The 284930-nt window shown below is 46.7% G+C and overlaps 6 protein-coding genes and 2 long non-coding RNA genes across 20 annotated transcripts; 4 read left to right on the forward strand and 4 right to left on the reverse strand.

The window, feature by feature from the left end:
• Window positions 1-14406: 14406 nt before the first annotated feature.
• Window positions 14407-37656, reverse strand: LOC309650431. The gene is made up of 3 exons (XR_014257574.1): window positions 36397-37656; window positions 16497-16596; window positions 14407-14734 (listed from the first exon to the last, which is right to left on the reverse strand). It is a non-coding gene; the product is annotated as an uncharacterized lncRNA (long non-coding RNA).
• Window positions 37657-38929: 1273 nt separating this feature from the next.
• On the reverse strand, window positions 38930-42671 carry LOC309650432. Its single transcript, XR_014257575.1, has 2 exons — window positions 42331-42671; window positions 38930-39252 (listed from the first exon to the last, which is right to left on the reverse strand). It is a non-coding gene; the product is annotated as an uncharacterized lncRNA (long non-coding RNA).
• Window positions 42672-45103: 2432 nt separating this feature from the next.
• TAC4 (tachykinin precursor 4) lies at window positions 45104-57796 on the forward strand. Its single transcript, XM_082441748.1, has 4 exons — window positions 45104-45429; window positions 48863-48956; window positions 51051-51080; window positions 53252-57796. The coding sequence occupies exons 1-4, from the start codon at window positions 45313-45315 to the stop codon at window positions 53293-53295; spliced, it is 285 nt and encodes a 94-aa protein (XP_082297874.1). The 5' UTR covers window positions 45104-45312; the 3' UTR covers window positions 53296-57796.
• Window positions 57797-57933: 137 nt separating this feature from the next.
• Window positions 57934-89455, reverse strand: KAT7 (lysine acetyltransferase 7). Of its 4 annotated transcripts, XM_082441729.1 has the most exons (15): window positions 89269-89455; window positions 86655-86802; window positions 83908-84084; window positions 82476-82715; window positions 76857-76939; window positions 73799-73888; window positions 72310-72408; window positions 69626-69736; window positions 67817-68008; window positions 65304-65393; window positions 64932-65072; window positions 63741-63834; window positions 61052-61198; window positions 60247-60353; window positions 57934-59617 (listed from the first exon to the last, which is right to left on the reverse strand). In XM_082441729.1, exons 1-15 carry the CDS (start codon window positions 89281-89283, stop codon window positions 59516-59518), a joined length of 1836 nt encoding a protein of 611 aa, XP_082297855.1. In that variant the 5' UTR covers window positions 89284-89455; the 3' UTR covers window positions 57934-59515. The 4 variants fall into 4 exon arrangements, with proteins under 4 accessions (XP_082297855.1, XP_082297856.1, XP_082297857.1 ...); XM_082441730.1 differs by lacking the exon at window positions 73799-73888 and having other exon boundaries at window positions 89269-89434; XM_082441731.1 differs by lacking the exons at window positions 82476-82715; window positions 83908-84084 and having other exon boundaries at window positions 89269-89428.
• A 22280-nt stretch (window positions 89456-111735) lies between these two features.
• On the forward strand, window positions 111736-156433 carry FAM117A (family with sequence similarity 117 member A). Its single transcript, XM_082441736.1, has 8 exons — window positions 111736-111978; window positions 138443-138612; window positions 147056-147151; window positions 148420-148530; window positions 148946-149080; window positions 150259-150460; window positions 151848-151998; window positions 155186-156433. The coding sequence occupies exons 1-8, from the start codon at window positions 111783-111785 to the stop codon at window positions 155484-155486; spliced, it is 1362 nt and encodes a 453-aa protein (XP_082297862.1). The 5' UTR covers window positions 111736-111782; the 3' UTR covers window positions 155487-156433.
• Window positions 156434-158566: 2133 nt separating this feature from the next.
• Window positions 158567-165208, forward strand: SLC35B1 (solute carrier family 35 member B1). 6 transcript variants are annotated; one of them, XM_082441740.1, is made up of 9 exons: window positions 158567-158655; window positions 159726-159829; window positions 160412-160542; window positions 160835-160865; window positions 161457-161614; window positions 162959-163085; window positions 163830-163936; window positions 164104-164257; window positions 164964-165208. In XM_082441740.1, exons 3-9 carry the CDS (start codon window positions 160495-160497, stop codon window positions 165014-165016), a joined length of 678 nt encoding a protein of 225 aa, XP_082297866.1. In that variant the 5' UTR covers window positions 158567-158655; window positions 159726-159829; window positions 160412-160494; the 3' UTR covers window positions 165017-165208. The 6 variants fall into 6 exon arrangements, with proteins under 6 accessions (XP_082297866.1, XP_082297867.1, XP_082297864.1 ...); XM_082441741.1 differs by having other exon boundaries at window positions 158640-158719; XM_082441739.1 differs by lacking the exon at window positions 158567-158655 and adding an exon at window positions 158751-159045 and having other exon boundaries at window positions 160433-160542.
• A 16331-nt stretch (window positions 165209-181539) lies between these two features.
• On the forward strand, window positions 181540-248606 carry SPOP (speckle type BTB/POZ protein). 5 transcript variants are annotated; one of them, XM_082442326.1, is made up of 13 exons: window positions 181541-181736; window positions 201761-201909; window positions 203599-203708; window positions 217828-217876; window positions 228464-228606; window positions 229234-229355; window positions 231261-231412; window positions 231537-231664; window positions 238261-238438; window positions 241272-241327; window positions 241826-241948; window positions 245957-246099; window positions 247362-248606. In XM_082442326.1, the coding sequence occupies exons 5-13, from the start codon at window positions 228529-228531 to the stop codon at window positions 247504-247506; spliced, it is 1125 nt and encodes a 374-aa protein (XP_082298452.1). In that variant the 5' UTR covers window positions 181541-181736; window positions 201761-201909; window positions 203599-203708; window positions 217828-217876; window positions 228464-228528; the 3' UTR covers window positions 247507-248606. The 5 variants fall into 5 exon arrangements, with proteins under 5 accessions (XP_082298454.1, XP_082298452.1, XP_082298451.1 ...); XM_082442325.1 differs by lacking the exon at window positions 217828-217876; XM_082442324.1 differs by lacking the exons at window positions 201761-201909; window positions 217828-217876.
• Window positions 248607-264243: 15637 nt separating this feature from the next.
• Window positions 264244-268867, reverse strand: NXPH3 (neurexophilin 3). The gene is made up of 2 exons (XM_082442418.1): window positions 268369-268867; window positions 264244-266009 (listed from the first exon to the last, which is right to left on the reverse strand). Exons 1-2 carry the CDS (start codon window positions 268420-268422, stop codon window positions 265305-265307), a joined length of 759 nt encoding a protein of 252 aa, XP_082298544.1. The 5' UTR covers window positions 268423-268867; the 3' UTR covers window positions 264244-265304.
• Between the last annotated feature and the right edge of the window lie 16063 nt (window positions 268868-284930).

A 284930-nucleotide genomic window follows, 5' to 3' on the forward strand; every position in this document is an offset into this window, starting at 1 on the left:
GGGCAGGACAGGACAGGCACAGCCAGACCACGGCGGCCGGGGTCCCTTGGAATTCTGCCTCTGTTCCCTTTATCCTCCTCATGCCCCAGCTCTCCACATAATTTTCAACCCTCCCATTACACAGTGGCGGTACAGGCCAGCCTCAGTTCCTCTTCCCTGAACTCAGGGCTCTTGCCTTTGATCTCCCCTGAGGCCTGTTGGAAACAGGAAGTTGCCTTTGGCTTGAAGCAAACTCAGACAGGGTGTAAACAGGCAAGCACCCCATCTTTCAGGCTTTCCCCAGGTGGAGACCAAGTATCAGGACAGTGAGGCGCATCTTCGCTCTGACACAGTGGCGGCAATGCGCTCCCCCCACCACTAGCCCTGGGGGTTCTCCACAGAGGCCAGTGGAATTAGAGAGGGGCTTCATAGAAGGGTCCTCGTCTTAAGGAAGAGCCTGTCCCCAAAGTGGAGCCCAGCCCAAGGCCCAGCACCACTCCACTCCACCAGACTAGTGTACAAGGCGCCACTCCTGGGAGAGGAACTCCCCCCAGGGGACAGCTTGTCCACCCAAGCCCTCTGGGAAAGGGGCACTTAGGGCTGCCCAGAGAAAGGAACTGGGCAACCTAGCCCTAAACTACAGCTCCCCAAATGCCTCAGTAGCCCCAGAGTCATCAGACCCAGGAAACCAACAGAGAATCCTGAGAATTTTCCACCTCCCCCTTCAAATTGGCACTTCAAGCACAGTTTGAAGCGCAAGCTCAGCTCTTGCTTCCAGCCTCTCTCTGTTTGAGCTCCAAGGGCCCTGAGCTTGTGAGCAGAGGAGAGGGAGGGAGGGGCTCAGGGGGGAAGAGGCATGTGGAGGAGAGGTGGGTCAGGGCAGGAGCAGGTGGGGACCAGCCCCAGGGCAGCCCTACTTCAGGACCACAGAAGCACCGCTCTGCCCACTGGTCTCCAGGCCGCTCAGCCATCTCCTTTACATCTTGGCTTCTTCCGGTTCTGTCTCTGGGATGCCAGTTGCTAGTGTGAGAGCAGGTAGAAGTTTGGTCCGATATCTAGATTTTCACAAGTCTTCTCTGCCTTTGGAATCCTGCCAGGGTGACCTCCTCCCGCTCTCTGTCCTCAGTTAATTATGTAATTAATGTCTGGGGAGTGGGGTTGAGGCCACTTTCAGGGGAGGAGCAACCGACTCCCCGACTTGGGGCAGAGGGCTTATTCCTGACCTCAAGAAAACAGCCGTCTTTGCCTGAACAGGAGATGGGGTGAGGGGGCAGATATCCAGGAGACCTTGCTTCGCTCTCCCCCAACTCAGCCCTGGGGCCAATGACTCCATCTCAGTTCTCGCATCTCTGAAATGGGATCATAACTCCAGAAACCACACACAGGGAGTGTTCTGAAGGTTCCTCTGTTAATTAGAGATGGGTGTTGGGTGGTCGGTACCCTGGGAGAGCAGGCCATCTTGGCTGCTGTGATCGTACCCCAAGCCTGTGGTCCTCAGCGTGAATAAGATGAATGACTAAGCTATGCACCGCCTGCCCCAGTGCCCCCCCCCCCAAGTCAGGGTATCCTTCCAACACCCCAGGCACTACCTTGAAAAGGAGGCTGAGGAACTCACAGATAATAATAAGGCATCAGGCAAAATCAGGTAAGGACGAAATAAAATCAAATGAGAAATCAGGCAGCAGACCTCAGAAGAACTGGTTTCTTCTCCATCTCTCTGCCTGGTCTCTGTGGCTTGTGCTTAGGTAGGGTGACCAGCTGGCCCAGTCTGCCCAGGACTATTCTGGCTTTAGCACTGAAAGGCCACATCCCTGGAGACCTCTTAGTCTGGGGAAAACTGGGACAGTTGGTCACCCTTTCTCAGGGGGATTTGGAGGTTGGAGACATCACAGATGTCTGATTCCCTTTACTCCTCCTGATTTTCTTTAGGTATCCGTGTAGCAATGAAAAAATGCAGGAGGCCTGAGAAGCTTCCTCTGCCAACCTCCCAAACTATATGACATCACGATGGAAAGCAGTCCTCCCCCACGCTGCCGGCTAGGACCCATTTCCCCAGTCATCTTTCTTCCAGGAGAATTCTCATCCAAGGACTGAGGTCCTGGGCCCCTGCCCCCCTTCGCCCACTCCAGGCAACAACAGAGCTCTGGTGCTGCTCCTGGCAACCAGGGAGAACCTTTGAGGAGACAAGCCCCAGGTTGCCATCTGGTGGTAATTCCCCAGGGAAGAGATTTGCCCAGGTGACCTCTAGGTCAGGCTCCTTTAAATAGCCCCAAATTGCCTTTGACACAGGCAACCTGGGGTCACTGCTGGGGGAGGAAGACCCAAGACTTTGAAGGCCATACCCCCCAGTGGTACTACCTTGAAGCCACTTGTAGGGCGAGCCTTCCAGCTGCACAACAGCCATCCACAGGCATTCCTGAGGGGTAGCTGCAGCAGCCGTCTCTGCAACGGGCAGGGAAGGGGTGAAGGAAGTGGGGGCAGGCCCTCCCTTATACACGCCCAGCTGTTTTCTTTTAGGAAACACCAGACCCCTGCCTCCCCCACCACACACACACACACACACAAACACACACACACACACACACACACACAAAAATCTCTGTTGATCTCAAAGCATAACCATCACTGCACAAGATGAGAAACCAAGGTCCAAGGGAGACCTGGTGGAAAGCTTAGAGAATGCTGCTCCCCAGGCCCCACCCAGCTGTTCATCTACACGCACACACACAGAGCAGAGATACGGGGCATACAGGTGACTGGGCCCTGTTTGGAGCATGGCATCCCCCATGGAAGCAGGTTAAGGGGGTGGTGGGCAAGCAGCCTAGCCTTGGGCCTCTCACTCAGAGCCAGGCCCCCCAGGCTGGCCAGGGAGCTGTCAAATCCCCCACTACAGAGACAAATGGAGCCGTCAGAGAAAATAGCTTCTAATGGGGAGCAGGAGCCAGGCTGGGCTGGGGGTGGGGGGAGGACTCTGCTGGCCAGATGTGAATTCTTCACTAATCACACCAAATTGGCCCAATTTGTTCACTGACACGTGGGGGGACCGGCCTCATCTTTCTCCCACCGAGCAGGCTCCCTCCCTCCCGCATGGAAGTGCTTTTGCTCTAGGGATGGGGCTGGCCAGCTGACAGCAGGCTGGGGGGAAGGGGATGAGTCCAGATTTACACACACCCCTCCCTGTGGGAGCCCAGAAGTTGGCTTGGGCCTGCCTCCCCTCCATCTCTGCCAGCCCACTAGGCCCTAGGTGCTGAGGGCCACAGAGTTTAGGGACCCTGGGGAAGGGGGTGAGGAAGAGAAGGGGGCTAAGGCATCTGCTCCCTTGGAAACGGGTACCATAGGCAGGAATTAGGGAATTAGAGATATTCTTGGGAAGAGTGGGGAGGGGTCTTGGGAAAGGCTAGGGGATCACTTCAGGCAAGATGAAGTCACTTCTTGGAAGCAGTGGAGTTTACCAGGTCCCATTAGGGCCACAGACTCTGAGCCTGCTGGTTGCGGGGGCGGCAAAGGAGGGCCCTTCCCCCTCTCTCCAACTCTGAGGAAAACTGACCCCTTAAATGCTTCTACAAAAATCATGTACTGAAGGTAGGCCTAGCAGGAAGGCTGCCAGTGAGACTCTGAGAAGAACTTTCTCACCTTCCACTTCACGTGCGCCTCTCTTTCTCCATTGCAGATCAAAAGGCAATAATGAGATGGGCATCTGCTGGGGTTTGGGGGTTCCAGGAGGTAGGATAGGGGTGATGATGGGGGCTCAGCCAGGGCAGGAGCATAAGTGGAGGCCCCAGCCTCTGGACTATCTCTCTTCTCTGCCCTGCACCAGGAAAGGGAGCCACGCACGTGGGTCTGGGTGCCCTAGCCCACCATCCGAGGTCCACCCTCCCCCTGCCCCCTGACCACACCACCCCACCCAAACAGCCACCCTGGGGCCTCGGAGTTTCAGTGGGCCTGGCCTAGGGAAGATGGAGTGAAGGGGAAAGCCTGTGTAGACCCGGACAGCAGGCTCAGGGCTGCTCGGGCAGGGGATTCTGAGGTTCTGTGGTCTAGAAGGAATTGTGCCGAGTCTCCCCCTTAATTTCATGGAGTCCTTACTCTTGGGGAGGGGGATCTGGCTGGAAGAGGGCCAGAACAGGGCTAGTAACCTTGGGGCCTAAGGCAGGGACCCACCATGCCCAGCCCAAGAGTAATACTGCTGCCAGCACTTACTTCCTGCCTGAGGGCTGGGGAGAAGGTGAAGGGCATCCAGGTGCCCCAGCCCAGCTAGCTCTGGGGAAGAGGACACCTCCCGTCCCCAGGCCCCCTTCCTTCCTCTTGCTCCCGCCCACCTCTGGACTAAGCCATTGCTGTCTCTGGGGATGGCCCTTAAGAACTCTCCCAGGTCACCTTTCACCCCAAATCCCAACCTTCCCAAGGCCCAATCCTGTTGCAATCCGTGCTACTCCCTTAGGGGGAATTCCACTCGGGAAACCAGGGAGGGTGGGGCCAGCCCTGAGGGGGAGAGGTCACCTGGTGTGATAACCTGTGGGACCAGGTGTGGCCTGTTCCAGGAGGGAGGAGCAGGACAGAGTTGGAGCCGGGGTCTCAGGAGACGGACAGAGATGATGGAGGCAGGCAAACCCTGTAGGCGGAGTCAGGGGGCATCCTGGGGAGAAAGGGCAGAGGGAAGAAGGAGCAAAGAGCTGAACAGAGTCCACCCTGCTCCATCAGCAACTTAATTTTGTTTTTCATTAATTCCTACTCCTCCCTACCTTACCTGCCTCCCTAGCTGTCCCTGACTAAGCAGAGTGCCCCCTGCTGGCAGGGTTATCGACCTGGCTTCCAGAGAGCAGAGCCCAAACAGGCAGGGAGGAATGCAAGAAAGTCCCTTTCTTTTAGAAACACCCTCTACCTTCTGTTTTCTCACACAGTTCCTAGTTGATTTGTGGGCTTATCTTCCCTAAGAATAAGACCTCTTCCTCCCACCCAAAGAGTCACACTGACCCAGGGGTGAATTCTAGCTCTGCTACTTACTTATTCTGTGAACATGATCTATTATGACATAACTTGGAGCTGTTTGTTATGTAACCTCTCAGAGCCTCAGGTTTCTCATCTGTGAAGTGGGAAACCTACCACAGAGGATGCTGTGAGGACTATCGGAGGTCATGGAAGCCTCTGGCCTAGTGGCACCCAGCACACAGAGCCGCTGGGTCAGTATCCTTGAATGGATGGATGGATGGATGGATGGATGGACAGACTTGAAGAGTTGTTTATGTCTTTTGCCTGATTTCCTTACAGATTCTTGGGCACCATCTGGATTTTCAACTTAACCCCTCCAGGTCTCAGTGTCCTCAGCAGTAAAAAGGGTGATAATGAGACTCCCTGCCTGGCAGGGTCACTGTGAGGCTTGGATGAGTGAACCCAGGTGAAGATCCTCCAGCAGCGCCTGGTACTTAGTAAGAGTCCGGTCAGTGTTGGTGTTGGTCCACTAAAGGCCACGTTGTCTCTCCCCCAGCACAGAGCAGGGCCTTCCCTCCAGCCCACACCACCTATCTTCAAACAGCTAAGGAACAAGATGCCCCAGGACACTTCCTCTTCCCTTTATCTTATTGCCCACCCCCCACAGGCCCAGTCCTCCCCCCTTGGAGATCAGAAAATCCTTCCCTCAGTACACTCCTTCTCTCAGAAATACTCTCCCCAAGACTGGAGAAACTCCAGACAAGTTCCACTTCCTCAGAGCCCTCCCGGCCCCACCCAGGACCCAGTTTGGGCCACCTGCCCTCCCCTCCTTCCTTGTCTCCAGGACTGATCCTTCCCGTGTCCCTGCCCTGCTCTCAACCAGGGACCTCCCTCTGCACCCTCCTCCCTGTCGCCCCTCCGCCTGGCAGTGGGGCCTCCCTCTCCTGGGTGGCGGGTGGCGGTTGTGTGCAGACTGAGTCTGCAGCAGGTCTTGGGAGGAGCATGGGGTGCCAAGACCAGCCCGGGCCGGCGGCTCAGGCCTCCTCTTGCTGAAACCTGCCACCTCCCAGCCCCTGTGGACACACACTCATCCCCTTTCGCGGCCGCCAGGAAGCGAGCTCCAAACACCTTTACCTAGAAACCAACACTCCCTACCTACCAGATCCTGTCCTGGGACAGCTCTGCCAGCTTGTCACCTCGGGTGGGGCCTGTGGTCTTTGCCTGGGCTCTGGCCCTCTCTAGACAGTCCTTCCCCACTGTGACTGACCTGCCCCCCTTCTAAAGTGGGCCCTATCCCAAATGGCAGAGAGGAAATATGGTGGTTATTGGCAAACAGTATTTCTCCAAGTTCCCCGTGGGGGACCTGTGAGAGCAGGATCCACAGGTGGGCGGGAAGGCCGTTCAGAGCAACTCACTCATAAATACTTTCATTTCAGGCCTCTGGTTTACTTTTAATAGACGTGTACATATGTACATGCACACTTTACTCCATGTTATGTCCAAGTTTGCTTTAATATAAAAAGCATGCTCTTGGGAATTCTCTGCTGGTCCAGTGGTTAGGACTCCACACTCTCACTGCTGAGGGCCTGGATTCAATCCCTGGTTGGGGAACTAAGATCCCATAAGCCGCGCGGCCAAAAATAAAAAATAGATAAAAAATAAAAAGCGTGCTCTAAAATATATAGTTGAATTATTTTTTCTCCAAAAATCTTTAGGTCAAATAGACATATCAGAAAGATGTGCAATGTCTGGGGTATCCCCTGGCACAGCCCGTGTGGCGTGGGGCACATCAGTTCCTCTATGGGAGAAGCTAGGGCTGAGGGAACAGGGAGGAGGTGATCTGGATGGAGCGTGTGAACAGGTGGTCAGGGAATTTTGCGGGAAATTCTGGTACCTGTTCCTTGGGGCTGGCCGGAACATCATTTCTTCCCTTCCCTTGCTAATCTGACCTTATCTGAGACCAAATTCTCCAGCCCTAAGTCCCAAACATGCCCCATTTATCTCAGATTTTTCTGCAGTGGGGTTTCCCTCAAGGCTCACCATCCCCAATTCCAGCCAAGCCAAATCTTCGCTGTGATCCAGAGAAGAGCCCTTGGCAGTTCCAATCCTGGGGAGCAGCAAAACACAGCCTTCCACCCCAGAGCACACCCCAACGCCATCCCACACAGCAGCGTTCTTCATCTTCCATCGCTCCACGCCTCAGTCTCGTCATCTCCTCATCTGCAAACCGGCAGGGTTGAATTTTGGTCTCTGAAGATCTGCCTACAGCAAGAATCTTAACCTCCTTATAGAAACTGTAGGCTTCACTAGAAAATCAGTCTCTTTACTTCAAAACGAATATTCTTCCATTTATTCCACAAACACTTATTGAGCAACTACTATATACCCAGCTCCGTGCAATGTACCAGGGCTGCAGGTAAAGCATGGTTCCTGCCCACACAACACTCAAATGTGGGGATTAGCGTGATGTTGGAAGCCTGCCTTTCTTCATCACTTAACAAATCTTAAAGTACCAGAGCCTCTGGAGGCCTGGGGAGGTGACCCAGCCCTGCCCCTGCCCCTGTACTGAGTGAAGACCCCACGCAGGACACAGGAGAGCACTGTGAGTCAGCACTCAGGCTTCAGTGGTGCGTATCCAGTCTCTGCACTCACTACTGAACCCCTCAATCCTCAGTTTCCCCATGTAACATGGACTTAATAATAGTACTTCCCCACAGACTCCTCTCCTGCTGTGCCCCTCACCTCATCCAACCTCCTGCCACCTGTGCTCCCCTGAGCCCTCTCTGCTCCCACACACTGGCCTTCTTGCTGCGCCACGTGCAAGCAAACACCCACCTCAGGGCCTTTAAACTTGCTGTTCCTCTTGCCTCCACTGCTGGGCCCTCAATATTCAAATGGCTGGCTCCCTCTGGGAGGCCCATCCCACCACACTCTGTCCCCTCATGCTGCTCCAGGTTTCTTCAGAGCACTTACCCAACATTATATGTCTGTTTTCCCACTTGTTTATTTTCTCCCTCCCTCACTAGAATGTAAGCTCCAAGAGGGCAGAGGGTTTTTTTAATAATAATTTTAAAAATTATTTATTTAATTTTTTGGCTGCACCGGGTCTTAGTTGTGGCACTCGGGATCTTTAGTTGCGGCATGAGAACTCTTAGTTGTGGCATGCGGGATCTAGTTCCCTGACCAGGGATTGAACCCCGGGCCCCCTGCATTGGGAGTGTGGAGTCTTAACCACTGGACCGCAAGGAAAGTCCTGAGGGGAGGGTTTTTAATCTGATCTTTTTTTTAAATTCACTGTATCCTCAGCTTCAGTATCTGGAAAAATGCCTGGCAGATAGTAGATGCTCAATAAATGTTTCCTTGAATGAATCTTGAATAAATGAATAGGGGAGTAAACAAGGCAAAGCCTGTAAAGTGCTGCCCAGTCTCTGGCACGGGGTGAGCAACAATAAATGGAAACTGTTAATGTTAAACACACACCAACCAGCCTGTCTGAGAGAGACTGAAATTTCATGAGGAGAAAAACAAAATTCAGCCAAAATTATGCATATTACTTCATGCAATAAACACTTCTGTTGCCATTTCTGTCATCCATCTTGATTAGAAGATGGTTTACTCCATGTGCTCCAAAATCAGCCTGCTCAGCAATCACTAATTCTTCATGTTCTTTAAGCACCTGTCATCCAACCTCTGAGGGAGCAATTTGGAAGAAATCAGTGAGATGTCACTTCTATGGCCACCTGGGCCTTGGGGGGGGGGAGTGACTCCCCCCAGGGCTGCTAAGTGATCATAAGAGCTGAGACAGCCATGACCACGAGCAAATGGAGCCATTTCTCTTCCCGCAGGGGCCCTGAATAAAGAGAAGGCCATGGAAGAAGCCCATGAGGGGACTCCTGCCTCTCATTGGGAGTCCCCCGCCCCCAACCTGCAGTCATGTCAACCTAGGGCCTGGGAAGAAGGATGCTACACCCCCTCCCTACCTTCCCAACTGCTGAGAAGCCCCCAACCCCACATGAGGCCTTTCCTTGTCTCAGCCAGTGAGGACAGGAGATACGCCTGCTTCCAATGTGTGGTATGACCTGTGAGGCAAAGGGGTCCCCCGCGGTCCTCCCCCCCCTCTCCCAATGGGCCCGTTGTGGACTCAAGCTGGAAGGTGACAATCCCTGACCAGTTTGAAGGTAGAGACAGGTCCCTGCCCTTCGTGGCTCCACCATAAGATCATCAAACACTTACTGGGTCAGGCTCATCTACCACCATAACGCGGCAGGTGGGGTTAATAGTCCTATTTACTGCTGGGCAAACAGCCTCAGGTCAAGCGGCTTGGTTTGTCCAAGGCCAGAACCAAACCCGGGTCTCTGTGACTCGGGCTGAGAGTGCCGCCCTTCCATCGCCGCCACGGTGTGTGAAGCGTGGGCTCCAGGAGAGAAGGTGTGGCCCTCTGGGCAGGCTTCTCGGAGGGCTGGGAAGGGGGCGGCGAGGGGCAGAGAGGCAGGAGGCCGAGGTCGGGTTCGGCCTGGGCTGCGGGATCCCGGGATTTGAGGGCGGCGCAGGGTGAACCAGCCCAGGAGGGGACCCGAGCCAGCCCCGCGACCCGCCCGGCCCACAGCGCGTCCCCGGCCACCCCCAAACTGGCGAGACTGGAGGAGGACGTGGCGGAGCCCAGGAACCTGGACGTAGGTGTGAGCCCCCTCCTGCAGCGCTCCTCAGCGGCTCCCCGGGACGCGGTGGGAGGTGCGGTCCAGCCTCGGGCCGGGTCTAAGGCATATGTGCTCCCGCAGTAGAAATCAGGCGATGGAGCCAAAACCAAGGGGTCCGCCTGGGCCCGGCGCCCAGGACTGCAGGGTTGGGGCGGTGTCGACGGGAGGTGGGAAGTGGGGGGGAGGGAGGCCAGGTTGGAGGCCCGCAGGGCTGGGGCCCTGCTGCCTAATGGTTTTCCGAGGAGGCTCCTGGAGGATTAGAGGTCTGCTCTGAGCAGGGCGGGGCGGCGGGGAAAGGACGCGCCGGAGCCGCTGGGCCGCGGCGGGAGAGGGAACCGGATTTCGGAGTGGGATAGGCCAGGGCCCTGCATGTGCAGAGTCGGGCCAGGAGTTGGGGTGGCTTTTCGTGCTAACCCAGCGCGCGGTGGCGGCGCTGACAGATGCTAGCGCTGCTGGCTCTAGGCACTGAGAAGGGATGAAGACCCAAATGAAGGTGCTGGGGGGAGGGGGTATCACGGGGCTTGTCTTAAAGTTGCGATTGCCCGGTACTTTACATAAGACACAGATGCCAAGTGCAGAGCAATGCATGGGGCAGAGGCTGGGGGACTAAAATACCCCATTGCCCTGCTGGAGAGGACTTTTCCATGGGTTGAGTGGGTGAGCGGTTGGGGCGTGGGGGGGGATGTCTCCTCCCCAAGCCCCCATCGCCGCTAGCAGAATCCCCTCCCCCTCACTGAGCTTTCCCCCACTTTAAGCCTTCTCCCTTCATTAGCCCCCCTCCCCCTTACCAGCCTCCTCCCTCAGCCTCAGCCTCCCCTCACATGGCCCCTCTGCCTCGGCCCCTGCCAATCCCTGCAGAGACCCAAACAAGGAGGCTGACACCTCCTCCAGCCAGGCCCAGGCCTGCCGGTTTCCCCCTCCCTCGCTGGAGCTGGCCCCAGGCAAGAGGAGCTTTCTCCTGAGAGGACCCCAATTCTTTTCAGGGAGTTGACCCAGAAGAGGGGCTGGGCCTTGAGTGCAGGCTGGATGACTTCAAAGGGCGGTGGGTGGGGTTGGCGCCTGGTCACAGGTGCCACTCAGGGTGGGCCAACCTGCCCAACCAGGTCAGGGCTTGCACTGCACCCCGCCCTCTGCCCAGAACATCACGACACAGACCTGACAGCAGCTCCACCCATCAGAGACTTCCCCAGGGCCTCAGGAGAAAGACCTGAGACACAGGATCCAGGATTCAAGGCACAGAGGGCCTGGCAGGTCATCCCAACCGTCCTCCCACCCCAGCGCCCTGAGCCTCCACACACCCATTCATCCATGTGCACACCCACAGAGCTCTCTGACCACATAGGGACACAGACTGGATCCAGGGCCTCAAGAGGCTACACCTAGCTTTGTCTAAAAGTTCTTCCTGCTGTCTACCCTTTGCCTGGAATTCTTAGGAGATGAGCAGAGGGTAAGCCAGTCCCCAGTCTGGCACCAGCTCCTTTGGACTATGGAGCCCTTGGACCTGAGAGAGGAGGCCTAATCCCCCTTCTCTGCATGGAGGTCTCTGCCCCCCTAACCAGACCATATGTCAGATGAACATCTGCACATTCCTGCACGCAGCACCAGGTACTCAGGACCATGCTAGGTGCGAGGGCTTAAAAAAAGACTAAGGTTTTTTTCCTTCCCATAGGAAGCTGATAGCCTCAGTTTGCTGATGTGTAAAATGGGAATAATAATAGTACTTACCACATAAGATTGTTGTGAGAATTAAATGAAATACCATGTAAAGTTCTCACACAGAGCCTGGCATATAGTAGGTGCTCAATAATTGGCAGGTGTCATTGATATGAGTTTTAATAGTATTCAGGGAGCCCACACATGGAGAACCACATAGGCCATGGACCAGACTGGACCTTTGCAAACTGAGTGGGTCCTGGTCTTGTGCGAATCAGTGTTTGCCCCTGCACCTGCTGCTCCACGTGCAGCTCGCCCCAGAGTAACCCCCAGGATTCAGACTGACCCAGCCATCTACTAGAAGGGACTCCAAGCCCCCAGGCAGAGGCAGGAATGGTCGGTGGGGGCACATGGCTACATATGGTGGAGACTCACAGGGGGAGAAAAGGGCACCAGAGAAAGAGTCTCAGCCAGTCGAGTTCCAGAAAGACCTCAGGGGGGGAGAGCACTCCCAGGAGCAATGGGAATAACCAGAGGGAAGTGGCTCTGTTTGTCCTGGACCAGAGATAGGATGGGGACAAAGGGGGTTAGGAGAGGAGGATGCTGGGGGAATGCAATAGGGGGTCGGGATAGTGAGATGAGAGCAGCAAACAGGGCAGGGGGGAGGGCACCTCACTCTGGCTCTTTCCAGACCCTATGCTGGCCAGGATAGGCTGGGTACCAATGAGCCATGTCAGCTCATGTCATGTGCGGGGAGCCTGGCTTCTCAGCCAGTCCATGCCTCTGCAAGATGTATTCATCTCCATGCATTTAATTCAGCAGTTTGGCAGGCAGGTGGACATTATTTACTGGGCACTGACTGCCAGGCCCTGAGCATAGGCACTGACCGAGATAGTCAGGGTCCCTGAGGCTGGGGCACCTATAATCTGGAAGGAGCAGTGACCCCTCAATCTGAGAAGCCCTCCTAGAGACAGGGAGGGTAAGGAGGCAGGGGCACTGGCTGGAGAAGGTAATGTGGGAGGGCAGAGCAGGCCAATCTGAGGACCTCCTCCAACCAGGGGGAAGGAAAGGAGGGGTGGCCTCGACAAGTGCAATGGGACCTGAAAGGCCAGGGCCTTGGGTAGAGTAGGGGAGGGGGCTGGTGCTGGGAGGGATGCTGCTGGCACTCATTCCTGGCCTGAGTGGGAGGGGGTGTCTCTGGATCCGCCAGCCCTGGACTCTGGCTACATCCGACCTCGACCTCGCTCAGCTAGGCAGCAAGAGCCGGATGGGCCACATTCCACAGAGGCCCAGGTTGCCATCCTACTGGGCTTGGATGTGCCCCCAGGGGCAGGCTGGTCTCAGGGCTGGAAAAACTGGTCTTCCTGCCCCCCCAATACACACCAGCCTGGAGTTTGAGGATTCAGGAGAGGGTGTCACAGGAACTGGAGGTTCCCTACATTCCACACTTACGGGCCTGGGAGGGGAGTTGGGAAGGAGAGAAGGCAGGGGAAGCACATGAGAGGAGGAAGCAAGACAGGAGCTTCTCTGGCCAGTGAGGAGCGTGGCTTGACTGGATGGTGGGAGCATTTTTAATAGACTCCGAAGCCAGATGAGATTAGGATCAGATCCCTTTCCCTCTCCCAGTCTGACAGGGGAGGTGTCCTACTTATGGGCAGGAAAGCTTGAAGATAGACATCAAAAAGAACTTTCCCCCTGGATGAATTAGATGGCAGTGAGGGAGGAGTGAAGTATTCTCTAAGGAGAAAAGGAGAGAATGGCTCTCAGCCTGGGATGAACCCAGGAAGTGCAGCCTTAGGATGTGCTGACGGACCCCCACCAACTCCTCCTTCCTTACCATGGGGGGCGTGTGGTGGAGGAGTGCTCTCCTACTATCCTCTTGGACCCCTGCTGCTTCCCAGGACCCTGGGCCATGTTAGACCTAAGAAAAGCTCCAGCCCCTAGTGCTGCCTCTATAGGAATATCCTTTGCAGCAATAGAGATGTAGTGTAGACCCAGAGAAGGAAACTGGTGACCAAAGGTAAGCCCCAAAGTTGGCCCAGGGGACATGTCAAGCCCAGCTCTCTTCTCAGAACATTCTCACTCGGTTACCTGGGTCCTTCTCCCATCTCTGGACTGTGAGGGCCCCCCGCCCCATTCCTTCCCCGGGCCTGCTGTGGTGCTGGTGCGGAGTAGCCCCAGTAAGTGTGAGGTGGGCGCTAGAGCAGCGCGGTCCCCAACTTTTTTGGCACCAGGGACCGGTTTCGTGGAAGACAATTTTTCCACAGACCCGGGTGGTAGGGTGGGGGGATGGTTTCGGGATGACTCAAGTGCATTACATTTATCGTGCACTTTATTTTTATTATTATTACATTGAAAGATATAATGAAATAATTATACAACTCACCATAATGCTGACAGGAGGTGGAGCTCAGGTGGTAATGCGAGAGATGGGAAGCAGCTGTAAATACAGACGCAGCTTCACTCGCTAGCCCGCCACTCACCTCCTGCTGTGCGGCCTGGTTACTAACAGGCTGAGGACCGGTGGTTGGGGACCCCTGGTCTAAAGGACCATGCCTAAGCCCCCGAAGTTTCCGTAGATCCACAGAACTTCTTCCCTAGAAATAAAACCCAGCCCTTCATGGAGCGAAAAATACCAAATTTCTGCTCAAGGTCATTTCCTAGCATTCAGGGAGATAGGCACTGAGCTTTTGTTTCTCAAAATGTAGACCACAGATCACCCACCTGCCTCAGAATCAGGGGAGCACTTGTTCAGAATGTTCCCACAATCTCCCCATTGAAATTCACTGAATCCAGAAGCCTGCATTTTATACTGCTTTCCCCATCAAAGTCCCCACCCTAAGCCCATCAGTGATTCTGAGAAGTTTAAGAATTTCTGCAAAGGACCAGCCCAATGAGCAGTTCCTAGAAGGTGGGGCTTGGGGGTCTCAGACCAGGGGAGCAGAAGCCTTCAAGCCTTCTATAGCCCCAGGGAGAACAGTGTGACTGGAGGCGAAACTTCCCCCGACAAGTGACCTGAGTAACAAAGACCTTTCCCCAATGTCTCTATCCTTTCACTTGACATTCACTTAATACTCTTTGTTGCGAGCCCACCAAGTGCCACGTGCCGTGGCTGGTCATTTTATTATTATTTTTTAATTTAAAAAAATTCTATTTATTAATTTATTTATTTTTGGCTGAGTCGGTCTTCATTGCTGTGCGTGGGCTTTCTCTAGTTGCAGCAAGCGGGAGCTACTCTTCGTTGCAGTGCGCGGGCTTCTCATTGTGGTGGCTTCTCTTGTTGTGGAGCACGGGCTCTAGGCACTCGGGCTCAGTAGTTGTGGCACGTGGGCTCAGTAGTTGTGGCACACGGGCTTAGTTGCTCTGCGGCATGTGGGATCTTCCTGGACCAGGGATCAAACCCGTGTCCCTTGCACTGGCAGGTGGATTCTTAACCACTGTGCGTGGCTGGTCATTTTAGAAGAGATCCTGCTCACCTGCCCGAGGGGCAAAGGAGGGGTGAGGGCTGGAGGATGTACACGATGACCTCTTAAGGTCCCCTGGAGACCCAGCGGCATCCCTGCCTGGCCTTCCCACCCCGGCTCTCAGGATGGGCCAGGTTTCTCTCTGCTTCCTCACAGCACTGCCCAGTCCAGACGAGAGTGAAATTTCCTGAAGGGGCCAGACCTCATGGAGGGGAAGGGGCCTCTAGCCTTGTAGTCTGATAACCCGCTGAGAGGTTCCTGAGGAAGCACTACTAAAGTGGAACTCACCGATGGCTTCATCATTCATTCACGCATTCATTTATGCACCAGGCCCTCCTGTGTTCAAGACTGGGACTCAGACATGGATAACATACTCTGTGCCGTCAAGAGAGGCTCACATGAAATAGACACTTGTGATCCAGGGTGTTCAGACGTTCAATCATTCACTCACTCATGTACCACACGTGTACCGAGGGTCCTTGTCCTGACCCTCTCCAATCACCAGCATTGTTGCCTGCAGTAGAAGGATGCAAAGAGCAAGGGCTTTGCAGTCGGAAGGTTTGCAGTTCAAATCCAGCCTTCTGGCTCCTGGTGAAAACCACCCAGGGCTTTGTCCCTTGCACCTGGGACTTCCCCTGGCTTGTTAGCGCGCCAGGAACAGTGTCAATTAGGGGTAATTGAGCTAACAGCACATCAGTGAGTGAGTTTCTAATCATTCATTTCTCCTGTTGCAGCTTCTCCAGTCAAAGCACTTATCACATTGTATGGGCTTGGTCTCCTGGACGCACACACAAAACATACGTGAGACTGTGGATCTCAGCACCTGGGTGTGCAGTAAGGGTTTTGCTGTATGAATAAGTGCTCAGCGCAAAGATTAAGAGTGAAATCAGTAACAGCCTCCGGAATGGATTGGGTGTTGCCCTGAAGGCTCTGCCTTTGATTAGATCTATTGGCTTGTTTTTGGCTGAGAACCCACAGCCTTGTGGATCAGGTTAACACATGAAGGGTTAATGCTGACTCCTCTGACCTGCTCAGTCCCAAGAACCCAGGTATTCTGAGTTGCCAGGTGAGTGTGGAGACAGACATGCACATATAGGACGACTCCAGTCTTCCAGCTGGACCAAAGGGGCAAGGCGGGGGCCAATGCCGGAAGCAGCTAAGGAGAGAGGGACACCTGGCTCTGCTCCCCCCACCACCTCCCCACTGTGGAAGCGACAGTCCCCCCATCTCCCAAGAGAAGCTTTTGTAGTATCTGGGAAGTGCTTTGAAATTTCTTGCCTTGGAAGGACTTCTGTGCGCTTCCCAGACATTAAGACCCAGCAGGCGGAAAGGTGCCTCCTGGGCCCACAACCCCCAGCCCTCCGTGAACATGCCACTGCTGATTCTCCAGACCTTCCTTGGTCTTTCTCCTCTTTTCTGCAAGAAGCTTCCAACAAGGCGAGGAGAGGAATGCTCCCTTACTTCCCAGTGCATTCACACCACTGTATAGGGAGAGCAGAGCCTTCCCTAGACCAGCCAGCCAGCTGAATGAATGGTGCCCTGAAAAGGAAGACCCTGCCCAGGAGATGTGAGGAGGGAACAGCTCAATCCACCCACTGGGATTTGGGTCAGACTTGAGGAAGTTCTTCCTGAATGGGCAGACCCTGCCCCCAGGATCAGATCACCAAGGGGGAGACAGGATGCCTTCCTCTAGGGATGGTGACGCCTGTGCAGCTGTTCTACAGAAGCATGCTCCCACCAACACGAAGGGACAAGCATCCTTGTTCGGCGTTACCTGTGGTGAGACTGCCCGGATGCCTCCTGGTAAGCAAGGTTCACCAAGTTAGATTTCATCCACACGGTGGGTGCTCTGCAGCCTTAAACATGAGATCGCTCTGTGAATGCAGATGGGAACAATGCAAACACAAATCAAGGAACTGTTTGTTTTATTACTATTTGTTATTAAAGTCCTGTTTGTGTTGACAAAAATTTTTTTGAATGCTTACAAAGGTCTGGTAGGAAGCATACCAACGTTAACCACAGTTACCTGACGGGGGAATAGGATTATGGAGTACTTTGTATTCTATAGACTTCCATATTGTTTACAGAAATTCCGTACTCCAGGCATGTAGCAGTAAGACCACAGCAAAGGCTGGACTGGAAACCCACCCAGGGCTCCATCCGCTAGGCACCGCCCCCCCTCTCTGCGGCACTAAGAGACCAGAACAAACCAGGGTATCTGCTTCTCACACACAGGCATTGGAGGCTACCCCAGTTCTGCAGGCTCATTCTTGTCTTCCCAAGGCTTTGTCAGGATTCCTCACCCTTCCGTGGGACCCGAGGCGAGCCACATGGTCCCCCTGTGCCTCAGTTTTCCCATGTGTAAAATGGGAGTCAGCAGTACTACTAACTAGGATCAAAGAGATGATGTTTATGAAAATATTAATATTAGCAGCTGCTTCTCTTTTCTGAATGAAGGCGGCCCCTTTTGGGGGGCAGGAGGAGGGTTGAAGGTGAGTACCTGCCAGGTCCTTCGGTGGAGGGCCAGCCACAGCTGTTGGGCAGCACCCAGAGGTCTGCGTGGGAACTGCATGCCTCCCGCCTGCTGGCTCACTCCACAGACAGGAGGCTGGGGGAGCGGATGCGAGTCCAGCTGTACAGCCCCACCCCCAGTGGGCAGCTCTCAGGTCCTCTGCAGGCCTCTGAGGGTAGGGCGGGCGGAGGAGGTACAGAGCGAGAAGCAAATAGGTCATCCTCCTGCAGAGGAAGCGCTGCTGCTCAGAGGGGCGTCTGGACTTGGGCTGCCATAGTGGGCACCCCAGGGCAGGATGGGGAGGAGGTGCTGGGAGGGAGCCAGGTCCACTTGAGAGGTGGAGGGGAGGAGGTGCTGGGAGGGAGCCAGGTCCACTTGAGAGGTGGAGGGGAGGAGGGCAGGGGCCAAGGGCAAGGGCAGACAGCAGTGTCCATGGAGGAGGCAGGCTGAGAGCTGGAGACAGGGTCGCTGCTCAAGGGGAGAACGGGACCATTTTGGCCAGCCCCCTGCCTCAAAACCCCTCCCGAAAGGGATGAGTTGTAGTTGGCAGTGGCATTTTTTCCTGCGAAAATCCACCTGAAGCTGAGCTCCCAGCTGCCACCCTTCCCCATTCCCCCACCCCAAGGTCGGCTTCCCTGGGTCCTAGTCCTTCTTGGGAAGTTCCTTCTGGAGCGTGACCTCAGATGTCCCCCTCCCTCCTGCCCGGGCTGGGGGGAGGGAAACCACTGCTTTAGTCACGCCAGATAATCACCTCTGGTCACTCACTGTCTGGCCTCTTCCTCCAAGTAACTCCAAGTATCTCTTAGACATTATCTCACCATGCAGGCCTGGAGCGGGGGGCAGTGGGTAGGGAGGGGAAGAGGAGGGGAGGCAGCATTTAAGAAGGAGAAACTGAGGACAGAAAGGACCAACATGCCCCCTAGCCTGCTTCCCCACGTAGGCTGGGAAGGTGACACCGCGTCGTACTCTGAGGAGGGGTATTGGGCAGACAGCAGAAAGGACCTCCAGGAGGGCTGTGAAAATGAGCACTTGAAAGGGGCCTTTGGAGGAAGCACCAGAGCCCAGTGGGTGCCAGACTCTGTGAAAAGAGCTTTACAGGAACTATATCATCCCTTCTCCCACTCTCATTCTTATCCTCGTTTTACAGATGGGGAAACTGAGGCAACCACTTGTCCAAGACCACTCAGTAAACAAAGGGGGATGCGAGGATTCCAGCCCAGGGGCTCTGACTCCAGAGGCAGCCTCCGGTGGAACAGTCTGGAGACAGGAGCACGCCTGGGGCGACCTCCGGGGAGTCCTCTTGAGGGGCCAATAGAATGAGCTTTAGGTGTCCATTAGGGTGAGAGTACACCTCTCGTAATCACTGCTGAAGGTGCCAGGCCTCAGCTCACCGCACTGTTGGCCTTTCTCTCCCCAGTGTTTTTACAGAACCTGATTTTTATGCCTGGGAGAGGAAAATGACCCAGAAGAGGACGAGGGCTATTTCTTTTCCTGTGTTCATATGACCCTCAGGTCTTTTTTGGTGCTAACTCTTGTGCCTCCTTCCCTCTATTGTCCACTGCCTGCCTGCCTTCCTAAACTGCTCAGTGCCACACCAGCAGGGCGGCCCTCCAAGACCTGGAGCAGGGGCTTAATTCCCTAATTCTGCCCCATTGCAGACCTGGATCTGGCAGGTTTATTGTCATGTACCCCCATGACCTGGGAGGTTCTTCCCGGAGTCTGACCCAAAGCCTTCTCTAACAGCATGGCGGAGGATCTACACGGGGTGAGAAAGGCAACCACAGTCCCTGCCTTCAATCGGAGGCGGGAGGAACTGTCGTAGGCTTTCTTGGACACAGGACGTCGGGGGACCCCAGAGATCATATAGCCACACGGGCCCAGCTCAGCCAAGATGAGAAGGCAGGTGCCATGTGCCCAGCTAGACCTGGACCTGCCGGTCCCTCAGCTGTGTCCCTCATTAGAATAGCAAATGGAAGGTAGTGAAGGACTGACTTATCTGATGGGAGCCCACTCAGGCCCCCTCCCCCGGAAAAGCCTCATTACCAGGGCCCCACCCCGGGCTCTGCCTGCCTGTTTACTCTGTCCTAAGAACAGCACACTCTGCAGCACTTCAAGGCTGCTGGGAGGGAGGGAGGGAGGGAGGGAAGGAGGGGGGTGGGCAGGCAGAGAACAGAGAGGCCAAGGCAAGGGCAGGGCTCGGGGCCTGGGGCCGTGCTCTGAGTGGCAGCTGAGCACTCTCTGGAAGCAGGAATAGATCACTGAGGCAGCAGTGCTCCTGCCCTCAGGGAGCCCCCACTTTACGGGAGGGATAGGCCCTGCCGTGGGAGCCCCTGGTCTGATGGAAGAGGCAGCTCTCTCCTCTCAGACACACACACACACACACACACACACACTCACACACACACACACACACACACACACACACACACACACACACACACCAGGACATGTAGACCTGAATGTGGAAACTGACTCTCCTGCACACCAGGGCTGCAGACCTCCGGCCGCAAATTGAGGAAAGCAGCCCAGCTGTCCCCTCACCGACTCTGTCATCCCAACTTGAACCCACAGTAGAGCCTAAGGACTCACCGTATGACTGGCCGCCTCGATTCTCACCCAGGTCTGACCAACACAGCTATTCCCATCCCCTCAGAATCCCCCCCGAGCCCCTCTACCCACCCTGGTCTGGTGGGAAGTCTTCCTGCTGCGACGCCAGCTTTCTATCCTGAAACCCTGCCTCTGGGCAGAGCTTCTGGAAGGTAGAGGGCCTTCTCCCCTCCACCACCCCACGACAATCAGGATGCGCTCCCATGGGTCCCTCCTGGGAGGATGAGATGGGTGCTGGCAGGCGCCATCTCCTGCTTCACAGGCGGGCCTCCAAGAGAAGTCCTCGCACCCTGGCACCTTCAGGGGTTTCTCTTCCCACCTGCCTTCTCCACTGCCCCCAGCTTCATTAAGGAAGGTGGTTAACCTCAAACAACAAGCAAATTAAGGTCCTCAAGCCAATCAAATAGCCCAGAGGGTAAATTGAAGGTAACCTGGCCAGGCCTCGGAATTATCCTGTTCCCATCCCCAACTCCCGGGCTCCCTTTTCTCCCAGGTTCATAAAAGGCAGAAGGTTGAAATGAGGGGCTCAGTTGGGACAGGGCATGGAATCTCTGGGATCTGGAGTAGTTACTTCTGGGAAAGATCCCTAGCACAGATGGCCCACCTGCTTCGGTGCCTCGTTGGGAACAGCGACTTCCCACGGATAAGCCGGGTCACAGGGAGCATGGGATCCAAACAGCGCTGACATCTCACGGCAGAGGTACGCTGACAAAGCCATGGTGACAAAGAGGCCAATAGAGATTCAATGATGGTGCCCCCAGGAAGAGAGTATGGGCTACAACTGGGACTGAATTAAACCACGTAAAATATACCTGCACCCAGACAGCATGGAAGGTTCATCTGGGACAATGTCCCACTGGCGGTATGGAAGATCATTTTATACTAATGGTTCATAGTTTTCTCTATTTTTTTTGGCCAAGCTGGCAGCTTGAGGGATCTTAGTTCCCCAGCCAGGGATTGAACCTGGGGCCACAGCAGTGAAAGCACTGAGTCCTAACCACTGGACCTTTAGTTCTCTATTTTAATGTGTGTGAGAAAATCTTACTGGTAAGCTTTCCTGGTGGCGCAGTGGTTAAGAATCCGCCTGCCGATGCAGGGGACACGGGTTTGAGCCCTGGTCCAGGAAGATGCCACGTGCCGCGGAGCCACTAAGCCGTGCACCACAACTACTGAGGCTGCACTCTAGAGCTTGCAAGCCACAACTACTGAGCCCATGTGCCACAACTACTGAAGCGTGGGTGCCTAGAGCCGGTGCTCCGCAGCAAGAGAAGCCACTGCAATTAGAAGCACACGCACCGCAACAAAGAATAGCCCCCGCTCGCTGTAACTAGAGAAAGCCTGCACGCAGCAACGAAGACCCAACACAGCCTAAAATAAATATATTTTTAAAAAGTGAATGTTTAGAAAAAGAAAAGAAAAGAAAATCTAACTGGTGCACCAAGCCACGACTTCACAGCTGTCATTGCTCAGAAGTGTTTATTTACTCATTCTATCTAACAAACATTTACATAGAGCTTTCCATGAGCCAGGCACTCTTCCAGCTGCTTTACAAACACTAACTCATTTAATCCTCACGATAACCCCATGAGATAAGTACTATTGTTATCCCCATTTCATAGGTAAGGAAACAAACACACAGAGAGATCAAGGGACTTGCCCAAATCACACAGCTAGGAAGGAAGTGGTGGAGAAGCTAAGTTTAAAAAGTGGGTTGATATCAAATCAGTCAACTTCAAAGTTCTCACTGCAGAAATCGGGCCAGTGGTGTTCCCACAGCCGAAGTGTGGGAAGGACTGAATTCAAGGGACATAATTGGAATTTTATGTCCAATTACTTATCTGTTTAATTGTTTGTGAAGATTAATTTAAAAATAAAAGAATGTTTTTATTCATATCACCACCCATTTCCCGTGCTTTCCTCTGCCCAGTCCCAGCTGATGAGAAAAGACCCTGGGCAAGTGATTCATTTTTGCTGGGTCTCAAGCCGGAGTTCACTCCTACATCTGTGCCCCCGACCCATCACAAACTCCATCCCCATTCCTGTCCCGACTTCCTTCCTCACAGCCCAAGGAACTGGATCCTGGCATTAGGTCATCAGCAGAAACCATAGAATTCACATCCTTAGCTCTACTTAATGAATTCAAATAATTACTGAATGTCTACTACGGGTCAGGCACTATACTCAGAGCTAGGAAAAGAATACATGGGAAGGAGGGAGAGGGAGGGAGGGAAGAAGAGAAGGACCAAGCTGCTCTTCTACTGATTCCCACTGAGGACAACCCCCTTTTCCTGCAGCTGAGGTCCTGTCCAGCCCCCCTCACCCCACTACCCCCTGACCACCATCAGGAATGGCCATGTGCCCCTCAGGGACACCTCTCCAGCTGGGGTCACCCAGGAGACCAGCCCCTTGCCCACAGCCCCATTCCTGGCTCCAGCTGGGGGTGGGTGGGGCATGCTCCTGAGTGGTGAGAGGGGGACCGGCCAGGGAGCCACGAAGCTCGGGGGAGAATGCCCCAGCCTCTGGAGGAGTGAGTAGGGATTAGGGGATACACCAGGGTGGTGCGGGAGCCTCTGTGGACACTTTCATCTCTACACCTGGGCGGTGGCAGTGTCTCCACCAATCTGTTCACCAAGCCTCCTCTGCCTGCAGGCCTGTCCTCAGCCTCCCACCCCAGGGTAGGTTTCAATCGCGTCCCCCGCCCATCATTCACTTGCCCCCATTCCCCCACCCCTACCCCCACCCCCATCCCCCACCCCCGCCTCTCCCTCTCCTACCCTTCCCTCCTTCTCAGCCCAGCTACCCCTGTCCTCCTGCTGGAAGCCAGCCTCAACTCCTCCTCACCCAACACCTGAAGACCCTCCACAGCCCGGACAAGGAGGCAGCCCCTTCGTGCCTCTTCTGCACCCTGGCAGCCACGCGCATTCACTAGGAAGGCTATTTCAGACTTTTCCATTTTGCCCCCTTTTCCCCATCTGAGTCAAGTATACATACCTTCTGCCCACCAGGCACCTAGCGGCCATAGCGAAGATGGGCAGGGCACATGGGGGCCTGTGCCCACGTCAGGTCACGGGCTCAGTTCCTTGCTCAGGGCAGCACTTCTCATTCCTCAGAGAGGATGGTGGGTGTGGGACAGGGCAAGGTGGTGAGAAAGGGAGAAGGAAGGGGTCTGGCTAGGAGCCACCAGCACTAATGCAAACACATGGTGCATAATGTGCAGCAGGCACTGCTCTCTGCCCAAAGCACCTTAGGCTCATGAACTCTATCCTCCTAGAAAGCCTATGAGGTTGACACTATTACCATTTCCTTTTTACTAATTAAAAAAACTAGGCACAGAGAGGTTAAGTAACTTGCCCAAAGTCACACAGCTAGGTTTCAGGGCAGGATTTGGACCCAGGCAGTCTGGGTCTCTGCTCTTATTGTGTAACTTTCCTGTTTAAAAGCACTTCACCTACAAAATCAGGCTGAGGCTTCTCATCGAAGTAGTCAAAGCCCTTCCCAAGCTCCAAGCTCCCTCTGTAGCACTTCTTCCACCTACACCCTCCGTGGAGCTTGACAGACTGAATCCCACCTCTGCCAGCAACCTAGCTGTGTGACCTTGGGTGAGTCACTCTACCTTCTTGGGCCTCAGCTCCTCATCCCTAAAATGGGAGCTAATGATACCTTTTCCCCGGCAGAGTTAATGAGATCACCTGGGTAAAGTACCTATTAGGTGCCAGGCATTGGTAGCAGCTCAATACAGAGCAGGAAGGGAGAAGGAGGAGGGAGAGCTCTGAGGTGGTGAGTTGAGGTGGCTGGGTTGTTGGGTGGGCCTGAAGAGGAGGGGTCTCTTGCCAGGGGCAGGGAGGGAAGGAGGCTGTCACCCAGAGAAAAATGTGCTCTGCAGTGGCCTGGCCAGTCACCAGCAGGGGGCCACATTGGCACTCAGCCTCCAGGGTAAGATGGCACCCGATCCCATCTCCCACTCACCCATAGAGGGGCAGCCCACCCAGTCTGGGGCCACACCCGGACCCCATGCCTCCCACCAGCCCCAGCAAGCCCCAGAGGCAGGATGCAGCCCACAAGATGCTGGCCGGGGCCACCAGGCCCTGTCCCTGGAGGAGAGAGGGCAGCGAGCATGCAGAACTTCCTCAGAAGGGGTCCTGAGTCCTGAGACTGCCGTGGCCCCAGCCCTGAGGGGCGAACGGCTGTGCTGGAATGGGAAGGGGTCTGCACTCAGCCGAGGTGAGCCCATCCACTCTTCCCTGGCCCTGTCCCCCGGTCTAAACCAGACGCACAGCCTACCCACGAGGGACCCAAGGCCTTCCTGGCTCCGAGGACCAAACCGAATTATTTCCCAAATGTGATAAATAATAAGAGAGTGGGGAAGAGGGGGCCTGAGATCCCAGAACCTGGCGCACTTCCTGAACGAGAAGGGCTCTCCTCCTCCATTTCCTCACCTGCAGATGGGGGCACGGCCCCACTCCTGCCTGCGTCTCAGGATTGCCAGGGGCTCAAAATGAGGTCGGGTGTGTGAATGTGCAAACTGTGAAGTGATCACAAACTGAAGTAGTTCCTACTTGAGATGTGTTGCGTCAATCAATTGCAAATATAGCTATTGGAGCTACTGCTATACAAGCTGGTTTGGATCAGACGAGCTTTCAACACCTGGCAAAGGGGCAGCCCACACTCAGCCCTCCAGAACCTTGATCTTCGACTAAGAAGGGAATGGGCTGATCTACCATCAGGATTTAATTCTAGATCTGCCTATCCTTGGTCACACATGCCTCCTCTTCCTGGAACCAGTCAGAGGGGGGCACACATTCCCTGCTTCCAGAGCTTCTCAGCTGATGGGGTAAGACCAGCCTCAGGTCTCAGGACCCGTTCCCACCAGCTGGAGACAAGGCCCAGGGCATAGAGCAGGGCACAGAGAGGCAAAGCAGGTCCACGTGGGGGTTGGGATGGTTCGGGGGGCGGGCAGTGGCCTGGAATCTGCTTTCCACCCTCCCACTCACCTCTGGAGTTCTCTGAGCCTGGTTTTGAGGCTGCAGCCAAGCAGGCTACCTGGGAATGAGTGGGTGCCAGACAACCCCAGGGGCTCCTGTCCTTCTGAGCTCCCCAACAGGACCCCCTACAGGGATGACCCAGGGGCCCTTCCCATTGGCATTCACCCCCTTGCCTCCCTGGCTGGACCCGCTGGACAGTGTCAGGGAGCAGGTGCCCGCCCCAAGATTTCCTGGGTCTGGGAGGGAGGGAGGGAGTGGGCCCAGGGGAGTGAGTGGCTGTTGAGAAGGTAGGGAACCCAGGCTGGCCCCGCCACCCCCTGCTGAGGACACTGCTTCCTCTCCTAGGAGGGGCAGAAAGGGGACCCTTCACAGCCCTCTGGGCTTCCAGGAGGGGGTCTCCCCAAAATATTAGTGGGAGACTGAGGCAGAAAGAGAAACGAACTAAGCAGGGCTCCAGGGTCCTGGAGAGGCCTCGATGCTCAAAATAAATGCCAGAGGCCTCAAACATCCACAGTTTCAGGGTGAAGACTCAGCTGTCCCTGCATCTCAGTTGCCTTCAGGAAGCTGCCCAGGGCCTCCCAGCTCAATTCTGTCTGTCCCCTCCGTCCCTTCCCGCTCTGATGTCCTCCCTCTACCCACCCTTCCCTCCTTCCTTCCTCCCTTCCTCCCTTCCTTTCTCCCTTCCTTCCTTCCTTCCTTCCTTCCTTCCTTCCTTCCTTCCTCCCTCCCTCCCTCCTTTCTTTCCTTTTTTTCCTTTCATTTATTCAAAGAATTGAGTAGCTGTCTTCAGCCCAGCCCTCGGTAAGTACTGTGGATCTTGTGGTTCTGGCTGGCTGGGAATTGTGTCCTTATTTCGCTGTGTGGATCCAGCTCTCTGGGTATCCAGTGTGTCGCATCACTCCCATCAAACTGAGGGGTTCCCCGGGCCACGGCTGCTCCTCCGCCTTCAGATTGGGGCTCCACAGAACCAGTGCTGCAATGTCTCCCTCAGACGGCCACCCCGGGGATCCATGCCCCCTGGCAGCAGAGGTGTGCTAGGACAAGTCCATCTGGGGAGAGCACACACACCCCAGCCCAAATCTCCAGTTTCTAAAGGCAAAGAAAACCCTCCCTCACTCCTCCACGCTTCTCCCCTGCCAAGGACCTCAGACTGGGGGCCCTGCCAAGTTGGCAGCTGGGGGAGAGGCTGAGACCCAGGCAGCAGGAGGAGAAGCTTCACAGGTGAGGAACTGAGGCCCGGAGAGGCAGGGCCCGGTGAGGCTCAGGCAGAGGCTGGCAGGGCAGAGGCTGGAGCCAGCGCCCGGGCCTGGGAGCCGCCTCCCTGACCAATGGGACCCAGACACTGATGCTGGACAATCACTGTCAGCCCACTCCCACCCTGGGCCTCAGGATGGTGAGGGGAGAAAGAGGCCAGGAGGAACTTCTCCACTCCTCCTCCGACCCAGGCCTCAGAGGCAGGGGCCGCCACGTCCTGCGTCCCCAACCAACACCCCCTGACCCCGGCTCTGAGGACCCCTTCCTGCCGGCAAAGGGAGAAAAAAGTGTCCCCAGGGTGCCTCTGGAATTGGGGAGTGGTCCTGGCACTTGATCCCCAAAGGGTGGCTGAGCAGGGAAGGGAGAAAGAAGGGGACAGGGAGGGAGGACAGAGGAGGGAGGGAGGACAGAGGAGGGAGGGAGGACAGAGGAGGGAGGGAGGGGGTGATGCTGCTGACCCGAAAGATGAGGAGGAAGCCTGGGCGTCACGCCGCTCACACAGCCGCGCACGCATGCACACACATGTGCACACGGGCCCACACCTGTCTGTTCCCTCCTGCTCTTGCTCACGTTCATATATAAACCTGTGTACATAGATCCTCCCGCATCAGAGACCCAAGTCAATTCCCACACACAAACATACACACACACACACACACACACACACACACACACGTCACACATACTCAGGACTCACGCCGACACAACCCTCTCACTCATTCACATTTGAAATGACCTCACAGGGTTGCAGGCACCCACGAACCACAGCCTCTCACACCCTTATCTATGGAGTCACGAACCCTCGCTCCCAGGCACACAGCGTGTGCACGCACACGCACAGTCACTCATGCTCGTGTACACACCCTCACACTCGCACCCGGAATCACACACTCCGTCGCAGCCGTGCACACACACACACGCACACACACAGCCACGCATGCTTGGGCTGCCAGTTCAGAGCGGGTGTCCCCCCAGCCGCTCGAGCTCCTGATCGCCTGAGCATGCCCCAGGCATGGCCTCTCCTGGGTCCTGTCCACAAATGCCCCAAATCGGGGTCCCTGCTGAAGCCCCTTGACTCATGAGTTCGCAGCCACCCAGTGGGCGCCCATCTTTGCCTAGAACCTAGAACTGGCCAGAACTACCCAGGCCTGAGGCACGTGAGGCCCCAGCCAGGGCCATGTGTCCTGCCTGGCCCCCACTGTCTGGAGCCCAGACTCCCACGGGGCCCTGAGCCCCCAGTCCAGCCAGCTTGCCTTCCCCCTGAGGAGGGGTCCTGGATAGGGCACGTGGCATCCCTGTGCCTCAGTGTCCTCATCTGTAGAAAGATGGGGTCACCTCATTCCACGCCCCTGTCAGGGGTCACGAGACTCCCACATGACCAGGAAAGGGCACTGTCAGCTGGAAAACGTGGAGTCCAACCTAGGGGTTAGTCATGTCTTTCTTAGTATCACCCCTCCTCGTGGCATCCTTGCGAAACAGGCCCAGGGAGGCCCCGGGGCTAGTCCAGAACCGCAGCGTCAAGGGAGGGCTCTGTCAGCCCTGGGGGTCTATCCACACCAAGACCACTCACTGCCCAAGCCTTGCCCCTCAAGGCCAGTCTCTCCAAGAGGACCTGGGTCTGTGGCACCAGGTGCCCTGGGGGTAACAGTGAGAGGAGTGTGAGCCTTTTCTCTGACGGGGATGAAGCCCTTACACCTGATGGGCAGATGCTGCTAGAGATACCTGGGCCCCGGCAGGGGTCAAGGTGCAGCCCAAGCCCCAGTGCCTTGGAGGGGAGGGGATGTGTAGGGTTCTTAATCCCCTATTTCCCATATTAGGCCATGGAGAGGCTCCTAGCAAGCCCCGCCCTCTCCCGGGAAAGAGAATGGACATGGCATTGCCTGCCATAGGGCCACAAAGGGGGCCCGCTGGGTGGGAGGTCAGCCTGGCCAGAAAAACCAGACACGGGAAGGGCCTGAAAGAAGTCCAGGGAGGGGCAGGAGTCACAGGGGCTGTGCTGGGAGCTGAGGGCACCAACCAGGGAGGAGGCGGACAGCCTGGAGCTGGCCCAGCGCACGGCCCTGCGGGCTTGCACTGGGGCAGTCTCCACCAGGGAGGGGGTGGGGCCTGAGCCCCAGGTTCTGGGTGGGAAAGGCACAGATGAGGACAACCTTCAGGGTGGCGAGGGGATGCAGATCACATTAGAAATAAGGGAGAAAAAAAGGAGAGAGATGGAGACAGAGCTTGGTAGAGATGGAGAGAAGGTACGGCAATAAAGACCGAGAAGTCAAGTCTCCAGTCAGAGTGAGAACACACAGAAGGAGACAGAGAAGGGGAGGATGCGGGGGAGAGAGCGTGCATCCATGGGAACTGCAGCCTGGGGCCCAGACTAGAGCTGGTCCCTGATCTAGACAGAGGATCAGAGACACAGAGAGCCGGAGAACCAGGAAGAGAGGGAAAGAGAGAGATGGAGAAAGAGAGGGAAAGTAGAGAGATAGAGGCAAGACAGAGAGCCTGAGCCAGATCAACAGCAGGGAAGGGAGTGAGGGTGACAGGCAGCCTGAGCCAGGCTCTAATTATGGGCGGGCGGGCAGAAGCAGAGGGCAGCCTGTTTGAAGTCTGTGGTGAGAAGCATCAAAGGGAGAAGGGGGAGGCCAGCAGGTGAGGGGAGACACAGGAGGGGCCACCCTCTGCCACGGCCCACCTGGACCTCCCAGTCTCCACCCTTCCCTGCCCCAGCCGCCAGCTCCCCTCCACCCAGCTGCTCGGGACTGACCAGAGGTCTGGTCACCTGGTCACCCGCCTGGAGCTCAGGCTCCCACGAATCCCTGCTGCCTTCTCAGCATCCCCAGGGGCAGGGCAGGCTTCTGGCCTCAGGGACTGCCTGGCTTGGGGAGGGGCAGGCTTCCCTTCTGGTTCCTGCAGCTACCCCCTTCCTGTCTCCCCAGAAATATGTCCTGGCATCTCCCAGCTCCCACTTTTGGGATCCTGAGGTGGGCTCCGAACTGCTCCAGCTTCAGCATCCCAGCACCAGTCCCCATGATTGGTCTTTCCTTGGATCCGGAAAGCTCCAGCTCTCAAGACTCCCAACTCCCACCCAGGCCATTTTGGCCTCTTTTGGCTGCAAGAGGATGTCCCAAGAGGACTTCTGGCCACCCCTTGTCTCAATCAGCAAATCAGCTGCGCTGGAACCGCCATAGGTCACCTTCTCCAAAGAATGTATTTTTCTGCCCTTCCTCTTCTGCCCTTTTCAGAGTTCTACAGCCCTCTAGGCCAGAAAGTCCTACTGGTAGTCTCACCCAAGTCCTTCATGCTGCCTCGTATTTCAAATAGAGGCCAGCAGGTCTCTGTACAAGAGCCCTAGAAACACTTAAAGGTCCTTGGCTATAGCCCATCTCCTCGGTCTCGAGCCTTCTCATTCTCTGGGGGCCTCACCTACATCCCTCTGGTGTGTCCTTCCAACTGCTGCTCCTTGAACCCGTTCTAACCAGCTGGACCAGACTGCAGGGAGGGGGTGGTGGGCTCAGACATGAGAGGTGGCATGTGGCAGAGAAGTCAGGTCGACTTGAATAGGAATCCTGATTTTATGACCTCCTTGATGGGTAATACCAGGCACATTCTTTAATCATTCCGGGCCTCAGTTTCCTCATCTGTAAAATGGGAGAAATACTCCCTGCCTTGAAAGGATATTGTGAGAATTAAACATGATGACGTATGTAAAGTGCCTGGCACCCAGCAGGTTCTCAATGCGTGAGGCTCCTATAATTGTCATGGAAGCCAGGCCATCCAGAGTCCCCAAGGGAAGATTTTCCCCAAGAGAAGGGCAAAAGAGAATCCTCTTGAAGCCAAGAATAGGCCTGATACCTGGGAAGGGACAGAGACATGATTCCACAGCCCACCCCCCCCCCACCCGCCAGCCAAGCACACCCCCTCCTGGCATTTAACCTCCATGTGCCTTGTTACAGCTTCTGTTTGCCTCCTCTCATTCGGGAAAGCAGGTCAGTGTCCACCTTCTGTTGTCAGGGCAGCACTGCCGCTATCAAGTTCATGTCAGCATCCCACCACCTGGCAGATGCCAGGCTAATCTCTGTGGTCCTGGACTCCTCCAGTGCTGACTAAGCCTCAGAGAAACCTGAAGGAACAGCCCTAGACCCACAGGAAGTCCAGCCGCTGTCCCTGACCCTAGCGAAGGAGTGAGCCCACCAGAGAGCTACAGGAGAATCACAGCACACTGACTGCACTCTGTAACTGTCTGAGAGGAGACGCCGTCCTGCCCAGCACGGGAGGGAGAAAGATGATGGCACGCTGAGAGGAAAGTAGGATCCGGACTCCCAAGATGAGGCATACCTATGCGTATGACTGACACGTCATACACAGTGCTCAGACCCTCAGACTTCATAGGCGAGAGCCAAAACCCACCCCTGAGTGTGATATAAATCAGGTTGCAACCAACCAGCATCTTCTAGATTTTTCCACAACATGGTTTCTCTCCATCAGTTCAGATGAATTGAGGGCTGACCAAAACCAAGATACTTGTGAAAAATTCATTCCCTGTGTAGAGCCTGTGTTTCAAAGGCTCCTCCAGGCTCCCAAATCTCTACCACAAATCCACTCACACACCTATCTATCTACCCACTTTCCCATCTCTACCCTTCCACACATCCATCTATCCATCTGTCCACCCATCCATTCACTCTTCCATCCGTTTATCCATCCTTCCATGCATCCCATTCACCTACCCTTCCATCCATCTATCCATCCAACATCCTCCACACACTTAATAATCCATCCGTTAACCATTCACTCATATATCCATCTATCTAAATACCCACCCACCCATCCATCCTAACACCACCCACTCACCCATCCACATATTCCACCTGCTCATTTATCCATCCATCCATTCACCTGCCAGCTGACACATGCATCCCCCACCCAACTCACCTGTGCATTCACCCTCTTCTATATATTCGTCCACCCACTCACCACTATATGTCCATCTTCATATATTGATCATCTCTTATACCGGAGGCACGGAGCCAGATCCCTAACCTCTATGCCCTTTCCCAGTCATTGGGGAAGCCCAGCTTCCTTCTTGGCATGCTTGGCAGCTTCCCTTCAACGGAAGGAATGCGGTTGGTGCCTCATTGCCTCCACTGAAGACCAAATAAAAGGAGACAGGAGGGGACTAAACCTCAGAATAATATTTTGATAGAGCATCCATAAATACCTGCAAAAACACAGGATGGATGCAAGGGCTGTCCATGCCATGGGGCCCTGATTGCTTCAGGATGGGGTGTGACTCAAGGCGGGGCCAGGTCATCTCACCCAGCTCCCACTGGCCTATCTCCATTCCACAGTTTCCTGAAACAGCGGACTCTTCGAGGGTGGCAGGGACAGGGTACTGAGGAGGCAGAGGCCCAGCCATGGGGATTAGGAGGGGTCCAAAGGGTCTCCCTTGACACTTACAGAGCAAGACCCTGGGCTCCGTCCTGGCTCTGTTGCTCACCAGTTGTGTGATTTTGAGTAAATCCTTTAACTTCTCAGAGCCTTGATCTAAACACCTCTGAAATAGGAAACACAGCAATACCTGCCCCACCTGTTGAGAAAATCCATGGGAGTAAACGTGAAAGAACTTTGAAAGTCACTTCTGGTTTTGCACAATACAAAGAAAAGGCTAGACTTAAAGCCTCAACGTCAGGAGGCACGACTAACAGACTAGTCACGCTCCCGATGGAGAAGCCACAGAAACACGAGACCCAATGTCATTCCCAAGTCTCCTGCATCGAGCTCCTTTGACCCCACACCGAAACAGACAGCTTCGCCTCGCTAGGGTGCACCGAGCCCTCACCAGAGGGGCGCCCACTGCCTTCTCTCTCTTGCTCAGCAGTGCTCGCTGGCCGGATCACGCCTTCCCCCAGGAATGCAAGGGGAAGGATGGGAGGTCGGAGCTGCAGTCAACTGTGGGGGAGGGGCGCAAGGGCCAGGAATGAGAGGTTCAAAGACAGAGGGGTGCCGACGCACATGTAGGCCTGCCGAGCACGTGCTGAGTGACAGAGAAGTAGAAACCCAGGGGAGACACGGCCCCGCCAGCAGTGTGTGTACCCCAGGACCCACTTCTCATGGGGGCACCAAGGTGTGGGGGCAGGGGACACACACACACACACACACACACACACACACACACACACCCTCCGGGGCTGGAGAGGCTGCGGTGAGGGCACCGCCCCTGGGCTCAGAGGTGTCGGTGCCAGCCGGGTGGGCTGGCATGAGGTGGGGAGAGGGCGGCGCGGGCAGCTAATCCCCCCAGCGTCTCCCAGACGCCCACAGAGACCAGGGTGAGCTCTTTGTCTGAATGCAGAGACGACAGAGGGGCGGCGGGCAGGCGGGCTGGCTCCTCTTTCTCTCCCCTGCCTCACGCCCGGGGGCAGGTAGAAGCCTGCCGTCTGTGGGGATGGTCGGAGGGAGTGGGGGTGAGGGGATTAGGAGAGAGACAGGCGCTTACGACTTGCAGGGTTCTCTCCCTCAGGCCCAGAGGGCCTGTGGCTTTGGGGTAGGAGTCCCCAGAAGGGCAGTGGGGCATGACCCTCAGTGGGAACAGGACTCATTTGCAGTGGGAAGCTGGTGGGTGACTGACTGGTAGCCCCGCTGCACATTCACATACCCAGTCACACCCAGAATAACAATACACACACGCGCACACACACACAGCCTGAGTCCCAAACTCTGCATCCACACATGCGTTTACTCCCAGGCTCACACACAGAGACCAACATCCAGGGGGATAATTACACAGCCCCACAAGATCAGAGCTGGACAGTTTAAAACAGCCCTAGTCCCTCATCTACCACCACACTCCTAGGCTGCCCCACAGAAACATCATGATGGGGTCACATGCTGTCCTAGTCACCTACAGTGCAGCAATGCCATAGCCGCCAGTGGGTCGTCTCACACCCGTGTGCCACCAGAGCCCAGCCACGCAGGCACCCACACCACACGGGTCCCAGCCCACCGGCCCCAGCACACAGTGAGAGCCCACCACCCCGAAACCCGCGGCAATGAGGCAAACACCTGTGTGCCTTCCGCACGCCCAGCACCGCCAGCACCCAGCACCACTTGGCACCAGGAGGCTGCCTCTCTGTGCGCCTCTCTTTCCCTCTTGCACAGTATCCCTGCCCCCCACCCTCACCTTCTCCAAACATTGATGCCCAAACATGTCAGTCTCCTTAGAGAGAATGGAAAGGCCACCGCCTTCCTGTCCCTGGAACTCTGCCTCCTGCCCACCTCCCTGATTAAGAACAGGCCCCCAGACTCCCAGGCCCAGCTAAGCCCCGTGCCACAGACACGCTAGGCCTCGGCTGGGCCTGGGCTCAAAGGGGCAGGCAGCAGGTCTTCCCCCAGGCCTGCCCTCCAATGCCTGTAGGAGCCTTCAAACCTACAGACTCATCCTGAGCGTGGCATTCAGAACTGAGTGGTCCTGACTGGCTTTGACACTCCCCCGACCCCAGCCCCAAAGATGGGCACGGCCACATTTGCCCCTTCTCTTCCCTGACCCCACTCCCTGCCCGAAGCCTGTCTGCCCTGCAGCCCAAGAGCCCAGCGTTGGCAAGCTGAGTCCGGCTGTGGCCAGCGCCTCCAACGATGAAAGACCTCTGGCTCCTCCAGAAACCAGGGCTAAATATACCCCTCGCCAGCTTTCTTGTGCCTAACTGGAACCAGCTGGGCAAGACCCACCCTTCCGCCTGCAGGACAGGCCATGGGCCACCAGACCAGGGACAGGCAGATTGACAGGCTGCTGCCCAGGAGCCGCGCCGGATAGAGTGTTGGGATCCAAGGAGTGGAGCCTGGAAGTAGATGAAGAAGAAAGCCGTGTCTCTCAGCAACCCCCCCCACAAACCACCATCGGAAGAGATCAGGATGCTCCCTGAGCCCGGCACACGAGAAATGGGCTCCTTCCAAGCCTCAGTTTTTCTATTTGTGAAATAGGGATAAAATAGCACGGACCTCGTAGTGTCGTTGTACACAGTAAATGAATTAATACAGGTAAAGTGCTGGGTCGGTACCTGGCACAGTAAGCACTTAATAAATGGTTATAAACACTCTGGGCACCCCTCTGGGACGACACTGTCCTGAAGGTGCTCTGGCCGCACCTTCTTGGACACACACAGATGCAGGCCCAGGGCTAACTGCCTCAAATCAGCAGCGCTACAGGGAGGGGGCAGAGGGATGGGCCCAGGGGGGCAGATCAGTGAGGGGCCCAGGGAGGGGTCAGATGAGCCAAGGACACGCCCCCACCCCACCAGGCCCTGCCCCAGGCCTGGCCACGTCCCCGTTCCCCTCCCCCTGCCAGGACTCCTCCCCAGGCTGTGGTCTGTGCTGTGGCTGCAGCTCCCACGCTGAGGCCCAGTTTAGCGGCTCCAGCCCTCGGCCCCAGGACAGCCCACTCTCCGGCCCAGTCCAGAGGCCTGAAATAGGAAGGAAGAGGGGGCTAAAAATAGCCCTAATTACAGAGGGGCCCAAGGGGGTGGGGGGCGGCGGCTCCTCTCTGGCTCCTGGGCACTGCCACAGCCGGCCCAGGATCCTGCTCCGGCCCTGGGGAAGGGACCCCACCCTGGGCCTCCTGTCCCAGCCCACAGCAGGCCTCCCAGTGGGACAGGGGGTGAGGGGTGGGGCGGGGGGATGGGCCAGTCGGGGAGTTTAGCCCAAGTTAGGGCCAACGTGGGCCCTTCCCCTGACTCCAGGGCTGTGACAGCCCACCCCCTCTGCTCCCCATACATGAGGATCACTCAGCAGCTGTCATGGAGGGCATTGCCCTCACTCAGCCTACCTTTCCCTAGTCCTGGCCCCTGCCTCTTCCAGGAAGCCTCCCTTGAATACCTTCACCTGGCTCTGGCTCTATACCAGTAGGGGCTCCCAGAAAGCTACACCTCTGTGTCCCCCTTTCAATAGACTTCTGGGACAGGGTTGTGTTTCCCACTATCCTGAGGGCTCCCCAGAAGGCAGAGAGGGGCTGCCTCTTCTACATTTCAGCCTTATTAGAAAAGACAGAGCATGAATATACATAGAGAGACAAAAAGGAAAAGGAGAAAATGGTTAGTGTAAAGATGCCTCAATTCTGAGAAGACCCAGAGGCTAAGATAATAGCAGGCACTTCCCTGGGTGAAGGATCATTCTGTGTCAGGTTTGAAAGAAACAAACCAAGAGACACTAAAGGGACAGTAACGGGGCCTTAGCATGGGAGAAAGTGCTCAAGGGCCTCACCTGCTCTGGGGACCCTCGCACCATCCATTTCCACCCACTCCTGCCAGCCCAAGAACCCCAAGTTTTGGGAACCTGCAAAGCTGGGGTTCAAGTTCCCTCCCACTACACATTTGATGTCCCACCCTGGGCGACTGACTTCATTCCTTTGGGTTTCACTCTCTTCACGTGCACAGTGCACACTACCCAGGACCTCATGGGTTTGAGGTAGAAATGCTGTGATGTGTGCGAACACCCTTTGTGAGGTAGGTGTTACCCTGAGGGGCATTAGAGCCTCTCTAGCTCCGGGCCCCCACCCTGGCCCTGCCCATATTTTGTTGCATCTGTTTTCCTCCACGTTTAAAGTCCCAGGAAGGCGTTGGGCAGGGTGTGGATGTTGTGAAGGGTTAAGGGTGTTTAATCACCCTGGGCTGGGGGGAGGGGGGAGTGGTACGCTCATCTAGGATGGGACACATGGTGCACTGGTGCCATCTGGTGGCTACAAATAGCAATGCTAGTTACTGGGTTGAGAAGAGAGACAGGAGGGACGGGAGGGCAGAAAAGTGGGTGTAAAAGGAAAGGAGGGAGACAGAGACAGGCATCAGGGAGAGAGAGGGGAGGAGGGACTGAGATGGAAGGAGAGAAGATGGGGCCAGGGGCCCACAGCAAGAGGGGGGACGCCAAGGACCGTGCCTCTCAGATGTTGCCGCGGGCTCCGGCAGCCCAGAACAGCAGCCCAAGAAGATTTGCAGTCTCTCAGAGGCTCCCAGGGGCCATAGGGCCCCAGCTCCACCCCCAGCACCTGAGTCTGATCCATGAGACCTGAAAGTCAGGAGGCTGAGAACCAGCAGGTCAAACGACATGTTACTCCACAGGGACCCCCAGTTCTAAGGCCCAGCCTCATGAGCCTTCAGCTGTTGGCCCCCAGACACCAGGGATGGGGTGAAAGGTCCCTTGCTCCGTGGCCAACTTGGTCCCTGGAAAAGGTTGGCCACAGCTCCTCCAAGGACGCATGTGAAAGCAAACACGCTTCTGTACATGTCGCCCACATGCAAGAGCCCAGCACACATCCTACAGGCCCCGTGGACACCCATGACACGCACCTGTGTTATGCAGATGGCTTGGGCCTGGTGGAGTGCTTGTGAGCCCCCACCTCACCCTCTTCCTTGCTTCCTCTCAGGGGTGGGAGGCAGAGGGCAAACTTGTTTACCACTTCTGCTCCGGGCAGTGGTGATGAGCTCAGACTGGCCCATTGCCCTCCAGGGGCAGGGCCAGGCCTGAGTCATGGGGGTCAGATGACTGCGGAGGCTAAACGGGTCCGATCCTGCAGCCCTCAGGAGCTGCTGGAAGCCCCACCCTACCCCCGACGGTGGGCTGCCCTTCCAAAGCAATCAGGCACTCCCAGGCAAACAGGATGGGGGGGTTGGTGGTGGATCCTGAGGTTCAGGCCCCAACTGGCCCCTCCCCTGACCAGAGGACAACAGGGCAGATGGCCCCCTCCATCTCTGCCCAGCCAGGCCCAGTCCTCTGAGCACCCATCCAGGAGCAGCGCCTGCCCTCTGGGGCATCCTGGTTCAGGCCAACGCCCTCCCAGAATGCCAAGCACTCCCAAACACATCTCAGAAATAAATGGAATGTTGCAAAAATGGTCATGCTGGAGAATATGTTACTTCTTCCTGGACCTCAGTCTGCTCCACTGTGAAATGAGAGGAGGGGGATCAATGTCGCCCAGGGGCACTTCCCAACTGACCTCAGCCTTGGCCTGCAGTACGTGTTCCTGGGCCTCCAGCTAATGACAGAGCCCTCAGCTCTGTCCCCCAACAGACCTGCAGGCCTTGGGATTATCTGCCAATAGGAGGGACCCACAGCCTGACCCCCCTGGACAGCAGAGTAACCAAGGTCAGCTCCAGGTACTTAGCACTCACCTTCATGATGTATTTTTGTCTTGTAAAATCCTTTCTAGTACTGTGGGATATTTGAGTTCCGTTGAACATAAATTCCTAATGGTTTTAAATACCTCCCTATTTTTTGGAGTTCCACCAAAACTACAGTTTCCATGGAATCCCTCCCAAAGGTCCCAGCTCACAGGAGGTGTGCTCCACTATTGACCCAGAACATTTCCCCAGAGGCGCACATGGCCTTCCTCTGCTGCCTGGGTTTGGATGTGTTTGGCCTCATCTCCCCAAGGACCACTGGTCTCCTTGGTCAAGACTGGAGCCCTTCACTCTCAGCACCCCTCACCTTCCAGCTCCCCACCCTACACCACACAGGTGTGGCACAGACTTGGACACACAGGCAGGTTCCGTCCAGTTCATGTCTCTAGACTCACTGGATAGTCCTAGAAAGGCCAGTGCCCCACTGTGGACATCGCTGTCCCCAACTGTACAAAGAACGAATTGGAAAAGATGACCCCAGAGGCCCCTCTGAACCCTGAACTCTAGGGTTTATAACTCACCAATAAAGGCCTCTGTTTTTATTGCAAAGTGAATGAGACCTGGGGAAAGAATAAGTTTGAGGGCTCCCTCCCCCTGCCCCCCAGCCCCAAGTTGGCACTGACTCTTTCCCATTGCTCCTTTGGCACTGCCCACTTCCCCCCGGTGACCCTCTGTCTTCACTGATCTCCACACTCCACCCACCGCCACCCTGCCCCTGGCGGCCTCCTGCTTCAAGCCCCGACAGCGCCCCGGCCCTCCCCCATCCGCTCCTCTGATCTCCAACCCTGGCAGCCCCTAGCCCCAGCTTGGCATGGCATCTTTCAGCCTGCTGTCTGCCAAGCCTGGGCATCGCCCGCTCTCCATGCCTGGGCACCAGGATTTGGCTTTTGCCTCCCCAAACCTTCAGGCCTCAACACCATCCTCGCCCCCCCCCACCCCCTGGGCACCAGAGACTTGCTGACTCCTGCCAAAGTCAGCATGGTCATCCCCCTGCCTCGGGGCCAACCTACGCCTCCAGCAGAACTGCCTGGCCTGGCCACTGTCACCGCTTTGGGTCCTCAAACAAATCTCTCCCAGAGTGATGACTCCATTTACTCTTGGGTAAGAGACGAGGACAGCTTCACTGTATCGTCAGCAGCAACATCAAAGGCTCCTGGCGTGTCCCAGAGGCGGCAGGGCTGAGACCACAGTGGGAAGTCCCCAGGTGGACCACTGGCTGACGATGGGCTTCAGGTCCCTCTTGTCGGGACTCTTAACAGGAAAACCGAAAGCAGACCCTGAGCCTATGGGCCCAAAACACTAGTGGGAGCTCGCCTACCTCAGGCCAGTCCAGGCTCTGCCCCCAACTCTGTCACTGCAGGACTTGCTCTGCATTTCATACTGTTGACCCTTCCCTCTTTCTTACAACCCCTCTCCCCATATTTTTATATTTCTCTTCTAATCTGCCTTTTTCAAAACGTGTTAATTATATTAGGAACATAAAAATGTATACATAATACTACAGCAAACCTGAACGCTCATTACCTAGTTTTTTTGTTTGGTTGGCCGCGTGGCTTGTGGGATCTTAGTTCCCCGACCAGGGATTAAACCCGGCCCTCGGCAGTGAGAGCACAGAGTCCTAACCACTGGACTACCAGGGAATTCCCGCACTACCTAGTTGTTTTTTGTTTTTTTAAAACCAAGTTAAGTAACTTAGCAACTGTTTTTTTGTTTTGTTTTATTTTTTGTTTATTTTAATTAATTTATTTATTTATTTATGGCTGTGTTGGGTCTTCGTTTCTGTGCGAGGGCTTTCTCTAGTTGCGGCGAGCGGGGGCCACTCTTCATCGCGGTGCGCGGGCCTCTCACTATCGCGGCCTTTCTTGCTGCGGAGCACAGGCTCCAGACGCGCAGGCTCAGTAGTTGTGGCTCACGGGCTCAGTTGCTCCGCGGCATGTGGGATCCTCCCAGACCAGGGCCCGAACCCGTGTCCCCTGCATTGGCAGGCAGCTTCTCAACCACTGCGCCACCAGGGAAGCCCACTACCTAGTTTAAGAGAGGAATCATTACAGAGAAAATTGAAGCCACCTGTGCTCTCTCCCCAACCTCCTCCCCATGTATTTTTTCACTACATGTGTATATATCCATTTATAATATGGATACATGTTTTTCATGTTTTTCAGTTCTACACAGATGGACTCATACTCTAGGAATCCTGCTGCAACTTGCTTTTATTAGCTCGACATTCTATGAGTTTTATCCACGTTGAGAGACACACTCTAGTTCATTCGTTTTCACTGCTGTGTAGTATTCCACTACCACAATGGACTTATCCATTTTCCTGTTAATGGACATTTAGATTATTTCTCATCTTGTTTTAGATTGTAAAGGTATATTCTTATCGTAAAATATTCAAATCATATAGGGTACTGAATAGATGACAGACACCTCCCTTTACTTACTTGTCCATCTCAAAAGTTAGCACCACAACCACCTATGTGTATTCTGCCAGCCCTTTTTCTAGACATTAACATACACATGTTTGAGGTGAGGAGGATTTGGGAACCCATGAAGGGAAAAAAACAGAATCCCACATAACGCCTTTGTTCTAAAACCTTCAGTGACTCCCCAGTGTCTGCCGGATAAAAGCCACACTCCCCAGCCTGGCATTCAAGGCCTCATCTCTTTGTTCTCCAGTCCCCAGGCAGCCTGTACAGAGTCTCACTGAACTCAGCAATCCTCTGAGAGCCCAGGTGTTCCAGACCACGGTCAGGGAGAGCAGGACAGGAGTCAATGCTGAGTCTCGTGCCCCGCCCCCACCAGCCAAGTTACCCCACCCGTGGGTACCATCTCCATCTCTGAGTGGCCGGCTCTGGCATCCTCCCTGACTTGAGAAACAAACTATTCTTCAGACAGTGGTGTCTGGAGGCACCACTTGGTAGACAAAGGACAGTGCATTATAACTATATTTTCAATTAGTCGTTCACTTTTCTGCCACACTCGCTAACCAAGATCCAGGAAGAAAAGGCTGATTGGAATCATGAGCTTCACCTCTCCCACTAATGGGGTCAGACTCTGGCGGCCTTTATTGCACAGAGGCTCTGGGAGACACAGGCACACAGGCGAGACTTCACCGCCACACATGAGGCAAGGGCCGGGCAGGACCCACATCCCCTTAACAAGGGGGGCTCCACAGGCCTCCCTCAGCACCCAGGCCTGAAGCTTCTGAACCCTAACTTTAAGGTTGGGCTCACTGAACCTTGTCTGAGAGACCTGGCTGCAGGGAGCTCCTAGTCTGATGGGAGAGACCCAGTTCCTGTCCTTAGGAAACTCTTCACCTGATGACAAAATATCAGGGAATGCCAAAAATGATTTTTCTTAATCTGGCTTTCCTGTAAAATAGGGATGAGTGTTATTGTTTATATTATTAACAGCAATAATAATTGCTACCATTTACTAAGACCTACAATGTGCCTGAGGCCGCATGAAGTTCTTTTATGCATTATCTCATTTAAACGTCTCAACAACCTTTTTAAGAAAGTATATTATTATCCCTATCTTATGGTGAAAATCAGAAAGGTTAGGTGCCTGAGGTCACACACTGGTAAGTGGTGGGGTCAGAATTCAAACCCAGAGTCTTATCCTTAGACAATACACTTTGCTTCTACTCTTGACTTAAATCCTTCTTATGGACAAACAACCCCCCACCATGCACGTTTGTCTTTCCTTATAGAATCTAACTGCAAAAAGGATGTAGGTAGGTGGGGGCCAGGGCCCTGGGAAGAAAGGTGATGGAGAAGGAAGGGAGATGGTGTGAGAACCTCCTAGGGCCATAGGCCTGGGACAAGATGCACCTTTGGTGGGGGGGCAGGGGCCCGACGAAAAGGGCAAGGACAGGGACTGTTTGGAATCATCCTCAGGACTCTGAGAATTTCTGAAACTGGGCTACCTGTATCTTCAGGCCCTCCCAGAGATACTTGGGATATTATTAAGAGGCTAGAAATGCCGAAAGCAAGGCAGGCTTGAGCCAAATTGTCTGCCATACCTACACAACCTGTGGGCACAGAGGATTATGGCTCCGTTTGCTCCATCTGCAATCTGTGTGTAGAGACCCACTTTTCCAACCCAAAGTGTTCTGTCTAGGACAAGTGTCTGAAGTGTACCCACACTGTAAATGTGGATAAAGGGGGCCCAGGATTCTTCTTCTCTCCCCAGATACCCCCGCCATGGCACTTTCCACACTGTTAAAAGTGTTATAATGTTTGTCTGTTTCTTTCACCTGTGTTCTGGGGCAACTCCCATGTTGTAAGGTCTCAGCAAATCCAGAATCAATGAATGAATGTAACCTCAAAGATTCGCAGTAGAATTAAGCCATTGCCACCGAAAGGGTCCTAGCACAGGGTGCAAAGACTATTGCCCCACTTACACACTCCGAGCTACTTTTACCCACCACCCTGCCCCCTCCGTTGGAAGGACCGCGTTGCCCACCCGAAGGAGGCTCACCTCCTCTGGGGGCCCAGCCTCCCCTTTACCTCCCGTCTCTATCCAAGGGGCAGGCCGTGAGACCGGACCCAGCTCTTGCCCCTCCCGGGTCACCCAACTCCGAGTTCTAGGAAGGGGCGCGCAGAGGCGGGGAGGGCGGGGTAGATGGGGCTTCAGAAGGAGCTTCTACACGGGGGCGCTGGAAGGGCGCGGGGAAGACGGACGCAGGGTCCCTGCGGCGTCACCTGGGGCGGGGAAACCCAGAAGGCCGGCGCCCCCGGCTCCCCTTTCGGCTCCTGCCCGCCCCGCCCTTCGCCCGCTCGCGTTTGCGTTCTCAGTCGTGGGGAAAGAGGCTGATCAGGCTCCCGACTCTGCTACTTCACAGCTGGACGCCTCGTCCGAGGCACCCAGCCTCCCCGAGCCGGCCGGTAAAGTGGGGCCAGTCATCCCACCTCCTTTGGACGCAGTCGGCGCTCAGGAAACGTCAGCTTCCCGCCCTCGGCTTGTGTTTCCCTCTTCCCCGCTCTCCTCCCTCCTGCGCCCTTTCTCCTTTCGGCTCCGCAATCTTAGCCAAACCGCAGCCTTTAGCAATCGTGCGCGCCCACCCGGCGCCCGGGCAGCCTCGCCGCGGCCGCAACTCACCCTGCGGCCCGCCCGCCGCCCGCGCCCCAGCCCCGCGCGCCATCCGCTCCCGCGGCCTTGTCACCGATCGGCTGCGGCGTCCCGACACCCCGCCAGGCCTCGAGGACCGGGCGAGGCCGGACCCGCCGGCCAAGGCCGAGCCCGGGTGGCCGAGGGCATAGGGCGGGGTGGCGGGCTCGGCAGCCGGGCCCGCGAGCGCCGGCCCGACCTCAGCCCAAGGGCAAAGCTGCAAATAGCCGCGGTTTCCAGCCCGTGCCCGGCCTCCCTCCCGGCCTTCCGGGTCTTTGGGATTTTCTCTCTCTTCTTCCCGCCGCCCTCTCCTCTGCCCCGTGGCCCCGCCCCCTCCCCGCTGTGCACCCCCCACACCTTGTCCCGCGCAGCTGGGGCCAGGAGACCAGCGCTGAGGTCCAGGGTTCCAGCGGTCGAAAAATCACAAAACTTAAGTTCGGATTAATTGAGCACATACTATGTGCCAGGCACTCTGCTGAGCTCTTTAAGGGTGGGCATTTATGAAACCTTTACCACCACCAGATAAGGGGTGGCTCCAACTTCCAGATGGAGAAACTGAGGCTCAGAGAGGGTCCTTGGCTCCTAAGGTCGCCTGGTTTGGATCTGCAGAATGGGAAGGCATCACCCCTATCCAGAGGGCCATGCTGTTACTCTGCCTCCACCCATATGCTGCTTGCCCTTGTGGGAAGGTGGGAAGCAGCTGACTGGGGACCCGGGATGCTAGTCCGCCACAAATTCTCAGTGTAACCTAGAGCAAGCCCAACCTGCTGGCTTGTGAAACCCAGTGCCAGTTTCCACATCTGTAAAGTGAAGGGGCCATTCATCCCTGTAGGGAAGAACTTGTTAACAACAGTGGAAAAACAAAGTGGATTGTGAGCTATTAAGTGCCCTGCCCTTGGGAAAGTTCAGCCAGGGGCTGTGTAGATTCAGACCCACAGACTAGGGTTGGCTGTGTCAAAAAGGGCTGAGCTGGGGAACCTGCATTTTAGCAAATGCAGGTATTCTGAAACCATCAGGTCGGGATTCACCAAAGAGATTCCTGGAAGGGGGTGGACGTGGTGTGTATGAAGCTGTCCTCCCCCAAACCTCCACACTTGTCCTTATTCATCTCTGCCTTCACTGGCCTGGACTCAAGAGTAATTGCACGTTTCTTAAGGACCCACTGTGTGCTAAGCACACATATATCACAGCCCTGCTCTCAGAGCATTTGTGACATAATACAGCAGCCTAGCAGGGCTGTCCTCAGCCCAGCTGGCCCCTCTGGAAGAAATGGAACCAGGCACCTTCTTGCAGGGGGTGAAGCCTCTCGCCAGGCTGTGTGGCGCAGTGAGCAGAGCGAGGGCGGGTTTCCACCTTCACTCCCCCGTCGGCAGCCTACTCTGTGCAGGACACAACCTGCACAGCCTCTGACCACAGCCTGTGCAGAGCTGCAAGAGATATGAGTAGGAGATATTGGGAAAGCCTAGGAAAGGAGCCAACTAATTCTTGCTGGAGTCAGAAAAGAGACAGAGAAACTCTACTGGGGGTGATCATTAAGCAGACCTTTAAAGGTGAGTGGGAGTTCACCAGGTAGAAAAGGAAGTCTAGGCAGAGGCAACAGCTGAGGACAAAGCATAGAAGCAGGGAAACTTGTCCTGTCTGGGAGCAGGTGGTGAAGCTGTCTGGGGGCAGGAAATGGGCAGACTAGGAAGGGGGGTGCACGGCCTTCTCCTGCCCCCACCTCTGTGCCAGCACAGAGCAAACTGAACACAGCTTATCTGCCAACCAGAGGTCTCCTTTCCTAGAGACTGTGAGATGCTGTAGGACAGGGACAGGGACAGTGTCTTATTCATCTTCTGTGGCCCAGTGCCTCACCCAGTGTCAATAATAGTAACAGGAATGATAGTTAATGGGTATTAAATATTTACCATCATGTACTGTACTAAGTGCTCCACGTGCATTATCCCATTTCATCCTCAACTTTGGAAATAAGTGCTATTAATAATCTCATTTTACTGATGAGGATTCCAAGGTTTAGAAAGGTTAAGTAACATGCCTAAGTTCACATAGCTATTTAGTGGGGGAACTAGGAATGGAATTCAGGGCTCTCTGACCACAGGACCCTTGTTCTACACTAACAGATGGACAGATGGATGGATGGGAGACAGGGAGGAACTAAGTGGAGAAGCGCCCTGAATGCCATGTCAGGGAGCTTGAACTTTACGCCACGGGCAGTGGGGAGACACTGGAAGGTTGTAAGCAGGGAGAGATAGGTCAGGTTAGGGCTTTGAAAAGATCCCAGCAGTGGGAAGATATTTTAGAGCTGATGACACTTGAGCAGGAGGCCATTTTTCTGGCAAATCCCAATTCCTGCCTGTGAGGAGCCTTATTTCTTTAGGTATTGCCTTACCTCTTAGGGCAAGACGTGTGCTACCATGTTCACACGAGGACTACTGATGGCGGGGAATGCCGAGGACGGGGTGCAGTGACCGGAAGGGGAGACTAGTGGTAGAATACTAAGCTCTGGGGAGAAGCCTCTCTTACAGGGCAAGGGAGAAGCCAGGCAGTTCCCCCTTCCCATTTCCAAGACGACGCGGTCCGGCTCGGGGCTTCCAGTCAGGAAGCCGGAAGCACCAGGCCCCACACACTGCTCCATTGTGCACCTGCCTCCCAAGGGGAATGCAGCCAACGGTGAGGCGGTGTTGCAACAGAGATCAACTGCTGGGGGGCGGCAGTGGAGGAGACCTGGTCCCTTCTCTGGGCAGCTCGTGGTATCATTGGCTTTTCCAGCTGGTGGGGGTGGGGGGGAGTCACAGGAAATGGCCCGGGGGGTCACATAAGCTGAAGGAGGAAGCCGAGTAGCTGGGAGGACAGAACAGGTGGAGTTTCCCCCACCTGCCGAGAGGAGCCAGAGAGAGAGGACGGAGCCTGCTAGTGGCGGTCTGTGGACTGAGAGGGGCTCCCCGAGTGTCCCAGGACAGAGCAGTGCTCACCATGCTGCTCTGCCTCACCCTGCTTCTCCTGATGGGGCTGTCTGCTTGCACTGTGGCAGGTGACAAGGAACTGGCACTTGATGCTGAAGCTGGGTCCTGGGTGACCGTGACCCTGGAGGTAGGTACCTCTGGGGAGAAGCAGGGGATGATACATGGTGGAGGGGTCAGAAGATCCCCTTTATGGCTGCCAGGCGAGCAGGTTGTACACTGCAAGGCAGGGTGTCTGCCTCCCCTCTCTGGGCAGGTTCAAGGTCATGGCCCCTGGTCTGGCAGACCTCCAAAGAGGCACATGCATATGGAAGCAACAGTATGTGTGTGTGTGTGTGTGTGCATGCGTGCACTCACGCTTCATTTAACAAACACTTATTTAACATATACTATGTTCCTGGCACTGTCCTAAATGTTTCATAAATATTAACCCATGTAATCCTCATATCAGCCAGTGGGGAAGGTATCATTACTATCCCCATTTCACAGATAAGGAAACTGAAGCACAGAAAGGTCAAGTAGTTTCTCCAAGGTTATGCAGCTTCAAAAGCACAACTGTACCGGGACTTCCCTGGTGGCGCAGTGGTTAAGAATCTGCCTGCCAATGCAGGGGACACGGGTTCGAGCCCTGGTCCAGAAAGATCCCACATGCCACGGAGCCACTAAGCCCATGCGCCGCAACTACTGAGTCTGCGTTCTAGAGCCCGTGAGCCACAACTCCTGAGCCTACGTGCCACAACTCCTGAAGCCCGCACGCCTAGAGCCCGTGCTCCACAGCAAGAGAAGCCACCGCAATGAGAAGCCCACGCACTGCAACGAAGTATAGCCCCCGCTCACCGCAACTAGAGAAAGCCACACGCAGCAACAAAGACCCAACGCAGCCAAAAATAAATAAATAAATAAATAAATTATTTTTAAAAAGGCACAACTGTACACCTTGCCCAAGGTCTGATTCTGTGTATTTGTGCCTCAGAGGACATTGTCCAGCATTTCGTTTCAAGGGGGTCAGCTTGGGGCGGGATCACTGTTTTGTCTCACATGTAGAAACTCTTATTTCCTGACGAGTACTGGTTTGATTGCCAGTCTCTCCTACTAAACTGACCTGAGTGCTGTCACTGGGAATAAATCTCAAAGTTAGAGACACAGCATCTGCGCCCCACCCTGTCTGGCCAGGGAGACAAAGATCCTGACCTCGGGGAGTTCCAATCAGACAGGGGAGCAAGGCCAGTGGATCAGAGACAAACAGGCCCAGTGCTCAGGGAAGGCCTCCAGGAGGGCAGATGGGACTGGGCTGGGCCTGGCTCCTCCAAGTCCTGGGATGGTGAGGACACTGGGGCCACAGGACAAGCCATCGAATAACAGCCATTCCTGGTGGGTTTCCTTCATGGCAGGTTTCCTTCCTGGTTTGTCTGAATGTGGAAGTGTGTGCCATTGAGAAGACAGCAGGCTGGAGAGACCCAGGTTCAAGTCTCAGCTTCTCCACTGACTCTGTGCGAACTGGGGAAGGTCACATCAGTTTCCTCACTTGTAAAATGGGGGCGGGGGGAGAAGATGATCCCCAAGGTTTTTTTTCCAGCTTTGACATGCAGTCTGTGCCCAGGCCCAGGGAAGCTGTGTGATGGTGGCCTCTCTACATGTCCACATGGGAAACATCATCATCAACTTCAACTAGTACTGCTGGGCACCTGCAAGCACCTCACCCTGCAGCTGGGGCTAATGCTTCTTCTCTGCTCACTCTCATTTAACATCCCTCTGCTTCCCGAGACACAGGGCTTGGGATACAGGAACCATTAATCCAAGTGAGGTGACGGGAGGAACGGTGCCTCTGTCAGGGATGATCCGACCGCCTCCCTAGCTCTCAGGTCTCCCGGCCTGCAGTTAGCCCTGGAGCTGGGGATTTGGGTTAAATGGATAAGGAGGGCTTCCGGTGAGGGCAAGAGTCCTTCCTGAGTGAAAGATGCCTCCGAATGGCCCCCCAGAAACCTAGTGGGTGGGAGAAAGGTGAGTCTTATTTAATTCATAAAAAGCCATTCTCTCCAGCCTGCATTTGAAGACTGCCTTTTACGAAGGCAAGTGCTTTTCATAAGATTTTCAGAAATGGGTCCAAAGACACTTTTCCGGTTCCTGGCCAGGCTAGGCGACTCCAGGCCGAGACAGCGGCCCCAGGCATTGATGTCCTGGGGAGGAGACAGGTTGGAAGTGACTGAATTCGTCCAAAGCTTAGAAAACAATTCACTCCTGATCCCAAAAGTTGGGATGAACTGTGAGAAGCGAAGGGGTCTCCACTGCACCCCAGCCAGGTCCCTGCTGGTCCCCGAAGCTCCAGTTCTGCCCCTGGGGAAACTGGGAATGGAAGAGCAAGTCCCTGACCCAACCCCAGCTGCCAGCCTCCTGGCAGGTGGCTTGTGTTACTCTAGGGCTCTGTTCACCTGTCTCAGCCTTCCTGGAAAAGGAGACCCCATCCTCTTCCCTATTCCCAGACTATCAGAGAAAGGGCCTTTCATTCAGCATTCTGTATCCCACACATGCTGAGCTCCTGTGTGTACCAGGCACTGTGCCAGGTACTGGGGATACAGAGATGTGAAGACGGTCTAATGAACGTCACCCACTGTCATTCTCTCCACTAGCGAGCATCTCTCCCTCTCAGCAGAGCTAAGCAGGGCCTTCATCAGAGGCTGCAGTTAAGGCCAGAGAAGGAGAGGACTTTGGCCAAGGTCACAAAGGTTAATGGAGGAATGAGAACTTAAATCTATAGTCCTTGGTCCAGAACTTTCACCCATCAGCTCAAGGATGAAGATGTCTTTGCCCAGGGGAGTGGCCTCCACCCCAGGCCACATGCCATGATCCTCACGGGAGACCCAGGTTCTAGGGCAGGAGAAATCCAGGACACTGGTGGTAGTGCCGGGGGAAGAGAGGAAAACAGGAGTTAGAGAGGGGTTGGAGGGGAAGCAGTCTCATCTCGCCAACTGGGTGCCCACCCCAAGTTCATCAGCTGCCCCCTCCTTGTCTATATTGGAGACATTTCCCAAGATGGAGCAGAACCTGTGCTCTGGAGTCAGACTTCCTGAGTGGCTCTACTGGCTCTACTGGCTCTGCCACTTCCTGTGTGACCTTGAACAAGTCACTTAACCTCCAAAAGTCTCAGTTTCCCTACCTGTAAAACAGGGATAAACCACAGTCCCTACTTCATATGGTTGTTGTGAAGAGTAAATGAGATTATGACCGGAGTGTTTGAGCTTTGAGCCAGATGACATGGGTTTGAGTTCTGGCTTCATCTCGCATCCTTGCTGGTAATTGCTCTGTGCTTCAGTGTTTCCATCTGTAAAATGGTGACAGTAGTAGTACTTACTTCATGTGGTTTTGGTGAGGATTAAGTGAATTAATATATGCAAGTGCTTAGGAACATGGTAAAATGTTAGCTATTAATTATTATTATTATTATTTACAGTATTGTGTAAAATGTGCAAAAGAGCTCAGTGCCAGCACAGAGCTCGTGTTATTGAGATTGTTATTGCTCAGGCTGTCTCCTTGCCCCAACTCTAAGGAACTCTCTGCTTCTTCAGGAAGATGTTGTCCCCAGCATTCAGCCCCAGCTCTGGGAAGTGAAGAGGGGCAAAGTGAGCCAGTTCTTTGGACTGATGGGGAAGCAGGTGGGAGGTGAGTGACAAAAGTGTGCGGGTGCCCAGTGAGGAGGGCTTCTGGGTGGGTTCTGTTACACCAAGCAGAGACCCTAGCTTACAGCAGCTCTTACTCCAGTCCAGTAGGGGTCGCTCACGTGATGGGATGGGATAGAGTGTCCATGTCAATTATCATCCAAACCAGGAAACTTCAGAGTGGTAATTATGCCAGGCAACAGGTGCAAACCAGGGCTGTCTCCAGCATCTGGGGAGTGCAGTCACCCTAAGGGTGGGGACAAATGCTTTGCATCCTGCTGGTGCCCTTCCTTCAATACAATGGATGACTGTGGAGAGAGGTGGTGGTGCTCAAGATCAGCCTCTAGATGTGAGTAAAGGCATGGGCTAAGCTTCCTAGTTGATTCTGTTTGGCTCAAATAGAATTATTAAAATGAACCTATGTTCCCTGAGGGCACGCTTGACGCGTGATTCATGTCCTGGGGGGACAAGGAGAAAACAGTCCGAACGGAGAGCCGTTTTCTTTTTCTTATTGCCAATACTGTATATTTTTTAAAGTAGTGTTGGTGAGGCTATGAAAGAACTGCCACTTTGGGCTTCCCTGGTGGCGCAGTGGTTAAGAATCCACCTGCCAATGCAGGGGACACGGGTTTGAGCCCTGGCCCGGGAAGATCCCACATGCCACGGAGCAGCTAAGCCCGTGTGCCACAACTACTGAGCCTGTGCTCTAGAGCCCGTGTGCCACAACTACTGAAGCCCACACGCCTAGAGCCCGTGCTCCGCAACAAGAGAAGCCACCGCAGTGAGAAGCCCGCGCACTGCAACGAAGAGTAGCCCCCGCTCGCCGCAAGTACAGAAAGCCTGCGCACAGCAACAAAGACCCAACGCAGCCAAAAATAAATAAATAAATTTATATTAAAAAAAAAAAAATATATATATATATATATATTGGGCACATCCATACCCTTTATGGCCATTAAAATGGATGAGGCAGATCTGTGGAAAGATAAAGATCTCCAAGATATTGGTTAAGTGGAGAAAGCAAGTTATATAACAATATGTAAGATAGGAGTTTACCTGTTTAAAAAGAAACACTACATACTTACACAGATATATATATGAAAACATAGGGAGAGTTCCAGAAGGATAAATATCAAACTGTCTACAGTGTTTATGCCTAGGATAGGAAGTGGAGGTGAGGGAGAGAGTTAAGAGGGACTTTTACTACACTATCCTCTACATTACCATTTTATAGTGGGCATTTATTCAGAGACAGCTTTTTTTTTCTTTTCTTTTTTTTGTGGGGGGGGAGGCGTGCCACATGGCATGGGATCAACCAGGGCTCAAACCCGTGCCTGCTATAGTGGAAGCACAAGAGTCTTAACTACTGGACCACCAGGGAAGTCCCCAGAGACTGCTTTTGTAATTTAAAAAATGCGTATAAAAATAGAGAAAACCTTCCCAGTACCTACACACACACACACACACACACACACACAAAATAGAGGAAATCAACTTGTGAGCAAACACTTTTGGCCTCAGTTTCCTCCTCTACAAAATGAGTTTTGGACTGGGCCATTTCAGAGCTCTCTTCCAGATCCAGCAACCCATGAGGAAGCAGGGGAAGGGATTATAAGAGAAATATTTACTGACGAATTCCCTGGCGGTCCAGTGGTTAGGACTACGTGCTCCCACTGCAGGGGGCACAGGTTTGATCCCTGGTCGGGGAACTAAGATCCCACGTGCTGCGTGGCGCAGCCAAAAAAAGAAAAAATTTTATTGAACACTGTGCTCACATGTGATTAAATCTCACAATATCCCCTTTACCACCAGCAGGGAAGCTAAAGCTCAGATAGGCTAAATACTTTCCCAAGGATGCCCAGCTGGTGCTGGGAGCAATGACGCCAAAGTATGCGCGCTTCCTACTGCCCCACACTGCCTCCTACCCAGAGTGTACCTTGTGTGGCCCAGCCACGCAAGGACAACAGGGAGTGAGTGACTGGAGTTCCACTGAAGACCCACCAAAGATGCGGGATCCCAAAGAGCCATGAGCCCTTTCACCTCACTGGGCCCCCAGGGAAGCGGTGCAGCCCTTATTCCTTCTCTCTCTTTCCCCCAGGAATACCTCCCATCCAGCCAGAGAGAACAGGTAAGTGTTGTCCAGACCGTCCCTGGGGAGCATGCTCCCTGGGGAGAACCGAGTTGTCCAGGGAGGCGGGAGAGATGCTCTGGCCAGGGCGCACCAGGCTGGCATTGTGGAGGACCGGGGCAGCATGGTTTGGCCGCATGTTTCCTGGTTGTTTCCTTAGAGAGGTGGTCTGTGCATACCTGGGGAGTAGCTGCAGGGATATGGAAAAGACGGGGATGAATCTAGTTCTGCCAAAGGTCCAAAATGACCTTGGGTCTAAAGCCTGGAGTTGGAGAAACTAATCAATCCAGAAGGACCTTAAAAGTGAAAAGCTGTCCTTTTGGTGAAAAGGGAAAAACAATATCAAAAGAAAACAAACCAACCTTTACCCACCACCCTTCAGTGCTCTCAGGAGCAAACCTAACGCCCTAAGACTCACCACATCCTCCCGGGCGCCCTCACTGACAGGACTCCTAGCTCCTCTCCTTCCCTGCCTGCCTGCCTTACCCAGAGCTTGTCTCCATAGCCTGCGCACGGTGCCCTCCTTGGCACACTGCCTTGTACTGTTCTGCTGGGTCACATGGCTGGTGTCCCCAGAGCGGGAACTACCCCACAAGCAGGTAGAGGTCTGCCATCTCCTCTGTCCCCACAGTTTCTATTAGAGGTGCCCACGAGGTGTTTGTGGAAGGAAGGGGAGAAGGGAGGGAGAATGGAGGAGAAAGAGGAAGGAATCAGTGAATGAATGAACCTCAGCTCCTAGGTTGATTGAGAAATGACTCCATTCATGAGGCCCCAGCTCTGGTCCTGTCTTTCTTGGTTCCCAAGACAGCCTTCCTCCGCTGCACTCTCTCTTTCTCTTCTCTATCTCCTCTCTTCACCACCAGGGTATCAGCGAGGACCAGTAGTCCAGGGCCACCTGGGCAGGGGAGGACCATCTACAGAAGGTAGATGAGAGCTTCTACTGGGTTGCAAGGACATAATGAGAAAGTGACCAGACACTTTGCTGCCAGTCTCCACGGTGGGGGCCAGGCAGCTGGCCAGACAGAACAGGCTCCCCACAAGCTATTAGGCAGAGGCCCCATGGAAGAGAGCAGTCGAGGTGCAGGGAGATCTTGATCCCTTTGATGATCCAGGCCTGTAACAGCCGTAGCCCTGAAGCTGCACCCTCTCCACCCCCAACACACCCAGGCACACTCTGCTCCCCCCTCTCAGGGCCAGCTGAAGCTACAGAGTAGTGTGTGGTTTTTCAGACCCTGGAACATCCCCCTTATTCCCTTACTAATCGTTGTTAGAAAGTCTTAAGGTATTTTCTCTCTTCAACAATTATAAAGGCAAATCGCCCTGGGAGGGGTAACACCCTAAGTAATTATCAGCTAACACCTTCTGGCAGGGGCCACAACCCCAAATGCGTTCAAGGGGACGCTCAATAAATGAACAGGCATGAAAGTAGGTAAGTGAATCGAGCTGCGGAAGGATCCATAGCTCAAGCCAGTCAGCTCAAGAGGAAGGGCAGGGGGTGTCGCAGCTGATCAAAGACTCCAAGCTCAAGTCTGCTTTCCTAATCCTGACCTCTCCCCCCAGAGCTGCAGACCTGTGGACCCCTCTCTAGCTTCCCTGATACCTGCTCCTTCCAACATAGGCTCTTGGGAATAAAGATGCCAGGGAATAAAGATGGGAAAGTCCTCTATATTCCCCCAAGAGTTTTTCCTAAGTGTTTGAGCCATTCCACTTGAAGGGCCATGGAAGTCAACCCAACCCAATGCCAATATGGAAATGAATGTCCCTCCATGCAGAGTGTCAGCAGGAGCCTTAGAAATCGTTTTTCAGGGATGGAAACAATTTGCCCAAAGTCACACACTGAACTGATAACAAAGCCAGTACTAAACACTGTGTCTCCTGCTCCCTAGGCCAGGGCACTTCCCGTGGCCCCAGGAGGGCCTTTGGAATTTTGAGTGGTGGATTACCACTCCCTTTCTTTAGAGAGGATTAGTGAGGGCTGGCTCGTCCATGCTCTGGAGGCGTTTATGGTTGAAAAATGGAAGCTATGCCAGATGAACCTGTAATTTGCTTTAGATATCTGCAGCTGGAGAAACGCGAGTTAGGGATGCGGAGGGCCTTGGGTGGATGACTAGGGAAGGCCGCCGAGGGTGGAGGAGGCAGACCAGTCTCCCCTAACAACCGGCCACGTGCAGCACTCTTCCCAGGCCGAGAGGATGAGGACCACTGGTCAGAGTGAGAGCCCCCGCCACGTGCTTCCCAGAGGATGAAACCCTTCTCCCTACCTGGACGTGACAGCCAACCAGCCCGCCTCCGTGTCTCCTGTGCTCATCGCCGGCATGTCCCTCCCACCAGGCCCTCATTGAACTCACTGGGGCTCCTCCCAGGACTCTTGGTCTCAAGCAGCAGTCGTGCATAAGTGCACTGTTGTCACCACTGTGAGCTAGTGACCCTGCCCGCACCCCCCCTCACTTGGACCTCACTGCACAGCAGGATGAGTCTCCCCCGCTCCTCTATCTCCTGTGCCCAGAACACAGCAGGGGCTCAATAAACCAATGAACAGTGGATGGTTTCTTCTCCGGTGCAGGGCAGAGGGCAGGGATGGCCTGGGCTCTGCACCCTGCCCAGTGGCCTGGCATGTCAGCAGTTGGGAGACCTTTTCCAGAGTCGTAAAGGGAAATACTAAACAGTCGTGCTCCCCACCCGAGGTGGGAAAACAGGCTTGGGACACAGGTAAAGGTGACGGCCCCTGCCTGAAAGCCAGACACCCGCTCCCTACCCACCATCATAACCTCAAGGAGAATTGGGTCCCAGGTCCTTCATCAATTCTTGCGTATGAGGTGGCCCATCAATGGACTGCTCTGCTTTGGGGACACAGGCAGCTAGTCATGCTCCCAGCACTGGGAAGAGCTCTAGAGGAAGGAAACAGGTCCCACCTCAGGGAGCCGCCACCACCTCCCCCTTCTGATGGGGAGACCATTGTCCTGCCCCAGTGGTTCATAGGCAGGTGGGACACAAAGGACCCCAGGATGCTTAGAAAGAGCTAGAATGAAATCCTAGGGGCCAAACCTAGGTAATAAGCAAAAAGGTGAACAAAGGACTGAACTGGGAGTTGTGTGGGTTCAGCGGTAAAGGGCGATTCATTAATTCACTGGGTTGCATAACATTCAGCTTCTCTGTGTCCCTCTTTCCAAAAAGAAAATGGGTTAGGGGCTTGCGGGGGGGGGGTGGTGCCTGATTCTTTGGGGGTGGGGTGGTTAGGCTGTTTAAAAGGAGGGGAAGAAGGCATTGGTGGAGAGGCCAGGCCCTTCATCTGGGTGCCAGGGAAGGTTTTAGTGACAGCAGAGGCCCTGAGAGGGCAGACGGTCTGCACAACCAGTAAGTCTTCTGTTTGACCTGTAGTGAAATAGTCTCCATCTCAAGACTGACTGTTCATCATGAGGCGTCTCTCTTCCTCATTCTCACACCTTACCCGTGTCCAGAAATATGGGAGTAGGAGGCGATGCAAGCCTTCTCCTGACAGCAGGCCTCCCAGGGTCCAGCACCTGCCCCAAAAAAAAGTCCAGCTCACACTCCAAAGGAAAATTAGCTCTTACTGGAAGGAGCGGCACACACCTCCAGAGATGGGAGAAATTGTTGGTGGCCATCTCTGGAGGTGATCTACCACACCTTTTTTGTGAGATAAGGGTATCGGTTCCTAAAAACTTTGGAACTGATTAAACATAAGGCGAGCGGTTTCCAGAAACAAATACCCAGTTGAGAAAGACTGACTTCTTGGAATGGACATGACTTATCAAGGATAAAGGTGTTTACATCTCACATAGAACATCTGGGAGGAGCAATGGAGCCAAAGTTGTGCAACAGCACAGGTTATTTTCTCCACTCTTGGGCACAAATAAACAACCCCCCAAACCCCAAAATGGTAGCAGCATGACCTGCATCTACACATATTGCACAAGACGGAAAAGACAAACTGATATTCCAGCAAGGGGCATTTTTCACCACTGGGCAGTCTTTTTTTTTTTCTTCTTAGTGACATTCATTGGCATTTTGTTGAAGATACCACAAAGGAAGTGGGCAATTAAACTGCCCCCATCAGCAGGAGACAGTCTGGAAGAGACAGTCATACAAGTTCATAGCAGAAAGTGCTGGAGCAAACCCAGAGGTCCAATTCTACAATTCCATATCAACGAATAGCAAAAAGTAGTTTCTAGAATTCTTAGCATACATCATGTATATTTAGCAAAAGAGTTTTCACCTTAGTCTCTGAACATGCAAAACCCTGTATAGCACTGTGTATATATGCGCACCTGTTTGGATTCTAACGCTGAGCCAGCGAGCCAGGCCTTCTCCCTCTGCCATCACTGTACCTCCCTTAACGGGACCTGTCACCCTACACGAAGAACTAGTCGTGGGCTGGGAGTGACGGCAGGTAGGTGGGGTTCCTGACTTTTCACTGGAGCTTTCTCAAACCAGGGTTTCTTATTTATTAACCCCAGTTCAGAAATGGACTTCAAAGGCTCAATTTCCTGAACTGTAGACAAATGTGTGCATATTTGCATTTATGTACATTTTTAAAAAAAGACTTGATGCTTTGATGAGATTCTCAAAAGGTCAGAAGGAAAGTAAAAAGGGTAAGGATCACTGAGAGCCACACTGCTTGATCCTAGCACCTTTCATACAAACTACGCTTCTTCAATGTTTGGCAAATCAATTGCTCTTCAAAGGAGGAAAAGGCAGCCATGTTTATGACTACAGTTACTAATATACATTCAAATAGCTGCTTTTCACTAGTTTCATATTCCAGAAGGAATGTGTGCTGTAAGCAAGCTGTGGTATTTTTCTATACTGGCTTCGCATGAACTCCATTAGAGGCCATTCCTAACCCCAGCGAGGCAACCTGCCCAGAACTACAGGGACAAAGCACAGCCGAGGACAGGCAAAAGCATCATCTTCCCTATAAAGGGCGCAACATATTCTTGAAAGTTACTTAATGTGACTCACTGTTCCCCCTGTGAGAAATGGGAAAGCAGGCACAGAGGCATCACATGACTCACAATAGCGCTGTCAGAAGCATGGGATTTGCAATCAGAGGAGCAAGGCTCTCGTTCTGTTTCTATAACCCAGCAGCAAGACCTCTGAGCCTCTCATTTTCTCACGTGGAAAAGGGCTACAATACTCACCGTACAGTGGTGGCGTGGTAAGGACTGAAGGAAACCATGTAAGTAAAGGGACAGACAGTGCTTGCTCAACAGTTTATTCCTAAATCGGAAGCAGAGCCAGAATGAAGCACATCTTTGTTTCCTGGTTTAGGTCTCTGGCCTCCAAATGCTGCCTATAGGAGCAACTAAAATCAATTCTTTCATCTTAAAGTTTTCACCAGTGTTGTCATTTTTCTGGCAATGGAAGCCACTAGAAGCATGGGGGTCTACAGTTGAAGCAAGGAAATCTAACTAGAAGGGAGATGATAAATCATTAAGGAATCAAAAAAGCCAAGAAAGCAAATGATATAGGTTCTCAAGCTGGACAGACCAAAATATTTGTCTTTGACGCTTCCTGCGTCACCCTGTGCTCTAGGTTTCCTTCTGCAAAACCGGTGTGAATTTCCATGGCACTGAGCTAACGTGAGGGTCAAACAAGGCAGTGTGAAGGTACCCAGCACAGTGCTGAGCAGATAGGAAGCAACCAGCACATGCTAGGGCTCTCTGCCTCCCTCCAGAAATAGAGTAGGTGCTTCCATTTAGAGAGTTTCAGGAGCTAGATCCAGGAACGACTCCAGACTTTTGCTCTTCTAATGAAGGAGCCTAAGCAGCTGAGCTTCTTTTGTGCAGGTAAAAAGGAGTCAGAGGGGACAGGCTGACTCAAAGTAGCCAAGGAAGTGAACGGTCTGTTCCCATACCTGTAAGGATTTAAACCAGAGAAATCTTCCTTTGATTTCTAGGTGAGGGAAAGGGGGTGGCAATCAGTGGAGGCTTGGGATCCGCACTGGGCACAAAGCTTCAAGTGCCCTGACCTCTCAGCATCCGTGCTCGTGGTCCACATTACCTACCTCAAGTTTTTCAAAATGTGAGAGGGAGCAGAATTTCCCTTTGATGCGAATACCTACAACAGGGAGATGTGGGCGCACATCTTTCTAAGATGTGTAAGAAGGGTCTTTTTATACGCTTGAGCTTCTCTCCATCCCATCCCCCACCCCCAGTCAAGTGACACACTGGATTCTAACCTTAGCGAGGAGGACCTTTAGCTCGTCTGCCAGGAGGAGTTCTCAGCACGCCGGCCACAGCGGGCAAAACCGCCCCAGCGGGCAAAACCGCCCCAGCAAGTACAATTTCCACCCTCCTCCTCTCCACCATCTAGCCAAGTGCCCGGCCACCCTCTTCCTGCTCTAGGTAAATGCTACAGGAAAATGCAGCTCCTTTAAGAAATCATCTCAACCTGACAGAGACAATGATTAGAGGTGGCACTGCTCACTGCTGGCAAATAAGCCTGGAGACAAGGGACCCACCTTTTCCCACCTCCCACAGCTATCGATTGTACCCCACGTATCCTAACTTCCTGGCTGGGTTTTCTGTCCTTGAACTTAATGAACTTAATGGAAGAATGGATAATACAGACTACTTATTGCTATGCATACCTATTATCTGGAACCAGAGTGTGGCAGGGAGAGTTTATCCCATCAACTAAACAAGCTCAGAGTAAGCACTCCCTCCATAGATACCCTGCATCACAGAGGAAGAAACAACCTTCCCCAGCCACAAACCACATCCCTCAACAGTCAGTTTACTGCTAGGAAAATAAATCCCAAGTGCATTACCTATTAGCAGCAGGTCAGTGGCACCATTCTGTACTCAAATGAGAGCTCCTAGGTGAAACAGACTTGAGCAGAGAACATGCTTTATTGAGGAGTAGATATAGAACAGCACATTCTACCACATGTGGGGAAGGATTAGCTTCTGTAAAAGGCCTTTACCCCTTAAGAAAACCCCCAGTGAAGTTGCTTTTGGATAAATTTTAACAGTGACACTGAAACTGGCAGGGAGCTGCCACTGAACATGCTTAAAATTAGCTCCCCCCAACCCACAGTGAATATAAGTAGTGTACAAAGATGACAAGAGAAAGGCACAAATGACCAGAGTTGGGATTGTGGTGAGGGTTCCACATGAAGACAGCGGTGTTGTAGGAGACCAAGTTGGAAAGGGTGACATGTCATACATCAAAAGCTGCCCCAAGATAGCAGGTTATAATGGGCTAGAGAGAAATTAGAGGGAGCATCTCTTCCTTCACTTAAACACCACCAAAAATAGGAGACCAGAGAATGGGGAGATGGTGGTAAATCCCAAAAAGGAAATGGAGGAGGAGTTCTTGGAAGGGCATAAGCACTTCAGTCTTAGAGGGAGGGTGAGGCACTGCTGAAAAGGGAAGCAAACCTTGGCAGGGGTGGCCATTATGCCTTGCTGAGTCATGGGCTGAGACACGGAAGTCATTTTCAATCACTTCTCCAAGGATGTTCAGACAAAAGCAGTGTAACTTATGTGGAAGTATAGGTATGCTATATCAGACTGATACTGGTGAAAAGGTTTCTGCAGTATAATTAACCATTTAACATGCAGCATGAAAGGGAGAACTGGAAATTATTTTGGCACCTGCAAACGTAAAGACGGGCAGGGAGTAAAGAGAAGAAAACATTTACTACTGGGCACTTTCTGGTGAGGCAAAAAGTAGCATTCCATTCCCTTCCACCAAGACGTTGCCCACTGCCCACAGGTGAACTCAAATCCAAATACAGAATCACCACTTCTCAATTCTTTTCTCCATCTCATTCAGATAATGTGCTGTAACCAAGACGAATCCCTGCAAGTCTTCAAAAGTATTTGGCTCTGGTCAGCCTGATACTGATCAAAAACAGGTCTTTCAGTAAAAATGGAGGAAAAAACTTAAAGTGAGATGAAATCCAAAGGGAAGAGACCCCTCCCAGGACACACACACACTCAGAAGCGTTACCTCTTCCCCGCCTGCCCCTCCGAGAACACAGGTAAGGAGTAACTGGGAAGGTCCTGGTGGCGGTAACCGTAGTTGGTGGTCTGGTGACTGGGCAGCAAGAAGAAGCACTATTACAAAGTTTAGAAGACACGACACAACCTCATGGGGCCAGAGGAGAGAACCAGTGACTGGACAGGTACAGTACCAAAACAGAACACCTTGGGTCAGTGCTACGAGGGATCTGCACGCAAGTCTAATACAGATCCCATCCAGGCAACCTCACTGAGGCCGAAACAACAGTTCCTCAGAACCAGCGTCTGCAGTGTACACGAAGGTCGGAGCCAGGACAGTCCTGAGGGGGATGGCCTTCCCAAAGGATACTGTACTTGCCAATCACAAGAGCAACAGAAATGACAGACAGATCCCTAGGGTACGGATTCCTACTGCTGGGGTTCGCTGGCTCGGAGTAACCGGTCACTTTAAGTGCCCTTGGGAGGGGTCCATTTTAAACAGCTTGGATCCATGGTTTTATTGGAGTTGGATCTTTTGGCCTCTTTGGCTATCCACTCATCAATCAGGTCCTGAGGGAGAACAATGGGAAAAATTATTATATACATTCAACTTATACATGTTTATAAGTGGATTCCAAAATGATTATTAGCAAAGAAGAAATGGCCAAAGATTTAATAATATACTAAGGTGTGAGACAGGTATATAAAAAAAAATTATCTTTTGATTTACCTAGTGCTCTCCTACCTAATCCATTTCTTCCTACTATGCCCTCGGTAAGACCTGAAAATCATTATTCATCTTCCATCATTAAACGTTATAAGTCAACTTAAAAAAATTTTAAATTGGCATGAGTTGCGATGGCATTTGTTAAAGGAATTTAAAACCACTCCCACAGGACCTGGAGTTTATGAAGATTCTCCTCCACAGATAGGCACTCTTCATCCCATCTAAGAAAATCATCAAAGGAGAGAAGTATGACTGTGCAACATAAAGCTGCTTAACTGGAGCTGCTTACACGTCTGTCATTCAAATCTGAGACGGGAGCTTAAGATAAGCCTAACAATGAGACCAAGTAAAGGATGCAGAGTCAGACTCCTTTACGAAAGGAAGGTTACCTGTAAGGTGTGAAGGCCCCACTTTGCTCTGCTAGGCCTCAAGGGACATTAAGCAATGAGCAAGAGGCTGATAGTAACTTTACCTGTCTCTTCAAAACTAGGTGTTTTCCTTTCCAGTATTTGAGCATCTGAAGGGCTTGCAGAGTGCTGACAATGTCCACAGGATTCACAGCTGTCTCCTGGCTAATTTCTGAAACAGAAGAGCTACTGAGAACTTGGCCAAAATGCAGACACCACCCCCGCCCCGCCCCACCAAGGCCCCCTTTCCCTTGGAGGAAATCTAGACGCAGACTCCAAATGTTTGGAATCTTCACTACTTGACCCAAGCTGTTCAGAAGAAATTTACAAAGCACTCATTTGACCAGTTAAAATTAACTACAGAAGACGGATATTACAGCAGGAAACCACTTGGCCCCTATAGAAATCAAGGTCAAAGACAGACCAAACTAAATTCTTCCATCCTCACATAAATATTCAGGGATGTCAGAAGTTCCTGTGTGTGCCAAAAGACTTGAAGTTTTTCTTCTTTCTTGACTTTTGTTGAGAATTAAAGTGTCAGCAACCTGAGATTTGAGATGCAATAACGTATGCCTGAATAAAACCTATCTATAAAACACATTTTCTCTGTAAGAAACCAAATCATATAACCAGTTCCAAGAAACCAAATCATATAACCAGTCCCAAGGGCCAAACACTCTGGAATCCTGCGGCACCTTTAGTGAGTGGTCCACATTAGTGGGTCTTCTGCTCTCATATTCAGATGAAACACAGAATGGGGCATTTTCTTTGCAGGTTACAAAGCATGAACAGGGCCAAATAGAAAAGTCAGACTATTCAGTGGAGCTAACATCTTGAGGAACAACCATTTTCTAAGAGTCAAAAACCAACCTTTGATAGAAATCTCTTTGCCTTGGAAATTATGCAGGTAACGAAGAAGCACTTCTTTCCAGTAACTGCGGTAGCTTATGAGCCCCAGATCTGAGAGTGGACGCTCTGGGGAGCCAACTTTTTCTTCCACTTTGGAAAGCAAATAACCTGCCAGGGAACAATACAGATACTGTGTCTCACCCTAGTAAGAACAATGTACCAACATGGAAAAAGATTTAAGGAGCAGAGTCTGCTTTGCAATATCAATTAGGGTTCAGTCATTTAATGCAATACTATGTTGGCTGCCTTTGTACAAACAAAAGGGGATGAATGTGTATTTACATTTACTTCTAATAGACATTAAAAAAACTCTGGAAGGCTTCACTAGAAACTTATCAACGGTTATCTGTAGGTATGTGTTAAGAACACGGTAGATAAGGAATTCCCTGGCAGTCCAGTGGTTAGGACTCAGCATTTTCACTGCCTGGGGCCTGGGTTCGATCCCTGGCCGGGGAACTAAGATCCCACAAGCCGAGTGGCGCAGCCAAAAAAAAAAAAGCCGAAAAGCAAAAACAAAAACAAAAACAAAAAACAGGGTAGATGGGAACAGAGATTGGGAAGCCATTTCACTATACAGCTATTAATCTTTTTCAAATTTTTGAACTTTAAGAATGGGTTATCTCAGTACTGCCTATGAAATATTGGTGGGGGGCGGGGAGGGGAACGGGGATGGATACTATCTGAATTTCACTAAGTCGCTAGTTTTAACATCTAAACGTCTAACTTTCAACACCATGGGGATGCAGTCAGCAAGATTCATACCCCAGGAAACTCTACTGGATAATTAACCTGCTTTCTTCAACAAATAAATAGCAAAGAAAAAAAAGAAAGAGATGGAGTGGGAACTTTTAGACTAAAAGTGATTTATAAGCTACATCTATCAATCCCAATATCAGTTCTATCTGGATTTGAGTAAAAACAATTTTTTTTAAAAGAACAAAATCACAAAATAAGGAAAATTTGAATAGTATAATTTATGACATTAAGGAATTTTTTGGTTTTTTGGTATTTTTTAAGTATAACAGACCTTATTCTTTTAGAGATGCCAAAATAGTTGAGGGTGGGACTATAGGTAAAACAAGATTGGCCATAAAATGGTAATCATTACAGGGGAGTTTATTATACTATTATGCTACTTTTGTATATGTTTGAAAATTTCCACAAAGTTAAGTTTATAAAATAGGTGCTACCTATTCAAAGATATACAATCCCCTCACACCCTTAGTGGATTATGCCGTTTCCTGATTCATCTCTTACCAGATGGCTTAAAAAGAAAAAGGATCATAAAGCTGTTTCTAAGAATTCTAATTTGACTAAAATATGTCATGTTACAGTGAATATCGAATAAAGCACGGCTGAATCTCATTATTTACAGTAGTTATATTCTACAAAGTCACAGTGAACACTGAATTAGCAAATATTGAACCACTGCTCTTAGGGGAGATACAGGGTTAGGTTCCTGTGGGCTGCTGGTCACATTTTTGTCAACCAATCAATACATAGCCTCGTTTTATGTGCTTTTGTTTAAAAATACCTATTTAATACATATCGTTGATTCACTAACAGTGAACTAACAGCCAACAGCACAATAATGTACGCCTGAATAAAACCTATCTATAAAACACACTTTCTCTGTAAGGCACATCACAGCCTTCCTAGACAGTACTTCAGCACTACGCTTAGGGACCATTTAAAATCAGCAACAGTGAATTCCCTGGCGGTCCAGTAGTTGGGACTCCACGCTTTCACTGCCAAGGGCCCAGGTTCAATCCCTTATCAGGGAACTAAGATCCCACAAGCTGTGCGGCGCGGCCAAAAAAAAAAAAGGAAAAGAAAATCAGTAACGGAAAGCACAAAAATATGGGGACTTCCCTGGTGGTCCAGTGGTTAAGACTCCACGCTCCCAATGCAGGGGGCCCAGGTTTTGATTCCTGGTCAGGGAACTAGATCCCGCATGCATGCCGCAACTAAAGGTCCCGCACACCACAACGAAGATCTCGCACGAGGCAACGAAGATCCCACACAACTAAGACCTGGTGCAGCCACATAAATAAAGATTAAAAAAAAAGGCACAAAAATATGAATGACATGGTACTAATAGACCATGAAAAGGACACTTGCTTAAACACAGAGAGCCGAAACAAGGCACCTTGTTTAACCTCATCTGGGAATGCATGGTGACTTTTTTTTTTGGCTGACATGGGCATGTTGGTTGATTTTGGGCTTATGAATAAATTTTAACGAGTAGGCAAATTCCCAAATACAGAATCCATGATTAATAAGACGACTGCCTCTAGACAAAAGCTTACAAAACTAAAATTCCTAACACCCAAGAACAAATTTGAAGCCTTATGCATGTATGTGCTGTTCATAAGTCTCAAACTGGGGTAATCCTAAAGAGCTTACTTTACTATCCTCTATATCTCCTACCGATAGGTACCAACTCAGGGTCCTGTATTCATTTGAGTGTTCAATGTGTATCAGGCCAACTGACAATGTTCAGATTTCTTCCACTTACTCATTCACTTAATACCAGTGTAATTCCACTACGTGCCAGGAATTGTATAGACAGATCACAGGACAAAAAGACAAACAACAATATTCACATGGTCCCCGCTTGTGGAACTTATGACTTTCCTGTTTCACTTACTGAAATCAATGAGCATCTTGCCATAGCCCTGTCTCATGTACTGAGGCATGGTAAGGATACAGGATACATTGTAGTTGAGGAATGAATTCTTTTCCTAAAATCAAGAGCAAACAGATGAGCGGGTCATGAGAATCTGGAACCAAAGGTGTCAGCAGTCCCACAGATACAAAACAAGGTTGCTTGCAAAATATATGCTAACTAGTCCTGAGGAGTGGCTGTCAGGCTCACAGCTGGTACATCCACACCCTTTATGATGATCCCAGGGTTTCCCTAGCTCTAAGATTTCCAGTCTCATCTTAAGGGGGCTGACTATGGGTTCCTTACAGGCACAGAGCAAGGCAAGAAGGTTTAGAACGCTGAGTCAGTCTAGAGCAGCCCTCTTTAAAAGCAGTATTTCAAAAGACTGTTGCCTACTGGAGAAGGGAGGGAATCCAAACAGTAAGTCCCCATTCTGGAAAGGGGTCAAAACACAATTAAATCACATATTGCACGATTCCATTTATGTGAAATGTCCAGAACAGGCAAACTTATAGACAGTGGGGCTGGGAGGGAATCAGTGGAAATGAGGAGTGACTACTTATGGGTATGGGGTTTCTTATTAGGGTAACAAAAACTGATTGTGGTGACTGCCAGGTGGTTGCACAACTCTGTGAATATGCTAAAAACCACTACACCATACAATTTAAATGAGTGAATTGTATGGTAGGGGAATTATATTTCAATAAAGTTGTTATATTAAAAAGTCATAAGCAAAATCTGGCCTTGAGTCTTTAAAGGCACAGTGGCGTTATCAACTGAAGGAGCCCAGCTAGAAAACCAGGCAAAAGGAACGTATTCCTGGTTTTAAGCTAATAACACAGAGGAGAGCAAAGCCAGGAGAGTTGGCTGGCTTGACTACAAGATGTGGGCTTGTGGGTTAGTAGGCAGGGCCCTGGCCAGTAATTAATGGGCAGCTTCAATCCACAAGTCCAGAAATGAATAAATCAGAAGCTTTTAATAAAGAATTGCACATTTTCATTGAATAATCTTTGATACGTGTATTTCCACCCACCCCCCCGCCACCCTTTAAGAGAAGGGCTGTCATCATTGCCCAGGGAACTGCCTCTTTCCGTCAGTGATCTGAGTCACCATATGCCAACATCAATCACCCTGCTCTGGTCATCAGCTTCTTAATCTCCAGATCCTGCTGACCTTGGAAAAATATCCAATCAGGTGACAACCAGTGTTGTCTGCTTCTGTCATAACATAGAACAGGAAGGGCTCCACATCATAATATAATGTCTTGTGGTCCAGAAAAAGCTTGGCCAACAGGCACAGGTTTTGGCAGTAGATCTGGAAGTAGAGAAACAACGTTTATGTGTGGGTCAGTGATTCTTATACTTATCAGATAAAGGCCTAAAATTTAAAGATCATACCATTATTGTTAATGAAGCAGAAATTGTGTATTTTGGCCAATAGAAGAGTTCTATCTTCTTTACAAGATGAAATGGAGATAAAACAAATTTCTGAAACCTGTGAATGTACAACACTATCACCCCTTTTTCTGATGTCAGCACTTTTTACCTTGTTTTTCTTGCCATCCACTTCAAACACAGAGATTGAACCTTTGCGATATATCTCATCTCCGGGTGGGTGTTTCCACACACACTTAGCCTGCAAGAGAATGGAATTCACATCAGAGAAACAAACCTTCCCAGTAAGACTGCTGCTCAAAAGGGAAAAGGAATCACAGGTCAAATTTAGTTAGCTGAGATGGACAGTTGGACAAACTTGAGAACATACAGCAAAACAGATTTTCTTTTTAGTGAAACAAATAAAGGCTTCTAAAGTCACTGCAATATATTTATGGTATTTTTATAGCAGTTTGGAACAGGTTTTCTGGATTATATTCTGGCACTGTTCCAACCCAGGAGATTAAAATCATCTACCACGTAAAAGCAAGATAAATAAAAAAAAATGCCCTAGCTTATTATAAAATGCCTTGTGCCAACAGGAAATTCTTAAGCAGCTTATTTCCAGCAGCTGAGAGTTGCTAAGTAAAGGTACTCTCACCTTTATCAGAAACTTCTCATTACCACCTAAACCATTATGGTCTTCTTTTTTTCAGATTAGAAAACAGACCCAGTGATAAAAACCATGCACCCCTCTCCAAGTGTTCACTTTGTTATACTATAATGAAATAGGAGCATGTCCTTCTGTGGCTTAAAAAAAAAAAAAAAAAAAAAAAAAGGCAAGGAAGCCAGGTTGAGCAGCAGGAAGCAGGGGGAGCGGAGGGGGGAGGAAGACAGGACAACGGACACTGACCTGGCCACAAGGGGGCACAAGGTACTCCTTTCCTCACCCTCAATTGCTAATAGATTTAATGCAGCCGGGAAGCCACTGCTGTAAATAGGTGAATTTTTAAAAGGTTTTATGTAAAATACTTTTAAAAATATCATTTAAAAGGCATATGTATATGGAATATTTTTTTATTAAATTTTATTGTGACTCTTGGTCAACTCAAGAATCATGCCCCAATTTGTCACATGTAAGGCCACATATTCAGTAACTGGTCTTGTTTCAAGAAAGCTCCACCTGTAGTTTGTTCCTATCTCCACACCTTAACTCATGTTGGCTTTTCCCAACAATAAGCAAACTAACAACAATTATCTGTTCAGAAACAGAAGCCAAACTGTTGGCCAAATGGCCAAAGAAAGCCCATTTCTGTGATTATGCCTAAAGCAATAGGAATCTTCAGAGGTGTGAATTAAAATAGGTTTTTATTTCCTGAAATTCAATTTTTATAACTCATATAATACAGTAGAGAACCTCAAATATTCAGAATGTTTACTTGATCCTCAGATTTATCTAGGCCCTTTGTTTTCTCCCCCTACTACTATTTCTTGCCTTTTAGCTACTTCCTTGGTTAGTGCCACTAAATAAACAGAAACAAAAAGAAAAAGGGCATAAATAGTAAGCAGTTCATATCAATAAAAATACCAGTCTTTCACATAGCAAACCCTAAATTAGGTTATCTCCATGGTCTTCAGTCATGGAGTCCAGTCCTCACTCATCACCCACCTGCCCTCCCTCCCCCTCCCCCCTCCCCACATCCTTCCCCACCCAGTCTAGTGGGCTGGAGTCTAGAGGGCTTAATTAGCAGTGGCAGTTCTGGGCCACTACATACTCCAGAGTTGGGAACACAAAAAAGCGGTTATCACCAAACTGGGGAGAAGAGTGTTATGACAGAAATCATAGGAAGTCTGGGTTATAGATTCTCAGCATGTGGAAATCCTGGGAAATAAAGACGGAAGGGGAAGGGAAAAGAGACACCCTAAAAGGCCTAAGAGCCACAATTACATTGTGACTATGGAAATAAGCAAAAAGATAGGTTTCCCCACCTGACAGACTAATCTCCACCTCTGACCCTTCCCCAACCCTGCTCCATGGCAGAAATTCCCTTTAAGACAAGACTTTTCATTCCATAACTAGGGAAAGAAAAATGGCTTAAAACTGCAAAATACCTAGTGAGCACATTTGTCAACAATAAAATCAGATTCAAGTGTTTATTCCATTTTCACAGGAATAAGACCGTTCAGAAACCAGAAAACACTAAGCAACTCAAGGGAGAGGCTGACCTAAGGACCCACTCTGTTAATTTCGTAATTTGTCTTTCTTAAGCAAGTGTTCATTTAACACACATTTATGGGGCATTAACTGCCCATGCTAGCTGCTAGGGATACAAAAGGTTAGTCGCGTCCCAGTTCTGTCTAATGAAGGTCTATCTAATGAAGTCCATTTATTTTCATCTAGTTGAGACACAGAAAAGCTGTGGGCAGAGGTAATTCATATCCCAAGGGAGAAACAGACAAGAGCAGGCAGCAAGAAAAAAGACAGGGAGATGAGTATGACAGGATGTGGTTAAGGGCCACCCAGGCTTGCCACAGGCTGTATATCCCGACTCTGAAATGTGGCTTTCAATTTCCTGTGCCTTCGTCCCATTTCTGTGGACCACTTAGAGGTGCTTAGATAGATGTCTAAATCTAGAGATCCCATAGCTTATCACCACCATGGTCATGGACCCCCAAACAACTTACCATGTGTCGGCGGAGTATTGTTTGGCTCTTCATGTATTTTAAACAGAATTCACACATGTAAAGACGTCCCAGTCGTGCATATTCCTCAGGATAGGGAGAATGGTACCACGTATCAAGCTCATAGCGACCAAAAGCAATTGTTTTAATCATGTTGCTCCCCTCTGTGATTTGGCCTTGCAGCCTTAACTTCTCCTATTGTAGACAAGAAATTAAGTCCAAGGAGGATTAGAATTGATCATTTCTGTAGTTTTAAGCTGTGTGCACGCCACCATGCTAGGTTATGAGAAAAAAAAAATATCACATTTGGCTTCTATCTCATGAGAAACTTGCACTGAAGAGAACTACAGGAGCACAGATAACCAGAACCACGAAGCTTATAGAAAATGTACTATCTGCACTGCCCAGAGCACAGATCTCAATAGTGGCTTTTCTCTGCTCCCTACCACACTTTGGGCCTCATCTCCTGAACATCAGAACAAGTCCTCGGTAAAGTTTTATTTTTACCAGCCAGAACCAAACTGAATTATAAAAGGCAATCTATCACAAATACTCCCTACACCTTTACGAAACATTCTAAAACTAAACAAAAGATTCTCTAGAATGTGCTTTACATATCTGCAGCTTTTATAAAGCTGCGAGGATCTGCATGACATACACCCATGGCAGCCATCTTCTCAACTTAGGTCCTTTAAAAAATATTTTTGAAAGAGGGATGATGCTTTAATTCTGGAATCTAAAGCTAGAAAGTAGAAGATCTTTTTGGATGCCTGTCCCCACTCAGCGGCTATGAGTTGGCTACAGAAATAATTCTGAATAACCAGGTAAAGAGTTGTGAAAAGCTGGCCTAGGAAATGCTCTGTTCCAGGGTAGGATAGAGAAAACCAGCAGCAGCAACCCAGCCTAGCCAAGGGCAGCTATCAAACCCTGCCTCCCACATAACTTCCAACAAGTCTATTCGAGAATTTTTAAATAAAGTATTCAATATAATATTTTTAAAGAGGAAGATGAAATTCACTTTACAAGCTAAATTTCCTTGAAGACATTTAATTCATTAAATCCGAGGTAAACTCAATCACAATTTTCTTTTTTTTGGCCGCACCGTGCATCATGAGGAATCTTAGTTCCCAGATTAGGGATCAAACCCATGCCCCCTGCAGTGGAAGCACTGAGTCTTAACCACTAGACCACCAGGGAAGACCCCTCAATCACAATTTTCTTAAAGCAAAATTGTTGAAAATTCTGCCTAGGGAATCAAAACTAAATGGTAACTATAAATAAAAATCAGAAGAGGAAACCATCTTAATACATGAAACTAGGCTGTGTCAAAGAATAATTCTAAAATATCTGACAACAACTGTGTCCATTATTCCTTTTCACCATTCTTTTTATTCTTTTATAGCTGTAATGAAGGGCTGAGGCAACCCTGCAAAGGGGAGTTTCTGTTTCGGTTAAGAGGACAACAGAGAGGGGTTATCTCCCAGTCTACAGGTTCTCGGAATTGCAAATTACCCACCTCACACAAAGGGATACCTGTTGTTTTACCCAGCTAACCACCTCCACCAAACAGGTCCTTCCAGGAGTTGAGGTGGGGAGGAAAAACTTTAAGGGACAAGGGAAGGGAGGAGGGGTAATTAATTTTAAATATGAATGGGAAGGAAGAAATTCTCAAATAAGGATGGCTGGGGGAAGGGGAAAGAGTCAACCAGCAAGGTATATTTAATCCCCATCAAACTGACTGCTCATCATTTTTCTTGGCAGTTCCAAGTGCCCCTCCCAAGTGGTCCTCAGCTTGGAGGTTTTACTACTCACCAGATCCTCTGAAGCCCGGGCTTGTGCTCTTCGGAAAAGATCCAAGTCATACTCGCTAGTCAGGTTTTCCAAAAGAGGTTCCCGAGTGTTCCCATAGGTCTGCCTGTGTTCCTAGGAAAATAACCAGAGCGTGATACTCTCTGCTTCTAAGAACTTAATCTATTGCATTTCAATGGATGCCAACCAGAGGGCCAAGAACAACCGTAAGCTATTTATTTAGTGCCCACTATTTGCTAGGCATTATACTAGGCACTAGGGATTGAGTAGAAAATAAACTATTTATCAGACAGGTTAATTCCAGAAGACACCCACTACCCACCCTAGTGAACCTGGAAAGGAAATGCTCTTATAATCTCTCCAAAAGTGAGTTTCATTCTTTGGAACTCTATGCTTCCATTTCTTTCTCTGAAAATGTGCGTGACAATACAAAGAAATAAAATATAACAAACCCAAAGGCACTACCAATTCCTAGAATCCTGAGATCTGGAAGGAACCTTGGTGGATACTCCCCATTTAAAAACAAAACCAAATAAAAACTAGAATCTCTAAGCCTTCGAGTCTAAGATTTTAGACTGAATAAAATCTGCAGGTAGGAAGGGGCAGTTGGACTAAGCAGTCTTTTGTAAACTCTTTCACTTGAACTGCTGCAGCACCCACCACTACACGATCCACCAAAGGTACCGTAATGCTCCCACTTTAGAACTCCAGCCCAAGTGCACTGGAAAAAAGGCTGGCCTCTGAGAAATGTTTTACTCAATATTAAGCAAGAACAAGGGACAGAACAGACAGAGAAAATTAGAATCATAGAAATAATCCAGTTTTAAATAAGTAACAAATCTTACCATGGCAGTCACTACACAAATATCCTTTCACAAGAAATTCCACACGGGAAACTTGGCTTTTAACCTTTGATTCTAGCCCTTCCCACTCTGTCCTAGACTCCACCTCCTACCCAGAGAATAGAAGATAATGGTTGTTTAGAGGAGCAGATGGCTCATCCCAGGAAGAACTCAGCAGACTTCGTTCATATATTATCATATGAAGAAACCACCCACCAGCATCTTTACCCCTATTAAAATTTCTTCCGCTTAATCTGGCCCCATCTGATGGATATCTTTTTAAATTTGGGCTGTTATCTAATACTTGGGTTTTAAGTATAAGTTATTTCTTCTAGTTTCATGAATTTTTTTTAAAAAGCTTTAAAAAATCCTATCCAGCATTTTTACCAGGAAGGTTCAGTCTAAATTACCTAGCCCAAACTAGTGGAAAGCAAATGTAAGGTAAATTTCAGCTTTTACTTCAGACACTCTCTCTACCTGTATGATTCTGGGAAAATTACCTCTCTAAATCTCAGTTTCCCATCTATAAAACAGGTGAAATACCATCCATCTTTGTAACAAAGATTATGGGAGCAACATAACCACAGTGCCTACCTAGCACATAAGCACTCAATAAATGGTATTATCGTATTATTACACCTCTACCCAACTTGTAGATAAAAAAACTGAACAAGACAGAGGGGAAGCATACAACTTCCCCCCAACAGCCCACTTCTAGAGCCTTCCCTCTCTCTACAAACCCAGCACAGTCTGGAGCAGGTGTCTAGCTACAAACTCACCCCACAGCCTCCACACATCTCAAACTGGACCATCTCCATTTACTCGTAAGGGTATCATTTTTAAGACAGTGATGACTACCACAAAAGCAAATACATAGTTGGGCATATTTCTGTCTTAATGAAGTCATGCTAAGTATTCACAAACTATACTTTTAATAATCTATTCTAATGACTAAAGAAACAAAGAGTCCAACTCCATGGAAAAATAAAAATACACATCAGAAGAAGATGCCAAAACGTTAACAGTGGTTTATATCTGGGAGGGTGATTTTTTTTTTTAATTTTTCCTTCCTATAGTTGGTATTTTCAAAGTAAACGCTATGAAGATATTTATAATAAATCTTTACTTAAAAATTAATATTTTGTGCAAAAAATTTTTGGAAGAATTTTTAATAAAATGGGGAAATCAGCTTAAGATAGGTAAATGAAAACACAGAATTAAAAGCTGTACTTATAGTAATATCCAAACTATGTAAATAAGGCATTGTAAAAAGCTAGAAAGTTATATCCCAAAATGCTAGCTGTGGTTATTTTTACGTAATAGGATTAGTGTTTATTTCTGAATACTTTCCTTAATTGTTCTATATTTTTTATTACAAACGTGCACTACTTTTAAAACTAGAAAAATAAATTAAAATACTACAAAAAGACCTATTATACAATGTATCACCCAATTAATACCTTTTATCATGTAGGTATTCTATTCTTCCATTAAAGGAAATGCACTACTGCTTAGCTTGAATATTCTTCCTTACACAGACATCTCCAACATCATGAAATTTGTTCGAGCGGGTAAATTTAACCCTTTAAACCTAAAGTGAGGTTTACAAACTAAAAGGATTCAATTTTTTTTCATCTAAATTCTAACAGTATTTTGTTTTTCGAGGACTCCCAGTTCCACTCGTATTGGGGAAGTATATATAGTGAATTCTAACTGCCAGCGAAGAGTCCTGTTACTTACAGAGCACACCGAATGGCAAATGTGAAAAGCAGAATCTCAGTAACCAAAAGGAATCAAATGTGATAGCAAGAGTTCATGGTAATTAAATATTTAACTTTTTCTCACCATATATTTCTCTTTCTGTTCTTTGCTCAGCCCAGAATTTCTTTTCTTCCTAAGTTCAGCAACCTTTTCCTTATATCGCAACTGCCTCTCTGTTGGTGCCTAAAAAGAAGGAGAAAATTGAGGTTAGCTAGAAAACTCATTATGTAATTAAGTTTCTAAATGAAAGTAACATACACCAAAGACGGGGTGGGGGACGCCAGATGCGTTACGGGCACCCTGTGAATACTGCGGTAATTTTAAAACTCCAAATGGGGTTCCCTCATCACCTAGAACACTACCCTGTCAGTTAATACGAGCTCAGGAAATGTATAATATTTTAATATTAATCCAAACAGAATATAAACTAAGGATGGAAGCAACAGGAATAAAAGATCATTTCAATTCAATAGGCATTTATTGAATGCTTACAGTTTTCCAAGTACTGATACGAAAATGAATAAAAATTTAAAAACTGATTTAGAATCCAAGATAGACAATGAAGACAAGTGTAGAGTGCTTTCACCTGCCAAGCACTGGGAACAGGTACTTTACATGCATAATTTAGCTGACTACACTGCCAGGTAGGTATTATTCAAGGAAATAAAGTTTAGGGAGGTTAGCTGACCTGCCCAAGACCACACAGCTAGAGTAACACAATCGCCGTATTCAAATCCAGATCTGTTTGGCTCCAAAGTCAAACTTCTCCCTAATCACCATGTCTCCTCTGCTATCCACTTATAATCTAACCACAGAAACAGACATCCATATGATGAGCTATGGGTATATAATATGTGCCAAAGGCTAAACTAACAATCTGAGAATACTGCAAATAGGAATACATGCGGAAGAAATTCATTAATGGTAGAAGATTTGGGAAGAATTCCTACAACAGCTAAGAGTTGCACAAGGCCTTGAAGGAGCAACACAATCTCTTCTTGGTATAAGTATAGAGTTCTAGGGAGAAAAACAGCAAGAGAAAGACCAAAGGCATTCAGCGGGGAACAAGGAATTAAATTTAATCAATGGGCATGAATGTTCAGAGGCAGAAAGATTAGAGCGAAGCACCATCTTGGAATCCAACAGAAAAGAGAAGTAGAAGAAAACTGACATAAACAACAAGCGTCAAATGCTAAGGAAGTCACTGGTGACATTGGAAACATACCACCAGAGCAGAGGGGCCTGAAAGTAAATTATAATGGGTTAGAAAGTGGATGCAAATAAGGAAATAGAGCAGCAAGTATAATCTTTCAAATAATCAAGATTACCTATTATTACTAATATTATTATTATTCTAGGTAGCATGATTCCTTCTTTCATGAGGTAGAAGTTTTTTTCTTGAAAATTCACTATTTGGAAAAAGTACGATTCTAAGTTTATGACCGAAGACCCGTTATCCAGACACAGCATAGAAAACGAGGCATGGATATACCTAAAGACCATTACAGGGCAGAGGAGATCCAAGACTTGGCTCTCAAACTGTAAATGGCCAGAGCTTTAACAAGGCCCGTACCTGGTGCCTGGTTGCATGCCTGTTGTTGTCATCTTGCCTGTGGGACAGCATCCTTTCTTCTATCTGCTTATCCCGGCTCTGTGCTCTCACCTGCAACCATCAACAACGTCAATCAATCCACCTGCCTCTAAGACTATGTTTACTTAAAAGTGCAAGAATACAACAGTAATCCCTTGAATTTACACTGTACTTTTACTTTCAAAGGGTCTTCGCATTTATTATCACAATCTCTATAAGAAATAGATAAGGCAAGCTTCACATTCTGTTTTCTCAGCCATTATCCGAGAATCAGAGAAGTGAAATAATTACAGCTAGGTGGTGGTAAAGCTAAGATTTTAAGTAAGTCTGATGACTCTGAGCCTCTGTACTCTTTCCATTGTGCAACAGTATGTGTGAGGAAGTGCAAGAACAGAGTAAAGAAGTACAAAGAAAAGGTTAGATACTTGGGATCAAGTCTACAGAGAAACTTAACTCTGTAGTTATGACCTTAGACAAATCACATTAGCTCTCCAGGTCTCAGATTCATCTTCTGGGCAGCGAGGACTCATATCCAACTCCCCATTCCACATCAACACTAAAACTCAGCACGGTCGAAACAGAGTGACTGACACCCTCCCACAGATCTGCTCCACCCCAAATCTTCCCTGTAGCAATAAATAGCAACACTTTCTCAACAACTGATCAGGTCAAAAACTTGAACGTCACGCTTGATTGTTCTCTTTCTCTCCCACCTCACAATGAATTCATCAGCAACTCTATCAGGCTGCCCCCGTCCAAAACATATCCTGAGTCCAACCAATTCTGACCATCTCCACTGACGATGACACTAGACCAGGCCACCATCTACTGCCTAAGCCTCAGACACAGCCTGTCTACCCTGTGTCAACTCCTGCCCCCTCCAGTCCACTCTCCACATACCAGCAAGCTGTGATTTTTAAACAGTGTTTATGATATTACACCACGCCTCTGTTAAAGCCCTCCGAATGCCTCCCACGGCCGTCAGAACAAAAGCATACTCCTTTCGCCAAGGCCTACAGGTCCTTCATGATATGGATCCTGCTTCTTCATCTCCCATCACGTTCCAGCCACACTGGCCTACTTTCCACCCTTCAAATGCAACCATTTATCCCTGTCTCACGGCCTTTGTGTTTGCCCATCCTTCTACTCAGGACCTAGACACAACTAACTGCCTCTTTGCCGTCACCCATGACTCAGATAAAATGTCTTTCTCCACAGCCCAAGCAAAAGCAGTGCCATACCCTGTCACCCCCAAAACAGTCACTCTCTGTTTCCCGTTTCATTTCTCAGAACATTACCACTACACGAAATTCTTAATTGCTTACTAATTTTATATGTTGATTTTGCCTTCCTCCATGAAAATGTAAACTCATTGAATTCAGTCTTTTGACTGAATAAAAATGGTAATATCACTGATTGCAATCATTTACTGGAAAACTCAGAGTAATTCTGTACATGCAAGTACTTTAAAAACTCTGGGGTTTTTAGTAAATGTGAGGAATTAGCCTAATCTTTCCATTTGGGATTCTAAATGTAATAAAAACATGTATCTTTCAGAAATTCTCCTGATCCTCACAAGCACATGGTCCAGTAGTAAAGACGGATTATGCTGAGCCTGATTCCCCTTGTAAAAAAGAGCACAAAAGAGGAAAGTTGAAGAAATGCGTTCCTTTTTTCAGAATTTTCTTCCCCACACTGAAAATTTTCTTTTTCTTTTTTAAAAAATAAATTGCTTAAGGCAACATGTTCATACTGCTATTAGCCAACAATTTAAAAAGTTATACCTTAAGAAGACTTTTATGTAAAACCATCCATAGTATCAGATCGTTATATTTAAAGACAAGTGGTAACGGACAAGTCTCAAAAACCAGAGATCACAGTTATTTTCAGAGAAAGAAGCATCTAATGCCTTGTCAGCTTCTGATGCAGATGTTGGAAGAGCTGCTCCTGTTTTGCTCTGGTCTCACACTGATGGGAAGATAATGGGAAGACCTACCACTTCTACAGAGAGCAGAAGAAACGGCCTTGCTTATGTGAGAGATTTGGGATGAAGGAAGATAAGAGTAAGTATCCACAACCTCAAAATCCACGTAAGCGTTGAAAGTATGCTACTTTGCTGAAAGACTAAACACAACACAGAACGAAACTTTCCCTCCTGTGGTCTACTTGTAAATAAGAGAACACATTCCTGTATCAGGGAGAATTAATGTTACCTGGGGAATCTCATTTTTCTCAGGAGGAAACTGGCCCAAACAGGAATAAACCTGTTATCCTGGCCTTCTTAGCAAAATAACAACCACAAAAACAACAATTAATACTTTGGTCTAACCAACTTGGGTAACCTGTCCAAATACTACCTGAGCAATGCATTTAATTAGTAACATTTTCAACTCCTGCTTGCCCATAAGTAGTTTCTTGGTTCCTCCTTGGTAGCAACAACCCATACAGAAACATACAAAACAGGATCTTAGGCTCTACTCCTAAATCCATTATTCCAAATCCCAAAGGTTATTTAGAACTATATTTTTCAAGAATGTAAGACAAGAATTAGCCAAGAGTAGGTGTGATTGAGAGTAACAAAACGAAAAGTATTCCACAGAAACAGACAAAGAAAGAGGAAAAGAATTTTGAAAAACTTTTAAAAAGCAAAATGTCCTCATAGATTTATAAGAAGGGAAACTAATGCATAAATATTGAGATCACATATTTATGCAAATTATTCCTTATGGAAAAGGTCCCTAGCAATCTTTGAAGATAATTTTCAACAGAAAATATCAAAGCACTTAGAGGATGATGTTCCAAATATTCCATAGATAATCTCATTGTTAATTTCTCTCAAAACACTCATTACGTAGAATAATTCATTTGTCCGTTGTTTTTTTTTAAAACACAGTTGTTTTTTATAATGTTTCCTCCACTAGAATGTAAGAACATGGACCTTGCCCATTTTGTTCACACTGTATCCCTACTGTTTAGCAAAGTGCCTGGCAAATGGTAAGCACTCAATAAGTATATGTTGAATAAATGACAATACAATTACCTTGCATTCATCAGCTGAGAGGTTATGATAAAGAGGGCATCCTGATATAGAGAAATGTCTCTCGTGTTTTCCTGTAAGGTGTCCTGTTAAAGGAGGAAAAAACTTAATCTCAAGATGAAAGATTTAAGCTTGTAAAGTCATATTTTTCTCTACCTTCCTCTACCTTTTTTTACGGTATCATTTTATCACATATATGTCTGATTACAGATTAAATCCATCAAAGGTAAGTACCGTTAGGGACATAACTTGCACCCACAATAAATTCTTTTCTTCCACAGGTTGGACCTAGCATCTTTGAACACATTTGCATATATTCAGTATAAATTATAGTTCCTTCTTTTCTGATAATTATTTCTCAAATTCCAAAATGTCATTAAGCCCATAAACTTATTTAAAAGGCACAAAGTTGGGCTTCCCTGGTGGCGCAGTGGTTAAGAATCCGCCTGCCAATGCAGAGGACGCGGGTTTGAGCCCTGGTCCGGGAAGATCCCACATGCCGCAGAGCAACTGAGCCCGTGTGCCACAACTACTGAAGCCCGCGCACCTAGAGCCTGTGCTCCGCAATGAGAAGCCACTGCAATGAGAAGCTCGCATACCACAACGAAGAGTAGCCCCTGCCCACCGCAACTAGAGAAAGCCCGTGCGCAGCAACGAAGACCCAATGCAGCCAAAAATAAATAAAATAAACAAATTTAAATAAATAAATAAAAGGCACAAAGTTACAAGCAAGAATATTTTCTTTTGGTGGAATTTAACTTTCCTATGCTAAATTGATCAAGTCATATGTAAAGTAAGTACTTTCCTTTCTGTTATGCAATGTTATCCAATCTGAATTGAACTTTTTTTTTGGCTGTGTTGGGTCTTCGTTGCTGTGCGCGGGCTTTCTCTACTTGCAGCGAGCAGGAGCTGCTCTTCATCGCAGTGCACGGGCTTCTCATTGCGGTGGCTTCTCTTCTGTGGAAAATGGGCTCTAGGCACGCGGGCTTCAGTAGTTGTGGCATGTGAGCTCAGTAGCTGTGGCTCTCAGGCTCTAGAGCGCAGGCTCAGTAGTTGTGGCACACGGGCTTAGATGCTCCGCGGCATGTGGGATACTCCCGGACCAGGGCTCGAACCTGTGTCCCCTGCATTGGCAGGTGGATTCTTAACCACTGTGCCGTCAGGGAAGTCCTTTTTTAAAAATAAATTTATTTATTTATTTATTTTTGGCTGCGTTGGGTCTTCATTGCTGCACACGGGCTTTCTCTAGTTGTGGCAAGTGGGGGCTACTCTTCGTTGCGGTGCACGGGCTTCTCATTGCGGGGGGCTTCTCTTGTTGTGGAGCACAGGCTCTAGGTGTGCGGGCTTCAACAGTTGCAGCACACAGGCTCAGTAGTTGTGACTTGCGGGCTCTAGAGCACAGGCTCAGTAGATGTGGCGCACGGGCTTAGTTGCTCCACGGCATGTGGGATCTTCCTGGACCAGGGCTCGAACCCGTGTCCCCTGCAATGGCAGGCGGATTCTCAACCACTGCGCCACCAGGGAAGCCCCTGAACTTCTTTCAAAAATCAAAAGAAACTTATGAAAAATGGAGAAGGAAGTGGCCTTTTCTATCATATAAGGAAACATACCTTGATAATTTTGGACCAGATTAAATATATTCATTCTTTTGGAGGGGTGGCTGGTTTTGTTTAAAGATTTAGCCTTCTTCTATAATCAAACTTTTATATTATTCATTCATTCATTTATTTATAAAATACATAATCAAACTTTTAAACAGGCAGTTTGCACAAGGCCCTCTTAAGAAGGGAAGATGAAGATATTAGGAAAAACAATACAGAAAGCTCATTTTATCTAAAGGGGTATCTCTTCATTTTTCTATTTCTCATGTGGTTTGTGAAAATACACAGAGAACTGATTATTTCATTTTTATATGTCCCTTCAATCAAAAGGTTTATCAAACACCTAAGATTGAGAGGGATGGTGAGCCAAGGCTAATTAGATAAAAAGATAAATTAGCTAAGCTAAATTGCAAATCTACAAAAACCTTTATCTTTCTTGGGGTAAAGGAGACATTTAAAAGGGATTTAAAAATTATACAAGATTTACAGAGTAAGCTTTAAAGGGTAAAAACAGGGAATCCCTGGTGGCCCAGTGGTCAGGGCTCCATGCTCTCACTGCCAAGGGCCTGGGTTTGATCTCTGGTCGCAGAACTAAGATCCCACAAGCCTTGCAGCGCAACCAAAAAATAAATAAATAAAGGGTAAAAACAGTCCAAGTACTGGGGGAGAGGGGAGTTAATATATGATATGCAGGCTGCCATTTCTCCAGGACTATATTATTTAAAACGTTATCTTAGAGATCCACACATTTATCTTAGACACAAAAAACTACCCTCACTGATCAAACACTATGTACAAAATGTAAAGTATCACTGCTATAGCAAGCTTTTTAGATACTACGCATCTATAACTTCTGAATAAATTACTCAAGTTTGTTTTATTTTATAATATGTAAACTACAACCAATATGTCTATATTAAAAGTTTAAAAATGGTAGCTGTTCTGTTGACCTAGCAATTCCACTGCTATGAATTTATCCAACAGATTTTCTAGAAAGACACCAAAATACATACATACAAGGCTATCAATTACAGTACTGTTCAAAATAGCTTTAAGAAAAAAAAGTTAAAATATGAGAAACAATATAAATGTCAATCAATACAGGGCAATTTAAATAATTTCTGAACTTTCAACATAATGGAATTCTCTATATCCTTTAAACAGATGGACCTGTGAGTGCCAATAAGTAAAATACCTAAGATGTCAAACTACTGTATATTTTCCTTTTTATAAATAACAAAAAAAGAAATACATGTACATATACACGTGTGCTACATGTATAGAAACTTATCAGCATTCATAAAAAACTACCAATAGTAGTTTTATATCTAGGGCATGGTTCTGGGGATATGAGTGAAGGAGAACTTTTACTTAGCACTCAAGACCTCCTGTAGGGTTTTAATTTTTCAAAAGCACATCCTACTTTCATATCAAAATTACCAAAAAAAAAAAAAAGTTAACAACACTGTTTTGCCTCAGATGAAGAGTGGAACAGGATCCAGAATAATTCTGGAAGCTCAGGTTCATACTTTTCAAACTTTGCCAATACATTAAAACCAAAAGTCAAAGTAACCTTTCCTGTGATGCAACAGATTTATATTTACCCTCTGGTCTACCACATTAAGGGTGCTGAGTCCAGGGCATAAATAACACAGAATCAGTCCCCCACTCTAACCTCATTCTGGTCTGTCTCCTCCTCCCCATTCTGGTCTATCTGCTCCAGGCATATTGGCCCCTAAAGTATTCCTCAAAGGGACGTCCCTGGCGGTCCAGTGGTTAAGACTCCGTGCTCCCAGTGCAGAGGGCACGGGTTGATCCCTGGTCAGGAAACTAAGACCCTGCATGCTGCACAGCGCAGCACCCCCCACCCCACCAAAAAAAAATACTCCTCAAAGTGGTTAAGCATTCTCCTGCCCCAGACCCTGTGCACTTGCTGTTCCCTCTACCCATAATGCTTATCCCCCAGATACTCAAAAGGTTCACTCTCTCACTTATCTCAGGTTTCTGCTCAAATATCAGCGTATCAGAGTGGCTTTCCCAACTCACACACGCTTGTGTGTATGTGCGGTATCCTACCCTTCACAGCACACATCTCCAGTTGATGTATTGCACATCTGTTTTGCCTTCCCCAGTTAGACTATAAGCTACATGAGTGTAGGGAATTTGACATGTTCACAACTCCACCCACAGAATTTAAAACAGTCAATCAGTATTGAATGACTGATTACACATAGTTCATAAAATAAAAGTAACAATCTAAGGATGCGTGGATAGCAACAAGCAGAGCTGAGGAAAACTCCTTCTTCTGCTGTGTGGCAACGAGACCCTCTTACCGTCTGAAAGCACATTAGCTATATCTTGTACTAGTGTTTATATACTGTCTATTCTTAGTTTTTCATTATTTATCTCAAGGAAATTGATTTAGGCCTGAAACAACTACCTTGAGTAACAACTGGTATAGTGTTCACGGGAACTTTTGCTTTATTTATGCATTTTGATGGCTTGAAATTACCTAAGAAACTGCTGCTAAGAACAGGAAAGGATCCAAATAAATAAAATACTAGGGAAAATGTACTGGTGGTCTGCAAAGCAGCAACTTACTCCGTTCTACTTTTTTTCTAAACCTGGTGGCCACATTCAAAGGCTAAATTTTTTTTTTTTAATTTATTTATTTTTGGCTGTGTTGGGTCTTCGTTGCGGTCTGTGTGCTTCTCATTGTGGCGGCTTCTCTTGCTGCGGAGCACAGGCTGTAGGCATGCGGGCTTCAGTAGTTGTGGCACATGGGCTCTGCAGTTGTGGCTCGCGGGCTCTAGAGTGCAGGCTCAGTATTTGTGGAGCACAGGCTTAGGTGCTCTGCGGCATGTGGGATCTTCCCGGACCAGGGCTCAAACCCGTGTCCCCTGAATTGGCAGGCGGATTCTTAACCACTGCGCCACCAGGGAAGTCCCCCAAAGCTAAATCTGTAGATAGAAAGAGAGGCCCCTTATCTTCCAATCAGCACCTTTCAACTCTAGACAAAAGCTTAGCCCAACATTTGCACCTAATCTCACTTAAGGAGCACAAATAAGGTTTTTAAACCATTACTAGAATCCCTCAGTAAGGGGGAAAAATAAGTCATAAGAAAACAATGAAATATTCATCTATCTGTGAAGAAATGCTTATCTAGTTTATACTTACTAAAGCACACAAAGCCACAAGACCTAAAACTACAGAAGTCACAAAAGGCCAGGGTCTCATCTGTACTCCTTACCTTCAGAGCCTCTTGACCAAAAAAAATCTGTTTCTCTCATTTCCTTAATAGCTATAGCCACACAACCATTATTCACCACTAACTTACAGTCTATTAGTCCTCAGTAAGCTTGAACTATGCACCGCACAATGAGATATTTAGAGATAACTGGTTTTCTGTTTTGTTTTCGCTGGAAAAATGAGAGTATTTTTCTCTTGGAAAAGCTCTCAATAAACTGAATGGCCCATCACAGTTAATTTCCTTGTAACCAAATCTGTTACTATGGATAAGAGTCCAAGAAGCAGAGATGCTTTTTTGTTTTTGGCTGCGTTGGGTCTTCATTGCTTCGCGCGGGCTTTCTCTAGATGCAGAGAGTGGGGGCTACTCTTCGTTGTGGTGCGCGGGCTTCTCATTGCGATGGCTTCTCTTGTTGCAGAGCACGGGCTCTATGCACGCAGGCTTCGGCAGTTGCGGCTCGCAGGCTCTAGAGCGCAGGCTCAGTAGTTGTGGCGCACGGGCTTAGGTGCTCCGCGGCATGTGGGATCTTCCCGGACCAGGGCTGCAACCTGTGTCCCCTGCAATGGCGGGCGGATTCTTAACCACTGCGCCCCTAGGGAAGTCCCAGAGATGCTTTTATTCAAGCGGGCAATTCAGAGTTATTCTGAGGCATGATCACTGAAGAGCCTAAGAAGCTAAGTCGCAATGGAACACTAAACATTTCTGGGTGATCCTAATTCCAGAGGGAGAGAGAACCACATAACACAGGGTGTCATGAGGCTTGGGCACACTTACCTAGGGAGTTACAGCCTGGTGTAGGACACTTCATATTGAAATTGTAGCTTTCATGGAAGCGGCGGCGCTTGGGGCGATGAGAGAGATCACTGCCCGAGTCCTTCAAGGACATGTCCTTGGCAATGCTCTCATCGTGAGAAACGTTGGGGCTGGAGATGTCTATATCAGACTCAGAAGAAGGGGCGTTTCCAGTTGGCGTTCGAGGTGGAGACTCATCATGATCAGCTGTATTTTTAGTTTCTAAAGTAAAAGCAATTGGTAGAACTCATGAATGGGGTTTATTTTATTTAAAGGGTTATTATATTCAGAAGAGCTTATGGGCTTTCCAAGATCCTCTTTCTACGATTTAACCAGTAACTTCTAGACACTTATCTGCCATAAAACTGAATAGAAAATGAAGAGAAACTAATAACTAATAACTAATCATTCCTCTTTTGCAACTTTAAATCCTGACTAAAATTCCATTTGGAGTTTACCTAATGCATTTTACTTATCTGTGTTTCTCCCAAGCCCCAAATCATGGGTAATCAAAACTGGATGGGAATAAATCTTTAAAAAACATTACCACCCCACTCTCCTTCCAGGAGATACACAGGATGGAAGGTAAATGAAAATAGTTCTGGATGACACTGAACAGACTTGGTGTGAGAGTGTGAATGGACCTGACTAACTCTAAATCAGGGGTTGCAAACCAAATGCCTACCGAGGCTGAGCAAGGCCAAACTGAGAGCTGATTGTCCCTCTCAAGGGGACAACTACTACTCAGTTCCAGCCAATTATTACTGTGGTGAATGGCCACCTAATGTTCCCAGAGCTTTCCATTTTTTAAAAGAAACTAATAACTCAGGTTTTTACATGAACTCTTTTGTTTTTTCAAATACTGGCAACAAAACTTTTTTGTTGACCAGACTTCCCTGGTGGTCTAGTGGTTAAGACTCTGTGCTTCCACTGCAGGGGCCGGTGGTTCCATCCCTGGTTGGGGAAGTTACACATGCCGTGGGGTGTTGGCAGGCTAAAAGCCTAAAGCCTTTGGTCTAAGGGCTCTGTTTTGGGCTACTGAATCACAACCTCAATACCTTACCATTCCCCATTACTGATGGGTCATTCCTCTTCAGAAATTCAGAGATTTATTTATAGCATGGCTATAAGAAAATCTGCTTTAAGCCTTCTTCATCTGTGGGTAAGAGGTACCCAGTCCCTTTTGCCTACTGCAGGTCCAATCAAATATACTCCAGCTACTCTGGACCTCAAGAGTACTAGAGTACCAAACTTGACCTCAGCAAGACACAAAAAAGGAATCAGACAAACAGCATTCTCCTAGCTGAATTTTGTATTGGGCATCTATCTACCTGCAGTGGCTCCAAGCCTCCCTTAAGAGGAAACTGACTAGACCCTCTCTGTAATGGGTCCAAATCATACCACACCCACTCACCTCTATCTGAAAAGTCAACCACTTGCTCAGTTTCTGAGCCAGATGAACGAGTCTGCCGAAGAGGGTATTTTTTCGGAGTCACTGGGGTAGGCTGCTGCTGACTACGCGTCACTCTCCTGGTAGAATAAGCAGGCTCCTCAGTGCCAAAAGACTGCAAATTTCGAACAGGACTGGAATCTGATCCCGATTTTTAAAAACAATAAAACAATTAAAGAAAAAAGAAGGAAATCTGTTTTATTTCCCAGCGGTATGACTTATTAGCACGTAGGCCCTCCTCTTCATCTTTCAAAAAATCCAACAAATCCTCAAAATATCCATTTTATTGAACTAAATATAAGCAAAATAGATCAGGTATAGAGATGCAATACAGCAAGGAATTAATAGTTTAGGCTCTGGAATCAAGACTGAACGTGATTCAATTCCACTTCATCATACTAACTAGCTGTGGCATCTTGGGCAAGTTAATCTCTCCAAGCCTCTTTCCTGGTCTATAAAAAATGGGGGAAAACTAGTAGCATATTCCTCATACATTTTGTGTGAGAATAAGTGGAATAATTCATGTAAGGCACCTAACACGATCCCTAGGTAGCTAAATCTAGTGCTTTATAAATATTAGCTACGTCCTCTCTTTCTTCCCTTACTCTAACCCACCAGAAAACAGATGCTCTACTACTAAAGGTATATCAATATACGAATATTTCCTTTCCTTAAGGATCTCTTTTTTCTTCCTGATTACCCTATCTGATACCCTGAAGCAAAATAATATTAGACTCATAAAGGGCAAGGCAAGACTACAACTTTTAAAATTCTTTTGGATAGAGAAATCTATTCTGAAGCACCCAGTAGCCTTTTCTCATCTCCACTCTGATGACACTCAAAAAAGGAATAAAAGAAATTCAGAGCTAAAATTAAAGCATATTTTAATCAACAAAAAATCCTAAAATGTATATCTCACAGATTCTTCAAAGAAGAAAACTGAAATTCTCAAACTCTTGTGTAAAAGTTAGCACATACCTAGGTTTTCAGTTTGCATACCTCCAGGGGGCTCCATTCACAATGTATTGATAGTCTACATTTTGCTTTAGAGAGGGTCATCTTACATGGACCACACTGTGAACAGTGCCCCATGGAGTTGTGCGACTCAGTGGTCATAAAGTATAACTAGAAAGAGACCCAGAGCTCATGTAATTCCTAGCTATTTTGAATATTTACAACTTTCAGGTGTCCAGGGCATGACCAATTATACTTTCTAAGAACACTTATGCCCATTCCTTTGCATATACTGTACCCTCTTCCTATAATAACACTTTCCCATCTTTCAACTTGTAAATTCCTACTAGATCCCATAAGATTTCCATATCTGGGCTTCCAGAGTACTCTATGCAAACTTCTCTCAGAGCCCGTTCCACAATGCATTACCATACCAGTTTACATCCCGAACTAAACTGTGAGCTCCTTGAGGGCAGAAGTATGATTTTTGTATCATGGTATTCCAGTACATAGCATAGTACCTGAATTATAGTAGCCATTTATCAATATTCCCATTATGTCAAAAGATAAAAACTTAAAAGTTGAGAAATCAAGAGACAACATCTATACTTCAGCTCAAACATTAGATTCAAAAATAAAGTAAGGGGCTTCCCTGGTGGCGCAGTGGTTGAGAATCTGCCTGCCAATGCAGGGGACACGGGTTCGAGCCCTGGTCTGGGAAGATCCCACATGCCGCGGAGCAACTAGGCCCGTGAGCCACAATTACTGAGCCTGCGCGTCTGGAGCCCGTGCTCCGCAACAAGAGAGACAGCGATAGTGAGAGGCCCGTGCACCGCGATGAAGAGTGGCCCCCACTTGCCACAACTAGAGAAAGCCCGCACAGAAACGAAGACCCAACACAGCCATAAATAAATAAATAAATAAAAATTAAAAAAATAAATAAATAAATACAGGAACAGTTGCTGAGAGTGAATGTTCCCACTTTCTTGCTTGAAAAAAGAGATGTTTTTCTCTCATTTTGCAACATGCTTATACAAAGCACTAACCAAATCAACACTGTTTAAGTGCTCTAAGTATAATTAATCTAAATATAATTTTTCCCTCTTAATTTATTATCGCCTGTTGATCATCAGCTTTCTGTATTCATTACAACTTTCCTTCTTCCCCAGGGAATCCCAGAGCAGAGCCAAGAGGGTTTAAGGGTACCCTCCAAATCTAAGCCCAGATAGCTAATTGCACTAGAGGACCTTCCGACACCAAGATTCTCTATTTTTCACTACCAAAGCAAAATTCTCGGTATTTACAATTGATAGTTAGGTCAACTATTTATATTTATTACCTGAACTTGACTGTACTACAGAATTAAACGTGGTTTTAAAAGTATTGGGCCTCCTATAATAACAAGTTCAAGAGACTATTTTAAGCTCCTAGGCCTAAACCATTCTAACGAAAGTGAAAAGACAGCATTCTCATTTTACTGATAGGGAAACTAATCTATAAAAAATTAAATGACTCAGGACATACATGTGTCACACACCTATTAAACCAGACATAGTTCCTTTGGGTCTACAAATTGGACAGTACCCCCAACAGAACCATTTTTTAAAACCTGATACTTCGCAGTCATTTACTCTGCATTTTACCAGATTCTGTCATCAACATCAAGACATGGGACCAGTTTCCACAGTAACTAGCACCATAATGTGATGTCCAGTCAGCTGTGAGGTGTGGTCAGGAAGAAGGAAGCCGCCTTTTACCTTGGGAACTCTGGCTTAGTCGGGCTGAGGAGCGGGTGACTCGGGCAGATCGCCGGGATGTGCCATCACTCTCTGAACTGTCTGTGTGCTCGAGATCTGTAGAAAAATCGGAATCTTCGGTTCCATCTGAACTACTGCCTGCATTCCTCTGTAACACCATAGATCCAAACATTAGCACAGAAACATTTACTCTGTGGGTTTGAATTAACACTGGAAAAAAAACGAACAGTGATACTGAAAACACCAAGTTCAAACGTAAGAAAGGATTCCACAGCCAACTTTCCTTTATTTAGAGCATTTAAATGAAACAACCTACAAATAATGCACCCTTATTAAATAAACACAGAAAGAGAATTCTTACTGTATTATCATTAATCCTGAAACAAGTCCATCTGGAGGTCAGTACCACAAACTGGAAAGTATTCTACTCAAAACAGTCTGGTTGACATAACCATGTCCTTACAGAAAGTCCAGGGTAATGAGAAAAATGTTAGCACTAGACCCCATTGAAATTCAGAGTAGCTTTTGTACAAAGTCTCCATGAACAACTATTACATTTTTTAAAACTACACACTAATTCAAAATGTCATGGTCCACAACTCTGATCCCAAAAGAACTTAAGGAGAAAAAGAGTAGCATTCTTCTTTCTTATCTACTTTTGAAGTTTCTCCACATGAATGGCAAAAGTGCTTTAAGAACGGGGGGGGGGGGGGGGGGGGGGGGAGCGGCTTGCACATGAAGACGCGTAGATATGCAAAAACAAAAGGTTTTAAAACATCATCTTTTCAATTAATAATTGTCAATTGTTAGCCTCCTGAGGCATGATTAACCATAAAGATAACTTTTATCAACTGAGCATTAACACTGTACCTTTTACTAAACCAGAAAGAGAAATGTATTTGCTAAAAAATAAAAAAACACCAAAGTTTCAAATTACAAGTCCCCAATTCTTTATTCAAAACCCTTAGGACCAGCTGTGTTTAGAATTCATAACTTTTTAGATTTTTGGAAAGGGAATAATTTGCATATATCCTGCAAATAACACCCTTTCTGCAGCAAAATATGTAAACAATCACACTAAATGAGACACACGAAAACTCAGGACAGTTTAGGACAGGTTTTGCCACCAAATAAGTTACTAAAAAATTTACATTTTCAAGAGCTCTTTGTATTTGGGAATTGCAGAAAGGGGACTGTGGGCCTATTCCAAGGCACCAGTACTATTCCTGCATTTGGTAAGCCTTAACATAAATACCACCTATCAATGTACGTCATTTTAGGAGACATTAAAAAGTGTAAATATTTGAAAGTCTCTGTGAAGAGAAACATTTCTGCAGAAATGAACAAGAATACCACCCAACTTTCCAAATATTTCAAGTCTAATCTGCCCAGATAAAGAGTGGAGGCCCCAGAGAGGGTCACAGAAAATTGACAGACTAAAAGGGTAATCTTAAAGGTCATCTAGTCCAATTACCCAGACATCTGAATCTCTGATCATCTCTGACCATCCCTTCCTGGCTTGACCGTGGAACTCAGTTCTTCTCTCTGGCTTTCACCAATCTACTTGCCATCTTATTCCAGAACAGACTTAATTGCTCTCCCACTTCCTTGACGTTAAGCTTTGTATATTACTGCCAAGTAGAGAATTTACTAGATCCTTCTACAGTTATTTATATGTCTGTTTTCCCCATCAGACTCTGATTTCCTTAAGCCAGAGATCATGTCTAATTAATTTCTGAATCCCCAGCAACCAGCACGTAGCAAGTAGTCAATAAACGTTTGTTGAACTGAATTAGATTTGTTCTGTAGTCCTGGCTCTGCCATTGCCTAATTGAGGAGCTTGGGGCACTCCAATAAGCCTCTGTTTAGCTGAGAAAAGAAGGGATGGGAGTGTCCTTAGGTGATCTCATAAGTCCCATCTAATTCTACAAAGTTTCTGATTTTACGAACTGCATTTTCTAGGCTCTGTCCAACTAAGGAAACAAGGAATAATTACAGCTTAGGAGCAAAAGGCCAGAGTGAGATCCCTTAGGAGTGGGCGCTGGTTCTCCACCACCCAGTCCTCTGCTTTGTTGTGTCCCCCGCCGGGAAAGGAAGGATGCTCCAAAACCCCGCCTCTCCTCCTATGAGCATCTCCAGACGGAAGGGAGGGGGATTCGTGCCACCCAATCGCGGCCCCGCTAAACCGCGCCCCCACAGGACAGACTGCCAAGCCCAGCCAATCAAGAGAAAAGGGATCGTTCTCTACCGCCAGTCGGAGAGCGGTGGGGTCGGGCCCAGACACCGCCCCCACACGCGGGGAGGTGACCGTTGAGCCCAAATGGGCGGTGTCACCAGCCAATCAATATGCTTCTAGACGTTTCAGCGACCAATTAACGAGAAGAACGCCTCCGAGCCAGGCAAGCAGAGGGCGGGAATAGTTGCAAGCATAGGCCGAGGCCAGGATCGGGCCCACATTTTTCTGTTGGGTATGGACAGAAGAGAGGGTTGCTGAGCTAGGTTCGGGGTAGCGGGAAGTTGGAAACCAACCACTGTGAGGCGTGGCCAACTGCGTCACGTTGCTCAAAAGACTGTCCTTAGAAACCCGCCATCCCTCCTGTCCCGTTCCTCTCACCTTCCTTCGCGGCATTGCCGGCGGCTGCGGCCCGACGGTTCCGATTCGGGCAGCGGCGGCAGCAGCAGTAGGAACGGTGGCTCCGGCGGGCTCCGTGGCGGCCTCTGTAGCAGTCCCAATCCTGCCTACGATCCCAAGTGCCTCCTGCTTCACAGCGTCTACAACCTTCTGCGCAGGCGCCGCGGGCTGAGGCGCTTTTTCCTCTACTTCCGGCTGGGGTTCCCGTCACCTGACGTTACGGGTCAGAGAGGATGCTGGGAGGTTCGTTCCTCTGGTGAGGCTACAGAGCGCCATTTTGGACTTGGTCAGGAAGTGACACCGATGGTGGAAACCGGGGTGAGCAGTGTTTAGTTAGGGGAATGGCACCCTTTGTAGGCGTGGGTAGCCATTCCTGTTCGGGGCAGAAGCCCGACAGTTGAAGTTAACGGTTCTCATCTTTACCTTGGGCAACATTTCCCTTCCCGGTTGTTTTAATTTACGGAAGTCGGGGAAGGAAAGCCCCAGAATCCATCAGGTTGCTGAGGCTTAACGCCTTCGTCGCCTAATTGGCTAAAGGACGTTTCCGTTTATGACATAAACTCAAAGTTGGGAAGGGATATTTTGCGGAAGAAACTATATTTTAACAGCCATCCTGTGTCTCAGAGTGGTGAGAATGGGGGCTTGTGAAAGGAACGAAAGGGTAGCGTCTATCATCGGGAAGTTTCTTGTCTGGTAGAGGAGACATTGTCCTTGTCCTTAGCGAACAGCAAGTAAATTAATCCGTTCACTCGCGAAAGGAGACAGAACCATTCTCCAGAAGCTGTAGCTCCAAAGAACTGCCAATTTAGTTCTGGTGAGCACATTCTGTATGGGTTTGAGAGCCTTGGGTGGCCCGCAGGGTGAGAGTGTGGGTGTTTGTGTGCGCCATACCAGAGCCGGAGAAGCATTGAACCCGTTAGCCCAAGTGACCTCTCGAAATGCAGATGCTTGAGCCAGGAGTTGTGGGAAGGGGGAAGAGGAAGGAATATTTTTAGTAAAGCTGGAGCTCAGAAAGGCGTTGATTTTTAAATAATAGAGCGCCTTGAAAGGAGAAGTTGTGGAAGATGTAAGGCTGGAAGAATCATAAGAAAAGGCTGGGAAGTGGACAGCAGGCATTGAGGATTTAGCCTCGCTGGAAGAAAAGCCTTGAGAAGACCAAGGCTTGGCCCAGAGCGCAGGGGTGGAATCCAGGCCAGCTCAGTCATTAAGTTAGGATCCTGGACCCCAGTTTCACCTGAGGCTAGGTAAGATGGAGATTTTCCCCTGAAGCTGAGCTAAGGAGCAAAGCAGCAGAAGGTAAACATCTGATTAATGTGCTGAACAGAGGACTCTGAAGAATTGAAGTTCCAGACCCTTGGTTAGTACTCTCCTTGGAGATATCCTGGGCTGGTGTTAACACAGGCAGCTTTTAGTATTTAGTGTTTAGCTTTTAGTGTTTACTATAAATACCTTTGAATAACTTACTTAGGTTGAATTGCACATAAGAGCTTATTTAGAAAGGGCTCCTGTTTCTTCTTCTTTTGTATCCCCTCAGGACTTAAGCGTTTAATTTCACACTATTACTGTTATTTTGCACTTACTGGAGTGTTCCTGAGGTTACTCTTGGATGTTGTGGCTCCCCGACTATTGGTAAGGAGCTCTAATGTTAAGAGTATATCTCATTTCTTTTATACCATCCTTAATATTACCCAGAGCTGGGCTTCCCTGGTGGCACAGTGGTTAAGAATCCACCTGCCAATGCAGAGGACACAGGTTCGAGCCGGGTTCCGGGAAGATCCCACATGCCGCAGAGCAACTAAGCCCATGCGCCACAACTACTGAGCCTGTGCTCTAGAGCCCGCAAGCCATAAGTACTGAGCCCACGCGCCATAACTACTGAAACCCGTGCGCCTAGAGCCTGTGCTCCACAACAAGAGAAGACACCGCAATGAGAAGCCTGCGCACCGCAGCGAAGAGTAGCCGCGGCTTCCTGCAACTAGAGAAAAGCCCGCGCGCAGCAACGAAGACCCAACGCATCCAAAAATAATAAATAAATAAATAGTACCCAGACCATGCTCTATGTACAGTAAATTCTTGCTAGTCAATCAGAATATGTTTACTGTTTCACAGTCTCTGAATGTATAGCACTCAAAGATGGTGAAGTATCCCTCCCTAGAAATTAGTGTTTTAGAATAAAATCCTGACTTAGCCATTCAAAATACAAACAAACACCAGCATTACAGATGTTCAACATTAGTTAATCCCTTACACTGAATTTTCAAACACTGCAGGTAGCATTAAAAGAGTTTACAGTTTCCTTTAGACATGGTTCTTGTCCTGGGAAGGTGTACCCTCTGGCAGAAAGATGAAAAAACTAACACCAAGAAGGTAGAAATGTGATCGTAAGAAAGGTGTGTACTGAAGATGAAAGTCGAACAGCTAGGTGTGTGTGTGTATATATATATATACTTTTTTTTTTTGGCTGCATTGGGTCTTAGTTGCAGTGCGTGGGCTTCTCATTGTGGTGGCTTCTCTTCTTGCAGAGCACAGCCTCTAGGTGCATGGGCTTCAGTAGTTGCAGCACGTGGGCTCAGTAGTTCAGTAGTTGTGGCGCATGAGCTCAGTTGCTCCCTGGCATGTGGGATCTTCCTGGACCAGGGATCGAACCTGTGTCCCCTGCATTGGCAGGTGGATTCTTAACCACTGCGCCACCAGGGAAGTCCCTTTTTTTTTTTTTAGCTAGGTATATTTAGAATGGGGAAGGGGAAATCCTAAAAGCTTTTTGCTCTCTTCCTTTCTTTTTTTGAACCAAACATAATCTTTACTTTGAGTTTTATTTTCATCATGATACAGTTACTGCTCAAAGCAGGAACTGATGTTCGTTTCAAAGCCTTTTACCAGTTGCCCCCTTCCCATACTCGTCTGCCAGACTTCACATGGGTAGCTCCACTGCTCTTCCTGCTTTTATGCTTTCACACAGGCTTTTCTTCCTGCCTTGATGCATCTCGCAACCTTCTTTAATATTTACTTTCTTCAGAAGGTCTTTCCTGATTTATTCTTCCTAAGGTATTAGGGCATAGGGATTTATGTTATTTTGCACTTACTGCTTTATGTGTACTTTTCCTTATACAGTTTGGTAGATGTTCTGTTTCCCTCTCTCCTTCCCTAAAAAGTAAGAGGAACGTAAATCCTATTTGTTTTATGCATCAGCTCTTCTAGCGTCCAGTACAGGGTTTGGTGTCAGATCTGGATTTGAATTTTAGCTCTGTCACTTTCTGTCTGCATTGCTTTTGGACAAGTTATAAAATTTTACCTGTGCCTCAGTTTTCTCATCTGTGAAGTGGAGATATGAATAGCCACTTCACAGGGTTGTTATAAGGATTAAAGGAAATGATTGTTACAGAGAGCTTAGCACAGTTCCTGACAGAGTAAGTGCTCTTACTTTGGCAATAAATGGCTGTTGTTACTGATATTTATTATTCCAGTTACCCTAGTTATGGCAGTAACATCTTAATGTTTGTGAATATAGCTTTATATGGTCTCGATGGTTGTTTGCTTTTGTCTGTTGAGCAAGATGATTACCCAGGCATTATATATCAGGCATTGAGTCAAAGCAAGATGGATAAAACATCGTGTTTCCCCAGGCCAGTAAGCTTGTTGTGCCAAAACACTATAAGAGTATTAATGGAAAAACAGAAAGATGAGCAAGGTTCAGAAGTGTGGTACAGAGGAGGAAGTGGACGGTTTTATCAGGAGGGTTTAGGAAAGGATGCATAGAGGAGGTGAAACAAGTAGAACTTCATAGGACGAATAAGTTTGCCAGAGGACAAGGAGAGTAAGGGCTTTCTATGCAGAGGGAACAGCATGTGCAAAAGCACAGAGGTGTGGAGCAGTACTGTGTGTGAGTGACTAAGGGCATGACTGGATTTGGAGTGGTTGACATAAGAAGAGGCAGGAATGGTTTTGGGAACCAGTTCATGCAGAGCCTTGAATGCCCTGCTGAGGAGCCTGGGCTGGAGGTGAGGGGGAATCTCTGAAGGACTTTAATCAGAGGATTCCCACGATTGACTTGAACTTTAGAGATCTCTTTCTGAAAGCTGTGAGGGGGACTGATCAGAGTGGCAGGGAGACCAGTCAGAACGCTTCCATAATAATACCCTTACCCAGAGCTGAGGAGGAACCAAACAGGGCAGGGGTAGCGGGGGTAATCTTTTGTGTATGTTCTTGTGAAGTTTCTTTCTCATACCTGTATCTTGTCTCCTTAGTTACATTTGAAGCTCCCTAAAAGATCCCTCAACTTCCTTTCAAATGCTCCCCTTGCTAGTAAAATGGTGGGTACCATATTTCAAATACAAAGTGTAGTTGTCCATTGTTTGCTTCAAAGGCCTGGGAGTTCCTGGAGGTTGGGAGCCTTGCCTGGCTGGCCACATCATCTCCAGCTTCTCCCGTGCTGGCATCTAAAAGGGCTCAGTAAATGGGGTGGCCACTGCCAGGTGTTGGCTCAGAACCAGCCACCCTCTCACCTCTAAGCCTCTTTTTGACCAGGAGGGGTTAGGGATAGCAGTTTCCTCTGTGTGCAGATAACTGTCCTGTAAGGTGGGGAAGCATGCCTTGACCTTTTAAAGACAATGCTAGTGTAGCCAGGCCAATCTCGCAACTTCTGAGTAAAAGTATTGGCCTAGTCTCTGTCCCTCTGCAAGAATCTCAGAATTTGCTGATGTGACTATAATTCATATTAAAATCTTTTCACTCACAGCTGCCTTAAAAATAGAGTCAGTGGAAATAAATAAACAAATAATTAAATGTTTTTTTTTAATTGAAAAAAATAGTCAATGAGGTCATTAGTGGTCCCTCCTTTCTTACTCTTGCTGGAGATGGCCTGGAACTTCTCTTACCTTCTTGGTTACTTGTTAATTTGGTTCTTGGATCACCTTATCCACCACCCACCCCAGCCCCGCCCTGGGGGAAGGTATTGGACAGATCCCAGCAGGCTCAGTCACTGTTCCCCACCTCTGTAGCTGGGGTTATAAATAAGGACCAAAACTAAACAGTCAAATAACTGCATTTTGAAAATTGCTAAAAGTAAAAAAAAAAAAATCACTCTGATCCTGATTCAGTAGCAGTTCTTCTCCCACTCCTGCCCTTCATCTCCTCCTTTCTTCCACTTATCTACCTCCCTTTCCCTAATCCAAGCTCCCTAGGGAAGCCAATCTGAGCACAAAGCCCTCATACAATGGAGACATCCTTTTCCTTATTTGACAGGGCCAAAGCCTCCAGGGCTGTAGTTATAGTTACGCAATGTTGTTATGGCAGCAGAGGCCTCAGGGCAACATATGTTCCTGGGTGGTAATTGGGTTTGCTTTAACAGACTGTCTCTCCCTGGGTTCTCCATGCCCAAATTCACTTATCAAGAAAACCAGGGAATTGCTGTTATGGATGGGCCTTCTTTTTTTATTTTTAATTCTAGCAAAACCAAATTCTTTATTCCCCAGGATGGAATGTACTCAGTGATCATGGGTTGAGACTTTTTAGACTGCAGGCATTTTCATTTATTCATTCAACTTATGTTTATTGAGCATCTGATAAGTGCTAGGCATTGGGTAGGAGCTGAGTGCACACTGTGAATAAACACACATGGTCTTTTCCTCCTCCAGCTGACGATTTAGGACAAGTGTGTATAGGAGGGGGTGAGGGGAGTATGACGTTCACCGGCACCAACCCCCTCCACCTTTTCAAAAGTTACTAACGCAGTATAATAACACTAAATAAATGTCTGAAAAAATAAAAGACATCCTTAATCTCACTGGTGCCATAGAGCTATTTTTATTTTTTGCATATTGCCTTCCAATTTTTCTCCACATGTGTACATTTTATTACATGTACACGTTTTGTATAAATGCACTCATTGTTTACATGAAATTTCACATTTTTTACACATTCTCAATATTTCCCATGTTTCTCTGTAGTCCTCATAATTGTAATTGTAATTGCCATGTGACATTGCAATGTGGCTCTGTGACATAATGTGCTCTCACTCCCCTATTTGGGATTATTTAGGGTCTTTTAAGTCAATGCTGCAGTGAGAGTCTGCATGCATCTGTAGCTCTCCTGTTTTTATTTCTGCCTCTTATACATTGCTTTATTTCTTTCCCCAAAGACTTGCCTAAATTTAAAGTGTCACCATCATTGTGGGAGGATACCAATTTTAAGATATTCCCAGAACTGAGTGTTACCACTTAATAAAATCTTGCAAGTTTAGTAAAAAAATGAAAACTGCACCTCAAATGTGCTTTTCATTTTATTTCTAGTTAGGATAGACTTCAGTCTTCCATGTGTTTCTTTACTAGTCCTGTTTCCTCTTCCATGAAATCCTATGTATTACTCATTTCTCTACTGAGGTCTTGATGATTTTCTTTTAAGTTTGTATGAAAGATAGATGCTTTGTCTGAGCCACATTCAGCTATGGAATCAGTGTTACTAAGAAAGCAGAAGATTTGCTTCATAACGATTTCTCTAGTAGTTTCTCCTCACTCTTTCTCTCTGGCTTCCCTATTACCTCTAGTGGTAAACTCTTTGTCAAGTATGCATACTATTGAGAAGGAGAATGATATTATGAACAGAATGTGTAGATGACATGGATGAAAGCAGTGGGGAGGCAGGTTATGTCTTATCTCAGCAAGAACTGAGGGGCCGCTTTAAAAGCTGTAGTCACTCTTGCCCACTATAGAAACTTTGAAGATGGTCGTGTTGACACTATTTTCCTGATGACCTAGGAGAAACTGAGTACTAGGAAAAAAATTCGCAAACCAGTCAACCTCAGGAGGGTGAAAAATGACCCTGCGTTCTGCCGTTTGTAAACTGAAGGTCATTTCATTTGTTGGGAGATGCTTTCCCAGGAACTGGGGCTAGGAATGGTTCTCTCTGAGTCACTTACACATGCTCAGTCAGTCTCCCTTGTGACTAATTGTACCCAAATGTGAATCAACTGCCAGGGTGAGGGTTGCGGGCTACAACTAGGAAAATAATTTCTCTATTTAAGGTAAATCAGCACATACATGGTCCAAACTCACAACCCTGCTCTTCTTAGTCTTGCTCTAACCAACTGAGGTTACTGACCCAACCCAATCTCAGGGGTTAAGGATGATTTTCTTACTAGTCTGGAAATTACTTGAGGATGAGTGGGCATCTGGTCATTTTTTTTTACCTGCCTAGCCTTGCCAGTAGATGTCACTACACCAGACCACATTCTCCAAAGATAGGCCTGGAAGGAAAGAGAGGGCTTCAGAAAGACCAAGTCCAACCATCATGACCCTATTCTCCCATGGCTTCCATTAATAACTCTGGAAAACTATCAGGGATATGTATATACATGGTTCCAGATAGTACTAAGGCCTGAACTCAGAAGGCCAAGACCTCAGGTTCTGGGCAGAGTCAGAGTTCTTATCCAGAGGCCTTCCCCAGATTGGGTGGGGCGCACAGCTGCTGTAGGAAGGGTGGCAGGGTGAGAAGACCATTTAAATGGGGGGGGGACACATGATAGACTTATCAAGGAACAAGAGCCATAGGCTTGGGGCTGTTCCAAATGTCACTGTGGGGCTGATACCTCAGGCAAAGCACTCCACCCACCTTCCACCCCTGCACCTCTGTCCATACTGACGGTGGCCATCCCTTGCCTGAGGGCTGCCAGGCTGGGGCCGGTTCATCAGCTTTGGGCCTCCCTAGGGCCAGCCAGACATAGCCACACCATGCCAGGAAACTGGGAAAGTTCCTAATAGTTCAGACTATCATTACTGTTCTCCTTTAAGACAAGTCTAAGCAGCATTAATAATCTGGGAAAAAAAGCTCTTCTGTAAAGACTTTGGTTCCATGATCTTCTGTAGGATAAAGACTGAAATTCTTACCTGGCCTGCAGTGACCTGCATGATCTGCCCTTTGGTTAATTCTCCAGCCCATCCCACACAACCTCATTCTCTGTGCTTTAACCTCATTGGCCTTCCTGCAATTCTCAGGAGTCCCCTGGTTCCTTCTACCTCAGGATCTTTGCACATATTCTTTACTCTGTCTGGAATGTTCTTCCCTCATTCTCTTCTTCACCTCTTTCCACTGATCCTTCAGATCTAAGGTCAAATGTCATTTCCTCAGGGAACTATTTCCCAAAGCTTCCAGACTAGACCAAAGCCCTTATTTCTATACTGTTACAGCACCCGGCATTTTTCTTCATAACATTTGTCTCAGTTTATAATTATATATCTATTTGTGTGACTGTTTGGATTCTTTGCTTCTGTCCTCCCAACACATACCCAGACTAGGTTTCATGAGAGCAGTGTCCATTTTACTTACCATTGCATTCTCAGCACCCAGCACAGTACATAGTGCTTAATAGGTACTCAGTAACTACTGGATGTATGAAAGAATGGCAATAATAATGATAAATGAAGGAAGTTAGACAACATAGCATTACTCCTGTACACACATTCATATAGCATTTTTATATGAAATATGGTGTTTAATTCTGGTCACTCAACTCCTAAGAAGACATATCAGGGTCCAAAGAAAGTTATCTAAATTGGTCAAGGGGAAAATGGAGGTTACCATGTGAGGCAAAATTTTAAAGATTGTGGAAAGATGGAAGCTTAGACTATGATCCATGCATATGAAAATATAAAGGGTATAGATGCAGATTTATTTACCAAATCCGAAAAGTCAGTGCGAAGGAAAATTTTTCAAAAACTAGACTGTGGACTCCCCAGAGAAGAGACTGTGTGTTATTTATATTCCCAGCACCTAGCACGATGCCTGGCACATAGTAGGAGCTCAAGAAATGTATGTTGAACTATTTTGTTGTTGAAGCTTAAAAGAGGTAGACTTGGGTCTGGGGATAAAGTAGAATACAATTTTCACTTGGGAAATCCCAGAGGCAGAAAAGTATGAATAGGGTCAAGAAGGGTTCCTTTACATGTATGGACAATAGCTATACAATAGACTATTTCAGGGACATTAGGGCTATTCAAGGCCCATCCCTTGACCTTTTGAGATCATCCTTATGAAGAGCAATTACCATACACTCTCACAAAATGCATCTTCTCTCCACCAGCAGGGACCAAACTCTAAGCTATAAAAAGCATTGATCTCACCCTGCCTCACATTGTTATCTCCAGTGCCCTCCAGACTCCTGGGCACATGCCCCATTGGTTCCCTGGGCATATTCTACTCAGGTTTTCACCAAAGAAGGGAAAATCCCAGAAGGTGGTGCCCTTTAATCAGAAGTAAAAATGGCTGCATCTCTCAGGGCAACCAGAGCCTGGGGCTGGTATTCCTGAGCCCACAGCAGGGAGGCCAATAGCCCTGGTTCCAAGAATCCCTGCAACCAGCCTCCCTGGCATTTAGCCTTCCATCCCTGGCACTTACCTGCCCCCCCCCCCCCGGCCCCTTAAGCAGGGACATTTCAAATAGTTTTTCTTAGAGCCACGGAGGGTTCAAAAGAATTCTCGTACATTAAAAAAATAAATCCTCCAAAAACAACTACTGACCTGCTCATCCTCACTTATTTCTTCCCTCTCCCAGCAGTGTGTGGTTTAAAGTAAAGGTTGAGGATTTGGTTGTATGTTCATTTCCCAGCCAGCTCTGCTGGTCTCATGCTACCTGGTACCAGAGGGGTAAGGGCTATATCTTCTCTCAAAGATGGGCCTGAAGGCACAGGCATCAGGAAAATACTTAGACTCTTGTCAATGGTGTGCTGATGCATCATGGAAACTAGTCCCAGGGGCTTCCCCTGTCTGACATCCCCCCTCCCCTTCCAGCAGCCTATAAATCACTAAGGATTAAATACTGTCTGGAGGACCCTTCTCTCCCACCCCTATTCTGGGGCTCCCTGCCAGGCAGAAGGCTGCAAACTAAGCAGGGAGAAAAAAGAGAATGGGCAGCAGGCAGGGGTGCCCATCATTTATCAACCAAATGCAGCGGTCAGTGGCTCTTTCCAGCAGCTCTCTGGCAGGCTGGGCAGGCAGTACAGCCAGTGTTTTGTGTCAAAATGGAGAGCACAGTCCGGCGAGAGTTCCCCTTATTTGGCTGTCCCACCCTGGACGTAGAGAGTCAAGGGGTGAGCCCCTTTCTTTTTTTTGGTTTTGGTGGGTTCAGAATTAAACCACACTTTTGGTCCTGGATAGAGTCTGACTTCCTTCCCACCCTTTTCTGCCAAGTCTTCCCTAGGGCCTCCTCTTGTAGCTCCTCTTTTGACCCCAGGAAGAGCTTTCTCACTTTACTTGGCACATTACAGAAGTTTCTTAAGAGTCCAAGTTCCAGAGCTCTGGCAGTCTTTCTTAAAGGGCAGCACCACCCTCCTACCTCCTTTGATCGTCTCTGGTTTCTCCTAAATGGAAATCCCCCAGCTTCCCCATCTCTCTCCTTCCCCAAGGTAGGAAGCTTGGAGAAAGGAAGTGCATTTAGTCCATGCTTTTGTCAAGGAGAAGTTCCAAAAAATGTTCAACTCCCTCACCAAGAACAGCTGGAACCTGCCAGACTCACCTCCATAATTTCTGAGCACTGCTTCTCTGCACTGTAAACAAAGAGTTCTAGAGAGTTTAGGGCTAGGGGAGGTGACAGGGAGGCAGGGAAGTGGGTTATAGGGTCTGGTCTGTATTCCTAACTCTGACCTTCAACTTCTGGGTAAGGAGTGGACCTCTAGGTCTGCATCCCTCTGACCTAGTCCACTGAACCCCCCAGTAGTGGTTATACACAGTCTTTGAAAGCAGATGAACCTGTCTTCTCTAGCTAGATAACCTCCAATACATTTCCTAACCTTTCTGAGCCTCAGTTTTCTCACCTGTGAATTGGGGATAGTTACACCAACTGGATAGGACTGAGGGTTAAATAATATTATGTGTGCAAATTACTTAGTCTATAGGAAGCTCCCAGTAAGCAGAAGTATTCTTCTATGCTGTGTAGTTGGGGCACATGGTCTATAGCATCCTAATTATACTACCTTCTTTCTGGGGCCCTGATGTTAGTGTCTCCACAGGTGGCACAAGCTTCTTGGGCATTCTGAGGAATGCAGACCCACCACAGATTCAGAGATCCCAGGAAGAATTTTTGGGGAAGAATTCAAAATTGGGTGTATATGGCCAAAAAATTAACAGGGTTGAGATCTAGACCCTGACTTGACATTCTGGGCAAACACCCAGTAGGTTAGAGAATTGGATGGAGCTTCTGGGTGGGACTTCCAAGAAAGGTGCCAACTTGTATGATACTATCAGAGTGGCATGGAAGAAGTAAGACTAAGCTGCTTCCTACCCCAGCAGAATACACGCTACTTTGTAGATTACCAGGACTTTGCCCAAGTTGAATAGAAGCAGGGGTCACAGAGGCCACTGGTGGAATGTACTGGAACATTCCAGGCCCTTCTGCTGCATAACAACACAACTCCTCGAGGCTTTGAGCCATCAGGGTCTTCCAGGAAGAATTGGATACAAGGTCCTCACCCTCCACCACGCATAGCAAGAAATCACCTGCTCTGAAAGGAGCATTATTCTAAGTGCCTCCAAGTTACTAAGTGGGAGGAGTGTTAATCCAGCCCTTTGGGACTTTTTCACTAAATAGAGAGACTTGGCTCCCAAGGCCATTTTGTTGAGCCAGAGCCTTCTTGTGGAATAGGTGTGCTGGGTACAGGATATCCACAGGAAAAGCCAGGAATAGGCGCCTGATCAATCAGGACTGAAGAGTTGGATGGGATGTAACCAGGCTTCATTTTTTTCAGTCAGAAACAGATTTACAATGAAGCTAATGAAACTTAAGAGTCAGAGCCCTCACTTGCACAGAACCCTTCCAAGTCCTTCTCCCTAATCCTATAATTATTTTACTATTTAACCTAAAGAGGAACCCCCAAATTATATAAGTATTAGACCTCACAGAACCTGGAGCCTTCCCTACTTTTAGTCTGCAGGGCTTTTATTTTTTTTTTTATAGTGTTGCTTTATTTATTATTTATTTATGTATTTGGCTGCGCTGGGTCTTAGTTGTGGCACGCAGGATCTTTGAGTTGTGGCATGCGGGATCTAGTTCCCTGACCAGGGATCGAACCCGGGCCCCGTGCATTGGGAGCATGGAGTCTTAACCACTGGACCACCAGGAAAGTTCCTGCAGGGCTTTTAGCCTCAGCCTTCAGGAGTGATCAGAAACATTAGTTGGAAAAACAACCAATATTGCCTCAACATCGCCGGACGCAGTGGCTTGCACTAGTAGCTGACAAGAAATAACAGAGCAAATGGGTCCCTTTGCTCAGAATTGGGGAGAAAGGACAAACATATATCAAATGATTGAAGAGGAATTATGAAGCCACCCATAAGGTAGCACAAAATAATGGGCTAAAAACCGAACACTTAAGTCCTGGGGGCATCATTAGTGCCTCACAGGGTCAGTTGAGGAATGCTAGAAGGAACTGAGGTCTGATTAGAAGTTGAAGCTGGTGATGAAGATGGTGGAATTGCAGGGAGGGAGGGGGAATATCATATCCAAGCTCAGAAGATAAAACTGAGGATACATCTGTGGTGATATTTTGCAGTTGTCTATTACAAAAGCCCTTTAGGTAATATTCTTGGCTCTGAAAACAAGTTCTGAGCCTATGCCCTAGGACTGAAGGAAATTAAACTACAGACCAACTTTCACATCACTTGTCCCTTCTGTTATATTTATAATATATTTGAACTGGATTTCATGGTACTTGATTCCTGATTTGGTGCATGGTGTGAGGGGAAGGGAAAAGGATTAGGTGTGGAATTAGATGAAGAATGTTTAGGGTATTGTAGCTTCTTTGCTCCAAGGGTCATTGTATTTTTGAGGCTGACCTGGAGAAGGTAAATGGGAACAATAGCAGAGAAAGGAGAGGTCTAAAGGGGGTGAAACGAATAGGCCTTTTGGTTTATATACAGTCTCCTGGGAATGTATGCAACCAGCATCTCCTCTCCAGAGACTTTACTCTCTGAGGGGCTTGGGAGTGTGTAGGGGATGCAAACTCTTCCCACCGAGGTACTGCTCTAGAAACCAGATGGTCCCCCGAGGTACCCATAATCACATGACACAGCAGAACTAAAGTTTATTTTAATTCATTTTTTGTGAAGCGCCATCTGCATGCTGGTCACAGTGCTAGGTGTAGTAATTAGCCTGAGGACGAAGACACGCCTGTTCTCCTCAGGAAACTTACACATTTTAGTGAGGAGGACACTTTTTATTTTTTTATTTTTTTATTTTTTATTTTTATTTTTTATTTTTTTGGCCGTGCCACATGGCATGCAGGACCCTAGCTCCCCGACCAGGGATTGAACCCGCGCCCCCTGCAGTGGGAGCACGGCGTCTTAACCACTGGACTGCCGGGGAAGGCCCCAGGAGGACACTTTTTAAAAATGAAGAATGCTAACCTGGGTATTTCATAGGTCAAAGAACCAAATCTTATGTCTTTCACAGTGAACTTTTATGGATATCATGGGGGTAGGTATATCTTTTTCATTAGATGTTCCCTTAAGATTAGCAGGGTCTGACATACATCATAGATCTCTCATCCATAAACATATCTAAATCCTTTTTTTTTAAACAGATTGATTGAAGCATAAATTATATACCATAAAATTCACTTATTATACATGTATAATTCTATGATTTTTATTAAGTTTATAGAGTTGTGCAACCATCACCACATTCCAGTTTTAGATCATTTCCATCACCCCAAAAAGTTCCATTGTGCCTGTTTGCAGGTCATCCCTGCTTCTACTCCTAGCCCTAGGCAACCACTGATCTGCTTTCTGTCTCTATAAATTTGCCTTTTCCGGATAGTTCATATAAATGGAATCATACAATATGTAGTCTTTTGCATCTGGCTTCTTTTACTTAGCATAATGTTTTTTAAGGTCCATCCACATTGTAGCATATATCAGTAGTTTATTCCTTTTTATTGCTGAATAGTATGCCATATAAATTCTTTTTTTTTTTAATTTTTATTTATTTATTTATTTATTTATTTTAAATTTATGTCTGTGTTGGGTCTTCGTTTCTGTGCGAGGGCTTTCTCTAGTTGCGGCAAGCGGGGGCCACTCTTCATCGCAGTGCGCGGGCCTCTCACTATCGTGGCCTCTCTCGTTGCGGAGCACAGGCTCCAGACACGCAGGCTCAGTAATTGTGGCTCACGGGCCCAGTTGCTCCGCGGCATGTGGGATCCTCCCAGACCAGGGCTCGAACCCGTGTCCCCTGCATTGGCAGGCAGATTCTCAACCACTGTGCCACCAGGGAAGCCTGCCATATAAATTCTTTTGGAAGTTATTTATTTATGTTTTGAGGCAACACTGACCAGGATGCAGGAGCCCTGGTCTCCTGTCCTGCCTCTGATTTGCCAAGTGGCCTCCGGCAATTCATTCCCTTGTCTCAGCACCCATTTCTCCATTTGTAAAATGAAGGGACTGGATCATATACAGTCTCTAATGTCTTTTCCAGTTCTTCCAAAAAGATCTACTTTGTATTTTTCATGGAACGCCACTAGGTCCTGTATTCCAAAATTTTGATGTCTCTGATCCCACATTTACCCTTTACCTATTTTAAAACATCCAACAAATCCTTTATTGTTAAAGACGAGGAAGGTTCAGTTTTAAAAGGCTGCAGTTTAACAGGAAAATTTGATTCCCACCGAGAGGAAAAGAAGAATTAAGGAGTGAACATCACCCAGTCTGAAAGAAGGAGAATGAACAAGTGAGATAACTAAGCAGAGGATAGAAAGTGGTGGGCCGCAGCAAGGGACAAAGTGTGTCAGAGTACCGAAGGTCAAAATCCAGGCCACGGTTACCTCGGGAGTAATAGGGCAGGGATGTAGGGAGAGGGAGGCCACCAGAGTGGGAGAGAGGTTGAGGGCTAGGCCCCCCTCCCTACTCTGTTCCCATAACCTCATTCGTTCCCTCAACACTCCTTCCCAATCCCTCTCAGGCTGCTCTGCTCCTTTAGCTCTGACCCCATTTCCTCAGGATCTCGTTCCCTGAGGAACTGGGCCTGACATTTCAGACAGAGGCTGAGGGAAGGAGGTAGGTCAGAAACAGACACTGTGTGTCTGTGTCATTTTATTTTTCATTTTTATCATTTTGGAACCCAGGGGCCAAAGACGTAAGTACATAGACATTTACCAGGAAGTTCAGAGATAGTCCCCCAGGTACCAAGGAATGTCAAGACTTCTCTAGTCCCTGCTGAACAAGTGCTACTGAGTATCAGATTCTGAAGGGTAAAAATGGCGATTTAGAATTTCCATTCTTGTTGGTTATCATGGCATAAATGCACAGGGTGAGGGTCAAGGTGCCCTGGAAGTAGGGCCGGACAGCGCCTTCAGAACTGGAAAGCTGCTCTTGGCTATGACAGCCCCAGCCTTCTCTTAATTCAGTAGCCAGCAGGATAAGGCCTCCTTGTGGATCCTCTGATCTTCCAGAATTCTCCTCAGCCTTTCATCCTTGGTAGTCCCCTCAGACTTCTGCAGCTTTGAAGACCCCAGGCCTTATAGGGACTGTTTGCGGAGGGGCTGTATCTCTGACTCACACTTGTAGGAAAAATAACTCCAGTTCCTTGAGTCCTCGTTTATTTGTGACAGCTATGGACATCCCAAGATCAGGCTGGGATCAAGGGACTAAGCATTTGCTGTTGGAACCCTCTAAGGCAAGTAATTCTCCCATAGATGAAAAACAATTTATTGATATACTTGGTGTAGGTAATCCTCCACTTTTGATGTTTTTGAGTGCCTGCCTCTGACCTCCCTGAAAGCAGGACCCAGCTCATGTCTCAATCAGAACAGCATCTAGACCACTTCTGCTTACAGGCTTCAAGGCCTGCTGGGCTGTGAACTCCAGAATAGGAAGTATGTCTCCGAACATTATTGTCATTCCTTAGTGCCTAGCTCTATGTCTGGCACGTTGTGGTCATTTCAATAAATTTGTGACAAGTGAATTAATTAGTGACAATTATGTTGATAAAGATGATAGGGGGACAGTGACACAGGTTTTCTTGCAAGCTAGAAGATGCTTTGTAAGGCAAGACATCTCCCCTTAGCAGCATGCAGCCTCCTCAAAGCCATGGCTTTTTTAATTGGAGGAAACAGACAGGGGTTAATTTTCAGATGAGGACTTTATCCTCCCATCATACCCATGCCAGGAGAAGCTATCAGTGATAGAGAAGGGAATAAGAGACAGCTGGTTGGGCATGATACCTGGGTAAGGAGAGGACAGGGATCTCCTCTACATGCCTGCCTTTGCATTCCTCCAGCTAGGTCAACTTAGTGTCTTTTGCCAGCTTATCAAGAAGGACCACGACTCTCTGGATTCAGAAGATCCAATTCTTCAGCTGTGCCACCTCCACCAACTCTTCTTCAACTGTCCAGGCTCTCTACTCCTGGTACTTCGGCTTTAGAATAAAATTTAAACTCCATATCCTTGAGACTACCCACATTACCCTTCTCTCCAAGGGAAGATTGCCTCTGTCAATAATATGCCATTTTATCTTTTTTTTTTAAAATAAATTTATTTATTTATTTATATTTGGCTGCATTGGGTCTTCGTTGCTGCGCGCGGGCTTTTTCTATTTGCGGAGAGCAGGGGCTACTCTTCACTGCAGTGTGCGGGCTTTTCATTGTGTTGTGCAGGCTTCTCATTGCGGTGGCTTCTCTTGTGGAGCACGGGCTCTAGGCGCGTGGGCTTCAATAGTTGCGGCACTCAGGCTCAGTAGTTGTGGCTTGTGGGCTCTAGAGCACAGGCTCAGTAGTTGTGGTGCACGGGCTTAGTTGCTCCATGGCATGTGTGATCTTCCCGGACCGGGGCTCGAACCCATGTCCCCTGCGTTGGCAGGTGGACTTTTTTTTTTTTTAACTTATTTATTTATTTATTTATTTATTTATTTATTTATTTATTTATGGCTGAGTTGGGTCTTTGTTGCTGCGCGCAGGCTTTCTCTAGTTGTGGCAAGTGGGGGCTACTCTTCGTTGCAGTGCGCGGGCTTCTCATTGCAGTGGCTTCTCTTGTTGCGGAGCACGGGCTCTAGGCATGCGGGCTTCAGTAGTTGTGGCTCAGGGGCTCAGTAGTTGTGGCTCGCAGGCTCTAGAGCGCAGGCTCAGTAGTCGTGGCGCACAGGCTTAGTTGCTCCGTGGCATGTGGGATCTTCCCGGGCCAGGGCTCAAACCCGTGTCCCCTGCATTGGCAGGCAGATTCTTAACCACTGCGCCACCAGGGAAGCCCAGCAGGCGGATTCTTAATCACTGTGCCACCAGGGAAGTCCTGCCATTTTATCTTTAGAACAGCTCTGTGAGGTTGATGAAGCACAGTTGATTCTGGCATAGAGAAAGGAAGCCATTTGTCCAAAGTACTTCAAGATTCCTCACTCCAGGCCTTTTACCTCTAACACACACTGTATGGCCCAACCAATAAAAATCACACATCATCTTCTAAGACTGCCTGAGAATTTACATGTTGGGTCCTAAAATGCACGAAGTTGTCAGGTAAGAACAGATTTCAAGAGACTAGCTGGCTCACACTTTGGCTCTCAGGCAGGTTAGTGGTCTAGAAATTGAGTGTTTGTTGGGAAAGCACTTGAACCTGAAGTCAAAAGACCTAGGATGTTAGTCCTGGGTCTGCCATTTACTAAGTGGAAAATCTTGGGCAAGTCATCTAGCCTCTGTGACTTAGCCTTCTGTAAAATAAGGACAATAATATCTGCATTTTCTACCTATTGTACATGTAATATTCTACCTATTTTTTTAAATTTAATTTATTTTTTTATACAGCAGGTTCTTATTAGTCATCTATTTTATACACATCAGTGTATACATGTCAATCCCAATTGCCCAATTCATCACAGCACCACCCCCACCCCCCGCGGCTTTCTCCCCTTGGTGTCCATACGTTTGTTCTCTACATCTGTGTCTCAATTTCTGCCCTGCAAACTGGTTCATCTGTACCATTTTTCTAGGTTCCACATATATGCGTTAATATACGATATTTGTTTTTCTGTTTCTGACTTACTACACTCTGTATGACAGTCTCTAGATCCATCCATGTCTCAACAGATGACCCAATTTCATTCCTTTTTATGGCTGAGTAATATTCCATTGTATGTATGTACCACATCTTCTTTATCTATTCATCTGTCGATGGGCATTTAGGTTGCTTCCATGACCTGGCTATTGTAAATAGTGCTGCAATGAACATTGGGGTGCATGTGTCTTTTTGAATTGTGGTTTTCTCTATGCCCAGTAGTGGGATTGCTGGATCATATGGTAATTCTATTTTTAGTTTTTTAAGGAACTTCCATATTGTTCTCCATAGTGGCTGTATCAGTTTATATTCTCACCAACAGTGCAAGAGGGTTCCCTTTCTCCACACCCCCTCCAGCATTTGTTGTTTGTAGATTTTCTGATGAAGCCCATTCTAACTGGTGTGAGGTGATACCTCATTTGTAGTTTTGATTTGCATTTCTCTAATAATTAGTGATGTTGAGCAGCTTTTCATGTGCTTCTTGGCCATCTGTATGTCTTCTTTGGAGAAATGTCTATTTAGGTCTTCTGCCCATTTTTGGATTGGGTTGTTTGTTTTTTTAATATTGAGCTGCATGAGCTGTTTATTTATTTTGGAGATTAATCCTTTGTCTGTTGATTCATTTGCAAATATTTTCTCCCATTCTGAGGGTTGTCTTTTCATCTTATTTATGGTTTCCTTTGCTGTGCAAAAGCTTTGAAATTTCATTAGGTCCCATTTGTTTATTTTTGTTTTTATTTCCATTACTCTAGGAGGTGGATCAAAAAAGATCTTGCTGTGATTTATGTCAAAGAGTGTTCTTCCTATGTTTTCCTGTAAGAGTTTTATAGTGTCTGGTCTTACATTTAGGTCTCTAATCCATGAGTTTATTTTTGTGTATGGTGTTAGGGAGTGTTCTAATTTCATTCTTTTACGTGTAGCTGTCCAGTTTTCCCAGCACCACTTATTGAAGAGACTGTCTTTTCTCCATTGTATATCCTTGCCTCCTTTGTCATAGATTAGTTGACCATAAGTGCGTGGGTTTACCTCTGGGCTTTCTATCTTGTTCCATTGATCTATGTTTCTGTTTTTGTGCCAGTACCATATTGTCTTGATGACTGTAGCTTTGTAGTATAGTCTGAAGTCAGGGAGTCTGATTCCTCCAGCTCCGTTTTTTTCCCTCAAGACTGCTTTGGCTATTCAGCGTCTTTTTTGTCTCCATACAAATTTTAAGATGATTTGTTCTAGTTCCGTAAAAAATGCCATTGTTAATTTGATAGGGATTGCATTGAATCTATAGATTGCTTTGGGTAGTATAGTCATTTTCACGATATTGATTCTTCCAATCCAAGAACATGGTATATCTCTCCATCTGTTGGTATCATCTTTAATTTCTTTCATCAGTGTCTTATAGTTTTCTGCATACAGGTCTTTTGTCTCCCTAGGTAGGTTTATTCCTAGGTATTTTATTCTTTTTGTTCCAGTGGTAAATGGGAGTGTTTCCTTAATTTCTCTTTCAGATTTTTCATCATTAGTGTATAGGAATGCAAGAGATTTCTGTGCATTTATTTTGTATCCTGCAACTTCACCAAAATCATTGATTAGCTCTAGTAGTTTTCTGGTGGCATCTTTAGGATTCTCTATGTATAGTATCATGTCATCTGCAAACAGTGACAGTTTTACTTCTTCTTTTCCGATCTGTATTCCTTTTATTTCTTTTTCTTCTCTGATTGCCGTGGCTAGGACTTCCAAAACTATGTTGCATAATAGTGGTGAGAGTGGACATCCTCGTCTTGTTCCTGATCTTAGAGGAAATGCTTTCAGTTTTTCACCATTGAGAATGTTGTTTGCTGTGGGTTTGTCGTATATGGCCTTTATTATGTTGAGGTAGTTTCCCTCTATGCCCACTTTCCGGAGAGTTTTTATCATAAATCGGTGTTGAATTTTGTCAAAAGCTTTTTCTGCATCTATTGAGATGATCATATGGTTTTTCTACTTCAATTTGTTAATATGGTGTATCACACTGATTGATTTGCATATATTGAAGAATCCTTGCATCCCTGGGATAAATCCCACTTGATCGTGGTGTATGATCCTTTTAATGTGTTGTTGGATTCTGTTTGCTAGTATTTTGTTGAGGATTTTTGCATCCATATTCATCAGTGATATTGGTCTGTAATTTTCTTTTTTTGTAGTATCTTTGTCTGGTAATATTCTACCTATTACATGCCTATTGTGAAAATTAAATGAGATGATGTACGTGAAAGCTGTGGAGTACTAGACAAGAGTTAATTTTAACATCTCAGCCAAATTGCATCTTTGGAGACTCTTTATGTAAAATATACATAGTAATCCTTCTCTGTTCATAAGAAAGTTTTAAAAGAATAGAGATTAGGAGTTCATCTCTGGAGTCAGGCTGCCTGAGTAGCCTTGGGCAGTAAGTAATCTTGCTTCTTTCTGAAGCCTCAATGAAGAGGAGATAATACCCATCTCATAGGTATCATGATGAGAATCAAATGAGATAATGTATGCACGATGCTTAATATATACCTGGCATGGAGAAAGGAACTCACTGAATGTTATCAGCTACTATTACTGATTTTATTAATGAAGATGTGAGGCAGGGTGGTGCAATAAGATCTGATAGAGATCTGAGCTAGGAATCAAAAATATTCACCTTTTTGGGCCTCAGTTTCTCTACTTGCACCATAATAAGAATCTATGGTTTTCTTTTTCCAGATTGTCTTGGGGATTTAAGAAAAAAAAGTATATGAAGACTTTGAACTAATCGGAATTGAGGAATGTTATAAATTGCAAGATATTTTTTTAAAAACGGAGTTAAGTTTATAAAGACTGAATTTTTATCAGTTCATCAATTTTTGTTCATTTCTATCTGCCTTTGGTAAAGTTGTCCTCTTCATGGAAAAGGAGTACAGCATCTCCCTGTCAGTAAAAAAGATTTCAAATGTCAGACCTCAAAGTAAATTTTTCAAATCTGCAAGGATATACTCTTTGCAAAGAAAACCTTTCTTTAGGACGTTCCATTGCCTCAATGTGTTCTCTGTACATAGGCTGATTTTAATATTCATCCAGTTCATGAATTTCCACTTTGGGTATTTTCTGCTTTCAATATTTAATCCCAAGAATGACCTCTCCTTGCCTTGCAGCACGCTCCCAGATTACCTCCTTTTCTCTGATTAGTTAGTATGGCTTCAGGGAATACCTTCATTTTAACATTAAGCCGGGCAAAAACAGAAATAGAAAGATAAATCTGTAGCAAGATCAAAAATAGATATCATGGCTAAATATAAACCTGGAGGGAATTATCTAATTATTTGGATGGTCCCTTATCACAGACAATCCACGGTTGATTGCCTTTCACTTTTTCCATATAAGAGAACAAAATGGTTAATGAATACCACGAGTAACAATTTTTTCTTTTGAAGAGTAATCATTTTAAATAGTAACTTAAGCGCTCTTTTCTTCCCCAAATCTCGTCATGTATATTATAGCATATGATTTTCACAACTGCGTGCATTCTTTTTGGGGACCGTCCAGTCTCATTTTGACTTGTAGGTCAGAGAGCATTGAACTGGGAAGACCAGGATTTGCTTATGGAGTCACTGTGCAAATTTGGTCAACTTTCTCAGTCACTTTGTTCCTTCCACTCTGCTGAGCTAGACTTGGAATGGACGACTCTGCTCCTTTTCAGTCTCAATTTAATTTACAGGCTAGCAGCTGCTTTTTTTTAGGTTGGACCAACACCAAGTAAGGACTTGGAAATGTGGAGAAAGACAAATGTGGTGTCACGTGAGGCACAGTAGCCATTAAGTTCACGGATATAATGCAAATCGCATGCAAATGTTATGCAAACTTTGCATTAATTTGTAGAAACTTACTTTGGAGCTTGCAAGCAGCGTTGAGATCCTATGAGGATTCAAAACTAATGTTTTTAGGTTAAACCAAAAGTAATGATTTTTGAAGTTATTGGTTTCTCCATATTTGCCGGGACTCAACTGCTTAAAGTCTGACACTCCTCCCTGCCCCCCATAATGCTTTCACTACTGCTTGATTCCATTTTACACCCGGCCCCGCCCCCGCTTAGCCTGACGTCACGTGATATCGTATTTGCATACTACCTGGGACTGGGTGTGACGCTCCCCTTTTCTGCGTCTTCTCATTGGCGGCGCCGGAAAACCATCCCTCTTCCGGACGGACCAATCAGCGGACCCTCGGACGTGGGACAGCAGGCAGGGGTGGGGTGGAGGTGGGGTCTTGGGTTGGATCGCTAGGCATATCGACCAATCATCCTCTGGTATGGGAAGAGCAAGCCGAGGATTGGTTGGGAGGAGGGGTCTGGGGATCCGTAGGCCAATGAGGGCTCTGGGCTGAGGGGGGCCGGTCTCCGCCTCCTAGGGCAGATAAGCAGCAGCAGCGGGGGTTGGGGGGCTGTGTGGGGCTCGCTGTGGGGCCGAGGCAAGCCGGCAGTTGGGCGGGCGTGCGATGGCGGGGGCCGCAGTGGGCGGCAGAGGCGGAGGTGCCTGGGGGCCGGGGCGCGGAGGGGCCGGGGGGCTCCGGCGGGGCTGCTCTCCCCCAGCCCCCGCCGGCTCCCCCCGGGCTGGGCTGCAGCCGCTCAGGGCCACCGTCCCCTTCCAGCTGCAGCAACCGCACCAGCGCCGGGACGGGGGTGGCCGCGCAGGTGAGTCGGGCCTGGAGTGGGTGCGGGGGGGCGAGGGGAGCCGTTGGGGGAGGGGGGCGCGTGACGGGGGGAGGGGTATGGGGAGAAGTGTGAGGGGGAAGTGGATGGGGCGAAGGAAGAGCAAGGGGGTCGCGCAAAGTCTGCGAGGACGGAAGGAGCGAGAGCGAGGAGTCGTGAACGCGGAGTGCACCGCCGGGACAGACTGTGCAAGGAGTCGGGGCCGAGAGGTGAGGGAAGGAACCTGGCAGATGGAGGCTGGCTTTGGGGGCGTAACCGAAAAGTGGGCAGAGGTGTCGTGTGGGGGTGAGTGGAAGATGCAGGGGTGGCAGCGAGGTGTGAGGAAGGAGTGAGTGGCGCGTGATGGGGGCGCCCTACGCAGGGTTTGAGCTGGAGCGAGGAGCCGGTGGGCGCTGGATGTCTGCACGGGAAGGGGGAGGGGCATGGAGGAGAGCCCCGTGGAGCTATGTGTTAGTTCTCCAACTTGAGTTTGGCACCAGCATCCCGTTGTGCAGCTCTAGAGTTCCTTTTCCCACCACTTCACGTGGGCTTCCCTTTCTGCCACCTCCTGGAGCTGATTTCTTCTGAGCCGTTGGAATAAGTTAGTTTAATGGCTTTTACTACCGTACAAACGCTCCACTCCTATTGCCTACATTCCTCTTGGTTGGCCCAGAAGTTGTATGTTCCCAGATCACTGACCTGCTTAATATGGCTTCCAACCATTGTGTGTGTGTGTGTGCGTGTGTGTGTGTGTGCGTGTGTGTGTGTGTGTGTGTAGAACTTGAGTAGTTTGCCCCCTGCCTTTCCCTCCTCCCCCCACCAAGGCTGTTTTGTCCTGGGCATGTCAGTCAACGTGGCAGTGGGGTGAGGGCTGCAATCGAGTACATTGTGGCAAATACCCCCACTTTCTGAACAGCACCAAAAAGATGTCTTAATAGCAGCTTAATAATGTGGTGGATATGGGGAAACTAGGGAAGAGCAAGCTTAATCTTGCTTTCACACTCAAAGTTGTAATGGATCCCCTGCAAATGCAGGCAGTTAGGAATGGGAAAAGGAACCTACTTGCATGAGGAGGTTGGCAAGAAGTAGAAAGTGAGACTTGCATTTGATTCACACCAAATGTGAAAAGATGACTGCACACTTCCAAAGCCTCAGGGTCTACCAAATGTACAAAAGTCATGGCCCCTGCCATCTGATGGTTAATGACAACATTCTCTAAACCAGAGTTTCTTGAGCTTTTTGTGATTACTAAACTTAGTTTCAGCACACCCCCTCCTGAAAGTATAGCTGCTACGGTGCCTTCCTAGGTAGGAATGGGATTAAGAGGGTCTCTGAAGTAGAAAATCCAAGTCTGTCTGGACTTCACTGTAAATGTTAGCATTGCATCTTGGAACGCAGAAACTTGGTTAAATCTGGTAGCAAGATGGTAACCAACTAGTAAAAGTATGCCTAGAATCTGTAGAGCAGGGCAATGCCCAGATAAACTTATGCCTATCGTGAACTGCTGTAAAGCAAACCAGAAGACTACAAACCTGTTGGTTTTGTTTGTGCTTCCTTTGAGTCCAGGGAAGTTAGTAGAACAGCAAGCACCTGAACCTTAGTTGCTTTTAGTAGAAATCAACAGAAAGCCTGCCTGTGTATTAGCTGGAAATCTATTAGCAGTCATATTTTAAGAGCAGTTATTTTGTGTCTACTATAGAACTAATATTTAAAGGACAAACACTGGTGGATGCTGTGGAAAGAAGAGTGTAGCTTTGGATGACTGGGTTCTTCACATGGCCTGTTCCTTTTTTAGGGCCAGGGACCCTAAGATACTGGTAAAAACATAGGAAGCTAGAGCTCTGCACAATTTGTTGGGTGATTTAAGGCAGATTGGGTGATCTCTTGCTTATGGATTGGGCTGATGGATTGTTTCTCCACCTATTAGTATCCCAGAGGCACTAATAAGGCACTTACCTGGTCTGTAGTGGGATTATCTATAGTTTTCAGTGAGGCAGGAGAGAGGAAAGACAGGAGGAGGAAAGAGTGGCCTGAGCCTGTGGAGTTCTTTGTGGCCAGACATTAAGGAAGTGTTCCTGGCCTTTGGTTTGGGAGCACATCAGGTCTTCTGAATGTTAACTTTTACCTTTATGTGTGTTCAGATTGTTTCCATTCCTCGGCCTTGAGAAGTGGCAGAAGTGGTTTCCTCTGGGCCCGTAGGATATATGTGATAGAAGTAAAAGCCTTGCAGTCATAAACCCTTAAGAGAATGGCTTTGCGTGCCAGAGTTACCTGGGTGTCGAATCCAGGTTCTACCTTTTACTAGCTGTGTGGCTTGGAGGAAGTTAACTAACTTCTGTGCCTCAATATCCTCATCTGTAAAGTGTGAATAATAATATCTACATCATAAGAATCAAATGAGTCAGTAGCTATAAAGTGCTTAGAACAGTGCCTGGCAAGTAGAAGGTGCTCTGAAGTGTTTGCTGCTGCTTATATTGTTGTTATTCTCTCCACTCAGCCAAGGTGAGAGCACTGTTGGCCAGAGCCCATTGCCTTTTCAGGCTTCAAAGAGCAAACCCATATTGGTCTGAAACCAGTACTGCAGGTTTCAGAATTTCAGGGCCTCCCCTTGCACTTTTATTCGCTCATCTTTTAAAATGAGCTTTCTAAACAGGGCTCTGAAACCCAACTGTTTAAAAAAGCATGTGAGCTGAGACAGAGTTTTAGGAACAATTAAGTGTCGTCACTGTTTCTGTTTCCCATCTCAAAGTGACGTAGTGCTCAGGGCTGTGCAGTTATCTCTCCACCACACACCCTGTTGTGTTCTTGACTAGGTATATTAGATGTTGTTTAAAAAAAAGAAGGGTTATGGTGTAAAGAGCAGGATTTACCTTCTGTGGCCATTCATCCGTAAGGGATGTCTTCACAAAGTGAGGAATGGCTTCATTTTTACAAGGCTGGGCGAGGGGTGTGGAAGATAGAAGAGAGTGGAGAGAAAAATGAAGGTCAACTCTAAGAAGCTAAGAGCTACTAGTGGGTAACAGAAACCCAGGATAAATTTCTTACTGCAATTTCCCCTTTAATTAAATTCTCGTTTATGTCTTTAGTCAATTGGAGGCTGCTGACTTTTATGTTCTTCCAGGACCACTGATGATGGACAAAACGGAGCTAGGAGGTGAATTGTTCTGGGTTCCAGTCTTACCTATTCTGTTCAGTGTCTCTATATCCATGTCCAGAAGCTAATGTTCAATACAGCTTTGCAAATTCTTCTCTAGTGGACCAGCCCCACTGGCCAGCTGGGTGCTGGGGGAGCCCAGTGCTGCCTCTGAACCTCCACTGCCCACCAGACTCTTCTTTTTTTTTTTTTTTTTTTTTTTTATATTTTTATTTATTTATGGCTGTGTTGGGTCTTCGCTTCTGTGCGAGGGCTTTCTCCAGTTGTGGCGAGCGGGGGCCACTCTTCATCGCGGTGCACGGGCCTCTCACTATCGCAGCCTCTGTTCTTGCGGAGCACAGGCTCCAGACGCACAGGCTCCAGACGCGCAGGCTCAGTAATTGTGGCTCACGGGCCCAGTTGCTCCGCGGCATGTGGGATCTTCCCAGACCAGGGCTCGAACCCGTGTCCCCTGCATTGGCAGGCAGATTCTCAACCACTGTGCCACCAGGGAAGCCCCAGACTCTTCTTAAACCGGGGTTTGGCATTATGGCCTGCAGACCAAATCCAAGCCTCTGCCTGTTTTCGTAAATTAAAGGTTTATTGGAACGCATGGAGCCATGCTCCTTCATTTAGGTATTGACTGTGGCTGCTTTTGCACACTGACAGAATTTGAGTAGTTGTACACAATGACAGAGTTGAGTAGTTGTGATAGAGACGGAATAGCCCACAAAACCTAAAATATTTACTACATGACACTTTTCAGAAAAAAATTGGCCTACTCCTTGTCTTCAACAATGTTCCTGACCAATAGTCCTATTAAAAAGATGAGTTTCAAATGTGTGTAGTATACACCTCTGCAGAAAATCCTAAGGGGGTAAAGAAAACTAAGAAGCCTGTATCCCTACTCATATTTTAGGGAAAAAGAAAGGGGGATCATCAGCTTCCAGTCAGTTCTCAATCTTTATAGAAGATCAGCACATGTGAATCCATGCTGCCCACCCCCACCCTTGTCAGGTGACATGTGTTCGGTAGATATAAACTAGTTTGGATTTACATAAAAGCTTAACTGTTAGGCAAATTTGCATCTCCTCCCCTCTTACCCTCCTTCCAAATCTAACAACCCACAACTGCAGTGAACACATTTCAAAATCAGATGGAAATTACTTTAGGCTTATCTCCGGTTTTGGATTTTTCTCCTTACCTTTTATTTTTCTGAACAGATCATTGAGAGCTGGTGGTAGTCATGGCTGCCCTCAAATACTGACTTCCTCACAGGGACATAGGAAGGGTTTATTTCAAATGTCCATTAGGTTCTCCAGGAGAGTTGTCTCAGTGAATGTAAAGCAGCATTGTTATTAAATGCTATTGGTAATTATTAAACTCCTTTCCTTGCAGTGCTTTTGTAAACTTAGTCCTTAGGGGATGGGTGTTTAGAGGGGGATGGGTGTTTAGAGAGGTATGGAACCACATAAAGGAGGTTGCTTATTAGAAACCCTGAGACGAAGCCCTCATCAAACCATGGTCCTTGGTTTGAAACAGCCTGGAGATTAGAATAGAGTGTAACTTTTCTATGCCACGGAGCCATCTTGCTATAATGAAGCTTGGGGCTGCAGTTAAAATCCTTTAAGAGCTACAACTGTGCTTTGAAAACCTGTGATTGAGGCAGCTTCTGTTTGGGAGGCATTAAACACCAGGCACTTGCCAGCCTGACACTGCTAGCTTGCTTTTGACAGCTTTGCTAGCACTAGGCACGTGGTCAGCAAAATGCACTGCTGAAATATCTGACTCTTAAATGTTATCACCAATGATGGCACCCTTGAAACTGAGGGCTAAGGTGCCTAACTACTTTATCCTTTTGGTACCCAAAGGAGAGTGCGTCCATATGTTCTTCAGTATTTTGGACAGTAAAGGATTATACATATGGAAGCTCTCCACTTAGGTCACATAGAGCGAGGATTTTTTAAACCATTTGAGGTCAGTGGAGAAGGGCTGAGAACAACAGTGGGGTGTGGCGGTAAGACGACATTGTTTTCTCTGGTTGCAGATATAGATTGTTCTCTAGAAAATTTGAGGCAGGATTGCAAAATTTTCATAGTTGTGGTGGCAATATGAGCGTTGCCAAAGTGGTTGGTGGGCTTTAATAGCCAGAGAACACTTTACCTGCATTTTCTGCTAGTTTATAATGAATGATGTGATGGGCACCAAGGCAACACTATTCCTTGGCTCTTTTTTAAAAAATTTATTTATTTTATTTATTTTATTTTTGGCTGTGTTGGGTCTTCCTTGCTGCACGCAGGCTTTTCTCTAGTGGCGAGCTACTCTTCGTTGCAGTGCGCAGGCTTTTCATTGCGGTGGCTTCTCGTTACGGAGCATGGGCTCTAGGCATGTGGGCTTCAGTAGTTGTGGCACACGGGCTCAGTAGTTGTGGCATGTGGGCTCAGTAGTTGTGGCACGTGGGCTCAGTAGTTGTGGCTCGCGGGCTCTAGAGCACAGGCTCAGTAGTTGTGGCACACAGGCTTAGTTGCTCCGTGGCATGTGGATCTTCCCGGACCAGGGCTCGAACCCGTGTCCCCTGCATTGGCAGGTGGATTCTTAACCACTGCACCACCAGGGAAGCCCTGTTCCTTGGATCTTAATGGAGCATCATCCTCTGGATTCTTACAGCTCTCACATAGAGCCTTGGTGCCAAAGGATTCAGACTTTAGGGTGTGACATATTCTGGGGGCAGGTCTGGTTTTTGAGTTCTTACTGACACTATCATATGTATCAAATGCTATATGACACTAGCTCAAATGCTTTACTAGACTTACCTGGGCTTACTTTTATTCCACAGGCAGCTTGGAGCCCTTTGAAAGGACTGGAAGGGAAAACCTTGTGTTTCCTTCCCGTTTCAGAGTGAAGGTGGGTGACCACCAGCAAGTTAGTTTAGTGAGACTGGACTGTCTCTTCGTGAGTCAGTAAGTTTTATCTCCCTCTGAGATGGATAGAAGAGGGAGCAGGGAAGAGTGGAAGCAAAGAAAAGATGAGTGGGGAATCTGGTCAACTTTCCACCTCTGCCTGAGTTGAGTCTTCACAGAGGGCTCCATTATTTGGTTTGCTGGTTTATGAATTAACCAAACATTAGCCAAATCTAGTCACATTGTTGGGTCCAAAACAAATCCTGATCTCAGAGAGAAAAGAGTTTTGGATTATATTCGAAGCTGTAAATTATCTGTTTTCCAGTTCCTTTCCAGTTGTGTGGAGCTTGTGAAGGGGCTCTTGTTCTCGGGAACAGCTGTCTGGTGGGAAGCTCTGCACAGCTGGCTGCTCTCACCCAGGCTTCAAGCTCATGGTCCTCAGTGAACCTCCTGGTTTTGAAAACTCTTCCTGGCACTTTGTTTTCTCCTCCACGCTTTTCCTCAGGGTCACTACAAAGCTGAATGCCCAGCTTGGAGTCATTTAAATGTTTATTCTTAGGCCCCGAGTACGCCTCAATTGACTTTTACTGTGTGGGAGCACCACAGCCAATCAAGCGTGGCTTCAACGAACTTAAAAGAATGCTATCAAAGTATTTCATAATAGAAAAACTTACAACTCCAGCCACTGGGGAACCTGGAACTGAAGTCTGGACTGTGTGCAGACACTTAACCTGCCCTGCTCTTGAGCCCCAGACAACTGACACCAGGGGTGGCGAGTGCCTTGGGCTCAGCTCTGCCTGCACATTCTAAAAGGGGGGAGGTTGGGGGAGGCCTGGGAAGACTCCTCCGGGGGCTTTGGTCGATCTGAAGCAGCAGGCTTCAGGGGTGAGGGAGTTTTCTCTCAGAGCCTGCCTGAATGTGGCTTCTTAGAGTTGGGCAGTATTTGGCAGGCAGAGTGATGTTTGGGGTGCCTCTTCTCTGACCCTGTACTCCCTATCTTGCAAATGGTGGGTGGCTTTTCCGGGGGGAGCTTTGTTAACGAGCGTAGGTCTAGATTACCACTTGCTCTGCCGCTTGCATCCCTCATCATCTGATCCTAAATGAAAACATGCAGGAGAGCGTGGAGGTCTAACCTCCTCAAGAGGCAAAGGTAGGATTAAACATACAACTCTAAAAGCAAATTACTAACACGTGCACCAGTGAATAAAAGATAAATTCAAGCTGGAGGAGGTATAGAATGAAGGAATATTCAGTGTTAGTTAGGGTTAATTAGAGAATTACTGAGATGTCTCTAGTAGGCTTTTTTTTTTAATTGACCAGTATATTATTCTCCCTACCATTAAATTTTTACTCTCTCCCTTCCCTTTTTTTAAGAAAATTATTTATTTATTTTTAGTTGTGTTTGGTCTTCGTTTCTGTGCGAGAGCTTTCTCTAGTTGTGGCGAGCGGGGGCCACTCTTCATTGCGGTGCACGGGCCTCTCACTATCAGGGCCTCTCTTGCTGCGGAGCACAGGCTCCAGATGCGCAGGCTCAGTAGTTGTGGCTCACGGGCCCAGTTGCTCCACGGCATGTGGGATCTTCCCAGACCAGGGCTCGAACCCGTGTCCTCTGCATTGGCAGGCAGATTCTCAACCACTGCACCACCAGGGAAGCCCTCTCCCTTCCCTTTGAAAGTGGCACTGGTGTGTCCTTGTTTGGTCAGCTGTGTTCTTTAACTTTCTCAAATTTCTTTAGTCCCTTCTGCCCCATGCTGGAAATTGTGTGCCTGCCTTTTTAAAAGGTAGGCACCTCATGTTTCAAGTTCAAGTGCAATGGAACTCACCCTGCAGCTTGAACAGATTTGAGTGTTTTTGCAGAGGGAGGACCAGGGCAGATGGGGATTGTTGTGCTCAATAAATGCTTGTTGGATGGAGTTGCTGGAAAGGCAGCAGGGGTGGGGAGAGTGAACCACACTTCCCCAGGCTCATTTGAAATGGTTTTTTCCACTTGTGGCCCCCACACTCTGTGCCCCCTTTATAATACCTCTCTTTAGCTACTTACAAGGCCCCCCCACCCCGCCCGAAGTGTTAGTGTTCTTTCTTCAAATCACTGGTCTCCCATTCATCCTGGTCATTGGGCTTGAAGCCCAGCTGGTGGCGAAGACGTGGCATTTCCATGGATGTCTTCGCTAGGCCTGTAGGTTCTGTTCCCCACACACTTAAAGCCAGAGTGTGAGCTTGGGCCGTTAGTTACCAGGTTGATCCATGGAAACAGCCAATGTTTAGGATTTTGTTGTGATTTTGTAAAAGAGCCAGAAGACCTGGCTTTAGGCTTATATGTGGATATGGGTGAGAGGCCAAGGAGACAGATGAATGCGGGATGTTCTTTCACTCCAGGTAGATTTGCACCTAGTAATTCCTAGTAGTGCTATAATGTATAGCAAAGGAAAGCAGGAAAACAAAATCTGAATTAGCAGCTTTTCTGGGCTAGGGAGCAGAATTGCCTATTGGCTTTAGGGTGGTCTTAGAGGTATGATCAGGCAGGAAGCCCCCCTCCCAAGCCAGGCACCGTCCTTTATATGAAGCACTGCTGATTCTCCTTCTCTTTTCCCCACCAAATGGGGGAAATGCTGGAAAGAGATGCTCACTGTCATTCCCCAAGCCCTGATACCTACACTGTCATCCAATGGAGCCTGTGTTCCCCTGCCAACCACGGGCCTGGTGGCTGAGTCAAAATGGTTTTATAGTGCTCGCTTCGGCAGCACATATACTAAAATTGGACCGATACAGAGAAGATTAGCATGGCCCCTGCACAAGGATGACACGCAAATTCGTGAAGCGTTCCATATTTTTAGAGTGAAGTAAGTCAGAAAGAGAAAAACAGATATCGTATATTAACGCATGTATGTGGAACCTAGAAAAATGGTACAGATGAACCGGGTTGCAGGGCAGAAGTTGAGACACAGATGTAGAGAACAAACGTATGGACACCAAGGGGGGAAAACTGCGGTGGGGTGGGGATGGTGGTGTGCTGAATTGGGCGATTGGGATTGACATGTATAAAGTGATGTGTATAAAATTGATGACTGATTAAAAAAAAATGGTTTTATAAACCTTCTCAGCTGTGGGTAACTTTGAACAGAATGAAAATGTGATTGCAAGGAAAGAAAGGCAGCTTCTCTTCCCTCCTCCCCCCTTCTCTCCCCCACCTGCCACACTGCCTTCCCTTTAAGAGTTTTCTGTGCTCTGTGTGTGTTTGATCGCCCACACGACTTTGAGAGAACTGCGGCTGATAACACATGCGCTCCCTGCCCTACACCTGCAAGCTGGCTGAGAACCTGACGCCCAGCCCCTATTTGGGGATTGTCTTTGTAACTCATGCCCATCAGATATGACACACAAATTGGAGTTGAGGGTGGAGTGGATAGCATTTGGCATGACAGAGGGGATGCAACCAGAGAGCTTTCACAATATCATGTCGTCTGGATTTCGAAGCTGGGGAGAGGAGGCCCGTGTGAGGCTATCCATGTGGTATGTGCACATCTTAATGCTGAAGGCAGCACCTGGACTCTTTCTCATTAGAACCGTAATCCTGGGGAGTTTTGTGTTCACAGGAGAAGGCTAAAGCGGCTGCTTCTGTGGAAAGAAAGAGTCTGTGGATCCCAACCCTGGAAGGCCCCAAAATTCATCTGCATGTTTCAGGGAAGCTGAGAGCATGGACAGTGTTAGTTTTGACAACGCGTTCTGCATGTTTAGCTCTTTGTTGCTCGCAGTCCGTACCCTGGAACGTTTCTCATTCAACCTTGCCACAGTCCTGCAGGTGCAGGTGGCATTTGCTTGTTTTTGCAGATAAGGAAACTGAGGCCCCGAGAGGAAGTGACTTGCCCAAGACCATGTGACTAATAAAGCCCTTTTGCTCCTGATCCAGGGCTCTTCCCACCTATGTGTGGAGAGTCCGTGGGGAATTTCCCCCCAGGCTGGCATCCTCTGCTGCCTGCCCAGCACACACCCGGCCTATTTCCCTTCTGCTTATATACCTGTATTCCAGGAGCAAAACTTCGTTTGTTTAACTGACCAGAAGAGAATTGGAGAGGAAAATGAGCTGCAGAGAAGTCTGTTTGTTCCTTCAGCACCCCATAAGTAACTATCCACTTGGTGCAGCTGACTGGAGGGTGATGGTTATTACATTATATGTGTGATGTGGTGGCAGCTTTTGAGTGTTTCCAACTGGTTGGAGATACGCAATTTTCACGTGGAATGAGAAGCTAACCAGGGACAGCTAGGGCCCAGGAGGCAGGGTTTTCCTGCCTCGGTGGGGTCATGGTCATGGTTACTGAGCTTGGGGCCATGTCAGGGAGATACTCTTAAGATGGAGCTTACAGGAAAGGGTGTCTTTCTTATGTGTGACTATGTGGAACCCCCCAAAAGCACTCAGGAGTAAATGTGGGTGGTGCATTTCTGTGGTGGGGGGGCTAGGTGCAGGTGGCATTGTGTCATAGGTGACACTTTAGTCCTCCATGTAGGGGACGGCTGGTGCAGACCTCCCCCACGCCTGCCATGCTCTGCCTGGGCGTGTCTCCCTCTCCTAGCTTTAGGTTAACTGGGAGTGGAGTCGTTGTGATACGTGATAGTGCCTTTATGAGACAAGTGTGTGCCCACTAAGGGGACCAGAAGGGACTTGAACTCAGGAGAAAGCTCCAACTAGGGATGTGGTGTCATGGAGAACTGCCTGACCTGTTTCATAGAGAGGGTTATGGGCAGCTTTTACCTCCTTATTTCTCTTTTTTTTTTTTTTTAATTTATTTATTTAATTTATTTATTATTTTTGGCTGTGTTGGGTCTTCGTTGTTGTGCACGGGCTTTCTCTAGTTGTGGTGAGCAGGGGCTACTCTTTGTTGCGGTGCACGGGCTTCTCATTGCAGTGGCTTCTCTTGTTGTGGAGCACGGGCTCTAGGCGCGCAGGCTTCAGTAGTTGTGGCACGCAGGCTCAGTAGTTGTGGCTTGCAGGCCCTAGAGCGCAGGCTCAGTAGTTGTGGCGCACGGGCTTAGCTGCTCTGCGGCATGTGGGATCTTCCCAGACCAGGGCTCGAACCCGTGTCCCCTGCATTGGCAGGCGGACTCTTAACCACTGCACCACCAGGGAAGCCCTCCTTATTTCTCTTACAAAACCAGATTTTGTATAGAATTCTTGAATGTTCTAATAACCATATGCTTATGTGGAACCTTCCTTTCCCAGTTATTTCCCAACTGCATAAGGTAAAGCCCCATTATAACAAATATTATAAAAATGATTCTACATAATAAAGCTATTTCCATGCTTCATATAAATGCTTTTGTTGTTGTTTTTTGTGGTTTTTCTCGTTCGGAGGAAAAGAGTGACCAACTACCTTATGTAACAAGTACTTCTCCTGGTCCCTGTCCGTGTACTCATTCATCTCTAAACCGGAACACTCGAGGGCTTGCTGTTTGCATTGGAGGCAGGGAGCGGGGAGCAGGGCTGTGGACCCATCACCAAGTAGCACGGCCCCCTTGCTTTCTTTTCGCCTCGAACCTCCCACTCTCCTGTCCCTCCTGGTTGTTTACAGACAGACCACCACACAAAACCCAACAAAGGACAGTATGTGTGTATATCTGGATGTGAGCGTCTGTGTGTGTGTCTTGAGTGTGAATGTGTGGGTGCCGGGTGTGAATGTAGGGGAGAGCATGTGTATGAATGTGTATGTGAGGAAAAGTGCATGCGAAAGAAAGCAAATGGTAAAGCAAACGGGGCAAATGTTTAACAACAGGCAAATCTGGGTAGAGGGCATATGGATGTTCTGTGTACTGGTCTTATTCTTACATCTATATGTTTGAAATTATTTCCAAATAAAAAGTTTTAAAAATGAATATATGCTAGACTAATTTGACTGTACCAGGAGTTCTTTAAAGTTTTCTTCTTTCATCCTTATAACATCTCTTATTCTCCCCATTTAACAGAAAGAACAACCGAAGCCCAGAGAAGTTAAGTGACTCGTCTTGAGTTCATGTAGCACACTGAGGCGGAGGCAGGATTTGGGCCCAGGTATTGACTGTTATGGTAGGAGACTGTAGCTTGTCCCTGCTGCTCAAGCTGCACAAGGTTGGCATCAGATTCTGAGAACCATTGGGCACCTGCGGCCGTGTGTCTGAGCCCAGTGCATGCCCCACATTGACCCGGCAGAGGGGTCAGCAGGGTTGCAGCAGGCTGCTGGTCCACACTGAGCATGTTCAGGATGTCCAGATACCTTCTAGGGAAAACTGCTTCCTCCTTCTGAGAAACGCTCTCACTCTGCTCTTCACTCAACTCTCTTCATTTCTTAAAATACATGAAATCGGAAGGCTCTCATGTGCCAGAGCCATAGAGTAATACTACTTCGCATTTTTATGGTAGAGATCCAAGGGGAAAAGGAGTTGAGTTTTGTCTAGAAAGCAATGCCAGGTTATGGGCCAGGCCAGACAGCTTTTTTGGCTGTGTACCAGTTGGTCTGTTGTGCCCACCGCCTTGTGAATGTACAGGAGCCTATGGCCTAGTGCAGCATGTCTCACCAAGTGGACAGGAGTTACAACTTCATACACAGAGGGAGGGCTTCACTCTTTGTCAATGAAAACTTTCCACTAACAGCAGGGCCCCAGAAGGGGTGGATCTGGTAATCACCGCTAAGCAGAGTTAGGGGTTCAGACACTACTGTTTGTTCCCAGCCCCTATTCTCTCCCTCCAAACCGCATGCTCTGCATCTATCTGTGCTCCTTGAAGGCACTTGAATTATTCCTGACATTTTTGCTTACTGACATTTTCCGCCAGCTTCCAGAATTGGGGTAAGTGAATGAGTCTGACTCTACTTCTTAACATAGAAAAAACAGTTTTTGGAGAATCTTTACTATGTGTCCTTTATCTAAAATGCCTCCCTGCAGCCGCTCTAGAGTGTGAGACTGTGGTTAAGTTAGCATCAAAGGAATTTTTCATGGATTCCAGCCAGTTCTGTGAAATAGACCCATGAGCATTTACTATATTATTACACCAGTTTATACAGTTAGATTGTTTGTCCTTAGGCAGTTATCAAGCTATATAGGCTGTCTCCAGTATTCTCTTGGCTCTGTCCCACTCCAAAATCAGTGCCCGGTGGATGGCATCTGGAATCTGGACAAGTTGCAGGAGGATGAGAAAGGCTGCCCCCACGTCTTACTGGGTTGGCTGCAGTGTAAGGGTCTGTGTTAGAGCTGCCATGCAAATGGCCAGAGCTGTCTGTTTGGAGGGGACTGGGACCACTGCGCTTTCCCTTCCAGTTCTTAGAGGCATGGATGGGGCGTCTTGGTAATTAACACCCCAGACTGTTTCCCTGGATCATATTCTCCTCTTGCTTCAGGAGGATAAGCCTTTTCTTTACCTGACTTATAAAAGAAGGTGTCATTCCTGTTAAGCAGCTTTTGATTTCGGAGCAGATACAAAGCCCATTGTATGTGGGGGAGATGGTGTAACTCACCGTCCAGTGGTATGTGTTGCCATGTCCTCCCTTGTGCCTGGAAGCACATGTGGAGAGGTGACCTGACAAACATCCTTCTGCTATGAAGTTATCATTGGTCTCAGGCAGACATTGAGGGTAGGAAAAATCTTCCCAAGGTCATACCTTTCAAGGCTTTTTCTAGAGGGACCATCTAATTTGTGTTTCAGACAAGGTTTACCCTGGAGGCACTGTATAACCTTTGAGCCTCCCTTAGGAGATCTGAGCAACCAGCAAGACCAGGGCTTTAGAGCAGGGGCTGCCCTGGAATGTTGCCCAGCACACACTGGGGTTTTTCCACCAGGCCCAGCCTGGGAATTTGCCTGGGATTTGGGGTCAGGGTGGATCAGTTCCAGAATGCCAGAGGCCAGGTAGGGAATCACTAGGTGGGATGTAGTGGTCTCTCAGGTATTTCCTTTTTGAAACTGGGGACGCAGTAGAACTTAAGTAAAGAGATGGACATAACCAGAGAAGATTTTGCAAGTGGGACAAAATGATCCACGCAGGTTTTCAAAGCTTTGAGGGTTGAGCAGAGTTAACCCTAATAAGATTTTAGACCCTGAAGGCAAAGCAAGTTCTGTGACTGTACCTTCATGGCCCTGAGGGACATAACTGTGTAACTGCTCCTTTAAGCCCCCCTCCCCACCCCCCAGCCCAGAGCAAAATGAACCAGAGCAGAGGTCCTGACAGACCTACTGAGGTGTAGCAAGTGAGCAAACCTGCCCTCTGAGCTCTGATGTCTACTCGGCAGTTACCACGTGACCAGCCCTTTTGCCTGTGGCGAGCCACAGGTAAATTGAGCGCTATTTATACTCTCCTGCTTGGGGGAGGAAGTGGGAGAGATGGTCTGGGAGCCCACAACACAGCTGTCTGATCAGCCTGGGTAAGGCATATCTCCTTTTGACTTTGTGCCTTTTTTCCCCCCTTAACTAATTTTGCCCCGGATAACAGCATGGGCTCTGGGGCTTTCAATTTACCTGAATCGGTCAGTAGCCATCTCTTATTTACCCTTTAATAGTTGGGGAATTCTAGAACTAGAGGAGGCTCAAACTCGCTAGGTACAACCTCCTGCGTTCTGGGGGTTGAATATTGAGACCTCTGGGGGCATGTAATGATCTCTCCCTGGAGCTGTTCAGGGGCAGACTCTACAGTCTCCCTCATTCATTCTGATGAGCAGGAAGTTCTTCCTTTTATCTAGCTGGAATCTCTCCTATTCTAACTAAAGTCTTTTTTGCCCTTCCTTTTTACACTCATGCAGAAGAAGACAAATTTTAATTCACTTCTTCTTCCTCTTGGGATCTAGCTACCTTCGCTTTAGCTGTTTTTACCCATCTTCCCTGGGATCTCACTGGTTTCTACGTTCCTGTAATGAATGAGCGAATGGATGCCCAGGGTAACTTGGCGGGGCATATCTGAGGTTATATCCAATTCCAACTGTGTTTCTGGATCATAGGAACTCTTTAATTCTGCGCACAATCTGGGTCTGTCTCCTGGGATGACATACCACTTCTTTTTTTTTTTTTTTTTTTTTTAATATTTTTGGCTGCATTGGGTCTTCGCTGCCGCGCGCAGCCTTTCTCTAGTTGTGCCGAGTGGGGGCTACTCTTCGTTGCAGTGCGCAGGCATCTCATTGCGATGACTTCTGTTGCTGCAGAGCACGGGCTCTAGGCGCGCGGGCTTCAGTAGTTGTGGCACGCGGGCTCAGTAGTTGTGGCTCACGGGCTCTAGAGCACACGCTCAGGAGTTGTGGCGCACGAGCTTAGTTGCTCCGCGGCTTGTGGGATCTTCCTGGACCAGGGCTCAAACCCGTGTCCCCTGCATTGGCAGGCAGATTCTTAACCACTGTGCCACCACGGAAGCCCGACATGCCACTTCTTAATTTAAAGTCTCCTTCCCTTAGTGTCTTTATTCCACCTTGTACTGATTTACATCCTTCAATTCCTTGCCTCCTAGTAAGCCTCATTGACTGTTTCATTTCTTCTTGCCCACCTTCTCTTTCCCCAAATTAGAAGACCAGAGCAGTGACCTAATTGAATTTGACTACAACCTGCCAAGATTGAACTGCTAAACAGTTTAGATCCTTGCTAAGGAGTGAAGTTAATTCTGTCTTCCCAAATTCCAAATTAAGCCAGTTCTTTTTTTCTCCCCCACAGCTTTATCTTGGAAAATTTTAAACCTGCAGAAAAGTTGTAAGCCCAGTACACATCCATTTATCTTTCACCTTAGACTCATTGATAACTTTTGGCCACAATTGTCTAATCTCTGTTCCCTCCTTGTGTGTATTATGTATATGTGTGTCTAGACATACACATATGTGCATCCATAGGTACTTTTTCTGGTGAACTGTTTGAAAACAAGTTGTGAATATCTTGACACTTTGCCCGTTACTTCAAGGGCATCTCCTGAGAATAAGACTATTCTTCTACATAATGATAATATCATTATTACACATAAGGAAACTATAATTCCATATTATCTAATATCCAGTTCATTTTCAGATTTCCTCTTTGTGGCTCTTTTGTTTTTATTTTTGATCCAGGGTCCAGTCAAGGTTCTCGTTTGGTTATGTCTTTAAAAAAATCTGTTTAAAATTCCCCTCCCATCCCTGTCTTTTTGTTTTTAGGTTTTTTGATTACTGACTTATTGAAAGTGTGGACAGCCTTCTAGCTGTCCCACATTCTGACTGTTTCCTCTCAATGGCATTTGACTTGTTCCTCCATCTCCTGTATTTCCTGTAAGTGGGAAGTTAGGTGTGGGGCCCAATTCGATTCAGGTAAAACATCTTGGGCATGAACATTTCATGGGTGAAGCTGTGTACTTCATAATACATCGCTTCAGGAGGTACACAGTGTCAGAATGTCCATCACTAGTAATGCTAAGTTTGATCACTTGAGGTGGTGACGACCAGATTTCCCTTTGTAAAAGTACATTATTCTCTTATATGTGGTACATTATGTAAGTGTTCTGTTCCCCTCAGTGTTTCTTCCAGTTGTTTTGGCATCCATTGCTGACTCCTTCTGACTGAGCTGTTACTTTGGGAGCTGTATAAAGCCAGTTCTAAACTAACACTGAAGGACATGAGTATTGATGTGAGTTGTTCTAAAGAGGAGTAAAAAAATTTTCTTTGGGCTTTTAGAATCATTGGCGGGAAGGCAACAAAATGAGGCCATCAGATTCTGTCAAACTCTAGGTATTTTGTGTGACTTGGGCCGATAGTAAATTGAGTATCAGCTGTTCACACATATGTTGCTGTCTGGCAGTTTGCGTGAGGTCAGGGAGAAGGCAGGCTGGATGAAGCTAAAAATAAGTCATGGTTTGTTCACAAAGCAGAAATTATTTTGACTATTTGAACATTATCTATAATTCTATTCTTATTTCCTTTTTATCTTTCACTTGATTTCCACTGTCCTTACTAGAAAAGGGATCCCTCCTTTTTAATTGTCTTCCTCCATTTGCCCTACATGCCCAGTGGGTAAAACAGTGTCCCCGAGACCCAGGTCTGATTGTGCTGGTTCCTAGCAGGGAAAATAATAGAACTCTTCCAGTCCGTGGGGAAGTTCCTGAACCAAGGCAGCCAGGCAGTCATGACAGTTGAGTCTGACAATGAGACACAAGGGGGGAAATGCACTTTGAAAGTCTTCTGTGGGGGAAGAAAGGCCTGTGTCTCAAGTTGCTCTGTGGCGCTGGAGAAATCAGTTCACCTGTCTACACGAGGATGTTCCTGGGCCTCCACCCAGAGAATTCCTGAGCGTGTGTGGGGCGCACACATTCAGAACAAAAATCAGAGTAGGGTTTCAATCACAGTTGTCCTCTCACAGGATTTACTGTAGATGAACCTCCCCAATCTTTGGCTCTTCCTTCACCTCTTTTATCTTTAAAGAGCTGAGCGGACATCATGATTTCTCCTCTACTTGATAAAAATCAGATTGTCATCTGAAGTGAAGATACTGAAGGGTTTATGCCCGTCCTCTGAGTTTATAGCCACCCAGAAATTCATCACTCCCAAATAGCCAGGCGGTGAGGATTGCTTTTAGGGGGAGAAGGCTAGGCTATGACTATTTATGCTATTCTTAACAAAGGCCAAATAGATCCCAAAGGAAAGCATGCTCCAATCAGTAACTGCTAGTATTTTGTCCTGTTTTAAGAATGTTGAAATCCTTCAGAACTCCTCTTCATAGAATTCAGATAAAAGGTGAAAAGTTCACACCACTTCCTTTTTTTCTAACTGCAGCTTCTTGAGAATTGAACAAGTGTCTAAGTAACTGCTGTCTACTCTTCATACACGCGCGCGCACACACACACGCACGCACGCACGCACGTACGCTTTGGGATCACCCTTTCCCTCCTTGCTGATAAGAAGAGTTAGGGTATTCCTCATTTTTTCCCCATAGTGACACCTCCAAATGGGTTTCTCCTGACCCCTCTCTCCAGCTGCCCATGGATGTGGTCTGCATCCTGGGGAGTCAGACACACAGCAAGAAAAGGTTTCACCTGAGCTACACACTTAAATATGGAGACAGTATTAAATACAGAGTTAATATTAAATATGGAGTTAGTATTAAATATGGAGTTAGGGGCTTCCCAGGTGGCGCAGTGGTTGAGAATCTGCCTGCCAATGCAGGGGACACGGGTTCGAGCCCTGGTCTGGGAAGATCCCACATGCCGCGGAGCAGCTGGGCCCGTGAGCCACAATTACTGAGCCTGCGCGTCTGGAGCCTGTGCTCCGCAACAAGAGAGGCCGCGATAGTGAGAGGCCCACGCACCGCGATGAAGAGTGGCCCCCGCTTGCCACAACTAGAGAAAGCCCTCGCACAGAAACGAAGACCCAACACAGCCATAAATAAATAAATAAATAATAAAAAATTTAAAAAAAAATATGGAGTTAGTATTGAGGTCCTGGCTGAGAAGTTTTTCATGTGTATACAAATATCACTCTTTTTTTTTCTCTTCAGGTAAGCCTTCTTGGTAAGGGAAGTGTGCTGTTACTCTTCATTTCTTCCTTTTTAATCTCATTTCTTTAGTTTCTTCTCCCTGTTATGATTGAAATGAGCTATTGCTTGGGGTTGAAAGAAGTGTTTAAAGCCCCAGGTTTAATTTTCCCAGCTGGGATGGATGGGGTCTCCTTGGGCTTTCCAAGGAGGGCTTCTAACTCTTGTACAGTCATGTTGAGGATTTCGGTTTGACCACAGCTTCCCTCCAAAACCCACATGTCCCTGAGTTAAGCAGTTAAGCGGCGCAGGACTGCAAGCAGCTCAGAAGACTGCCTGCACTGTTTAATCCTAACACACATACTGAAATGGAAAAGTAATCCCTGTGAAGCTGTGAGGAGGAACTTCCCCTACTTACTGCAAATCTGGTATTGGGGAATATTTAGAAATTCTGCATCCCTGTTTTACTTTGCTCCCCTCCAGGTTATCATTCCCCCCGCCTCCCCCACCCCCAACAAAAGTGCTGCATCACAGCTAGGAGACGGGACAGGACAGGGCCTGCTCCCTCAGTGTCTTAACCGTCTGCCCTGCCTCAGCCTCCTGGGTGGCCCTTTCCCTGCCTGCTTCTCCTGAAGTGAAGATCAGTGGCTGAAAAAAGCATATTGTTAGAAAAATGTGTAATAAGATCTCATTTTATTAAAAATACATATGCATACATAGGTGCACAGGGAGCGATCAGGAAGGATGTGCAGAGTGGTGATTTCTGAGTGGCGGCATGCATCGTTTTTATTTTTCAGTTTTTGCTAATCTGCATTTTTAAAATTTCCTTTGATTTCCTCCTATATATGTACAGCTTCTGTTATAATGAGAGTTGTTTTAAAGAGGGAAGGAGAGAAGATTAGTGCTAATAATGGCTCAAACCCCAGCGACATGAGAAAGTGACTGATAACTTGTTTGTTGAACCTGCCAGTTGCTGAGTTTTTGCCACCTGTGAAATCTCATTGGCTGTCTCTCTTCTTCCTTCTGTAGTTCTTCTTGGGTATTTTGGGGTCACTCAGCCTCAAGCTAATGGAGGATGGGTGGAGAGTAGCCTTGTCTTGTTTCCCAGGTTTCTCTCTCCTGCATTGCCCCAAAGATAGTAAAATAAGTGAAGTAGCCCCCCTAGATTCCCAGCCAGGACCCTCTGGTCAGGGGCTGGTCTCTCCTCATAAGCTGCTAAGCCTCCACCCCACAGTCTATCTCTGGCCAAGTTGAGAAGGGCAGCCACAGATGCCTCACTTCCTGCGTCGTCTACTGCCTTCCTCCTTTCCCTGACCCCTCCTTCTAAGAGCTGTCGCCCTCCTCCTTCGGGTTCCCGCGGTGGGGGTTTGCTGGTGTGGTCAGGCCTGAGCTGATTTCCAGCCAGGAGTATGAGGGAACAGCAGAGACCAAATGGGGGTCCTTCTGAAGAGTCGGTGGCTGGAGGAATCCCCAGAGGTTGAGCTGGCAGCCTGGCCCTTGGGGAGCGTATCGGCCTGCCCCACTTCAGCCTGGTCAGCAGCTTCTTGTCCGGCTCCTCCCGTGTCACCAGGGCCTGTCACAGGGCTGGTTTGTGGTGGGCACTCAGAATCTGCTACTGAAGGAATCAGTCAGTCTGCTGTGGCGTGCCAGGCCCCTCGTCAGCTGTTTGTGTGTTTCTGCCCTATTCACTGTCCCCCAAGGCGCAGCAGACACTTGACCGGCGGTCCTCTCCACTCAGAGCCCCCTCTCCCCAAAGCCATACAAATGTAGCAGTTGGGAGACAGGGCCAAGTGGCTCCGGAAGATAGCACCTAAGGCTTCTTATCTCTGGTGTGTGCTGTTTTGTTTTGTTTTTTCCATTTGCCGTTGCCCAAGAACCAAAGCATCCGCCACTGCTCAGCTGCATGGTGAAATGGCCTGGCCCTGTGCCAGGGAGCTTCGCCAGGTGGTTGGGCTGTGGAGGCTGCTGCATGCGATGGGCCGATAATACCCCACAGCGCTGTAAACAGGACACCCCACCCTCCCGCAGCCACCAGCCAGGGCCCCGCAACTTGCTGCTTTGTCTTGGCCTGTCATGATAGGGGCGTCTCTTCTCAGACAGGGCAGCCAATTGTCCTGTTTCCCAAATCTGAGAGGGGTACTTTCCAGAAATGAAACCAGTTCATCTTCCGACCACAAGCAACCGTTGTGACTTCTCAACACTTCTCCTTTAACCATAATCACACAATTGCAGGGCAGAACCCCATCCCCAGATCTTTCCGGTGTGCCCGTAAGGGAGGGATAAGCCCAGGAGCCCCTGTTTCAACTGCACTCACTTGTGAGATTTAGAGGACGTTCCCGGCTGACGGAGGTCTCGGTGCTGACAGCGCTGCTGCCGCCGCCCACGCCTCCCAGCGGCTCTTTCGCCGGCATCATCCACTCCGGGTGCTGTCCTGGCTGGGTTAGACCAACACTAGGAAAGGAAAGGGCTCTGACACTGAAGCTGTGGGCCTTCCCAGGGGACAGTGGTGGCTGGAACTCACCCTGCATGTCTCCTCTTCCTTCCCCACCCACACCTTCAGTCCTAAAAGATTGTGGTGTGGGGAGGGGCTAACTGACAGTAATTGGTTTGACATGATCTATCTAATGAAGACTTTAAAGCCTTTTTGCATCTCATCTTCTGTTCTTTACAGCGTCCCTGAGAGGTAACTGAGGCTGGGACTGTGCTCCTGCCTGCCGGATGGGAGAGCAGGCCCGGTGAGGGGGGAGGGCATGAAGTGTGGGCTGCAGTCACGTCACAGTGAGGGCAGAGCTGCAGTCAGAACCAGATCCCTCACACCTGAGCCCCTCCCAGATATTCAGGGGCCACACCGCTCCAGCCTGTGGCCCCTTCGAGGATGGCACAGAACATGTCAGTGTCTGGTTTTGGCTTCGGTTTGTGTTGCGTTTGGGGGGAACCTGACACCTTGGTTTGGCCCTTAATCAGTTCTGGTGCCCAAATTAGCAGGTCATCACCAAACCGTTTGGGGTGGGGTTTTTTAAATAAGTGGTAGATTTGTTTTCCTGTCAAAATCTCATCTTTTTAAAGTGCCCCCCTCCCTTATTTTCTGGGTGTGAAGGAAACATGGCACTTTCGTCTCCTCAAAGGGTCTAAGAACGTGGGGGTTTGGGAGGGGAGCTGCGGCTTTGCTGAGGGCTTTGAGACAGAAGGGAATTCTGTCACCTTGCGGCTGGTCAGGAGCTGGGCCGGCACACTGTGCTAGGATGTGGTCACTGTAGAAATAAATCTGAGGCCCAGCGGTCTCATTTAAGGAAAAGAAACTGAGGTGAGTCCTCCAGTTTGTCTTAGATGCAGCGACATCCTTGCAGGCCTAGCAGAGAGGAGGGGGCTGGGTCAGAGGCAGCTGGTTCTGGATTGGGGTACTTGGTTTCTCCCCATCCGCCGTTCCTTCCCTTTTTTTTTTTTAGTATTCGTGTTTTTGTTTTGTTTTGTTTTTGTATATGGAGGAGCAAGTCAGAACCAACAAAGCCCTCAGAGTCTTTATGAATAACTTTGGTCAGATTTGGATGTAGAGTTGATCAAAATGGGTGGTTGGATTCTTATACGAAATTCCAGGATCCTGGGTCCTCCCCAACCCTGGGGGTGCTGGGGAGTAAAATGTCATCTCTGATTACTGCCCTTGAAATTGGACTCCTCCTGTAACTCACGAATGAGGTGGGCTGTGAAGGGTGTCAATGGGAAGATGTAAAATGGGCATGGTTTACTAGAAGCCTTCCCCCTAGGTTTCAAAGGCTTCTCCAAAAAAACCAACCAACCAACACCCCAAACAGAAAATTGCTATGGACACCCGGGTCAGGCCTGTGGTCTCCTTCCTTACTCCCCTCCCTGAAGGAGCTGCCAAGCATTTCTTCCTTCAGGTATGTAGGCAGGTGTCCCGCACCCTTGGAGGTGTTCCTGATGCAAAAGGGCCAAGAGCCCCGTGAACTGATGTAGGAAGAAGGAGGCTTGGATTTGGATGTAGGGCTGCTCCTGACTTTCTGGGCGACCAAGCCCAATCTGAGACTGGACTTCTCTGTGCCTTGGTCTCCTTATCAGTCTTTCTGGAGCCCCTTTAGGAGAACAAAAGACTGTACACACACAGGTACTTTGTGAGGAGGGGGCAAAACTTGAAAGTATTACACAAACAGAAGAGCATACTTAGGGTCTCAGGATGGAAAAAATTCTAAAGGAGGTTTTTGCAGCAATTTCTGCTGAGAGGCTAGGAGAGGTGGCTCCAAGAAATCTTTCTCCCCAGTGCTTTTTTCTCAGCCCTGGAGTCACAGCCCTCTTCCTTCCGACAGCGGTGAAGGAGCTGTTAGAATCATGGTGTTCTGGCCTCTCTGCCAGTCTCTGGCTCATCTGCTTCCCACCTGCCTCATTGCTTCTCTGTCATGTAATCTTGTAAACTTGCCTTCAAGGGCCCCCGCCTCATCAGTGGGCTCTTAGAGACAGTTTGGGAGAACCACAGGGCAGCATTTTGGTGTGTGGCCAGGCTGCCGGCATGGGTCAGGAGCTCCCAGAAGTATCTAGATTGCCACCTTTTGATCTTAAGCCCAGGATAGAAAAATGAGTGGTTGAAATGCCAGTGTAGGGGATGCAGTTGGGGCTTGAACCCAGCGTGCCTGTCACTAACTTTCTGGGTGACAGGTGCAGGGAGGGGAAGAAAGAGGTTGGGCCTCCCTGAGCCTCAGAGAGAGGAAAGGGGGCAAGCAGCTCAGGGGGATTTACTCACAGGGAGCAGATGAGCATGGATGTGCAAGGCACACAAACCTAGAGTCCAGGTGTAATTAGAGCAGGCTCTCCCTTATAGTAACAGGGTTTTGATTTTATGCAAATACTTAGGCGTCTGCCAATCTCCAACCCTATGCTCTAGATGCTGTGTGGGGTTCAAAGATAAATTAGCCCTTGGCCACAGGTTGTTTTATTAGCTGGGAGTTACAAATACTTGTAATCCAATAAAGGCTGGGAAGTACTAGAAGAGTACAAAGTACTGGGGAAAATCAGAAAATCCTGAGACATTCCTTCCAGGGGACTCAGGAAGCTCCGTGGAGGTGGAGATGTTTAGGCTGGCCCTGATGGATGGATCAGATTTCAGTCCTGAGCACATGTGCAAAACCTCAGAGGAGGGCAGGCCCAAGACATGGGTGGGAAATGGTGCATAGTGTAGTTTGTCCAGGACATAGAGCTTTTGAAGAGGAGTGACGTGTAAAGGAAAGGTAAATGGGACCAGAACACGAGGCCTATGAGTACTGTCTTTGAAAGAAAGCCTTTGAAGAGTTTAAAGAGTGTTAAGGTCATTTAAAAGGGTGTGTTGTAGGTCAGTATATATTGATTTGGAAAGGTGTTTATGATATAAGGTGAAGACTCATTGCAAAATAATATGTACAGTATAATCCCATTTTTCATTTTAAAGCATACACACACACGCACACACATACATGCATGCACATAGAAGGCAAGGCCCCCAAGGATACACATCTAATAGTATTATCCATGATTATCTCTGGGTGTTGAGATTTGAAGTTTTTTCTGTTTGTTTGCATATTTCTTGAATTTTCCACAATTCACACTACCTTTTTTTTTTTTTTTTTTTTTGGCCACGACACATGGCTTACGGGATCTTAGTTCCCTGACCAGGAATCAAAACTGGGCCCACGATAGTGAAAGCGTGGAGTCCTAACCACTGGACTGCCAGGGAATTCCCCACACTACTTTTATAAGTCATTTTTAATTTGTTTTTTTTTTAATTAATTAATTTATTTTTAGAAATAAATTTATTTTTATTTATTTATTTTTTGGCTGTGTTGGGTCTTCGTTGTTGTGTGTGGGCTTTGTTGCGGCGAGCAGGGGCCACTCTTCGTTGCAGTGCACAGGCTTCTCATTGCCGTGGCTTCTCGTTGCAGAGCACGGGCTCTAGGCTCATGGGCTTCAGTAGTTGTGGTGCACGGGCTTAGTTGCTCTGCGGCATGTGGGATCTTCCCGGACCAGGGATCGAACCCGTGTCCCCTGCGTTGGCAGGAGGATTCTTAACCACTGCACCACCAGGGAAGTCCCTTTAGTTTGTTTTAAGTGAGCACATACTATATGATGGCTGAGGAAAATGACCTAGGAATATGTAAGGAATTAGATAAAACCTGAGACTAAAAGTTATCCACGCAATAACATTTATGATATCCAAATTGGGGTGGGGGAAACCTCTCAAATGTCCAATAATATGGGAGTGGCTAAGCAAACTACTGTATATCAACCTGGTGGAATATTATGTAGTCTTTAAAAATGACAGATATGTAGATTGTTGATACTTGGAAATGGGTAGAACAAAGCAGAATATCATGTAATATATTTCGTATTGATTATACTATGTCAAAATGTGTGTAAATATTTAAATGGATTTAGAGAATGTAGATAGTATTATTAGTGTTTCTCTCTTTTTTATTGTGGTAAAATACACATAACATAAAATTTACCATTTAAACATTATAAGTTTATGATTCTGTGACATTAAGTACACTTACAATGTCGTGTAACCATCACCACTGTCCATTTCCAGAACATTTTCATCACCCCAAGCAGAAGCTCTGTGCCCATTAAATAATAATGCCCCATTCCCTTCTCCCCCTAAGCCCCTGGTAACCTCTGTTCTACTTTCTGTCCCTATGAATTTGCCTATTCTAGGTACCTCATATAAGTGGAATCATACAATATTTGTCCTTTTGTGTCGGTTTTATTTCATGTAGCATAATGTCTTGAAGTTTCATCCATGGTGTAACATGTATCAGAACTTCGTCCCTTTTTGAGACTCCATTGTATGTGTAGAACACATGTTGTTGATCCATTCATCTGTCAGTAAACACTTGGGTTGTTTCTACCTCTTGGCTATTGTGAATAGTGCTGCTATGAACATGGGTATACAAATATCTCTTTGAGACCCTCCTTTCAATTCTTTTGTATATATACCTAGAAGCAGAATTGCTGGATGGTATGGTAATTCTATATTTAACTTTTTGAGGAACGTGCCAACCTGTTAGTGTCTTTTTAATATAAAGCTCTTCAAGTTTATTTATATCTACAGTCCCCAGTTCTTTCGTTGTGCTTAATGCACACATGAATTATCCAGAGATTAGTACAGATGTGAAAGCATTTTGCTCTGTTTAAAGGAAAGAGCCTTACAGACCTTAAGATCGTAGTGTGTTTTGAATGTGGCTGCGGAAAACATGGTCAACCCAGATGACTGAAACTTACAGATGATTCCAGAACGCTTAGATTTTAGCAACACTTTCAACTTTTACCTTCCCCCAGAAAGCTTTAATCAAGGTAAAAATAAAACAAGTGGATTTGTAACTGCTTTATTTTTGTTCTATTTAGCCAGAAGTCAGAGATAGAGGAGAGAACCAAAAGACTTGGATATTCTCCTGGATCCTGGATAGTTGAAAGTAGTTATGTCGTTCTCTTTGTCTCAGTCACCTAGGTTCCCTGGAGCTAATGGTCTTGAAGGAAATAGGAAGAGTCCTTCAGTTAACTGGGTTGAATTTGTACATAGGAGCCTTGCAATCAGTGCTGGAAGAAGGCAGGAGATAAAAGGAAATAAAAGGCAGGATAAAAGATGGAGGAAAACTTGGTTTTTGTTCACTTCCAGTTACTTCTTTAATGATGGGAAACAGTCCTGCTCTCAGGAAACTCAGTGCGGAGACCTGGGAGTTCACAGTCTGTAGTCCATTAGGAACAGGAGAAAGAAGACATGTGTAAAGTAACCCCTCGTCCAGAGTGAAATGGTGTAAATTGTTTCCAGTGAGAAAGACCAGCTGGATAAGTCAGGAGAGCTTTCATCACGCTGTATGTGCTTTTATGGGCTGCTTCAAATTCTGTCGGAGGGAGGTAAATATAAGTGAAGATGCGGCAGTCCGGTGAGGCTTCCTGAAAGAGGGAAGGTTGGTTACTGTGTCTGCTGCCTCCTTGCTGACGTCCAGGTGTGCGGGCTGTGCTCTCTTCCAGCCAGCGTCCCGTGTTCCGTGGCCCCAGAAAAGCCAGTGTGGAGGCCTCAGCCACCCCAGGTCCGACGTACATTCTCCCTGGACACCATCCTCAGCTCCTACCTTCTGGGCCAGTGGCCACGAGATGCTGATGGGGCCTTCACCTGCTGTACCAATGACAAGGCCACCCAGGTAATGAAGCTCTCTGCTAATGGGATAAGGGATAAAGGTGGGGTGGTGGGCTGGTCGAGGAGGCCTTGGGTCGACTTACCAATACTCAGTCATTGATGTGACTTGTCCTGGGTTTTGGCTGTACATATGCACCATGTAGCTTTTCATCATCTCATGTTAACCTACTTGGTTCTCTTCGTAAATTTACCTGAAAATGAGTTTGCATTCCACCTGACTGGTGGGAGAGAGAAGGCAATCTGGGTTTATCAGTTTGGCTTTGAGTATTCATGTGTGGGTATACAAGAGTTGATTTTGGAATTTATTCTAGGTTTTAATAAATGAGATTTACGTTGCTAAAACAGACCAACATTCAACTGAGTATGCACTCCCCAGACAACTGGAAGAGGTGGCCCGAAAGTGTGTTGAGCCAGGATAGATCCCACTAGAGCAACAGGAGTGGAAAGTTCTCAGATAATGGAGAGTTGATCCCTAATCAGCAACCCTGCCTGGGATTTCGGTGGACCCATTTGAGTCTGATGGAGCCCAGGTCCCCTCTTCAGGGTTTTTCTCTTCATTAAGAATCCTAAACTTAGAAGGGATCTCTGTAATCATCCAGTCCATTGGTCAGTTTTTGAGTAAGGTAGTGTTAGCCTGAGCAAGAAGTCATCTCATATGTGAAATTATACAAAGATATTTCTTCATCTGACTCAGGACTTCAACATTTTCAGCAGTTAAGTTTTTAAGAGTCAAATCTTCTCCCTTTTGATGCAGTTTAAGCCCATTCCTGTTCAACTTCAGAACAAATGAGTTGTTCTCAGGAAAGAGGAAACAGGGTGGGGAGAACACAGGCTCAGAGGAGAGGCAGCCCACGTCCTGGGGGATGCTGGGCCAGTCACTCTTCCTTTGCATGTCGCTGGAGCGTGCCCGCCCCGCCTGATTGGAGGGGGGGTGCCGGCCAAATGGGAAAGGGCTTTGTGCGCTCGCTTCCCCTGTCCTCCTCTGCGGAGCACATCTCCCAGTCCCTTTTATTTATTTTTTAAATGAGATCCATTTTCAAATGTTATTAGTAAATGTTTGAATGCCCAGTACTGTTCTTGGCATGTCAGAGTAGAGAACAAGGAAATGAGAACAAGATTTGACCTTGGTGAGTCTGGATGCCAGTTCCATGAAGGCCAGTGAACAGGGAGCCAAAGGATGAGATGGGGCCAAATGTCTGGCACAGTTTACAGGAGGGGAATTCTCATAGGAATATGCCACCTTGGACCAACAAGAGTTACTGCAGTTAAAATTGATGGCACTCTTTTTTTTTTTAATTAATTAATTTATTTATTTTTGGCTGCGTTGGGTCTTCGTTGCTCCGTGTGTGCTTTCTCTAGTTGCGGCGAGCGGCGGCTACTCTTCATTGCGGTGCGCGGGCTTCTCATTGCGGTGGCTTCTCTTGTTGTGGAGCACAGGCTCTAGGTGTGCGGGTTTCAGTAGTTATGGCACGTGGGCTCAGTAGTTGTGGCTCACAGGCTCTAGAGCACAGGCTCAATAGTTGTGGCACACGGGTTTAGCTGCTCCGCGGCATGTGGGATCTTCCCTGACCAGGGCTCGAACCTGTGTCCCCTGCATTGGCAGGTGGATTCTTAACCACTGCGCCACCAGGGAAGTCCAGTGGCATTCTTTAGATCTAGGAACAGACTGTGAAGGGAGAGCACGCTCCAGGTAGCACACCGACTTCCCGGAAGCCCCAGACACTGTTGTTCCCTGTGTCCCCTGAAAAGGGCAAGTAGGATAGGTTATTACTGCCCCTTCACATGCCTGGAGCACACACCCCTTTCTCTTTTGAGAGAGTGTTTAGTCCAAATAATGCGTCTAGTCACGGAGGGCTTCCTGGAGGAGCAGGACTTGAGGTTGCTTTGGTTGTGTAAGCTCATGATTACATCCCCCTTCGTCAGATGGCAGGCTTCCATGCAGCCCACCTACCTATCCCCGTATCCCCGTCACTGTCATTCCCTGCTACCAGCCTTCTAGGAAGCCTCCATCCCACTCCTCAGATGGCGTTCTCTTTGTCAACTCAAGGCAGGGTTGGCCTCAGATGTTCCCTGGCCGGATTTAGAGGCATGGGCTCTAGGCTGTGTGTTTTGCTCAGGCTCCAGCTGCAGGCCAGATCTTTTATATAACAAGTCCGGGCTTCTTGCCACAGCAAGACAGAGGCCAGCGATGCGCCTCCGCGGGTCTGGCAAGGCCGAGCTGTGCAGCTTTCCTCTTTCCCTGGGCTGGGCTCCAGCCCTCGAGGAACCCTTAGCAACCTGTCAATATTGTGGCTGCAGTCAGGAGGTGGGAGAATTCTGATCAACGTGGGCATCCAAACCCAAGTATGTGCTCTGCCCATCTTTCATTCCTGGCCTTCTGGGAATTTTCTGCTTCTAGGTTTTGGGCTCCATTCAAATTCTTGCTTGAGCACCCTGGTCTGGCACAAGCTGCCTTCTTCAACATCTCCCAAAGAAATTGGTGCTCCTTCCCTACTGAGCACGGCTACATCACCCAGAAGGGACTGGAGATGAGGGAGAGGTTTTATGGGGGAGACACAAGGGGGTGCAGAGAAGAGTGGAGGGAAGGTAGGGAGGCAGGATCTACCAAAGTCCTTGAAAGCTTTTAAGTCACTAAAAATAGATGATGCCAGCACGTTTCCTTAATTCCTTTGAGCTCGAGGGGGGCTGTTCCCACCCCTACCCCCACCTTCTTCGCTTTCTCTTCTAGCCACACCAGTGAAGTACCTCCACCACACCTGGCAGGCCCTCACTTCTCTCTTATCTGTGCCCCCAACCCAGCCCCACACACACCCCAGCCAGCCGCCAGAGTGTATGTTTGGAGACCTCATCAGCCTGGCACTCCCAGGGGCAGGACTTGCAGTAAGGACAGCAGCCGTAGTCACGGTGTAGGCCGAGCAGCTCGGCTCCCCTCTCTGAACCCCCAGAGCAGGCAAGAGCCCTGCAAGTTTCATATCAGAACACCTGCCATTTAGATAGCCCAGCACACTGCATCCTCAAGGCTTCTCCCAAGGCAGAAGATGGGTTAAAAGCTCTCGGTTCTCGAATTGCAGCAGGTTGCCAACAGTCCCAGTATTCCCTCCCTGGGCTTAGCTGTGTTTTAAGCCCTTAGGCAGGCGCAAAGGATAGCACGGGTGGTTCCCAAGCAACTTGCAGTCTGACATGGAGAGCGGGCTTACCCAAATATTTGGGGCAAGTGAGGAAGAGAGGTGGATGGATCTTATTTGGGAAATTGGTTCTCCTAAGGAGGTGTGAATGTGGTCATCGGGAAAGGAGGGCTTTGGAGCTGCTACATGTTCTGAGCCAGGATGGGTGATGGGAGCGGGATGACCAGGTCTCCCAGAGGTCAGCTTGGTAGGTGTAAGGAACAGCTTGGGTGCAGTGGGTGCTGGACGCAGAGGGGCCAGTCAACGAGGACTAGGAAGGCTCTTGTGTGGTTTCACCATCATCTGGAGGTTTCTTTGTGTCTCGGAGGACTTTGTCAGGATTTTCCAGGTAAATCTGAATCTGTTTTCCCCTCTCCTGACTGCCCTCCCCCAGGTCAGCTGGTCACTCAGAGCTGGCCATCAAGTGCTGTGGGCCGGCCGCTCCTGGCACTGGGCCCGGGGCCGGGACGGGAGATGGCAGCACATGCTGGTGGTTGCAGTCACCCCTCCCTTCTTGCTGGGAGTCTTCTCGCACTCTTCTGGAGGGAGGAAGTGGTCTCACCACAGCTGGAATGACTGTTGGAGCCAAGTTCCCCCGCTGGTGTTCTCATCCTGGAGACAGACGGGACCCTGGGTGCCTGCTCTGCCTGGCCCCCCGTTCTGCTCATCCCCAGCCCCATTTCCTCTGCAGGCTCCAGGTGAGGTAGGGATGCCCTTATGAGAGACTTTTTTTTCTTTAGGCCTGAGTTACCCTTTGGGAAAAAAAATTAGCTGAAGTCCTTGACAAACTTCATGGAGTGTCCTGAAGGGCAGAGGCAGAGGTGGCATGCTTTGTTTGGGAAGATTTCCCTTTCTGTGACTTTCCCTACCTGGGTGCTGTCCTCCTCTTTTTCCCAATCCAGTGCCTCAGCATCTGGTGATGACACACAATTCAGTCTGCTTATGATGGGCCTTTCTTTGCGGGTGTGAGGGCCTGGGCACAGTGCCTATTTCCCAAACCGGTGAGCAGGACCAGTTGTTCAGTATATGGTTTGACATCAGCACAGAATATTTGAAAATGGGTCCATGATGGAAAATCTGAGGGTTGCACAGTCACCGTAGGGCCACAGATGGTGGCCTTGGCCACCTGCTGCTAGAGTTCTCGGCGCTGGCCGGCAGACCACCCTCAGAGCCTTTCCTGCCTCTTTTTCTGGCCAGAGTCCCAAGAGGCTGATTCCCTGCTGAATTTCAGTTCAGCAAGTAGTTACTGAGCATATATACTAGGCCAGGCACCACGCTGCTCTACACATCCGCATAGGTACACTGGGTTATGTTCCCAGGGCCCAGCCAAGGTCACTGGGGACAGCAAGGACCAGGACTCTTCCTGTCTCAGAATCTGGGTAGAGGCTTAGTTGAGTGGGGGGCAGAGAAAGAGGTTCCAGTTTGGAGGGTTTGGGCTCCATCTCACCCCTGCCTTCTTGTTATAAAGCTGTCCTCGCCCTCACCCAGTTATCCCACATGTTGCTCTGGGACTTCAGGATCCCAGGCAAAGCTTCCGTGGTCTAACCCACATCCAGTTTTGCATAATCCGAGCATCATCTGCATAGTTGGCTGACGCGACTCGTGGCCAGTAAGTAGCCCTGCTTCTCCCTTAGCTGCTCCCCCTGGGCCAGGGTGTTAAAATAAATCTGTTCCAGTGTGTGAGTCCCTTTGACAAACATGACTGGCCTGCTGAGCTCAAGCTTTATCCTGCTTCCAGAGGACTGTCTGGAACAGCTACTTACGGTGCTGTCACACAGCCCGGCTTGACCCCCATTGTGCCATGAAGGGTTACTCTTTGAAGGGTAACCTTCCTTAGCTGTGACTCTTCTGTGCTCCAAGGAGACCTTGGCCCAGATACCTGTGGTGAGACCCAGGAGGAGGGGCCTGTCCACCCAGGGGCACTGGAAATAAGGGGCCGGCATGGTCCCTTTCTTGATGCTCCTAGGTCACCTTGGAGGGGCCAAAGCCCATACCTGTGCATGTGCCTGCCTGAAGAATACTCAAGGCCAGCATGTAAACAGCTTCAAACACAGGAAAACCTACTGTATTCGGTTCCTGAGGCTGATGTAACAAATTACCTCAAACTTAGTGGCTTAAAACAATGGAAAGTTATTCTCTCATAATTCTGGAGGCCAGAAGTCTGAATTCATTCCGCTAGGCCAAGATCAAGGTGTTGGCAGGGCTATACTCTCTCTGGAGGCTCTCTGAGAGACCCATTCCTTGCATCTTCCAGCTTCTGGTGGTTGCCAGCATTCCTTGGCTTGTGGCCACGTCACTCCAGTCTCTGCCTCCATGGTCACATTGCCTTACCTTCTTCTGTGAGTGTCTAATCTCCCTCTGTCTCTCTCTCTCATAAGGACACTTTTAATGGCATTAGGGCCCACCAGGATAATCTTTGCATCTCAAGATCCTTCACTTAATCGCATCTGCAAAAACTTTACCATATAAGGTAATATTTACAGGTTCCAGGGACTAGGACCTGATTTCTTTGGGGGGCCATTTTCAACCTGTCACGCCTACAGACCTCGTCTCCTACTACTCTGCCCCTCACCCACTCTGCCCCAGCCACACTGGCCTCCTTATCATTCTCAAACCCACCAGACTGGCTCCTGCTTGGGGGCCTTTGCACTTGCTATTTCCTCCATCTGGGCCACTCTCACCTCTGATATCCACATGTCTCACTCCTCATCTCCTTCATGTTTTCAGCAGATGTTCCCTTTTCACTGAGGACTTCCCTGACATTTAAAATCATGTTCCCCAGCCCAGCATTCCTATTCCCTTTCTTTGCTGTATTTCTCTCTCAGTACTTATCACTGTTTAAACTGTGCCTCCAGCTAGAACGTAAACTCAAAGGGGATGAGGATTTTTGTCATTTTGTGCCTTGTTATGTCCCCGGTACCTGGAACAGCACGTGACACACAGTTTGCATTCAGTAACTCTTTGTTGAGTGCATGAGTGATGTGTACCCTGAACCCATCTGATCAGAGAAGATGCAGAGTGAGGCAGCAGGCCGCATGAGGTGGACAGCTAGGAAGGGCTCCCTGATGGGAAGGCTGGGAAGAGCTGGTACGGCGGGCCGTCTTAGGTGGGGAGACCAGGCTTAGAGGTCAAGGGATAAGGAAAGAAAAAGGAGATGGAGCTACATTTGCCTGTGGGACAGAGAGCCCACGGATGGAGGGTAAGATGGTGATGTCTGTGGCCAGGGGTGGGTGTTGAGGCAAAGCGATGGCCTTAGTAGCACAGTTTACAGAGTAGGCAGTAGTTGCTGGGAGACGCTGCTGAGCAGATTGCGGTGAGATGGACTGAGAGAGGAGATGATCCCAGCTGCCATGAGTTTTCACATGCATTCCAGCCTCCAGCGCTAGCCTACGCTTCTCCTTCCACCCCCTCACGTATCTCAGAAGAAAGAGGCAGTTGAAGAGTTTGCAAGAGATATTAGTAGAACCGGTGGCAACCTGAATGTGGCTGCTTTTACCTCCTTCTCACCACCCACCTGTGAGTGCAGTATCTTCCCGGAGGAGGAGAAACAGGCATCAACACCTTAGCCTTTGTCACCCTTCCTCTGTAGTCTCTGCCTCCTTTCCAGGGACAACAAGCTTGTGTGGAACGCAGCTCTGATGAGCAGACCTAGTTATCTATAGGTTTGGCTTGGAGCCCTGGGAGGGAAGGAGTGTTCGTGCATCTGCTCCGCTCAGGGCGCTGTGGGCTTCTCCTCTCTTTTCAGTATCTGCAGCAGCCTTTTCTGAGGCTCTGTCTGCCAACACCCTGATAGGCATTTGGAAGTAGACCAGCTGCTTGGTTTCCACTGTCAGAGCCAGCTCCACCTCGAGGCTTTGGGGTATAGGCCTGAGGATATGCTCTCTGCCCTTTTGCTGAAGAAGGAATAGTGGGGACACATCTCTGGAGGGTCTCCCTTGTGGTGCTGGCCTCAGGGAAGGGAGTCCGGCAGTTGTCTCACCCTGGCTGTGTCGCACGGCCGGGTAAAGGCCCTGATTGGTGGGCAGCTGGGAGAAGGAAGAGGCAGGAAGGCTCGGCATCCCCGTGGACCCTCTCCCCTGCAGCTGTTGCGCAGGGCAGCCTACTCCCACAGCCCCGCTCAGACTGCCATCACCGAGCTCTTCTTAACAGCTGTTGGGTGGTGAGTTGTTGGGCTTTTTCCCTCTTATCCTCCCCCTTTTCTGTTTGTAACAACCTCTCGGGGGAGGTCAGCGGATCTGTTGGAGGAGACAGTTCCCAGGCCCTCATGGTTTTGGCAGCTTGTGCAAAGAAGTTAGAGAGGAACTGGTTCCACCAGAGCCTTCCCCCTTGGGCCCCTCCCTTGGAATGGAAGTAGGGATGCTGGTGGGGGGGGGGAGGGACTGTGTCCTCCTCTGCCTCGTGCTTAGAGCCAACCGCTTCCTCCCTCTGGTAGGGGCTCAGGAAGTGGGTCTGCAACTCCCCCTGCCTCCATCCTGGGTCCTCTGTCCTCTGTGCAGTGGGGGAGGGAGGATGGCGGACTGAGAGTCACGTTCTCACAGGGGCAGAGCAGGACCCAGGAGAAGGAGCTGTGATAAAGCCAAGAGGGGTCAGGAGTCAGGGCTGAGTTCAGAATTCTGGCTCCCTCCTTTGCGAAAATGTCCCCTCCCTAAGTATTCAGGAGGACTTTGGGGACCCTAACCCTCTGTGGACAGGGAAGAATCATGGAACAAGCTTGAGGTACTGCACTGCACAGAAGTCTTCTGCTTCGGTTCAGGACGGCGCATGGGGCATCTCTGTTGAGCTTTTTCCTGTTTTACCCATTAATGATTCTTTAATGGAGTCCCGTCTGGTAACTTGTTTTCATTAGGCTGCCAGGACCCTGGGCCCGTGCTGGGCACATAGACGGGGAGGGAATCGAGGAGGCCAGTGTTTCCCTGAGCCTCCAAAAAGTGCTCTTTTGGAGCTGGTTGGGATAGGGAGGGACAGTTCTGGTCCTCGCTGCTGGGGAGGAGCACTTGGAGTAGTTGGGGCTGTAATCCATGTGTAAAAGTCATAAGAGAGTAAAGAGCAGGTTGGCCTTATTGGCTCATCAGGGAAGGTTTCCTGGAGGATGTGGACTGGGAAAGAGGCAGTGCAGGTGGAGAAGCCTGCAAGAATAAAAGGGGCTGGCAGTGTCCAGGAGGTTGATGAGCAGATGAGAGAAGACTTCAGAGAGCCAGCACCTCTGTCTGGGGAATGGTGTGTCTGCTTCCCCAGAGGCAGCCTGAGAAGCTGCTCTGGCTCACTGGGTTTCTCTCCCTGCAGACTCCCCTGTCCTGGCAAGAGCTTGAAGGCGAGCGGGCCAGCTTGAGTACACACAAGCGCTCAGCGTCCTGGGGCAGCACAGACCACCGAAAAGAGGTAACTGCCCCCTTTGACTCTCTGGCCCGGGAAACTGCCTCTCGTCTACCCCCAGCACCATGGACACATCCGCTCCAAAGTGGACCCACATTTCCAGTCTCACCTGCCTCGACCTAGCCTTTTCCTAATGAGATGGCGCCTTCATAGCTGCCTCCCAGCCTCCTGGTGGCCTGGCTTCATGAGCCCAGACCCTCCTGCAGGCAGGGGCTTGGCCCTCCAGCAGCCTAGCTCAGGGTTGGGGTGGCCATTGTTCTCACTTCACTTTGAGGTTGGATCCAGATAAGCGTTTCAGAGACTGGAGAAAGAGAGCGAGTTTCTGGGAGTTGGAAGCCCCCAACCTCATCTACTACTTAACTACTCATCCAGCCTTATTTGTAAAAGAAGAGATAAATAATGATGTGTCCTCAAACACTTCTTCCTGGCCCACCCTCCCTCTCATGAGGGCCACAGGGGTTGAGGGTGAGAAGAGAAAGCCATAGACTGGATTCCAGGGCTCCCAACCCAGCTCCGCTTGGCATGCTGTGGGGAGCCCCCAGGAGGGCCAGCTCACCAGGGCAGTAGCTTTACAGGGCAGTAGCTTCTGCCCTCTTGCTTGCAAGAACAGAGAGAGAATATGAAGTATTTAAGGCTAGTGGGAAATACAAAGTATTTACAGTTTGTAATTATCAGAGTATTTACACTAAGGACCAGTAGGTCCAGAATTACAGATGCGACTGGGACAATATTTAAAATTGTTGATGGCGCTCCATACTTGTTACAGGACGTGAAGCTGGGACAGAAGCTGATATGCCTTCTGGAGAGGCTGCTCCTTGCTCAGTGCAGTCTACTTCAAAACGGGGGGGAATCCTTCCATCCTTCTTGGTCCCAGGGCCTTTGAGATAGCTGTGAATGTATTTTGAGGAGTGGATTCAAAAACATCATTTTCCATTTCTATTAATAGAGTAGTATTCCATGCCTTTGGAATCTGCGAAAGACAAAAATGGTTTCAGTGTTGTATATTTTTAATTTTTCGGAACGTGAGCCATCTGTGGAATACATGGTAATTCAAAAAATCCAATAATCTGGTTACTATGGTGTCCAGCTTGCCTGATGAGCCTATCCTCACAGTTTTGAACACCACTGAGGTATTTTGAGATGGAAGATTAACTTCCGTCTTCCTTTTACGTATTTTCATGGGCTTCTGGCAAGAGCCACGCCTGGGAGGGAGGACCCAGTGCGCTTTTGCTTTGCTTCACCTGCCTGTCCTCTCTCCCTCTCCCTGCCGCCAGATTACCAAGTTGAAGCAACAGCTGCAGAGGACAAAGCTTAGCCGCAGTGGGAAAGAGAAGGAGCGGGGCTCCCCCCTCCAAGGGGACCATGCTGTGCGGGGAGCACTGAGGGTACGTCCCTTCCCCAGCCCTCACCCCTCTGTCATCCTCTGTGGCGGGGCCCCTCGGGTGGGCGGGTCCTCTGAGCCCTCCTGCACTGCAGGGCCTGTGGCCACGTGGGTGCCGGGTGAAGTTTTGGTGCAACTTTGGAAAGGGTTTCTTGCTGTGCTGCATGCCTCTGTCCTCCATCCCCACCCCCTGCACAATTGAGGCCATGATGCAGACTCTAAAAGCACACTCTGGGCCCCTCAAAGCTCTGCCTTCTGGAGAAAACCCCACTGAATGGACCTATTGCAGTTGGTAACCGAATTCTCCTCTACTCACTTGGTTTTGCTGTGTAGACATGACTGTTACCCCCCTGGTCAGAACTGATAACTGCACGGGGCTTGGTGGGGTTCAGTGATGGCTTCATTTACCTCCTCCTCAGGCGTCCCCTCCCAGCTTCCCCTCAGGGTCCCCTGTCCTGCGACTGAGCCCCTGCCTGCACCGGAGCCTGGAAGGGCTCAACCAAGAGCTGGAGGAAGTGTTTGTGAAAGAGCAGGGTGAGGAGGAGCTGCTGCGGGTGAGTGGGGGCCGCACCCCGGATGCACAGATAGGCAGCGTCTTGCTGAGTCTGGACACAGGGAGTTGGGACTCGTGCTGTCCGGGGGCTCACAGGCTGTGCACATGTCAACAGCAACATGCCAAAACCGCCCCATGGGAGGAACACAAATTGAGTTTATTAGACTCAGATGGACTTGACCACAGGAACAGCAGAGCTGGGTGGGTGAAGTTGGGGAAGACGTTGGGGCATTGAGTGGAAAGAGAAGGAGCAGGGGTCAGCAGGGAGGAAGGCACCTGGCTGGGAGGAAGGGACTAGGCATCACTCTTCAGCCAAAGCCCCAGCTCAGTGTTCCTGGCATACTCATCACTGTCACTGTCACCGTCACCCAGCTGTGCCTCAGTTCAGGTGGCCCCAGTACTAGAGTTACTGCTTCCCTTCCCTCCATCTCTACCTGCTGACATGCGTTCATCCTTCATGCCCAGTTGCCTTTGTGCAGCTCTCTCCCCCGCTCCACTCCCAGGCAGAGTTATTTGCTCCCTTTTCTGCAGTCTCAGGCACATTTTTATACTGACACAGGACAATTGGGGAATGCCAGTTGGGCAACATTAATATAATTCTAATGGGCACACTCCTCAGTTTATGATTTACTTGCTGGTTGATTTTTAATGTGCGTATATGTAGGATTTTACACGTGCACACAGACTGGTGAGCTGTGGACACAAGTACCATTGAATGTTAAAAAAAATGAGGGGGGGGTGTATTTAATACATGATAATAATCTGCACGTTCGTCCTGCAACGGCCTGTAGCTGTTACAGTGTCCTGGTGGTTTGCCCGCTCTTGTGCCCCCATGTGTTATTCACCTTTGTGTTCCCAGAGCCTGACACACAGGAGGCCCCTGCCCTCGTGAGGCTTACAGCCTTGTGGGGGCAACACCTTGATGAAACCATAAAATAAATATGTAGTCATAAAGTTCTATCTATGAGGGAAAAGAATGAAGCGCTCTGGGAGAAGCAGGAGGAGGTGTCTCTTGGATTGGGGGTTGTTGGGAAAGTCAGTGACGTGAGGAAATGGTGTCCTGCTGTCACTGTGTGTTGTGAATAGAGGACAAGGACAATGGCAAGGGGATGACCCTAAGGGTCACCGCAGCCCTGCCAGCCTGCAGAGACAGGCCTGACCCCCACTCTTCCTCGGCAGATCCTTGAAATCCCTGACGGGCACCGTGCCCCAGCTCCCCCCCAGAGCGGCAGCTGTGATCATCCCCTCCTCCTCCTGGATCCTGGAAACCTTGCCAGCTCTCCCTCCATGCCCCTGGCATCCCCCCAGCCTTCTGGTCAGACTAGCCTTGAGGAACACCAGGGTGCAGCCGAGGAGCTGACGTCCATCCCCAGTGACAAAGGTAAGCTGGGGAGGCCCAGGCTGCGGGGCCCACATGGAGTATGGGGTCATCTCCATGCCCTTTTCCAACTCTCATCAATTTCTGGCCAGGCATTTTTTACTTACTAACCAACTAGAATATCTTTGGGAGTCTTCTATATTCCATACGTTATAGTGGTCCTTGATACAGATTCTAATTTGTAATTTATATGAAGTTTCTGCACTTACAATTTTATTTAATCCTCACTGGAATCCAAAGAAGCAATCCCTCCCACCCCCAGTTTTTGGCTGAGGTTCAGCATGCCATCGTGGAGAGCCCATGAGCCCGTTCAGGTGTCCACTGTACCCATTACCAGCAATATATCTCAAGGCGGGTGTGAACGCTGTAAATATAAGAATGTGGTCTTTTGCCCAGGGTCACACAGTTTGACCCAAATCGAAACCCAAGCTTTCTGATTCCAAATCTCCACTTTCTATTCGGCCGTGGCTGCGTCACTGCGAGGACAAGATAAGAGTCCCTCCTCCCCGTCATAATGATCCTGACATTCTAAAGCACTGTTGCCTGCATCACCTAACTTGATCCTCACAGCAACCCCATGAGGTAGGCTGGTCAAAGGCATGATCTAACAATACAGAGGTAAACAGAGCATAGAAAATAAAGAATAAATGTGAGATAAATACAGATAAAGTCAATATTTGCAACCTAGGCAAAGTACATTTGCTGTGTGGAAAGTGAGAGGAATCTTATCCCACAAGTTGGGTTCAGTAAAGATTGCTTGTCTGAGTCAGTACAAGAGCTCTTCCTGGAAGAAGGGATAGATTTTCAAGACCATGGAAAGGAAGAAGCTGTGGTATGCTGGCAGGCAGGGCGGTGCAGTCTTGGAAGAAGGCAGAGATAGAGATGTTAGGATTCCTTCAAGTCTGAGACTTGGAGTTCCAGTCGCAGTCTGCCTCCGGGGAATATGGAATTGTTATTAGACCCAACTTTTCCCTCAGTTCAACTGTAATTTTTTATCCTGTATAACAAGGTCTGTATTTTTTTTTTCCCTTACAATTCTGGTTTTATTTTCTTTTTTTTTAAATTTTATTTTATTTATCATCATTATTTTATTGGGCCTCTTTTTATGGTATCTAATTTTTTTTATTGGAGTATAATTGCTTTACAATGTTGTGTTAGTTTCTGCTGTACAGCAAAGTGAGTCAGCCACACATATACAAGGTTTGTTTTCTTGTAAGGCTGCCTCAAAGATGTTTTAAGGTAGAGTGTAGACAAACAACCTGGATTAACATAACCACTGCCACCCACCATACCATATCTCCCAGTCCTGCCCCTTTACACCAAGGCCTGAGTCTGGGAAAGCGGAGACCTTCCTTTAGCACCATGGGACTCAGCCTTACTCTGTTTGCAGCTTCCCCTCCAGGCCACCCAGCCTTCCTTGAAGAGGGCAGCCCATCTCCAGTCCTTGCCTTTGCCGCCTCCCCTCGACCCAATCACAGCTACGTCTTCAAACGGGAACCCCCGGAAGGCTGTGAGAGAGTGCGAGTGTTTGAAGAGGCCACGTGAGTACCTCAGCGGGTCGATGGGGGTCAGGATGTGCGAGGGAGGAATAGGGATGCGGCCTGAGCCCTGTGGCATCCCACCTGATAGGCCTCTCTTTAGTCTGACTCCCTCTTGTCCTGGAGACATTGTCAGCTGTAGATGATCAGTATTGCAGTCTTTCCATGACCAAACTTGTTGACATTACCTCCTCTGAGCACCTAAGTCTTTGCTTATCATGATCTCCATAGAAACCTGCTCTCTGCCCACATGCCAGCCACAAGCGCAGCAGGAGCTGGAAAGGAAAAAGATCTGAAACCTAAATCCTTTGTTTCTTCTATTTTTTTCCATCCCCGGGGAAGGTGTGAGAATTTGCTAGACCATAATCAGAGAGAGAACATACTAGTAATTCTCTTCAGGCAGAGCTTAGAAGCGCCTCATGCCCACCGGTGTGGCAGGGGGAGCCTAAAAAGCTTTCTGATTGCTTCTGAGTCAAATCTTCACCCTGCAGCTGCAGTGGTTCAAGTGTCATGAACTCCCAGACAGAAATTTCCAGTCCTTGCAAGTAAGGACTATGGAATATTCCCAAACCAGACTGGACAATTCAGAAGTCATTCTTAAGTTGATTTCTTTACTACAGTTCCCTCCCATTAGCAGAGAGAATCAAGAGCCAAAACTTTCCAAATGCCCCACAGTCCCCCTCAGCAGGAGCTAAGAAGAGAGTTCATCATATTCCCACTGCCGCTGTAATATTCATCAGGGCCGATTCACATTGGAAGCTGTGGATTCGATGGCAGTGAGGAAGTTTAGTTATGGTGTGTGAGTGGAGATTTAGCTAGGACAGGGTGTGGGGCCTTGATGGCTCCATCTGTATATCAGATAAGGGAGAGGACAACCCGTGGTAGTCGCAGGAGGTACGTATATGACCCAGAGTGGGAATTATGGAGAAAGCCAGGGGCGCTGAGGGTTTGCTCCCATCATCACTGTTGCCTGGCGTCTCTCCAAGAACCCTCGATCCTCTGGGGTCATGTGGGGGGAAGAGGCCAGATCTCGTAGCTTAAGCAGACTCTGGGCTCTTGTACCCTTCCCCAGTCCACAGTATAGTTGAGTAATTACAACCTGGAATTGGTTGTGGCAATTAGGCTGTTGCTTGTCTTTATTCTTTTGTAGGCTCATAAGGCCAGAAGAGGTTTAAAGTCATCTCATCCAGCTTCCTGCCCCTGTGTTAACCCTTTGAGAGAGGTAGTGATCCATCAGTTACTTTCTTAGATATCCTGGGATAGAAATTCTCAGCTCATTGGTGTCTCTTCATTGTATGAACTTTCCTACTGGGAAGTTCTTGTGTTTAGTGGTTCCTCTGCCACATTTTCCTCTTCCTGGCTGTCCGTCGTGTAAGGTTCCCAGGGAGGGAATCAAGCCGTTCAGGGTCACGCCGGTTGCCCTCACGTCCTTCGAGTGTTACTTGGTCTCCCCTGGGTCACCCTCCTCATGCTTGCATGCACACACTGAGAGCATTCCCTCTCCTGCCCATCCCCCACCTCTTCCTAAAGTGGGATTCTTTTTTTTTTTTTTTTTTTTTAATGAGGAGTCTTTTTTTTTTTTAATTGATTGATTGATTGATTGCTATGTTGGGTCTTCGTTTCTGTGCTAGGGCTTTCTCTAGTTGCGGCAAGCGGGGGCCACTCTTCATCGCGGTGCGCGGGCCTCTCACTATTGTGGCCTCTCTTGTTGCGGAGCACAGGCTCCAGACGCGCAGGCTCGGTAGTTGTGGCTCACGGGCCTAGTTACTCCGCGGCATGTGGGATCCTCCCAGACCAGGGCTCGAACCCGTGTCCCCTGCATTAGCAGGCAGATTCTCAACCACTGCGCCACCAGGGAAGCCCCTAAAGTGGGATTCTTTTAAGCCCTTCTCAGTCAGTGGGCACCTTGCCGCTGCGGAGTCCTCTGGGACCCCAGGCTTCCAAACACACCCTGCACACGGGCCTTCGCTTCCCTCTACCTCTCCTCCCATCTCTCACGCTGGGCCAACATCTGCCCTCCTCTGCGTGCCTCGCTCTTCTTCCTGCATTTGGAATGATTAGAATTCTACAATTAAAATAGTAATCAATTTGTCAAGCTGTACACTAAGTGCATTCTTCTGTATGTATACATTACACTTCAAGAAAAAGTTAGGCGATGGGAAGCATTGGTGCAGAGCTTGACTATCTTCCCACACTTTTGTCTTCTTGCCCAGAATCCTCATAACCAGCAGCTTCTCAGGGCTCTTCACCCTTGAAGCATGGCCAGACATTCTCCTTCCTTTTTTATCATAAGGATTCCTTGCTCTAGAACTCTCTGACCTGACCTCTTTTCATCCTTTCATTTCCCCTACATTATCAGAAGGGTAGGGATTCTTTCCCCGTTAGAGGTGAGGCAGGTTAGGCCAAGAGCACATGGTGAATCAGAACCTAGATCTCCTGATAAGGTCTAGCTGCTGTCCTTTCCTCCCAGCAAGGGTTTTGAAAATCACACCTTTCAAATCTGCTCAAGAATTAGATTCTTGAGGTCAGTAGATTTCAATGGGGGATACTTTTCCCCCCAGGGGACATCTGGCAATGGTTGTCGCAACTTGGGGTGGGGTGCTGCTGGCGTGTGGTGGGTAGGGGCCAGGGATGCTGCTAAACGTCCTACGGTGCACACGCTAGCCCCCACAACCAAGAATGACCCAGCCCCAAATGCCAATAGTGCTGAGGCTGAGAAGCCCTGCTTTAGGCTATAAAAAGTCACTCTGCTTGGATCTCTGCTTTCAGGCAAGTGGTCTGCCCCTAAAACACTGTTCACTGATGAAACCTCTCAAATTAAAAGATCTCTCGGTCTCCTCTTCTAGAATCACACTGTGAGGAAGTTCTCCTTCCCGTCTAGCTTTAATCCCTCCTGTTGGGATTAAAGTAGATTTCTAAATCTGCTTTAGATTAGATCTAAATCTAAAGTAAAATCTAAAGTAGATTTCCTGTTGTTTAGCCATATTTCTAAAACATGGAGAGCTGAGGGGCCTACTGAGCACTGGTTGTTGCTCAGTAGCCTGTCGTTTTTTTGGTCAAGTTACCAACATGTTTGAACAGAGACCTAGCTCCCTTGCTCCCCTGACGCTGTGACACCTCTCATCCCTTCTCACTGGCTGTTTGTGTGCATGCACACACATATGTCTGTGTTTCTCTCTCCGTCCTCCAGGTCCCCAGGTCCTGACCTGGCCTTCCTGACTTCCTGTCCTGACAAGAACAAAGTCCATTTCAACCCGACCGGCTCGGCCTTCTGCCCCGTCAGCTTGATGAAGCCCCTCTTCCCCAGCATGGGCTTCATCTTCCGTAACTGCCCCTCAAGCCCGGGGTCCCCCCTTCCCCCAGCCAGCCCCAGGCCACCGCCTCGGAAGGATCCAGAGGCCCCCAAGGCCTCCTCGCTGCCATTCGAGCCTTGGCAGCGCCCCCCACCGTCAGAAGAGCCCGTGCTTTTCCAGAGCTCCCTGGTGGTCTGAGGGCCCCACCCCCACTTCACCATGGAGACCAGTGCCTTGGTGGCAGGCCCCTCCCGAGCTCCCCTGAGATGGGGGATGAAGGAGCCCTTCCCTCCTGGCCTTTGAGCACTTTCATTTATTGTGTCAAAGCCCTGGGTCCTCTTTCCGACGGACCCCTGCCCCTTCGAATGTGAGGGGACCTGCCTTCTCCACTAGCAGCTGGGCAGCTCACAAGTCACACCCGTGTTCTTGTCACCTCTCTCACTTGGTGGAAAACTCACCCAGAAGGTCTTGGGTCCCCCACCCCTGGGTGTGAGTCCAAAGGACTGTGTACGGGGCCCTTGTCTTTATCATGGAGCAAGCTGGCCATGATTAAAGGAGAGGGGACACCACAGATTTCCTTACCTCTCCTCCCCAGACACAGATGAGGAGACCCGAATAGATTCCCCCATCCTCTCAGTCCCATCCCCATACCTCCCTCTCATTGGAGGAGCTGACCAAAGCAGCCCGAAAGGGCCATAACACTTGACCAATCCAGCTGCTGGCAGAGGGGGAACCAAGCGTTTTCCTAAGTGGCATTTTCATCTCGCTTTCACCCTAAGATTGTCTTAAGCAGCAGCCCAGCCTGCCCAGCCCCAGGTGGGTAGTAGGGGAGAGGGAGAGCTGGCATTCCTCCGGGTGGCAAGTGGTGACTCTCCACCCTCCACCTGCCCCAGGACTGGGTTGGATTAGAAAAATGCCTATTTTTCTTGTATCGATGTAGAAACTCTATTTTCTCCCAAAGACACTATTTTTGCAGCTGTTTGAAGTTTGTATATTTTCCATACTGCAGAGCTTACACAAAATCGAAGAAGAATGTTAATGTTCAAGTTTTATTATCCTGTGTTTAGAAGTTGTGTTTTTTTGTTTGTTTTTTGTTTTTTGCAGATCTTGGTGTTAATAGACCAAATAAATAAGTATTCCCAGCAGCTTGAGGTTCTGTTAAATATTTTTGGGGGGAGGGAACGGGATGGAGATTGAGGGTATCATATTAATCACTTCATCCTTGTCTTTAAGAGCAGCCTTTACTTAACACATAATGTTGGGTGGATGGATCCAGAGTCTGTGTCCTCAGGACAGCAGGCTTGCATTCTCTACTTGGACATAGAAACAGTGGGGCCAGGGAGAGTCTGTCCAGAATGAAGAGTGTGGTGGAGGTGGGGTGAAGGAGTCAGAGGGGAAGTCATCCTTTCTCGGGTGAGCCTGGAAAAACACCCTAAGGGAGAGCAGATTTTAGCAGGGACATAAGGGTGACCAAGGGGAGACAGTCTGACATTGTGGGTGCTCCTTGCACCAGCAAGGAAAACAAGATGAGGGAATGGCATTCAGATCGAATCTCTGGGCACAGTTTTGGGGAAGCTTTAGCTCCTTGTGAGTGTTCTTTTCACATCAGTGAGTACCCACAACACAGAGGGTAGAAGAAACTGTTCCTCAGCTTTATAGTGCCCCCCCCGTAAGAGCTCTTAGGCTTTTGGGGAAAATGAGAATAACCATCTGAACATTCTGATAGTGCTTTGCAATTTACAAAGCATTTTCACAAAAGACACATTACCCCCACTGTACGGGTAAAAAGTTGACTACTCCAAGGGCAGTCATAATAACTACAATTATATCTATCTATCTCATAAAACCTCAAAACAAACTCTTAAGCCAGGCTATCCCAACTACCATGTACTGGCTAGGTAAGCATCAGATACACTGTAAAATGCTTTACATAAAATGTCATTGAAATATCACAAACCATCTGATGTGATAAATCCCACTGTACTAATGAGGGAAGGACAAAAAAAAAAATTGATAAACTTTGCCCCCAAAACACAGGTACAAAGCGGGGAAGCTAGGACTGGGAACCAGATCTTTTGAATCCAATGCCTGTGCTTCTAGCCACAGTACTCTACCGCTTGTTATTATATTTCCATTAATTTCTGATGAGGAAACTTGACTCAGAGGTCAAGTGAATTGTTTGAAGTCCCAGCTGGTAAAGAGGTAGAGCTGGGACTGGAACCCCAGCTCCGTGCCCTGGAATCGTCGGCTAACACAGTAAAGTAAGCCACTGGGCAAGAGAGCAAATGTGTGGGGGTCCCCCTCCCCAACTTATATAAAGGACACAGGGGGTTGCAGACAGACCCTATCTTCTACTTCTTACCCCTCCCCTGAAAGATGTTTGGCCTACCCCCAAAGTCTTAGTGAGTCAGGCCCGGAGGGATGGGTGTGGTGCTGCCCCGAGTTTCCTTCCTTTGCCTGAGGCTGTGCCAAAGGAGCAGGCTGCTAGAAGGGGAGAAGGAGCCTCTACCCAAAGAGCAACCCAGAGTCCAGTGATTACGGTGGGGCTTGAGGCCGGTAGTGGCAAGCCCTGGGGTCAGTCCGGCCCTAGCTCTTGGTGTCAGCAGGTGGAGGTCCGACACTGGGATGAGAGAGGGGCTCCAACAAGGAGCTCATCAATGCAGGAGGGTTTGCTCCCTTGTTGGTGAGTTGTAAGACCCTGAAGAAAATCCACTTCGGCAAGCTTCCATTTCCACCTGGAGGATGTGAGGAAATAAGATTAGAGTTGAGAAAGAGTAATGACTAATAAATACCTTAAACTTGCACAGCACACTTTACAGTTTATAAGACCGTTTCACCAACCTCAGCTCAACTGATCCTCAGAACAGTCAAGAGGCGACAAGGTGGCTATTATTAGTAATAATATAGACTAGGAAAACTGTAGCTCGGAATTTAGGTGACATGCGTAGGTTACCCTGCCTTTAAGTGACAGAACTGAAACAAGAGCCCTGCCGCCCTTGGGAGCCTAGTGATGTGCCCTAGGAGGAGGACGGCTCCCCAAAAGCCAGGCCTTGAGCAACGCTCTTCTGGTAGAGGGGTTAGAGTCGGGGACGCTGGGCAGCAGCTAGGGGGCGCTAAGGCTGCATTGCGATTTACGGGCGTTAGGACCCAGCAGAAGCCTGACAGCCGACCGGGAAAAAGACTCTCCGATTTGCCGGGCCGGCGCACTCCTCCTTCCCGCCCACCTGTCTGCCTTTGCACAGCGCAGCCAATTGGTTACCTCCACATCCTTATACGTCATCATTCCACGTCCGCCTACCTCCTAGGCCAGCCGTCGAGCTCCGGGTCTCAGTTGTCCTCGGAGTTGCCTGGTCGGAAAGTCTCGAGGGTAAGGCGTTACCATCGGGATAGCGGGCTCCCCTGGCCACCAGGGACGAGGCCAAGGCCCCAGGGTGGGTGTCCTTTCCTTGGAAGCGGGTTCAGGGTTCTGAAGAGTTTCACCTCGGCGGTTCTGAGCTGGCAGTTCTGGCGGTGGCTGCTGAGGCCCTGCTCAGCGGCGGTCGCATGCAGCTCCTATGAGGCCCCTGTCGCCGGTCGGCGATGTCCGGCTGGACTTGTCGCCGCCGCCGCTGCCGGCTGTGAGCGGGTCTCCGGTCGGGTCGTCCGGGCGTCTCATGGCCGCTAGCAGCTCCCTGGTGCCCGACCGGCTGCGCCTGCCTCTCTGCTTCCTCGGCGTCTTTGTCTGCTATTTCTACTATGGGATCCTGCAGGAAAAGATGTGAGCGGATCCCCGGGGTCGGAACGCAGACCTCCGCCCCCCTGCCCAGTCCACCTTGTCTCCCCAGCCTGTGGTCAGGTTCGCGGTTCTCCCGCCCCTGGCCCCAGTGTTCCCTTTTGCACCCCCACGCCGCCCCGCCCTCCCGGCATCCTGACCGCCTTTGCCGCTGAACCTGCCTAGGTTTCCAAAACGCGAAAGTTGGTCTCTGGATTCTCGGGAGCTGGTTATTTTTCTTCCCTTGGTTGCTGTCTTTTCCTCTTGGTTCTGAGGAGCTAGGTTTTACAGGCTTAGGTTTCCATGACCTGTGCCGGCCCCTTTTTGGAACTCCCATATGCTTGCAGGTAGTGGATTCCTTTGCCCTCGGCCCTGCTGCTGTAGCCCAAATCCCTTCTTCTGCCCGGGGTACCTCGTTTCACCAACTAATTTTTCACGTTTCCTCTAGCTCCATCCTGTACGGATATTTTTTTCCTTCGGCTACGGGATCAGCAGCCTGGAATGTCTAGTTTCTAGATCCAATAAAATCAGCTCCTGATGTCAATGAGCTCGGTGATCCTTACCAAACTCTCCCTACATCTAGAGAGGCAAGAAAATTTCAAAGCGTTCAGTGGCTCTGGATTAGTAGATGGCACTGAGGGAAGTATACTAATTCCTCCCCTCTTTCTCATGCATTTCATTCTTAGAACAAGAGGAAAGTATGGGGAGGGAACCAAGCAGGAGACGTTCACTTTTGCCTTAACTTTGGTCTTCATCCAGTGTGTGATCAATGCTGTGTTTGCCAAGATCTGTGAGTACTTTGATAGTAATCTGTTGTGTGTCCCCTCCCCTTTGTATCCTAGGCATTAGATCTAACTCTCAACACCCTCAGCCCCTTTAGTGCTTGCAACAGCCTCTCTGTTCGATTGATAAAACTAGTGGCTTTGGAAAAGGGTGAAACCCCATTTCCTTAGATTAAATCAACTTCTCAGTCAGAAACGTGCAGGGAATGGGTCTTCTGTGTTCCAGATCCCCATGAGAATACTTAAAGCTTTTTCTTTTGTCCTTCTGATTTTCCTTTATGTGTCAGCTTCAAGCATGTTTTGAGCATTCTCTCTTTGTTCCCTGGGGGCTAACAGCAGGGCTAACTAGTCCCTTGAACTGAATGGACACCCCACCCCTACCCCTGCCCTCCATGAGGTCTTGTGTTAGGGTTAGGTGGGATTGGAGAGTTGGAGAATCTTCAGAGATTTCCCAGTCTAAGAGGACAGAAATAGTTTGTGCTTCTCATCTTATTTGACAGGCAAATTCCTTTCATGTGGCTTCGACTTGCTCAGTGGTCCATCCTAGGCTCACCAGCTTTCTCTTGTATGTTTCTTTTGTCTTCTCCCAGTGATCCAGTTTTTTGACACAGCCAGGGTGGATCGTACTCGGAGCTGGCTCTATGCTGCCTGTTCTGTCTCCTATCTGGGTGCCATGGTCTCCAGCAACTCAGCACTACAGTTTGTCAACTACCCAACTCAGGTGAAACCTTAGGGTGGAATGAGGGTTGGCTCAGAAGTTGCTTGAAAAGGATGAAAGATTCTTCCCTCTGGTCTGTGACTTAAATAAAAAGAGAGTGTGTTTGGGAAGTTAAGAGTGTGAAGAACCATAGATCTGAGGTTTAGTGGTGGTGGGCTGGCCGTGGTAGGGCTGCTTTCTGAGGCTGCAGTCTCTGGTGCAGGCCCCACACTTAACTCATCTTATCGTAGCACCTAGTACAGTACCTGGCACATCAAAGACGCTCAGAAATTATTTTTGCTGAATTTAATTTCAGGTCCTTGGTAAATCGTGCAAGCCCATCCCAGGTAAGCAGAAGAAGATGGTCGCCATCTTCCTTCCTCACTCTTCCTGCAGTGAGCTTGATCCTCCTCTGCTAGAGCTCTATTCCTCTGGGCTTTGTCATCTCACCATAGCTATCTCTAGGGTTCCCTCCATCCCTTCCTCCTGCCCATCCTTTATCACTTCCTGTGGTGTTGGGTGTTCATTAGCTGGTAATCCTCACTGTGAGCCAGAGGCTGACCTAACCTGCTTCACATAGTCAATCATTTTGGTGTCCCATGTGTTTATGTTGTCATTAGACACCCTAAATCCCATTTGATCATCAGTTTCCTTTTCCTCAACCTGTCACTCTTCCCTACTGCCCCTCCCCTGCCCTGTTCCTTCCTGGAACTTTCACCTTTGTTCTCTACCTCTTCCCTTCCTTATACTCTTTGCTCAACCTTGTTGCTCAGTCGTCTCTGTCTAGGTGCCAGCATTGCACCCTACTTTTGTCCTCTGTCGGCTTTCCTTCTCAGACATTCTTTTTTTCCCATGAGTCTTTGGCTCCTAGGAGGAGAGTGTTGGGCTTGTCAATGCCTATGGGTGCCTGAATTTTCCACTCTGTTTCTTCCCTGTAGTCATGCTCCTTGGAGTGACCCTTTTGAAGAAGAAGTACCCAATGGCCAAGTACCTGTGTGTGTTGCTAATTGTGGCTGGAGTGGCCCTTTTCATGTACAAACCCAAGAAAGTAGTCGGCATAGAAGAACACACAGTTGGCTATGGAGAGCTGCTCCTGGTATGCAATCCTGTTGGGAAAGGAAGCCTTTTCCAGTAATCTTAACAAAGGAGTATCCCCAGCTATGCAGGCAGAAGGCCAGTTATATGTTTTGAGGGAGGTTGTGATGTTTCTTGCCCCACATTTCTGGTCTTTGTCTGTGGCTGCAAAGCCCTTGGCTCTGCTAAGGCCATAGCGGGGAGCCTAAAATATTTCACTATAGGTCAGCTCTCCTTCTGGGGAAAGGATGACTCTGAGTCCTGTGTCTAAATGCTGGTGTGAGGTTCCAGAGACCTGAGAGCAAAGAGGAAAGGAATAGTGTGTCTCTCACTGTGGCTTTCCAAGGAACGTGGAAGGAAGCCAGGGTTAAAAATAATACTACAGGGCTTCCCTGGTGGCGCAGTGGTTAAGAATCCGCCTGCCAATGCAGGAGACACGGGTTCGAGCCCTGGTCCGGGAATATCCCACATACTGCGGAGCAGCTAAGCCCGTGCGCAAACTACTGAGGCTGCGCTCTAGAGCACATGAGCCACAACTACTGAAGCCCACACGCCTAGTGCCCGTGCTCTGCAACAAGAGAAGCCACCGCAATGAGAAGCCCGCACACCGCAACAAAGAGTAGCCCCTGCTCACCGCAACTAGAGAAAGCCTGTGCGCAGCAATGAAGACCCAACGCAGCCATAAATAAATAAATTAATTAATTAATTTAAAAAATACTATAGTAGCTATTACTTACTAGGTGTTAGGCACTGTTCCAAGTGTTCTACATGTAAACTAATTAATTTTTACAACAATAACCTCATAACTTAGATAGCATTATCTCCATTTTACAGGTGAAGAAACTGAGGCAGAGAAAAGTTAAATCACTTGCCCATGGTCACATGGCTGTTAATTGGAAGAGTTAGTGGCTTACATTGCCCTGGATTCTAATCCAGGCAGTGTGACCGCAGAATCCAGTCTCTGGAGCACTATACTCCAAGCCAGGAGGCTAACGTGCTGGGACTAGATTTCCTCTCTCCAGCTTTAGTGGAAGAATGAGTGTGGCTCACCATGGGTCGTTCTAGGCCCCTGCACGCCAGACTTCACGGCATTGCGTTGGGAAGTGGTAGGCTTCCTGCCCTGCTCTGATCACACTACATCTATGTGGCTCAGATCGCCTGTCATTCTGGTGCCTGAGGGGAGGAGGGAACTCACATGGTCTCTCCCCACCCTCCGCCTGTGGATGAATGGCAGCATTTTGTTCTGAGGACTCTGTCTTAAGGCAGTGGCTTTCTGAGGGGTCTGAGAAAGGTGAGAGCTCTGTGTCCTGCGTTAGGGAGGGTCCCGGTGGCCTTCTCACTGCAGGCTGTACTCTTTCTTTCCCAGCTCTTGTCTCTCACCCTGGATGGACTGACCGGCGTTTCGCAGGACCACATGCGGGCTCACTACCAAACGGGCTCAAACCACATGATGCTGAACATCAACCTTTGGTCGACATTGCTGCTGGGAGCTGGTAAGGAGCAGTTCTGCTATTCTTTCTACGTATCAGCAGAGGGCAGACTGCCCTCAGTCCACATAATCTCTAGCTCTGGTGCCAGTTGCTAACTTTGCCCATCAGTTCTCAGATGCCTTTATGTCCAAGCCCCTGAGAAGCCTTCTTGGAGAAACCTTCACCAGTTGGCTCTGCTTGCTACTTGTTACTGGCACAATCAGGGGTAGACCTGTGCCAGGTATCATGGGAGGACACACAGTAGTAAAATGCTGGGGTGCCCTGGGAACTCGCCCTCTTCTGAGGGAGATGAGACATTGGTATGTGGTGAATACTGAATATTGTTCAAACACGGATGTATTTGCTTTTAAATCAGTGCTTCCTAACTTTTTTCAAATCTGGGCACACACAGGGAGTATTTTTCATACAACACACTAGGGTTAACAGAGGAGGCTACTGATGGCTGGAATCGACCAGTGCTTGGGGCTGCCTTGAGCTAGAGATGTGTGGGTCAGTATCTTCACAGCATCTGAGGTTTGCTGCTTTCAATCACTTTGGCAGAAGTAACTCATTAACTTCCAAGTATTTCCCAGAAGAGTCTTTAGTTAGTTTCTCTAACCAGAAAAATAGGAGATGCCTGATGGGACAATACAAACTCACTCCATATGTTTTTCCATGCCCTCCTTCAGAGTGCTTTAGCAGGCCTCTGCAGGTGTGTGAATATGGGCACACAAGATGCACCGTTCATCTTTTGACGTTTCTTTCTAGGAATCCTGTTCACTGGGGAGCTCTGGGAGTTCTTGAGCTTTGCCGAAAGGTACCCTACCATCATCTATAACATCCTGCTCTTTGGCCTGACTAGTGCCCTGGGCCAGGTGAGTGCCTTGATGGAGGGTGGCTTGGATTCCCCAAAAGAGACTGGCCTGGCTGCGAGAAGAGGGGTGGCAAGATTAGCCGTGATGTCCTGTTACAGACTTTAGAACTCTTGGCAGATAGATAGCTAAGAACCAGCCTGACATAGTCTTTCCCTGTCTTTCTCTAGAGCTTCATCTTCATGACAGTGGTATATTTTGGTCCCCTGACCTGCTCCATCATCACCACAACTCGAAAGTTCTTCACCATTTTGGCCTCTGTGATCCTCTTCGCCAACCCCATCAGCCCCATGCAGTGGGTGGGCACTGTGCTTGTGTTCTTGGGTAAGTCCCATCCAGAGAGGGCAGCTCTGGACCACACAAAGGGACAGTGACAGAGCTTTATTCTTTTCCCTTAATATTTACTTGTATATTTGTGAAATTTATTAGCTTATTTTAGAGAAAATTTTTTATAAGAGAAAAGGAAGCGTTACCTCTCTCTACTCCAGCTTTCCTAAGGAACATTTCATTTGAGTGATTTCTTTCCAGTGATTCTGCTTTCCCCAGATACTGAGCAGGGTAAAATTATTATACTTATTCCCTACTCATTTATGCTGCTGTGGATAAGCTGAGAGACGTAGCTTAGAAGTTTAATTCTTAAATTTCTTTCAGTCTTGCTATATTTTTTTTTTTTTTTTTTTTTTTTTTTTTGGCCGCGCCACACGCGGCATGCGGGATCTTAGTTCCCCAAGCAGGGATCGAACCTGTGCCCCCTGCAGTGGAAGCGCGGAGTCTTAACCTCTGGACTGCCAGGGAAGTCCCTGCTATATTTCATATATACATGTAATTACCAGTATCTTGGTGATTTTTTTTCATTTGATACCAATCTCTTTTCTCTGAGGAGCTTTTATAAAACCAATGTTTGAAAACTAGTTTTATTTAAAGTTCCAATTTTGGAGAACCAAGGCTCACCCCCACCCCCCTACCCCCAAATCATTTGTAGGCTTCATTTCTCCCCACAAAGTTAAGCCCGTGTTCTCTCTCTCTATAGGTCTTGGTCTCGATGCCAAGTTTGGGAAAGGAGCCAAGAAGACATCCCACTAGGAAGAGAGAGACTACCTCCACTCCAAGAATATTTTAAGTTATTTTCTCGAACAGTGACATCTTTTGGGAAAATGGACGCAATAGAGATAAAGGACTAGGTTTCAGTCTGGGTATTTTTTGTTGCTGTTGTTATTTTTTTTTTAAGGAAGCAAAATCACATACTCTAAAAAAAGCATTTGGATTTTAACAAGACAGAGTTGGCTGTTTCTGTTTTTGATGGCCAGGAGCACAGCCTCGCACAAGTAAAGAAAGAAAGAGAGAGGGAAGAGGCAGAGCTTGGTGCTCATGGCCCAAGCTGCTCCCTCGTGGGTGTGGTTAACCTGGCTGGGTGGCCAGTTCCCCCAAGAGCTGTTGTGCTTGTGGCTTCTGTTCCCACAGGCCAAGGTCTAAATATGCCAGGACAGGTAACTGTCTGTCAGACCCAGAGAATGTAAAAATCACTTTCTCTCTTAAAGCTCTGGTGGGCAAATATTTCTTAAAAAACTACAGATATATTCTCTCCTTGAGAATCTTGTCTCGAGGTTGAGATAAAATGAGCCCAGAGCCTCAGAGTCTGCTGCGTGTTCACATTTCCCCACTGCCTCCCAAAGCTCAGCCAAAGTCCAGAGCGGAGACTCAGTGTGTATGTCATGAACAGCTTTGGAAGGTCTGATTCCCTTTCTCCACCTCCGCGTCTGTTCTTGGTCCTCTCAGTCCCCTCCTGGGAAAGCTGGATTAATCCCTCCTATTCCCCTGCCCCCTTCAGCGGCTAAAACATTGCAGTCCTCTGCCATCCTGGCTGTGCCCTGGTGTCCCCATGCCAGCTCCTGCCTGTTGAAAGGGATGCTGGTGGAAGGCACGGTGGCTGAGTCCTGGCGTAGAGCCGCCGCTGTCGAATTTTCTGTGTGGCAGTGGGAGGAGAAGGCGGAGCATGGAGCAGAGCCACCTGCCCACTGCTGCCTTCGGAGTTGGAAATCGAAATCCTCCGTGGACCAAACTTTACACATGAAAGTGCATTTCCACCAGCTGCAACTTTCACTCCATCTGTTCAGCAGCCCCAGCCCCTTGGCTCTCCAGATGGGAGCCCAGCCTCCTTCCTGCGCGGCTGCCTTCCCACCCCCCGCCCAGCCTTTCAAGACCTGCCTCACTTGCACTCGTCTCACTCTCTAGGGGCCCGAGTGTCACTGCAGCTCTGCCCCGAAAGGCCCCCTCTCATCTTGAACTCCTCCTTGAGAGAAGAGGTTTTAAATACAACTGGCTGAACTTCCTTCTTTTCTCCACCCCTTTGTTTTCTCTGTTTCTCATCCTGAAAGTTGCATCAATTAGCTCCTTCCCTACTGGACTGGTAGTTCTTCCAAACTGTCTTCTGTGGATTGGTTAGGTGGTGAGACCATGTTACCAGGGCCAGGGGCCTATAAGCAGTCCTCACCTGGGCCTGTTGTTTTAACAAGAGATATTTTCCCAGCTATCAGGCCAGTCCCCTCCACCTCTACCCCCTGCCAGCCCCAACCAGGGGTCTCAGGCATGCCTCATACCAGTCACCAAGAGCAAGGAGGATTTCCAACAGCTCAGCATGGCTCTCACCTGATACTACAGCAAGCCTGTCCTATCCTTGGTGAGCCAGGAGCCCAGTTCTGGTATATTCATTCAGTCCTGTGTCTATTCATCTAACCCTTCCTTCTGCGTGACATGTCCTGTGAACATGCTGGGAGTTCAAAGTTGAGTAGGACCAGTACTTACCCTCTAGGGTGTTCACAGTCTAATAGGGAGACGGGTAGATAAATCATTGCATCTCAGAAATGCAGGGCTAACAACGAAGGAAGGTGTCTGGGCAAGGTGAGGCTTGAGCTGGAGAGAGCACGTAAAGATGAAAGGAAGTGCAAAGGCAGCTTTGGCTCTACCGCCAAGTGGGAAATGGGGTTTTAAACTGCCTAGCTTCTCCCCGTGCTCCTGCTTCAACTCAGTTCAAGTGAGAGCACAGGAGCAGGTGAGTGGCTCTACAGTGAGGCGTCATTTCAGCTCAATTGCAAGATATTTTAAAATGTTGTGTGAGCTGCCAGCTCGTTCGGGGTGGCGTACTCACCTACAGGATCACAGGAACTGAGAGTGCCAAGTCAGACTCGGCGTTGGTAACACTCTGCTAGGTTATAATGGTACCGATAAACGTGAAATACCAGGCAAGTTCAAACAGAAGTATTGTTGATCGCTAACCCTGGGCAGCCTGATGTCTCAGGTTTCTAAGCATCAAAGGACTTTCATCTGCAGTTAATTCTCAGCTATGTGTAGAAGGGAGGGCACCAGCACACACATTTCCCCAAGCACTGGGTTTTCCTTTTGGGGTGTACTGTACTTAATGTCTATTTTGGTCAAACTATCTGGCTTACTTCCTTAGGTGTTTGTGCTCAGGTTCATGGTAGAGTGGTTTTTCCATTTCCTGTACACCTCTTAGCCTAGGGCAAGGGGAGTGACGCACAAATGTGATTTGGGGTAAAACCATAGGGAAGGCTATTCTGCAATTAATCAATATAAGGAAGAAAAATTATATGTTGTTTTTCAAAGGACTTAAAGGGGCAGGAATTAAACATTCACTGTGGGTAATCTCTAAAGTGAGTTCTTTAGGATTGGGTGATGTGTTTTCTCACAGCCCTGTAACACCCCTGTGAAGAGGACTGAGCAGGCATCTGCACCTTTTATAAATGGAAAAACAAGTTAGGGAAGGGGGCAACTTGCAGTAGGTCCCTGGGTATGTCCCAGAGAGATTAACTAGAACTCAAGGTTCCCCGAGTTCTAGTTGCATCTTGGACCTATGCCCTTGGAGGGGAGAGAAGCCAACCTCCTCAAGAGGCCCATTGCCTCTGCCATCTGGTCCCACTTGTCGGTGGAACAGTTTGCACACTTTCTGAGTGGTGCCGGTCACTCTCCCCAGATGTCCTGGCAGAGAAATTGTCCTGGGTCTCTGCGGGATCATTCAGCCCTTCCCACTGAAAACACACCAGCTGTCTTTAGGAACAGCAATCTCATATTTATTGAGCTCCTCCTTTCCCAAAGCTCTTTTAGTTCATGGCATTTTATCCTTACAACACTCCTGGGGAGAGCTTAGGCCAAAAACAAGTCTCCCCATATTCGGAATAGGGAGCCCAAAGTCCACCAAAGTGCATCGGCTGAAGGTCACGCGACTCCGTGGCAGGGCAGGGCCCAGCGTGAGCCTCCGCTTAGCACATGTCAGAGGTCAGCAAGCTAAGCCTGAGCCAGTGGTTTCCAGCTGTTTGGATTTCCTGATGCAGTAGAATTTTCAAATAATTTGGGGGGCTGATATAAGTATGCTGGCTTTTTATATTTTCAAGTAAGGACTTTAAAAAAAAAATCTAATATCATTATGGCTTACAAAAGGACACTTTAAGTCCAAAAATTTTAGGAAAGGCTATCCACCTCAGAATAAAGAATCCTTCTTCCAAAGAAATGATAGTTGGAAATCATATCACTATATAGGTAATAAGAAAAATTGATTAATTGCAGAAAATGTTCAACATAAAATGTCATCCTATGGTAATACATTGTAAGCATATCACTATGATTGTTGGCTTGAAACACCTTGGTCAATTTGGGGCTTGTATTCCATGATTCAGTCTCCTGAAGCTGAATGTCGCATAAGCATGCTGACAAAGATGGAAGCAACATGCAATGAGGTTTTACATCATTTCGAACATTCTGAGAGAGTCTAAAACAACATCTGCCTGACCTTCTGCCTTCCCTCTGCAGGGTCAAGAGGAGAGCAGGCTGTGGGGCCAGAAGGCTTTCCTCTAAGGGCTGCGGGAGGGAGACAGACTCGGCACCTCTGCTCCAAGGTCTGCTCCCAGGATGTTCAGGCCGAGGCTTTCATCACCCAGCTCAGAGCACCCAGAATTTATCCTGGAAGAACCTCCCCCTACTGGTGAAAGCTAATTTCTGACAGGCACAGTCCTCAGACTGGGAACCAGGGTGCTATGCCTGCCATGGCAAGAAGGCTGGAAAGGAGAACAAAGAGGGTCTTGGAACGGGGAGCGATTTCTTCCAGTGCCTTCCACTCGGCTGAGGCGCAAGTCTACAAGGGCTGGTGGGTTTTCTGTCCAAATATGCCCGACTCGTTGTTATTTCTGGGAGAGGTGGAAGAGGGAAGAGGTTCAAGGCATCCTCCGAGGGAGGGGACAGAATATTTCTTCCTGCCCACTTCTGTGTTTTGTCATGGTGTGTGGGTGGCCAGAGCTAGCAGAAGCATCATGTTTCAGCTTAGGGGCTGACTAGACACCATTTCTTCCTACTCAGGACCCTGGAACTGCCACATTCAGACCATAGCCCTAGAGGGAACGGCACTCTTACACGAAGGCTGAGAACTCCCTGAAATTTTAATGTAAAAATGTGTGTGTAACACAGGTGCTCACACATATGTCAAGCTAGTAGGTTGGTTTTGCTGTGAAAAGGGTCCACAGCTCTCTTTAGATTCTCTTAGGGGTCCATACACAGGGTCCACTGTAATCATGGGCTCATTTAATGGAAACTGATTTCCCAAATAGAGTTATTGTATAACTGGGCAACACTGCAAAATATGAGAAAGTATCATCTCCAGCTCTGTTTAGATGGAGGGGTGAGATTGAGTTTGCAGAGAAACCCAAGGAAGGTAACGCATCCGATTTCATTTCTAGTTTTCTCCTGGCCCCTCCAACACACTTTATCTAAGGTTGTCAGGTTTAGCAAATAAAAATACAAGATGCCCAGCTAAATTTGAGTTCCAGATAAACAGCACATACTTGTTGAGTGTAAGTATGTCCCATGCAATATTTGAGAAATATTTATACCAAACAATTGTGTCTTGTTTATCTGAAATTGTGTTTATCTGAAATTGTGTCTTGTTTATCTGAAATTCAGATTTAGCTGGTGTTCTGTATTTATCTGGCAACACAGTTTGTGGCATTAGTCATTGTCACCCGTTCTCATGGGCCCCTCTTTTTCTAGGAAAGGAAGGCACTCTCAGATGTATCACCGCTTGCAATTCTGTGCCCAGGGCTTCCAGGTACTTTTTGTTCAGGGCCAAACGTTTTGTAATTTCCCTCTTGGCCAGGGGGAGATGCAAGCCCAGACCTAGTCAGCAGGGGGCACCATTTTCTTAAAATAGATCCCCAGTGGCATTTCAAGGGCCTCAGAAAGGGGAATATTGAGTTGAAGTTTCTATTTGCTGCTTCTGTCTTCCCTCTGTAGCTTCCCATTTCTCCCCACCCCACCACCCTGCCAGAGTCATCTGTGTGAAACAAGAATCTGACCCTGTCACTTCACTCCTTAAATCACTTCCAAGATTCCGTGGTTACCTTCCTAATACACTCTAAAAAGCCCTTCGGGATCCCATGGGAGTCTTTTCCTGGCTTCAACTCCTGCTGCTTCCACCCTACCTCATCCCACCCTCCTCACACTTCCGGCACCCCACCCCCACCCCTATTCACCACCAACTATTTGCAGCTTCCCACTATACTATTCACTGTCACGCTTTTGCACCCACAGTTCCCTATGCTTGGAATTCCCTTTTCCACCTGATGCTTCTAGCGACTCCATTCATTCAACACATTTCACAAGTGTGCATTGAGATCAGCCCTGTACCAGGCACTCTGCTGTGGGCTGGAGATACTTGGAGGAGGGAACCGACTGGAGCCTTTCCCTTATGCATCTGACGATGGGGGCAGGGGAGAAACAGTATACAAGTCATCAAATCAACAAAGTACTTAGACTTAGTTCAAGGGATAACTGATCTGACTCCCTTGAGCAGAGCTGATGGTTCCCTCCTTTGGGTCTTCTGATGGCTTTTCCTTCTAAGGGTCCCAAATTCTAACACGTGCACGATGGTGGTAGCGAACGTGGATGAACGAAAAGAACCAGTTTAACTCAACAGGGAAGTGGGTGAGGTGGGGGGGTGGGTATGTGGCCTATGATACTGAGAGCACATCCCAGCTAAAGGGGACAGTGGTGTTTTACCTCCTCCAGATTATTGCCAGATCTGTTATTTCAAAAACAGATGGAAATATTGATTTTTATGTGAACTCTGACAATTTTTTGAATTCCTTGCCAGCTAAACTAAACGTGTCTACAAGTCAGATTTGGCCTATGGCCACCGGTTTGCCACCTCTCATATTGCAACACTATATCACTGTCTTGTGTCTGATTAGTATTTACATATATTTTCTCCCCCAAGACTGTGTCTGTGTGTCTTTAGCCCCTAACAGTGACTGGCACAGGGTAGGTGCCAGTCAGACATCAATAAATGTTTGTGGAAGGGTGGAAAGAAGGGAGGGAGAATGAGGCAAACTGGGTACAACAGTTTGTTGATGGAAGTTCTTATTCCCACTGCTTTGGGCATGGGATGGATGGAACAAGAAAGCCTGAAACAATTTATTGCTGAGTGTGCATGTGTTCATGAGTGTGAGTTCCCACGTTAGCAGGTGTGACAGCTGGAAAATGTGTCTAAGAACTATCGGCTCCTTTCTCAGTGAGCTCCCAAGCCATCCCACCTCATTCTCGGCGGATGAGGGGGAGGAGAAGAATGCAGGGCTCAGGGTGGACTCCTGGCTTCCTTCCAGGACCCGTAGTCGCTGGCACAGAGATCAGAAAGAGCTTATAGAGGCTTTTGGCACCAACTGATACATCCTCAGGGGAAGGCGTCTGGCAGCTGCTGCCACCCACTGCCTACCCGCTAGAGTGCCCGCTGCATAGCAAGCAGTTGTGGGGGTCAAAGTAAATGCTCTCTCTTCTCACTTGTCCAAAGTGAGACCATCAAAATGACCCTTCACCCTGCACTGGGGGGATCAAAACTCCCAAGTTGAAGAGAAGGGTGAGGATGGCTCAGACTCCCCATCACAGCCCCCAGAGACAGAGCGGGGGCTCGACCCCTGGAGCAGTCTGCTGATTCTGCTAATGGTATGCTGTCCTTTTTATCAAGAGAGGGTTCTGCCTTGTGCCCACACAAGGGAGCATTCTTGCTGCCCCAATGAATAAGGACATATCTTCAGAAAATAGATATCTGAGGCTCAGAAAATATATTTTGTCTCATTTACAGGAGAAGTAACCAGATCAATCAGGAATCAGAACTTCCATCTTGGCCCTGAAATCTCTTGTGAGACCTGAAAAATGTGATTTTCCGAAGCAGAGAAGGTGGAGGGTGGAGGGTGGAGGGGCGGCCTGAAGTACATTGGAGTCACCCTTTAAGCGGGATTATGGAAATTTCTGTCGCGTGATTCTCTCTCTGGTGAGAGGTATCTTGAAAGCCAAAGATGCGTCGTCCAGCCTCCAGTGTGCCTCTTGCTCCCTACCAGCGCTTGGCCAGCCAGAAGCTTTGAAGCAAGACTTTCCAGGAAGCAATCTCTCCCACAGGCAGTGCTGACTCAGCCCAGACTCCAAGCTCTCAGGCTGGTCCCCGGCCCAGAGTAGCCAGCAGGGGCAGAGACGCACAGGGGGCTGTGATCCTGGGCTGTGTGGGTGCTGCTGGGAAGGGGAGATCGGGATGCAAAACGGTGGGGCATGGACCCTGAATTGTTTAGGCTTTTGCTAAGGGAAAGGGGAGGAGACTCAAATAGTGGCTCGAGTCCTCCGAGTTCCAGCATCCTTTGACAAAAACTATCTTTCCTAAATTTCCAGAGGCAGGGATGGTGGCCAATTTAGTACCTTGAATCTGGGAGTGAGAACATTCCTTGTCTCATTTCTAATCTGCCGTGGGGGGGTGTGACTGACCATCTCTCTGGGGCCTCCACCTGACTCTCCAACATCCCCTTTCCCCAAAGGACCCCCCTTGGATTAAAGGGAAATGTGTGCTCCCTCCCTCCTCTTCACTTTACAAATTACCTATGGTTCCTCCCATCTCTGCTGCTCCCTGTTTCCCTCCTGCTGCCTTCCTCCTTCAGTCCTTCATGTCATTTTCCTCTCTCCATACTCCTCCCTTCTCTCTCTCTCTCAATCTCCCCCAGTTCTGACAGCGAATCCTTTCCCTGGCACAGGCCCTCGACTTGCTTGCCAGCTCTGCTGGGTTACTCTTCTCATTGCTGTAGCTTCTGTCCAATTATCTCTCTGGCCAAGCTCATCGGGAGCCCTCTCCTCTGGCCACGCGCCTCCTTCCTTCCTGCTGCTAGCAATGCTATCACCCACGATTCATTCCCATTTGGGAATGGGGGTAGAAAGCTGGTTTGAATAAACCGGGAGGTGTCTGGCAATCTATTCTGTGTTCTTCTCTGAAGGCCCCAGCAGAGTTAAGCAAACCTGAAGGAAGAGGACACCATTTCCTAGACCATTAAGGGCTGCAGGATCTAGTTCTAACGAATGGGGGATCAAAAGCTTTTTAGAGTCAGCCAGTCCAGAAAAACAAGGGCCCAGTGACCGGGAGGACTGGAAGTCTTGCCACGGAAAACAAAGCTGTGACTCAAAGGCATCACGTAGATGCTTTCTTGCTCATCCACGTTCCTGAGTTTAATGTCGTTGGCTTGGGAATTAACTTTGAGACTTTTCCAACATAGATAAAAATAGAGCTCATAAATGCCATCACTGGCACTTTCCGATAAGGTGGCCTTTTAAGGGAAGACTGGGCTCCCAGTGGATGCGGTGCGTCAAGGAGCTTCTCAAGCAGATGTTCAGGGTTCTCACAGGCTGCCGACCAGCCTGTGGCCAAACAGAGGCTGCAGGAAGAGAAAGCTCCTGGAGGCTTCTGTGCCTGAAACGACAGGATCCAAGTTCCTGAAAGGAATGTTTGTTTCACTAGTTAATTCATTTATTCATCACACAAGCATTTATCTGAATACCTATTACATGCTAGGAATGCTTCCCTGTGCTGTAAACACAATAGAGAGAGAGAGAGAGAGAAAAAAAAGGGGAAATCCCTACCCCCAAAGAGCTTGCCATCTAGTGAGGGACAGAGAGGGAATCAGGCAACCACGATACAGGGGTTGCAGTGAGAGGAGAATTATGGGAAGACCTAGCTCAGGGCTAGGGCACATGCACAGCTTCCTGGAGGAACAGATGGATGAATTGAAGCTGGAGAATCAGCAGAGAATTAACCAGGGGAAGGTGAGGGTAGGGGCAGGGAAAGCTGCGGAGAAGACTGTTCTGGGAAGAGATAACAGTATGTGCAAGAAGAGAGAACTTGGTTTACTCAGGGAATTGAAAGTAGTTCTTTGTATGACAGGAAACCTTATTGCTAGGTGCGGTGGGAAGCATAAGAGACCACCTGGAGACCAAGGCATAGGTCACTGGTAAAGAGCCTTTCACCTCTATTAAGGAGTATGGTTTTTATATTGAGGGCAGTGAAGGGTGGAATGCAAAGAAGTGACTCCATCAGATTGACTTTTTAGAAATCTCACTCGGGCTGCAGAGCAGACATGAACCGGAAGGGTGAAGACCAGAGGTTGGGAGCCCAGGAAAGGAGGCTGCTGCAATCCCAGAAAGGACTGGGGAGGTGTCAGTGAAGACAGAAGGAAGTAGGCAGAACTGGGAGATAACTAAAGCATGGAATCGTCAGAACTTGGTGTTGAATTAGAAGTGGGATTGAGGAGTCAAGGATACTTTCCTGTTCCCAGGCTTGAGCTACTTGGTGAGACAAGAGAGCACTGGAGGAGAATCAGGTTTTACATCTGCTGAATGTTAGGTGCCTATGGTCCATCCAACTGAAGATACCAGGTGGATAGTTGGATATGGAAGTGGCGCTCAAGAGAAAGACCTGGCTCAAGATAGATTTGGAATATTCTTTAGCAGATGGATGGCAGTAGAGCAGTGAGAATAAAGGAGCCATCTCAAGGCAAGAGAGGACAGTGTGAAGAGGAGAGGAACTGAACACAATCCAAGGAAAGCTGATATTCAAAGGATGGCCAAAGGAAGAGCCTGTAAAGGAGACTGAGAAGGAGTAGCCAGAGAGGTAGAAGGAAAAACCAGGAGTAATGGTCGTCTGCTGCTGGCCCCCAGCATTCATTTCCTCCTTCTGCCAAGAGGGCCCTGAATTTCCTTTGGGGAATTCACTCCTCCCCTGTTCTCAGTCCTGTGGTTTGGCTCATAGGGGAGACATGCTGGCTGGCTCTTCCTAACCCTCCTGACCCACTCCCCACAGCCCTCCCACTTACTCTGTGTACTCCAGCCACACTAATTTTCCTTGAGTTTCTCAAAAACTCCATGTTCTCTCTGGCCTTAGGATCTTTATCTGCCTGGTCTGCTTTCCTTCCTCATTCCCCTTCTCCATGCTCTTTGCCTACTAACCTTCCTTTCATGCTTCCAAACTTCTTTGACATTCCAGACAAGTCTAGGGTTTTCTGTGGTACATTCATTCATTCAGTATGTACTAAGCACCTTCTGTCCATGTGTCAGCACCGTGCTGAATGCTGGGACATTATGGAGAGCAAAACAAACAGGCTGGAGCCAACAATTGATTAGGAGATATTGATAATAAACAAGTAAATACACAAGACAATTACAAATTATTGTTAGTGTTGTAAAGGAAGTAAACAGAGTACCAAGATACCAAGAAGGTCCTTATTTTGGATAAAGCAAGTGGTCAGAGAAGGTTCTCTGAGGCTGTGAAAATTAAACTGAGACCTGAAATAAGAGGCAGAACCAGCCAATGTGAAGAGTTTAGGGGAAAATTGTTCAAGGTAGGGGGAATAGTAACCACAAATGCTCATGGCGGGAAAGAGCTTGATGGGCTCTAGGAATTGATAGATGGCCAGTGTGGCTGAAATGAAGATGGGGAAGAAAAGAGCAACGGGGGACATAGTTGAATATGAGACTCTTAAAAGCAGTGGTACAGGGCTTCCCTGGTGGCGCAGTGGTTGAGAATCTGCCTGCCAATGCAAGAGGCACGGGTTCGAGCCCTGGTCTGGGAAGATCCCATATACCGCGGAGCAACTAGGCCCATGAGCCACAACTATTGAGCCTGCGCAACTGGAGCCTGTGCTCCGCAACAAGAGAGGCTGCGATAGTGAGAGGCCCGCGCACCGCGATGAAGAGTGGTCCCCGCTTGCCACAACTAGAGAAAGCCCTTGCACAGAAACGAAGACCCAACACAGCCAAAAATAAATAAATAAATAAATAAATTAATTAATTAATTAAAATGGAAAAATGAGAAAGAGGCTCTCCCACACGAGTCATAGATGCAGATTTTAAATGTGAGTTAAAAAAAAAAAAGCAGTGGTACAAAGTTTGGGTTTTATTCTTGGTACAATGGGAAGCTATTCAAAGTTTTTAAGCAGGGGTGCAGCATGATCTGACTTAAGTTTTAATTAGATTGCCCTGGTTGCTGAGTGAAGAATAGACTGAGGGACAGCAAAGAATTAGGAAGACCAGTTAGGACCCTCTCGCTGTGGTTCAGGCAAAGGAGGATGTTGGCTAGAACTTGAATGGGACTGGGGTGATGGAGAGAAGTGGATGGATTCAAGGGATGCTTTGAAACTAGAATTTATGGGAATTCCTGATGGATTAGAGGTAAGGTATTAGGGGAGAAGAGGACTCAAGGATGGTGCCCAATTTCTGGCCTGAATGAGTGGACAGAGAACCAGACTGGCTTGGCTTGGACTGCCCCAGCCCCCTTTGCTGCTCCCCCCTTCCTTGGAACCCCTGAGGCAAATCTTCAGAAGCCCAGAGCTTGAGAGTCAAACACTGTTCAAAAACCACTGGGCTGGAGAATCAGTATGGTCCCTTCCGGTTTTGAAATTTTAAAATTCCAAACTGAAAACTCTTTGTGAATAGGGACACTATTTCTATTTCTTTTGATTTCTCCTGTAGTTACCTCCGTAGAGCTCTGTACCTGGGGAGCATTCAGTAAGTGCTACTTGACTGTTCATTTGGGCACAGACCTTCCATAATTGAATTTTAGATTAAATTCCCTTTTAAAAATATGATTCTAATGTAGAATAAACTTTCAGTTGAAATCAATTCACCTTGATAAAGTAGAGCCATGGCAAGGATAATCTAAAATTGTAAAATCCGAAATAATTTCTATTTGAGTGGAGGCAGAGAAAAAAATGTTTTTCCTAAACAACTTATCTACATTTAGGTAAATGTTATTTTAGGGCAAATACCAACAGGTAGTGGATCAAGCCCATTCAGAATAGGGCCAAGAAACCACTGAAAATAATTCATAACAGTGAATATAATCCATTTTTTGGTAATATATTCTCTCTTGAAAGCAAATATTGACCCTCTAAAACTTATTTTGAAACAATGACTTTAGGTAATTCTTAGAACCATTTTAAAGATGAACAAGATGGAGGTGGAGCTGTGTGGCCAGCCCGGGACAAAAATCAAGGACAAGGTGGACTCAAACTTGCCATTTCCTCTCTTCTCTTTCCCACTGCTTCTCCTCTGCTTGATACGCCACGCTTCAGACATGATCTTTCCCAACCACTTCTCCAGGTGAAAAACTCAGAACTTCAATATCTATAAGCACATTGATCAAATCCTCAGATAAGCACACCATTCCAAGCCTTTTATAAAAGAGGGAAGTAAAGTAACAGAATGTCTTTTATATGCCAAGCACTTTTGAACAAACATGTCATTTGATGCTGCTTATTACCCTATGATGAATGCCCTGTTTCAAGGATGAGGTGGGAGGGTTGGTGGTCCAGCGTCTGACCCCCTTCCTGTTTGGGATGAGTACCCTGCTGCGGACAGCGTCAGTGAGAAGGAGTGCTGAACGTTACACCGTGGGCACCGTGGCAGCGAGACCTTTCTTCGTTTCCCTCCTCACTGCCCCTCCCCCCTCCCCCATGGTGGTCAGGGCCCAGGATGTGGTCTAGGATTAGTCAACAGGGCGCTGCTGCCTGGGCTTTGGGTTTGCAGCCTGAGGCACACAGATGGAAGGAAGGTTAAACGTCCTTTTGCAACGGCAGCAGCAGGAGCCATGTGTCTGGTGGTGGCACTTCGTGGCAGTGCCCAGGGGTTGGACCTCCTGGCCAGAAGGTCCTACTAAAGAAGGTTGTTGTTCTTCCTCCACTAGCCCTTGGTTTCTGCCGAATTTCCAAGACCGATTCTTCAGCTCCTAACAATTCTGGGAGCCAGAGATAGTTCTTCAGTAAATTCCAGTTGGGGCTGATAGAGCCAGCGTTGGGGCAGTTCTTGCAACCAGAAACCTGACTGATCTGTGAGGAAACAGACCCTGAGGTCAAGGAGCTTGTTCAGGGACCCTGGCTAGCGAGTGTCAGTGTTCTGGCCGAGAAGCCCGTGCTGCTTTCTTTGATTCCATGCTTCCTGAAGAATTCTAAAGAAGGGCGTAAAGGAAAGGAACAAGGATGGCACACTGATTAGAGTGAGGCTTGAAGATCAGCAGGCATGTGAACACTTACCCCCAAATCCACATTCAGTAACACATCCGTAAATAAGTGGGGTCTATTCTATTCTGTGTAGAGGGACTGTGCTATGTTCATATATTATTTCAGTTAATCCTCACAACATTATGATATGGTGAGCATTATTTTCTCCATTGTTCATATGGAAAAACAGGCTCAGCGAGGTTCGTCCAAGTTTATATATAGAAAGCGATAGTGCTGGGTTTGAACTTGAGTCTCCGAGGCGGCTGGAGCTCATTCATTAAGCCACAGCTGCTTCACTATGAAATTTAATCAATCAATAAATGTTTAATCGCTGCCAGTTTTCTACTAACCCCATCACAGCCCTAGCACAACCTCATCAGTGTGTTCTTGTTGGTATGCTTCCTTGAGTGTGGTCTTACATCTGTACCCCAGGGGGTGTCATCTGTCACTTTAGACAGGACCATGCCCCTACTAAGGATCGTCCTTCCTGAATTTCCACCTCCTATCCAGGCACTCATCTTCTATTCATTCCTGCCTGCCTCTACCTCCCCTACACCACCTTCAGGGGAAACCATGCCTTTGCTTATTGGACTGTAAAATGGAGCTGAAGATCCTCATTGGCAGAATAAATACCAGACGTCTAGGGGTCTTTGGGACAGATTCCTTGCCCAGACCTGGCTCATGATGGCCAAAGAACACTTTGTCATTTGTGTTTTGGATTAAGAAAACAAGTTCTGTATGTTTCCTACCATGACAAAGAGCAGTGGGTTGAATTGGTGCCATTGTAAGCTTGATTGTTGTTGCATAGATAAAAGCCTCATTAAGTCCCTCCTGAGGGGAGAGAAGAGGGGGTTTCTTGCTTGTTGTGGTTACAACAACAAAACAGTAAATGGAGGAAATAATTAAATAACTGCACTTTCCCCCCCAGACCTCATCAAGAGGCTGGGTGAGTTTTTAATTAGTGCTGCGTTTTCAATAAATCCGTATCTGTACATGGTACTGATTCTTTCCTGGATAAGGAAAGATAATAATGAGAATCCTATTTTTCAGCCCCACACTAAAGGGATGCCTAGTGTATTTAATCATGCTGTAGAAATCCTGGCAGCTTTCTCTGAGCCCAGCCTCTGCTCTAATTACATTTCTAGATTTTAGTAAATTGAAAGGGAAAATGTAGGAACAAAATAATTAAAACTGAAGAGGAAGTGCATATTAAAAAGGAGAAGCTGTTTAAAATTCTTCCACACAGTGCTTCCAAGGACATCTACAGTCGTTTAATCAGATCCACACCAAATCAAAGTCCTTTGTACAGAGGCTGGTGGGATCACATCTCAGGTGGGCGGTATGGTCCCCACAGTAGAATGGGAGCCTCATCACACCAGGCTACAGATGGAGAAAGGACACTTATGTCCTTCTAGCTCTCTGGAGATTCAGGGCCAGCCTGGACAAGCTGCTGGCGCAGACTCACCAGCTCTGAGGAGTCAATTCCCAGGTCCCAGGCAGAATCTGACTAAACTGTAATGATTAGCCCCAATTGTAAGGTAGCTAAAGTGTGTTGTCCGTGCCTCCAGTTTCCTCCTTCTGCACCCCTTCCCACCTCCATGCTCCTCCCTCCAAGCAGTACCCCTTTTCTTTCTTCCCTGTCATCCCGTGAAATCTGAAGTCAAAAGAACAGGAACTGAACAGTTTCAGTGACACTAGGAATCAGTTACTTGTAACTGGTTACTGGGTTGCCTGTGGGGCACTCTGATGCTTCCCAAGGACCAAAAACCTCGCTGGCTTCAGCTAACAGAATGAAATGTTTGTTGATGATGATGAGTGGAATCTAATTGGAAAGTTTCAGGCACCAGCCTAATAGGTGACGAAAGTGCTTCTTGTTTTAAGTGGGGCAGGCACAGTAACCACATCATTGTTGAATTTAGGATCTCCATTTCTTGATCATTTTGGCTGAAATATGGGTTGAGCAAGCTTAAGGAGTTTAGAGTGTTTTGTCCGTCATTCCTAGGACATTTTAAGCTGTGGAATTTAGGGTGTGCTTGCGTATTTGAAAGTGGAAGGTAGCCTGGCACTGTCACAGCCTCCCCTGTGGCTTTGCTCATGGGCTCCCAGCTTTCCCTGCTGAACAGACTCACCAGCCACCTGGAGCCAGGATGCATGTGGCAGGAGACAGTCCCACAGAAGCAGAGCTTCCGGTAGCTATCCCCAAGGCAGGGCCCACACTTTGTCACCCCACCACCCATAGATTCATCTGGTTGCTCTTTTGGATACAATGCCTTCTCGTGCATTTGTGTGCGTGTCTACGTAATGATACAATCTCAGTATGGAAAAGAGACAACGCCTGTTCCAGATTATTTGTCTTGATTCAGTAAGAATAATTTTTTAAAGTTGAAGCTAAAGGAAAGAATTGTAACAATAACAAATATCCCATTACTGACATTATTACTCTAATGTAATAACGTGGAGATGACTTTTTTCTCCCAGGGCCAAGATGCTCTGAGACTTTCTTTTTTTTTGGCCGCACTGCACGGCATGTGGGATCTTAGTTCCCCGACCAGGGATTGAACCCATGCCCCTTGCAGTGGAAGCGTGGAGTCCTAACCACTGGCCCACCAGGGAAATCCCTGAGACTTTTTTCTTTTACTCAACTCAGGAATCAACGATAGCCCTTGGGAAGCTAGGATGTAAGACCAGCTGGGGACCCAGGTGTCCAAGACAATAAATTGTCACTGAATCAGCTTCCTTTCAGTTAAGCCACCTATATGCCTGCCTTCCCTCAAAAGAACGGTCCTTCTCCTTTCTGTTTCCAAATGCTCAGTTTTATGTTACTTAAAAGAGTCTCTAACATCATCATAAAGTCTAAAAAATATTTTACTGACAGTTGGTTAGAAAAAAATGAGGTAAAGTCGTTAGTAATCCACACCCTGCTTGCAAGTATAAGTTGCTGTTGTTAAATGCCTTTGTTGTTACGGCCACCCCACTCCCACTCTATTTGGTCCTCGCACCTCTGCGAAGCCTGCCGCGCCCTACACGAGACCCCCTCCGAGTTCCCGCCTCTTTCTTCTCAGGCCCCTCCTTCCCCGCAAATCCTCGGGCCCTGGTGAGAACCGGGACGCATGCGCACTAGGGGAGGTAGGCGGAGCCTTGAAGCAGAGGGAGGAGGGGCATGAGAACCCAGAGAGGGGAGGGGAGGGGAGGGGAGTCGAGGGGGCGGAGGCCGCGCGGGGTGGGGCCCGGCGGGTACGCGCTCGCTGCGTCGACGTGCTGACGCCATTGACGCCCCGGCTGGTGTGTTTCGGTGTGTGTGTGTGTGTGTGTGTGTGTGCGCGCGCGCGCGCGCTCCGAGTGTGTGTGTATTTGTGTATCGGCGGTTCCGCAGGTCCCGGATGTTGCGGACAGTATGAGGCGAGTGCAGGGGGACGGGGACCAGCAGCTGTCGCCGCCGCTCTCAGGTGAGTGGGGGGAGGAGAGTCGAGGAAGAGGGTTGTCCTGTCGGAGTGGGGGGGGGGGGCGTCTCCCTTAAGGGGTGACTGACCCCCCCCACTCCCGCCCCCCCACCCCCCCCGCCGCACATAACTCTTCTCTGCCCCATTTCCCACATGCCGGGTTACGTGGCCCGCGAATGCCAGAGCCTAATCAACCGTAAACGCACCCCCGCCTTCGGCCCCCCCATAATTTTCCCAGCCCCATCCCCCTTGCCAAATAGTGAGCTGTCGCCTGCGGCGAGATGGGTGACTGCGCATGCGCGAGTGTGAACGAGCCCGGGGTGCTTGTTCGCTGCCCTCGGGGCGCATGCGCATCGCTGTGTTGCAGCGACCTGCGGGATAAAGAGACCCTTGACCACGCGCCTGCCTTCTTCCCGGGCAGTGGGCTAGACTTGGTGCCAGATAGTGAGCTTGTTGCTTTTATCCAAAAGGGAGAATTTAAATTATTTGAGGGAGTTTATGACAAAGCACCGTTCGCATCTTGTGTTGTCCTAGAGACTCCCAGGCTACAAACGCCTCCCAGAGCCAACATGCCCCACGCTGACACTTCTTTTGAAACTGTCACTGCAACTTCTAGTTTTAGTATTATTTTTCTTTCCTCGGATACTCCCATTGTCATGTTGTATCTTTAATGCAAACTTCCCCTAAATTTAGGAGTAGGTGCCCCAACCCATTCAATTATTCTGGCAGGGGATTTTGGTAGCCTTTCTAAGGAGGACTAGGGTCATAAAAAAGAAAGTAAGAGGAGTTTTCGTTTAGTAAAATTATTTATTATTCTCACAGAACTAGATAAAGAGCGAAGGGTATAAGGCTTAGAGTAGTAATTGTAAATCAAGACGTCAGGGTTCTCTCATCTCCAGCCCTCCTACTTTGTGTGACCTATTTGCCTCTTTTTTGGTAAAAGATCTTCCTTAGCGCTTTCGTTTTAGCTGTACATTATTGATGCTCTGAACAGCACATGAAAACACAAGCAATCTGAAACTACTGGTGGACAATAAAGTACCCAGTGGAAGTTTTAATTTTAAGTAACAAGAGTGGTGTTTCTTTCACATTTGCAAATAACAAAGAGCAATTTTTAAAAGTTAACTTTAAGGTACAATAATATTTCAGTGTTATAGAACCTGGGTTTTCCGTTGGCAGATTATACGTGGTCCCTTAATTTGCTCCTTCCTGTGTTGCCACTGCTTTGGATACTTGCTGCTTCTTACCTCTGCCATCAGAACAGAGTGAGGAGTTAATAAACTCTTACAAGCAAAAGGTTTGCTGAATAGCATTGAAATGAATAACTAAATTGTTGGGTGTGTGTGTGTGCACATTTTCTGTGTTTTTCAGTTGTCTTTGCCAACCTTGTCTCCTATCTGGATAACTTAGGAATGGGACATATTATTAGTGAGCCTTATTTTCTCTTCTCTTTCCTTTGTGTTCTTTCTTTGGTATTCGCCTCTCAAGGCTTTTTTTTTTTTTTTTTTTTTTTGCTGCCATTCTTAACTCTAGGACCTTATGTTCTTGGGCCTTAAAGTATATATATATTTTTTTCACTTCCCCATTTAACTCTGGCCTTCTCATGGTTCAGCTGTCTTTTGTGCTGTTTTCTGTTGCCATGGTTACAGCTGGAGCCAAGAGAGGACACAGAGGAAGCACAGGAATTTGGGGGGCATATATCTTCTTGTGTCCTGTGAAAGAGCTGGAGACTCATCTTTTTTTTCCTTGTGTGAAGACTGAGGAGTGTAAGTTATTGTGACAGCTTCACACTTAGGCTGGGGGTGGTTGGTGTCCATTTGGTACTTTGGGACTTCTCCTTTTAGAGCTCTTCATAGTGGTTAGTTTGGTGCTTGGAGATGTTTAATGTTGGCTATGTCCAGACTTCCATCAGGTAGTCTGGTAAAATCTTGAAGTAAAGCTATGGAGGTAATAAATGTCCATTTCTCTTCTCAGTAGGCTTCTGTCCTGCAGGATGCTTTGTTTTTATCTGGTTGAATTTACTGAAGTCTCATGTAAAATTTTCATGGTATGAAGACATGAAATGCTTTTAGGTTAAGATAAGTATTAATTAAATAATTCGAATTGGTGCAGAGCCATGTTTAAAAAAATAACTCTTTAGAATGGGTAACACATATACATACATATGAAACAAAACTCAAACGCTACACAGAGAGAGGGAAGAATCTTTCTTCTCCTGTCCTCCTTTCATCCTTCTAGTTACCTCCCTCAAAGGAAACTGTTGTTACCTGTATCTTGTTTACCTTTCGAGAGATAATGCTTTTATAAGCATATACAACTATGTATTCGTTGGTATTTTGTTTTTATTTGTTGTTTATGCAAATGATAAGATACTATACCCACTATTCTGCAGTTTCCTTTTTTTTACTGAGTATATCTTGGCTGTCATTTCATATAGTACATAGAGTACCTCTCCCTTTTTGAAAGATGGCAGATATTCCACTGTATAGATGTACCGTTATTCAGCCAGCTCTTATTGGATACTTAGGTTGTTTTCAGTGCTACAATTAACTCCTTGTATGTACTTTTTATGTACATGAGTATCTGTTGGATAAATTCCTAGTGGAAGGATATATGCATTTTTAATGTTGTTAGATATCGCTAAACTGCTTTCCATGGAGGTTGTATTTATATTCCTGCCTGCAGTGTACGAGTCTGCCTCTTTCCTCACCAACACTGTATTATCAAATTTTAAAAATCTTTGTGCAGGGGACTTCCCTGGTGGCCCAGTGGTTGAGAATCCATGCTTCCACTGCAGGGGGTATGGGTTTGATCCCTGGTCAGGGACCTAAGTTCCTGCATGCCACGCGCGCGGCCAAAAAAAGAAAAAAAAAAAAGTCTGTGCACTCTTTTATCTAAGTTTTTAAAGTTCATTATGTAGCTTGTTAAGATTCATTACACCCAGGAGTTGTGGATAAATACTGTCACTGTTTTGCAGATGGGGGTGGTGGTGATAGACATTGTTGGACTGAAGAATAATGTCATGAGAATAAAGTTGTATGCCTGGGTAACACGGGAAATCCATTAACAATGCTAGGAAGACATGTAGAACCTATATTCTAATTTCTCCCTTTAACTCTTGCTGCTAGTTTCTCTATGTGAAATTCTATAAGCCCATAAGTGATGTTTGATGATCTCTTTTTGATAGCAGTGACTCAAAATTGTTTATACGAGTGAACTGCCATTCTGTTGAGGAATTGAAAAGCTAACCCAGTTAGTTAAGGTGCTTTTCTGAGTGCCTGCACAGAATACTGCTACTGGTACTTTTTTTTTTAAAATTTTTATTTTATTTACTTGTTTTTTTTTTAATGGGGTATAGTTGTTTTACAATGTTGTGTTAGTTTCTACTGTACAGCGAAGTGGAGTTCCCTGTGCTATACAGCAGGTTCTCATTAGTTATCTATTTTATACATATTAGCGTATATATGTCAATCCCGATCTCCCAGTTCATCCCACCGCCCCCCCACTTGGTGTCCAGACATTTATTCTCTACATCTGTATCTCTGTTTCTGCCTTGAAAACCGGTTCGCTACTGGTACTTTAAAAAAGTCTGCTAATTGCAGAATTCGTGCTTCGCTATGAGCTGTGAGAAAATAGAAAAGAATTAAAAGATGTCTGTGCTGGAAGGAGCTTACAATTTTATTGGAAAACCAAATCTGAGTATATCAAATTATAAGAGAACAATTAGAAAACAGAACAGGAACAGAAATATGTGTTCCATGCTGAGAGGACTTTGTAAAGAAGCAATTAAGATTTAGAGGCGAGGTCATTTGGAAGGCCTTCTGGGAGGAAGTACATTTTGAGGCCCCCCCCCCCTTAACAGCTGCTTAGGTGAAAAATTTTAAACATACAGAAAAATTGAAAGAACAGTACCGTTATCACCTTTATACCAATTATCCCCTAGATTCAACAATTTTTCATGTTTTCTATATTTGCTTTATCTATGTATGTGCATGTGTGTTTACATATAATATATAAATCTTTATATTGTAGATATCATGACACCTTAATACTTTAATACTTTACTGTAGATGCATCTTTTTAAAATAAAGACATTGTTTTAGTTAATTGTTCTTACATTGTCACAGCTGAGGCAATTAACAATACTTTCCTAATACCATCTAATATTCAGTTCATGTTCAGATTTTCCCAGTTGTCTCCAATACAACACTTGTTAGCTATTGGTATTTTTTTCTCCAAACATGTCTCTTTTTTTTTTTAATTTTTAAAAAAAATTTTTTTAAATTAATTAATTAATTAATTTATGGCTGTGTTGTGTCTTCGTTTCTGTGCGAGGGCTTTCTCTAGTTGTGGCAGGCGGGGGCCACTCTTCATCGCGGTGTGCGGGCCTCTCACTATCGCGGCCTCTCTTGTTGCGGAGCACAGGCTCCAGACCCGCAGGCTCAGTAATTGTGGCTCACGGGCCCAGTTGCTCCGCGGCATGTGGGATCTTCCCAGACCACGGCTCGAACCCGTGTCCCCTGCATTGGCAGGCGGATTCTCAACCACTGCGCCACCAGGGAAGCCCCAAACATGTCTCTTTAGTCTCTTTTTTTTTTTTAAAGTCTTTATTGAATTTGTCACAATATTGCTTCTGGTTTTTTTTTTTTAAATAAATTTATTTATTAATTTGTTTTTATTTTTGGCTGTGTTGGGTCTTCGTTGCTGCTCGTGGGCTTTCTCTAGTTGAGGCAAGCTGGGGGCACTCTTTGTTGTGGTGTGCGGGCTTCTCACTGTTGTGGCTTCTCTTGTTGCAGAGCATGGGCTCTAGAGTGCAGGCTCAGTAGTTGTGGCACACGGGCTGAGTTGCTCCACAGCATGTGGGATCTTCCTGGACCAGGACTCGAACCCGTGTCCTCTGCATTGGCAGACGGATTCTTAACCACTGCGCCACCAGGGAAGCCCGCTTCTGGGTTTTTTGTATGTTTTGGTTTTTTGGTCACAAGACATGTGGGATCTTAGCTCCCCGACCAGGGGTCGAACCCGCACCCCCTGCATTGGAAGGTGAGGTCTTAACCACTGGTCCGCCAGGGAAGTCCCCTCTTTAGTCTCTTTCTCAGTCTAGAACCCTTTATTTAGGAGCCGTGCAGTATTGCCTTTTTGAAGAGACCAGGCCATCTGTCTTGTATAACATATCACTTCTGGAATTTTCTGAGTGTTTTCCTCACAGTTTCATTTAATTTGTTCCTTTATCCCTGTATTTCCTACAAACTGGCAGTGAAGTCTTGGTTAGATTCAGGTTAAACATTTTTGGTAATAATACTTCATAGGTGATGCTGTGTACCTCGTATCACATCACAGTAAGAGAAACATCATGTCATAATGTCTGACTGTTAATGGTGATGAATTTGTTTGTTCAAGATCATAAATACCAGGTCTCTTCACTGTAAAGACTTTTTTCCCCTTTGTAATTAGCACGTAATCTGTAGAGTGGTGACACTTTGGCATGATACTATTTTACTTCTCCAGCAACCTTTCACTTTCTGATGACGATCCTTGCCTGAATCAGTTATTTCTTTGGTTATTACAAAATGATAATTTTCTAATTCTGCCATTCCTTTGCCTTCCATCTTCTGTAAAGATTTCCCTCATCAGTTAGGAATAAATTATAATTTCTTCCCAAAAGTTCAGGTAAATTCTTAATTTTCCCTTTAGCAATTTTCTGAGTAAGGAGTTGGTATACCTTTAATGATAGCAAATGAATTGTTTCTTTTTCTTGCTCTCTTGGTTTTAGTATCATTATAAACTCGTGGATTTTAATTTAGTCTATGTTTTACCAATAATTATAACCTTTTTTTGATACTCCAAATGTCCCATATTTGACCTATGGGAACCCTTAAGCTTGGTGTATGAGTGCTTCTAGTAAAAGAAGTCCCTGGATCACTTTGTATTTTTCTTGTCTCAAATGTCCCCTCACCTCACCTCCGTACATTTATATATACATTAATTACATTTTCTTCCCTTTTAATAAATTATGTTGTTCATCTCCCTAGGGAGTTTCTGGCACCAAATTCTAAAAACTAAAGGTGCCTTTCTTTTAACACAATGCACCTAGTGTTTGACTCACTTCTGTGCCACTGGCATTGCTGGATTCTGAATCTGAGACCTCACAGATTTCTTATCTTGAATAGTCTTTGTGAAGACAGGTAGTATCTCTGAAGAGAACATTGCTTCCCACCCCCACATCGTTAATATAAGGTTAGCTATAGAGGAGACTGGGTAGTTTCTTCTCTCATGAGCAACCTTGCTTTTTTTCTGAGATAGAAAGGTACACAGGATGAAATTTAGAAACTGATAATTTGTATATAGTATCTTGGGGATATGGGGTTTTGATTGTTATAAATCTTTGTATGTATATGTATATATGTACAAGTATGTGTTTGTCTTTCCTCCCTTTTCCTCAGTTACACACATTTCTCCAACACAGTTGGACTGTTATGTAAGATTATGCTGTAATAGCATGTTTTTTTCATTATCACTAGATTTCATCATAAAAAAGAGACAAATTTTTCTTAATCAGGGAAAATTTTCAGATAGGCCATGAACTCTGATATCTAGCTGTCTTAACACAGGGTGTGGAACAGTGCTGGATCCTGTGGATTTTTATCGTGTACTATGGACTCAGAAATATTGATGCATCCACAGTGTTTTCTGAAAATCCATCACACTAATGAAGGTTAATATAAATGAAAGATACAGTGGAACTACATTCTAAAACTGTTTTAGGGGCTAAACTAATTCCTGCCTTAGCAGAAAATGATTTATAAGATTCTTACCGTTACAGTGGTATTTTGAGTAACTTACTGATTTCAGGTTACTCAAAGCCTGACAATAACAGTATTCTGATATTTATCTGAAATTCATTTTTCTTTTTACCATCTTGTCGTATTTACTTTCAGATTTTATAAGGTTATTCTTAACCTACTTTCATAACAATACTGCCTCCATATTAAATTCTGGTTGTGTATTCAGGGAAGCACACCTGTTTCTTGTGTTTGTTTTCAGTCATGGTGAATCACTCTGAAAGACTATGGTGGTACATTTGCTACTAAGATCCAGTAGCTTCTTTTACTTTTGTTTTTGACAAACTCCCATTATAGGAAAAAAGATTCTGAAGTTTAGCCTCTTTAGGAAACACTTGGGCCTTCATTCTTACAACTATGGTCATGTTTTAATAGAATTGGCAGGAGTTGTTTAGTTGCTCTGTGTGGCAAAGTTGGTCATGCTGCTTTCGGAGAGCTGGATGCAGACCACAGAATGGGAATTTTACATTCGGACAGTAACTGTTGCTTGACTGTGAAGACCTTTATTCTTCTTTTTTTTTTTAAACACTTTAAAAAAAATTTTATTTTATTTATTTATTTATTTTTGGCTGCATTGGGTCTTCGTTGCTGTGCGCGGGCTTTCTCTAGTTGCGGCGAGCGGGGGCTACTCTTCGTTGCAGCGCACAGGCTTCTCATTGCAGTGTCTTCTCTTGCTGTAGAGCACGGGCTATAGGTGTACGGGCTTCAGTAGTTGTGGCATGTCGGCTCAGCACTTGTGGCTCGTGGGCTCTAGAGCGCAGGCTCAGTAGTTGTGGCACACGGGCTTAGCTGCTCCACGGCATGTGGGATCTTCCCAGGTCAGGGCTCGAACCCGTGTCCCCCGCGTTGGCAGGCGGATTCTTAACCACTGCGCCACCAGGGAAGTCCGAACAACTCTTTTAAAAAAGTTTTTTATTTTTTGGCCACGCCGCACGGCATGCGGGATCTTAGTTCCCTGACCAGGGATCAAACCCACACCCCCTGCGGTGGAAGCGCAGAGACTTAACCACTGGACCACCAGGGAAGTCCCAGAGACCTTTATTCTTGACTGTTGCTTTCTAAGAAGCTGTTGGCATAAATCTTCAGGCTGTGGCACCAGCTACATCAAAGAAGGGCTTGCAGTAGTTCTCTGAAGACCTCTAATTCCTCCTATCAATCTGTCTATTTATTTGTAAGAAAAAAAAGATGTATATGTAATCATTCATCTCCTTAATTTGAGATTTACATAATCCTTTTCTTGGTATTTAGAAACAGGTACTACTTTCTGTTTCTATGATTTTGACTACTTTAGATACTTCATATGAGCGGAATCATGCAGTATTTGTCGTTTTGTATCTGGCTTATTTCACTTCGCATGATGTCCATGAGGTTCATCCATATTTTAGCATGTGTCAGGATTTCCTTCCTTTCCAAGGCTGAATAATACTTCTTTGTATGTGTGTAATTACATTTTGTTTATCCATTCATCCACCAATGGACACTTGGGTTGCTACCACCTTTTGCTGTTGTGAATAATGCTGCTCTGAACATAGGCAGGCAAATATCTCTTTGAGACCCTGATTTCAATTCTTTTGGGTATATACCCAGAAGTGGAATTGCTGAATTATATGTTAATTCTATTTTTACTTTTTTTAAGGAACCTCCATACAGTTTAATGTAATGGCTGCACCATCTTACATTCTTACCAGTAGTGCACAAGGGTTCCAGTTTCTCTGCATCCTTGGCAACACTTGTTATTTTCTGCTTTTTTAAAAAAATAATAGCCATCCATAATGGGTATATTTTGTTTTTTAACTTTATCTTTTATTGAAACTAAGTTTAAACTTTAAAGTAGGATTTTTTTTTTTTATGGTGTGTGTTTCTTGTGAGGTAATAGTTACATCCTGTACTTTCTTCTACAAGGTTTAAAGTTATGTTTTTCACATTTAGGTTTCTAATCCACCTAGAATTTATTTTGATGCTTGGTGTTAAGTAGGGACCTAATTATTTTCATAAGGATAACCCAAAGTAGGGATTTAATTTTCTTTCCATAGGATAACCTGATACGCCACCATCATTTATTGAATAGTCATGTTTGCCCCCTACAACTTTAAATACCACCTACGTGTTTCCGAATATATGAGGATTTGTGTCTGTGTTCTCTATATTCTGTACCATTGGTCTGTTTGCATATCTTGTGCTGGTACTACACTGCCTTAATTATCATAGCTTTATAATAGTTGTTCATATCTGGTAGGGCAGGTCTCACTACCTTGTTCTTTTTCTGTTCATCAGCCTCTCTGAAAAACCCTGTCAGATTGGTGTATTTCATTGAAGCCATTTGCTGTCTAAATTGTATTGACATGATATATAATGGCCTTCTCCAAAAGAGAGAAAAAAATCAAACCTCCCTTATCTAGCAGCTGGTCATTAAGTTTGTCTCTTATTCTGAATGAGCCGATAATTTCCATTCAATTTTTAGTTTTGTTGGAGTGATTTTTTTTAAATCTTTATTTATTTATTTATTTATTTATTTATGGCTGTGTTGGGTCTTCGTTTCTGTGCGAGGGCTTTCTCTAGTTGTGGCAAGTGGGGGCCACTCTTCATCGTGGTGCGCGGGCCTCTCATTATCGCGGCCTCTCCTGTTGTGGAGCACAGGCTCCAGACACGCAGGCTCAGTAATTGTGGCGCACGGGCCTAGTTGCTCCATGGCATGTGGGATCTTCCCAGACCAGGGCTCGAACCCGTGTCCCCTGCATTGACAGGCAGATTCTCAACCACTGCACCACCAGGGAAGCCCGATGTTTTTTTTTTATATAGGAATATGGTCTTCAGATGGAGGAGAATCTTGTTATAATTTGTTGTCTCATACAAGGACACCAGATGAAACACTTTTGGTAACGGCATTGAGGTTCTATGGTGTTAAGGCTTTCTTGATCATAAGGAAAAGAAGCCTATTTAAAATAGCTCATATAAAAGATTTATCAGAAGGAAATAGCTGTCATCGAATCCAAGGAAAAGCTGAACAACAAGGCTTCAGAAAGGGCTGGCACCAAGACAGTTCCAAGTACAATACTTCAGCAGTTAGACTCTAGTGTTCCACCATAAACAGACCTCAGTATCCATGAAGCTTAATTCAGATTCCTGAGCAATATCTGATTTGGTCAGTCTAAGGCTTGATTTTCCCGGGGCCAGATATCTGCCCCAGGTTCAATCCTGGTTGAGGATACCAAAAGCAATTTGGGGCTGGAATGAGAGGCAAATTCTCTTAAGCAGTGGTTCTCAAAACTTTTTGGTCTCAGAACTCTTTACACTTTTTAAAAAATATATATATTTGTTTTATTTATTTATTATATTTTATATTTGGGTGCATCAGGTCTTAGTTGCAGCACGCGGGATCTTCACTGTGGCATCTTTCGTTGCGGCGCGCAGGCTTCTCTCTAGTTGTGGAGAGCAGGCTTTCTCTATTTGAGGTGCGTGGGCTTAGTTGCCCCGCAGCATGTGGAATCTTAGTTCCCTGACCAGGGATCGAACCTGTGTCCCCTGCATTGGAAGGCGGATTCTTTACCACTAGACCACCAGGGAAGTCCCTCTTTACACTCTTAAAAATCATTGCGCTTTTCTTTATGTGGTTTATATCTATTGATAGTTACTAAATTAGAAATTAAAACAAAAAACATTAAAAAATATTAATTACTTAAAAAGGTATCATATTAACACAAATAATATATTTTTATGAAAAATAACTTTAAAAAATTAGAAGAGTGACATTTTTAGATTTTTGCAAATCTCTTAAATATCCAGCTTAATAGAAGACAGCTAGAATCTCGTATCTGCTTCTGTATTCAATCTGATGTGATAAATTGTTTTGATTGAAATACATGAAGAAAATATGGCCTTAAAGGACTTGTAGTTGGAAAAGGGAGGAGTATTTTCAGACAGTTGTGCATATTATTCTCTGATACTACACCAAAACTTGATAATTGGTAGTTTCTTCATAAGTTAGGTTGCAGTGTGGAATCTGAAATCATATCGATGTTACTGTTACATTAAAATTGATTTACATGAATTTTATAATATCATGATACATGATTTTATAATATCATGCATTGGTTGTTTAGGAAATGTTGGTTCATTGAGTTAAGCAGATCTTCCAAATGACACGTTTCATAATATAATACCAAAAAACCCACATTAGCTAATATCACTGTCCTTCTTATCAGAAAAATTTGTAAGTATTGGGCATCTATTAAGCAGCTACTGTATTTCCAAAATTTTAATTTTTGATTGAAAGCTTGGACTTTATCATTGGCAACAAATACTATCAATTGTTTTCCTTGAAGGGATAGAATCACTTCATTTTCAAGAAATTGCCTGCTAAATATTCATGTCTGAATAACCACAGTTTGCCCTTTGTTCCAAGTAAAAGTAGTGTTCCGTGAAAAAAGCGGTTAGTTTAGCTCACTAATCAGAGTCACAATTGCTTTTCCTGGAGACAACCAATGTACTATCCTGTAGAAGTGCTTTTTGCATACTTCCCATTTCATCACGCAGAATATTTAAAAGACCTGTACAAGGGCTCAGATTTAATAAAATTAATAATTTTTATTGCTTCATCAAGAACATTTTTAAGTGAAATTGACTTTTTAAAAAGATCACTAGTCCATGATGATAAAAGACACACATAACTCTAGTGCTATTTGATGCCATTACCTTTATTTAAGCTAAGGCATCCACAGTTATACCCGTTATTGATTTTGTATCACCAGTGCAAATGCCAACACAATGAAAAAGGCAGTAGTTTCTTAGTATTATGAAAATAGTTTCAACTTAACAGACTCAATGAAAGGGACTTTTCAGGGATCTGTGAACTACACTTCGGGAACCCCAGTGGGTAGGGAAACAAAAGTCTATTATTTGAGGTACAACAAGTGTTTCATGGTAGAATTTTACTGGATTGCTGGTAGTGTTACTTAACATCATTTAACATGATGTAGAAATGAATGGGGTACTTAAAAGATCATAAAAAGTTTCAGATTTCTTGTTGAACAGAAATATTTTCCTAGTAATTATCGTTTTCAAACAGCAGAATTTAAGGTATTCAGATTTTTAGCCAGATAGTCTTTCAAATATGTCATAATCTTAGGGTAACCCATTTTAATATGGCTTATGGAATTTATGTCATCATAGTAGCACGTGCAGCTTAACATTTTTTTTCAAGCAGTTGAGTACATTAAAAAATCTGAGCTCCAAAAATTGCATTTGGGAAGATCTTGCCTTTTCAGAAAAAGCATAGAAGGGAAGGTTAAGGCTAGGAACCTGCTATTTCAGCTTTAAGTCTTTTTGGTCATTAAAGAGTCTTGTGAAAGAGAACACCCCCTCCCCCCAAATTTAAACATGTTTTATGACAGAGAAGGGGGACTAGTGGTGTTAACTGACTTCATTTCAACAAATATCTGTTGAGTAATTATAAACAAAAGAGTTTGTAAAAGGTGGGGGAGGGTATGTTCTGAAATGAGTGGGGAATTAAACCAGTATTTTGGTGTTTAGAAGAGGAAGAGGTACTTCCCTGGCGGTCCAGTGGTTAAGGCTCCTCACTTCCACTGCAGAGGGCACGGGATCGATCCCTGGTCGGGGAATTAAGATCCCACAAGCCCAACGGCGTGGCCAAAAACAAAAAAAGAAGAGGAAGAGACCATTCAATTGGGAAAGTTAGGGTGGGAGGACTATCTTTGTGAAGGTTACATTTGAGCTGGGTTTTGAAGGGTAGGTATTTTAAAGGCTGGAATTTTGATAGGCAGGAATAAGAAGGGAATTCAGGCAGAAGGAATGTCATGAGTAAAAATGTGGAGGTGGGGAAATACAGTGTTAGTATAGGGTGCATACTGGAAATAATGAGCAGTGTAGTGTAGCTGAAGCAAAAGACACATGGGAAAATGGGAGCTAAGACAGGAAAGTAAATTGGCCCAGAACGTGGGAGGTCTTCTACCAAGGCCAGGCAGTTAGGGTTTAATGTGGTGAGTGATGGAGAGACTTTGAAAGTTTTTGATTGAAACAATAACATGATCAGACTGTGCTTTCAGAAAATGTATTTGACCTCAATCATTTATTAATTCATTCATTGAAAAATTTTTAAATTGCTCTGTGGCACTTAAGTATGAGGTATGCTGTATATAGTGGTGAACCAAATGGAAAATCCCTATTCTCATGGAATTTACATTCTAGGAAAGGAACTTCAACAAATAAAATATAATTACAAATTACTGTAAATGTTATGAAGGAAAGGAATCAATTACTATGGGGGATAATGGGGAAATTAAATTTAATTGAGGAATCTGGGCAGGCCTTGCTGAGGAGTTAAATTTTTAATAGAGTACCCACCTTGTGCCAGATGATGTTCTAGGTGCTGGGGATATAGTTAAGGAACAAAACAGACAAAAATCCCTGCTCTCATGAAGTGCATATTCAGGCAGTAAACAAGATAAATAAAATATATGTTATGTTAGAATGTGATAAGTCCCAAGGAGAAAAATAAAGCCAGAGAAAGAGATGCTGAGCGTTGAGGTGGAGGTGGGTATTGCAGTTTTAGATAGAATGGCCGGGGAATGTCTCACTAAATCACTACAAAAGTAATATTTGAGTAAATATCTGTAGAAGTAGAAGGTGAAGGAGTAAACCAGAATCTCCAGGCAGAGGGAGTAGCAAGGGCAAAAGCCAGGAGGAATGTATGTGCCTGGCATGTTCAAGGCACCAGCAAGGAGGTCAGGGTGGGTGGAGTTAGGTGAACAAGGGAGAAAGTAGTAGAAATAAGCTTGGAGTGGTTCGTAGGAGTCCAGGACCTGTAGAGCAGAGGGTGAGCCCTTAGCTGCATGCCAGAATCACCTGGGGAGCTTTTAAAGCTCCTGAAGCCTGGGCTGCACCTCATACCACCTAAATAGGAATCTTTGCAGGTGGAACTCAGTGGCAAAGGTGATGGAGAGAAGTAGATTATTTGAGAAGTATGTCAAAGAAAATCTGTTTAATTTTAGAGTGAGTGTGGGGGTTTAGGGAGAAGAAAGTGTCAAGGATGACTCCCAGGTTTCGGGCTCAAGTAATTGGATGGGTAGAGGTGCCACTTAACTGAGATGGGAGTGGGAAATAGGAGAGGAGTAGGTGTGGGATTTGGAGGGAAGATCAGAAGTCAGGAGTTCAGTTTTAGACATGTTAAAATTTGAGATGTGAATGAGGCTGAGTATAAATACATTAAGTAGGCAGAAATGTGAGTGGAGCTTGAAGTAAAGTCAGAACTTGAGGTAATAAATTTGTATATAACCTGCTTGTTGATGGTCTTAAAAGTATCTAAATGACATCATATAGGATATATTTGATGGGGAAGGAACTGAAGGTCTGGAAAGTTTAGCCTATTCCAGTAATTTGAATAAGAATTGGTGCTAGTGTGAACTAGGATGGGGGCATTGGGACTAGAAAAGAAAGAGTAGGTTGGAGGTTTGGGGACCTGTGGAGCCAGTATGTAGTGGGGATGGACAGTAGACAAGGAATGAAAGATAGCTTTGAGATGTCAAGCCTGGGTAATGGTCGGTCTGTTAACAGATATAAAATAGTCAGGAGGAACTGGTTTGGGAAAAAAGATAGTGTTTGGCCTTGCATATATTGACATTTAAGAGAGGCTGCTTAGCAGGCAGGCAGTTTAATCTATTGCACTGGGTTTTGGAAGAGCAGGTGAGCTTTGAAACATAAATCTAGGTTTTATTTACATAAGATTGGTTCACCATGGGAGTGGAAAAATTTTTGAAAACACAACATCCAAAGTCTGTATCATGACCTGCTGGGCCCTCTGTGATATCATCCCTTTCAGTTTCTTCTGCAGTTTTCCTTTGTGCACCATGTTCAAGCTGCACTGGCTTTCTTTCTGTTCTTCCAGTATGCCCAGCTAGGTCCTCCTTCAGGGCTTTTGTACTTGCTTTCTCGTCTTGAGTGTTCCCTTCCTCTTGGTAGATGGAATAGAAGTTCAGAGAGAAAAATTCTGAAGTTAGCATCTGGGAAGTATAAAAAATTCCAAGAGATCCTTGCTAAGGTATGAGAATGTCAGTGAGCATCTGAAGTGGAATGGCTGTGGGAGCCATTGAAGTTGAAATCCTGTCAACAAAAAGACACAGAGTACCATCTTGGTCTTCATGTACTTCAGTATTCAAATCTGTTGATCAGAGATGCTAACTCAGTGGATTTCCCCTCTGCCATGTTGGTCTGGTGATGGGGTGTTGGTGGTGGTCGTCGTCATTGACCTTTGGAATATAACTTGACTTGATGATGACTTGACATTGCCATCCTGTCACCACTTATGGAGATGTCTGTCCTCTGGATAGGTGAAAACTTCCTTCAATGAAAGTTATTGGTAATTATTTCAGAAACTTCTGGCATGAAGAAACAATATGAAAACAGGGAAGTTGATTACTTGTTGACTTTGATACATTGTTAAGGATTACTCTTCATGAGCTAGTGTGTCACTTAAGTGGTAAATAGTTTTATGTTATTTCAAATCTACACTATATTTTTTTCAGAGTGAAAAGATTTGCTTTTTTCTGATTATTAAATCATGGAGAAATAGAAAAAAATAGAAACAACTTAAAAATTTTCATGTCATTAATACTCTTTTAAAGTAACTACATAGAAATATGTTGTATGGATGCATCATATTTTATTTGGTCTGTTCCCTCCTAATGAACTTCCTTTTTCTCCAATTTTTGCTTATAAATTATGCTGTGATGAATCTTTATACACTGATCAGATTGATTCCTTAGGATGGATTCCTAAAGTGGAAGCAGAATTGCTGTGTTGAAGGTTGTGCAATGTTCCATATTTTCCTAATTATTCTTTTAATATCTTTATAGTTGAAAAGATATTTAAACAGCATTAAAGGACATTTTAAAAAATTAATTAATTAATTTTATTTATTTTTGGCTGTGTTGGGTCTTCGTTGCTGCGCGCGGGCTTTCTCTAGTTGCAGTGAGAGGGGGCTACTCTTCGTTGCGGTGCGCGGGCTTCTCATTGCGGTGGCTTCTCTTGTTGTGGAGCGTGGGCTCTAGGTGCACGGGCTTCAGTAGTTGTGGCTCATGGGCTCGAGAGTGGAGGCTCAGTAGTTGTGGCACATGGGCTTAGTTCTCCGAGGCATGTGGGATCTTCCTGGACCAGGGCTCGAACCTGTGTCCCCTGAATTGGCAGACGGATTCTTAACCACTGTGCCACTAGGGAAGTCCCAAAAGGACATTTTAATAAAGGAAAAAAATCGATTTTATCCTTTTACCAGCTGTTTTCCTCTTCTCATCTAAGTTGTTTTGTTTTGATTTTTAAATACCTCTTCCAAGTTCTCACTACACCTACCAAAAGAGAATTTGGGGGTAGGGAAAAACACATACAAAGAACAATTACAATTCTGGGCATCTTATATTATCAGATAAGGGATCCTAAGTAACATTTGTTAACTGCCAAGAAAGTGACAATAAATATGATGGGAATTCAGAGTGAACTGAGGTGATTAGGAGATGCTTCAAGGCAAGGTGGAACCCGACCTGGATCCAGAAGAGTAGTATTCAGATACGAGGCAGGAGAATGTTCCTGGCCTTCAGAGTGGTATGGACAAAGTTGAGGAAGGTGTGTATTAGCTGACAAATAGGCTAGAGTGTGCGGCTAGACTAACCGGAAAGGAGGGTTCATGTTGTGGTGCAGTGGAGAGGCTTCTATTGGAGTTAAGTTATATTCCAGAGGACTGATTTTATTTTTGGTACATCTGAAGTTGTACAGTAGGGAACTTTAAGATAAAGCAGATATGTGGCCCAATTTAAGCAAACTGAATAGTCTATTTTTTGAAAGAAATACAGGTTATTTTTTTATATAAGTGAATTATTTAAATAATGAACTTCCCGTAGATCTTAAAAGTTCTTATCACACACACACACGTTTTTTTGGTAACTGTGTAATGATGGATATTAACTAAACATATTGTGGTAATCATTTCACAGTATATATGTATATCAAATCATTACGTCGTACACCTAAAACTAATACAGTATTATATGTCAGTTATGTATCAAAAAAAAATGAACTTCCCAATACTTAAATATTCATTTTATTATATAGTTTGACAGCATGTTGCAACTTTTGTGGATCTCAGTTTCTTCTGTAAAATCGAAGGGTTTAGACAGGGTGGTTGCTGAAGTCCTTTCTGGCACTTGAGATTATTACATAAACTTTCAAGAATACCTTGATTTTATGAAATAAATTGGCCTGCAGTTAGGCTGATACCCACTTCCAGCTCCTTAGGCAGAGTAATGCACCCCCATATCTTTGGGAGCAAAATTCCTCAGTTGGATGATCTCTCATGGCTTACCAGGTCTAGACTGATTCACTTTTGGAAACTCATTTGTTCTCACCTTTTACTTCTATATGACATTTAGAGACTTTCATTTGAAAGAATTTTGTGGCCTAAGATTGAGCCTCAAGAGGATGCTGTGAGGTTGATCATATCCAGGTGCAATTTTGGATATAAATCTATAGGAAAAATTACATAATACATTCTAAAGTAGAATGTTAAGGATTTCTTTTTTTACTGTCTGTTTTGAATTATTTACACCACTTTTCACCTCCTTTAGTGTGGATAATTGAGAACTGACTAGTACTTTTTAAAACTCAGACTTTCTCTTTAAAGTACATAATCGTGTTAAAGCTAATTTGTGGTATACTTCAAGGATCTCCCTCCTAGCATCACATTCTTTTCACTGAAGCATATTTGACCAGTGTTGCCTTTTAGAGGGAACCAAGGTCATAAGCTGACTGACTAGCTCTTCTGACAAGCCTTCTCAGGATGCCGTTAACTTGATGGGGCCTTTAGGATTTAGGATCCATTCCTCAGTTTTTCAAGTAAACTTGTTTCTTCGGTGCACCAGAGTTGACTGGTCTCAGAGAAAAGTGGCTAGCCAAACTCACATTGGGCTGATAGATAAACCAGAATGCCATTTTATTAAGGTACATGGTGAGGGTTTTATTAAGGTACATTGAGAAGCAGTCTTTTCCATGACCTAGAAAATGTGTCTGCTCAGTCCCTTCCCCTCCTAGTGTCAGAGTATTATTAAAAAACTAGGCGCTGTGGTTGAGAATCTGCCTGCCAATGCAGGGGACACAGGTTTGAGCCCTGGTCTGGGAAGATCCCACATGCTGCGGAGCAGCTAAGCCTGTGTGCCGCAACTACTGAGCCTGCACTCTAGAGCCTGCGAGCCACAACTACTGAAGCCCACGGGCCCTAGACCCCGTGCTCCACAACAAGAGAAGCCACCACAATGAGAAGCCTGCACACTGCAACGAAGAGTGGCCCCTGCTCGCCACAACTAAAGAAGGCCCGTGTGCAGCAATGAAGACCCAAAGCAGCCAAAAATAAATAAATAAATAAATTTAAAAAAAACTAATAACAATAGCTGATGTTTCCTGAGCACTTATTATGTGTTAGGCTCTGCTCTAAGCGTTTTACTTGTATTTAACTCATTTAATCTTCACAGTAACCTTATGATGGAAGTATTCTTACCTGTGTTTTACAGGTGAGGAGTCTGAGGTACAGGGAGTTTTTTTGAGTATTAATAACTTGCCTGAAAGCATATATTTTGTTCTGTATTCTGATTTTGGTGGTGGTTCCATGTGAATTCTGTAAAAAATTTTGTACACAAAAAGGTAAATTATACTGTATATAAAAATGCTAAATAAATAAATAAATAAATGCATCCAGAGTTCTGTGGATGCTTTTGTATCCTTTTAACGAGATCTGTTTAGAACTTTTTATAATGCCAGAGTCTCATATTAACAAATTTTTCTAAACTTTCTCACCAATTCTTTGACCAACCTGACAAATAAGAAAATGGGTGGATTTAAATTTATCCATCCTCGTCCTGCTTTGGTTATCACTACTTGAAGACAGAGAGGCAAAAAAGGATCTGAAGAGTCTACAGATTATACTGACCCAGTCTTTTTTTCCACCAATAAATTGTGAATGATTTTTCACCATAGATATCTATAGCATTTTTTTAAATAATTGTAAAAAATTTCTTTTTGAATGTTTTCATCTCCTTCAAGTATGGTAGGGATGAAATAAAGGTTATAATTTCATTCTAGAGTAAAGAATGAGGATAACAGTATCTTAATGCCAAGAATAACAAAAATATTCTGAATTAGCTAAATTAACAACAGTTGGGAAAGTCAAAGTTTATAGACATGAGATATTTTTAGGAGTGATTGGGTTAATTATAAATTATGTGGCAGTCTTAAAGACACTGAACATGTAATTTCAATTTTTGATAATTTGTTATGCAGCAATGGAAAACTAAGACACCTCCCTTCCTCCACTGGACTGTGCCTTGACTGTTTTGCCTTGTATGGAGTGCGTGCTGATTAAAAACTCATACAGTGGGGGAAAGAAGTAAACTACTGCTTACTTTTGGAAGTAATTTGTATTACATGATCTGACTGGATGAACTTTTCTGGCAAGTATGGGCAGTAACCAATAAATATGCACTTTGGTTATCAGACTGTCTACCAGCCAGTTATGACCCGTTATTTTATGTCACAATAGTTTGCCACTTAACATAGCAGCCCTACTAATAGCTGCTTTAGTTTGTTCGTGACAGTATGTGCAAGCTCAGTGTTAAATTGAGTGTCTTTGGATTTGATTTTTGGTTCAGTTTCAGGTAATCATTTTTCTGTCTTAATCCATTGCCACTTAATACCAATCTCAAGTCCAAGAATCAGATTCTTGTGTGTCTTGGAAACTGTAGATTGTATTGAAGAGCGTAATTGATTCATCTCAGTCTGAGACCTGCCTCTTTGATTATGTGATTGTAATATTTGTTTTTTTCTGTGGTTTATAATTTTTATTTGAAAACTGTTAACCTAAAATTTTTATCTTCTAATCTGTGGAGTTCATTCTGGTAGATGGGACGTTGAACTCCATTAGGTAGAATTTGCTAGCACCTAGAAGACTTTAATTTTTTTTCAGCTGCAACCAATCTTAAAAGGCCTACAGGTAAGGGTGTTTTTTTGGTTGTTGTTAGTGGTGGAATTTGGGGACCTCCCACGTGATTTTCTGATAATGTCATGGGCAGGACCCTTGCCAGGTAACCCTTATATTTAACTTCATTTCCCATTTACTTCAACTGCCCCTCCCTTTCCTAGTTGATGCCTTGTTGGATTATCTGCTCTGAACCCAGTGTCTGGAGTTGGGCCCCATTGATAATTTGTGGTGTAGTCAGAGCAAGGGCTGAGAAGACTTCCCTCATTTTGAAAGACGCTTCTGGCCCTTCGCATAGGACTTGCTGTGTTTGGTGAGTTTTACGTGTAAGTGTATGTAAAGTCGGCTTTGATTTGAGTGCTTCGTGTTGATCCATAAAACTGTGAAGCTTTTTTTTTTAGTGATCCCCTGATAATAGAAGAAACTGGGGGCAGTTTTCTTAAGAGATTTAGTGTTGGGTGTGGTTGGTTTACTTGGGTGAGGAAAGGAAAGATTATGTGTCGGGAATAATCTCATAGTGGGTGTTCCTAAATTGTGTTTTCCCACTTTTATAAAATTAGAGGGAGCTTCTGCTGAAAACATACTGCATTAGATATACCTCATTTCCCTGGCTCTAAAATTTTTTTTTAAATTTCTTTTTCCACATTTCAGTGTAAGACCAAAGTTGTTGCTCCCTCCCCCCATGGGATGGCATACTACAACTGAAGATGTAAGAAATACTTAAAATAACAAATTATAGAAAAGTAAAATGAGAACTTTTATATATGTTTACTTTGTTTTTAGAAACTCATGTGCTCCTCCTGGAGTTGCCTGATGTTTATATGGTCCTTTGCAAATACTTCCTACTAAACTAAGATGATATTTTCAAAGTGGATAACACTCAGTAATTTAATTAACAGTTACTTATTGAGTATCTACTCCATGCTAGACATTATACCAGTTATTTAATTAAAAAATACTTTAAAAATACACCAGGAGTTACTTCTGTGTGCTCTGTTAACACTTATCAACTCTGAGATCATGTACTATTCCATTTAACTTGGGAATAAACAGCTGAATTAATAGGGATCATCTGGCAGTGAAGAAGATAAGGAACTAAATTGATTTTTCAGTGTACCGATATCCATCTCTAGGTGAAAGTGGCCAGATTATATGTGGAGGAATTTAGCCATACATGCTATTAAATCCACATCCTGATCTAAGATAGAACTTGATATCCTTGGAATTAATAGAATCTGCAGTACAAGTTGCTCACTCTCACCTACTCTTTGTGCTTCCTTGTACTCAAAGGTGTGGGAGAATTGAGCAGTCAGTCATGTGGATGGGGAGTATATATTGGTACAACATTTTGTTGAGCAATTTGGCATTATCTATCAAAATAAACAGCGCTTAGACTTGGGCTTGCTGCATTTATGTTCAGATACACCTATTTGCTACATTGTTTGCAGTAGCAAAAACCCAGAAACCACACATCAGGGTACAGTGGAATTCCTTGCCGCCTTTAGAAAGATCAAGGTATGTGTGTGCCTCCAAGGAGTATGAGTGTGTGTGTGTGTCTGTGTCTGTGTGTGTCTGTTTGCTGGTACGTGCCTTTTTTTGGTTTTGTGTGTTTTTTTTTGCTTGTTTCTGAGGCTACAAAAGAAAACAGTGGTTGTCTTTAGGCTTAGGAAAGAGGGATTTGGGTGTCTGGAAGGTAACTTTTACTTTTCAATTATAGCTTCCTATAACTTTTGAATTATTTATACTGAGTACATATTGCTTTTATTTTTTAAAAAGCATATATGTAGAGAGGCAGATGTAATTTTAACAGTTTTTCCAAAGGGTCATAGAACTTTAGTTCTAGAAGGGAGCTTAGAGAGCCTTGGACAGTTGCCCTCAATTTAAATTTAAGAAAACTTAGATTTAGGAAAGTATCTACAAAGCCTACACTAGAATTCAGGTCCCAAAGACAGCAAGAGCTTATGAATATATTGACTTGTTCTGTTCTGTTCTGTTCTAACAGTTTATTTAACTGATGTCCATTTCTCATTGTGAAGAATTGATTTTGAAAGACCCAATAAAATATTGACCTTTGTGAGACAGAGCTTCATGTAACTACCTCGGGCAATAAAGGTAAAGTGGTAGTGTTACTCTTACCTACATTTTGTAACTTTTCCTTAAAAGTGAATTTATTTATGAGTTCTATAAGTCTTTAATATTTGAAATGAATTTGTGTCTAGAGTCCAAAGCTTCCCTTTTTGATTTGAATACTAGCTGACTATCTAGATTTTTAAAACTGATTTTACTGAGTTTTCCATCTAGTTTCCAGGGATGAATAGATGGAGAAATAATTTTTGTGTCTTCTAAATGGCTTCCTATTTAAAGACCAAGTATACTGAAAAGGACGGTAGGGAAATTGTTTAAAGGAGGAAAATTTATATATTGAGGAGGAACTCTCAGTTCTTGAAAATATGAGTTCTTTTAACTATAAGTTGAGTCTTTTCCTGGCTCTTCAAGGCCAGAAACATTTTCTCTTAATTCAAACCAAGCAAAGAAATTGGTAGTAGTGAGGCTGGTGATTTAACATGGGACTGGACATCCAAACTGTATTCAATGAATATTTTTTATGGTTGATTGACTTTAGGGCTCAAGCAATGGAAACACATTTATTAATGCTCAGAGTAGTTGTTGGACTTAGGATAAAAATCTGTTTTTTGCTGTGACTCTACTAGTAATATAGGTGGGAAAAACTTAGTCTTCCAAAATTTAAATAATCCATAAGCCTCTCCCAAAATGGGACCTCTATTTGATAATAATTTGATTCAGCTAATAAGATGACTCGTTGCTTTGAAGGAAAGGGTTTTCAGGAAATAGAGTAAAAGAGCCTTTTTACATCTTGAGGATCAGAGTCAAATCTGTGCAGCTTTAATCAGTTAAGGTTTGGTTGAATTGAAAGGAAGAAGAGGTTACAGAGGACCAAGAACAAATAGAGTTGCAAATTTATCTTTGTAACCTCACATCCTTGGGGAGGAATCCAGTTTCTATAGCCACTTTAATTCTGTTGCGAATGTAGACTGAGCAGTAGAATTGGGTATCCTGACAGTTGACTTAATTTGAACAGTCGCATTAGGTAAGACTGGAAAACAATCTGTAAAACATTTTACTGGATGTTCATTAAATCCTTTTATATCCCTAGAATATTTTGCTAATTCCTTTATTCACCAGATGTTTATGAAGCACCTTCTATGTGCCAGGCACAATACAGGATTATCTGGGTACAAGTCCCTTGCCCTCAAAGAGTATTCAGGCTAATAGCAGAGAACTCCCTTCACTTTACTCAGATCACTTCAGTCTTTTACTCCTGAAGAATTAAGTAGCATTAGCAAGTTTTCTTGGTTTTTTACTGTCACCCAAAAGGCATTCGTTACAATTTTTGTTATTATTTATATCTCCATCTCCAAAAATGCTTTTACGTCTACCTTTTATTTTTCTACTTGTAAGCCAGTTTCCCATCTCAGAAAACAGATCTCAGCTCCCAGTCCCATCATGATCAGTTGTTTTCCTTAATTGATAGAAAATAAACTATGTACTACAGAATAAGGCTTAGTGGTCAGAAAAACTAGTGATTTCTTTAAGGCAAGACAGAGTCTACAGGCTTGATATTATAATTTTTAAAAAGAGAAGCTAAGTGGATACAATAAGAAAAGTTTCAAAGATCAAGGATGGCTTCGTTAAAAATTTTTACACCCAAAAGAAGAAAGAAAGTTTAATCAAGTTTCTGTTGGACCCAAACAAGAAAAAGACCAGGGGCTGCTTCTGACTTTGAACTGGGCATTATCTCAGCAGAGCCCCCACTGTCTAGGTTCTGGTTTTCAGACTTGCAGGACCAGAATGTCAGTATTATAAGTGCACTCAGAAGATGATCAGGCTCTATAAACTGTAGACAGTGTAGAGGATTAATTCACACAAAACAAATCCATGGAAGAGTAGGGATGGGGCTGCTACTTTTGGCTGTGGTCACAGAAGGCCTTTTTTATTTCTAATTTAAAAAAAAAAAAATTTATTTATTTTGGCTGTGCTGGGTCTTAGTTGCAGCACGAGGGATCTTCGCTGCGGCATGAGGACTTCTTAGTTGCGGCATGCATGAGGGATCTAGTTCCCTGACCAGGGATCGAACCTGGGCCCTCTGCATTGGGAGCACGGAGTCTTATCCACTAGACCACCAGGGAAGTCCCCAGAAGGCCTTTTTTAAAAGAGATGACTGTTGAGCTAAACAAATAACAAGAAGCAAGTAATGTGAATAACTAGGAGAAGGGTCTTCCAGGCTGAGGGAAGATAGCACTAAGGCCCTGAGATGGAAACACGCTTGGCTTATTTATAGAAAGAAGGCCAGTCAGTGTGTTTGGAGTGAGGGATAGGTGATAAATTTGGCATAATGGGCCAGGTAAAGAGACTGAATTTTATTCTAAGTGTGGTTAAATGGAAGAGGGACATGATGTGATTTACCTTTTTAAAGTTCATTGTGGCTACTGTGTGGCAGATAGATTGTGCTACAGAGGAAGCTGGAAGATCAGTTAGACACCAGTTAACACTGGTTCAGATGAGAGAAAACTGCACAGAAATGGGTAAAATTTGGGAGGGATAAATGTGGACTGTATTAGGAAGCCGGACAGCTGACAGGACTTGCTGATAGTTGGGATATGAGAACATAGGGGTTTTGGCTTGAGCAACTGGATAGAAGATGGTGCCATTTAGTATTTTAGTCATGTTCGACTTTTCAAATGAATATAATTAAGGAATGATAGAAATTGTGCTTTTTAATTCTGTAAGCTTGTGGAAAAGGAGAGAGAGCTCTCCTGGGGAAAAGACACTGGTTTTTTGTAAACTCAGACTAGAAAATACTCTGGCATGTTAGAAAAGTAGACATTTTATTTTTAAAAATTAATGACGATTAGGTGCTAAACTATGGAAAGTCCTTAAAAAAGTATGAGGACATATGATTTGTTCCCAGAGTCTAGTCTTGAAAGTAGGCATGAGCCTATCAACAGTTTGCCCAGGTGTCATTAATAATTGTGCTCAGAATTTGTTAGAACAAAAGAGAATAGTCTTCAACAGAGTTGCCACTTGAAAACGAAATCAGAATTGAAAGCTAGGGTATATAGATGTATCTTCTATCGGGTATTTTTCCAGTTCCTCCGTGTTGAATAATAACCTCATCTAAGAATCACCTAGTCACAGGAATTAAAGTATTGGATTAGAAGTTGAAAGACTTCAGTCTTAACTCAGCCCCCTTAATAGCCATGTAACCATAGTAGATTGTAACCTCTGAGCTTCTGTTTCCTTATTTGTAAAATACTTGCCCTGCACGCCTCACAGAGCTGTTAATAAATCCCAAATAAGATCATGAATGTCACAGTACTTTGAAGATGAAGTGTTGAATACTGCTTGTGAGGGAATGGTTATATAGCTTAAAGCATTTACCACAAAAGGACCTTAGAAGTCCTTTTAAAGAAGATAAGGAAGTGCTCGCTTTGGCAGCACGTGTGCTAAAATTTGATTGATACAGAGAAAATTAGCATGGCCAATAAATAAAAGAAGAAAAAGACAAGGAAGATGGGGGTGGGAGTGCTCCGGTTGTATCTCTACTGTGAATCTTGAGGTTATGGTTTCCGTTAGGCTGTAGTACTCAACTGTACAGACCTAGTCTCAGTGGCCTTATAATTCTTAAGCAAAGTGACTTGTGAAACAGAGGACCCTAGATAAATTTCAATGCTATGAGGATGATAAAATGTAAGTTTGGTTTTGCTCTCTTATTTGGTAGTTAGAACTTTATTCCTAGCCATAATGAAAATGAAAGGCAGCAAAATATGGTTAGTATTTTTTACTTTTAAGTTCTTTTCCCTTTATTTGCTCTTGGGCTATGGAGAGGCATTTTGTTTGATTTACTTGGAGTATCTTTTCCTTAAGAAGGGAAAAGTATAAACATGCCAGAGGCTTGCTAGCAGTTGAAAGCAACTGTTGGTCAGCCAGAGAAAAGAAGGCAAAAAACAGGTTGGGGGATGGAAAAAGTGAAGCAAGAGGGAGGAAAAACAGATTTGAAAGAGGAGAAAAAGCATTTAAATCATTTCCAAAAGTCTCAAGTTTTCTTTTTAAAAATCTGTCTTTGAGTTTAGGTACTATACTTGGAGGTGATTGAAGGAGGAGTTGGTTCTTAGAGGAGAGTGAGTAAAATTAGGGAAAGTGGGAGGACAGGTGTTCAGGTTAGAGGTAGATGATGGGGAGGAAGGAGAAGGTGCTCTGTGGAAACATGGTTCCTTGTGAGGATTGACAGTCTCTGAGGATATACTGTGTTATGATGAGTGTTATTCTTATTTAAAATGTACTTTCTTACTGAAGTATATAATGTCAGTCTCTTTACTCCCTCTGCTTAAGTAACCCCGGTGCTGTGTTCCCATCAGCTGGGGAAAATATTTCACCAAGAGCTATATTTTTTATTATTGAGAAGATCTGGACTGAATTCATTGGCTTTTTTGGTTTGATTCAGACTATTCTGATGTCAACTTTTTAAAGCTTTTCTAATCTACTTTTCCCTCTAAATTCATTGTTTTTGGGGACTTACCTGGTGGTCCAGTGGTTGAGAGTCCGCTTTCCAGCGCAGGGGACCGGGGGTTCGATCCCTGGTCGGGGAACTAAGATCCCACATGCCCAGGGGCAACTAAGCCGTGCGTACGCTCTGGAGCCTGTGCGCCGCAACTAGAGAGAAGCCCATGTGCCACAACGAAAGATCCCGCGCCACAACGAAGATCCCGCACCACAACGAAGATCCCGCATGCTGCAACTAAGACCCGACGCAGCCAAATAATAAATAAATATTTTTAAAAAAAGAAAAAGAAAGCCAAACAAAAAGTAGAGAGATTGTGAGACCTTCAGCTGAAGTCCTCTTTATTCACTTTCTCAGTTCTTTTTCCCACCTCACTCCCCAGAGACAATCTATGACCATAAATTTAGTGTGCATCCTGTGCAGAGTGTGTGTGTGAATGTATAAATAAATTCTATTGCAGTCATTTTTTTCATTTATTCTTGTTTTTCAAGATCTATCCATCTGGATACATGTAGATCTAGGTCCCTCATTTCAGCTGTTTCATTTTTTTATTTCTCTGTATGAATATTTCACAGTTTTCCCAAACCCCTTTGATGGATATTTAAATTGTTTCCATTTTTTTTGCTATTACAGACAGAACTTCAGTGAACAACCACCTCATATGATTTTTTCCTCCTCCTTCTTCCTTGTTATTGCTTGGGTGGTTTGATTTTTGTCCTAAATATCTTATTTGAATTTTCCCATTTGGTTTACCACTTTGATATTTACAATCATCATTTGAAGGAGAGGAAGGGATGAGGGAAACCTTCTCTAACTTGAAATGCCAGTTTTCTTTTACTGAGGCCAGAGGCTCTGAAATGTTCTTTTCCTGTGGATTCTTTATGGACTCTGATAAATTTGTCAGCCTTTGCATTTAACATTTTATATTTTTATTGTCTCATATCCAATAGCTGATTTTCATAAACCTCAGTAACTACTCACGTTTTCCCTTTCTCCGTTATATGTTTTCTTTCATTACTTTTTAACTCCTAGAATACTTCCCACTCATTAAATGTAGGACTAGTATTTAGTTGGTTGATCGCCAACCTAGTTCATTCAATTCTTGTCTTACAAATTCATCATGATCCAAATGTAGCTGATATTTATGAAAGAGTTTCTTGGAGCATTCTTAGCCAAATTAGACATTTTAAAAATGTAAGCCTTTACCTTATATTAGAATTATTACAGATAAATTTTGTTCAGGGACCATATGTTTCAATGACCAATGATTTTCTTTTCTCTTTTTTTTTTTGGCTGTGTTGGGTCTTCGTTGCTGAACGCGGGCTTTCTCTAGTTGTGACGAGCAGGGGCTACTCTTCGTTGCGGTGCGCGGGCTTCTCATTGTGGTGGCTTCTCTTGTTGTGGAGCACGGGCACTAGGCGCGTGGGCTTCAGTAGTTGTGGCTCATGTGCTCTAGAGTGCAGGCTCAGTAGTTTGCACACGGGCTTAGTTGCTCTGCCGCATGTGGGATCTTCCCGGACCAGGGCTCGAACCTGTGTCCCCTGCTTTGACAGGTGGATTCTTAACCACTGTACCACCAGGGAAGTCCTGGTTTTCATTTATATTTTTTTTCTGGAGTCTTTAATCCACTCTACTTTAGTCATTATTGTGAGGTTGGGTGTATTTTTAAAATTTATTTATTTTATTTATTTACTTATTTATTGGCTGCGTTGGGTCTTCGTTGCTATGTGCGGACTTTCTCTAGTTGCGGCGAGCGGGGGCTACTCTTCGTTGCAGTGCACGGGCTTCTCATCGCGGTGGCTTTTCTTGTTGCGGAGGACGGGCTTCAGTAGTTGTGGCATGCAGGCTCAGTAGTTGTGGCTCACGGGCTCTAGAGCGCGGGCTCAGTAATTGTGGCACACGGGCTTAGTTGCTCCACAGCATGTGGGATCTTCCCGGACCAGGTATCGAACCCGTGTTCCCTGCACAGGCAGGCAGATTCTTAACCACTGAGCCACCAGGGAAGTCCCAGGGTGTATTTTTAATTTTTATGTTCAAGGGTTTTTTTTTTTTTTTTCCCACTTTAAAGGTGGATCCTGTTCAGAGCTTTGAGCACTTGGAATGTTAAAGTGTTACAAGTGAAAACCGTTGCTCTTCTCTAATAATACACCTCGCCAGCTGAAGTGTTTGAGTAGGACTTCCTTTCTTGAATATATAAACTATCTTTAAGAATTAATGTGCTAAGTATTTTTTAAAGTAATTGATAAGACCTTAAAATGGAAGTCTTAGTAATAAATATAACTGTAGAATATCAGGTGCCTGTGTATTTTCTTTCAGATTTGTTTATGTCCTAGGATATGGTTCATGTCACAAGTTATTGTGGTTGGAAAGTAACCTTCGGATCTAGGCTTATTCTGCCTTTATTTTAGGTGAAGTATTCCACCAAAAGTATAAGCTCTATCTGTATACTCAGAAGTATCTGTAATCACTCAGTAGGCAGTGAATTGTTCAGTGAATTTTCTTCCTTATGTTGTAATCACTAAGTTTGAATGGAGTTCTTTACCTGTTCTTTATCCTGTCAATCCCATGTTTTATGCTGCAGAGAAATGTTCCTATTTTAAATCTTTCTTTAGAATGAAAGTATGTTCTTATGTGGAATACTAATAACACCATGGAGTTTTGTTTTCCCTTCCACTCTGGAAACTCTGCTGTAAAAAGTTTTAGTTCCTAAGTCAAAAATAATTTTTTCTTTTAACTGTAGTCACCGTCTTGGGATATTTCATCTGGATACATAACAGAAGACTTTACTGTTTCTGTGGGCATCAAAATATAATATAAAGAACCTTCTTCTTGAAATTATATTTTGTTTGCATAATTCTTTATTTAGCACACCTTTCTTCCTGACTTTAAAGAAAATATGCTCATTAAAAAAAAAACTTTAAAATAATGAAAAGTATAACTAAAGGAAGCAATCACTCAGTCTTCGTTGCTACATCTTCTTGAGTAATTCCCTTAGTGGTTATGGCGGCGCACACCCACACCAGCAGTACAGGAGAGCTCTTGTCTTTTGTCTCTCTGGGCTCTCCCAGCATTGCTGTCATTAAAAGATGCACTGCATATTTGTTTTAGGGGAAAATACAATTTAGTTTGTATCAACTTTTTATAAGTCTTACCTGTGACTCAGTACTAATAAGAGCATAAATCTGAAACTTGTTAGTAAAACAAACTTTGTTAATAAATTTGACTTACAGAGAAGGGAAGCCTTTTTTTCAAATGTATAAAGTTATTGTCTAAGCTTTCTAGGATGGAAATCCTAAAGAAGAGGAGATTAATTCAGTCATTTTATTAAATAAGTATTTGTTTCTGATCTTCCACTTGCCAGACACTGTCTGGGTACAGCAACAAAACAGACAAGAGTCTGCCTTCTTACATCTCAGGTAAAGTGTGGTAAATGACTTTGTGTGCTATAGAAAAAAATGAAGCAATGCAGGAGAAATAGGAGTATGGCTGGGGGGGAGGGGATGACATGTTTAAGGGTGTCAGGGAAGGCCTCACAGAGATGGTGGTTATTAGGGGAAGCCCAACAATGGAGAGGGAGTGTGCCAAGAGAATATCTAGGGGAAGAGTTATCCAGGTAGAAAAAAGGGCAAGTGCAAAGCCCTAAGGCAGGAATGAGCCTATTCTGTCTGAGGAACAGCAGCAGAGAAGGCCAGTGTGGCTGGAACACAGTGAACTCCGGAGAACATAATTGGAGATGAGGCCAGAGAGGTAATGAGGTCCAGATGGTGCAGGGCCTTTTCAGTTATTGTAAGGACTTTGGCTTTTACTCAGAGTGAGATGGAAATCATTGGAGGTTCCATCAGAGGACATGATTAAACTAAAAAGGTAATACCAAAAAATACTTGTGTCCTGGCTTTGCTTTTTCAGAAGCTTTGTTTGTTTCTTATAATAATTTGGATATTAACTAATGGCTCCTGGTGAGTAGTCATACATAGATTTAAACATTTGTGTCAGTACCGAAAATTTCCCAGGAATACAGATCTTAGGTATTGCATTTGAATTCAGAGAAAGAAAGTATAATAGGAAAGCCTGTCTATAGATATTCATTCCTGGGTGGCCCTGCTTTTATTACTGAGTTCTCATCCTGAACTGTCTTGAAAAAAAAATCAAGGGTATATTCTGTGCAAGACACTATATTCACCCTTAGACATTGGAGGAGATATATACATACACATACATACGCACACATATACTCTATTGGGTAATTTTATTGCATATTTTAATGCATTTTAAATTATGATTTTATTTTAATGCATTTTTATTTTGAAATATAACCCATAGAAAAATACACAAAACATAACTGTATAGTGTAAAGTTTAATTATAAAAAGCAAGTACTTATATAACCACCAATTAGACCTAGAAATATACCATTGCCAGCACCCAGAAGAAGCTTGCTGTGTTGTGTGTTCCTTCTAGATCATAACCCTTACCCAGGTGTCACTAACCTGACATTTGTGATAGTAGTTTCCTTTCCTTTGTGATTTTACCACCTAGGATTCATTGCAAACCAATATAATTTAGTTTTGTCTGGTTTTGAACTTTATATACATTAAATGGAATAATACTATATGTGTTCTTTTATGTCTTCTTTCAGAACCTAACTATATGTTTGTAAAGTTCATCCATGTTGTTATGTAGAACTGTAATTTCATTGCCATGTAGCACCCTGTCATGAATAGACCCCAATTTGTGTATCCATTCTACTGTTGATGTTTTGGCTGTTAGGAACACTGCTGCTGTACGTGTTCTTATTTATGTGTGCTGACGGACATGTGCAGGACTTTCTCTGGGCCATATTTGGGGGTAGAATTGTTTAGTTTTTAACAAACTAAACAATGGATCTTTAATTTTGCTTTTTTTTAACATTTTTAAAAATTTTATTTATTTATTTTTGGCTGCGTTGGGTCTTCACTCGTGCACTCAGGCTTTCTCTAGTTGCGGCGAGCGGGCTTCTCATTGCGGTGGCTTCTCTTGTTACGGAGCACAGGCCCTAGGTCGTGCGGGCTTCAGTAGTTGTGGCACGCAGGCTCAGTAGTTGTAGCACACGGGCTTAGTTGCTCCGCGGCATGTGGGATCTTCCCGGACCAGGGATCGAACCCCTGTCCCCTGCATTGGCAGGTGGACGCTTAATCACTGTACCACCAGGGAAGTCCCGATCTTTAGTTTTATTAGATAAGAAAAAACTGTTTTTCAGCGTGGTTGTACTAATTTGTCTTCCTACCAACAGTGTGAAAGTGTTCCTGTTCCTCCCAGTCCTTATCAGTATTGTCAGACTCTAAATTTTGCCAATCCACTAGGCCTAAAAGTGTTCATTCTAGCAAATTAACTGAGAAACCAAAACCTTAAACACAGTTGGTGTGCAGTAAATATCTGTTAAATGAATTCGGCCTGACTCTTGCTACTCTAAATCTTCTGAACATGACTTGTCCTGTTTTAGAGTCAATAGTTTAGTACAGTTTTTGGTGAGGGCTCATTCCATTACTGACAGTAACTAGACTTGGTTAACCAAAGTAAGAGGAGCTTATTTGTACCAGTGTACCAGTTAAAGATAGCATTTACATTTTCAGGAAAAGACTCTGTTTTTGTTTTTGTTTTTTAAATGAAAGCAGCAAAGAGGAGACAGTAAATTTTTTTTATTGGTTTATTAACAGTACATTGTTAATTCTTTTATTTCCTTGGCTGTGCCTTGTGGCATGTGGGATCTTAGTTCCCCGACCAGGGATCAAACCCGTGCCCCCAGCACTGGGAGCGTGCTGTCTTAACCACTAGCCACCAGGGAAGTCCCAAGATACTATTTTTGAAAATTCACCCACAGTGTATGCAGTACTTCATTTTCCCACAAAAAGGAAGATAGCACCAGAATTTCCTGCCTAGGTTATACTCCTAGAACCCTTGCAACCACTCTTACCCCTGTTTCTGTTTTGAGTGACTTTGTAGGCTATGGTAGATTATTTAGGGGGGTGGTGGTGGTGTTTAGCTAAGATATCTCACCAGTCTTCAACAGCCACCTTAGTGTGGCAGCTATTTATTAAAACCATAGGATACATGGCTTTGTTTAAATGTATCTTGCTTCAGTGTAAGTGACCCAGAGCACTTTTTTTTTCTTTAACATCTTTATTGGAGTATAATTACTTTACAATGTTGTGTTAGTTTCTGCTGTATAACAAAGTGAATCAGCTGTATGTATACATATATCCCCATATCCCCTCCCTCTTGAGCCTCCCTCCCACCCTCCCTATCCCACCTCTCTAGGTGGTTACAAAGCACCAAGCTGATCTCCCTGTGCTATGCAGCTGCTTCCCACTAGATATCTGTTTTACATTTGGTAGTGTATATACATCAGTGCTACTCTCTCACTTCATCCCAGCTTACCCTTCCCCCTCCCCGTGTCCTCAAGTCCATTCTCTACGTCCGTGTCTTGATTCCTGTCCTGCCCCTAGGTTCTTCAGAACCATTTTTTTTTTAAGATTCCGTATATATGTGTCAGCATATGGTATTTGTTTTCCTCTTTCTGACTTCACTCTGTATGACAGACTCTAGGTCCATCCACCTCAGTACAAATAACTTAATTTTGTTTCTTTTTATGGCTGAGTAATATTCCATTGTATATACGTGCCGTATCTTCTTTATCCACTCATCTGTTGATGGACACTTAGGTTGCTTCCATGTCCTGGCTATTGTAAATAGTGCTGCAGTGAACATTGTGGTACATGTCTCTTTCTGAATTATGGTTTTCTCAGGGTGTATGCCCAGTAGTGGGATTGCTGGGTCATATGGTAGTTCTATTTTTAGTTTTTTAAGGAACACCCATACTGTTCTCCATAGTGGCCGTATCAATTTACATTCCCACCAACAGTGCAAGAGGGTTCCCTTTTCTCCACACCTTCTCCAGCATTTATTACATTCTTTTTATTTATGTATGTATGTATGTATGTATGTATGGCTGTGTTGGGTCTTCGTTTCTGTGCCAGGGCTTTCTCTAGTTGTGGCAAGTGGGGGCCACTCTTCATCACGGTGCACGGGCCTCTCACTGTCGCGGCCTCTCGTTGCCGAGCACAGGCTCCAGACGCGCAGGCTCAGTAGTTGTGGCTCACGGGCCGAGTTGCTCCGCGGCATGTGGGATCTTCCCAGACCAGGGCTCGAACCCGTGTCCCCTGTATTGGCAGGCAGATTCTCAACCACTGCGCCACCAGGGAAGCCCCTCCAGCATTTATTGTTTGCAGATTTTTTAATGATGGCCATTCTGACTGGTGTGAGGTGATACCTCATTGTAGTTTTCATTTGCATTTCTCTAACGATTAGTGATGTTGAGCACCCTTTCATGTGTTTGTTGGCAATCTATATATCTTCTTTGGAGAAATGTCTATTTAGGTCTTCTGCCCATTTTTGGATTGGGTTGTTTTTTGATATTAAGCTGCATGAGCTGCTTGTATATTTTGGAGATTAATCCTTTGTCAGTTGCTTCATTTGCAAATATTTTCTCCCATTCTGGGGGTTATCTTTTTGTCTTGTTTATGGTTTCCTTTGCTGTGCAGAAGCTTTTAAGTTTCATTAGGTCCCATTGGTTTATTTTTGTTTTTATTTCCATTTCTCTAGGAGGTGGGTCAAAAAGGATCTTGCTGTGATTTATGTCATAGAGTGTTCTGCCTATGTTTTCCTCTAAGAGTTTTATAGTGTCTGACCTTACATTTAGGTCTTTAATCCATTTTGAGTTTATTTTTGCATATGGTGTTAGGGAGTGTTCTAATTTCATTCTTTTACATGTAGCTGTCCAGTTTTCCCAGCACCACTTATTGAAGAGGCTGTCTTTTCTCCATTGTACATTCTTGCCTCCTTTATCAAAGACAAGGTGACCATATGTGTGTGGGTTTATCTCTGGGCTTTCTATCCTGTTCCACTGATCTATATTTCTGTTTTTGTGCCAGTACCATATTGTCTTGATTACTGTAGCTTTGTAGTATAGTCTGAAGTCCGGGAGCCTGATTCCTCCAGCTCTGTTTTTCTTTCTCAAGATTGCTTTGGCTGTTCGGGGTCTTTTGTGTTTCCATACAAATTGTGAAATTTTTTGTTCTAGTTCTGTGAAAAATGCCATTGGTAGTTTGATAGGGATTGAATTGAATCTCTAGGTTGCTTTGGGTAGTAGTATAGTCATTTTCACAATGTTGATTCTTCCAATCCAAGAACATGGAATATCGCTCCATCTGTTTGTGTCATCTTTAATTTCTTTCTTTAGTGTCTTACAGTTTTCTGCATACAGGTCTTTTGTCTCCCTAGGTAGATTTATTCCTAGGTAATTTATTCTTTTTGTTGCAGTGGTAAATGGGAGTGTTTCCTTAATTTCTCTTTCAGATTTTTCGTCGTTAGTGTATAGGAATGCAAGAGATTTCTGTGCATTAATTTTGTATACTGCTACTTTACCAAATTCATTGATTAGCTCTAGTAGTTTTCTAGTTTTCTGGTAGCATCTTTAGGATTCTCTATGTATAGTATCATGTCATCTGCAAACAGTGACAGTTCTAATTCTTCTTTTCTGATTTGGATTTCTTTTATTTCTTTTTCTTCTCTGATTGCCGTGGCTAAAACTTCCAAAACTATGTTGAATAATAGTGGTGAGAGTGGGCAACCTTGTCTTGTTCCTGATCTTAGAGGAAATGGTTTCAGTTTTTCACCATTGAGAATGATGTTGGCTGTGGGTTTGTCATATACGGCTTTTATTATGTTGAGGTAGGTTCCCTCTATGCCTACTTTCTGGAGAGTTTTTATCATAAATGGGTGTTGAATTTTGTCAAAAGCTTTTTCTGCATCTGTTGAGATGATCATATGGTTTTTATCCTTCAATTTGTTAATATGGTGTATCACATTGATTGATTTGCGTATACTGAAGAATCCTTGCATTCCTGGGATAAACCCCACTTGATCATGGTGTATGATCGTTTTAATGTGCTGTTGGATTCTGTTTGCTCGTATTTTGTTGAGGATTTTTGCATCTATGTTCATCAGTGATATTGGCCTGTAGTTTTCTTTTTTTTGTGACATCTTTGTCTGGTTTTGGTATCAGGGTGATGTGATGATGGCCTTGTAGAATGAGTTTGGCAGTGTTCTTCCCTCTGCTATATTTTGGAAGAGCTTGAGAAGGATAGGTGTTAACTCTTCTCTAAATGTTTGATAGAATTCGCCTGTGAAGCCATCTGGTCAACCCAGAGCACTTTTTATAAAGATTTTTTTACATAAAAACTTGATAGTAATACTTTTAGCATTTTGTGAAGTAGCTGGCAAAAGTGGTCACTCCCCTCTTGTAAATCTTGTAAATGTGTACACAGGGCAAGCCACTTATTTCATTTTTGCTGTACTCATAGGCCAGTTCATTAGAGGAATTAGCTTGAATTTTTCTGACTTTAATTTCTAAGCGTAATCTTTTTGAGAGATGACTAGAAAATAGAGCCCTCAGAACTAGTGATGAGATATAAGAATGGTAATTTTGACTAGTAAATCCTAGCTAATGTATCACCTGCTTTTGTAAGATTTTCCCTTTTCAGAATAGCCTAAGTAAGTAAAGACTTGCATGAGATTCAGAATCTTGTTAAGTCTGATTCATCATCTCTATTTCCAGCAAAGATTTCCTGTTAGACAAGACAAATTAGAGTCTTCCTACTGACTTGGTGAGTTTTTACATAGTTTTATTTTAAACATAGTTTAAGATCATGAGGACAGAAGTGGAATGAAATGCATAGAAATATTTATCATGACTTTAAAAAATGCACATCTTGAGTGCAATCTACTGTTTCATTTCAGTGCAGATAGTATGTATAGTTGGAAGTCATATAAGGTGAGCATGTAAGTTTTTTTTTAAATAATGAGCATTACAATCAGTGTTAAAGAAACATTTTTCATAAATGGTTTCAAAAGAGGTTTTATTCTAAATATTCTTTCCTGGAGTAAACAAGAGTTATTTATTCAGATCTTCTCTGGTGACTAGTACATACAGGATAAGGCTTTACACTAATGATGGAGAGGAGAAAAGATGTTTGGATTTAAATTTTCTGATAATACATGATATGGAGACTTTAGAGTAAGATTATTTTTCTTCCGAGAAAAGATCTTCAGGGAAATTTGAATTCCAGCTTATAAAAGGAGATACCTTAAAGCAATTCATGGGCTCCCTTTTACTCTACATATAAAAGGAGTTTGATTCTGAGCAGGTTGCCTTTGTGCATGAACCTTAGAGCTCACCTCTCTATGGGTAACTTAGACAACTGTTTCTACCATTCTGGCTAGCATCTTAAAAGTTTTGCTTTGTGGTATGAGATTCTTGCCTCAAATGCTTATGTATGTTTTTACACAGTTTTATTGGGTAAAATAGGTGTTATTGCATTTTAATCTTTTAAATTCTGACAAAAATCATTGGGAGCCAGGAAATTGTGTTAAGTTGGGCATTCTGTCTAACTTTCCCCTGTTTTGTCTGCCTGTGTGGTTTTACTTTTTCCTTGCGTCATGAATTTTGGAATGAACACTTCAAACTGAGAACTTCCTGCTCATCCTTTGTCCCATTTAGTTTAGTTAGAACCTTAACATTAACATAGAAATTGGCTTATTTTTTAATAACTTTGGAAGAAGGGAGAATTTATTTTTTGCAGGTGGTTTCTAGGTAAGGAACATGGGTCCATGTAAACAATCATCAGATTTCTTTACTTAAGACCATACTTAAAGGAGAAGAGTAAAGCGTACATATACCTCAATCTCTCTTTCATACGTAGGGGGAGTTCTAAGTGTCACTCATAAAGGTAAGAGTCTCCAGAGAACACTGAATTCTGTACTGCTAGATAGTATGTAGTAGTAAATGCTGAAGAGGATCGGTTGCCCTTGTAGAAGACCAAATCCTCTGGAGCAGGTGGGTCTTTTCAGCTTCTAAGTTAATGAAGTTATTCCAAATTATATGCCCTAAGACCAGATTAGAATTTATTCTTTGGTATACATTCCTTGGGCCCTTTCTGTAACCAGACTGTGTTAGCAAGAAATATTTTTAAATGGCTTGACTGAAACATCGATGGCCAAAGAGAACTGCTTGTTGAATTTGGCTTCTATAAAGGCCAGAAGATCCTGTGGGGTTATGCAACCTCTGCCTATTTGTTTCATGAAATGACTCTTTTGTTTTTGAATTCCTTGCAAATTAGACATGCTTAAATTGTATTAAGGCCAAGGCATTCATCTGTTTACTATTTGATTTTATAAGGTTCTTCATAGTTGTAGTTGAGGGGAGAGAGAAGGTGAAAAACTGTCTCTCAAATCTCAAAACAGCTTTGGGAATATAATTACATAATAAATAGAGTCTTCTTAGCCATAAGGTTTTTTCCCTCTTCTTCCTCTTCCTTCTTCTTTTTTAAAATTCTGTTCCAGCTCTTGTTTTAGAATAAATTTTCTCAACCTAGAGGAGAAGTCTTTGATAACATGCGGGATGTGTTAAAATCTTCATCTTTCCTAAGTTTGCTCTTTGTGGCCCTAGAGATTTTTGCCCAAGCTATTCAGTGGAATCAACACATTATTATAATTTGTGAAAAGAGAGAAGTTGCTGATTGCCTCTGCCTATCTAATTTCATTTCTAAAAGTGTTTTCCTTTGGAGCTGAGATCCACTTTGAAGTGAAATAGCCCCTTTATAGTCAGGTTTGTTTGCTGATTTGGATTCGTTGTCATTCCATTTCAGACATCTCCCAAATGATGGATTTTGAAAGTGATGTGTGGAGAAGCTTAATCCTATGAACCCTATCTGCCTTTTTTTTTTAAAGCAGTTGGAGGAGGGTTTTTTTGTTTCCCTAGCAGGGGGTTAGTAATTAACAGCAGCAGCACATCACCTGATGGAAAGAACCCAGACCTTGTGAAGCCTGTGCCTGTTGCAGCCGTCGTGGTTTATGCTGCAGGACCCTCCATCCAAGTGGAGACAGGAATTTTTTCCTTCTATGTTGTTATGTAGATGTAGTCATTTGTGCCTAAATTAAAAAGCAAAACAAAAACTCAAGAAGTCTTTTTAAGGTCTAAGGAGATGCAATCCTACAAGTCTGTTTAATGGCACCTACCTCTTTCCAGGACAGACCTCTGCATTTGGAGCAGAGCATGCTGTCCCTGGACGTATTTTTGGGGTAGGGAATCATGCTAATGTGTCCATATCAACAACTCTTACATAATGGATAGTTTTTAGGGGGAGGGAATGATTCCCTAGCCCTTAACTTAAATTGGCAATAAATCTTTCTGCTCTTTGATTTTTTTTTTTTTTCTGACTGGAAAAGTTGCATCCATATTGAGAATTATTCCATATTTTAACCTTTGAGCTGGTTGCTGAGGTCTCCTTGGGGACAAGGACACATTGTAGTTATTTATAACCTATAGAGAAGGGCAGTAAGGCTATGAACAGCCAGCACATGATGAGGTTTGGGAGTCAGTGGGAGCAGTCTGTTGTTTATTCCTCTGCTTTCCACGACTTGAAATTCTTCCATGTATCTTCTTGTTCCTCTTCATTTTGACTTTGGATGAACTTTACTAGCCAGGGTATTTCTATAAAACTCTTATCTTGTAACACTTAGATTGAGGAGAAGAAGGAAAAATAGCCTTTTTATGTACAAAAGCATGTCTCATCCTCATAGTCATTTCAGAGTCTGTGCTTGCCTAAGAGATCTGTGAACTGGGAAAATCTTAAAGGTACTGACATGCATATGTAACACTATACATGTTTCTGAGTTTTCCTTATACACAACAGTTGCAAAAACAATTGAACTCTTAGTTAAATATTTGGCTATGGTAGAAAATATGTTCTGCATCTTAGCCTGGTACAGAAAAAACTTAATGTGTCTATACAAGTCTTAAAGGTATGTCTCTCTGTCTCTCTTTATATCTGTACACATGTGTACACGTGTATATATTTAATGTTAATTATCGTTTCTCTACATGTCAATTTTAAGGGAATCATAGATCAAATCTAAATAAATGCTAAGAATCTGCCTCATTTTTATCAGTATATTGGAATTTTACTGTATAGAATTTAACTTGAAATAACTGAGAGGTCCTCAGTTTCTGACAGCTGCTGTAATGGTTCTTTCAGGATCGACTTATCCTGGAAGATGTGCTAATATTACTGTTGTCTTGTGGGTTCAAGAACTTCCCATTTAGCCCTGCACACTTCTCTTTCTCCCAACTTTTCTTGGATTTTTTTTTTTAATAAAGAAAAATGTAGTTTTGGAATGTATTAAATTAGTTCTTCAAAATAGGAGATTAACTGATAGTTTTCTTTTTAAAATATTTTCTTGTTTTAAGAGTATGCTTGGATTCCTATAGCTGTTACTCATTCAGCAACTCCCAAACTTTAATCTTTTAACTAAAGCTCATTAAGGAAAAATATGATCCCAAAAGACAGTAGTCTAGTTAGTCAACAGCAATTTCATTGAACAAATATTTATTGAGTGCCTATTATGATACCATTTTAGGCACAGGGGGATGCTGTTCTCTCATTGTGCTTAACTGCTAGTGGGAGAGACCGTAGACAAGTGAAAATATAAAAACAAGGTAATTTCAGATAGTGGTATTAAAAAAGAAATTTAAATAGGGTAATGTGATGAAAGAGGCTAGAAGTGGGGACTGCTTCAGATCTGGTGGGTCAGGGATGACCTCTCTGAGGATATTACATTTGATAGGACACCTAAATGACAAGAAGGAGCCAGCTGTGAAAAGATCTGAGGGAAGAAAGAGCTCTCCAGGCTGAGGAAAGAGCCTGATGTGTTTACCAAGTAGAATTAAAGACCTAAGTGACTAAAGCATGGTGATTGAGAAGGGTAAGTGTTAGATGAGGTCAGGGAGGTGCACTGAAGCTTTGGCAGTCATGACAAAAGGTAGATTTTATTTGGATAGGAGTGGAAGTCACTGAAGAATTCCTGTCTTGTTTCTTATAAGGGTCTGACTTATAAGCCATCTCATAACCTAGAAGAATTAATTGTGAAGTCTGCTGATTCCTTTTAAAATAGTTTTATTCATTATTTGAAAAGGTAATATATTCACATGGTTCAAAACTCAGTAAATACAAATGGGAACAGTGGAAATTCTCCTTCTCACCCAAGTACCCAGTTTCCTTCCTTGGAAGTAACCAGTGTCCCTAGAGTCTTGTGTAGCTTTACAGACAGAGCTATTTTACACACACACACACACACACACACACACACACACACATACATACATACATACATACATACATAAATATTTCTGCCTCTTTAGATAGAAAGAGCTTCCCCATTCCTTTTTTAAATAGATATTATTATTACATTGTCTGTATCATAATTTATTTAAGCAATCCCCTATTGATGGACTTTCAAGTTATTTCCATGTTTTTGTGATTACAAATAGTGCCACATTGAAAAACCTTTTATATTTGTCATATTAAATATATTAGTAGGATAAATTTCTAGACATGGAATTGTTGGATCAAAGGGTACATACATTTCTTATTCATTCTGATATGCATTTCCCTTCATGAAGTTTATAACAGTTTATACTCTAATCAGAAATGTTCTCCTTATCCTGGGCAAGTGTTATCAAACATTTTAATCTTTGCCAATTCACTGGGTGAATTAATGTGTGGTTTAATTTGCATTTATCTATTATGAATGAGAGTTGAACTTGTTTTCACATATTTAGGAACCATTGATACTTACATGTCTGTAAACCATTGGCTGTTCTTTGCGCATTTTTCTGTTAGGCTATTGACTTTTTTCTTCTTGATCTTTAGATTCACTCAATTCTAACTCCCTCAGTTAAAGAATTTTTTAAAAATACAATGTTACATGTCAGTTATATCTCAATTTTAAAAAAGCAGTCATCTTTAACTTGTAAATTTTAGGAAACATGAACCTGACATGAGACATGAGAAACCCTAGTCTTTCCTTTGCTGATTGAAGTCTCTCTTGATTGCCCTTGGTTTCATTTTAAGAAGTGTCTCTAAATTAAAAAAAAAATAAAAGAAAAAAGTACATTTAGTATTTTGTTAGAGTAGATTGATCTGCAAAAAGTTTACCCATAACAAATATTCAGAAGTCATTCAAACCTTGCAGGAGAGGAAGTCAGTATGACCTGTAATAATCTGTCCTTGGGGTAATGAGAAAGAAGTTATTACCTCCTGGGCTGTATATGATTGAGGACACTGTAACAGAAGAAATACAAACATTCCTTTGAGGTCCCAAAAGTTTCTCAAAAATGAATATACCTAAGGCTTTCTGTAGTTTTTGGGGGGTTTTTTTGTTTTTTGTTTTGTCAAGTCTTTTTGGCATCTTCTGTTTTGGAAAATGCAAACGTCTCTCAAGTTTAAAATAGTTACAACATTGGGATTTTTCCTTACTTGGAAACTGTACCAGGCTTTAAACCAAGAGAAAAAATAGTTACAGGCTTTTAAAAGTCCCTAACAAACCATTCTTTGGCAAGAAACCATGTTCCCAGCCATCTAGCTTGTACATGTTTGCGTCTTATATTAAACAACATGAAATTGTCAGGATTTAATAGAGTGAACAGGAAAATAAATGGTGGTATGTAACAGATATGTTCAGCCTCTGAGTTGTCAGCATACTGGGAAGTTTGCAAAGCTTGGGAAAATAAATTTCTCATTAGAGAACTTGGACAGTCTTGTAACTTGTTTGAAGCCAGGAACAGTGTATTTTGGTGCTGCTAGTTGTCTCCTACAAAGGTTCTCAAACCATGACCCTCAAATAGACCTCCTCTTTTCTAAAATTGTTTTTCTGCTGGGCATCTGCAGCAGTTGGCATGAAGTGCTGAAGAGTTCACGTACAGCCAGGCTACTTTGCTTATGAACACTTTGCCCGTGGTGCCTGCTGTGAGTGAAATTAATTAGATTTGTGCTGTCCTAGTCGATTTCCCTCCCAGCAGGTTTTGTGGTTAGACCTCCTCAGAGTCTGAAGCCGATTCTCCAGTTCTACTGACTGCTGGGTTGGACACTTTTAAAAGTTGGAAGAAAGGTTGGTGATATTTTAAAAGAAACCAAAGACTTGTCTACAGAATAAATGAGAAGCAAAAAAGATAGGTAAAAATGGCCAAGACCAAAGTTGTATTTTTTTCCTGGTTGTGATAATGGACCATGGTTCAGTAGCAACAGTTAAGCCATTAAAATAAACTGGTTTTTAAACTTGTCTTTTTCTTAGGCTTCGAGAATTCTTTTTTTTTTTTTTAAAGATTAATTTTTTTTTTAATACTTTATTTATTTATTTATTTATGGCTGTGTTGGGTCTCTTAGTTTTCGTGTGAGGGCTTTTTCTAGTTGCGGCAAGTGGGGGCCACTCTTCATCGCGGTGCGCGGGCCTTTCACTATCGCGGCCCCTCCCGTTGGCGGAGCACAGGCTCCAGACGCGCAGGCTCAGCAATTGTGGCTCACGGGCCTAGTTGCTCCGCGGCATGTGGGATCTTCCCAGACCAGGGCTCGAACCCGTGTCCCCTGCATTAGCAGGCAGATTCTCAACCACTGCGCCACCAGGGAAGCCCAGAGAATTCTTAACTTGTTAATTGTTAGATAAATTTGAAGTATTTTTTTAAACTTCAAAAATAAACTCAAATTAGTATTTTATGATCTATCAATATAGAGCGGAGCCTGCACCTCACACCTACAGAGCCAAGTTTTATGCTCTTAACTAACATGTAAAATTCACATCTTCATTCCAACCTGCTCAAAAGATAGTTTTAATTGGGAATTTTGAAAATTCATTCTGGCTCCTACTGGCAGTAGTGGTAACTGGGATTTGTAAAACCTCCTGAGGTGCATTTACTCACTACTAGACAAACAGTTCTGTGAGAAGGTGTTTTCCATCAAATGCAAGTCTACCTTGATCACAGGTCTCTTTTCTTGATATTATCATGAATCCTGAATTGCACAAACCAGGGAGGCCCAAATTCCATTGCAGTGCTTAGTTTAAGTGAAATAGCACATCATGTATATAAGACTTAACTTCATGTGTGATTACATGGGATGTTTTAATTATAAACGCATGTAGGATTGTGTTAAAACCAATGGGGACTCTGGTAATACTGGTGGTATTATTCTGTGAGGGTGCAACTATATCTTATTACTCCTGTTCCATGCTTATTACTTAAGTGGCCAGTGAATGTGTGTGAGTTGAGTGATTTTTTTTTGTTATTCATTTATACCTCTTTCTATGAAGGATTTGAGGCAGTTTCCAGAAATACTTAACATATCAAACGGTAAAATAAATCAGTTCAGGGAATTATAGCAAAGTGTATAACAATGTTAAGAAAATAATAAAGCCATTCGGACTTCCCTGGTGGTGCAGTGGTTAAGAATCTGCCTGCCAATGTAGGGGACATGGGTTCAAGCCCTGGTCCGGGAAGATCCCACATGCCTCAGAGCAACTGAGCCCATGTGCCACAACTACTGAGCCTGCGCTCTAGAGCCCGCAAGCCACAGCTGCTGAAGCCCGCGCGCCTAGAGCTCGTGCTCTGCAATAAGAGAAGCCACCGCAGTGAGAAGCCCGCGTGCAGCAGCGAAGAGTAGCCCCCGCTTGCCACAAGTAGAGAAAGCCTGCACGCAGCAACAAAGACCCAATGCAGCCAAAAAATAATAATAATAAAATAAAATAATAATAAAGCTATATATAGTAGAGGGATCATATGAGCCTATATACAGTATAGCATATAGAATGAGCATATGAGTCTGTAGTTTCAAGAGATGGGTCAGATTTGTCTCAGGGCTTCCTAGTAGCCAAGCAAAGAGAGCAGCATTATTAGATATAGATTCATATTGTCTGTCCATAGCTGAAAACAGACCAGGTGTTCAGGAAAGAAATTTCTCCCTTGTATATTGTAAACCAGACAATGTATGATATGATGGAGTAAGTACATCCTTACACTATTCCCACAATTAATAAAATTTATTTTATTTAAGTTTTTTTTTTGATGTGGACCATTTTTAAAGTCTTTATTGAATTTGTTACAGTATTGTTTCTGTTTTGTTTTGATTTTTTGGCCGGGAGGCATGTGGTTGGTATCTTAGCTCCCTGACCAGGGATCAAACCCACACCCCCTGCATTGGAAGGTGAAGTCTTAACCACTGGACCACCAGGGAAGTCCCAATAAAATATATTTTAAAGATAAAGCAGAACAGTACAAAGGGTAGTATATACTAAAATAGCTATCATCCCAAACTAAAAGACATTTGTCATATTTGCCTCAGGTCATCCTAATTTTTTTTTTTTTTTTTTTTTTTAATTTTATTTATTTATGGCTGTGTTGGGTCTTCGTTTCTGTGCCAGGGCTTTCTCCAGCTGTGGCAAGCAGGGGCCACTCTTCATCGCGGTGCGCGGGCCTCTCACTATCGCGGCCTCTCTCGTTGCGGAGCACAGGCTCCAGACGCGCAGGCTCAGTAATTGCGGCTCACGGGCTTAGTTGCTCCGCGGCATGTGGGATCTTCCCAGACCAGGGCTCGAACCCGTGTCCCCTGCATTGGCAGGCAGATTCTCAACCACTGCGCCACCAGGGAAGCCCCATCCTAATTTTTAAAAACACATGAGAGATCAACTTGAAATGTCTTACATTCTTTTCCCAGCTTCATTCTTCGTCCTTGCTCTTCCATCATGAATCTGATACATAGCTTGTCAATGATTTTTTTCAATTCTACTGTATGCATATATCTGTAAATAATATATAAATCTTAAATTTGCATAAATAGTGTACTGCACATGACATTCCAAAACTTGCTTTTTTTCATTAGTGTCGTGTTAGATCTCACTCATCTCCATGGTGCTGTAGATGTAGTTCATTACTTTTAAATCCTGAAGTAGTTTTTCATAGTATGGAAATAACCCAATTTAGTTATCTGTTTCCCTCCTAATGGATTTTTAGTTTGTTTGTCTGTAACTGCCGCATTGAACGACCTTGTCCATGTCTTCTTGTGCCCGTGTGCAGTTTTTCTAGGACAGTGGTTCTCAAAATGTTCCAGGGCGTATCAGGGTCACCTGGGAACTTGATAGAAATGGAAATTCTTGGGCCATTCCAAACCTCTGAATCAAAAACTCTGGGGGGCAGGGCCCAGCAATCTGTTTAGCAAGTGATCCTGATGCACCTAAAGTTTGAGAACCACTACTTTAGCACATATATAGTTAAAAGTAGAATTACTAAGTCTTACGTGTAAGTAGGTTAAACATTACTAGATGTGGCAAATTCCTACCCCAAATATACTTAATAATTTACAGTCTCACCAGCAGTGTATGAGGGTTCCTATGGCTCCATACTATGGAACAGAGGAACAGAGAAAGCAAGAAGAATCTGGAAAATCAGATACTGGTGAAGTGTAAGTGGAGAGAGATACCTAATGCTACAGAGAAAGGAAAACATCTAAGAAAGGGATAAATGTTGCCCTTCCAGAGAGCAGCTAGCAATGGGTTGATAGATAGAAGACTATTCTTTTTTTTTAAATTTATTTTTGGCTGTGTTGGGTCTTCGTTGCTGCACGTGGGCTTTCTCTAGTTGTGGCGAGCGGGGGCTACTCTGCGTTGCTGCACGCGGGCTTCTCACTGCGGTGGCTTCTCTTGTTGCTCTCTTGGGCTCTAGGTGCGCGGGCTTCAGTAGTTGTGGCTTGCGGGCTCTAGAGTGCAGGCTCAGTAGTTGTGGTGCACGGGCTTAGTTGCTCTGAGGCATGTGGGATCTTCCCGGACCAGGGCTTGAACCCGTGTCCCCTGCATTGGCAGGCGGATTCTTAACCACTGCGCCACCAGGGAAGCCCAGAAGACTATTTATTCTTAATAATAAGTTTGCACTGAAGTGTAGGAGAAGATGAGACAGTATTTGGAAAGGTAACAAGGTAATTTTCCTTTAGGAGTAAAGTATTTGTACCCTCAAGGGAAGGAGCCCACATACAGTGGTAAAGCTGTATGTGGTGATCACCATGCTGTCTCCTCTTTAGGTAGCCTTTTCATGGATGTACTTTAAGTACCCTTTGAGTAAATTCATTTGGTAAGATAATATTAAATAGTATTGTGCAGAAGATTAAAATAGGGTGATATCATTGTGATGAGGAGACTGTTTTAGGTTAGGTGATCTTCTCTGAGGTTAACATTGAATGCTAAGAAGCCATTTGAATGATAAGGGTAGAGCATTCCAGGCAGGAGACAGAGTTTCCAGTCTCTGGAAGGTCAAATGGAAATAGTAGGATAGTATACCATTAATCTAATAAAATTCTCTTGCTTCTTGCATCAACCAGGGTGAAGAGGAACAGAAGTCTTTGTCCCCTGACTTTGGAAATCTTGTTTAACCTTCAAACTGGCGATGTCAAGGGTTCCAAGTCCTCCACCTCCGGCAGAAATGTCGAGTGGCCCAGTAGCTGAGAGCTGGTGTTACACACAGGTAGGTGCTTCTTGGGAGGATTTTGGGGGACGAAAGGAATCAGATTTCTTTTCTACGTTGGCTTTCCTGCTTTCTGTGGGTCAAACCTGCCAAATAGTTAGATAAAGTACTTGTCAGCTTTCCATGCCTTGGTTTTCCATGAGGAATCTGAATGCCCTAGGCATTCATGGGAGGTTGAAAGAGGGGAATCTTTGAAACTGGATCTGCTGCCTACATCCACCTTGATGGAAGTGTATTCCTCTGTTGGGCAACTTAGGGGGAAACCAGGTTTGAGATTGCAACCCCAGGCAGTGGTATCAACATCTAAATCATCAAACAGCTGCTCTGAGCAGAGGTTCATTTTCGGTGTGGCTTAATCACCTGCTTTCCCAACCTTGTCCATGTTTTTCTCACTTTCCATCCAGTGTTTCTTAGAAGCTGAGAAAAGTTATGAAAGCAGTTGGTCACTGTGAGATTTCTTAAAAAGTAGATGAGAGACAGAAAAGACTGAGCCTCCATGCTGGCCAAACAGTGCTGTCTTCCCATGGGATTACGCAGAGGGAGGGAGAGGGAAAATGATCTGATCTCCAGCCTGTTTTTCAGGTTACCCACTTCCTATTTAATTGCTTCCTGGTTTTCTATCAACAGATCAAAGTAGTGAAATTCTCCTACATGTGGACCATCAATAACTTTAGCTTTTGCCGGGAGGAAATGGGTGAAGTCATTAAAAGTTCAACCTTTTCATCAGGAGCCAATGATAAGCTGAAATGGTGAGGAGGAATACATTTAGCTATAAAAATTTTTCTATAAGTTGCCTGTTTTGCTTGGCTTCACGGGAGACTGACTAGAGTGGAATATCCTTGATGGCAGGGACTTTGTTTTGTTCTTAATGTATTCCCTGGTGTCTGATACATAACAGATGCTCACTGTATAATTTGTTGAATTAATTCAATGAGTATATCAGGGGATCAGCAAACTCAAATGGCTGTAGGGTAATGTAAATGAGTAAAGAGAGCCAGTGTTGTAAATAATATCCATACATGGTATGAGTGTTGACCACTTGGCAAACTAGTGAATGTCCTTGTAAAAGAAGTGGTGGCTGCTCAGCTCCAGCTCACTAGAGGCATGTGTGGATGAGGGCTGACCATTGCCAGAGTTTCTGATTTTTCAAGAAAAGCACGAGATCTAGATTTTAATGTAATATCTCTTGACTTTTAGATTGCCTGTTTTTAAGCAATAAAGGAGATTTATTTACTTATGTACCTGGAATGCCCATGGTGTAGGATGTCTTTGAAGGTAGTTTGATCCAGCAGACAGCCCAATGGTTAGATTAAGGACCCCATCGCTCTCTGCCCTGCCCTGCTCTCCACACTGTTTGACATCTCAAGCTTAGCTTCCCTTGTGGTTGAAGGGTGACTGGCAGTAGCAATGGGCATCACCCGCTACCATACAACCAATTCTTTGACCTTCCTCTGAACTGTGTGGCCAAGAATGCACTGATTGGTGTAGATCTAGGTTCCCTCAGTTGATCCCTGTGGCAAGGGGAATAGGATCTGGGAGTGGGGGTCAGTCCTGTCCAAGCCATGTGTTTTCTCGAGGAGGAGCAGGCAGTTACGGATACATCCATGTGCTCTCTACAAAGACCAGAACACATATCTGTGAACCACCATTTTTGACCTCTGATACCCCACTGAAAAGTTTTAACAACTCTCCTTTCGTTTAGTACTTTTTGGCCATGTACATAAGCAGTGTACTGCTAGGTGCTGAGAGAAGGCTTATTCTTAGGCATTGTATTTAAATCCGCATCTTTAGCACAATTGTGTAGTGATGTATGTGGCATATGCACTTCCTGGAGAAGCACTGAATTGGGCCACCTGTTTGAGAGAGGTGCCATAACACTGGCAAGGCCTAAGGATACATATGGCCTGTGTATTGTATGTGGTAGAAGCGGTGTTTGAACCACATGCAGTTCAGCTAATGACATTTACAACTTAACTGAGTTGAACCTATTCTGTCTGAATTTTGTTTTGATCCATTGGTAACATATTGGCATCTCTAACTCTATTTAGAAGTCTGGCTTGGAACTCTACCCTGTGTAATGGGAGTTTACTTTTGTCTGTGCTTCCTCCATACTGCCTCCTTTATTTTAATCTTAGAATATCATTGCCAGATTGATAAAATATCTATAAAAGATTATTTACTACTCACATATTTCTCTAGAATTCTTTTTCTCTCCCAAGGTGATATTGAAAGGCTCACTGACTTTTTTTTTCCTGGTTTCACTGCAGTCCCAACAAAATAAGGGGCTGCTTTTCCTAAGATTGAGGATTAGAATAGATTGAGTCTAGGCTGAATTTTAAAATATTTTAGGGGGAAAAAGACTGATTTGGGAGATTATGAGGAAAGAGGAAGAGATGCAGGGGATGTGTTGTCAGATTCTAGGATGCCCCTTTATTGTTTACTTTTTAAAAGGTGCCTGAGGTTGCTCTAGAAAAGTGATTTCCAAGTAGTCATTTACTGAATCAGAATCTCCTGCTATGGGGCCTGGGGTTTTTTTTGTCTGTTTTGTTTTTTTAACATCTCCCTCTTGATTCGGATGTTCTAGTTCCCTCCTGTCCTTTCATGAGCCTACAAACATGGATGCTTTCGACATTTTTTTTTTCTGTTTTGGGTAGGTGTTTGCGGGTAAACCCAAAAGGGCTAGATGAAGAGAGCAAAGATTACCTGTCACTTTACCTGTTACTGGTCAGCTGTCCAAAGAGTGAAGTTCGAGCAAAATTCAAATTCTCCATCCTGAATGCCAAGGGAGAAGAAACCAAAGCTATGGGTAAATGTTATCTTTGTTCGACTCTTTGTTTTCACATCTGGCAACTTTATATATTGACAAATTGTGGATTTGATACAGTTTTTTGAGTAATCCTAAATATAACTTTTTTTTTTTTTCACTCCAGAGAGTCAACGGGCATATAGGTTTGTGCAAGGCAAAGACTGGGGATTCAAAAAATTCATCCGTAGAGATTTTCTCTTGGATGAGGCCAATGGGCTTCTCCCTGATGACAAGCTTACCCTCTTCTGTGAGGTGAGTCCTTTTACCCTGCTGTGAGAGTAGCAATTCCCAGACCTGATGGGTATCAGTAGACGTAATTGTATTGTATCAAGGATGGTGAGTGAGAAAAATCCCCAAGTGGAGTGGTGCTGCACAAATGTGATTTATGTGACTGACTGAAAAGCTGTGCCGTGATTTCAAGGTTGTTGGGCATCTCAGCTTTCCACTTGTTACTGTTCTTAAAAACAAAGGTTGTGCACTATCTTGGTATGTGTGATTTTTTAGCTGCTTGGGTCAGAATTCTGGCTTTTTCCCTGTGGATTTTTTCAGAAAGCATTTGGAAGGACTGTTAACTTTAAGCTGAGGAGAATGACCAGCAACTAGATATGTAAATATATTTGTTCCTTGAGCTTTCTGGCTCCTCCTTGAGTATGAAGTCCACGTGTGTTTGATAGAGCACTTTCCTTTTCTGCTTTTCGAACTAGATGACTCTTATCAGTTGTTGAGTGTCTCCAGTTTGTCTTGCTGGTAATTGTGAAATAGGAAGGTGAGAACCATTTTTTCTAGAGTGAAGGTTATATAAAGCTCTCTAACTCATAGTTAGCTAAGAGAGTTACCTGTAGTCAGTTGGGAGAGTCCTTCTCTCCCCAACGACCTAAAGAGCCTTTTTCAGGTTTATAGGAGAAGGCTTGAAGTAAAATTCCCAAACTGAGCGTGAGTTGAAAAATGGTTTCTTTAATGAGTATATACTAATTGGTCATTTCATGCTGTTATCAATACATTTATAGATACTCATAAGCTCACAGTGTAAGAAATGAATAAAACCTCCAGTCAGCTGGGATGTTGGCATTCCCTGTACATCGTATGGTCAAGGAGCTGCTTCCTGAGCAACATCAGTTTATGAAAAGGACCACTGTGCTTTCATGGGGAAGGTGCAGGCAAGTTCCCCAGCTAGCAGTGCGCTCTGTCAAATAATAGGCTCACAGCATATCACCGCCTGCATGGTAGGAAAGGTGTCCCTTAGGAATCTTGCCCCTTTGTAGACGAGGCCTGGCCAGTAGTAGCCAGCTTCTTTTCCAAGTCACAGCTCATTGAATATTTCCATGGAATAGTTGCTGGTGATTAGGAAATTTGGGAGCTATAGTTTATTAAAATATCACACTGAATACATAAAATATAGTTTGCATAATAGCTGCCTTTTCTCCTTTTTAATTGCTAAGTAAAAGAAGGAAATACTAGAGTGATGGCGTCTGTAAAAATACATAAAATTTTGCAGTTGTTTTTTGTCTGATGGACTTGGAATTTGAATTCTACATAAATCCAAGTAGTTATAGATCATACTCAGTTGCCCAAGTGGAGAAATGAGAACAATTAGGTGGTTTTATGTGATGTTGGATGTTATATAAACAAACCATCAATTTAATACTCACCCACCTTAGAGATCCTATATTTCAGAAAAAAATTAAAATAGTGGAAAATTCTAATTTCTGTTGGAAACGAAAGCCAATTTTTGAAGTGCTCTCTGAAGGAAGAGAAATCGCCTCTAAATAACGCATCTGGTGCTTTAGGCAACACCGAAACCTTTATTGTAGCATTTTCAAGTCCACAGTGGGTCCAGCCTTTTCTTACATGCTTCCCCTCTATACCATCACCAGATCCATTCCATCTGCTCCAGCCCTTGTATTGACATTCTTGATTTGGAAACCAGTTGGCCTGCCCTCACTTGGCAATCTCTCATCCTGTAGTTAAGTCCGAGGTGCACTCTCTCTTTGCTTCCCCATATGAAATTCTCTTAGGAGAAATCCTGTGGTTAAGTTTAGAAATGCCTTACTGACTTAGAAGGGAAGTGAGATGACACTTTGGAAATGAGGAGATGTTGAACAGGGAAACGTCTGTTGGATTCTGCTGATGCCATCGGTTTCTTACCATCAGACCAGGTGTGCCATCTGTTCCTCTCACACTTCTCTGTTGGCCACAGGTGCTGAGTGTTGCTTCTTGTTCTTGGGCTCGTGCCTAGTGAGACTCGTTTCTGTTCCAAGGCTCTCTGTGGACTTAGTAGCATTCAGCATTGCAAGACAGTTGCGTGGGGGGTGTGTTTTGAATGTGTGGGTTTTAAAAATGTCTGCAACTCATCTAAGTTCTTAGTGCATTTCAGAGCTGGATCAGCCTTTGGTGCAAATTCTATCCCTTTGACCTTTGCTACCTCTATCAATAGAATATTTATAAACAAATTTATTTTGTTCATATTTATATTTTATTTATTATTGGTTTAGTTAGTATTTTCTTATAATTTAGAGGCCTTTATGAAGTTGATGTCCACATACAAATTTAGGTTATGAGTACTCCACTGTTCCATTCCTTACTCAGTGTTTGGCCCAGGCACTTCTGTCCTGTCCTGATGTAAGTAATAAGTACAGTTGTTTTGTGGATATTTTTGGTCTGTTCCCAGAGGCCACAAGAGGGAATCCGAAGGTGAAAGACTGAGAATCACGCATTTGTGTGTTTGGGCTGTATTTCAGTGGTAAAACTATTAATGAAACTCTGAAAAATGCCGACTGGGTAGTCTTGTTTGTAATGTGCCACACTGGGTTCACTTTTGATTCTCAGTGATCTTTCTGTCTGACTGTTAGGAAGTACGGCAATTCTTCCAAGTTGATATTGCTTAGTTAACGCATTCCCTTAATTGTCTCTTATCACAATCCTTTGAGCTAGGTTAGTTCTTTTCTCTTCATTTCATGTTACTGGGGAGAGGAGCAGTGCCTAAGGAGGTCAGGTAATTTTTCCTAACATTGTGCAGCAAATTAGTGTCAGAGCTATGTCAGCTCTCCATTTTCCATCTCTAGTCTGCTGTGCTACACTAAGTGAAACTGAATGCCATTTACCCAAGGAAACGTGGGCTCTACCAAGTTTTTTTTTGGTAATGAAAGAGAGAATCATGAAAGCTTTATACTTTTAATTTTCTCTGTAATAATTTGGACAACAGAAAATCTACTTGAAATGTTTCAGCTTCTATTGATCTTCTTTCCATTTATTTATATTGAAAACAAGTAGCTGTTAGCAGTAAATATACATGTATTCCACCGTCAGTGTATATGCCTCTGACAGGTAGAAGATTCCAGTGCCTCTTTGTAATGTTGCAATTAAAGTTGAAATATTAAATACCATATGAAATATGAAATACCAAATATGAAATATCTCGAAACTAGTTAACTCTTAAAACATCTTTCCTTGTCAAACATAGAATATCCGTTCAAAGCCTGGGAATATGTATTTTTGCCAAATTTTAAATATGTGGGTCTATTAATTTTTCTTTTTATCATTTTTTAAATGAATTATTTGGATATATTAGTTGAACTTATGAAAATGCTAATAATATTTGATCTTGACCTACAAAAATGGTGATTAAATATGTATTATCATTATAGGTTATAAACATGATAATGTAGTAAACTTACCACCCAACCCAGCAACATCACCAATAACTTAGAACTGACCTATATATGCTTCTCCCCTGTCCCTTAGACCTGTTGTCTCTCTACTCAGATGATGATAATAAATAGCGCTTTTGAATTGTTTATCATTCCCTTGTTTATTATTTGCATGCCTGAACAATCTATTGTTTAGGTTCGCTTGTTTTTGAGCTTTATGAAAATAGTGTCAGGATGTATGTAGTCATCTAGGACTTGCTGTTTTCATATTATGTTTCTAAAATTTATTTATATTGTGAATATAACCATAATTCTTGATTTTTAGTGCTGTACAGTAGTTTGTTGTGTATTCACATGACAGTTGATTGGTTTGTTTATTCATTTTCTTGCTGATGGACATTTATTTATTTATTTTTAATATTTATTTATTTGGCTGCTTTGGGTCTTAGTTGCGGTGCGCAGGCTTCTCTAGTTGTGGCACGCGGGCTCAGTAGTTGCAGCACATGGGCTCTCTAGTTGTAGCACGTGGGCTCCAGAGCATGCAGGATCAGTAGTTGCGGTGCGCGGGCTTAGTTGCCCCGTGGCATGCGGGATCTTAGCTGCCTGACCAGGGATCGAACCCACGTCCCTTGCATTGGAAGGCGGATTCTTAACCACTGGACCACCGGGGAAGTCCCCTGATGGACATTTAGATTGTTGTTAGTCTTTTGATTAGAAATAGTGCTGCTGCTATAAACAATCTATATGCTGTCTGTTTATTTTTTCTTGATTGTTTTAATTATACAGAAATTAAAAATATATTTCCAGTGGTTTTACCTTGACATTCTATGTTTAGACAAAGTATACAAGAAATGGAACAATCTTTTATGAAGTTTTATGTCTTTTATGAAATTTTCTTTTTTAAGAAAAGGAATTGACTTTAAAAGTGAGGCCCTTTTACAACTTGAAATTTAGAGGGTTATAGAGCCTTCCTGAGGCATTTTCATGCAGTCATTTCTAAGACATAAATGTCACAGTCACGTCATCTTCACAGCTGCAATTCTGAATGAGTCTCCGTAGTCAACTTTATAGGCATTAAAAAAAAATCTTTAGTTTTTCTCAAAATGGTATCATTTTAGCATCATCATTTGCAGAGGAAAACAATCCCTTTCTAAGTTAAAAGTTTGGGCTCTGAAGACTCATTTGTGTATGCCATTTAAAATTTATTTTTAATTAAGCGTATTTAATGTTGGTAAGAGGTGCCAGACATTCCGAGCTCTGGAGACTCCAGGCATCCATATATCTGCAGAACAAGTCTGGCTCAGACAGTACAGGTACTTTCTCCTTCCTGCTGTGTTCCTGTCTGTGTCTGAAGAGAGGAATTGCCCCAGTGAGAGGAGTCACAGTCTTTGGGCCGCACTCATTACCAAGAGCACATGTAACCAGCACAGAGTCCACTGGTAACCATAGTTTGAAAATCAGCTTGGCTCTTGCCAGTTCATTTTACCCAGTCTAGTAAATTGCCATCAAGTGTTAATGACTTTGGGCTCCTGTCAGCCTGGTTTAATTCAAGCTTAGGAACCCAGTGCCAAAAGCATTCTCCATTCCCTTCATTGGCCATCCCAAGAGATTCCTGCCTTTCCCTATGAGGAAGTTGGATTTAATTGGTCTTTTCCTTGGTGTTTTGTTTGTTTGTTTTTAAATCAGCAATATTTTGAAACTAAAACTGGAAGTAGGCTACTTCTACTTTTGGTGTTAATATTATATCAAAGAAGTAAGGGTGTTAATATGAGAAAGTTGCTGAACCAAATTAGAGATCTTACATGGGACGATCTCTGTGGGGTGATTTGTGTTGGGTCCTGGGCTATTAAAATAATGTTATACTCTGGCTCTGATAAATGTGCTACTAATGCTAAGCACATTCATAGTTCATTAGCTTGGTTGCTTCATTGCTCAAGACCGTAACAGCTAGTTTTAAACAAATGAATAAACTTCTTGACCTGATAGTAAATATCTCACTCCTACACAGAAGGGACTACAGGTCATTTGGATGGGGCATTAACTTTGCCTCTGGGTTTATGACTGCATTTAAGGAAGGGATGACTTGCATCTTGAAGGTTAAAAGAAATTTGGGTCATTTAGGATGTTCCTCAGCAGTCTTTCTCATCTAACTCATAGGAATAGCAAGAGTGGGGAGCTGATTCTCAAGGTTTGTGAATCCTGCTTTCATTTTAACATTTCTAACCTAATGTGATATAGGAGAGGAAGCATAGCCAGGGTTGTCAGGCAGAAGACTGATCTGTTGGGTCTCATCTTCAGTTTGGTAATTTACATTTATTTTATAATGTTATATGGTTTATAAATCCTTGTATTTTGTATCCTGACAAACTTACGTGAGTTTCATTGATCCATCTACAAGTTACCAGGGTTTTTCTCTAGACTGAACAGTTAATTCAACTGGTTAAACCATGCTGCTGCTGAAGCCAAGTGGCAAGTTGGATTCCTCTATAACCTCGTTGTCGTCATTCTGTTCCAAAGCTGTAAGTGCATGCCCAGCTGGAGCCAGTCATCTTGTATGTCACTGTCACCAATGACTGAGTAAGGGTATAAATGGTGTGGGATACCCACCCAGTTATCGCTACGCAAGATCTTCCAGGCCCAGTCCTGTTCATTAAACTAACATTTGTGAGGAAATGCCAATTATTTACCAGGCCCTATGGAAGCTGCATTTTATTTTTATGTTCCAGAACTAACTGAAAAAAGTGAAGTGCTTTTAGGCTTATTAGATTCTTTTCTCTGGAGAGTTTAGTTTAAATGGCAGTTTCTATAGAGTTCTTTGCATTTAACCTTTTGCTTAAGGCAGAATAAGGTAAATACTTGAGGTTTAACATTTGTTTCTGTCAGTTTTTTCCCTCTGGGGGTTTTGCCCAGGTCTTCAGGGCAGGGAAGGAGGAGCTTATTAGAAGTTTGGAAGAGAAGGAGATTTGTGGGGCTCTCTCCTTACTGTCCTGAGATGGTGTAGAATAAGTATGATCATGATAGTTTGGAAATTACTTGATCCAGAGGTTAAAGACTTCATTTGTGAAGGTGGTTTCAAGAGAATATGCCTAACATCAGTTTCTAAATGTACTATAACAACAAGGTAAAAGTCATCTCTCCTCCTGCTGGGAAGAAAATTCCTGGTAACAAAAGCTTTGGACTGTGTTTTCTTATCTTTCACAGGTGAGTGTGGTGCAAGATTCTGTCAACATTTCTGGCCAGAACACCATGAATATGGTGAAGGTTCCTGAGTGCCGGTTGGCGGATGAGTTAGGAGGACTGTGGGAGAATTCCCGGTTCACAGACTGTTGTTTGTGTGTTGCTGGCCAGGAATTCCAGGCTCACAAAGCTATCTTAGCAGGTTAGTATTTATTCGTGGGGAGCTTTAGTTGTGATTAAACAAGGAAAAACAGTAGGCTGCATAATCACCTTTTGAATAGCTTCAGCTTTTTGAACTAGTACAAAAAAACTGCAGCTAAATATATTTTTATATTGTGGTGACATTAGTTGTCAAAACCAAAAGGGCTGCTCTCCATAACTCTCTGTAGTGGACTTAGGCCACCATTTTCAAGGAATGGATGATGATGTGTATTGGATGCCTTTGCACCTGGAGGTTAGATGTCAAAACACTGGTTAAGAGCAGGTATCAGCCCCTAGACAGGGACTTAGGATGTAATGGAGAGGATTCTGGACTCGGGACTAAACCACCACATAGCCAAGTCCCCAGCCCTGGAGGTCTTAGCCCTCTCCTCCATACAAACATACTAGAAGAATGAGAATGTTGCCAGTGACGTGGAAGATCAGGTCTTGTTCTAGTAATAGGCCCTTGGTCTTTAAGACCAGAAAGACTGACACACAGCAGGAACTGTTAAGGCAGTCTGATGGCCTTACCTCACAGGGAAGCATAGCTTTCAGCCACAAACTTGTATTCAGGCCAAAAGATGTAAGAGGAAATCACATGAACCTTCAGGCAACAGATTTCTTACCAAGACCCTCAGCCCTGTCATTCTAAAGTGCACACCTGGCAAAACCTCTGTCTGGCTCAGTCTAACCATCTTCCTGTTCCCTCTTCTCAACTAGGTGTTACTGAGACTTGCTAAAGGAAGTCATTAACTCTTGTGTTCGTGCCTCTGTGCTCAGCTAGGCGCTCGGCACTGCCGAGACCTCTTTCTACAGATGCATAGTCAGCTCCTTTTCTTTTTCTCAATAGACACTTCAAACCTTTACCACTCTCCTTTAATCTCCACCTCCTAAAAGATGACCTTGCTGCTGCTTCCAAGAGAAAATCAAGGCCCTTCTCCCTCGGCTCTTGCCTCTCACCTGCATTTTCTCTGCATTCTCAGTGGAGGAGGTGTTCTTCGTGTCCAAAGCAGACTACTTTCTACTGTTGTTCTGTTTCATGCTGCCTTCTCAGAAGCCTGACTCTGCCAGTTAGACCCTTGTTATCCAGTATCTTTGCCATCTCTTTCTCCTATTGCCTGTTTACGCCTAGCCTGTAAACACGCTCAAGCTTCTCCCTCTAGTTATTCTCTCTATTTTCCAGAGCTAAGTTTCTTGAGTTAACATATTCATTCTCTCTATTCTTTCCTCCCACTTATCCTCAGTTTGCCTCCATGCCACAAAAGCGGTTTTCCAAAGTTACATGACCTGCTAGTTCCTAAGTTTGAGGGACTCTTTAGTTTATATATTATTTGACTCCTTCATTCTGGTTTCTCTGGCTGGCTTTCTGGCTACTTCTAATGTGTGGCCTCCCTCTTCTTCACCCATCCCTTTAAACATTGTTATTCCCTAAGGGTCTGCCTTAGTTCTCTTTTCACTCTACTTAGTCTCCCTAGATTATTTTATTTATTCTCATAACATCAGCTTCTCTCTATCCACTGATCCCTCTAGGCATATTGCTGCTTTGGACCCTTCCCTCTTTATTAAAAGCACCAGCCCTTTAGTCTTCAGCTTCTGTAATGTATTTATAGAGTACCTTATAGTCTATAGCCTTTCAGAGATAAGAACAATGAGAACTGATATTCTTTTGGAATAGATTAAAATATCGAGGTTCAGAGGGTTACGTGATTTGCCCAAGATTATATGGTTAGAAAATGGCAAATCTAAAATTAGTCCTTTCTGACATAAATTAGGTCAAAGTTCCAGGTGACTGTTAGCTGAAACTCCTTCTATATATTCCATCTGTTCCTCCTCTCTTAGGTAGAGGTTGGTAGTCTCAACTTTCACCAAAACCCCTGATTTATTGGACATGATAAATTTGAGTTCTTAGCCATTTTATTACTTTCATGGTTGAAATTAAGTTTACTTATTTTTCATGGTGTTCATTAGACTAGAATGGGCATGGCTTAGAACACTGTTTCTGAATCTTTTTTCATTATTCCCACCCCTAAGGAAAAAATTAAGAGACATTAAGTACTAAGGAATAAGATTTTGTCTAGTTGGGTTAAGATCTGAAGGGCCACAAGTGATTGTGACAACTAAGATTGTTTTCACCTCTTTGGGGCGTTATCATCTCTGTTGATAATGCATGGCTTGGAGGAACAGACAGCCTGCCATAAATAAGCCTACACTTCATCTAGCTAACGGATGCCATTGAGCCCTGTTCTTGACCTCCTTGCTGTGTGGTCCCTGGAAGCGGAGGAAGGTAGGTATCATTGTTCCAGGCAAAAATGCAGGTATTAGGACACCCTGCTTAGACCATGAAGGACCTTCCATTTGAACTCCAAGATCTACTCAGAGGATATCATTGTCATCTAACATAGGTAATTTGAGTAATCTCCTTGAAATATGAATGGTTGGAATGGAGCCAATAAATTATTTTGAAAGAAGTGATTTCTTTTTTCCCTATGTATTATATAATAATTATTCACTTATTATATAATATAAAAAGAAAGTAATTTTATAATTCTGGCATAATTTGATATAAAAGACCATTTCTGTAGTAGTGGGACAGGAAAGAAAATGATCTCTTCTTCTGGAGTTCCCTGGTGGTCCAGTGGTTAGGACTCGGCGCTTTCACTGCCATTGGCCCAGGTTCAATCCCTGGTCGGGGAACTAAGATCCCACAAACCACGTGGTGCGGCCAAAAAAGAAAAAAAAGAAAATGATCTCTATGATCTCTTCTTCATAACAGAAGAACCAAGAGATTTTGGTGTGATAACCATATCTGTCTCTGTTTTCCTTTCACTTTATAGCTCGTTCTCCAGTTTTTAGTGCCATGTTTGAACATGAAATGGAGGAAAGCAAAAAGGTATGTTAATAGGATACAAATACGTCTTTTTAGTTAGGTGGCTAGAATCAGATCATTTCCCAATTTGGCAGCAGATTTATTTTCCTGTTTTTTTTTGTCTTATTATGTTATTAAAATGGAGTACAGTTTCCTGAACAGACAATTTCTGAGAGCAGAGAGAGGTAGTCTGGAAGCATTCTAGGTAAAGCAGAATCACTATTCCAGGCAGGTCATCCAAATAGTCTTGGGTGAGGGTATTAGACATGTGTTTCTACTGAGGAAAAGAAAGGTGAAAAATCAAAGATATAGTTGTCTTACTATTGTATTTAAGAAAACAAAGGTGGTACATATGATGGGAGAAAAGGCTATTACAATCAAATAGGGCAAAGAGAACTTTTCCATTCGTGTTAGATTTAAAATGATACAAGCTCCTCTCTTCATCAGAGGTTAAAATCATGAAAATTGTTTAGAGATTTTGTTCTGTTGGAATGTTTCTCATTTTTAGTTTCTTTGGCATAGAATCGGGTTGAAATCAATGATGTGGAGCCTGAAGTTTTTAAGGAAATGATGTGCTTCATTTACACGGGGAAGGCTCCGAACCTCGACAAAATGGCTGATGATTTGCTGGCAGCTGCTGACAAGGTGAGATAAGAACAGGAAAATAATAAGACTAGGAGTTTTGGTGACCTCGTGAGTTTCATGACTGGGCGTTTATGTTGCTTTGTGGGCAGGATGAACATATATCTTAGTTTTGTTTTTTTTTAATATTTATTTATTTATTTGGTTGCACCAGTCTTAGTTGCAGTAGGCGGGCTCCTTAGTTGCAGCACGTGGGCTTCTTAGTTGCGGCAGGCGGGCTCCTTAGTTGCAGCGTGCGAGCTCTTAGTTGCGGCATGCGAACTCATAGTTGCAGCGTGCGTGTGGGATCTAGTTCCCTGACCGGGGATTGAACCCAGGCCCCCTGCATTGGGAGCGCAAAGTCTTATCCACTGGGCCACCAGGGAAGTCCCACATATATCTTAGTTTGGCCAGAACAGTCTTGGTTTACACTTGTGTTCCAGCACAGTTACTGATAGCACCCTTTTTATTTTCAAAAGTATCCTGCTTTGAAGGGTAAATTATATGGCCATCCTAACTATGGAAAAGAAGGATAAGTTGATGTTTACCTCTCTTCTCTTGCCAATCTCAAATTTAACCACAGTGATTTTGAAGATTCAGATAATACTAACATTTGGATTTATAATTTATAATTTGGCTTTGTAATTTACAAAAATGTTCTTGAGTTCATTAACTTTTATTTAAACTTTGTCAGTAAGAGAATAACTTTTACCTAGTATCCTGCTTATTAGCATTTTCGGCTTTTACCTTAGAAGTTATTGAAATATACCATATTCAGAATTGTAAGATGATGAATAGATCTTTGGGAAAAAAATACAATAAATGTATGCTTTGATTATAAGACACATTTTAATTTGAGAAATGTTAAAGTGTGAAAATAAAAATGTAGATCTTAGCCTTAAGGAAATATGGTTATTACCTAAAACAACAGGCTGGTGATTCCCAAAATCGGGTTGAGGGGAAAAGGTTAATGAAACACCAAGTCAAATTGGGGTTTTTTGTGTTGCTCTTTTATAGCAGGACCTTTCTCAGAACCTTTAGTATGTCAGTGTGTACTGTTAGTTTTCTAAAAGAGAATGTAATAGACAAATTTCTCCAATTTAGTTAACCCTGGAGTTACTTTTCTCAAGGATCACCTCTGGAGATTAGTGTTCCCCAAAACACACTTTGGGAAACTGACTTTCATTGTGTAGATAGACCAGAGAGAGCAGTGACCTGTTGCTCCAAGGCCCTGTGGTCTGAGGAAATGTGACTGGGGGGTGGGGGCGGGTGTGTGTGTAAAAGGATTGCTATTTATCCTGTGGAATCTTCTCTTACATTGGGGGGCAGTTGAGGCAAGGGTGTTAAAGAGCTTAAACCCGGCCAGCAGTAGACCCCATGAGAAAGATGGTTCTCTGCTGGAGGTGCCTCCTTTTCCTGCCGTGATGCTGCAGCACCCACCTGAGGGGCACAGCTGGCTCTGGCCTGAGAGCACTAGAGCCTTCTCAGGATTCACTCACGGGAGTAATCTCCTTCCTTCTCCCTTAGCACCCCTGAGGAGAGTGTGTTTACAGTGGAGGTTTTATCTTTATTGATCATCTTTTTGGAGTGTTTGTAGAGGATGAGGCATGTAAACCCAATCAGTGCTACCAGTGAAAAGGATTGAATAATAGCTGTTATCTTTCTTATCACCTTTCAAGACTTTATTAAGTACAATTAAGCAATGTGAACATCCTATACCCTTCCAGTCTAGCTCAGTTCTGACCAGAGGAAACTTGCTTTCAGTGGAAACGGAAAGAAAATATTTGCTGTGAGTTCTGGGGAAGTAGAATACACAGCCCAAATGGCTGCTTTTTTATAAACATGAGTTTATAATGATTCTGCCTCATCCGCCCTCTGATTTTTTTTTTTTTCTTCTTCTTTTTTTTTGGCCTCACCACGCGGCTTGTGGGATTTTAGTTCCCCAAGCAGGAATCGAACCCAGGCCCTCGGCAGTGAGAGCACAGAGTCCTGACCACTGGACTGCCAGGGAATTCCCCGTCCTCTGATTTTCAATGAAGCAGTCACTTGTACTTATACATACCAGGCATTTATCCCCCTCATCTTCTAGCTCCCATAAGGATGAGTAGCATCACAAGGTCCAATTTTTAGACAGAAATACTAAAACTCAGAGTTGTACATTCTCAGAGCGAGGGTTAGACATCTGTGTCCCTGGGTTTTCATTCCTGCCCCTCAGCCAGAGAGCCTACTGGGAACCTATTGTAAGTACAGAGAGCAGGCGGTCAGCCTGAACTGACATTCTAAGGTTGGTGTTTTTCAGTACAATGTGGTAGTTAAAGCAGTTGAACCACAGCAGTGCTCTAAATTGATGAATGAGAAGTAACTGAAGGGTGTGTTTTTCAAATTCCATTCAAAATTTCCCATTAGACAGTCCTTGCTCTAAGCTTATTTGAAAACATTTTTACCTTTACACCTCCTTGTGAGCTTCAGGAAAACAGAATAAGAAAATTTTTATGGAAGGATCTAAACATCTAGAATTTACCCAAGAGGCTAAAACAGCTTCTTCTGAGTTTTTCCAGTCTCCTGGGGACATGTGTAATTAGACCAAAAACAAAACAAAACATATAACCCAGGCCTAGGAGACAAAATTTCAATCTCTGCCATTAGGCAGGTTTTTCAGAAGCATAATTAAGAAAAAAAACTTTGTCCCCAAGGGACGAAAATGGCTACTTTTGTCTAATTATTCAGTAGGGATCAGAGCTATTCACAGTAAAAGTTCTTTTAAAAGAATTTTATTGAGAAAGGATAAGATGAGTATTCTGTGCAGCACTGTGTGAAGACTGAACATTTACTTAACCTTTTTCAGTCTTTTAAAATGAAAACGGCAGCCTAATTTCTTTCTTGTGTAGTGTCATTCCTGTTTTCCATGGAAACTGTTTTCTAGTTACTCAAATGTAAGAAATTAAAGCTGCACCCAAAACCAATAAAACTCTCTTTTTGCTGCAGGAGATCACAGTGCCAGCAGATATGCCTCCTCACCCAGAATTCATAACAATAAAATTGTCTTGGTTTGATCATCATGATTCAGCCTGAAGAAGTATTATTGTGTCATTGAGTTCTCAGGCCCTCAAGATGGGACCTATACGGAGACTGTGGATACTCTCAGAGCAAACCATTCTCCTATGAACTGATTAATGACATTTTATTTTGGGCCTTCTTTTATCCCTTCCTCCCCCTTTTCCCTGAAGTTCCTTAGTAAGTTCATAATATATTTGAGAGCAAGTAGTACAGTTGCATCAAAACAAATCAAGTAGATCAGATGTGCCCAATATTAACCTAGGCCTTCATTTCCAAAACATTTATTTATACCCTTTACTTGGAAAATAGGAAGTTTTTAGGCTGAAACTGGATCCAGGGTCTCTGTTGCTTTGTTCTTCTACCTTAAGAATCTTAACCTCAACCCCAGTAAGATAGGACTCCATTTATCCTTTTCTGTTGAAAAGGAGGCCTTTGGTTGACCCTCATTCAGGAATAAAGAGTGGTAGAGATGCTGGTGAAAGTCACCACAGGGCTCCTTTTCACAGCCTGATGGGACAGTTGGAATATCCTGCTGGGCTGGTGACAATGCTTAAGTAGAAAGGACTGTGCTGCACCCTAGTCTGGCTCTAAATAAAAGGATTGCAGAAACTTTAATGTCCCTGTTGACTTGAAGCAGAGAAATGCCTCATTGTAAGGGTAGGTGTTGATGGTTTAAGAGACACTTTAATGGTAGTCGTTGTAGGGGAAAACTTGAAGATATGGGTCTATTCCATAATTGCCATTTTTCTAATAGACTTTAGAACTTGAATGGCAGCTATGCAAGTTATCTTGGCTGTTTATTTCGGCCTTCGGAGTATGGTTATGTTTTATAATTGCAGTAGCAGCATTTTCATGGTCTGTGCAGTTTTGTTAAGGTATCCAGTTACGTGATGGTACAGCTGGAGAAAACAACCTCAGTAGCAGTCAGCCCAGAGCCATTCCTGCTCTGACGACAGCCACGCTTGTGTTTTACAGTATGCCTTGGAGCGTTTAAAGGTCATGTGTGAGGATGCCCTCTGCAGTAACCTCTCCGTGGAGAACGCCGCAGAAATTCTCATCCTGGCTGACCTCCACAGCGCAGATCAGTTGAAAACTCAGGCAGTGGATTTCATCAACTAGTGAGTTGTCATCTTCAAAGTTCTTTCAGGGTAGTTGGGTTAGTTAACGAATGAGAAAGGAAGACTTTGAATTGGTGAGTGAAACAGGTGAGTAGCTTCATTAAGCTTTTTAGTAGTAGGTAGAGAGTGTCCATCTTTTCCTTCAGCTTGACAGTGTGAAAAATGGTTTTGCTTTCATCAGTATAATCTGATTGGTGAGTGAAGTGTATTACTGCCTTGCAGGATCAGAATTGATGAAAATGACAACTTGCTGGTCTGAAAAAGTTGTGTCCCCTAAAGCGATAGTATCTTTACTTCACACTCACCGGCTTAAAAAAAGACATGCAGATCTCTGGGAGAGCAGAAGTGGATTTTTATGAGTTAGTAAGAGTGTCCAATGGTCAACTGCAGAATGGGGAAAAGAGAAGGCATAATCAGGAGACGAGGTCATAAAATAACTGTTTTGAGAAAGAAGAGTAAATTCCAGTAGATCTGTTCCTTCATCCTAAATGACCATATTACTTTCTGAAATAATTCTCAGTGGGACATGTTATATTCCTTTGCCTGATGGGGAGCAAAAGTTGGAAAAAACCCCAGGAAGAGAAGCAGGTCTACTAATAAAGCCCTCAAAACAGCAGTTCTGGGGGGTGAGAGGTCTAAGAGGTTGCAGGGTAGGTGAGTAAACATTATTTAACACAGAAAATGCCCTGAAAACAGGAAATGATGTCCTCTAAGTCTGTAAGATTGTTTCGAAGCAAAGTGTTCCTTGTCCTGAGCGCTCACTCTGTGCTGGACACTTGCTTGGTGCTTTTTAGATGTTAACCATTCAGTGAAGTGTGAGTATTAGCCCCTCTTTTTCGATTATCAGTTAGGCCCCAGGCTATGACCTGCTTTGTGGTTATGGGACTAGTAAATGGCAAAGCCAGATGGGAGCTCAGAGCTGTCGGACCCAGAGAACTCCTGCTCTTTCTCTTTGTCAGCATCACCAACAAATATGAAGAGCATTGATGATGTAGAGAAGAGCCTGAGGAACACTTCATCTTTTGTAATTGAGAACATAGTGTCTCAGAGTCCTAGTTTTCAGAGTTACAACAGTCGTAACCTGGTCACCTGTCTGCACATTGTCTAACAAGCAAATTCTCATGCATATTGAGGGTTCTGTCTGAGTACGTCTTGCATTGACACCCATAACAGCAAACCCTGGGAAATTCGGCTGTCTAGGTGGCTGTTTAATTCATCCTTCATTCACCCCTCTGGTAACCCATCTCTCACATTTCTCCTAGTCATGCTTCGGATGTCTTGGAGACCTCCGGGTGGAAGTCAATGGTGGTGTCACATCCCCACTTGGTGGCTGAGGCGTACCGCTCTCTGGCTTCAGCACAGTGCCCGTTTCTGGGACCCCCACGCAAGCGCCTGAAGCAGTCCTAAGATCCTGTTGTAAGACTCCGTTTATTTTCCAGAAGCAGCAGCCACCGTTGCTGCCACAAACCACCAGGTAGACAGCGCAATCTGTGGAGCTTTTACTCCGTTGTGGGGGGAAAAGACTGCATCGTGGCCCCGGACTTTTAAAACAGCACTAAATAAACTTGGGGGAAATGAGGGTGGGGGGAGGGAAGGGCCCGGGACTCGGGGCTGTTCAACCTAATGAAAACCCTGTTGCTGCGTCACTGTGTTCTCTTTGGCCTGGCCGAGTTTGATACTGTGGGGATTCAGTTTAGGCGCTAGCCCTGAGGACATCCCAGCGGTGGTACTTTGGAGAAACCTGTCTGCATCTGACGGAGCAGAACAGATCGTCAGGTGCCTGGAGCAAAAAGAAAATTAAAAAAGGACATTTAGTTTTAAGAGAAGGGAAAAGGAAAGAAGAAAGGATTTTTGCAGAATTTCTCAAAAATCAGTTTTGGGATTCCAGTAGTATTTATGTTGAGAGAAGTTTTAGTCCATCCAGCTGTGCTAAAACTTGGGTATTTGTGAGAACTCAGCACCACCATGCAAGTATCCGAAGAGCTCTCTTGTTGTTAGCACTTATTGTTTGTAAGAACACAATACGTCCAGGTACCCTTTTATGAAAAACAACAAGCAGAGGTGAAAGGGGAGGGAGATGATTTGGTCTAGAAGATGAGTATTCTGATGTGGTAGCTTTTGGAAAAAAATCTTTATTGGTGTTGAAAACTGGAAAAAATAATTCATCCAGAATTCATACTGTCTTGACAAAAACTATGGTTCTCTGTTTTTAGATATTGTGGAAAATGTTTTTTGGCATTTTTCTCTGATTTTATTTCTTCTCCCCTGTTCCTTTTTCTAAAAAACAAACACACACAAAACAAAAACAGAGCAAAAAGAAAAGGAAATTTTATTATTAATGCTGTGTGGAAAAACTCCCAGCCCAGATTGCTCAGCTGTTCATACCTGACTTGCCACCTGCATAGGAGCCAGTCCTGTTCCTTCCAATTCGCCCCTCTTCCTACAGGGGAGAACTTCCAAATGTTAATTTTTTTCTTTTTGAAAATATAAATAATTACTATTTTGTACTGTGTGGTATCTCTGGTCTTTTGTTTCACTCACCTGGCTTGTCTTTTGGGTCTGAGTTCCTTAAGGGATTTTGAAGGCCTAGTTTGATTCTCTAGCTTGCAGAGATTATGCTCAAAAAGTCTAAGCAGTAGGAATTCATTGCGTCTCCCTAATCTCAAGTTCCCTTTGTGAGCTGCCAGCACCTGCCAGTCCCCTGTCCTTCTTATCTCACAGGCCACATCCTACCAAGGGATCAGGCTCCTTCTGCCAAGGCGAGTAACGGAAGTGGGCTTTCCTGCACCCTACAGGTTTTAAGACCGAATTCCCAATCTCCCTTCTCCTTAAGTAAATACAAAAATATCAAGGGGACATGACTGTGGAGACTTAATAAAGGGAAATTCTTATCTCTGACTGGTTCTGTCACTGACTGGATGTGTTTGCAGAAAAGTTAATGTCCAGATTGCCGGTGAGCTTACAGGAATGCTCTGGGGCTCCTCCTCTGCCGTTCCTGCAGCAGTGTTGGACAGGGCAGTGGGATACACTGGAGAACCATTGGCCATTGGGCCAAGGAGTGTATTATTTGACCTATTATCAGTATAATCAAAGGCAGGATTTGCTCATTAGAAACCACTCCTTTGCGCTTCTCGGTTTCCTCCTAAGTGTCACCTATGTGAGCACGTGCCCAGTTCTCCATGTCCTGGCTGCTGTCCTGTGCCTCCTGAGTCCTCACTTTCCAGATCAGCACGTGGATCTGGGGACCAGGGCGCACCCAGGGTCTCCTGTACCCACGGTGTCTCTCAGGTAACTGCACTGGCTCAGCGCTGCTCACGTTTCAGCAAAGCTTCCTGTACAACATCTCATTGGAACTTCCCAACAACTCGATGGGTTGGGTAGGATAAATGAGAGATAGATAGCATCTTCCCATTTTATAGGTGAGAGAAATTGAACCCCGAGGGACATGCCTAAGGTTACACAACTTGAGCGAGAGTTCTTCTAATGTGATACCCTGAAAAGATTATGTAAGCAACTGGAGGAAGTTCCATTTCTGAAATGTTTAGGTATGCAATCTGAGGTAAAGCTTTCTTTCTGTGGGAATAGCAAGAGCAAAAGCTCTGGAAAGGTGCCTCAGCTGGCCTGTTTGTCAGAGGATCCAGGAGGACAAACCAGGCTTCAGATTTGCCCTTCCTCATTCACAGAAAGCTGTGGATTGGGGGCTGGTAGGTTCAGGGAACATGTCCTCAGAAGGGTAGCAGTTCTGGCACCAAGCTTCTGGCAAGATGAAAGTCTCTTCTGGGATTTCCCAAAATTTACGGGATTTCCACTGTGGGCTTTACTGTTGGGTACAAAGCAGTTAGGATTTCGGGTACAGGTGAAGCTGTTTGATGCTTCTCCTGTCATTATTATATTCTTTCTGGACGTGTTTGTTTCTGTTTAAATGATAGAGTTGAAGCCATCTGGTTATGACAACATCAGAGCCCCAGCATACTGTTCATAAACCTCCCACTGCCACCACCCCCTCCCAGAGCTCCCCCACATCTGAAATTTAATTCAAGTTAGCTCCACAGTCTGGGGCATGTGCTGTCACTGCAGAGATGTCCGTGCCAGTGGAACAGTTGGAGATTTCAATTCCACAAGGATATGGCTTATTTATCAAAACAATATTTCAGGCAAGTAGTTTCACAGAACCTTTGGAGTTGCAGTTTCGGGTCCAAATACTGTATCTGGCATCATTCCCCAACTTCCCTCCTTCCTTATTGTCAGCCCCCCTCTATCTGGCCATTCACGGAAAATTTTTCTTGTTCCTTATGTAGAGATTAAACCTGTGTTATTAGGCATTTCAAACACCTTTATGAGGTTTAACAATTCAGGTAAGAGATGCCTCTCTTTTCTATCACTGGTAAGTCTGCTGGCCTTTTAGGTCTTTAAGAGGTTCCTCTTTTTTTTTTTTTAAATTCCAGCCAGAGACATCAAGATTCTTTCTTTGGCCAAAAGATCCCTGGCTTGACCACCACTCTGCGCATTCATTTATAATTCTGGCTTAAACCTATTGTACGTTCTCCATATTGCGGGAGCCTGTGCAGATGAAAGGAAACCGCCTGTATGTTTATGAGCAAAACAACAGACGGGAGGAGTTGAGCTGTACTTTGAAACTGACTGTTGCTTTGTTCTGGCTCTTCAGCTCCTATAAAAGAACAGCAACTAAATCCCCCCAACATGACTATATTGGATCCTTTGGTTTATCTTTGTCAAAGACAAATTCTTGGCTGGAGCCCAACCTTATTTTCCACAACTAATTATCTTTTTAATCAGCCCGGGCCTGTGTGTTTCCTTTATCTCTCATGACTTTTCCCTGAACCCTGCCCTATATCATTTAGATTCATTTCTAATGGCTTGCTGACTAATTCAGCATTCAGGTGAGTATTGTCGGACTGCTCTTGATGTATGTGTATGCACAAGGTAGATGTGTTTGCCCCCTTTTAATTTCAGAAGTGACCTCGCCACGTTGGGGCCTTTGACCCAATAGGTGGACACCTCCTGGAGACAGTAAGCAAGGAAGCAAATGTAGGATGATCAGTATTTGGGATAATGAGCTGGGAGAACCAGAAGCTTTGACCTCCAGATGAGAGCGGAAACTTGAATGTTGTTGACTGATGGGATCTTTATGTGGCTAAGCTATTATAATGCAAGATATCATTCCCCCTCTGTAAATCCTGTAATGCTGGAGTGGAAAGTGGCATCTGGAATACTGTTTGGTTCTGATTCCTGCAGCTCTAGGAAAAGAGAATTTTAGACTTGAGGGAATTCAGTACAAGCAACAGAAATGACTAAGGAGTTGAAGGGGATCAACTTCAGGGGAAAAACATTATGAAGCTAAAATATGCATTACTCAAGTATGGGAATGTTGCACGGGGACCCGTAGCTTACAGATCTCACAGGAGTTCTGTACGCTTGCCGGCTTGTGTTGTGCAGCTCCCGTTCATCCCAAGGTGATAACCGTAACATCCTCGAGGTCACTCAACCTGGCTCTGAGCCAAGAAGCAGCAGAAGGCAAAGGAATAGCTTTGGGCCTTAGGCCCGCAGACCATAAAGAAAGTGAAAATCTAAGCATTTGCCTCAGTGGACACCCCTGCTCATAATGCTCGGTTGAAACGGGGGAGCGTCAGCCCCCTCAGGACCCTGAAAGGTGAGCTTTTGACAAACTGCAGGGAAAAAGGGGGCCCCCACATAATTCATCTTCTTTTCATGTCTGAGAAAACACATCCCTAGAAGTGAGATGACTGCTCAAGGTCACAGAGATGAAAACTCAGGCCACTGACTGAGCAAACAGTGCCTGAGCACCTAGAAAGTGGCAAATACTGTGCTAGGCTAGGTTTGAGGTGAGGGGTAGGATTTTCCCTCCACTAATCCAGTCTAATGGAGGAGACGGGAGTGGCCCACAGAAACAAAGCCGGGAGGTCATAGCACTGAGGACTGAAAAGCTATTGAATTTAGCAGTAAGGAGGTCAGCGGTTACCTTAGAGCAGTTTCTGTCAAATGGTGGAGGTAGAAGCCAAGACTGACGAGAAGGTAAGCAAACATGGCTTGAGTATAAGCCACTCTTTCCAGAAGTTTGGCAGGGAGAGAGGAAGGGAATCTCTCCCACCCACTCTTAAGAACTTAACGTCTCAATTTAATCAACACATTTATGTTTGTTTAGAAGTAATGGTATACAGGTTGTTCCATAAAATTACAGACACTTCAGTGACTGATGTTTGCAATGAAAGTCATGTCTGTAGAATAATTATAGCTTCAAATTGAGAAAACAATCACCGTCAACCCTTACACAGTTTTGAGAATGATTTCCTCAAGACAGACACATGTTTCTATACTTCTTTAACCTATCCATCTTCCAAGTAAAAGTTGGCTTCACATTTATTATAGACCCTTAAAATGTTTTTCTGGGCAGTGGTTTTGTTCAGTGGCGTGCTACTTAAAGGTATAACATTTAGTTCCCCAAAATGTCAGCCGTGATTGGTAGCATTTGCCAGTTTCCATGGTATAAATACCCCCACTATGGCCATTTCAAACCTTGAGGTGACATTTCTGGGTGCAGAGTTGGAAGGGGTGTGCAGCTCACCATTATCAAGCACTGCCACCATACAGATACGGTAGACGAGTATAACCTCAAGCCATAGGCAATGGTAAAGTGTAAGATAATTAGGAAGAGATGAATTTTGAGTATTTATTACTTTTGCTGTTGTACATTAATACAGTTGCATTTTTAATTGGCCATTTAACAACCATCTCTCAAAATTTCTGAAAATTTTAACGAATGGCTCTATAGAGCCACTGTGAACTGGTTCCAGCACACCACTGGTGTGGTTTCAAATTTGTCCTCCAACATCTGTGCTTTATTTCCTGTTATCCTACAGCACTTTAAAATGCACTTACTAGTTTAATGGTAAAATGAAGTACTGCCTTTTGGGAAATTTATAGATAGATTGACATTGATACATGAACCAATAGTCATATTACACATTTTAATCTCTCTGGGTAAATAAACATTGTTATGCTATCTCTTACAGGTATTGGAAGTGTTTATTTTTATTGAAACACTAATGAAAAGTAGGGACATCCCCTGATATATAACAGTTAAAGAGGAAAAAAAAAGAAAAGGCATTTGAGCGTGGTCGGCATACCAATGGGTGATCCCCAAGGTCTCCTACACCCACTGAAGTTTAAGAACCTTGCATTGGTTTTGCCTTTTTTTAAAAAATAAATTTACTAATTTGTTTTTATTTTTGGCTGTATTGGGTCTCTGTTGCTGCTCATGGGCTTTCTCTATTTGAGGCAAGCGGGGGCTACTCTTCGTTGCGGTGCGCGGGCTTCTCATTGTCTTGGCTTCTCTTGTTGCAGAGCACAGGCTCTAGAGCGCAGGCTCAGTTGCTCTGCGGCATGTGGGATCTTCCCGGGCCAGGGCTCGAACCCGTGTCCCCTGCATTGGCAGGTGGATTCTTAACCACTGCGCCACCAGGGAAGCCCTGGTCTGGCCTTATAAGAATGAATTTTTAGAGCCCTTTCTGTTTTCTTTGCTAAAAATTTATTTATACCATATATGATGTGCCAGGGACTGTGCTAGTTTCTAGGGATAAACAGTGAGTATAACTAACTGCTCCCTGCCCTCATGGGACCTGACAAGCCTAATGAGGAAGAAAGTGTCCTTAATAATCTCCCAAAGACATGACGTCAAGCCATGGTGAGTGCTCTGAAAGAAATGTGTAAGGCACCGTGAGAGCCTGGAGTGGGGAGTTAATCTCATCTGGGGGATCCAGAAAGGCTTCCCTAAGAAAGCAACTTTTGAAGTGAGAGCTGCAGGATGAAGAGCTGTCAACTTGGTAAAGTTGGAGAGTCACATTCCACACAGAAGAAATCGCCTGCATGAAGCGCAGACTCAGGAGGGAGCATGGTGCACGCATTCTAGGAGCCCAGAGAAGGCTGGGTGGCTGGAGTGTGGAGAAGTGTGAGAGCAAGTTAGAAGCCAGACCTGGCAGGACCTTCATAGGTCACATTTAGAATCTGGGTACTTATACTAAGAACAGTGGGGAAATCATGGAAGCTTTATTAAGCAGGAGGGGGTGACAAGATTTTTATTCTAATAGATCTTTGGCTTGAGTGTAGAAAAGTTGATGTTGAGAATGGGGATGGAGGAAAGCAAGAGATAGCAGAACTTGAACTACAGAGGTGGCAGAGCTGGAGAAGAGATACATTTGAGAGAGGTTTAGGGGGCAAATTTGTTAGAACTTGCTGACTGGATAGAGTGAGGACAAAGAGGTGAGTAGGATGGATTCACCAACATAGAGACCAGTGGGAGGATAAACAGGGAAATTAGATCATTAAATTCATTTTACTTGTTGCTTATGAGATGCCTTGAGAAATCCAAATGGAGGTATCACATGGGCTATTGAATTTATGAGCCTAGGATTCAGAGGAGAGATCAAGACTGGAGAGATGATTCTGGGATATACTGGTTTCGAGGTGTAATTGTGAAGCCCTTGGTGTGTTGGATCATCAAGGAGTATAGCGTGAAGAGAGAAGGGGGCCCGGGAACCTTAAGGAACGCTTATATTTTAGAGCCAGTAAAAAAAGATAAGCCGCAAAGAAGGAGAAGAATTGGCTAGAGATAGACAGGAAGGAAACATATGTCAGAGAACAAATACAAAACTGTTAAAAGTGTCAAATGCAGTAGAATAAGAGAAACAATAAAATTGCCCATTGGAGGTAGCAACATGGAAGTCATTAGTGAGCTTAGCTGGGGCCATTTCAGTGAAGGGACCCAATCGGGGCGAGGTGAGGAGTGGGTGGGTCATGAGGAATGAAAAGTTTGGGCAAAACTGGAAGAAGGAAATGAGTAGAGGGAGGAGTTCCATTTTTTTCCCATAGTATGGAAGAGACATGAGCATGTTTCAAGCTGGCGAGAGGGATCCAGTAGAGAGGAAGCAGTTAAAAGCTTTCAGGTCCAGTAGAGAAAGGACCATCTGTGCCGGGAGGTTCTGAGTGAACTGGGAGGAGAAGCGGGTGGGTGGGCATAGGTAGGAAGAGGAGGGACACCCTCTCTGGGTATGAGGAGAGTCCTATAGAAAGTGGGTTTGTCTCATAGTAGGAAGTTAAGCAAGCTTGCATCTGGTGACTTGTACGTTTTTGAGTGTTAAGTAGGAAATAAGATCAATGGCTGAGAATCCCTGGGATAGTGTGGGGGCTGGGAGGTGTGATCAGCCTAGTGGCTGGGGAAGGGTTGGTGAGAGTGCAGGCAGCCCTGGGGGTCTAGCCAAGGTTGGTGTTCAGGGAGCACAGCGTCTGGAGTCTAGGAGCCCGGCTCTGATCTCCTGCCACCACTCATGATCCTGGCCAAAGCACCTGCATGTATAAGCCTTAGTTTTTCTTCTGTAAAATGGGTATTTCATAGAGTTCCCGTGGAAATCAATGAGTAGTACATATCAAGTCCTTAGCATGGTGACTACCATTCATGGGCTCCAGAAAGGTAAACTGCCACTGATGCTATTGTTATTGCTGTGTACTTCTTGTTGGTCCTACCCTAAGCCATATGTAGCCTTTTGAGTCCATGGCCTTTTAGGATTTCTTGGAATGGAAGGTAAATCTGTGATGAGACCCTGAAATGGGCACCTTTGGGAGTGTGGGGATCTTCTGAGCCAGAATTACCTGTGGGGAGAGGGAGAGCCATCCCCTGGCCAGCCCTGTGTCCTGCGAGCTCTGAGGTTCTCACCTGCTGTAACGTGTGGGGGAGTCTCAGGAAGAGTCAGCCTGCGCCAGACCTTTCAGTCACCTGGAGCAGCTCTTCATTTATGATCATCACCATCATCATTGTTATAATCTCCAAAAGCTAGGAGTGCTTGACATTAGGCATTCCAGAGAGGGAGGTAAGAGGCAGGGCAGAAGCACTTCGGCTTGGAGGTATGAAAATAGGGCTTGGGGAGAGGATGTAAGGAACTTGGGGACCCTGGAGCCCTGTTTCTTGGGCAGCTGCTGCCTCCTGAGGGGCCAGGGGGAGAGGGATGATGCACACCTGCTAATTCAAGGCCGTCTTTTCTACATGGTTTTCCTTCCTTGGCTTCTTTTCTTTTTTCTTTCCTTTTCTTTTTTCTTTCCTTTTCCGCTCCCTGTCCTTCCCTCCTCCTGGAGCATGGAAGCTTCCGTGGTTTCCTAGACATTTCTCTCCCCTGTCTCCAGTACCGCTCACTAGAGTGACATCTTGAGCCTGATCCTGCAGCATTAAAAAAAAAAAAAACCAAACAAACCTGCCTACAACGGGCCCTCCAGTGCTGATCTCCGCTGAGATGTGACAGATGGCAGCGCCTGACTGAGCAGCGGCAGGCCCCTCCTATCCCAGGCCTGGGAGCTGCCGGGCCTGGTAAATGGGGCATTTATATACCTTTCCACACTCCTGTATCCTCCACCTACCCGCAGTTTCCCCAAACAACATCCTCCTCATTTATAAAGTGCACATGCAGCCTGTCGGGGTTTTAGCTGCCACTTGACCTTTGTCTTCCCTTCTCCTTCTCCTCTCTGTCCCTGTGAAAGACTCCCACGATAGAGAGCATTCAGAGCCCCTCTGTGAGTCACAAGATTTACTGCCAGGCCCTGCGCCTACCCCATGCCCTTGGCCCTTCTCAAAGTGTAGAAGAAATGGGTCGCATAAGGCCCAGTCCTCAGGTAGTCACCCTCGGGGCTACAGTCCAAGATGGGCCTGTTTCACACACCCAGTTCCCAGGAGTACCGTCAAGGGACCACAGGCCATCCAGGCTGATGAGAAATTGATCGGTTGGGTGGAGGTGATAAAGGCAGGTGAGGTGACGGTGGGGCAAAGTAAGGCAGGAGGGGCCCCTGCAGGCTGCCTCGGCCTCGGGAGTACACTTGGCTGACTGCTCTGGGTCTTTAACTCTGCTTCTAAATAAAGACCCTTTGGCCACCTGCATTCCCTGAGCCTTGTGCCGTGTTTACCAGTCGAGGTCCCCAGGGGAAATACCCTGGGGCTTCTGGAGTGCAGAAGAGGGGGATTCCGGGCCCAAGGAGCAGTAGAAATACAACCAAGGGCTCCATTTCTCAACCAGAATCAAAAGAAAAGTAGATTCCTTTGTATGAGTCATCTGTTGTAGACTTCTGACCTTCCCTATGGGTATTTTTTCCTGCGCATTCCTGCCCGTGGCCACTCTTCCCCCTCCCTCACACCCAGGCTTGGCCAGGAACAGAGAGGGCTATAGGCTGGGACTGTACTCAGGGCAGCTGTGCCAAACACGGTTCAATTGCTTTACCCATTCCAGCTCACAACAGCCCTCTGACAGGTAAAGATCACCCCCCCCCCATTTTACAGATGGGGAAACTGAGACACAAAGATGTTCAATAACTTGCCGAAAGTCTACAATTAGGAAGTGGCAGAGCAAGGACTTGAATCCAGGCAACTTGGCTCCAGAATCCGTGCTCTCAACTGCTGCTCTCCACGGCCTCCGCCCAGGAAGAAAGAGAAACCAGCCCTCTCCCCCTGCCTGTGAGCCCCAGCCAGATGGCGATAGCCCTACACGGACCCGGAGCCCCTGCTGCCAGAGCTGCTCCTGCAGGAACCATGTGAGCAGGTGGGGGAAGGACTGCCATCCAGGCCCAGAGGGCTGAGGGGACCAGAATGAGATCACATGGCAACCAATACTCAAACCCAACTCTCTCTAAACGCACCCTAGCTGGGGAATGGCCTTGCTCTGACCCCAAGGAGGGGGAGCCCAGTCTCCCTGGGGCTGCGCAGGCCGTCCTTCCCCAGGTGGGGCCACCCCTCAAGTCATGAAGGGGATCGGATCAAGGAAGCCTGGGGTCAGGAAAAAGCAGGTACCGGGTTAGGAGCCAGAAGACCCTGGCTTTTCCTGTGACGCTCAGTGCCCCTCACGGTGCCCCCGGAGCTAAGCCAGGTCTCCGAAGACTGTTCTAGAGAAGACAACACACAATATCGGGACAGCTGGGCGGAGGGGTGTGCCAGCGCCAACATGCTGCCCTCCTCCTCTGCTGTCCTCACCCTTCCTGCCCGCCCTCTCCTCCAGCCAGGAGGACCTGGGCTGCTGGAGTGAGAACGGTGCAGCAGATTGTCCCCCTGTTGTCACTTCCTCTCCCAGGCTGGCAGAGGGAAGGCTGTGATCATGCCTCAGCACACCGTCCAGTGAGGCCCATCAGGGATGAGCCCCCAGGGAGAGTTTGGTGTACAGGACACCTTTGAGCAGATATGCCTCAAAGTAAGGCCCTCCTGTCTCTGGGGAGCCTCCAGGCCAGCTGGACAGGACACACAGCCCCTGCCCTCACAAGTCTTCGACCTGATGGGGAATGACAGCTCCTATGTCCAGTCTCTAGTTAGTCTGGGGGCACATCCACGTTTCCTGCTGTGACAGTCCCCAAGTTGGCAGTTACATAGCACTCCAGACTCAACCTGAGTCAGAGGTAGGAGCAGGCTCTTTCAAGAGGGCCGTGGATGCTGGGGGATAACAGAGGGAGCAAGGTGGAGTGGGGAATTGAGGCTGGATGCAGGAAGAGAGGAAGGGGATGGGAAGGCGGGAGCCAATAAGGCCTGGGTACCGCGGAACATGTTCAACTACAGTGCTCCCGGCTTCAGCTTCGGAAGGAGAAATTTTGGGGTGTGGAGTGGTGGGGCCTCACGGCTCCTACCTTTTCCCCTTGAGTTTTCTCTTCTTCTTGGGGTTTCTTGCTTCAATTCTAGCCACTGACATCATGCTGACTGCAATAGAACATGTCCTTTAAGGCTATGGCTCAAGCGCGAACTGAACCTCTTCCCCCGATGATCTGGCCCCATGGAGACCAGCTGGAACTTTCAGAGGCTTTATTAAACAATATTTGTTAAATGAATAAGTACTAAGGGAGAACTGAAGGGTATTAACGTATTATGTCCACAAGGCTTAAAAACAGCCCAGCTCATGGAGTCTAGGTTTCTGAGTCTGCCCTGCCAAGGCTTGGCAGGCTCTGGCCTGGCCTGGGCTACCGCCTTCTGCCTTCACAGGGAGAAGCCAGTTGAGGGCCAGGAGCACGTTGGGGGAAGGGTGCTCCTTACTAGACCCCAAGAAACCACATGGTTCCTCTGCAGCCCACCTAAGTCACCCCCTTTCATCTCCCTCCCCAGATGGATAACACCTTGAGTTCACAGGGGCATTGCTTTTCCTTGGTGGAAACAGAGGTACCCCTGTTTCTTAAGCCAGGCCAATTAGGAGGAATCAGAACTGTACCTGCTCCTACCCAGACTGTCCCGGGCAAGGCCAGCGTCTTGAGGGACTCAGCCCTGAGCTTATACAGTCTGTGCTGGTCTCAGTGTAAGCACAAAACCAACACTGACAGCTTCAGGTTCAAGTGGCTGGTACTCTGCTCCCAAGGGCCTCACTCCCCGCTTGGCAGTCAACCAACCAAGCCAGAAGCATGGGCCACACAGGCTGCTGCATACAGTTTGTGCCCACCCTGGTGGGAGAAACGCCCTACAACCTCTGGTTCCCAGAGTGATGGAAGGGGAGCCCCTACTCTGCCCTGTTAACGATCCCCCTCCCGTTACAGGCCCCCTTCTGCACTGGACTTCCAAAGCTGTGTTGCTGCAGGTAATTAAAGGGTTTTAATTAAATTAGGATCCCATCTGGCTGGGATCAGTCGGACCCTTAACAACGATTGTGTGTCACCAGCATCAGAATGTGGATGGGGACTCAGATGTGTGGGGGCTGAACTTGGGGCCGGGAGGCCTTTCAGACAGGGCTAGAGGATCCTTCTCAGCTTCTCGGGAGCCCCCTGCAGTGCAGCAGCAACTTCTTGCACCTCGCAAATGGCAGCTGTGCGCCTCAGTGCTGGAGAGGGGGCAGAGAACCAGAGCTTTCCCAAGTTCCTTCTTGCCCGTGAGTCGATAAAACCTCTCTGAAGTGCGGCAAGATATGTGAGCATTTTCTCATTTCTACAGATGAGGAAACTGAGGTCCACAGAAGTGAAGTGCTCAACCACATCCACTAAATCAGGTGGAGCTAGACTAAACTGCTAGAAATGGAGACCCAATAAGATAGAAATTTGAGAGAAGTAAGATAGAAATTTGATTTTTCTCTCACATAAAAGTCTGAAGGTAGGAGCCTAGGACTGGTATGATATTTCTATTCCACAAAATTTTCAGGGACCAGGACTTCTTCCAGCTCATTGCCACTTCTAGGGTATGGCTCTTATCCCTCGTGGTTTAAGATGGCAGGTAGAGCTCCAGCAATCACATACATATTCCAGGCAACAGGACAGAGGATAGAACAAAGAAGACGGGGCAAAGGGTGTATACCAACTTCTTAAGATTTCTGGAAGTTGCCAAATAACTGGCTTACTGGCTAGATCTTAGTCACGTGGCCACATCTAGGCACAAGGGAGGCAAAGAAATGAAGTATTTTTTTCAGGCAGCCAAGTGCCCAACTAAAAATGGAGAATTCCATTACTATGGAGATAGGGGAAATGGATATTAGTGGTCTCTGCCACACTTATTATGGGAACCCAGGTCGCCTACCTCCAGCCTGGGGCCTTTTTACCTCTCCACACCAGGAGCAAGGCTGAAGTTAACACAAACCCCCGTCTCCAGAAGCAAAGAAGAGGAGTAACATTTGTCGAGCAACTCATTTAATTTTCCCAGCAATGCTCCAAGGTAGGTAGTAGATCCCTAGTTTTTCACATAAGGAAGCTCTGGAAGATTATGTCATTTGTCCAGGGCACCCGACTAATAAATTACAGACTCAGAATTGGGATCCAGGTATATCTTTCTGCAACTCTCATGTTGTCAGTTCATTGGTTCAGGAGGTGCTAGCTTGTCCCTTGGGACCATCTAGCCAGGCGGCCCTGAGATGATGAACTGGGAGGCTTTGAACTAGGCACCTTAGCTTGGATGGTTTTCAGGTCAGCCTTTGAGCTTGGCAGGCCAACAGGAAACAGGGGCTCTTGTGGAGCCAGAACCCAGCGTCCAGCTGCTGAGTGCCATGTCTCCTCTGGCATTTGTGCCTTGGTGATGGCAGCAGCTGCCACTCCAGGACTTTGGTATAATTGGCAGGTGCTGTCCCCAACCAATCTTGCCTCCGCCTAGCAGGGCTGGTGGTGCCTCTCCCCGCCCGTCACCCCAGCCCCTGGTTCTCCTGGCAGTACCACAGGACTCAGAACCTTTGGAAGTAACATTTCTCTCTCCTACTCCCAGCCATGACATTGGATCACATCCCAGCACAGGGCAACTGGTTCATTGTGTCTCCCACAACCCCCTACACATACCCACTCAATAATCCAGCACCCTGGTCACTCCGCGACCTTCAGCTGCCTCCACCCCATACATGCCCTTCCCCCAGCTTCCCTACCCACCTACCACCTCGTGCATCTCTGAGCAGTGGGCCTCGCCACCCAAGTCTGCCACATGCAAGGTCACCAGCATTCCTGCCAAGGATGGGAAAGTGGGTGACTCAGTTCCTGCTTGCTCATCCCTGGGAAGGGGGTAAGGAGGGAGGGAGGAGGGACCCAGGCACCCATTTGCTTTTGCCTTAAACTTCATCAAGAGGAAGACTCAGCATTGCTGCCAGCTGACCTAACATGTATTCCCTCTTATTAGCTTCACAGACCGCTGGGAATATTCACTCCATTAGAGATGGGGATGCTGAGGCCCAGGTGGGAATCCTTGCCCAGATGTGCGCAAGGCTGAGGGCAGAGACCACCTCCAGGTGTTCCAATGCTTAGAAAAGAATAAGCTTTCCCCACTGCATCCAAATTGCAGTTCTTGCCCTCAGAGAGACTAGAGCCTGATGAGGCAGGCACAGATTCTAGTTTCAGAGGCTCTTCGATCTGACGTGGCAGGTACAGACCCTGGCCCCAGGGGCTCCCCAGTCTGGTGGGGAGATACAGGCCATGTCCCCAAAGAGCCCCCAGTCTGGTAGGCTTGTCCCAGAGGCTCCACTCGAACAGAGGAGCCAAGGCCCCTGCCCTGGGCCAGCTCCCCAGCCAAGTTGAGCAGATGGGGGAGCAGGGCCATGGGACCAGCAGGCCAGCCACTGAAGGGCAGTGGGAGAGGGCAAAGGTTGGGGGTGAGAATAGGGACCTAGTGCTTCTCCCTGGGACAGGAGACAGGTTTGTTCCTGAGGAATCTGCTCTCCTGTGTTTTGAATGGCAAGAGTGGGAGGTCCAAGCACTTGATGGGGACTGGGGATCTATCTGCCCAGGAGATGACCTAGACATCGCTCACCAAGGGGGAAGAGGTTGGCGCCTTCATAGCCAGATGCTTAGATGGACCCCTTCCCTCTGTGGGGACCAGGGGGGAACAGGAAGTATCTGGTGATGGCGAGACTAGTAGGGCGCAAAGTCTATTCCAAAAGAATTACGATTCGGGAGGAAATGTGTTAGCAAGGTCCTAACTGAGAGGAGCCGCCCGGGTTACTGGGGAAGGCGGAAAAGGAGGGAGAGGCTGCAGAGTGCACGCAGGCAAAATGAAGTTACTGAAATGAACCCACCCCCCCACCCCCCGTGCAGGCAGAACTGTGTGCCAGGCAGGCCAGCCCTCCAGCTGTCGGCAGCATCTGGCTCTCTACAGGAGGAGAGGAGCCGGGGGGTGGGTCAGAGGGCCCCCGGCCCTGCTGACAGTTCAGCTAGGCGGACAGAGGAGGGGCCCAGCGCAGCCACGGGACTGTGGGAGGTGCTCGTGGTCGGTCTCCAGTGTGTGTCCACAGGTGGGAGCCCAGCAAGCCCAAGACCCCCATGGCAGGGCCCGAGCCCTGTCCCTAGGGTGGGAAGGGAGAGGGTGGCGTGAGGAGCTGGGGAGTCTCAAACCTCTGCTCAGGAGAGACGTCCCCGGAAGCACAGTGCGGTGGCTGGGCGGGGAAGAGGCTGGGATAGGAGTGCGGGCTCAAGTCACTCACCCTTTCTGGGTCACTTCCTACAAAGGGGATGAGAGCAAGGTGGCTCCTGAGACCCCACCCAGCTCTGCTCTGCGGTGTGAGGGCGATAGTCCGTGCTGAGCGCTGCTGGGCAGGGGAGACAGGCTGCGGGTGGCCAGAGCACACTACCCTCATGCTAGGACTCTCCTCACTCTGGCTACCTGGCCAAAAGGGACCCAGGGGGCCCACACGCCGCCCTCCCAAGAGAGCAGATCTCGAATGGCCTCCAGAGAGGGCACTGTGATCTTGGTAGTGGGGGCCCAGCCTTCCCCACATGGAGCTCGAATGGAGTTAGCCCAGCTAACTCCCAGATGAGGTGCCCCGGGCAGCCATCCATTCTGAGGCCCTCCTATGGGCTGGGGCAGGGGCATGGCTGCTTTCAAGCCCCTTCTGTCCCTACCCCACCCTGGCCTGTTTCTCCCCGAGCATGTCATCAGACTGAACACCCAATACCCCTGATTCTCTGAAGGGACCCTTCCCAGGAGACTTCTGCAGGAGGAGCCGCTGGAAATCACAACGAGGAGAAGCATCACAGGTGTCTCCTCGTCCCAGGAAGCCGGAGCCAGAAAGGAGCTCAGAGGACATCTGAGCGGCCCTCAAAGTGTGGTCCCTGGGCTGGGACCATCAGTGTCTACCTGGGCACTCATTACTCGTTAGAAAGGCAAATTCTTAGGCCCCACTCCAGACCTACTAAATTAGAAACTCTGGGGTAGAACCCAGAAATCTGGGTTTTAACAACCCTCTTGGGGATTCAGAAGCCCACTCACATTTGAGAACCTCTGGGCTGGGCAAGCTCCTCATTTTATAGAAAAAAATGAAAAGAGAACCAGAGAGGACAATGGACTTGCCCAAGGCCACAGAGCAAAATACTGACAGAGTGTTGGGACCCCAGTGGGCCCATCAGATGGATATCCAGGAAGGTGACAGGGAACACCTTATGTGGCCCATCCCACCTACTAGCTCTTCCTCCCCAGCTACTTCGTAGATGCCACCCTCACCCCCTACCAGCCCCGGCACATCACCGGCCCAGCTTTCGTGGCTGGAAAGGGGGTGGAGAGGGAAGCCCTGGAGCGTCAGCTCCAGCAGCTGTTGGAGCCCTGCAGCTCTGGACTCCAGAAAGTGTCCTGTTGCCATCTGAGAAACTCCGGCCGGACCACGGGGTTCCTGTGGCCCTCCCCTCCACTCCCATACCCCTCCCCAATCACTCAGAGTCCAATGCCCAGGAAAGCTTTATTCCTTGATCTGAGAACGAGAGTCTGCACACAGAAGTCAACAAACTGATGATTTCACAAAACCTCCCCCCTCCCCACCCCCACAGACAGACACTACGGGACAGGTCCAGCACAGCCGCCACAGTGTGGCCTCACCCTGCCCCGAGCTGCTGATGGTCCCATGGGCCACAAGGGACGCAGCATCTCTGTCCTGGCAAGACCTGGGCTGATGGGCAAGGCTGGCTATGGAAGGCTCACTCGCTGGATAAGGTCGTTCCCCGAGGAGCCAGCAAGGAGTGGGATGGAGGAGGAGCACGTGGCCCACGGGTGGGCTTCCACATGTGGTCTTGGTGCTGGGAGAATTACGATCGCCCCCTGTCTCAGCTTAAGGACGAGGGTCCCCTCAGCACAAGGGTGGGGGTGGGGAGCAATGGCAAGAGAAGGAATTTTGGAAAGGGGGGGCCTGGCTGGGGGCAGATGGTCTCTTTGTCAAGACATCGAAGACTCCAAAGGTCACCACTTCAGCCTCAAGCCACAGTCCAGGATGAAGGCTCAGGTCTGCCCACTGCGTGGGGCTGGAGAGTTCCCGGTGCTGGCTCCCAGGAAGCCCCAGCTCCGCCATCCTTCAGTGCCCACTTGCTGTCCACACCGATGAAATAACCCTCTCCTCGTTGTGTTCTTTCTCAGGATGGCAGGGAGGGAGCCAAGGTTTTAGGCTCCTCTCAATGACTTTATTGGTCTGCTTGCTCCAGGGGCCTCCTGGACCCAGCATCTTTCTATTGCTCAGTGGGGAAGCCCTGGGAGGCCGCCCAGAGGACCCACTCCTCGGCCAGCGCTCCTGTGTCCTGGTTCCTCCACAGCCTCAGGTTGGGGCCAGCACCTGCGACCCCTTCCCCGCCACCTGAGGCTTAGCCCTGGCGCCACTCGGCCTCTCCTCCTCTCCACCCCCGCGCTCCCCGCCTGAGGCCCCTTCCTCTCCCTGCCCAGTATCCAGACAGATGGCTTCCTGTGTGGGCAGGCCCGTCCTTCCATTCCTGGCCTGGCCTCTGTGGCCTGCCCAGGGTCACCCGGAGGGGTAGTAGGGAGTATCGCTGTGGTAGTTGTAATCTGGGCACACCTTCTGGACCAGCCTATAGTCTGTGCTGTAGAAGGCGATGTAGACACAGACGACTTTGAAGGGCTGGGAGCAACTCCAGGTGGCTGAGCTCTGAGCGTGGTCTCGGGAGCAGGTCTTGGCTGGGTCGTGGGTGCAGAGCGAGATCCGGCGGCCCCGTTCCACCTTCTCCCACTCCATCCGGCAGTTGAAGATTTTGGAGGCCTTGGCTTCAATGAAGATCTGCTGCTCCTGGTGAAACTCTACAGCTTTACTGGGGGGCACGAGGCTGATGGAGATGTTACCCTGGCCCGTGGCATTGTGTCGGAAGTGGACGCTGAAGGTCCCATTGCCGTGGTCCACGATCTTCCCCGTGACGAGCAGGTTCAGGGCTACCGTCTTGATGTTGGAGTAGAAGTCACCCCAGCCAAAGATTTTCTTCACTTTGGCCGACGGTGGGGGGCTGTGGTTCGGGCGACTGGGGGGCTGCCCGAGGACTCCCCATGCCTCCCCAGGTGGAGCCAGCAGCCCTAGGAGAGTAGAGCTGGCCATGGGACGGGACTTAGGTGACATGTGGCCCCGCTTTCGAGGCATCCGGGGCCGGGGCTGGCTCTCAGGGTCATCATGCTCAGGGTCCTCTGAGCCAGGCGGACCATCATCCTGGCCACAGATGACCTGTGGAGGGAGGTGGGAGGAGAATGAGCACCTGGGTCCCCAGAAGACCCAGGAATTCTGGTTCACTGCTCCCCACCACCGGCATCATCTCTCTGCCCTCCCTTCCACCCTGACTTGGGGCTGAGGGGCCCCTGCACATTGCCCACCTACTCTGGGGGTTGGGTGTGCACTCTGGCCTGTGTCGTGGTTCCCTCTCATGTTCTGACACTCAGGTCACCCCTAGCTCCTGTCCCCCCTGTCCTGCCTCTGGTCACTATTCAAAGTCTTGGAAGGATGGTGGAGAATTCTCTCCAGTAGACCACGGCAGCAGAGGTACATGGCCCCAGCTCTTAGGGAGCCCCGAGTCTGACGGGGGAGGCCCAGCTCCCGATCTTGGGAGAGCCCTCATCTGATGGAAGAAGCTGTGTTGACAGAGCACCCCTTTCCTATAGGAGAGCTAGGGTCCCCCCCCCTGTGAAATTTCCAGGCTGATGGGGGAGGTACAGTCTCTGCCCTCAAAGAGCCCCAAGTCAGATAGGAGAGCTCCATCTCTATGCTGAGAGAGCCCCTAGTTTGACATGGGGGTACAGCCCTTGCCTCTTGGGACTTCCTAGTCTGTTGGATGAGACACCATCCCTATCCTGGGATAGTTTCTACCCTCAGAGGCAAAGAGAACCAACAGACGATGGAAAAGAAAACAGAACCCAGTGAAATTCTCTCTCAAGTACAAATGCAGTTTAGGTTTTGGCAGGAGGATTTGAGGGAGACCTGGGGTGAGTTCCATACCCAGGAGGGCCAAACTCTCCTCAGGGGATCACTGATGATAACATGCCAGGACATTACTTATACTAGGAGGTAGGAGTTCTTATTATTCCCACTTCACAGATGGGGACACCAGACTCACAGGTTACATCACTACAAGGCTAAGTCACACAGTCAGCCCTCCCAAGCCACTGCACTCCCGGGCTCACAAACCAGATGGGTCCTTCTATTGGGATTTTATCCAAGCCCCATCCCCACACAGGATCTCCTGTAAAGCTCTGCGGAGGCTTGGCTGGCCTCTGCTGCATCAGCTCTATTGACAGGCAATATCTGGGGAGGCTTCCTGAAGGAGCTGTGGGGAAGGCCAGCAGGACAGCCTGACAAGCTCAAACACAGGACAGCTCAGGAGGGCATCAGGGAGTGAACCAGGTTTCCTGAGGACAGCTGCCTGGTGTGGGTCTGCTCAGCTTTTGAAGAGAGTACTCACCCTATGTGTCTCGTTATGAGCACCAGGGGCACCAGCTCACAGCTGGGCAGCATCTGGATTTGCTGGCAACCCTGGGATGAGGATGTGGGATGCCTGAGGTCTGGAGGGCTCCAAAGGGGTTTGTGGTCTCTGTTCTGGCCCTGGCCATGCCTGGGGTTGTGTGCGGTGGCCCTGCCTGCCAGGACCCAAGGGTGGGGCAGAGGGACAGCAGGAGGGGAGGCTCTGGGGGCTGGGCTCCAGGCGGCAGACCTGTGTGTACTCGGCCGCCGGGGGTCACAGCTGAATGGCTGGAGGATGGGGAGAAGGGCCCCGGGTGGGGATGTGACAAGGGAAGGCTTCTTCCACACAGTGGCAAAGGTGATTATTGTTTTGAGGAGAAGGGCAGACCCAGATGTGGGGCTGAGGCTTCGCCAAGACGGGATTGGTGGGTCGGAGGGGAGCTGAGCCCTGGGCTGGGGTCTGGGGTTGATTCCCCGCGTCCTGGGCCGCCGGGGAGGAGCGAGCGAGCGCTCGGGGAGCGGGCTCTGGGCGCTCCGCTCAGCTGCCGCGAGAGCCCGGGGCGGGAGCCGCCTGCCCAGGTCCTGTGGGGCTCGGGCTGCGCGCAGCCGGGAGAGGAGAGGAAAACAACAGGCGGGGAGGGAGGGAGCGGGAGGGAAGGCTGCAGCGAGGGACGCGGGGGCCGCCCCGCGCCTGTACTGGCTCGTACGCTGCGGGACCCAGAGCGCGGGGCCCGCCGGGGCCCCTAGGTCAGGGAAGAGCCCACAGCCCCTGCCCTGGCAGGTCATCAGCTCCACAACCATCCCCCACCACCCTTCCGCACGGCCCGGGGCCCGGGAAGGGGTCGAGTAACCCTTGGCGACGGCTGCGGGCATTTTCCCTCGTGCCCGTCGCACCTCCCGCCACCAGAGGCCGAGTGGGTGGGCCAGCCCAGCACCCTCTCCCCGCCCCTATTAACCCTTTCTGTCCAGTCTCTGGCCTCGGACCCGCCCTCTCCCCCAGCCTCCAGGCTTCCGCTCCATCCCCGGGATGCTGAGGGGAAGGGAGAAAGTTTTCGGGCTTGGAAGCTTCCCGCGCTCTCCCCCAATCCTCCCGGCCCCCGCCCCTCCGCGCCGCTCCCCGCGGACCACTCACCAGATAGAGGCTGCCCTGCACTAGGAACACGAAGCAGCAGCGAGTCAGTTGCATCTTCCTCCTCTGCTCTCGTGCCCCTTTCTCTCGTCTTTCCCCCTCAGGGTACCAGGCCCTTCCTCACCCCTGCTCTTTCAGGCGCGCCGTCCCATGCTCCAGTCCCAGGCCACTCGCGGCCCTCCGCTCTGCCAGCCGCCCAGGACCGACCCCGCCCCCTTCGGTCCAGCTGTGCAGCCACCGCCCCCCTCCCCTGGTCCAGCTGCGCGCGGCACGGCCCCCTCTCGAGGTCCCAGATGGGCGCCCCGAGCGCCTCGAAGGGCCCCAGCTGCGCGGTGGCTCCGCCGCTCCAGATATGCCCCCTCGGTTCCAGCGGCCGCCGCTCTCGCCCAGATGTGTTGGGGACCCGCGCGCGCGCTCGTCCCTGTACTAATTCCCCAGACCAGACGGCCCCTCCCGCCCCGTCGCGGCGCGCCCCCTGGCGGACGCCCCTGGCCGCGCCGAGACCCGCCGCCGCTACCCGCGCAGCGCCCCGCCAGACTGGAGCACTTCTGGCGCCCAGGCGGCTCCCGCTTCCTCGTCCCTCCCACCGGCGGCGGCGGCGGCGGCGGCGGCAGGTACTGTGAGCCCAGCCGGTACCTCCAGAGTTAACTCCTCCCCTGCCGGCCCGCAACCCAGGGACCTAGGACGCAAGGGGCAGGATGTGGGGGCGGAGTAACTCGGCGAGGAAGGGAGAGGGTGGTGGCCTCGGGAATAGGGACACTACTTTTTCCACCCCTCGGGCAGGGCGCCTGTCCCCGGTCGCGAGCATTGGGGATCTGCTGCCCTGCCCTGAATCCCAAGAGACCTGGAATTTGCAAAGGTCATTTTCCCCAAACTCATTACGAGAGTCAGAAAAGAACGTCTTCCTTACTGTAGCCTATCCCCACAGCCCAAAGTCCACTTCTCTCCCCAAGAGTTGCTTTTGTGCTGAGGGAAGTTCTTCTAGGTGTCTAACCTGTACTCCTTCTGTTCAGGAGTCAGTTCCTTTCCTCTTCTACTTTACTCAGAGGGGCAGGGATAACCCTCCCCGCCTTCCCCGAATACCTCTCAGTCCAGTCGCTGTGACACGGGAAACTTTTGGCTGGAGCCCTGGGCTGAAAAGGCCACTAGGGTCCAGACTGGATTCTGGGGCTGGGGTCAGGGGTAAGCCTCCCGAGAAGCTGGGGAGCCAGGTGGGCAAGGCCTCCCTGGGGGCTGTACCTCCATTCTTCACTGTGATCCAGGGAGCCACAGGCTGGGATGTGGGGCTCCTATGCCAGCAGGGTCTCTATCTCCAGTCTCTGCAAACCTCCCAGGCGAGAAGGAAGAAAATGACCCTCATCTGAGATTCCCAAAGGTGGGGCCCATCCCCCATCACCCCACATCTCTGTGTTTTCTTCCTGGAATTGCAGGGCCCCTTTAGTCCTTAGAAAAATCAAAGGTCAGATTCTAGCACCCAGCACCCCTCAGAGGCTGTGAGGGTGAGGAGGTACCCCAGCATTTGGAGCAGCCCCAGCCTGGGCTGGGCCCATGGGGCAGGATGGGTGGGCACTCTGCTTTGGCCCTCGAGGCCCAGCTTGGTCTCTGGCTGCAGCCCCCAGCACACACCCAGCCTCCTCCCCCACCATCTGCCAGGCGGGTGCGCGGGGAATGCAGATGAATCTTAATATCAGCCTGGGCCAAGTGTGATGAGGGAGACAGATTCTGCAGAATGCAGACAGCATCACAGAGCCCCCTGCGTTCCCCTGGGCAGTATGGGATGCAGCAGCCCTTCCCTGGTGGTGGTGGTGGTGGGGTGTGCATGTCTAGTCAAAGACCCCCCTCCTCCACCCAAAGCCTGGGGAGGGAGGAACAGATAAATCCTTGTCTGGCCTCTGAGCCTCTGGTCCGGCTGGGAGGAAGAAGCTGTCGGCCTGAGCGTGGACAGCTGGTTCCGGCCCTCAGCTAGGCAGATGTGTAGCTGGGCCCACTCCTTGTCCGTCTCCAGGAGGTCCTATCCCCAGGAGAGCAGTGTGACCCAGCAGAAAGAGCACAGGTTTTCAGGCCAGACAGCCCTGGATTCTACTCCAAGCCTGGCTGTGTGACCTTGGGCAAGTTGCTTTGGTTCTCTGATGCCAGTTTCTTGATCTGTTGTTGCAAGAACTAAATGAGACTGAATGTGCAAACAAAGCACAGGCACAATGGCTGGCAGGCAGTCATGGCGTTCAATAAAGGGAAGCTCTTGCTTTTCTATTACCCACACATTTGCTCTGGCTGCGCCTCCTGCCAGGCTTGCCCTCACTGCCCTATTGGCTCTTCCTGGCTGTCACTTCCTTCAAGTTTCCCCTCTGCATTCATCCATCAACCACTGGCCAAGCCTGTCCTCTGTGCCAGGCACCAGGCCAGGGGCTGGGATACAGAGACGAATGGGACACCATCCTTGCCCTCAAGGATTTCACTGCGTAGTGTGGAACCGAGACATGAAAATCAATGATTATAACTCAGTGTGGTGAGTAGAAAAACAGATCCCTCTACCAGGCAGTATGGATACACCAAGGACCATGCGGGGTGGGGTGGGGGGTGGCGGGGGCGGTGGGGGGATCGGAGAGGGATGGCTTCCTGGAGGAGGTGATGCCGAAGGACTGAATGAATGGTCAAAGGTCTGGAGGCTAGAACAGGAAGCAGTTTGCTGTTACTGGAGCTCAGAGGGGAGGGGAGGAAGTTGGAGCAGCAAGCTGGGACCAGCTGATGGAAGGTCTTTCCTGCAGGTCAAGGGGGTTAGGACCTTGAAAATCGTTTGAAGGGTTTTAAGGGGGCTGGTGATTATAGTCAGATTTGCATTTTAGAAAGCTTTTGGAAAATTCACTGGAAAGAGGAAAGACTTGAGGAAAGGAACCAGTTAGGGGATAAATGCAATGGTCTGGGGTGAGAGAGAGGGGTAGACTGAAAACATCTTTAGGAGGCAAATCAGGATTGAGTTGTTGCTGAAATGAGGAAGGAAGGGAGGCAGAGAGTCAAGTATGATACCCAAATTTCTGGCTTGGGCAATAGGCAGGATGCTCGCTGAGGTGGGCACTACATGCAGGGGGATGTGTTGGGGGTAGAAGGTGGCTTCTGGGGAAGTGGGGAGGTATCAGTCATGTCAAGTCTGGGTGCTGTTGGCCAACCAAGGGCAGAAGAAAGTCTAGCCGGGGGTACTGGAGGTGTGGATGTGCAAGAGGAACAAGGGGCTTGGATGGAGGACCCCTGGGCACCCTGGCATTTAAGGGGTGGGCAGAGGAAGAGCAGCCCCCAAAGGATTCCAGGCAGGAGCCGGCAGCCAGGGGCAAGGAGGGCGTGTGGGCTGATCCTGGAAGCAGCAGAAGCACTGGGGCTCTCACACTTGAGAGTGCCAAGCAGAGGTTATTGTACACATGCAGATGCTAGGGCCCCACCCCAGGGGCAGCAGATGGGAGCTCAGAACCAGGCATTTTTGCCCCTTTCCCAGGTAATGCCGATGGAGGTGGTCTCCGGACTTCACTCTGATAAACTGGTGTGTGGGGAGTGTCAGCATAGAGGAGACAAGCAGCAGCTCAAAGGAGCAGAGCAGCCTGGCAAGGTAGAGACAAAAAAGTGACCACAGGGTTTGGCCGAGATTCCTCCGGCAACTCTACCCAACCTTGGTCCTTCCACCTGTTCCCAGGGTGGGGAGACAGACGGCAGATTCAGTGAACTCTGTGTGCAGCTGTGCTGGAGGTAGCCCCAGGTGTGTCTGCCGTTCAGGCTCACCTCTCCTCTTATCCCCAACCCCCTCCCCACCACACCCTGCACACAGCAGATGCCCAACGAAAGGGGAAGAACTCAGCCTGCTAGTCCCGCCCCACGGCCCCCAGCCTCCTTGGCACCCACTTGCACCCTGGATGTGGGTTGGCTGGGCATTTGCTTAGCACCTCTGATGCTTTCGCCTGCCTCAGTCTCACCTTTGGAAGAATCCTGTCTATATGCCTTCTCTCCTCCCGACCACCCCAGTGCTGCAGGAAAGAAAACAACAGAGGGGTGCCTGATCAGTGCTTATTGAATAAATAGGAAATGGGGCTCCTGATGGTTTGAAAGGCAGAGAATGGATGCCCTTGAGCCACTTGGAGCAGAGGTGCCGGGGAGAGGTGGGAGTAGATCATTATTGCTATCAATCTCTCATGTTTACCTGGAAAATTGCAATTTTTAAGTGTTATGATAGAATGCTACATAGAGGGAACCAGGGGAGCCCAGAGGGAAACCCTAATTCTAATGAGCGGGCCAAGGACGAATCCCAGAGAAACTGGTCTTGTGATATGTGGATCAGCTCAGGTGGGAGGGGAAGGAAGAACCTTCCAGGCAGAGGAAGCATCTCATGCAAAGGCCAGAGATGAAAGAAAGGCTGGGAATGGGGTTCTGATGAGGACAAGATGAAAGGCTCATTTGTTCCACAAATAGTTATCGGGTGTCTACTTTTATGTCGGGCCCTGGGCTGGGTGTGAGGGTACAGCTGTGATTGAGGGATGGCAGTCCTTATTCGCGTGGAGAATTTGGGCTCTGGGAGAGACAGAGATTAAATAGCTAAGCATACAAAAGCACAAGCTCTGAGATGTTGGAAGGTGGTATGAAGGAAGAAGATCAGCAAGTTCTGAGTAAGAGAGAAACTAAGTAGGGGTCCCACTTTACCTGGAAGTGGTCAGGGAAAGTTCTGTGAGATGTGACGTTTCAGCTGGGATCAGAAGGGTGAGGAGGCGTCGCCAGCCATCGAGCTGGGGAGGGGCCTTCCAGGCAGAGGGAACAGCGCATGCTAAGACTCAGAGACTGGGAAGAGTTTGGTGCTTTGGAGGAGCTGAAGGCAGTAAGGATTGTGAAGGAGCGGGGAGTGAGACAGAGAGCCAGAGAGGTGGGCGGGGGCTGGACTGCTCAGGGCTTTATTGGTCTAGAGAAAGGTTTGGGGCTTCATCCCGTGATTAAGGTGTTTGTTTTGTATTACAAGTTTTTAATTTACAACATTTAAACAAGGGGCAGACTTGCACTTTAGAACGATCACTAGAAAGATCACTCTGAGGGCAGAGGATTTAAGAGAGTGGGTGACACTGGAAGCTGGGAGGTGATGATGTCCTGGGTTAGGGCAGAACCCCTGGGGATGGGAAGGAGGGGATGGCCTTGAAAGACATTTAAGGAGTGGAATGGAGAGGAGTTAGGCTCTAGGACTGGGGTTGAGGGGTCAAAGATGCCCCCAGCTTTCTGGCCCGGGGGACACAGGACAGAGGGCAGGTTTGTGGGAGGATGCAGAGCCCCACCCTGGACAGGTGGCGTTAGGTGCTTCAGGTGCTCAGGTGCAGCGAAGAGCTGGGTGCAGAGTGGAGTTCCCACTGAAGGGACCAGACTGGGAGGTGTGTGAGCCTCGAGAGTTATCAGAGGTGAGAGTGGGAGGAGCTCCAAAGGACAGAGCACAGCGAGGGTGCAGAATGGGGCTGCCAGGGCCAGTCATGTAGGGAAGAGTGATGGAAGAGAGGGGGGATGGGGCAGGGGAGGGACAGGGGAGCCAGGAAGCAGGTGGGAACCCCCTCGCCTCAGAAGCCTGAGGGAAGCTACTCACATCCCACACTGTGCCTGCCTCCTGCCTCCGGCTTTGAGGGGTCATTTTGTCTATGCCCCTGCCTCTCACAGGCCTCTCCAGCCAGAAGGGCCCTCCTTCTGGCTGTAAAGGCTCCCACGTGTGCTCTTGTTGAGAGGAAAGGATAAGGACGTGGGGTCCAGCACTCCTGGATTAGGGTCTCGCTCTGAGATCGGCTGTGTGGGTGATCTTGGGAGAACCTCTTGTCTTCCTTGGGCCTCAGCTGCCCTGTCTGTAAAGGGGGATCACACTGCCCCTCTCCTGGGGTGAGGACTTGGTGAGGGTGAGAACATCTGGCTCTCTACTGGGCACATGTACACCTTGGTCCTTTATCTGCATCGAGCTGGTGGAAAGTGCTTTGTAAACAGTGAAGCACTTGAACAAAAGGCGTCTGGCCATGGCCCTTCCAGCTACTTGTCAGTATCTTCGGAGGTGGGAAGCAAGGGGGAGAAACAGGGCCTGAATTGCACCGCTAGACTGCAGGGCATCTGGCAGGGGCCCCGCACCTGGCACCAGGTCATCTGTTCTCCACCTGTCGGCTGGACACAGGTCGCCGTGGTCAAAGTCAACTCCCGGAGGGATGATAGGGAGACCGCGCGGGCGTGTCGTGTCGGACGTGAGTGGGGTCAGCGCGCCGCCTGGTGGGCACTTGGGACGCTGCCTGCAGCCGCTTTGCATCGCGAGGAAGGCGAGGCCTCACCTGCCCGCCGCGCTGCCCCCTCTCGCTCGCCAGTGCCCGGCGCCCAGGCGTTTGATGACAATGCCTTAAGACAACGAAGGGCCTGTGCTGCTCAGAGACGTCGTTGCGCGATCGAGCTCTGGAGACAGATCCCCTGGGTCCCAATCCTGCATTTGCCACTGTGTCTTGGGCAAATGACTACACCTCACTGTGCCCGGTTTCTTCATAGGGATAATAACAGTATCCACGTATAAACTTGTTGGGAACAGCGTCTGGCATATAGTTAGTGCTCAATAAATGCCACCTATTCTTATATACGCATTCAGTTATTCATTCAACCACAGGCTTTCACGTCGCTGTCGGACCAGGAGCTTGCAGGGAGGCAGCTCTGGAGCGAAAATAGCCTCGACTGAGACGGGGAGGGAGGTCGTACCCCCTCGGGCACGGGAAGGGAGCCTTGAGTTCTTTATTTGTGAAAGGGTCAGTACAACATCTGTAGTGAGAAATTCCCGCTTCCTTTTCACGGAAGGGGCGCAGGGTGGGCGTAGAGGCCACGCTCACCTGCACGCTGGCCCTCGGGTTCGCCTCCACTCCGGCCCGAATTCAGGGGCGCGCGCCCCTCTGGACCCCCGACAGACACTGGGTCTAGAGCGCCCAGTGGCAGCCTCCTCCGGAGGTCGAGGCGTCCACCCCTCAGGGTCCCCTCCCCTCCCCCCCATAGGGCTGGCGGGGCGCATCACCCCCTCGCCCTCCGACGGTCGCCCGGGCGTCCAGACGGCCTGCCTGCGCCTTCCATTTCCAGGCCGATGGTGACGCCTGGCGGCGGAAGGAAGGACAACCGGAACCTCCACTCAAGGAACTCCTATCTAAACTCTTGGGCACCGCTGGGTGGGGGCGGGGTTGGGGGTGGGATGAGGAGCAGACAGTGTCGGGGGGATCCAGGAGGTTGAAGGGCTTCCCAGAGCAGCACTGACCTGAGCCTCTGTTGGGGAGATGCAATCAAGACCTTCCGATTCCAAATCTGATCAAAGATGGGGCAGGGGGAGTCGAAGGGCGCTGAGGAGGGGGGCAGGGTTGGGGTGGTAGCCAGATGAGACCCCAGAGAGTTCAGGAGGAAGACTTCCCTAGTATTCTCCCTCCACCCCATTTGGGGTCATCACTGTTCCCCTTTGGTGCCATAGCCCTTCCCACATTTCAATATAGGGCAGAACATGGGGGGAATGAGCCTGGGAGTGGCCACAGGCTGAAAGGGACCTCAGTCAGGCCACTCCTGGAAGGGTCAGCTGCAGCCATGAAGAGGCAGCAGGAAGGACGCCACTGGGGGTGCTTTTCTGACCCCTGTTCTGCCCTGGACCACCACGGCTGTCCACACCTGCCTCATGCAGACTCAGCACTGGTTTGCTCTGCAGCCTTTCAGGCTTGGGGGTCGGGGACTGACCTCAGCCCAAAGGCATAACCTACTCACTCCTGAACGCCAGGCCCAAAGTCAGCCAACTCTGGACATGGGATTCCACAGACTCTGCCAACTCCAAGTATACAAAATCATACTCTTCACATCCTGAACCGCAGTCCTGTGGCCTCCTGTGTTCCTCCCTCCTTGGAGGGCCCCACCATCCACCTCATTAGAATCTTGGTGCCAGCCTTGCCCCCTGTCTCTCTTCCCAATGTCCGATTGCATCTCCTCCAACCCACTGGAGGCTTCAGGACTCCATCATTGCTCACTGGGACCACAGCAGCCCGGAATGGTCTCTCCCAGTCATTCCTTACCTACCCACGCCAAAGGGAGATTAATTTCCAAGATGCAGATTAGATGATCTCCTTCTCTTATTTCAAATCCTTGGAAGGCTTCCCGCAGCCCCAAACTAGACAATGCATATTTGAGAACATTCATGAAATGGTAGCAAAATCCTCTCATTTAATCACACAACCTAATGAGGTAGCTTCTATTATTACCACATTTTACAGACGAGAAAACTGAGGCTTCAGGAGATAAGGTGGCTTCCCCGAGGATCCATAGCTAATACTCTTCAGAGCTGGGATTTGGACCCAGGCGGCCTGGCTTGCTGAACCCATGCTTTTACTCACCACACCAGTGTGTCCTAAAGTGAAGTATTTGTTGTGTTGGCTGGGAGATTCCTTTAAAAAAAATAGTACAGATGAACAATTTTAATTTTCACAGAAATATGTTTCCTTTTAAGGCTTTTGTTCTATTTTCTTTTATTTATAGCAAGGGATACTGGCTTCCCATTTATGGAGGTGATACAAAGTGACCCTTTAAAATTAATTTATTTTAGGGAAAAAGAGTAGCTAACTGAAAGCAAAGTACTAAGTATTTGACAGCCTGGGCAGAATGCGGAGATGGGAAATGAGCGTCGGTGCACTCGCTGCCGCACTGTGCTTCTCAGGAGAAATGGCAGACTCTGCAGTACACTTGCATGTGCTCTGGCCCCACTTGTTACGGACCAGGGTTCTTGACCTCCTTAATCAATAGAAATTGACCAGAGGCCAAACAAGAAATTGAGGCAAGGCTTTATTGGGGCCCCTGCTGCAGCAGGGGGGAGTGAGAACAAGCAACAGGTTCTCCTGCTCACTCGCTCTCCGAAGGGAGGGCAAGCTGGTTCCTTATATGTGTCCAGGGGTCATGCCTGAGGGGGGCTTAGGGGGTTTGCTTACCCCTTCGGTGGTGGTGTGTGCAGGGGGCATGCGCAGTACCCTGCTTCTGCTCTCGGCTCTTCAGAAGTGGCAATTGGGATTTTTGGTCTTTTTGTATCTTTTTGTCCATAATTTGTCCCAACTGTACATGCACGCAGTTATTTTTAGTCCCTTGTAGTTTCTTTGTATTTTGTCCAGGTGCAAGCATTGCAGCAAAGGGTCCCAGGTTCCAGGTCCCAGCCTGTCTCACGCTTACCTCTCCAGCCTGCCCCTTGCTTTCTCTTCTCTACCGGCACTCCTTTCCTGGGGCCTCTGAACCACGTGCAGCTCCCCAAACACACCAGGCTTTGCCTTACCTCGGTGCCTTTGTACACACAGTTCTTGCCACCTGGCGGCCCCTTCCTCCGTGGCTGTCTGGTGAACACCTGCTCTCCATTGGACCATTCACCAACCTCAGGCATCACTCCCTTCTTGAAGCTTTTCTGAATGGAATTGACACCTCTCCCACCATTGTTCCCCCAGAGTCACCTGTCCTCACTTTGTTCTCTGTTCTCTCCCCAGACTGTGAATTCCTAGAAGACAGGGACAGTCTTTGGTCCAATGCCTGACACTCAGGAGGAGCTCAATAAATGTGTATGCAATTTGAATGAATGAATTCCATGGGAAGTCAGGCGGGGATAAGGCTGATTCCAGCTGGGAGGAATGGGGCGGGGGATTACAGCCTTTAAGGAGAAGGTGGGTATGGGCTCTTGAGCTGGATGTTGATGACAGCATGGAGAACTGGGGGATTCAGTCTCCCAGACGCAGATGTAAGGATCTATATGGGAACTTATTTATTAAAGGGGGATGTCAATTTAGGGGAAAAGTCGATTTATTTAATAAATGATGCTGCCATATCGGTGACCCATCGGGAAGAAAATAAAGCCAAATCCTCCCCTCTGACTTGACAATACTTACAAAATAGATCCCTGATGGATTAAAGTTTTAGAGTGAAAAATAAAAGCTAAAAATATTAGGAGAAAAATTAGAAGAATAATTCTTTAACCTTGCGGGAACAGGAAACCCAGAAGCCATACAAAAGAGAGAGAAAGGGATTTCCCTGGTGGTCCAGTGGTTAAGAATCCACCTTCCACTGCAGGGGATGTGGGTTCGATCCCTGGTCGGGGAACTAAGATCCCACATGCCACGGGGCAACTAAGCCTGCGTGCCGCAACTATTGAGCCCGTGTGCTCTAGATCCCACGCACCACAACTAGAGAAGCCTGCGTGCCACAACGAAGAGCCCACGTGCCACAATGAAGATCCTGCATGCTGCAACTAAGACCTGATGCAGCCAAATTAATTAATTAATTAATTAATTTAAAAAGCAAAGACTTTCTCTTTAAAAAAAAAAAGAGAGAGAGAAAGATTTGGTTACAGAAGAAAGTATTTCAGAGAGACATAAGTTTCCACAAACAAAATTGAAAGGTCAACAACAGACTGAAAAAAAATACCTTTGCAACGTGTGTAATAGACAAACGGTTAATATCCTTACTATGAAAAAATTTTATAAACCAATAAGAAAAAGGCAAAAAATAAAAGAGTGGGCAGAAGTATAGACAAGCAGTTGACAGAAAATGTATATGGAAAGAAAGTCAGTCAGCCTCAGAAGGTGTCAGGGAAATACAATTTAAAACAACAATGATATATGTATTGTTAAAACTTATTTTATTGACGTATAGTTGATTTACAATGTTGTGTTAATTTCTGCTGTACAGCAAAGTGATTCAGCTGTACATATATATATTCTTTTTCATATTCTTTTCCATTATGGTTTATCACAGGATATTGAATATAGTTCCCTGTGCTATACAGTAGGACCTTGTTGTTTATCCATTCTATATATAATAGTTTGCATTTGCTAATCCCAAACTCCCAATCCATCCCTCCTCCAACCCCTTGGCAACCACGAGTCTGTTCTCTATGTCTGATTTTGTTTCTGTTTTGTAGATAAGTTCATTTGTGTCATATTTTAGATTCCACATAGAAGTGATATCATATGGTATTTGTCTTTCGCTTTCTGACTTACTTCACTTAGTATGATAAGCTCTAGGTCCATCCACGTTGCTGCAAATGGCATTATTTCATTCTCTTTTATGGCTGAGTAGTATTCCATTGTATATATGTACCACATTTTCTTTACCCATTCGTCTGTTGATGGACATTTAGGTTGTTTCCATGTCTTGGCTATTGTGAGTAGTGCTGCTATGAACATAGGGGTGCATGTATCTTTTTGAATTATAGTTTTGTCTGGATATATGCCCAGGAGTGGGATTGCTGGATCATATGGCAACTCTATTTATAGTTTTTTGAGGAACCTCCATGCTGTTTTCTATAGTGGCTGCACCAATTTACATTCCCACCAACAAAGTAGGAGGTTCCCTTTTCTCCACACCCTCTCCAGCATTTGTTATTTGTAGATTTTTTAATGATGACCATTCTGATCGGTGTGAGGTGGTACCTCACTGTAGTTTTGATTTGCACTTCTCTAATAATTAGTGATGTTGAGCAGCTTTTCATGTGCTTCTTGGCCATCTGTATGTCTTCTTTGGAGAAATATCTATTTATGTCTTCTGCCCATTTTTCGATTGGGTTGTTTATGGGTTTTTTGTTGTTGTTGAGTTGTATGAGCTGTTTGTATATTTTGGAAATTAAGCCCTTATCAGTTGCATGAGATATGTATTTTTTAAACTAGTAGACTTTATTTTTTCCGAACAGTTTTAGACTTACAGAAAAAATTGAGCAGGTAGTACAGAGAGTTCCCATAGACACCCCTCCCCCCACCCCATACAGTTTCCCCTAATGTTAACAATTTATATTAGTATGGTATATCTGTTACAATTAAAGAAACAATACTGGTATATTATTATTAACTAAAGTCCATACTTTATTCAGATTTTCCTAGTTTTTACATTCTTCTGTCTCAGGACACCTCATTACATTTAATCTCTTTAGTCTCCGCTTGGCTGTGACCTTTTCTCAGACCATTCTTATTTTTAATGACTTGACAGTTTGAGGAGTATTGGTCAGGTGTTTTGTAGAATGCTCCTCTGCTGGAATTTGTCTGATCTTTTTCTCATAGGCTGGGGCTATGCATTTTTGGGAGGTTGACCACAGAGGTAAAGTGCCATTCTTATCACATCATATCAAGGGTACATATGTAATAGGGAAGAACAAACCTGACTCCATATTGGATCTGTTTCTTGTACTTTAACCTTTGTATTATATTGTTTTTGCTACAAGTTAATCAGTGAAAGGATGTTGCCTAGAGCTTAATGTATACATAATGGCTCGTCTCTGGGAACCCTGCCTCCATGCCTGAGCGTTAGCTCACAGGAAACATCCTGACCAGGTCCACCTGTGAATGGCTGCAGGAAAGACGAAATTAACACATCCCCTCCAGAGTCTGGCCGGAACCAGGAAATATTTGCAGCAACTTATCGCCTTTTTAACTTTACCTCCTCACCTCCCCCTCTTTGTTCTATAAAAGAAACTGCACCCAGGGGGCTTCCCTGGTGGCGCAGTGGTTAAGAATCTGCCTGCCAATGCAGGGGACACGGGTTCGAGCCCTGGTCTGGAAGGATCCCACATGCCGCGGAGCAACTAGGCCCGTGAGCCACAACTACTGAGCCTGCGCGTCTGGAGCCTGTGCTCCGCAAAGGGAGAGGCTGCGACACTGAGAGGCCCGCGCACCGCGATGAGGAGTGGCCCCCGCTCGCCGCAACTGGAGAAAGCCCTCACACAGAAAGGAAGACCCAACACAGCCAAAAATAAAATATAATAAATAAATAAATTAATTAATTAAAAAAGAGAAACTGCACCCAAACCCAGCCAAGATGGCCTTTTGGGACACTAGTCCACCATCTTCCCCGTCTGCTGGCTTTCCAAATAAAGTTGCTATTCCTTGCCCTGAACTACTCATCGATTTATTGCCTGTTGTGTGGCGAGCAGTACGGGCCAATTTGGACTTGGTAACAGGTACTGTCAACATGACTTATGACAGTTGTTGACCTTGATTGCCTGGCTGAAGTAGTGTTCGTCAGGCTTTTTTCCTGTAAAATTATTCCCCACTCCCTAACCGGCCTCTTTCCGTGCTATACTCTTTAGAAGGAAGTCGTTATGTGCAGCCCCCAGTTAAGGAGTGGGGGATTATATGTTTCTCTTTTAGGATGAAGTGTCTACATCATTTACTTGGAATTCTTCTGCACTGGAGATGTCTCTCTTCTTTCCCCATTTATTAATTTATTCGATCCTGTATTTAAATCCGTATGGACCCATGGATATTTATTTTATACTTTGGGTTATAATCCAATACTACTTTATTAATTTTGTTGCTTAAATTGCTGTGATGTATTTTTTACTCTTTGGATTGGAAAAATTAAAAGATTGATTTAACCACCAGGGCTGTGGCAGCTGAGGGGTGCTGGCTGCCCAGAGTGTGTGTGACCTGCCAACCCTTTGGAACTGGAGTTGCATTTTCTGACTGAAGCACTGGAAGGAAAAAGAACATGAGCAGAGCAATGTATGTAGTCTAAGCCCATTTTTATATAAAAAGAAGGAATATCTAAAAGTAGAAATCTCTCTCTCTCTCTCCCTCTGTCTCATGGCAGCCATACTGGCCCACCCTCAATCCATTCTCCCAAGGGGTCCTTGTGCAACCCCTTCCTATGCTCAGTGGCTTTTTGGTGCCCTTAGAATGACATTCAAACAGTGGCCTACAGTGCCCTCTATTGGGCCTCAACTCAAACGTCCCTCCTCAGAGAGCCCTTCTCTGACAATTCCACCCAAAGCCGCCGGGTCCCTGCCTCAGAACCCATCACTCCCAGCCCATCACCCCACCATTTTCCCCCCAGAGAACTCATCACTGCCTGAAATATTCTTATTTACTCTCTATTGCCTCTCCTCCCCCTTCTAGAATGTAAGCCCCTTGAGGGCAGTGGGCATCGTGGCTGTTCTCTTATTTTCCCCAGTAGCCCAGGCTTAGCACAGGGCCGATGCACAGCAGGTCTCAAGTCTTCCTACCTACTGAGTGAACAGCCTTAGAGCAATAAGGAAAGACAACACCCCTTCAACCACGTTAGTGATCTCAGGGGTGAGGGGCTGGAAAGGGAGAGAGGAGATTATCGACTTTTTCTTTAGATACCTCTGGTTTGTTTAGCTGTTACAAAGAACATGTAGTACTGTGGTTTGTAATTAAAAAGAAAATCCAATAAAGTTAATAAAAAAAAAAAAAGAAAAAAAATAAATTGAAGTTTTCATTTCCTGGGGAAAAAAATAAGAGACAAGCAGAAGGCTTTACGTGGGAAATCGTTGGTTGTTGCGGAGCACAGGTAGTCTCCTGAGTCTGGGGGAGGGGGGTGCTGAAGAGGATTGGGGGGTATGGTGTCTGAGGAGGGGGCTGGTGGCGAGACGGGGAGGTTCGAGAATTGTTATAGGAGGGGTCTGGGTAGAAGGGGTGGGGCAGAGGCGGGGCTGGGAGACCTGTCTGGAGTTGCCCGGATGTAGGTCGATTCGGGGTGGTTGGTGGGGAGCGTGGCGGTGGGGGTGACTGGGAAATCCCAGGCCATCCCATGGCACCAGCACTGGGACTTAGCCAGCCCCATAATCCAGTCCCTGGTGCCAGCCCATTTTGGGGTCAATCATCTCCCCTGTCTTAGCTTCAGTTTTCCCAGCGACAAAATAGGGATTGACGCAGGAGTCGCCAAGGTTCTCCCAGCTCGGATGACCACTTCAACGGGCGCTGACTCCTGGGGCCCTTAGGGAACTTGTGTTGGGCCAGAGTCCTGCGGGCAACCTCTTTCCCCCCACCATTGCAGAGCTCTGGACAGGCGGCCTCCGCCTCTGGCCAACAGAGGGCGCTGCGGCACCGCAGTACTTGGCTGGGCTCAGTGCGTCCCGGAGCCGTTTGCTGAAGCTGAGGTCCTGGGTGTGCCCCGCAGTCCGCTGCCTCCCCATCCATCAGATTCTTCTCTCCACAGCCCTGGTCACGACCGTGTCCACAGGTCTCGGGTGTCCGCTTCTCTGAGCCTGGGCCGAAGTGGGCAGGCTGGATTTGGAGCCTGAAGAGGTCCAAGAAATCATTCCTTCCATGCCCCTGTGTCTAATCTCTGCTCCCCTGCTCTCTCCCTGTAGCCCTCCCCAAGCCCAGAGCTGGCTGGGCCCCAGCCTAGATTTTCCCTCCTGGGATTCTGGCCATCTGGGCCACGCTCTCTGGAGCTACTGGGCACACGGGTAGGACGAGGCCCTCAGCAGAATATCCAAGGACTCCAGCTGCCTGTTGGCCAAACCCCCAGCAGGGCCAGGAAAAGGGGTTCCTACTGACTCCAGGAGCTGGGCTGTGTGATCTGGAGAAATCCAGCTGCCACACACACTGGGGAACTCCATGTTTCCCTTCCTCCCTGGACCTCTGCTGCCCCCAGGGCTCTCCCCAGCAGGACTGGGGGGCCCCATGAGGCTGTTGCACCAGAGTATTTGGTGGGCGGTGGTGCGAGTGAGGCTTGGCCTGCTGCATGGAAACACATTCCAGGTCAAGCTTTCCAGCACGAGTGTCCGGCACTCACTGTATGACATGTGGGGTAGAGAGTGTCTCTCCATCCAGGTGCTCTGGGCTGGGATGCTGAATGGATATGTGGGGTGGGGCTGAATGACCAGCATCCTGGGCCAATGTGGACAAAGACTTCACCCCGGGCCGTCACCCTGTCTCCCCCTCCCCAGGTGGAATCCTGTTCTCAGGGTGGTACCTACGAACCTCAGTCAGCTGTGGGGATTGGGCCAATGGGCAGCTCCTATTCAGGGCGCCCCACACTGTCATCAGTTGCTGAGTCCAGATGGAACACAGGCCTATGTGCTGTAGGGACACAGTAAGGGACGTGGGCATGTGCAAATAAACTGTATCAGGAAGTCGTGGGCTGGACATTTGATCTGTCTGCCCAGAACTGTCACATCCTGATCGGTGGTTAAGACTCTGCTAAATCCAGATTCAAATCTAGATTCTGATACTTGCTCTCTGTGTGACCTTGGCAAGGAAGCTCCTAAATGTTTTGAGCCTCACTTTTCCACTTGTAAAGTGGGATAACAATATCTCCAACAACACAAGATTGCTGTAAGAATTAAATGATAAGGTATGTGGTAATAACTATAACAGTAACACTGAGTAGTGCCAGGAAACTCTTCTAAGCATATTACATGAGTGAATTCATTTAATCTTCACAAATGAGGTCTGTCCCATTATTATCCCCATTTTGTAGATATAACCCTTGCTGTGAAGGAACTTCTAGTCCAGTGGGGAGACAGAGAAGTGAGCAAAAATCCTTTGAGCCAAATTAATCTTTACTGTTCAATGAAATGAGAATTAAGGCCATAAATGTTCAAGCTCTAATTGGAGTCTCATAATCCCCCACAATGGGCCCATTTTACAGACAAGGAAACTGAGGCCCCGAGAGGCTGCAACAATCACCCAAAGATGCACAGCAGAAGGGGTGGAAGCAGCATTGTCTGATTCTTGTGCTTATGCTCTTCCCCTGAAAATGAACACAAAATATAATTTAAGACCAAATGCTCACCATGTAATTGCAGTTTTCAGAAA

The sequence above is a fragment of the Balaenoptera physalus genome (genome assembly GCF_965194825.1).
Source record: "Balaenoptera physalus genome assembly, chromosome: 20".
Classification (NCBI taxonomy): domain Eukaryota; kingdom Metazoa; phylum Chordata; class Mammalia; order Artiodactyla; family Balaenopteridae; genus Balaenoptera; species Balaenoptera physalus.

Bases quoted from the DNA above. Each gene is read 5' to 3' on its own strand.
- KAT7 (XM_082441729.1), bottom strand. The intron at 82,716-83,907 runs GTGAGTGGGTGT...CTTTTACTTTAG, and splicing joins GGTTGACTTTTCAGATAGAG to AAACTAAAAATACAGCTGAT. The intron at 68,009-69,625 runs GTGAGTAGTAAA...TGTCTACAATAG, and splicing joins CCCGGGCTTCAGAGGATCTG to GAGAAGTTAAGGCTGCAAGG.
- SPOP (XM_082442328.1), top strand. From the start codon at position 228,529: ATGTCAAGGGTTCCAAGTCCTCCACCTCCGGCAGAAATGTCGAGTGGC. The intron at 231,413-231,536 runs GTAAATGTTATC...TTTTCACTCCAG, and splicing joins AGAAGAAACCAAAGCTATGG to AGAGTCAACGGGCATATAGG. The intron at 246,100-247,361 runs GTGAGTTGTCAT...CATTTCTCCTAG, and splicing joins GCAGTGGATTTCATCAACTA to TCATGCTTCGGATGTCTTGG.
- TAC4 (XM_082441748.1), top strand. From the start codon at position 45,313: ATGCTGCTCTGCCTCACCCTGCTTCTCCTGATGGGGCTGTCTGCTTGC. The intron at 48,957-51,050 runs GTGAGTGACAAA...TCTTTCCCCCAG, and splicing joins GATGGGGAAGCAGGTGGGAG to GAATACCTCCCATCCAGCCA. The intron at 51,081-53,251 runs GTAAGTGTTGTC...GGCCACGTGCAG, and splicing joins CATCCAGCCAGAGAGAACAG to CACTCTTCCCAGGCCGAGAG.
- NXPH3 (XM_082442418.1), bottom strand. From the start codon at position 268,422: ATGCAACTGACTCGCTGCTGCTTCGTGTTCCTAGTGCAGGGCAGCCTC. The intron at 266,010-268,368 runs GTGAGTGGTCCG...CTCCCTCCACAG, and splicing joins TGCAGGGCAGCCTCTATCTG to GTCATCTGTGGCCAGGATGA.
- FAM117A (XM_082441736.1), top strand. From the start codon at position 111,783: ATGGCGGGGGCCGCAGTGGGCGGCAGAGGCGGAGGTGCCTGGGGGCCG. The intron at 150,461-151,847 runs GTAAGCTGGGGA...CTCTGTTTGCAG, and splicing joins GTCCATCCCCAGTGACAAAG to CTTCCCCTCCAGGCCACCCA. The intron at 151,999-155,185 runs GTGAGTACCTCA...TCCGTCCTCCAG, and splicing joins CGAGTGTTTGAAGAGGCCAC to GTCCCCAGGTCCTGACCTGG.
- SLC35B1 (XM_082441737.1), top strand. From the start codon at position 158,843: ATGAGGCCCCTGTCGCCGGTCGGCGATGTCCGGCTGGACTTGTCGCCG. The intron at 163,086-163,829 runs GTAAGGAGCAGT...GTTTCTTTCTAG, and splicing joins GACATTGCTGCTGGGAGCTG to GAATCCTGTTCACTGGGGAG. The intron at 164,258-164,963 runs GTAAGTCCCATC...CTCTCTCTATAG, and splicing joins CACTGTGCTTGTGTTCTTGG to GTCTTGGTCTCGATGCCAAG.